The sequence below is a fragment of the Sturnira hondurensis genome, unplaced genomic scaffold (genome assembly GCF_014824575.4).
Source record: "Sturnira hondurensis isolate 20B ecotype Veracruz unplaced genomic scaffold, ASM1482457v3 Scaffold0005279, whole genome shotgun sequence".
NCBI classification, from domain to species: Eukaryota; Metazoa; Chordata; class Mammalia; order Chiroptera; family Phyllostomidae; genus Sturnira; species Sturnira hondurensis.
The window spans coordinates 9,093,946-9,343,122 of NW_028077910.1; the positions used below are offsets into that span (position 1 = coordinate 9,093,946).

The 249,177-nt window shown below is 37.9% G+C and overlaps 2 protein-coding genes, 1 long non-coding RNA gene, 1 other non-coding gene and 1 pseudogene across 5 annotated transcripts; 2 read left to right on the forward strand and 3 right to left on the reverse strand.

The window, feature by feature from the left end:
• Window positions 1-20,834: 20,834 nt before the first annotated feature.
• On the reverse strand, window positions 20,835-40,670 carry LOC118987513 (uncharacterized). Its single transcript, XR_005066580.1, has 3 exons — window positions 40,659-40,670; window positions 34,741-34,746; window positions 20,835-20,903 (listed from the first exon to the last, which is right to left on the reverse strand). It is a non-coding gene; the product is annotated as an uncharacterized LOC118987513 (long non-coding RNA).
• Window positions 40,671-107,554: 66,884 nt separating this feature from the next.
• SERPINI1 (serpin family I member 1) lies at window positions 107,555-184,610 on the reverse strand. The gene is made up of 9 exons (XM_037046596.1): window positions 184,464-184,610; window positions 135,843-136,110; window positions 134,561-134,791; window positions 132,583-132,777; window positions 130,713-130,917; window positions 123,136-123,233; window positions 111,231-111,317; window positions 109,172-109,261; window positions 107,555-108,921 (listed from the first exon to the last, which is right to left on the reverse strand). Exons 2-9 carry the CDS (start codon window positions 136,090-136,092, stop codon window positions 108,845-108,847), a joined length of 1,233 nt encoding a protein of 410 aa, XP_036902491.1. The 5' UTR covers window positions 136,093-136,110; window positions 184,464-184,610; the 3' UTR covers window positions 107,555-108,844.
• Window positions 161,197-161,323, reverse strand: LOC118987544 (small nucleolar RNA SNORA25). The gene has a single exon (XR_005066598.1). It is a non-coding gene; the product is annotated as a small nucleolar RNA SNORA25 (small nucleolar RNA).
• A 732-nt stretch (window positions 184,611-185,342) lies between the features above and the next one.
• PDCD10 (programmed cell death 10) lies at window positions 185,343-228,040 on the forward strand. Of its 2 annotated transcripts, XM_037046598.1 has the most exons (9): window positions 185,343-185,479; window positions 186,638-186,696; window positions 202,381-202,594; window positions 210,562-210,615; window positions 216,652-216,769; window positions 218,637-218,763; window positions 224,226-224,304; window positions 224,476-224,558; window positions 227,412-228,040. In XM_037046598.1, exons 3-9 carry the CDS (start codon window positions 202,499-202,501, stop codon window positions 227,491-227,493), a joined length of 639 nt encoding a protein of 212 aa, XP_036902493.1. In that variant the 5' UTR covers window positions 185,343-185,479; window positions 186,638-186,696; window positions 202,381-202,498; the 3' UTR covers window positions 227,494-228,040. The 2 variants fall into 2 exon arrangements, with proteins under 2 accessions (XP_036902493.1, XP_036902492.1); XM_037046597.1 differs by lacking the exon at window positions 186,638-186,696 and having other exon boundaries at window positions 185,344-185,479.
• Window positions 228,041-238,002: 9,962 nt separating this feature from the next.
• On the forward strand, window positions 238,003-238,112 carry LOC118987521 (uncharacterized; annotated as a pseudogene).
• Window positions 238,113-249,177: the final 11,065 nt, after the last annotated feature.

Sequence of the window (249,177 nt, forward strand, 5' to 3'; positions counted from 1 at the left end):
GGTTATAGGCACCTACAGCCTTCAGCCTAGCTGGCTTAGACCAGACCGGACTGCCACAGAGTTTCAGAAACTCTCCCACTCCCCTCGGAGAGGCCCTGGCCAGAGATCTAAAATCATTCACTGAGAAGGAGACTGGATAACCTTGGACAGATTTGCTCCTGCTGGCACTGCTTAGAATTAGGAATGCCTCTAAATCTTCAGGAGACCTCCTCCCATCCTCAGAATAGATAAAGCGGGGAGATGTAGCAAGAGACCTGTTTAGACAAGCCCAGACAAGTCAGAGAGACTGGGTCCATTTGCTGAGCCACTAAGATAAAGAGGAATAAACAACTAAGTAACTAAGAAGTAAGAACAAAAGAACATTACCCTATCAGTAGCCCTGCTTTCTTGCTTCTGTAAACCTGCTTAGCTGTGTGCTGCTGCTGTGTGGACCCTGCAACAGTCAAATTCTCTGTGTAACTGGTTTTGATAAGAATGGCTCTAGTTTTGAAGGTCATGAACTGAGGTCCAAGGCTGACCATCTGATTTATAGGGCGTTTGCAAGGTCTAAGCTTCAGAAAGGTGAAAAAATGTCCCTGCAAATCTAGGGACTTTTAGCTGCCAGATACTGAATTTAAGTACAGTCCTTCCCAGTGTGGGAAAGGAACAGGGATTAAAAGAGAATTATGGATAAATCTGGATAAGTAAAAAGGCTATAGAAGGTTTGCGAATATTGCAGAAAGTCTGTGGGAAGTTATAAAAATAAATGGAAATGTGAAAGTTTTAGAAAGAAATTATATAGTATTAGTAATAGAAGGTATAAGGCATGGAGATGCATCTTGATGGGTATTAGAAGGAGAAGGATTTTCCTTCAAGCTTTGTGTTTTTCTCCCTACTTGATCCCTCCAGAATTTGGCATTCTGAGGGAATGAATAATGACGTAAGGTTTCTTTGCATAAAACCAATAAGACCAGTCATTAATAGTGGTTTTGTTAACCAGGACTTTGACTGGAATGTCACGCCTGAAGGAGGCATGTATGGGTTCTGGTCGTTACCAGAGAGCTCAGAGAAACTGGGATTGACTTGCGAAGCTAGCAAAAGCCCACGAGAAAAACCTGGTACATTGGTTAGTTGTGCGGTTCGTGCCAGTCTTTCCGGGGAAGGAATGAAGGTTGCCTTCCTGAAAGATGGCTAAAAGGAACCTCTAGGCACAATGGAGGCTCAAGGATTTGAGTAAAATGACTGGTACAAGTGAAGCCAGATGGTGGATGTGTGGCTCTGCTTCTGTGCCCCTGCTTCTACTTCAGGGGTGGACTGAGAAGTCAATCTGAAGGTTCCCTGTGTGAGTTCCAGCAAAGCGGACTTGAAGATCATAAGTGATCCAGGCTGCTCTTGGTGTGTTTATGCAAATGAACAGTCAAAATCAAAAGTGGGACCTAAAGCAGTCCCTGTAATAACAGTGAGGGTGATCTTAAGGAGAAAAATTATAGTTCTAGGAAAATCACTATGCTCAGTATTGGATATCAGAATGGCGCAGCTAACTGTCTTAAAACTGTCTTAGTTTCATTTAAGAGTTGAAACCAGGTTTGTGATGTCACCAAAGATGTACAATTTACAGGTGCAAAGGACCTGTCAAATTGCCACTGTTAAATGTCATTTCAGGAAGGACCTTGCAATGGAATGTCATCCCAAAAGACAGTCTCACAGGCACAGCAACTAGTTTGGGAATTATTGTGTGAATTAACCTGTGTGTTCTTCTGTTTACATAGGCTGTATGCCTATGACCTGCTTAATCTGTCACCTCCAGAATATGACCTGACCAGAAGGCCAATAGTCCAGTAATGCCAGCCTTTGGACACCAAGCCTATGACTTCCTGGTGACAGCCAACTGACCAGGACCCTGTAAGGTCCTTCCCCTTGCAGGAAGGACTCCCTCTGTGCTGCACCCACCTCCTCCTCTTTCAGGGTACCCCTGACCCAAGGGTAGGTAGGACGACGTCCATGTCCAGCCTGAAGTAGTTATAAGAAGATGAGACCTCCGTCCATTGTCCTTTATATGATTCCAGAAGGAGAAAGGAATCTCAGAACCCCTCCTAATAGTTAATCACAGGAGGAGAAAAATGACGAGGAAAAAACCTCATTAATGTTCTGAATCGAAGAACAGGGGGGACCTGTATATTCCTAGGAGAAGAGTGTTGCTATTTTGTTAAAAACAGATTATGGCCCAGGGCTGGGACAGGAGCATCCTCCTGGTAGCAGGACACTTTTCTCTCCTTCCTAGCCCCCGTCCTTGGACCCCTGATCATCCTCATCCTAGTCATTACCATAGGACCCTGGGCCATCAGGACAGTAGTCAGCCAGTTAGAAGGAGCACTAGTATGGAAGACCACTAGCCACATTTTCATGCTCCAGCAACAACAAGAGCAGAGAGTCCCATTACTGGATGCTGAGACAGACGAAAGCGCCCACAGGGGGGAATGATCAGAGAAAAGCCCCTTTTCTGCTAGCCTAAGAACGCCCCGTAGGAGAGTCTAACTTCCGCATTCCACTTCTGTAACCTGCTGCTGCCGCGCAGCCAATGGGAGGCACAGCACCTCAGATATCTCCCTCCTCCAAGATCAGGTAATATATTTAGAGCACCAAGTAGACTCCCTTGCTGAAGTAACATTACAAAATAAGAGAGGATTAGATCTCCTCTTCCTCCAGCAAGGTGGTTTATGTGCTACATTAGGGGAGGAATGTTGTTTTTATGCTAACCACTCTGGAGTAATTAGAGAAAATATCAGGACCCTCACCAAAAGATTAAAGGATAGAGATAAAGAGGAGGAAAGTTCTAGTTGGTATGCCTCCAATATTCAAAACATCACCTCGGTTAACTACCCTTTTATCTGCTATTGCTGGTCCCATTCTACTCCTCCTACCAGCGGTCACCATAGGGCCTATCATCCTAAATAGAGTTCTTGCTTTTATCAAAGAGAGGGTAGAAGTAGTCAAGTTAATGGTACTCTCCCAACCTTATACCATCCTTCCGAGTGATGAGGAGTCAAGGGTTTGACATACCCCCAAAGAAAACGGGGAATGTTGGGAACAAGAAAAATAGTCTCAGCCCCAAGGAGCCTGCGTCCCTAGCAAACATCCTGTGAGGTGATTGCCATCTGTTTAGTTTCAAAATTTTCCTTTCAGTTGAGTCAGACCCCACCCTGTGGCCGAGCACGGGCTCTGTAAGCCAATAGCTAACTGCCACATCTGCTTCTGTGCAATGCTTGCTTGCTTGCCTCTATATAAGGACTTAGCTGTAAGCGCTGGGCACAACTCTCCTTTGCAGCCCTTGTGGGCACTGTGTCTCCAGACACTCTGAGAGTTCACTCCTGCGCAGGTTAAACTTGGCCAATAAAGTAACATCTTTGAAACCCTGAAAGTCTCCGTCATTTGTTCTCGCGGGTGGTGGATGCAACACACTCACGTGTTCTTGCTCCATAGTCAGGTGGCTTTAGCAGCTACATGGTTGACTGCCACACAGACTCAGCCACTGGAGTAACTGGGAGCAAGCTAAGCTACCTGCACAGGCACTGAGATAGCTTAGCAGCCACCTCCAGGCTCCAAAGCTTTTATATTAAGTGAAAGCTCCAGATACTGGCTTTTGTCTTAGCATTGCTGAGGACACAGTTGGTTTTTGTCCAGGGCAGGATAGTAAAAGAAACCCAGATGGCAGCTTCTGTTTCCACAGGAATAAACCATGCCACACCACAGTCTCGCGTAATAGGTCCTTGGAGTGCTTTCCTTGTGATTTCTGTGGAAGAGCCTGATTTCCAGTGATGACAGGGTGACATTGCACAAGTGAGTCAGGTTATTTTCCAGCCACAGTTACCGCAATCGCTCTCTGCAAAGAACAACATCTTCCTTGTGGTCGTTGTGAGGATTAGAGAAAATGTCTTACAACCATGCCCTCTTCTCAGAAAGTGTTAGTGTTTGATAATCTGTGCAATACAAACATGAGAAAGAATTCAATACATAAGCAGTCAAGAAATAGTACACTCATTTGCTGGCGAAAAAATTGAAAAAATGTGTCCTAAACCTGGAAGAACTGAGTTAACTTACCACCAGGGAAGCATCTGTGACAGAAGGACAAAAGGGAAGATTTGGGCAGCTTCCTCAAGCCAGAGAGGGGCTGGCATGTCTCACCTCTTTCACATTCATTGTTCATTAGGAGATTCTGTGCTGGATACCGAGACAGAAAAGGAGATACCAAGTTTGAAACTTTTGTTTTGAACTTCAAGTACCACCAGAGACCATTAATATCACCACGGAAATATTTGGATGGTTCATTGGAAGAAAAAAGAAGCAAGTTTGAGGTATATAATTTTAAAATTTAAGTTACATAGGACAGATAGGAAAAACATTTTGCAGAGAAACATTTTCAAATCAAGAATGTGTGGAACAAAAGGCCTCTAATGGAACTAACTTGTCAGATCATTCATCACTCACAAGATTAATTTTTCTACTGAGATGGCAAGACACTGGCCACACTTGTCTTAAAAACTCAGGGAGGACAAACGAGTTCATTATCGATTTGTTCAAGGAGGTGATAGTTCAGATTCAAGCTAATTTCGTGGGGTGCCTGACTGATCTGCAGCCGTGTGCCCTGCAGGGGCTCTGCATGACTGGGCACGTCTGGAGGTGGCCCTGGTTCCCGGAAACCTATTTATATTAAGAATAAGCACATCTTTGGAGATAAATCATCCTACGGTAAAGAGGAGTCAGATGCATGGAGCTGGTCAAACAGCAGAGACTCGGCCACCCAATAGGCATTTTTGACAACAGAGTGGTTTATGTTACTTAGATTCTCAGCCTCCCTCCCAAACTTTCTCCTGTTTCCTAGGGTTCATAGAAGTTCATATGAGTTTATCACAGACATGTTTGTATTAATAGCTCTTTAAGTTATTTGGGTACAAACAGTCCTTTTTTCACCCGTGTGTCACAATGTAAGACGGCGGAGGGGGAGGAATGATAAGAAGGGGGATGACCTCAAATGCCACCCACCTACCTCCTTACATGTGAAACACAGTCTTCACTGAGCTGAAGACTTCAGGAAACCAAGATCCCTCTGACCTCTCAAGGGTCTTAGTGATGGGACACCCATGAGTATGACAATGGTGACCATCAAGAGCTGGGTCAGCTGTGAGCCTGATATTCCCAGATGTGAGGCATCTCTATCTGGCTGCACAGATTCAGCACAGGCCTCAGAAGTGACAGAAGGAAAAAATGTCTTACCTTCATTCATTCAGCAAGCAATGGTTGACTAATTGACTGAGTTCCTGGAATACAGCTGACTCATGAACAACATGGTTTGAACTGTGCATGTCCACTGGTATGTGGGGTTTTTTTTTTCAGTAAATACTGTAAATGTACTTTATCTTCCTTTAATTCTCTTAATAACATTTTCCATTCACTAGCTTACTTTATTGTAAGAATACAGTGTACAATATATATATAACATACAGAATTCATGTTAATTGGCTGTTTGTGTCACTGGTAAGGCTTCCAGTCAACAGCAGGCTGCTGGCAGTTAAGTTTGGGGAGAGTCAGAAGTTTCAGGTGGATTGTCCACTGCAGGCTGTAGCCGCGCTCCCAACCCCAGCGTTGTTCAAAGGTCAGCTGTTGGATGCTGCGGGGTGGGACAACTTTGTAGGGATCCTTCAACAGATAGTAGTGGACAGCCAGGGCCTGTGAAATATGAAATACACTTTTTAATGTCAACTCCATGAGGATGGGGCTTTTGTCTGTCTTAATTACTATTATATCCTCAGAGTCTACACTGAGAACAGATACATGATAGAGGCTAATAACTACCTGTCAAATTGTTAAGTGACTATGATCTCATTTACTATCCTGGGGGGACTGTCTGATGAAACACGGTGTGATGGTTCATTTCATGTGTCTGCTTGACTGAACCACAGTGCCCAGAAATTTGGCCAAACATTTTTCTGGGTGTGTTTCTGTTCCTGGGTTTAACTCTTGAACCGGTAGCCAGAGTAAAGTAGACTGCCTTCCTTGGTGTAGGTGGGCCTCATCCAATTGGTTGGAGGCCTAACTATAAAAACAATAACCAAATATTGAGCAGGAAAGAATTTACTCTCTTTGCCTGATGGTTTTCAAGCCATGACATGGGTCTTCTTCTGCCTTTGGACTCAGGCTCGATCTGGAGCCATACCATTGGCTTTCCTGGGACTTCAGTTTGCCGATTGCAGATCACGGGATTCTGAGCTTCCATAATCATATGAGCCAATTCCTTACAATAAATCTCTTCATAAATAAAGAGACTGGTTCTGTTTCTCTGGATAAACCAGACTAACATATGGATTATATGTACATAATGCAAATAGATGTTGTAGAGGAATCTCATTTCCTACCTACTGCAGAATTTCTAAAGCCACAGGAAACAGATTATGAAAATTATAGAGCAATTTCATGGAAATAAACAACTTCAGAAGAGAGTCACAGACTTGGATGATTATGAGCTATGTTTTGATATGTGGTAGCTGCATGAACGGAGTACAGGCTTCAGACTATATTGAGTGTCACTCTGTCTCAAGAAGTCATTGAGTGGATAGAAATTATATTCACCCAAAGGATACGTCAGTATTTCTGAAACGTGGGAGCCACCTCTCTGTGGGAGAGGTGCGTTTTTCTTTCATGACACTGGTGAGGTCCAAAGGCCTTCTGTGTCTTAAGTAGTGGTGGAGCCCCTGGGTCAGAACAGATGAATCCTGACTCAGTGAGTGGAGTGATCCTCCACGTTGAGTGGAGTGATCCTCCTTCCCCTGCTTTCTGAAAGAGTTTGTGAATGGCTGGCCTTCTTTCTTTCCTAAATATCTGAGAAAACTCACTAGAGAAGGCATCTAGAGTTAATATTTTCTTTGTGAGAAAAAATTTAAGTTCTTATTTCCATTTCTTACTTGTTCAAGAGCTATTCTGATTTCTTCTTGAAGATGTTATGTTACTTTGTGTCTTTTTAAGGCATTTGTCCATGTCATTTAACTGTCTAATTCAGTGCATAAAGTAGTTCATAGTATTTCTTAACAATATTTTTTATTTTTGTGATTTGGCAGTGACATTTTTATTGATTCTTGTAATTTTTGTTTCTTCTCTTTTATTTTTGCTAAATCTAACAAAAGGTTTCTCAATTTTGTTAAATATTTCAATGAACCAACTTCGTTTTGCTGATTTTCTTTCACCACTGTGGCTGGTTTCTCTGTTATGCATTTTTGCTCTAATCTTTATTATTCCTTTGTTATATCTTCCTTTTTAATTAGCTCTTATTTTTCTAGCTTCCTGAGAAGCTTAGATTATTGACTTTAGATTTCTCCCTTTTTAATATAAGCATTAAAGCAATAAATTTCCCTCTAGCACTGCTTTAGGTATCTCCAACATACAACTGAGAAATTTTATTGAGAAATAAAATTAATGACATTCAATAACTACATTTGTGACTCTAGTTGTAAAAAGAGCAAAGAAGGGGATAAAAATACCAAGATTATTTGAATAGTTTGCTCTTTTGAGGTAATGACTTCTTGTTTAAATGGGGGAGATAAATAAGTGATACGTGTGCTCTGAGCTTCTATCTGGCTCAAATAGTAGAAGCCTCAGTATCGTTCATCATTGTGCCTCCCTGTCCTTCGCAGGGTTTTGTAAATGTCCTGGGAGTTTAGTGAAGTCCCAAAGGTTTGGCAGGGCCTCTTCTGGTTCTTTCCCCTGGGATGACACTGATATACTCCCATGCCCCCTCTGAGGAAGTCTGCTCTGTTGCATCCTCACCGAGGTTTGACAGCAGAGACTTGGCCTTGGCTTAGACTGTATGTCTTGGATCTAGACTCCCTGGGTCACCGTGGCATCATACCTCCTGCAGTTTTGCCTTCTTCCATGGTCACTGCAAGAGAGTGAGGTGTGAGCTCCTAATTCTCATGAAAACTTTAAATACCTTCCCCTTCACAGTCTAGAGGACTCATTTATCTTAAGCGCTACCGTAACATTTTCTTTCTGGAAGAGTCTATTTAAAAGCTTTAGAAAGGTGATGTTAGTCTCTCATTCAGGGTGGGAAAAGAAGATTCTGAAATAGCCAGATTCTCTATTAAAAACATCTTGTAATAAATGATTTTCTTATTTTTACTAAGGTAACTTCTGAGGTTAGGTTAGAGACTTTGCTAAGAGATAACTGAAAATTATGACGGAACTCACTTCCTGAAATAGAACATTAATGTTTAAAGAATGACAAGGGCTAAATAAATCCAATCCATACAAAGTTTTTTGAGAAACCATGTGTGAGGGAATAGTATGGATTACAGATTTAAAATAAATCTCCCTCTGCATTATTGATGATCAATTGATAGATAAATAGATAGATAGATTGATAGTTAAGTGTCAAAATGAGTTCTGTACTTGGTGCAAACTGTTGGTTACTGGTTTGCAATAACATAACACAGAGAAAGTATAGAAAATGAGAGCATTTGGAAAAACAGTATAGCAGTTGGAGTACCATAGTATCCAAGTTTATGAACAGAGAACTTGTCTTATTTAATAGTATATAGATCATTACAGATGTTCTTGAACTTGGTGGTGATTTGCTTAAGATTCAGTTAACTACTAGTCATGTGTGATATTTTATAGTCAACTAGAACCCAAAATTGTATAAAAATATGAGAACAGGTAAGCATCAAATTATAACATTATTTTAGTTATTTTACTTAGTAATTCCAAATTTTTAAATTTACAGTTTAACATTGTTAACTTTGTTTTATAAGTAAAATTTTTATTCATTTATATTTAATCCTAATTTAAAGATGGCCTTTTTCTAAGCCTAGTTTCCTGGACATTTTTTTTTCTTTTGTCAAGAGGATAGACATTTTTTTCTGATGTGTCAATAAAATATAAGTGATTACTAAGGAGGGAAGCACAAAAGAACCTGTGTTAGATTCAACTAGAAAAAAAAACCAGCTCCCCTCACATGGAGCTCCGTGTTGTGGCCACTGTTGATGGACAGGTGCTGAAACCTCACTGTGTGACTGTAGGAAAAGCGCTGGCCAATGGAAGAGCACAACTAGTAAAAACTTAAGCAGGATTTGCATATATAGCATAAAGAAATTTGTTTAAATCAAAGAATTCTTTAGAGAAAAATATATGAAAAGCTGACAGAAGTATGTGCTCACTATTTCAAATAAAAACATTATAGTTCACACGTCCACACGAGTGCTTTTTGTGCTACCCGAGATGTAGCACCGCACCCAATCACTGAGGCTGAGGCAAGAGGCTCTGGTAGGGACTGTTGCTTGGAAATCCTGGGTGACTCTGCCGCAAAGAAGGGAAATGAAGTACATTTCGGTGACACCACCACAGCCTGGCAGTTTGAGGACTGGCTGAGTGAGATGGAAAACCAAGTTAAAACAAATAGAGCTAACAAATATGTTTCACTACACCTTGACACATATACAGATATTGCTCATGACGATTCTTTTATGAATATGTGATTTGAATCGTTGGTAATTATTCTTTCAGCAAACGTGGTTCTGGGTTTAAGTTTAGTTTGGGGATAAATCCTGGTGACAGTTGTAATGACAGGAAACTGGTCTGGAGTAATCTCCCAGACTAAAGAGTTTGTGCCAGAATGTGAATCAATGCCCTGCTTCAAACATTAGTAAAGTCTTGCTTCAAGGAGAAAACAAAAGTCAGCTGAACTATACAGCAAGCTAAGTAGTAAAAAACTGTGAAGTACGTAAATGAAAATACGTTAAATCTGGGATTTCCCTTTATTATGTCATAATAAAGATGCTGATCATAAATAACAACTATATATTCAGACATAGTTACCTAAAGGGGAAAGTTCTGTCAAGAATGCTTGAGCTGTGGAAGGAATTCTTAATATTTCTACAGTGTAAGGCACTAGTTTGGTCTCAACTTTTTAAAGAACCTTAACAAGTTGCCAGACTTCTTTTTTCTGTCTGACAACTAAGACATTTTTAGTGAGATTTAATTTTTCCATGCAAAGAAGGAATGCAAAGGTTTTCCAATGGGACATGAGATCAAAGGCCAACATGGACATCAGACGCCTGGAAGAACAGAGTTGTTGTAGATTGCTAAGGCAACTCTCTCAGCTGAGCCATTTTCTGCGAAGTAGGTGGAGATCTTGATGAAGCACATGAGCTAACTGAGGTTTACAGAGGCTACTTTTAGGGGTGGAAAATGGGGCCTGGGGCGTGTTTGTGTTAGGTTATGGATATGCAACTATCACACAAGAAATAGCTCCTGTTTTAGTCCCAGTGGTTTTGTGTCCTATCTTCCTTGGCTCCCCTCTGTTTCATTTTTTAGAAAGATTTAATGTTGCATAAATAATGTGTCATTTAGTATTGATTACTTTTCATTGTTAAAAGCATTCTCATTTGGCATTCTGGTTTTTGGGGGGGGGAGTAAATCCAACTTTCTTCCATGTGCCATATGTACCTAGATCACCCTCGATGACGATGACGAAGATGGTGATTCTGCTGCAGATGACTATAATTTAAGGATCTAAAATATGTGTCCCTTTTGTTCTCTGTCTGAAATGGCAATTTTTACATTTAAGTGCACCATTTGACTCTGTCACCAAAAATGACACATTTAGTCTTTTGAGATGTCTTGGTATAATGCCACAAAAGCTTTTAAAATGGCATTTTAGTGGCAAAAGATGTTCTACCAAGAACCACACTTATGCACTAATTACTGCCGCTAATTACTTTACTTTTTTTCCTCCGACCTGAGACCTGAAATTATAACAAGTCTGATTCATTTACTCACTTGACAAATCATTACACACCTAGGAAGGTTTATACTGCGAACAGATGCGGTTCCCTCTACTCCTCACTTGCTTGAAAAACAGAGAGAACAGTCACCTTGTTCTGATGGTTAATGCTGGTGGGCAGTGCCAGATCTTAGCGTAATGATCTGTATTAGCCCAGAAATCGCCAATGATCAGATATTTGGAGATGTTTGAAACAAAGCCCACTTCTACCTTTTCGTTAAATTCTGTAGATCAGAGAATGACACGATCTAGCCCTGCATTTCATCCAAAGTCAATACCACACACACGCGCATCCTCCTCTCCAGCCTCCCTCCGATCAGTCTAATGTGAAATGCATCTCTCCGGAAGGTTTTCCCTTTTATAGAATTTGAAGACTTCTGCAATGAAGATGACACCCCAATAGGTACCTGCAAGGTCTGAGCTTTACCCTACATGGGGATGAGGAAAGTAAATTTTAGGTCTCAGCCCCGAGTGAGAGTAATCATGCCAGCATGTGACCTGTTCCCGACTAGGCCTATTGTGAAGTCAATGTGACTGATGAAAACATACCCTAGGCTCCTGGAAGATGTCTGTAAATGGAGACAGAGGTGGCAGGAGGCAGAGGTGGCAGAGGTGGCAGAGGTGCCTGGAGGCAGAGGTGTATGCAACGCTGTGAAGACCAGAGGTGTTACAGCAAGCCTTCTGTTTTGGTGTTCCTGAGGTCTCAGACTGAGCCAGCAACAGTACTTACTAGCTGGATGATCCCAAGTGAGTCACTCTAACCAACCTGAGACTCAGTTTCCCTAACCATGTGATGGAAATGATGTTTCTTCACAGACGAGTTCTGAAGATGACGTACAATGATATAAGAAATGTTTTACACAGCAGGCACCAATGTATTCTCTCATCCTAATGAGCATTCTAATTTCACTTGTGGGTTTTATTGTGTAGTTTACTCTCAAGGGTGCCGAATCAATCATAGTTCTCAGGGGGAAATGGTCTTTCTCAAACTTTGTACAATTTTCTAGATTTTACTCGACATTTATAAAGCCATTTGAAATCTCCTGTTTGCTGTTGTTGTTGTTTGAGTTCACCAAAGGGACTCGTTTCAAATTTAATGTGAATACTTTCCAGAGCATCTGCCCTTTTCCGCTCAGGAATCCGCTCTCGCTGTGAGCGGGTTGCGTCTAAGCATCGCTCCAGGCGCCCCTGCTGGGCCCTCACTCAGGCGTCTCACCGCGGCCTTCCCCTGCACCCCGTCGGCATATCTACTCTCTCCTTCGTCTCCCGGCTCCTGTCCCTGGATCTCATTTGCCTCTCTCTCTCTCTTCATTGTGATAAAAAATAATATTCTCTTCACTCTCTTCTTTTAAGGAGATGGGTTAAGAAATCCAAGCGGAGAAATGTAGGTCTCTTCTGAGAGAGTTTTCACAAACTTAGCACCCAAGCTTTTCCAGCCTCCAGACATTCCCTCCACTTCCCACAGACGCGGTCCTCACTTCTGGTCAGTTATTCTTTCCTGGCACAGACCTCACTGCCGAGTCTGTCCCCGCCAGCCCCTTTCCTCATTTATGGGGGGGGGTATGTTTTCAGGGGTCCTAGTGGGGATCTCTCCGGTCTTGGTGTCTCTTGTCTCTCAGTACAAACTAGATTCTGTGAGCCTCTTGAGCTGTATGCAAATCGGAGGTTCGCCTAGATTCTGGTCGGTATACCAGAAAAACTCATTATGTGGAAATACCAAAACCTCACCGTTCACTACAAAGGCCCCCATTCACTAAGGCCCCCATTCACTACAAATAATTTGAGTGTCAATAATGGACTTGTTTAGAAAATAAACATGACACATAGATAGATAGGCAGCATCAGAATGTGTAACTCCTGGGGAAAAAAAAACCAAGCTCCTTTTATAGTAATACAGGTCCTGATAGATTGACTCTGCTATCATTATAATATATCATCTTTGTCTCTGGTAGCAGTTTTTGTTTCAAAGCCTATTTATCTGATATTAATATAGCATTCAAGCTCTGTTTTGGGTTACTGCTTTCATATTACATTTTTAACACTTTTACTTTTCACCTATACATGCCTTTGAATCTAGAGTGTGTCTCAACATATAGTTGGAGACATTTAAAAAAAATCCCTGCCTTTTGATGGGGGTGTTTAATTTGTTTACAATTAATGAGGGGGTGTGCAAGGTGAAGGGGAATAAAGGGGGGAAATGGGACAACTGTAATAGCATAATCAATAAAGTGTATTAAAAAACAATAAATAAACAAAAAACCCATAATTACTGATCAAGTAGAATAGTAAGATGAGGTCAGTCAACCCCTCTCATTCACCTAGTTGAAAGAAGACACCATCACCCCTGACACGCAGACGCAGCCAATGACACAATAAGCATTTCAGCCCCCAACTAGTATGACTTGGCTAATTTTAGTTTTAGTTTAATTTTAGTCTTTAGTTTTTCCTTTAAACACTTGTAATTTCTATTTGATCAGCAGTCACATTGAAGTCTGCCTTTTTTTGTACTTTCTCCCAAATGAATGGTTCCCTATTAATTTCAATTCTTCACTTCTTTATTTAAATACAAGTATATTAAAAAGGAAGCTTTATATCTGTTTAAATAAATACCCACCTGCTTTAAGTATAGCATACCTTCAATAAAGTGAAAAGAAAACATTGGTATTAAATACCAGCTAAATATGTTGCCTACTTGAGTCTTTGAGCCTGAAATTTGTGTCTCTTTTTTAAAGTATACTAGCAAGTATTAGTGAGGTCACAAAGATACCCCAGCACTAAACTGGAGGTTTCTTTTCTTAATTAGCCAAGAGAAATAAAGTAAAACGTAAAAGGAGAGGGCTCCTACCAATGCGATTCAGTGTTGTTTAACGCACTGCTTGGAATTCCTTGCACAGAGTCGACATTTTGCAACTGCTAGTGAGAGCTACCCAATTTCTCTACTCACTTTAGAGCACGTACTGTCAACACAGAAAGTGAACTTAGCTGAACAACTGATTGAATGAAGTTCACCTACATTAAGGAGGTCAATCTGCTTTACGTAATGTCCACTGTTTTAACTGTTAATTTTATCCCCCCAAAGAAAACACCTTTACAGAAACATCTAGAATTATGTTTGACCAAATATCTGAGCATGATGACCCAGTCAAGTTGGCACATAAATGTAGCCATCACAGCCCGTGTAGGCCCGATTGTTCTTATACCGCACCTACCTCCTTCTCCCTTCTTTCCCCTCTGCCCCAGTCAAAACTCAGTGGAGAAAAATATCACTCCCCAATGGAATTGAGTGATTAAATGCGAAAGAAATTCTGGAAGGCAATTTTGTAGACTGGAGGTATAGTACATCCCAAAGCCTGTTTACTGCTAGAATTGCATTTTGAAAAAAGAATAGAAAAGTTACATATATGCTAGTACGGGGTCTAAAAATGCATGTACAGGAGCTTGATTGACTATTGTGGTTGTGCATGAATCTTAACTGTCTTGAGAATATCATAAAGTGTCTGATTTCTATCCAGTGGCTCACCTACTATTATAGATCTTAAGTCAGAGCTAAATTATGTCTGTTCTTCTGTGTAGATGAAAGAGATGTAGAGAGTTAAATATGAAAGAAATGGTTAGGGATGGGCCTAAACCTTCCAAAAATGTTTGGAGTATTAGAACAATGATGCATGATAGCATTCATTTTCTTTTTATAAATTTGCTTTTCCTTACCAGTAGGCCATTTTCTATGTTTATTCATGATAATTTACTGAGAGAAAAAGACACAAAGCTTTTTAAAAATGTGTTTTAGATAGATAATGCTTTTAAAAGCAGAGAAAATATATCTAGTCATTGAACAGGTGTGTGCTTGCAAGAAGGAAATAATTGAACCTTTTAAAGCTCAATTTTTCATCAAAATGAGTTTTACTTTTAAAAACCATGGCAATATACCCTGTGGTTACTTAATATATATTCACTTGAAAGCCATCTTTTGCCTAGTGATCAATTGCTTTGTCTTTACTTTTATTTTAGAAAGCCAAAGAGAGAGGCCATAATTTTTCTGAGTAGTGCAGACCAATATTTAGCTACTTACTTGAATTTCACAGCACTGTATGGCAATAAATATACATTCATATTAATTCCTTATTTAATCTGTAATTTGCACAACAAAAGTTTGCTATGTTACTAACTTTCTGTGTTAGACATAAAAAATATCTTCCATGTAAATCTGACCCCATTGGCAATAGATTCAGAATCTGTATAGGTGGGACCTATAGAATTTAATAAAGATATTATTTTAATTATTTACAGATGTTGACAAAAGTCAAATTTAATGTTTAGTATGAAATGTATCAGTGTATTTCTATTATGTGTGCAAATATATACCATAATATTGGGAGTAGGGTGAGATTAACATACTCCTAAAACAGTACTTTGGCTATAGGACTCAGGAATACCAGGATTCTTCCCCAGAACAGTACCTCTCACAATTTTCTGGAAGGAGATAAGTGAATAGAATAATAACTAGTTAAACAAAATTACATTTTATTACAAATTACGTATCTGACTCAAAAGCCATTGACCTATTTTTGTAAATTGTGCTGGGACTTCCTAGAACTTACCCCCCAAACTAAATACGCTACTGGGCATCACCCTACTGAGCCCAGATTTGACATTCAGAGGTGACAAAAAGCTACATCTGCCAGCTCAGGAGAACATGGAGACAGGCAAGTAGAAAAGAGCTTTGGTCCATTTGCCTACTGCTGAGTGAGCCTGGACCATCTGACAGGCTGACCTCCTAGACACGCCTCCAGGGCGCAGTCTCCTAATGAGGGGCAGAGTGAGAGGGATGAAGTGTGTGTGTGTGTGGGGGGGGGCGGTGCAGGGGGAGAGAGAGGCAGGGAGAGGAGACTGGAGGCGGGGGAGGAGAGAGGAAGGGAGGAAAGGAGAGCAGAGGGGAGAAGAGGGGAGCAAAGGGGAGGAGAAGAGAGAGCAGTATCCTTACCATTTTAGAAGTGTAGAAAGAAGAGAATTAAGAAAATAAAAATCAAAAGTCCTTCTTGAAAGTTCTACCCACAGAAAACTCAGAGGAGTCAATTAGCAAGGTACAAATGGTCTGCCCTTTCTCCTTGGGTGAAGAGGGGAGGGGCGCAGAACTGCCAGTTTGGAATCTGGTTTGAGGGGAAGGATTGAGGGAATAAGCTTAGAAAAGCCTGAGCAGCCCCAAGGCTAACATCCATCTCATAGAGAAGTTCATGTTTCAGGGAGGTTTTTGATTGCCACAAAATGCATGCTTTTGCCCTCTAACATTATTTCTTTAGATTCATGGGATTTAATCTTTAAGTGTGTTTCTTTTTTCCAGCCCTAGGGATCTAACCTTGAGGAGGGTCTACTCAGATTTCACTCATTCCCTCAACACTCATTGAGAACATGTGGTTTTTGAGAGCTATAAAGAGGAATTAAGTTGAATCCTGCCCTTGAAGAAACTTGTATTTTATACATTTCAAAAATAACTGGAATATCAAGTGAAAAATATCTTAGATTATGAATTGCTCAAGGACACTGAGAGTTTGGAGAAAATATTTTTTTAGCAACAGTAGGTTTCATTATGATTTTCACAAAGTAGTGTAATAAGTTTTGACGCGACCTTTTAGAAATTCAAACAGAGCTCCTATAATATTTCTTGTGAGCAGAAAAAAAGCAGATAAGCAAATACGCACCTGCATGATTCAAATATTATGCATCTGCTCCAAAGCTCTACAACTAATTAGAAATTTTGTTTCATGACTGCAATTAGCCTTTAAAAAGATGGGCATCCATTAACACAGCTTGGTAGTATAATGACAAGCAATTAGTTATAATTGTTCTATTCTAGAAAGAAATAATAATTGAAAGTAGATGACTTCTAGAGGATTAAAAAATAAGCTTGCTAACTTAATTCTAAAAAGTTTGGTACAGAAAATTCATTTCAGGAATCTTCCTCTTCGGATGTATATAGAACTTGAAGAAAATAAGATTCTTTTCTTCTTGGGCTCTTTCTAGTTAACTTTTATCTCCTCTTTCTTCATCTGCATCCTCCCACAAGTCCTAGTTTAACCATTTCCATTTCCACTGTAATATAAGAGAAAATATCAGGATACTTTCAAGAACCTGGAAGTTGAGAAAAATTCCCTAGAAGATGGAGTATGCTATTTGAGGCATTTGAACAATGAGAAGTTACAGAAGGCAGATATTAGTTCAATATAAAGCAGGATATCTTAAAGATTAGAATGAATCAAAAAGAATTTTTTCTAGGTGGAGAACAGATGCCAGCTAGTTGGGTAGGAGACAGTAGGGGGTGGAGGGATTGAGCAAAAAGAAAAAGGACTCATGGACATGGACACAGTGTGGTGATTGAGGGGGGAGGGGATATAAAGGAACTAAATGGTAACAGAAAAAATATACTGAAGATTATATATATATACATTTTCCCCAAATGTTTAGAATTCCTGTTTGTTCCAATGTGAACTGCAAAATCCTTTATTGGGTGTTGTACACTTGCTACAAATTGATTAGTTCGGGGCTCATGAAGAGCTGGACTAGTTGGGGTGTAACATTTCTTCATGCACTGAATGAGCTTCTCTTACTGGGTTATTTTCTAATAAAGTAGTTATCTGCATTGTGTCGTCTGTCAGAAAGTTGTATGTACACAGTTTAATCCCTGCCACTGTTCTGAACTGAGCCATTCAGATCATCGTAAACCTGCACGCATGTGATATTCAAAGGAAGAATGAGACTGAGACATAACGTTAGATGTGAGACATGAGGAGGCACTAGGGCATGCCCTTTATGCCCATGACCTCCAGGACACTGACGAAGAACTGAGTATTTCTGAAGAATGGATGTACCCAGGAGTTTTAGGATGGGAGTTTGGTGCGGTTCTGTTGAGTTAGTAGAATATAGCTTACAAGCCCTCTTTGGTGCCTACGCACTGATAATTCTCACAAACATAGCTCTGTTGCTAATAAAAATCCTTGCATATTCTCAACACAGCATATCTGCCAATATGCTTCAATGGAATATAGCTAGAATATGCAAGGAAATATCACACAGGTCGTGAGAGCAGCTTTATTTGGAGCGATAGCATGCCATGACTGGACATGTCACCCCTGGTGGCTACTCGAGCTGCTGCCACTGCAACGAGTAAATAGACTCACTCTTAGGTTCAGGGGTAATCAGTTCATCAGCCTCCCTGCAGTCAGTGCCCATCTGCCTTAGGTGAGCATCATCAGCTGACGTCAACCCCCTGTAGCCACACTGCCCATGGAACCTGAGTCTCCTAAGAGTAGAATATCAGATTGCAACTCAACACAGGCTACCTCTTGGAAATGGTGTGACAAACATGTAGAGATGCCTACTTACCAGTGAGGCCAGCCCTCCTTCCTCACAGCAACCCAGCACCCAGTGCCTCTCACCTTCCACCTGTGAAACCCATGCTTTTCATTGCCAATTAGAATATTTTTGCTTGGAGCTAACAGACAAATCAATTCAACGGAGCTTACTAAAACAATTTGTGGGCTGTCATAATGCCCAAACTTTTCATGCCCTCGTAACTAGTTTCTATTTCCAACACTGTTGCCTTAAAGTTTTTAATACATTTTGCTTAAATTCTTTTAGTTATACGCTACCTGGTAATTCTACCCCTCAAGTGGTAATTTCCCATCATAGGCATTTATTCATTTACTCACCATTTTGTGTGCCTACTATGCTGTTTGGTGCAGGGCGGGGGGTGGGGTGGGGGCACAGCACTGAACAAGTTGAATTGCAGTCCCTAAATTTAAGGAGCTGTATTAGTTGAAAAAGATCAGCTTATGCTACAGCATCAAATGGAATCACAGAGGTTGATGCCACAGGTCTACTGTCTTTTGCTTCAGATATCTCTGTAGGGTGAATGTGGATCTGCTCTTACCGTGTTCACTGCAGGATTTAGTCTAAGGGAACAGCCTCTCCCTGGGGGTTTGCCTGCTAGTGTGGCACAAACAAAGAGTGACAAAGCACAGTCTGGGTCTCAGGATTTCTGCCTACAAGTTATCTGTATCATACTCACTTATAGTTCACGGGGCAAATCAAGTTCCTTGACACAGCTGACTTTGAGGAATAGGGGAAGTATATATCTCTTCCAGGGAGGGAAATAGATATTGGTGAAGAGCAGACAAATCAGCCACATGACCGTAGAATTTAGAGCAGGGGTCAGCAAACAACATACTGTCACAAGTTTTTGTAAAAAAAAACTTTTATTGGGATAGACCCATACCCAATAATTTACAGATGGGGCAACTTCTCTGCATTACAAGGCAGAGAAGAATAAATTATGACTGAGATGATATGACCTGGAAAGACTAAAATACTTTTTAGTTCTTTCCAGAAAATATTTTCCACTCTGATTTAGAGAGGCAGAAAGATACATGCATCAACATTTAAATTGAAGTGTGTCCTACTTTCTTATTTATCTCATGATTGAAGCCTTTGGGGGAAGGGGAGCAGGCAAGGTACAATTTTTTTAAAACCAAGTGGGGGCATTATTAAGAAAACATGTCAATACCCTGGCTGGCGTAGCTCAGTGGATTGAGCGCGGGCCTGTGAACCAGACGATCGTGGTTCGATTCCCAGCCAGGGCACATGCCTGGGTTGCAGGCCGGTTCCTTGCAGGCTAACTACCAGCAGGGGACGCACAAAAAGGCAACCATACATTGATGTTTCTCTCCCTCTCTCCTTCCCATCTAAAGACATATAAATAAAAAAAAAAGAAAACATGTCAAAAACGTACTATGGGCCTGCAGAGGAAACAGATGATGCAAAAGATGAGAGAAGATTTTATTTGAAGGAGATAATACTTGAAGTGAACATCGAAAGAAGTAACAATTTCTTAGGAGTGCTGTCAAGGAAAAAGTATTGCAGAACTAAGGAAAAACTCAAATAAGGAAAGTTTGGGGTATGCTAAAAAATTATGAGTACTTGATTGTGACTAAATGCTAGTAGTATTTGTGATGAATTATGGGGAGAAAGCTGTCCATGAAAAATTTAAATTAGACCTATGTCATTAAAAGATGCAGCAAGGGTGTTAGAAGATGTTCAGGCTTTGACCCTCGGCTTTGCCTTGTAGTTATTGCATGGCCTGCCTTGTGTGACTTCTCCGAGCCTCAGCTAGCCCTGCCTGTGAAATGAGAGTTATTGAGACCGCATAGTTTTTTGAGGATTTAAATAATGGATACACCTCTGTCCTATGCCTGATCCATAGCACAGGCTCAAAAGTTGTAGCTATTATTACTAATAATACTTTTCTTAGAACTGTTGCCGACCCACGTCTTTGACTTCCACAGCCAGGTCCATTCCTAGCTGACACACACACTATCTTCCTGAGTTTCGTGCCCCCCTCCACGTTCTGTTGACTCGCTGGAACCACCTGCTGCGGCCGACAGTCTTCACCTCACGCAATGTTCTCTCTAGAAAGTCCTCAAAGTGGCTTCACGTAATTCAAAATAGAATTATGCATGCTGTCTTCTCATTCATGCTTAAGATTTTTGAGGGAAGGGATTGTATCTTGGATCTTGTGAGAATCTTTGTTATAAAATGTTACAAGCAGCGTTCACTCATGGCAGAATGGTCCAGAAAAATATTTTTATTTCTTGCTAGGCTCCCTGGTTTAATCTAGGAACCATCTTGGGAAATCCTTTGTTCTCCAACAAAGTCGATCTTTGGAAATAAATAAAAATACAAGGTCATAAATTGATCTGGCTATTAACCTTTCTAAATTTTGAAGGCAAACTGAATTGTGTTCTTTCTCATCAACATATAGGGAAAGCAGTTTTAAAATCACATTTATGAAATTCTCTACACAAAAAAAGCTTTACCATTATTGTTTGTTTTGTAAGTGTTTTTTTCAGCAGGGGTGTCCAACCTTTTGGCATCTCTGGGCCACACTGGAAGAAGAAGAGTTGTCCTGGTCCACACATTAAATACACTGTGACACAGAACCACAAGAAAATCTCACAATGTTTTAATTACATGAGTGATTTTGTGTTGGACCACATTCACAGCCACCCTGTGCTGCATGGGGCCCACAGGCCTCGGGTTGGACACCCTTGGATGGACAGCATATGGCCCAGGACATTCCTAAATTTCTACTGTTTAAAAGTCACTAATGGACAAAAGAACTTAAAACGAGAATCCAAAGTATGTGGCTTAAAATAACACACGGCATTTCTGATGGTTTCTTTTTCTTTTGACAGGTTCGGATGTTTAAAGCAGAACTTGAAAAACAAGGGGCTTATAGTCCTGGAAATAGACCAGCTGAGTCCCTGGAACATGAGGGAAAACTTAGAGCCCTTATTCGTGTTCAGTTTCCATCCCATCATTTTATATAGATATCTACTACTCAATGTTTTAAAACATACATTGTATATTTATTTAGTGTTTCATGTATATAATTTCTAAATAAAATTATTTATATGTATATACTCAAAATTTAATTTACTGACAAGTTATACAATTTTTTAAGAACTGGAAATTACTAGCTTAAAGAAAAATTATATATATATATACAATATTTATAATAAATAGCCATATTTAGTTATGCATTTATTATGTCTATTAGAGACATATGCTGATTGCTTTCTTTCTATACAAATTGCATTAAAATACAATATATAATTTTGAAAAAATATTGGTTTCTGGTGGTGGAGAATCTTCTGGAAGCTTCGGGATCCCATCCAGCATTTTTAGGTTTGGCAAACAGGAGAACACTCTAAAGAAAAAAATAAAAAGGAAAAATGAGTAACTATTATACAAAAGCATTGTATTTCACTTACTCTCTTCATAAATAAGTGGTCTTTGCCTATTGTCATGAGAAAAATGAGTGGCTATCACTTTATTCCCTTATCTTTGCAAAGGGGTTTAAATAAAATACTATCCATTTCATTATGCTGGAGTGCACCCTCCTGAGGAGTTTCCAGAGGGTCCATTAATTTGTTAAGTATTGGTCAGAGAAGTGGGCCTGCATGCAGTCTGTTTTTATACGAGATTTAATTCCAGTTTTTACAAAATCCTATAAAGAGAAAAATTAATGAATGGATTCAGCCAGCTAACCATGAGAGAAAGAATGAGGTCATGATATATGTGCATGTTATACACTTAAAAGTTTTAGAAAGAAGGTAAAGCAAGCCCATGTTGTTCAGCGATAGTTAGGGAAGTATTCTGACTGAGAGGTGTAAGACGAGGTAGAAAATAATATGATTCTTGGTGTTTTTTTTTTTGACAGAGAATTTTGAAGCTCAAATTTCAAATGTAGACAGTCCTTCACATCAACCCAGGTGAACAGTAGCCATATACCTAGCAGTGCAAGAAAGCAGCATTTCCTCTCCGGTGGACAGCGTTTCTAGATTGGGGACACCTGGACATCAGGCCAGAGGGAATGCATAGATAGTCCTGGGATGTTCCCAGGACAAAAGATACTGAAACCACTTAGCAGACACGCCAACAGGTGCTGACCTCCTTGACTACTCCCATCGGCTGCATGATTGCTTTAGCACGAAATGCTTTCTGCATATTAAATCATTTCATTTCCACAACAGCTCTGTCTGGTTGGTTTGTGTCGCTCATTATAAGTAATTGACCCCAGAGTACTAGGCCTGTGGATGACAGAGCGAAGGATAAAATCGAAGTCTTCTGGCTCCAATGTTAAGACTTGGCTGGCAGGAAATTCTAGTCACTACTTCTTTTTAAAAAGTCAAACTCTGCTGAACTAATATCGCACGGACTTCTGAAAAATGGCAAAAGAGTTTGCTTGTGGTATTCTGGGAAGTGGGGATGCCCTCTGCCCACTGGGACTTAACCCTATTAGCTCTGTCATTAAGTCCTTTCACTTTTGAATCGTGCTGTCTTTTTATGGGAAGATCTGAAACAAAGGAGCAAGGGAAAGACAGGCACAATTTTAGGTGAAAGTGATCAAGAAAATTCACAGCTAAATAATTCTGATCAAAATGTAAAAGGTCACTGAAGGTCTGGCTCAAATCCTCAACACAAAGGTACCCAATGACAAAGTGAGTGGTGTTATAATGCTCAAAGTGTGGCTTTTGGCTAGACGACTAAACCCCAATTTGGATAAACTTGGGACTTCAGCTTAGTTCCTCAGTGGGAGTGGATATTTACATCCTTCCCTCCAACTTTAAAATGGCCACATCTTTCTGTTTAAAGTAATCCTGTGCTACCTAAGTCAATACACCCTTGCTTTTTATAGCTTGAATGTCAGTATATATCTACTTTGGACTCAATCCCAATAGACTGGAAAAGTAAGAACCTCATTATAGCCTTCATTCCCACATAACTCTATACCACATCGTGAATTTTGAAGACAGATTTACAGTGAGACCTAAGGGCATATCAGATTCCAGACAATTAATCTTAATATTATTGTTGTAAGGCATTCTTTGAAGGGAGGCAAGTGACAGAGTTGGGGCTAAAATGTTTTATAAAATTTTGCATATAAATTAACAAAAATGGCATATAATAGTAATAAATTATCTTTATAACTGAAAATGTGATTTTCATGAATAATGTTAAAATATCCAGCTAAACCTCCGATTGTAGAAAATATGACTTTGAACTTCAAAACATTATTATAGTTAAATATTAAAGCAAATGTGCTGCTAGTGCTCACTTATGTAAAAGCACTTTGAGAATTCATTAACACATAACATGAAATTTTGCTCTCCATGGACAGTCATAAGGGAGACAACGGCAGGAATGGAATTTATGTAGTAACAACAGAGATTAGAATTTTTATGTGGACAATTTTTCACTGTACATCAGGAGTTGAAGAGTCAATATTGTACAGACCTCTGGGTTACAGCTGCTGTTGTGGGGAAATGGCAGTGTGAGAAAGACAGGTAATGAGAACCGTGTCTTCCATTGAAATTGGATGTAGACAAAGCGCTATAATCATGGGACAGGAGTGTAACCTAGAGATGATCTAAACCTTTGTATAACAAGTTCAAAGCGAGAGGTGAAATGGTTTGTGGTCATATGGGGACAGATACAGGTTCGAGAACTCAGTTGCTTGTTTAATCCTTATCATGCCTCTAAGTACACTAATACTGGTGCTGGAAATTAGCTGGTGATAAATAGGTAGTTATTTTACCTGGTGCACATTCCAAGTTTGTTTAGATTCAATTACTGTCATTAAGAATGTTCTGAATAGTGAAAAAGCAATAAAAATGGCTTATTCTTGGCGTGTTTTCAAGCTCTTTCAACCACTAGAGTAGATTGGATCAATTACTTCTTTGTATTCACTTAATGGTGCCCTGTGGCCCAAAGGAGTGAAAATGAAACCAGAGAATAAACAATTTATGAGATTGTCACATGGGCCTTGATAGGAGTTTATATTTAGAATTTTTCAAAAGACATAATATCTATGAAACATTATGAAAGAAAATGCATAGGATCCGAGCATCTAAAATGAAGCATATTTGTATACGTAAAGTCACATTACAAGAGGAGCCTAAAATTTGTACAGCAATTGCAAATTAACAGAAAGTGTAGTAAAGATTTATTTACCGCCCCCCCCAAAAAAGATTTCAAAGTTCTTTAGGTGTGATTAGAAGTGATAAACATCCAATCTATACTAGATATTCAGTGAAGTACAAAAGGTGACTCAAGGCACTTATGTATGGTCTTACCGTTTCCGGTAATTCTGGTAAAATTCGCAAGGGTTCCTCTTGAGCACAAGGGATTCTAGTGGCGTGTGCTGCAAACAGGAGAGCCCAGTGAGAGTCTCAATGTGGTTCTCAGCCAAGGATAGATGCCGTATCTGCGGTATCTTTGGCAATTGTTTGAAAGATGTGAGATGGTTTTTATTCATGTTTAAAACTCTGCAGCTGAATACAAAATGTAAACACCTCGTCATTTGTCTCCTAATGAAGACAGTTAACTCCCCAGTCTTGCACAGGGCTAGTATGCCTGCCACGCCTAGAATGCAACCGCTCAAAGGAGGGACAGTGATGTTCTCTACAAGCGAGATTTGAAAGAAAATAGAAATATCTGCATTAAAATATTAGGAGAAAATAAGCAGGACATATGAGAGTGTAAGCTTGCTGAACAAAGGAATCCCTTGTCTTTTCGGGCCCGTGGTGGACCCTCAGTAAGCTCTGAATGAAAGAGTGAAGGACTGCATATACTGTCAGCCCTGAAACGTTCTCATGGAGAAACAAAGACTTGTGAAGAGTACTGCCTCTAAATTGGGAGATTATAGCTATTTTTTTCTTTTTACTTTGCTGCACTTAAATTCTTCATTGAGAAAATAATATTTTAGATCAGAAAAAAAGCTCTCTTATATAAAAGAAAACCAAAAGGTCTTCTTAGGACGAGAAATGTGTGGTTGCTCAATTCTTTTGTCTCCTAATTTTTCCCCAGGACTGCCTGCTGTTACCAAAGCTGCCTCCAGCAACCCATTCTGCCGAGTGAAGCGGAGGGCAGCTCGCCGCTAAAGGGGTTCTCACGCAATCCAGAGCAGAGAGGTAGGTTATCTTGGGGTCCTTGAAGGACTAAGAAGTCCACGTAATTCAATTTTTTTATGTTTGTGTCTGTCACTGTTATTGCTAACACCATCGTTCCATTAAAATGTGACCCTGAGCTAAGATTTCCATCAACTACCTATAGACTTTTTCCTACAAGTACTTAACACAAGGGGGGAACCCCCTAAAACCACAGAATTTATTTATTAAAAATTGTGCATCTATTCTTATATATTCAAACTTCAGTCACCTTCAAAGTATTCTCCACTTGAATTCCTCAGACAATTATTGAAGCTTTTTTCCACTGTTCAAAACAGTTTTTGATTGTAAATTTTGATTGCTTTCAGTGTTTCTACTGTTTTTTGTTTTACCTCACCCATATCAGCAAAACATTCCCCGTGGAAGGAGGACTTTTTTCAACCCAAGAAACAAAAAAAGCCACTTGGGGCAAGATTGGGTGAATAGGGAGGGGGAGGCACGGGGGTCATGCCACTTTTGTTCAAAAACTGCTGAACGGTCAGTGCGCTGTGGGCAGGTGCGCTCATAATCACCCAGCGGAAGTGGGCAAACATACTGAAAGTCTAAAGCAAGATTCACCGAAGCCGAATGCAGCCTCTCGCAACCACGCCAACTGGCGCACTGATTCAGGCGGGTTCCTAGAACGCTGTGCGAGTCGGGGAAGCCTGTAATAGGAGGGGCCTGCCTTCCAGAAAATAACTCCATTTGGGGGCGGTTTTGCCTGTAGTAAATATGATCGACTAAAAATTGCCATCTTACAACACTAGGTGCACATGTAATGTAATTGCACTTCTAGTTTACAATGGAATAGATGGCAGCTTTTAATGCCAATGAGATTCTATCACTGCAAATTACTCCCCTAAATACTGATCATAGCAATATTAATTTGGAAAATAATACATTTCTTCTCTCTAACGTGTGACATTTTAATACATATATTTGCATTTTTGTCTTGCCCAGGCAACATTTAGCACTATGAGCTCTAAGACCTGATCACATGAGGTGAACCACAATGTGGACAGAGTGGTGACAGTCCCATGTCCACAAACAGCAAAGATTTGATTTTGTCATAGTAACTAGACATTCTAGGCAGCAGATACCTTGGCAATCTTATGGCACTTAAATCCACCAGTGAGTTATCCACTAACCAGAGCGTTTCAACTCGAATTAGTCTTCTAAGAATCCTGTTAAAATTGGTCACTTGATAAGGGTCCCCCAAATCCTGAAATGAAATGTTCAAATTCTGAAGGGAAAAACAAAAAGAAAAAGCAAGTTGTTTGTCAACTTTTATAAAGAGTTATTACCTAAGAGTATATTGGATATACTATTTAAATGAGTTGTCGCCTTTTTCTGTTCTCTCACATAGTCACATGTCCACTCACAATTATGTGGCAGAGGTTTCCAAGGTAGTGAAGGGGACATACTGAGTGAATACTGATTAAAATGACCCCAAGGTGGAGGGCGAGGAGGTGAGGCTGGGTCCTCAGACAGACTCTGAAATTCTCTAGCAGTGAAGGGGATAAAGCTTTATTTGGGAATTACTGATTGAAATGATTAGTTATCTTTAGTCTCCTTGGAAATACTAAAAAAAATCACATTCATAAAGATTTCAGAGCAAGATATCATTCAAAAGATGAAAACTATGATTTTGTTTCAAAGCAACTAGGGATACATACCCAAAAAGCACTTGGCACATTTCAAAGATAGCTGCTTTTTATTTTTACTTTTAACATCAGTCAACTTTGATGTAATGGAAATTAAAACTCTTCTCAGTAGTAGCATTGTTCTTGAAAACTCCACGAATAAAAGTCACCTTAACTTTTTTATTTCCAGAATCTTACCATCAATTTTCTGTTAATAAAAATTATTGAATGAAATGACAATCCCCTTTTAAAAAATACCATACGATCTCACCTTTAACAGGAAGCTAAACAACAAAACAAACAAGCAAGCAAAATATAACCAAAGACACTGAAATAGAGAACAGGGGGACAGTGACCAGAGGGGAGAGGGGAGACGGGAGGGAATTTCAGGGGAAATAGGGGAGGGATTTAGAGGAACATATGTAAAGGATACATGGACAACAACTGAGAAGGGTGGAAATGGGAGGGAGGGGGGACCACGGGGGGTGGGATGGGATGGAAGTAATAGAAAACTGTACTTGAAAAATAATTAAATAAAAAAAATTGGAAAAAAAGATTGTGCACAGAGACTGAAAAAATGCTCAGCAACATTACGCAGTATGACATGAAGAAATATAGCAAATTATTTTTAAGTAATAAAACAATCTATAATTCAGCATCCTAAAAATAAAAAATATATATACTATTTTAAAGGAAATATAGATATCTCTATGCTTCAAAAGATCACAAAGGGCCCTGATGGGCATGGCTCCGTTGGTTAAGTGTCATTCTGAAGAGTGAAAGGTTGCTGGTTCAATTCCTGGTCAGAGAAGGTGCCTAGGTTGTGGGTTTGGCCCCCACATTGGGAAGAGATGCCTAAAATATTTATCCAGGTAATTTCCCTTTAAAACGTGTCATGATTTAATCAACGAGGAAAATAGGTTCTTTCTTCCTGCTGGTTTCCAGCTCTCACCTTGCAGTCCTCCCAGTTTTCTTGCAGCCATGTTTCCCATCGGCTTTTTTCACAGACTCTTCTCCGTGGAGGCGAGGCTCCCTCATCCTGTGTGGAGAGGAGCTCCTGTGCAGGGGGTCCTAGGCAAAAGTCGTAAGGGAAGGCCCCGGAAGTGGGTGCAGGGCGACAGGACCGGCATCTGCACTTGGCATTTGACCTGCTGTTTCACCCTGCCACTCAATATTTGGATTGAGGAAACCAAGATTTGACCCATGCAATGCCCAACTAATGCAGGCAGTAAGGAAAGGAGTTAACCTCTAACATACATGAATTATTTCTAGCCCATGCAAATGGGAGAATCAACAGCATAGTGACTTCAATCTTTGTATAATTTTCTATTTGGGGATGTAAATTCACTCCTGACTTTTCTCCTCTTTTGTACCTCAATTTAATTAGCGTTTTCCCCTTGAGATTCTTCCCTTCTTTCTCAACATCCAGATCCTCCTATTTTTCTCCCTGAATGTAACTTCCCCTTGTTTGCAGTATTCTTTCCTTCAAAATAAATGAGGCAAATTGTCATACAGCCTTTTCTAAACTGCAGCTTCACCATAGGACTCACATGTTCAAAACAATTCAGAAATGCCTTGTTGCCTATCAAAGAAAGATGAAATGTCCTAGCTTGTCAGGCAAGGTTTCCCACAGTCTCACCAATCTCCATTGCCAAACTCATTTCCCACAATTTGCCAACCTTTCTGCCCTCCAAATTAAGTTCGTGCAAAACTTTGAGGGGTAGGGAAAGAGTACCCGGTTTCCAGTATGAAGTTGGGTCCTAGGGAACTGTTGACTTCAGGTGCCTAATTTTAATTTTCTGAGCTTCTGCTTTCCGCATGTGCTGAAATACAAGGAAGACTGGAACCAAGGGCCTAACATGAGTTGAATTGGATGAGAATAATTTTGTTTCATTTTCATAATGCTATATTAAAAATAGATTTCTAATACTTTTATAATATCAACATACTATTCTAAACCAACATATGCTTTCTCATTGCCATAAACCCCTTCTTGTCTGGGGTAGCTCATGTGCTACCCCAGCTGAACTCACTCTGTTATCATGCCAATCAGGCCTCTGACAGCAGTCAATCCTACACAAACTGATTTCAGTTTCCTCCTGACTCTAACAGACTGGATTTCTTTGAGTCATACCTGGTACCCTTGGTACCTGCTTCTAATATCCTATTTTCCTGGAATGTATGATTTCCTTCATTTCAAAAGTGGGGAAAAAAACCAGAAAGAGGATACCAAAGGGATCAGGAACAAACTTTGTTTTTGTGGCAGGTTTATCTGGGCTCAGATGGGAGATGGAGTCTATTCATGAAAAGATTTACGGAAGACAATAAGAGAAAGACTCCAGTATTTCATTATTTTGACACAAACATCAGTTCTTCCATTAGGCACAGGTGGAAGCCAAGGTCTTACCTGCCTTTTCGGGCATTTGTCTCATAATGAACTGTACTATTTGCCATCCGGGAAATAATTTAAATCTGAAGGTGGCAGTATCTCAACCCATTTACAAATAGAATTTTCTTGTGTTAGGAAATTATCTTCTTCATTTATTAGGATGACCAGAATTAAAAGTCACAGAATTAGAAGAACTGGAACAATCACCTAATTGACTGGGGAGATCTTTGGCTCTATTGCCTTTAATTCTCACCCCCAAATTTGGAAACTTTCTTCGGGCAATAGATATGCACTCCAGAGTTTATTTAACTTTGCCCCGTATTGTTCATTTGACTTCTATTGATCTTCTGCTCTTTCAATCACTTTTTTAAAAGCAGCTTTCAAAGTTTTTTTGAAGTGGGGGGGCCAAAGGTCATCTCCATTGTAAGGAGCTGCATTAAACTGGACTTTTCCCCTCAGACTTAGTTAGTAATTGAAGATATTTCTTAGCTGTTGAGGACGGCAGCCTGAAGTATCTGTCAGCCCCAGGGTATTGGCTTTTCCCTGCTCCTACTGTGATTGTTCTTGGTGTCCTCACTGGGTTTGTCATTTCAGCATCAGTGACTGAACCAACCTGCTGCTGAGACCTTTTCAAACAGACGAATTCTGCCAACGGTTTGCTCTTTTGCTTGAGTTAATTGGGGGGAGTTAAGTCAGTCTTGATCTTCCAATGAGAGGCTATGAAAGTCTTGGGAAATTGCTGTTTATCACACACCAGATAACCTTTCTTTTCTTAGGAACTCTTCCTGGATTTACAACTGGGGCAGTTGATCCCCAACTGGAGCAGTTTTGAAGGGTCTTTCAAGATCTAAGCTAAGAGGAGAGTAATTCTTATCAAGATGCTTTTGAAAAACACTTGATCTCCATCACACACATGAGCACACACACACAAAAATCTTTAAAACTATAAACAAGGGACAACAATTTTCTCCAGGGTCGGAGGTGATGGACTTTTCCAATGTTTTGCATCCCCTACATCGTGCTCCATTCCTTTTATGACTACTCACTCGACCAGACATTGGGTGTTGTTAACGATGTATGGCAGGAAAATGTGCCTTATCTTTACACAGCAATGATGTCCTTTGCATGAATGACCACTGGGGTCATTATGTGGGATTGGTTTTGCTGAGAGATGACCTCCGCCCATGACCTGGCTGCTTAAATCAGGGAAAGAGGGAGACCATTGGACTCTGTTTACACAGGCTCATTTTTAGCTTGCTCCTGCATTTACTCCTGCATCTATTCTCTGGTCATCCCCTGCAGTTTCTGCAATTCTGCAATCCTCTCTAAACCTCACTCTCCACCTGTGCTCAGGTTACAATTTCTGTTCTCTTCATCGCAGCTGTCACAGTCATCAACTACCTTCCTCATACATACCCTATGCCAGTACCCTAACTTTTACCAATCTTTTGACTTTCTATCCAAATTTCATCCTTCCCTCCCTTCCTCTAAATCTCCTAAAACAGTGTTACTCATTGTATAGAAATGAGATAACCTGCAACAGAACGTCCTGTGATAATTTTTACAGATGCAGGCACTGGGGCCCCACTCCATGCTAACTACATCAAATGTGGGGGGAGTATGTATGGCCCAGGAATCTGCATTTTCACACAGCACTTTAACTAAAGTTTAAGAACCAACTGAACTCAACTCACTTTAGTTTCTGAGGTAGCCCTGTTTTCCTTTTGCTGATGAATTCCTTGCACGTGCCACTCACTGTCTTCCTTCTTCTGGTCTTCTTTCTTTATAATTACCCATATTTTTTTTTTGCTTTTTGAGATAATATTCTCTCTAAGGTTCCCAAAGGACAAACCTAAATTTCCTCTAATTTTACTATCTACTAATATTTTTTAAAATATTAGGAGTCAGTACTTAGCTGCAAATAAAGTAAGTAAATTAACTCTGGCAGAAGTAAGGCCTGCCAGAGTTAAAACAGAAGAACGTCTTTTACTCAAAGTTTCAGTAAGTGATGCTATTTTAGTCTCCCTTTGCCAACTGAGTTTGACTAAGAGACAAAAGGCACAGTGTGAGTAAAGTAATGCAATTGAGAGGGGAAAATAAGCAGGTAAATATATTTATAACAACTCTTTCTAAGCCAATATAATAATTGGACAATATAATTGCACATTATAGTTGTCGGTCTGAAAATACAGATGGAAGACAGCCAAGATATTGGGTGTTTTATAGAAACTAAATACTCACTGAAGTAGGAATTATGTCTAATATTTCATCAGCTTATGGAGGATGCAAAAGAGACACAAGAAATGCACTGTTCCTACAGTGCATTTGGTCTCTGTTCCTACATAATTTATCATCTTTTGAAATCTACTTACAGCCATAAAACTATAATCTACTAATCCTAACCAAATTACGCATATCAGGGGCTGCAGATCATGATTCTTCACACTGTCCCACTAATTCGTTTGTAAAATCTGAAGATGAAAAGGGAACATTTAAATATTGGTTATTTTACCAAATCTAAAATATCTAGTGAAAATATAAAATGAGATGACTTGGTCTATTTACTCTCTTTTGATGCTTTAAAAAAAAAGTATAGAATTAAAACAGGTTAAAGTCATCCACTTAAGTAATAGTGTTGTCCATGCTCATGAAATATAGTAAATAAACTAAATTGCAAAAAGATCATTGGTTAAATAAGTTTAATATGCAGGTCATGAAAATATATGTAACCTTTATAAATATGTTTGGGGTAATGCTCACAATATTAAGATAAATGAAAATACTCACTTATTAAAATTGTTCATATAATTTTGTTAAGTATATATGTATATGTTCATGATTTTCAAGGAAAGCATAATTGGAAATAAAAGTCACAATGAGTATTTCTGGATACTTGAATTGTAGGTTCTTCTTTATATATTTTCCAATATTTAATACTGAAAATCTATTATCTTTATAATCAGATACAGGGTCTGGCAGAAGTAAGGCCTGCTTGAGTTTGGTTGGTAGTGTAATAATATGGGTGTAATAACTTATATACCCATTTGAGCATTTCACCCAGAATGTCACATACTGTACTTGAGTGTGATATTGTTGTGTTACAGAATTACATGCTTATGATTTTGTAATAGAAATTTTATAATAAAAAAGAAGCACTATTTGTACTAGACCCTGTATTACAATATGCTTTTAAAGGTGGCTTCGCTAAATTAACAATTTCATGATCTTGAAAACAAATTCTTTCTACTTGAAAGAAATATCTTTTTTTTCAAGTAATGTATTTTAATCCATGAAACCCTCTGCTCAGGGCATGTACACAGAGAATAGACACATTTGTTCTTTTACCTTCTCTTACTCTTGGGCAACGCAGTTGACTTCCTTCAACATCATGGTGTTCCACCTCGTGCCAAGTGAGGTGCTTAACAGAATCTGACGGAAGCTTTGACATAAGAGAGAAGAAAAATACCATCTGGCAATACACAATTCATTTCCTTTTATGTACAAAAGTGATGCAAATCCATGCAAAACATTCAGCCAAATGGAACTCTGAGTACCTATTGGTGTGCTCATAGAAGACACCTTAGTCTAATCTAAATTGTATCTTCTTATTCACCTTTGCATCTCCAACACCTGCAATTGATTTATGTTTGATGGTGAAGGGTAGCAGAAATACGTTTATGTACCCTTTCATGATTCCACTTCACACTACTTCTCATAAACTGTCCTTTAATATTTAATGAATATTTCATGAAGAATCTCATTCCATTTCAAACAGTTGTAACAATTAAGGGCTCTTCATTCTATGGACCCCAAAGAATCCCTTCACATGTGACTGCTGTTCAAGTGTTTGATAGCCATCATCATCTTCTTCCCAAGTCATTCAATTATTACCCACAGACCAAGGTTTGCAAATGATTCACTATCTAGGAAGAACATGTAGCTCTCCTTGGGAAGAGTTCCAATTTATTGACATCGCTCTTAAAATGTGTAGCTGGTACTGAATAAATTATTTTATGTCTGGTCATCTTTCTTGTTCTAGACAGTATAATACTGACCAAAATATGGGCCAAGTTCACATTTAGGGCGATTTTATATTGTTTATGGCTCTTGGTGTTGTAGTTGTTCACAATTCCCATTATATTCTACAGCTTATGGTAATTTCAAGGTAACACAAACAAAAAAATATATTACTAGGAAAAGATCATTATTTTACATACACACACCACGGGCTCATTCTTTTGTTAGCCAGTGTTACACCATATACACACAAATTCAGAATGTGTGATTTAAAGGAATGTCAGTGAAGTCTTTGGAACTACTGCATTCAACTTACAGAGCAGTATTGCGTGGAGTTTATGCTTTGCTTGAGCTGTAAATTTGTTTGACTAATACTAACATAAAGCCATTTTCACTATTAAGTGAGTTTACGAGGCTCCAGATTAAACCAGGTTAAGCACTTCTCTTTATTATCAGACTTCTCAGAGACTTCAGCATTCTAATACATACTGTGAGTCGATACTACAAAGTGTCCCCCTGAACTTTTAAGACATAGAACTTTTTATTCTTGGAGCAGGATGTGGGACTGTGTATCTTGTAAAGCAGAATTCGGAAAAAGCTGTCTCAAAAGGAACTGGGAAGAAGTGGCTTTTTAATAATAAGTTAGCTTTGATCTTTTACCTTAATTACTTATTCAGTGAATGACTTTGATTGAACTAGTACCTAATTAAATGTCTTCATTTAAAAAATAGAACTAACCATAAATCTTTCTACTTTAATAACAGTAACACTAAAATATTAATGCTTGAACAATTCTTTGAGATGCCCTGAAGAGTTGCTAACATGCTCTCAAGGAATTCACTCATTCTTTAGAGCTATTTTAAAAAAACCCTAAGAAACACAAATGAATTTATGCATTTTAGATTATTGAGAAATGTAGTCCCTGGCTTACTCTTTGTTGTTGAGGTCACATGTTTATGTATATTTTTCTCCCAACCTGTAGTGTGCTTTTGGAATGTTTTTTCTTGCTTCTATTATAGAATAAAAATTTCTTTAAAGTTAAATACTCACAAAGCATTGCCTCTTTGTTGTATTCCTTAAGGTTCTTGCTGAGAAAAACATCATCTAAGCTAAAGCTGTATTAGAGAAGATAGCTTCCATTTTTCAACTGGTGTCTAATTTTGTGCCAAAAAAACCCTGTTCATTTATTTTTTAAAGGAGTTACATGGGTGATTTTGGGATTGCTGACATTGTAGAAATTTGAACCCTTATCTTTCTTCATTTATATCAGGGTAAAGTTGTCAATGTGTTGCAGCTTTGTTAATATTGTCTCTTCTTAAGGCACAGTGAATATTTGTGCTTTACCCTGTTCTTTTTCTGTTTTTAATTCTTATAAACCAATTGACTAATTCATTGGTTCAGTAAATATTTTCAAAGTGAGTATGCTTCATTTCATTCATTTATTCAAAAATTACCATAAAAAATTAATTAAAAAACTCCAAATATCGTACATTTGATTTGTGCTTTAAAAACTCCTTTTCCATAATTTTGGGAGGCAGCCATAAATGACTCACCTTGATCCAGTGGGATAAGTGGAACAATTATGAATGAAGGAGAGGAGGAAAAGCGTGTGTGATTCCATGCAGGAGGGTAAGAGGAAGTCTTGGAAATGGTCAGTTTAGGAGGGGGGAATCTTGTATTAACAAAGGAAATTCCAGAAGGAAAGGATATAAATCCTAGACCAGAGACAGTATTTGAGCTGAGTGGGAGAAAGAAAGGGATGCCATTTCTGTTTTGGAGTCTTTATCTTTTCTGCTCATCTCCTCTGGTGTTTCTCCACCCCAGCTTCTTCCCTTTCCTCTCCAAGTTGGGACTGAGTGTATCAGCCGTTCATTCCCGCCTCCCAGTTAGAAGGCTGGATTTAAGAACACTTATTTGCACTTATTAAAAAGTGTTAAATATAAGGTCAAGTTCCTTTCATAAACTTATCATTACGTCAAGGGCTAATTAAAAATATTTACCTGGGATGATATTCCAGAATCTGAAGGTGAATGAAACTTTCTGTTTCTGGACAGAGCGGACCAAGAGTGTGACTCATTCAGATCAGAGCAGTGTGATGAGGGAGGTGGATGGGTCTCCTGACCATTCCTGTTTCGACCTGAAGAGCTGTGTGCAAGAAAATGCTTAAAATGTTTATATATCTCTTTTTAAAAAGGTTTTATTTATTTATTTTTAGAGAGAGGGGAAGGGAGAGAGAAAGAGAGAGACCTATGGCCTTTACATGTAAGGATTTTTGTATTAAAAACAGTAACAGTAAATTATAAGCACCAATATTTCCACTTAGAGAAGAAATAAATATCTTAGGAATATACCTAGATCTCAAGGGCTTACAGATCTTATCATTGTCTTAAACACATGGCTAACAGTCACTTATGATAAATTCTTTGCAAGGGTAAGGAGGTCTACGTAGACAGTCTGTCTTAGAAAAGCATGTCTACCAGTGCACACAAATACTCTTGCTGATAAGATAGGAGCAAGGGGGTCTGGCCCTCATATCAGAGTAGCATCCCTAGCGGAGCTACAGGGCCAACAGCTGAGGCAGAAACAAGCACCTGAAACTCCCCAGTTGGTTTCCCCATTAATCTGGGGCTTAAATTTTCCCAGCACAATTTCCCAAACGTCTTATATTTCCTCAAATTGGTAGCAAACAAATGAAAAAGTCAGGTTCTTTCATCAATATTACTCACCTTGAAACACTACTCAACCATTTCACTAACAACAACCCAGTGCCCTCTGTATGCCTATTGTTACACTGCGGACACAGAAAATGTCTTTCCTGGGCTCCTGTACAAATTCTCCAGGCAAGTGTTCATGGTTATGCTTACACGCTTCCTTTTCTCTTTAGCAATGGTAATAAGAGTCTCTTTCTGTAATGGGTTCTTTACACTATTTCAAGCCAATTTAAAAATGATAGCTTAATATACCTTTTTATATTAAGTAAAACTAGAAATCATATCTTTATTTCCAGCCTGTTTTACTCTACAGAGATCATTTTTAGACTGCAAGAATCTTAAGAGACAGAGTTCTATATTTTATGGCAGTTATTATGCCCCTTAGAAATTTTGCTTACAAGAAACTATGTATCTTTTCTATATCGAGGTTGCCTTCATGAACTGTAATATAGAAATGTCTTTCCCTTTTCATTTATTAATTGAGCTCGTAGAGTAGATGAGCATAGCCATTGCATCATATTCTAAAATTAGTATCCTATACCATTGAAAAAAAGCTATGCCCTATTATCAAGGAGAAAACTATCCCTCTATCTACCATTAAGTAAAATATAAAGAATTTGGTTTTTGTAAAAAAGTCAGCAAACATATGCTTTTCATATCTTTCCTACTTGAGCAATTCTTTAATAGTTTAGATATTGCTTCTTAACATTACCAAAGAGTCTCTTGCCATAGAAACAAATGAATAAACATTTAAAGAACAATATTAAATTGCACACAATATATTGTTCTTGAAGCAGGTAAACCCTGCCATCTCAGCAGGAGTTTGGGGCAATAATCAGGGGGAAATAAAATAATATATCAAGGGATGAACAAAGAATGAAAGTTTAATGAACTTTTTTGGTTCATTTGTCTTTATTAAAATATACTAGCCATTTTATACCAAAAGCAAATCAGGAACATAAGGATAACAAACTCTGCCAAATTTTTCTTCAGTGATTGGTGTCTGGTGATTCTAAACTGCAGTGATGGTCACGCAGTGAGGGGTTGAGTTAATGGAAGCAAATGGAAGTCCCACCTCTTTTGTTTCTTAATCTACAGTGTCAGAAAGGGTTTTACTTTGCCTGTGTAATCTCCTCAAAGCAGAGCAGAGGGGAAATAATAAATTCACATAATTAAAATATTTGATGAAAAAGATCTAGTTCATTGGGTTTTTACTATTTTTTGTGTAACGGTATAAGAATAAACACAACAATTTCAAGGTAAAATTAAGTTTAAAAGTAATTGAAAATTACTACAAAGGAGTTCCCATTAGATTATCAGGTGTTTTTTCAAAATAAACCTTTCAGGCAAGAAGGGACTGGAAAGAAGTATTTGAAATCATGAAAGGCAAGGACCTACATCCAAGATTAATCTATCCAGCATAGCTTTCATTTAGAATGGAAGGGCAGATAAAGTGCTTCCCAGGTAAGGTCAAGTTAATGGAGTTCATCAACACCAAGCCATTATGATAAGAAATGTTAAAGGGACTTATCTAAGAAAAAGAAGATAAAAAATACGAACAGTAAAATGACCACAAACTCACAACTATCAACAAATGAACCTAAAAGGAAAGAAAAACAATGAAAACAAAAACTAAGCAAACAACCAGAACAGGCACAGAATCAGAGAAATGGACATCACACAGAGGGACTTCAGTGCGGAGGGAGAAGGGAAGGCTATGTGGGAAAAGGTGCAGGGAAGACGAGGCGTAATTAGCAGGCATAAAATAGACGGGGAGAGATAAAAATGGTATAGGAAACAGAGGACTCAAAGAACTTATACATACAACCCGTGGACATGAATTAAAGGGGTGGGAATGTGGGGGGGGTTACCGGGGCAGGATGAAGGGGGAATAAAGAAGGAAAATTGGGAAAACTGTAATAGCATAATCAATAAACAATACTTAAAAAATAAAAGTAACTGAAAATTACCTCATCATCATAGTCCATATTAGATTATTTCGGAGTTTAAACTAGAACTCTTTGGGCCATTATTCTGATTACTACTAGACATTATTAACAATAGAAGGTAATAAAAAGTCTGGTAACACAACAGGCAACTAGCACCCCCACCAACTCCGGCTCTCTAGCTCTCTCTCTCCCTTTCTCTCTCTCTCCCCCACTGCTCTCTCTTTTTCAGAATGATTTAAGATTGGTCAAGTATTTCAGCCAAAGACAAATGACCTGAGAAGATTCTGTTCAGAAGGTGACTAGTCAGGTTGTCTTCCAGTGTGAAATCTCTTTGTAGGCCCCAAGGTCTGAATTTTTCTGCTCACTGTTTTATTACTCCTCGGCACCACACCAGAGTGCAGTGGTGCAGGGCAGCATGCTGGGATTGTATGGTAAAAACTGAGGGGCATGCTCAAAATTGTCTTTTGTTCTATTGCTTCTATCAGAAACTCCATATAAAATGTTTCTTCTGCCTGCCTTTTTGGGAGAGAAATCTCAGCAACATAAGATAAAATCTGACCCTTTAGTTTGAAACAGAGAAGTAAAAACTGAGCACACTTCAGGGTGTATAACTAACCCAACCCCTACTCCATCTACAACTGCATTAAAGTTGTACATCAAGGAAGTCAAAAGTGTGAGATCTGTGAGTCCTTGGAATCCAAGGAATAGCTACTGCTGTGACCTGTGGCAAGACACGGAGTAGTTTGTTATCTTTAATAACAAACACCATCTTTATTCGGATGGTGCTGTGGGGTTTCGTTTCTGTTCTGTAGCACCGTGACGGTGACAGCTGGTACTGCAGTCAAGTTGTTGTTAATGCTGACTGGGCACCTGCTCTGTGCTAGGCACCGTACTAAGAGCTTCACTCATCTGATCATTGCAAGCACCTAATGAAGTGGGTAATGTGATTGTTTTTGATGCTTTTGATTTTACAGGTGAGGAAACTGAGGCACAGAGCGCTGGAACAACTTACCCAAGTCACAGTAGTGAATAACCAAGTGTTTTTTCACCACTGGGATTCAAAGGAAATTCAGATAAGCTATTGTGACTCTTTAAATAACTATAAAGCTGTATCATTATTAGGTGGAGTTATTAAGGAAAATCATTACTATTGATTTTTCTAATTCTGATTGCTCCACTTCAGTATAAATAATTCCACTAGTTTAATAGAACACATAAATCTGAGCAGTTATTATTTGCCGAAAACAAAAAGGCCTTCAGTAGAACCTAGGAGAACACTATTTTAGATAGCACGCTGTTTTTAAAGCCTTCTCTAACTTTCCTTCCCCAAAAGAAAATAAAGCCAGACACATGCAGTTTAGCTGGTATATTGGTTTCTCATGTTTAATCTTTCTGCTTGCAGTGAACATTATCATAAATTACAAATCTAAACTCTTGTGAAAGAGGAATTAATATTATTAATGCTCTAATATAAAGCTGCTGCAGAGAAGATGCTGCGGCTAAAACCGTATAGCATTCATCAGCGGTGATTTACAGAGCCCTTAAAATAGGTAGCATTATCTGAATTGGCTATCTATTCTCGGGTTTAAAAAATGTAGAATGGCCAGCAAGAAGGACTCAGGCAAGCTAAGGCTGTTGGAGGAAAACAATAATATAACATCAACTCACGAGCTTCTCTCATCAGAAGTTCGTGATGTCCTTTCCAATCACAAATTTATAAGCCTCATAAAGTGCCGGCTGTAACAGGTGCTGTCTGTTTAATTAAAATGTCAAGTTGGAGGTTACGTAACTTTGTCAGATGAGCCGGGGGAACGTGGCAGATGGCCTAGTTTCTGAGGGGAAGCCGAACTCCTGACTTGAAAGAGGCAGCACAGGGCACAGGCCACCCAGGAGGCCAGGGAAGCTCTTTCAGACCAACATTTAGGGTTGTCGATGTTGTGCTGCTTGTGACTCGTTTCTGAACGTTCCGCTTGTATCTGGTGTTAGGTCATGAGCGCTTCATTTTTAGGAAGGAAGGAAAAGTTCTTACTTTCCCACTGGTGAACTTTCCCCAAATTCTCAAACCCTCTCTCTCTCCCTGCAAAATACTGAGCTAGGCTCTCAAATCCTGTGGGATCTTGCTAAAACCAGGTAATTTTGACCTACCAGCTAGAAGAAAGTCACCACAGACTCTAGCGCATTGTTTAGATGGAAGGAGATCAGCCTCCTTGATCTCTTTGACGATTCTTTTTATTTCTGAAACCCAGAATCTGGCCTTTCTATGCCCATATTTTATTCATTTGTAAAATGAGTAATGATTATGCTATCTACGTGCTAAAGATGGTAATGAGGTAATAGGAAGTCCCCTGAAAGCAGTTCTTATAAAATCAGGAAGAAATTTGATATAATTTGATAGATTCTGAATTGGGAAATTAGATATAACAAGTTTTTAAATTTGAATATTATTATGTTTAAACTTTACACTTCATCTTTGAAGGGGGGAGGAAGAAAGAGAGAAAGGGAAGAAGAAAGGGTAAAAAAGGAAGTTTTCTCAGTGGCAGTATTTTTGTTCAATCACATTTCTGAACATCAGAAAAAAAGAGTCTTATACATACCATCTTACTAGCATACAGTCGATCTCATAGTTTGCTTTTGTTCACGAGCTCTACCTCAATCACATATCATCCATTAGTGTTTATGTTCTTCTTCTCTCTTTCAGTGTTGTATGTGGTTGAATTTTCAAAGTTACAGCACTATAAGGAGTAAAAAAACATTCCTCAAGTACTGAAAACCATCTAAGGAATGTCTATGTATGTGGTTACCATACCATGTATGTCGTTTCTGATAGCACCAAACTGAGTTCTTCACTCTAAATGCATAAATTGAGTAAATAATAACATAGCAATAAACTGTTCTGAAAAACTGTGATTTACAAAGACAAAAGTATCTGTCCTCAAAGCCTAGAATTTTAACAGATATGTCTTACATTATTTAGATGACCGATTCTACCCATATAATAATAAATTGTAATTTTGATAAACATACTAGAATTATTTTTCTACCCATCTCTAATGAGATTTTAATTTTATGTGACCCAATTGTATTCTTATAAATTTTGCATGTCCGGGTTGCACTGGACCCATGTACGTTTCTATAAACACAAAGAGGCAGCAAGGTGACGCACAGCAAAAGTGAAAGGAAAAACATCTGTTAAACTCTCTGAGGGAGAGCGTATAAATTTCAGTAATTATTAGTGGGTTTGCTGATATTTATAAAGCAAAAGATGTATTCAAATACCCAAAATAATGAAGAGAGAGAGACCGAGACACGGCTGTGCTCCCTCTACAACACTATATTTAGAAGTTTGTAGAAATTTACGGTAACCACATACATAGATGTTTCTTAGATGGCTTTCAGTACTTGAGGAATGTTTTTTTACTCCTTATATTGTTGTAACTTTGAAAATTCAACCATATTCAACACTGAAAGAGAGAAGAAGAACATCCTTTAATATGGTATACCAAGAAGAGGCTTATTCATGAGCTCTGTATAAGATGATCTCTATGATCACTATTTTTTAACTAATAAATCACTATTTTTAACACTAATGGATGATATGTGACTGAGGTAGAGCTCGTGAACAAAAGTAAACTATGAGATCGACTGTATGTTAGTAAGATGGTATGTATAAAACTCTTTTTTCTGATGTTCAGAAATGTGATTGAACAAAAATACTGCCACTGAGAAAACTTCCTTTTTTACCCTTTCTTCTTCCCTTTCTCTCTTTCTTTCTCCCCCCTTCAAAGATGAAGTATAAAGTTTAAGTTTAAGTTTAAGATGAAGTAAAAAGTGATCTGGGCATCACTTTTTCATACACCTCTAATATAATTTGATAAATATTTATTAGTTAAAAAATAGTGATCATAGAGATCATTTTATACAGAGCTCATGAATAAGCCTCTTCTTGGTATACCATACTAAAGGATGTTAGCAAGTAGGGAAACATAAAGTTCAGAATTCTTTAGAGAACTTCTATCCATTTAGAAACGATTATTTCACATGTCCACTTCTCCAAATTAGGACACAATTTTAGCCTTAAAATCAACATAAATCTAGACATTGCTTGAGATCCACAGTTTGCTAACAAAAATAGAACTTCTGTAATAGAACTGCTTCATCCTTCAAACCCTGCCTACACATGATTCCTCTCTAGACTAGATGTCGTAAATGGAAGCTGTAAGTTTCCTATACTTATATGAAGTCAAAATGTATTTAATCCTGAAAACTAAATCCTGCAAATCTAAAGTTGAGAGCCAGGTTCTACATTAATATAAAGATTAAAAATTTCAAGAAACATACAATCTCCCCTAATTGTCTACTGTCTAATTATCGGCATGCTTTGAGAACCATTTATGAAGCAGGTATGAAATTCAGGAGCAAGGAAACAATGGTTGGGTTTTGGCTTCTTCTTTAGTCTGATTTGTGACTTTAATGAGCTAGTACAAGTTGTTTTTGTAGTAGTAATACCATTTAAACTTAACTAATAGATATTAACTAATATTAACGAAAAAGGAATAGATGTTAACTAATCAATATTTCCTTTCAGCTGTCTTTGTTTATTGTTCTGCTAAAATTCACACAAGCTCTTTTAAAGGGCCCTGTGTGTCTATAGACCCACCATTACTGAAACAGCAAGTGCATCTCCCTCTGTTACAAAAATGATCACAGAAATTGCACTGCGCTTGTAGCCAGCTACACGGCATTGGGGAGAGGGTGGCCCAAACATTTGCTTCTCTCAGAGCAACCATCATCAGTAACACAGGCCACATGACTTGACATTTTTAAATGAAATTTAAGTTGGTAATGCTCTGTTTGTTGGTTGGTTTGTTTTCTTTCAAGTAATGACAGATTGCTCTTAAAATGTCATTTTCTTACCTTTTGGACATTTCCTGCTGGTGCACAAAGTTCCTCTGGCTTTCATAAAGCTATTTTTCTAAAGAAAATGTTCACCATGTTCCTGGGAGGGCATATGAGGGCTGTCCACCAAGAATCTGCAGTCTCTTTTGGGGGTCTTCCAGGCAGTCACCGTGACCAAGGAAACAAGGTGTAACCTAGCAACCTGGCCCTTCAGGGGGTATTGTTACCAGTCTCTTAGCGCTCGTCAAAAGAATTCCCATGCCTCTAAAACAGAGTAACAGTGAAGATTGTTTCCAGGACGATGTCTAAATTGTGGGTGAACTGAACCTTGACTGCAGAAACATAAATGACAAGAGGAAACAGACATCCACAGCATCCCTTGAAAGTTTGCTGTCCTCCATTCCATTATTTATGTCTTGACTGGTTTGCATCTCACTTGGGTTTAGATGGAGTCACATTCGTGCAACCTATCCCTCAGTATTTGGTTTCTCGCTCCTCTGCTGCAGTTTCAGAGCCAACAGAAGGAGCAACAGAGAGTTACCTAATTTCTGCTTGCACTTCGCACAGATAAAACTTCTTCGAATTGAACCCAGGGAATTCTGCCTTGTTCAGTACAAGAAAGTAATGGGGTCGGTTTGCAAAGCAAAGTTTTACAACTTCTCACAGAAAAAGGAGAGGTTATCATTTTATAGTATGTACTCATTTATTGGTCCACTAAGTCTGCAGAGAGTGCCTGCTGTGTCTGCAGATAGCACTGTGGATTTTTAACTTCACGAGCTGATAAAACAAAACTCCTCCACACCTGCAACGTGGATGTCTCCTTTCCTGGAGATAGAAAAACGTTAGCTGTGTTTTTGACGACAGAGAAACTGTTGTTTGCCAAAAGCACAGGAAATACGTCCACAGTCTTTACTATTTCAGGGCGTAATGCATTTGGGAAGTATTTTTATTTAAGACCTACTTTCAAACAAGGTATCATTGGCATCTTGCTTCAAGATATCTTGGGAAAACCGTCATGTGTACCTTTGCTTTCATTCCTTTCCCCTGGGCAGGTGTAACCCATCCACAGACTGAAAAAGTGTCAGTAAACTTTCAAGTGTGTTTCATGTTAAAAGAGAGACATGCATTCTCCTTTACATTAATTTTCTGCTAGAACTTAACTTTTACATACAAAATACTGTAGGCTGAAGTTTAGCATAATGACCTTCTGTGCCTAAAAAAATAACATATTTGATTAAGATCCAAAAATTGTTTTGTTTCTATTCAAGTTAGTGTAATTTTTTAAAAAACTATGAAATACTGAAAAATGTTACATGTCAATTTTCTTGATACCTTTCCCATGATAGGGGTAGAAATACCAAACATCAGCCATTATTTTTTGCCTCATCTTTCCTAAGCATCCTCAGAACCTCCCCAAGTCCAAAAAGTGTAGACTGATACTATCCAAAAATGAGTTACATAAGATACATCAATCACAGCTGGTTTTAATTTATCTTTTTAGCTTTATAGCCAAATGACAGCTACTCCATACCTCCAGTGCCTCTGGTAACCGCTGTGAAATACTTCAGTGAAGTGATTTTGACTTTGCTGTCGATCATTTTGGGTGCTTTAAACAAAATCCAATGGCCAGGCCCTCCTGCAACCAAAAACCAAACAAGAATATCTAAAAGTGGGCCAGACCCAGCCATCATCATGTTTAAAAAGTTCCTCTCATCCACCCTCAGTTCCTCTCATCGGCACCTGCGTCTGCATGGCAGCACGCGGGTCTAGAGAATCACCCCACCACGGTGGCTGGTGTCATGATAAAATGCAGAGCCTCTTACCATCGGGTGCTATGCGGAAGTCACCTGAGATTCCCAGATCCCTCAGTCTCTCAGATGTTTTTCATGTCATCTTCTTTCTCTCTTACCTTCCATGAGTTCTGGAAGTTACTCTTACCCAATCAATGAGAAGAGAATCGCCGCACAATGATCCACTTATTCACACCCACCTGCCCATGTGTTCTATGTTCCCTTCTTTAACAGGTTGACTTAGAATTTCTTCTCTCTTTATTCGTGGACCAGATTCTATGTTTTCGTCTCTACTCAAGGTCATTGATTCAGAAATTCTGTCTCTTCTGGATCACCAATTTCCCCTCTCTACTGAATCATTTCCCCAGAGATACAAACATGCTGCAGTCTTTCTCCTTTAGAAAAAATGCATGCCCTTTGCTCCAATTCCTCTTCAGCCTCCATATCATTCCTTTGCATCTATTACAGCATGTGGGAAGGTGTTCAAATTGCTGGCTGTGCCTGCTGCTTCCAGTTCTCTCCCCCATTTCTTGGGAACTCACTTGAATACTGTTTCTCTCCACTACTCCACTAAAGCCACACTTGGCAAGATCAGCAATGACTTTCAGGTTACCAAATCCAATGGGCAATTCCTAGTTGTCCTTTTCTTTATCTATCCACTGCATTTGAAACATTGAGTTACTTTCTCCTCCCCCAAACCTTCTCTTCCTTTAGCTTCTAGATTCCATACTTTACTGGCAGTTTTCTTTTTACTTTGTAATCTTTTCTGCTACTCCCTACTCATCCCCCAATCTCTTAGTTAGTGTGCCCAGAGTTCAGACTTTAAACTTTTTTAAAGTTTAACTTACTCATTAACTCACTCCATTAATGATCTTATCCCATCTCATGGCTTTAAAAACAATGCATATGCTAATGACTATGAAATTTAGAACTCCATCCTAGACTTCTCTTTCTTGAGTCCCTTGCTTCAAACATCATGTTCATCCCAAATAAAATCTTGTAAATTATACTTTCACAATATATTAGAATCTGCCCACCTTTCATCCACTTCGCAGCTGCTGGCCTGATGTGAAACCCCGTATTTCTCAGCAACATCATTACCGTGGATGCCCACTGGTCTGCTGTTTTGGGCCACACCTCCCTACACTCTACCCTCAGACACACACCCAGAGTAATTCTGTTGGTATGCAAGTCACTCTTTTGGTCAAAACACTTCACTGGTTACCTCGTATGCAAGACAAAGAACAAAGTAGCATCCTTACAATGTACTACAAGGCACTGATGTATTGATGTAAAAATAATTACAATAGATGGCAAAGAACCACATAAAAAGGTTCTAAATATCATCAATCATAAAGAAATGCAAACTAAAATCACAATGAGATTCTATTATGAACCTATTGGAATGGCGAAAATTAAAAATAGACCATACAAAATATTGGTGAGAATATGCAGAAATTGAAAGTTTTATATATTTCAGGTGAGGGTATAAAGTAATGAAACAACTTTGGAAAAAAGTTTGACATATTTTTTAAAGTTAAACATACATCTACCACTTTACCCAGTTATTCCACTCCTAGCTACTTCCCCAAGAGAAATAAAAACACGTGCCCACACAAATATCTATACATTAATGTATATACTAGCTCTAGTTGTAATAGTCAAAAGCTAGAAAAAAACAAGTGTCTATAAAAATTTAATGAATTACAAATGTGATATACCCATACAATAAATATCACTCAGCAATAAAAAAGAATTAATTACTGGCAAAAATAAAATTTAATCTATAAGCGACAGAAAACAGATCAATGGGGACTTAGAGAAATGTGGAGAGGGACTGATGAGATTACAAAGGTATACAAGAAAGTTTTTGTGGGTGATAGACATGTGTGTTATCTTGATTGTGAAAATAGTTTCGAAGGCATATACATATGTCAACACACACACATATATAATACATATATATATATATAGAGAGAGAGAGAGGGGGGCAGAGAAAGAGAAATTGTGTGTCAGAGACATAGAGAAAGAAAGAAGAAAAACAGAGGAATGAGAGAAGTACTGATTATCTTATTATCTTTTTAAATTTTTACTTTATTTATGTTTAGAGAGAGGGGAAGGGAGGGAAAAAGACAGGAAGAGAAACATCGGTATGGGAGAGAAACATTAATCAGTTGCCTCTCGCATAAACCCAAACCTGGGATCTGGCGTGCAAACTAGGCATGTGCCCTGACTGGGAATTGAACTGGTGACCTTCTGCTTTGCAGGACTTTGCTCAACCAACTGAGCCACACCAATCAGGGCCTCATTTGTTGTCTTTATAAGTAATGTTTGACTAAACTTTAAAAGAGCTTAAATAAATGGACTACCTCTTTATCTGTTTTACACATGGAAGTTCCACATAAGTTGCTTTTCAGGGATACAAATATTTAAAAAACCACTGGGTATTTGACACTCTCAGAAATCCCTGCTAAAATGTGTATTTCCTTAGGTCATGCTGACACTTTCTGCTTTATCAGACTTTATTGTGCAGCGGTGACTTTTAAACTATCCTCCTTAGAGCCCTAGTCAGGAAGGATGGTTCATCTGAGCCTTTTCATTCTCTTCAACACTTCAAGCAGACTTGTGCTTTTATTTATTTTATAAATGGGTTTCTCTATACCAGTTAGATTGACCAAAGTTTGTTAGTTATTGGCAATTCCCACGGAAAGGAACCCAAAGGATGGCTGAAAGAAATGGCAAGACTCAGAACATGGTGCCAGGAAAGAACAGAGCAATTTACAGAACTACCCTGGGGGAAGTGGAGGGGTGCTGGGGAAGTAAAACAAGATAAAGAGGATAGATTTGGAGACGGTGCCCAATAATGAGTTCCTGCACCCACCACCCAAGGTCACTTGGAGGCAGCCGTGAACGTCTCATGAAAATCCTAACAGCTCCTCTTCCTCTACTCTTTCCCCACACTGGTCGTTGCTTCCTACAAGGAACCATAGCCACAGGGGCTTCCCTTTTTTTTATTCTTCACTACTTAATATCTTCCATACCGAGTACAGTGGCCAGAATATCACAGGGGTGACATAAATGTGGTGAAATGAATGAGTGGAAGTACCAGGGTCTAAAGTCATCCTGCTGATATGGAAGACCGAGACCAGTCTGAGCTGAGAGGTGGTCAGTAAGCTGGAGAAGACTGCAGTGTAACTACTGGGAAATGTCTGTGCATTTACATATGGGCTACTTGATGGAAAACATTTCAAGAGGCTTCTTTCAGTAGAAATTCACTTTCGTTGCCAACAAATTTATGTGGTAGTTTTGGGAAAAAGAATACATTTTCTTATACAATACTACTATTGTAATACTATTAGCGGTATACAATACTATTGTACTGTGTAAAGAATAACTGGTCAGGCAACAAGGCAAAGGCTGAGAAAAATTCTATGGCAGGTTTATTAAACCGATGTATGTGACCTGCCTCATATTCCATTTTGGTGTCAGAAAATAATTATGAAAACATCTTTAATTTTCTGCCCATAAGATTAAGTTGGAGACAAATTAAGGTTTTGCCTTTTTTTCTTCCTGTGGTGTGAACAGTCATGTGCTTGGTTTAACAGAGATTTTGAGTACCCGGCCCAGTCCCAGCATAGAACAGATGCTTAACAGTGCAGTGAAATCAATGAATTGGAAGTACATCCAGAGATTGATATTCCTAAGCGAGAATAAGATCTCACCTCCAAAGACAGATAGGCAAACCAGGAACTCGAGTAGAACCCATCAATAAGCAGAGAAAGAGAGCTCTAAACTCAAACTGGAGGAAATTGTTATCAGACAACATGACTGATAGAAAACACAATATGCATCAAGTTCCCATAATTTTAAATTTATTTGGAAAGATATGAAAAAGGGAGGGTATTTCACTCAGAATAGCATGGTTCCTGAGGCAATGCAGCTGCTAAGCTGCATTTCTTTCAGACCACCATCTTCACCTCATTTCTTGACCCCTCCAGTTCTTTGGAAATCAGTGAAGGGGAATATTTGTTACTTACTTGGTTCGATTCTTTTCTTGAGTGTTGAAGGCGCTAGAGTAGAGATTTTACAGAAAAAAAGTTTATTTCACAACATCTTTTTTAAAAAAGATTTTATTTATTTATTTATCTTGAAAGGGGAAGGAGAGAGGGAGAGAAACATCAATGTATGGTTGCCTTTTGTGCGTCCCCTGCTGGGAGTTGGCCTGCAGGGAACTGGCCTGCAACCCAGGCATGTGCCCTGACTGGGAATCGAACCGAAATCCTCTGGTTTGCAGGCCCGCGCTCAATCCACTGACAACATCTTGGCTTTTGAATTATTTATAATATATTCTCATAAATAATTTGTAATATTGCAGTGAAATGGAATATAATGTCATTTGTTAACACAAAGCAAGATGGGAAGAAAACATGTAATTCTCTGATTTAAATTATTTTCCCCAACCTAAAAAATTATGGAATAATCTCATATGAAATCTTCTAACATAATTATATAAATATGTAGTATTTGCATGTGTATGTTTATATATAAATATGATACAGATTTTTTACTGTAAAATTTGGCTTACTTCAGAGTAGCTCATATTATAGTCATATTGTAAAGTAGCAGTTTACAATTTGAGTATTTTATAAATACGCACAGACATTTTTTGAATAGTAGCCCTGATTTATTTATCCTCTGTTTTCCAGCAACCTTTAGCATGGTGCATGGCAGTTTTTGAAATATGTTACTTGAAAGCAAAACATGAGAGATTATTGGCTCTCATTACAGAAAACACTTCCCAGCCAAGGAAGACTTCCACTCTTCAGGACTGCAAGCAGCAGGGGCAGTGCTGGGTACAACTCATCCCACCTTCCTTCAGCTTCTCTGTGCGAAGTTCTGTTGGGATGCACAGATGGGGCATTTACAGTCACTGCCTTCAAATGCCTTGCATGTTCTCAGCTGTAAACATGATAGAAGCTGGTGTGAAAACATTTAAATTTTTCCTCCTATGTCTCAATTTAACCAAGTCCTCAGCCACCATTCCTGGCCAGGAAAAGAATCTTACTTTTTCCACCCAAAGTAACTCAGAATCTTCTGGATTTAAACTTGGTCAATTCAGGATTTAAACTTAGTCTGTGAATGACCTCTAGTCAGGATCAGCTGTGTAATTTCCGGTGCCCACTGAAAAATGGAAAGGTAGGACCCCTTGTTCCAAATTACGGGTAATTTCAAGGCAGCAGGTGCAGAGCATGCCATCAAACAGGAGGCCCTTCTGAGTGGGGGACCCTACACAGATCATGGGACATGAAGCCAGCCCCCTCCCTCTCTTCCTCAATATACCCCATAAAACGAGACCTTTCAAATGTTCTTACTTTTCCTCTACCCAAGCCCATGAGGACAGTCTGATACTTTAACTTCTAGATTGTTTCCCAAGGAGAAGGGCTCATTACATCAACACCTTCATTCAGCATCTACATTGTGTATTCCCATTCATTCCATCATTGTCCATTGCTTATCACTCCGCTCTGTTTGTTTAGAGCTCTTTCCCAGTTATTTTACTCCTGTGCTGCATAATGATACTCTCTCTGACTTTATTGCACATCCATGAATGTCATTTTCTCACTCTGGCAAGTGACTAGTGTCTTGGCTGCACACGAGCGTCTTCATGCACAGACATCTGTCCCGGGGCTACTCATCGACATTGATCCACGGCCTTCTAATTCGCTGTGCTGCCACAGCACAGTTCAAACGACAGGCCAATTCTTTCTCCTTGTAGCTTTCTTTCATTTCTGTCTTGAGGTTTGTAGGACTTTTCTCTTTATCCTCTAAGTTCAAGAATTGTATCAGGATAGGCTGAGTTATATGGCTTTTCTCTTCAGTACTGCCTGGTACTCAGAATAAAAATTCTGTGAAACAAGGGTTTCTTCAGACCTAATTCTCTCCCAGGCTCAGATAAATTTCCTTTTGTTATTCGTTTATAAATGAACTCTCCGCTGTGTGCCCTGTACTCCTGCTGGAACTGACATTGTTTGTATGTTAAGTTCCATGTACACAACTTCTCTTATGTTCTTTCTCCGTGATTCTCTCCTCTTTGAAAATTTCCTCTAACTTCTTGCTCTTCATCTCCCAGTTCAGGTTTTAATAATTAAGTGCTCGTCCATTGATCTGCAAAACTTTTAGATTCAAATATCATGATTTTATTTGAGAATTTTTTTCTCTGGGTGGTGGGAAAATCTCCTTTGATGTTCTTATCCTCTCTTCACCTGAGTCCTTGAATAGGTTTTCCAGCCCCGTCATTTCTATGGGGAGCCAACTAGACTAGCACTCTGTTTGTTCTTCTGTCTTGGTCTGGATTCTCCATCTCCCTACTCCGGGCTCAGCCCACCGGTGGTGTTCCAAGGGCAGGGCAGTGGGAGGAGCCATGCCAGCTGCTTAGAGGCACAGCGCGGTCCTGGCAGCTGGAAGTCCAACATGTACGTGGTTGTCCTCATAGAGCCCTCTTATGGGCTGCAGACTGCCAGCTTCTTTTGTATTCTCACATGGCAAAGAGAGTCACAAAATTGTTTTATTAATATTTTTTATTTTCCAAATAAGGTAACTAAAAGCAAAAACGTTATATATTTTCATCATCATTGCTAAAATGAAAAGATACATTAGGGAACCCACATAGGAAAAATACTATCTTAAAATAAAGAATATTTCTTTAAATTAACAGCACATCTCTTTATAAAACTTAGTACTAAGTGTTTTTTTTTTCTTGTTGGCAGTTGGCTTTGCTGGCACTAACTTGTGGACCAAGCTTTGGGTCTTTCAGAGTCAACTCCTCTGGTTTTTCTGGAGATGTCGTCAGGCTGCTGGAGTGTGCATGAGGCAGTGGGGACAGTCTGTATTCGGGAGATTCGTGATTTTGAATCTCAAAGTGCGCCATAGGGCCTCTCTTACTAATATAACTCATGTGTTTTGGTATGATAACATCATTTGTACACCAGGCATTTTCGTGAAATATGAAGACTTTATTTTTAAGTTAATAATGCAATGAGTTAACAGCTCAACTCTGGAGACCTAAAATATAGTTCTGATAAAAGGCACAAGAGAATAAACTAAATGACATTTGGGGGTTGCCACAAATCTCATGAAATAGCACTGTTGGTTCTGGGAATAGTAACATTTTCTCACGCATGTATTATCTAGTTTAGCCTAATTGATACGTTCTAATGATTTTTCTTTCTACAGCAGAAATGGCAGCTAACCAAATGCCAGTGAATTCATTTAAAAAATTTGTGTCTATAAAATGCATAATATGTGCCAAGTACTCTACTTTGTTTTGCCAAAGACTGTTAAAATTATTGACATTTCCCAGTCATAATGTGTTGCTTCTTTGGGGAAAAGGAGATTAATAAATGTTCAAGTTACTGAAGCCACTGTGTATTCCATACTTTTACTGCATTCTAGTTTTTATCTCCGAATTTTTGTTACTGTACTGATGATGTTTGTGTGTATCACACTAACTTTCAAAAACAGCTTATTCCTAGAAACTTACAACCTTTTTGTTACTTCCCTTTTAAAGTCACTTAACTTGCCATTGCCAGTAAAATCACTAGTGAGTGGGTATTGATGGTCCCTAACAGCAAGAGCCCATTTCTGACTTTATTGTGTCGGATGCCCTTTGGACAACTACCATGCTTTCTGTTTTAATGTGAGATATCTAGTCTGTTGGAAATAAGTTTAAAGACTCCAAGTAATTTTATTGGATCCAAAATCATTTTAATCAACTGAAATTGCCATATAGCCTGGCAGCTCTGAAAGAAGTGGTGAAAAAGAATTATTATGATAAATGCCAAATAAAAATCGAATTATATTTAAAATCATTTATTCTTGCTTTTTTTCCCCAAGGAATGGGCTTACTGTGCTCTCCATTGGCAATGGCAAAATTCAACAGCATTAATAGGGTGAATAAGTCCCAAAGGCCAAATGGTCATTGCTGATTAAATCATAGGATAAATCAATTTTTATTAAGAGTTTTCATCTGCAGTTAAGTAAACTATTTTTCAGACTGATTAAAAATTCCATCATAGTTCATTAACAAGCACTTTAGTTCCTATTTTGTATGCTAAGCATGATGTTAGGCGACAGAAATACAATGGTAAACAAGTCAGATTTCTTTAAGAAGAAACCTATTGCGAAAGTGAAAGAAATAGTGGGGAACTGTTCATTAACATGAAGAGGGCTACAGCGGAGTAACCATAGAACACTATGGACTCACCTAGAAGGGACGCACAATAGCTTGGGGTGGGAGAGTGTCAGAGAAGGCTCTCTGGGAGGAGCAGCATTTACGCTGACACCTGGAGTTGAGAAAGAATCAGGAGGGCCAAAAATGAGAGTCGGATGTGCTCCGGAGAAGGGATGGCACAGGCAAGAGGCTAGAGAAGAGAGAACTGTGGCTTGGACATCTAACATGAATAGTTTAGCGTGGATAACCCCAGGGTGTACACCTGAATCTAATAAAATATTGAATGTCAACTGTAACTGAAAAAATTTTTAAAAGATTTATTTTTAAAAAAGAAAGAAAAGGGCTCCTCACCTGAGAAAATGATGGTGGGGGAGCAGTTAGTTGCCATCCGCACTCAGGATAAAAGAAGGAGCATTTTATTACATTTCCAGGAAGAACTGAAAAGTGGCTTAATATGATCTTTTTTTTTTCTGTGAATAGCTCTTTACTTCCACTGATGTGTATATAAAGCAGTGTAAAGTTCAGATGGACTTTACTACTCAAAGTATCACATCAGCATTTTAAAATATACAGGCACAAACTCAGTATGATTCGTAGTATATTATATCCCAGATGCAAAGCGTCAGCACTTTTAAAACCACAGTATTACCACGCGGGAAAGGTTTACCAGGAAACGTTTTCTGTTGCCCTCCCCGGCTGATTCTCTTTTGCCTCCCTAATTCCTTCCTGTGCTATTTTATCTTTTTATCTTTGTACAATGTCATTTTTCTCGGGATATTGTCCTTCATCCTCTCCTCTCCTCTTTATACACCCTGTCTGAGCACTTTCATCTACTCCTTTCATTTTAACTCCTAACTCATGATTCTTAGTCGACATCTTTAACTGTGAAATCTAACTAAAGCTATAGACATTACATGCATATATGTATAATTCATATATTAAATTGATATCTCTAATTTAGTGTTATTGGGTCAAACTCAATTTAGCATCTCCAAGTTGACCCCACAGACTTTTATTTCTACTTTTATTTCTACTCATGGAGTAGAAATAAAACTTTTTCTTTATACTCATAGAAAGAAACTACTAATAGAACCTTTTCTACTATTAGTAAAAGTTTCTACTAGTAGAACTTTTATTTCTATTCATTCCTCCTCATTGAGCATAAACTTGAAAAACAGCCCTTATTCCTTTACCCCCATTTTCAATCAATCTTCATTTTTTTCATTGCAGAAAAGGGTACTGATTTCTGCAATGTACATGGATATGCATAAAAATGGATAGACAAATAAGCTGAGCAATAAATAGATTGTTACCTCTGGTGACTACCACTTTGCTCTATTCCTTCTTCAGCTCCAGCTCCTAAACCACTGCAGTTGTCTCCCGGGTGTTCCTGCTGTGTTCGTCCCTCTTAGATACTCATTCCCAAAAGGAAGTTGGCTAAAACGTTGCTACTGTAAGTGTGCTCCGCAGACCAGTAAACAGCCAGCATGTCACCTGCGAACTTGTTGGAAATGCAGGCCCCCACCAGACGTACTGCATCAGGACTCACAGTTAAGTAGATCCCCAAGAGATTTGTATGGAATTTTAAGTATGAGAAGCACAACTCTGAGTGAAAGCTCTCTTCCATATTACCCCCATGCCTCAAACAGTTTGGTGGCTCCCGTAGCCGACAGGGTGAGGTCTAAGCTCTTCAGCAAGGCACACAAACGTCTCTGTGGCCGGCCTGGACGATGTCTACCTCAAAGGCCTTTCCTCTCACCCCCTGTCCCTTCTCCACCCCCAGTGAAATACTGAAGTATCATACTTGCTTATTTTCAACATTTTGAATTTTGAATTTTTCCGAGGCACATGTGTCTTGTCTGATGCTGTCTTCCCTTTCTGTAACATTCTTCCTACACCATAACCCTCTGCCTAAGTCTGTCCTATTTGCCCTTTAAGATAAAGCAGCCCACAGGGCTCCCTTATTATTTTGTGCAAAGCTTTAGTGTGTCCTTCTACGGTAACTTTCTTGAAATAAGAGAGATTTGCTCGTTTTCTCACTAGGCCGTGAGTCTCAGAAAGGAGGATATGTGTTTTATTCATGATTATATTCCCAAGCTTAGCATAGTTCTTGTCACAGGTGTGAGATATTTAACAAATGTGTATTGAACTGAACCCAAAAGGACGTGACCATTGCTGCAGGTGCATAATCCAGTGTGCACTGGCTGCTCAGAGGGAGACTGCTATGGGACAGGCAAACAAGTGAATAAGTAAATAAGCAGATTGCATGGTAGCTCTGTTCATGGAGATGTATCTACCACAACATAGACTATTGTGAGTTCTTTTCTACTTTTCAACTCTCTGAATTTATAGACAATAAAACAGCTGTTTGATTAAGTGTATATTCTGAATTAAAAATATAAAAGACATGCAAATTCACTGACCACATATATCTACCGAGTATTTGTTAAACTGAGGCTGGTCTTATTGAGACGTAACGTTGCTTTGTTACACTTAAAGAGATTTTCTAAGTGCTTGTTCTCAAAAAGTTACAGCAATTATATTTATCAATCTTCATTAATGATAGACGAAAGCACATGGTCGTATTTATCAACAAAGGCAATGAAATGTCATTTAGATATTCATCAGGCAATCAATCATTCATCAACAAAGCACAGTTCAAATCTCATTTTGACCTTTGCCTGTGAGATTATTACAACTAAATAGAGAATTAAATATTTTGTGCATGTACCTTCTTAGTAAAGTAAATCTGAGTTGAAAGTAAAAGAACAAAAAGATAAAAATGTTTGCAATTTAAGCTCTAATCTTATTTGTTCTCCACTAAAAAGCAGTTTTTAGCCATATTAATGAAATAGTAGAACATTTAAAATTGTTTTTGTGTATAAGTATGGTGGAAGAATTCATTTACCTTTAAAATAATTATAGGTGCCAACCACATAGAAATCACCATTTTATATAAAACTAATAAACTGAGAAATCTAAGTTCTTTCTTCCAATCTCCTTCTCTCCTTCCTCTTTCTTTCCACTGTGTTTACTGAGTAGTTACATTGAGCAAAACATTGTGCTTTGCAAGCTTCCAGGAATATGAAGATAAAGCATCCTTTAATTCACTCCACAAATACCTAGCACCTTCTGTGTCGCAAGCACTGCTTTGGGCCTTGGAGATGCAGCAGTTAATGGACGAAGCTCCTGTGCCCTGGGAGTTGATGTTCTAGTGGGTGAGATAACAACAAATAAATGAATGGATAAGGAGCACAGCTCCTGGCAGGCTCTCTGACAGGTAAGGTGGGGGAGAAGAGCAAGGATGCTATTTTAGGTAGAGTAGCAGGAAAGTTGTCTTTGAGAAGGCAGTATTTGAAGAGAGAAGGGAGAGACCTGAAAAAGTGAGCAATTTGAGGACTAGCCAGAGGGAATAACAAATATACCCAAGGTCTGTCCAGAAGAAGTCCAGCCATTGTTAATATAATGCAAATGATTAGCTCGACATCGATGTAACCTGGCAGCCAAGGAGAGCAGACTGGGATACACATGAATGAACAGTGATGATTTCACTGGACTAGGCAGTGGGGGTGGTAGATACTGTTAAGTGGGAATGTATAGTCTGTGGCCATCACATTCAAAATGACTGAGCTAGTAGAGCAATGAATTTGCATCAGATTTTGCATTAAGTTTGAACATTCCTCTCTGGAAACTATTTGGATGACTCAGAAGGATGCAGCTATGGACAACTGGTGATTGGCAGCTTCACCACAAGAATGTACGTGCTCATGCATCATGTCTCGTGCAGTTTTTTGGTGAAACATCAAATCACCCAGGTAACTCAACCATCCTACAGCCCATATTTGGCACCCCGAGACTTCTAACTTTTCCCAAATATAATATCACCTTTGGAAGGAAAGAGATTTCAGACCAATGACGAGATTCGGGGAAATATGAGGGTACAGCTGATGGGGACTGGGAGAACTGTGTGAGGTCCCAAGGTGCCTACTCTGAAGGGGACTGAGGTGTCATTGTCCTGTGTACAATGTTTCTTGTATTTTGTATCTTCTTCAATAAATGTCTATTTGTCACAGTACGTGGCTGGATACTTTCTGGACCGACCTCGTGGATGTTTTCTGCCATGAACATGGCAAAGCTAGTTGGAACACAGAAAAGAAGTAGAGTGTGGTAAGACATCAGGTCAGGAAGGCATGACCAGATCATTTGACGAGTTTGAATTTTGTTCAAAATGGGTAGGGAAGCCATTAAAAACACTGAAGCAGAGAGCTTGTGAAATGATCATCATCTTACAAAGATCACTCCGATTGCTGTGTGGGGAAGGAACCACAGAGAAACAGATGGGAGTAAGGAGTTTGGGTAGCAGGTCATTTCTGCATTTCAGGAGGTAAGTCATAGTATCTTAGATCTCTCCCCACATAAGCAGAGAGAAATGGTTGAATAGGAGATATATTGTAAAGGCAAAGAGTTTGTTTTAGATTTAGAGGAATTGAAGAAAAATAGAGGAGACTCTTGTGTTAAAAATGGTGGAGTAAATAGTGAGGTGAAATGGCCAGAGGCAGCAGAAGTTTGTGGGGGAAATGAGAGTTACATGCACGGTACTCTTCATAATCCAAGTGGAAGGTCAGCCAGCAAGTCTGATTATACACGCCTTGAGCTCAGAGGACAAGTCAGGGCTGTAAGTACACATGCACTTGGTAGTAATTCCCACACAGATGACATTTGAAGCTCAGGGACTGGATGACATCACCTAAAAAAGAAATGAATAAGAGAAGCCTTCGAGGCAACCCAAATCATCCAGTACCCAGAGCCAGGAGGAAGACTGAGGAGGTGCTGCCCCAGGAAACAGGTAAGGCTCACACAGAGCCTCACACTCAGGAGGACCCCAGCCACCAATTCTTAATAATGTTATCACTGAACTTGTGTTTTGCAAGGGACGTTTGATCGGACAGTGAAGCATGCAAGTGAGGAAAGTGAGGAGAGAAGGTACCTGCAATATGTGTGTACCCTCCATTCCTCGACGCCCATTCACATTCGTGATGCCCCACGAACACGGAATTCCAGTGGACCCACGATGCTCGGGTGTCCAGTGAGACAGGCTCAAGGGAAGTGTAATATACAGGTATGCAGGTTACACCTGCACAGAGCAAGGGGTGGTGGTGTTGCTGACAGACTCGGGAGGCTGTGCTTTCTGTTCCAACCGGGATTTGCTTTTAGAGCAGAAAGCAGAAAATGGTGATCTAAGGAACACGAACAATGGAGAGCGCTATCATATCCTTTCTTACGGACATTACTTCCTTATATTAGCCAACTACTTACACTGAAAATGATAACGTAGATAGAAGTGGAAAGATAGAGCAACCACCCATAGGCCCTTTTCTTTTCGGTCTTTGCCTGCGCACCCATAAGCCAAAGAGAGAGTATTGACAGAATGCAGCATGTCAAGAAGTGGAATAAAAATAGTTGCGTTACTTCTGCGCAGTTTTTCCACCTTCTCTGAAGAAATACGCATGCATCTCTGAGCTACAAAATATGAATTGTGTACTTATATGAGTTAAATACTGTAGTACTTTTATTTAAATCTGACATTGTGTTATATAAATGGTAAAATTCATGCTTATATTCTAACTTAAAAATTTTCTTTAAAACAACAAAAAATAACAAGTAGAGAGAGAGATAGTGGAAGAAAGAGTTTCATGACTAGTACCGTAACATTTTTTTTCTTACTTTTGGAATAAGGAAGCCCACATTTTCCACTTGTTCTGGACCTACCAATTATGTAACCAGTCCTGCCAGAAAGGCAAGTGAAGAAAATGACTTCAGAAGGAGGGAAGTGTCTGTCAACTGTATCAAATGCTACTGAGAACTGATTAAGATAAGCAGAAAATTCATCATTGCTTTTGGCATGGAGACTATCTAATTAAAGTTAATTCTGTCAGTTTAGATGATGAACTATATGTGTGTAATAGATTTAACAATAGTAAAAATGAGGGGTGTTTGTACACTCATTTTTATCTGTGATGCTTTCATTTAAATGTGTTTTTTTTAACTCTAATTGTATTTCAGGAACAAATGAACATCTGTTCAATGTAAAATGAAATTGCACTGAAATTGAAATAAGTTAAAAATGTAATTAACTTATATACTATTTATATCTTCTGCTATAGAAGGTAAAAATGTCATTTATTTTTCTTTATTTTTCTTTGTGTCCTATTTATTTTCCCCTTTACTTTGAAAATGCCTAAACTAAAGGGGGTGAATTATTACTAGTTCAAATCTGGCACTTATAAATAGCTTGTTAAGCCCTGGCTGGTGTAGCTCAGTGGATTGAGTGCCAGCTTGTGAACCAAAAGGTCACCAGTTCAATTCCCAGTCAGGGCACAAGCCTGGGCTGCAAGCCAGGCCCCTAGTTGGGGTGTGCAAGAAGCAACCAATCAACGTATCTCTCCCACATTAATGTTTCTCTCCCTCTCTTTCTTCCTTCCTTCCCTTCTCTCTAAAAATAAATAAATAAAAATCTTTTAAAAATAGTATGTCAAGTAAAAATCTATATGCTTCCTGCTTTGTTGGCATCATTAAAAAACGAGGATGAAATACAATGACCAAAACTGTGCCTTCCTCTATATTATTTACACAAAAATAAAATTTCTAGTTTATTATGTAGTAGCTTAAATCAGCCACCAGATGGCAGATGTTACCATAGTCAACAAATCCTTTCAAGAAAGGAAACTGGATATGATTTAGAATCATTAGCTGCAGAAACATACACTTTTATTGATTTATCCTCTCTGTCCATCTTGGTTTTGAAGAATTCATTTGGTGGGTTTAGGGCTGGTTTCTACGACAGTTTTCCTTGCACAGAGGTGGAGGGATTAAAGCTTTCCCCTTTATACAAGATGGATGATTTTGAAAGCATTCTGGGATCTTATCAACTCCATAAAATACAAAGTGGAATCACAAAACTGGCTAACAAATTGCACTTAAACGACTACGGAGATGAATGGCAATGTTGCAGGGGAGTGTTTTCAACCAAGACCAAATGAATAACCTCACTGATCTTACATCTCACATCTTACAAGGAGGAAATGCCATAAAGATCACAAACCAAAGCTGATATATTTACTGGTGTGTTAAACTAGTTATATTAAATTTAAAAAAAAACTTTTGATACAGTTTGTTCATTTTATCACTATGATGGTTATTTACTCCTTATATGGCAGTTTCAATTAATGAGTACAGGGAGGAAAAAAAACATACACTGGTAGAATAACATTGTATTAATTAATTATAAACATTAATTATAAACATTAATTATAAACATTAATTTAAACACATTATAAAGTGTTTACTGTCCCTCAATTATAAAAATTGAATTTCAGAATATGCTGGAGATTATGTTTTAATTAACCAAATTCCTTTTGTAGAGTTGCATATCATTTGTATTTTGACTGATGACTTTAAATATATTTAAGCGACAGAAGCTTATAAATTATGAACCTTTATAAGTTTATAATTTTCCTAAGTTGACTTACTAATTTTCTCTTATGATAAAGGGAATTTTTCTTTGTGATAATTTTGCTTATAAGATAGCTGTGGATATCCTGCAGTATTGCACACTGAATATCCTTTTTTTTAATAAACATTAAAACCACAGGAACTGATTGCATGAGAAATTTTGCAACTTAAAAATAAATAATTAGGGTCAGAAAATAAACCAAATTTCCTACTGGGACTCTCCTTCCCTCTCTCTTCCTTGGTTCCATGGTGCACTCTCTCTTTTATTTCCTCCCCACCTCGGCTCTCTGCCTGCCCGTTCTCAGTCTTGACCAGGGGTAAGGGGTGCCTCTTATGCTTCCTTCTTCGATGTTTTATCTCTCAGCCTTTTTTTCACTCTCCGCTAGTGCTCTTTGCCCCTCGAACATTTGATTCCTCCCAGTGTTTCCACCACAAGGACTACACTGGTTGCTCTTCAGATCCCTGGAGTCAGCACCACATAGAGATTATATTTAGGCTCTGGCATTAGGCTGCTGAGGTTTCATTGCTGGTTTGACCACTTAATGGTTAGGTGAACTTGATAAATATCCTCATTGTCTTGGTTTTATATCTTGTAATTTGAGAATAATAAGAATCTTAACATCTGTTGCTAAGTAAGAACGAATCAATTCATGTAATGCACTTAGCATAGTACCTGGCAAAACGTAAGGACCTAATAAATATTCCATCTAAGACCTTTTTTTTAGAAAATAGAGCTATATCATATGGATGGCTCTAGTCAGATGTCTTATAGAAACTTTAACATGATAAATCAAAATCTAGAAAATCAATATCCTACCCATCCTCAACCCATTTCCTTTCTTAAATTCTTTAATTATCAATACCAAATCATCTAATTTAATGTCTCATTTATTTTGTACCAATATCTTGTTGACCCTCCCTGATAAATATCACGTGAGTTTATTCCTTCCAATTACTCGCTCCTTATTCATTTATGTCTTTTTAATTATTTCACTCATTAAGAGATATGCTGTCAACTATAACACAACCTGGAGAAATGGACATGAAGAAGACCGTCTAGACTGCAGGGAAGACTAACATGAAACAGAAGGAGCTCATACCTTTTGCAACAGCATGGATGGAACTGGAAAGCATTATGCTGAGTGAAATAAGCCAGGTGTCGAAGGACAAATACCATATGATCTCACCTTTAACAGGAAGCTAAACAACAAAACAAACAAGCAAGCAAAATAATCAAAGACACTGAAATAGAGAACAGGGGGACAGTGTCCAGAGGGGAGAGGGGAAAGAATTTCGGGGGAAATAGGGGAGGGATTTGGAGGAACAAATATAAAGGATACATGGACAACAATTAAAAAGGCTGGAAATTGGAGGGAGGGGAGAGCACGGCGGGGTGGGGTGGGATGGGAGTAATAGACAGAAAACTGTACTTGAAAAATAATTAAACAAAATTTTTAAAAATCCAGGAAAAAAAGAACTTGTGACTTTATCTTAGTAATTCTGTGCTGGATCGTTGTCCCAGTTATTCTCCAATCTCTGCTCCTTTCAAAACATCTGTTAAATTTAGGAGAAGTTTCTCTTTAAAACACAAATCTCAAAATATTAGCCAAAATAACCCAACAGCACAGTTTCTTGAAAAATGGATATGACCAAGTTAGTTTTACTTCATGATTGTAAGGGTGGTCCAATAATAGGAAATCTATTTTTGTAATTCATCGTATTAATGAACTAAGAAGAAGAAAAAATACTATTAACTTCATAGATTCAGTAGATGCACTAGACAAAACTTAGACCCATTCGTATTAAAAACACTCAATAAACTTAACTAATATGCCACAGAAACCAGGGGAAAATTTAATGTTAAATATTTACTATTGTAATGTTTTTCCTCTAAAGTCAAGAATAAAGATACTATATTCATCATAATTAGCATATGTTGCAAATACTAACAAATGCAATGAGGAGAAGGCGATTCGTGGAAAAAAGACTCATGGACGTGGACAACAATGTGGTGACTGCATTGGGGAGAGGGGTGGGTGGAGGGAGAACAAGGTATAAGGGGGATAAATGGTGATGAAAAATACAACAAAAAAGAGAACAAAGAGGTTAAACCTTCTTTATTAAGAGAAGTTGTGATTATATATCTGAAAAATTCAAAAAAGTTCATTAGAAAACAATAATTAATAAGACAATTTGGTAAAGACACAGGTTTAAAATGAGAATTAAAAAGTAGCAGAATATATATACACATGTACATACTTATGTGCATAAGTATGCATACACATATATGTATAAACAAAACCAGTTTGAATATCTAATTGAGGATAAGACTCCATTTGCCTTAGAAAAGAAAATACTTTGACATAAACTTAACGAGAAATGCGTAATACTTATTTGAGCCAAACTGTGACTGGCTTTTGAAAAATTAAGACCTTAATGACTAGAAAGACATACTGATTTTGGGAAAGAAAGAGGGAGTCTAAAATCATAAAAATGTTACTTTTTCCTAAGTTAAGGGATGGGAGGAAAAGCCAGCTCATATCTTTAAAAGTAACACAAAGCCTCTATAATTTAAACAGTTTGATATTAGCATATGAATAGGCAGACAAAGCAATGGAAAAAATAGAAAATCCAGAAATAGCTGCAATTCCATGTGGAAATTTAGTATGCAATAGAAACAGCATCTCAAATCACAGGGTAAAAGGCAGACTTTTAAATAACTATTGTTGTGATTACTGGACATCCATATGCAGTGAAAATAATATTATTGCAACAGAAACCAGGATGAATTTCCAGCAGTGCAGATATGAAAATCAAAGTAAAAGAAAAAAAAGAACCATGCAAGTATTTGAAAAAAATCACATGTGAATTCCTCTCTAATCTGGGTGTGAGGAAACTTTCCTAAATATAACTCAACATGTAGAAACAATGAGATAATAGATTGATAAATTTTATTATCTAAAATTTTTAATTTTTATGATAAAAATATACCATAAGCAAAGTAAAAATACAAATGGCAGACTGAGAAAAAATATTTTTAACATATACCATGAAAGGTATACTAAAATATGACACAAAGTTATCCCTAATACATAAAGAGCTTCTAAAACTTTTAATGAAAGAGGCCAAGAACTCTACAATTAAATGGACTGATCTTCAGAAAACTTATAGAAAAAGAAATACAAATTGCTCTTCACAGTAGGAAACACTGCCCAGCCTCACCTGTGAGGTGACGATTGTTGACTGGGTGATTGGTACATGGTGTCCATCACACGCATGCACACGCAAGTCTGATCGTGTCACTCATGCGGTTGAGAGCTTCAGGTGGCTTCTCCTGGCCTGTAAGGTCAAACCCTAACCTCTTAGCATGGCTTTCAAGACTTTTTAGAATCAAAGTCTAAGTGTTCAGTCTAATTCCTCACCATGACTCAACTCCACAACATGATGGAGATGACATCAAAGGCTATGTTTTACCCCAAATATGATATGCATTTTTTAGACTTTAATGGGCTTGAAACCTGCTGTTTCTTCTGTCCATAGTGGCCCCTCTCACTGTTCTCTGATTGACAGCATCCTGCCATTCTGACAAAGAGTCAACTTTAATGCAACAAATGAGCAGTCAGTTTATTTCCTCCTAAAATCAAACATCTGAAAATAGATTTGGCCTCAGAGTCGGTGGATTTCTATCTGCCTGTCTCTGTCTGAATCTCTCTCTCTCTCTCTCTCTCTCTGTCTCTCTCTCTCTCTCTCACACACACACACACACACAGACACACACACACACTTCTGCCTTCACCATCCTCAGCCTGCGATATCCATGAGGTGGGAGCTGGTAGCAGGTAGTTCTGCGCGTATATTCTTATAGCCTTGTAACGAGCAAGGAACAGAAGCTATTTCCTGCCAGCTCCAGTTAGAAAAACTCCCTAAAAGTATTCTGATTGGCTTGAGTCCCACATCTATCTCTAGGGTAATTTTCATGGCTAGGAAGGCAGAGTACATGACTGACCCCAGTTACCATGCCTCACCGCTGGGGGTGAGAGAACATGATTAGCAGTCCTCACCAGGGTCATGTTTTAGAATTTGAGAGAAGTTTCCCAAGACAAGAAAGATGTTGTCTGGCCATACAAAGGAATAACTCTTCACCACACATATGAAGAGAATAATAACAGTAGATGTTGGAAGGAATGTTATATCTTTTTTATGACTAAGACGTTTTTATTCCTGATACATATACATTGTAGCTCAAATACATGATAAAAATATATCAATCAATAGAAGCAACTGATCAGGGATCTGATTTAGATACTTTCATCTTTTCTTTTTTCCCCCTACTTTCTAATTATTTTTAAAATAAGGATTCAGCCCTGGTTGGTGTGGCTCAGTGGATTGAGTGCTGGCTTGTGAACCAAAGGGCTGCCAGTTTGATTCCCAGTCAGGGCACGTGCCTGGGTTGCAGGCCAGGTCCCTAGTAGAGAGTGCACAAGAGGAAACCACACATTGATGTTCCTCTCCCTGTCTCTGTCCCTTCTCTGTATAAAAATAAATACATAAAATCTTTTTTAAAGAGAAATGCAATTGTCCTTTAAAAATAAAATAAAATAAAATAAGGATCCACCTAATGAGTAAAATTCACTAACCTAAACTTTCTAAGTTCTATCAACGTTATTCTTTGTCAACAATACTCTCCATATTCTTTCCTTCACCAGGTCTATTTCCCCCCAAGCCAAATACAGTATTCAAAAGGAAAAAGAAAAACAAAAAAACTAAAGAAAAAAGTTTCCTTACCTGTGAATAACTTATTGCTCAGAGACATCTTGAGGGCAGAAAGATAGGGAGCAGTGACTTCCATGATACTGACTCACCTGGACAATCTGCCAGTGTTCGTGATGTTGTTTTAGGGTCACAGTGCTCCACGTCCAGAACATCGGGCTGGCTGGGCAGGTCTTCACACCCGACTCGGCGACTCTGGGACCTGCAGTCAGGAAGAGTGACTGTGAGGTGTCATCATGCTGCCTCGGCTGCCTCAAGAAACAGCTTTCTCTTGGATTTATTTGGTCCACGTGCATTTGAGTGCTCATTATGTGCAAAGAAACAGTGATGGACAAGACAAAGTATTGAGGAAATTCACGCTCCATGAGAAGAGAAGTGTGAAAAACTGCAGAGTAGAATTTTGAAATAAATAACTTTCCTTAAGCAAATTAAGGAGTTTAAGCAAAAGAGTTTAAGCAAATTAAACTCTCCAGGGTAAAGAGATACAGGGTCTGGCACAAATAATGCCCTCTTTTGTTACAAAATCTTTTATTACAAAATCATAAGCATGTAATTCTGTAACATAACAATATCACACTCAAGCACACCATATGATATTTTGGGTGAAATATCCAAATTAGAACTATAAATTATTACACCCATATTATTACCCCCAACCACATTCAAGCAGGCATTACTTCTGCCAGACCCTGCATTTATTTTGCTTACCTGTATTTTCTGATTTGTGTCTTATAATGAACAGATATTTTGAGAGTAATAAAACAAAATTAAATGAAAATGTATTGTAAAATAAGAAAGGGCATACCTCACCTGGCACCGCAGGTGCAAACCCCATTTCTATCAGTGACCAGCTGTGTGAATTCCATCAAGTTAATTAATCTCTCTAAGCTCTGGCTTCTTGGCCTGTGAAATGGAGCTAATAATTCTATCTACCAGAAGAAGTTGTGAGTATTAAATAAGATAAAATGTAACAAAGTGGTTAACGCTATATGTAGAATATTGAAGATGCACAAAACACTTCCAACCAAGATGGACGCATAGGGAGACATGCTTAGCTTCCTTGCACAACCCCCAAAAGAATTACAACTAAATCTCAAAACAAATAGCACCCAGAACTGTCAGAAAATCGAAGGAAGTCTAACAACCAAGGATTTAAAGAAGCCACATTCATCTAGATGGGTAGGAAGGGTGGAGCTGCAGAAACAGGTGGAGCAGAGGTGGTGTGGCCCAGAGAGGTGGCAGACCGGGCATGGGTGGCCCCACATTCACGAGTGGTGGGTAAAAATCAGGGGGGACATCTTGGGGGCAAGTGATCCCAGCCTCAGACCAGACTACACAGCCTAGGATTCCAGCACCAGACAAATAAATCTCTACAACTTCTGGCTGAGAAAATCAGTGGGGATTGGGGCAGCAAAAAAAATCTGCTGAATTTTTAGGAAACTCCAATTAAAGGGCTGGCATACTCTTAGAACATACACAAACCCATCCATCCACTCTGGGATTCAACACCAGGGCAACATCTGAAAGGGCACCACTCACATATGCAGAGTGGGTGAAGTGACTGGAAACGGGGTGAGTGCTGGGCAAACCACCCCAAGCCACAAAGTGGCACAGTGGCCTCTCTAAGTGCTCCCCCCACACAGAGCCACAAAGCAGTGAAGAGGTTTGCCCACCCTAGCAATTACCTAAGGCTCCACCCCACACAATTTACAACTGCCTTTTCTACAACAGGCCATGCTACTTAGACAGGGAGTTGAAGCAGCTCTACCTAACACACAGAAACAAGTACATGAAGGTGCCAAATTGAGGAGACAAAGAAATATGGCCCAAATGAAAGAACAAAACAAAACCCCAGAAAAACAGCTAATTGAAATGAGATAGCCAACCTATCAGATGCAGAGTACAAAACACGAGTGATCAGGACACTCAAAGAACTCAATGAGTACAGCAACAACATAAATGAAGAAATGAAGTTTACACTAAGTGAAATAAAGAAAAACCTACATGGAACCAACAATGGAGAGGATGAAGCCAGGACTTAAATCAATAATACAGAACATAAGGAAGAAATAAACATTCGATCAGAACAAAAAGAAGAATTTAAAAAAACAAGGATAGTATAAGAAGACTCTGGGACATCTTCAAACGTGCCAACATCCGAATCATAGGGATGCCAGAAGGAGAGAAGGAAGAGCAAGAAGGTGAAAATTTAATTGAAAAAATAATGAAAGAAAACTTTCCTAATCTGATGAAAGAATTAGACATATAAATCTAGGAAGCAAAGAGTCTCAAACAAGTTAGACCCAAAGACGACCATACCAAGACACACTGTAATTAAAATGCCAAAGGTTAAAAATAAAGAGAGAATCTTAGAGTCAGGAAGAGAAAAGCAGATAGTTACCCATAAAGGAGTTCCCATAAGACTGTCAGCTGATTTCTCAAAAAAAAACTTTGCAGGCAAGAAAGGACTGGCAAAAAGAGACTCAAAGTAATGAAAAGCAAAGACCCACAACCTAGATTACTTTATCCAGCAAAGCTATCATTTAGAATGGAAGGAAAGAAAAAGTGCTTCAGAGACAAGATAAAGCTAAAGGAGTGCATCACCACCAAGCCATTATTATACAAAATGTTACGGGGGCTTATCTGAAAAAGAAGATCAAAACTATGAACATTGAAAAGGAACAAATCTATAACTATTATCAACTGAATCTAAAAACATAAAATAAAATAAAAAATGAAGCAAACAACCAGAGCAGGAACAGAATCATAGATGTGGAGATCATTTGGAGGGTTATCAGCTGGGAGGGGGAAGAGGGTTAATGGGGGAAAAGGTACAGAGATTAAGAGGCATAACTGGTAGATACAAACTAGACAGGGGGATGTTAAGAATAGGAAATGGAAAAGCCAAAGAACTTATACACATGACCCATGAACATGAACCAGGAGGGTATGGCTGGAGGGAAGGGGAGTACTAAGTGGAGAGAGGCAAAGGGGAAAATTGAGAAAACTAATAATATAATCAATAAAATATACTTAAACATTTAAAAAAGAAGATGCACTAAGCAGATTATATTCATTACTCTTGTTATTCATAGAAGGAAACTTTCATCTTTGGCTAAACAAACATAAAATATAGCAACAAGTGGTATCTAACTCAGTTTATTCTTTTCCAATATCTGCTGAAGTATGGATTCTTCAGTCTTTTCCAACTTTATACTGAACCCTCTCAGAAGCCACCCTAGGGTTCACTGCTATGGAGTCTCCAGGCCTTGGGTTGCTGTTAATCTTCTGTTTTATTTCTAGCAGAAAAAGCCCATAGAACTTCAGTCCTGTTTCTAATTAGAGCCTTCAAACTAAGTGACATTTGTCACCATGAAGGTCTAACCTTGGATTGCTGAAGCCTACATGTTTCCCTGTCATTGAATCTGTGTGACACCAATAACATGGTGATCTTTCTCTTTCATCCTTTTCTACAACTTTATTTTTCAAGAGTATTCAGGGCCAGAATGGTGACAGCATCTTGCTTGGCTCTTCTCTGTTCTTTACTCCACTCCCCTCTTCCACCCCTCCGTTGTGAATGGGCTGTCCGTCTTCCTTCTAACAATGAGCAAGTTAATGGCTGACTCTCCTTCTACTCAGTAGTCTCCAGAACTTGCTGACTGTCAAAATAGAGGTTTTTTTGAGAAAAAAAACCTTCATTTTTTTCCTCTTGAACAAATGTAGTTGTTTTGTTTTGTTTTAATAATATATTTAGTTTTACCCACCTTAGAGGTTCTCAGCCAGTTCAGATAATCATCTCTTGACTTAGTTCATTTTCCCCAGACTTGGTCTTTGGATAGTTGTAAAGAGGGAATTATACCCTTACACATAGCAATGCAACTGGGAAAAAAAAAACCAGCATACTTCTCACTAACAGAATTCTTAGAAAACAGAATTGATGGTTCTCCAAATATGATAGCTACTACTATGGTACTTCTATTAATGGACATTTAATGATCAGTTACTATGAGTCAAACAAGAAACAAACACCATTTAATCATTTTAAGAATGCTCTGAGTTGCTATGATTTTCTTTCCCATTTTATATTTGAAGAAACCATTGCTAATGAGTGATGGGGTCTGAGACATGTTAATTAAACTTTTAAGCTTAATAGATTTTAAGATGTACTCATATAATACAAGAATATAACCATCATATAAAATATTTTTGGTGTGTACCAAAGTCCATTCACAAAAGCATGAATTTGGCTCTAAAACCTGTTTTCATTAAAGGAAAAACAACAGTAGGTTAACAATGAATTAAAGTCTGTTATCTTTAGGCATAATCTATCTTACCTACTGTTCCAAGTTTGTAAGCTCCTCAGACTACTATAGCATTTTAGCACTGAAAAAGATTTTTAAATGTCTACTCTCATGTTTTCCAGTAATGCTCTGAGGCTATCCAGTCCAACAGGGCCTATCTGGAGAAGGCACTGGGGTAACCTGGTACAACTAGGGTTGTCTGACTGCATAGTTACTTGACTCTCCATCTAATAATTTTGCATAGGTCATTTTAAACTGGTACTGGTAGTTTGGAAAATTTGGTGAGGTGTCCACAAAACATTATCAAAAGATTTAAATTTTCAACCAGTTTTGGGGGTGGTGTCAGTTTGTTTTCATGACTTGATAGAAAAGAAAATATGTCAGTCTTCATGAGATTTACGTCCAAGGTGTACAAACAAGATGGGTTTTCCCAGGCACACCCAACCTCACATGTTCAGTTGTTTTTCCATTGTCCATGGAATGTCCCCCAAATTTTAGTTCATAGAAAATTCATGACCAAATTAAGAATTAAGTCAATAAACACTGCAAAATGAACTAGACACAAAACATGATGCAACACAGAAACTGAAATCACAAACAGGGGACTATCTGGCTGCATAAAAATTATAATCAGTCATGAAAATATCTGAACGTCTAACTCTTTATGAGTATGGTACTTGTCCAGTCGTAAAGGTTTATAAAACTCTGATAATAAAAAAGCAGTGTAATTTAGGTTGCAAAGAAAACTCACAGAGTACAAGGTGTCTGATGGGATAATCATCGTATCCACTAGGGCTGTTAATTTGTCTATGACCAGAAGTTTGAATTGCATTAAAAAAGACTTCATGATAATTTAATGTATTGTGTACCCAGGCAGAAATAAGTTTTCATTTATTTATGCAGCAGATATATACACATACAAATGCAAACGTGACCACTAGAGGCAGTGGTTGGAGAGTGAGTGGTAGGGACCACCTGGGTTCAAATTCTGCCTCTTCCACTTATTAGAACCTCCGTTTGGGCAAGTTACTTCCCTTTTCTATTCCTGTTTCCTCACCTATAGAATGAGGGTGATGATAGAATCTAAGTCACATAGTTGGTGTGAAGATTAAAGGGCTTGAAACAGTGCCCTTAATACATTGTAGTACAAACACTTACTGGGTGTGTGTGGTGTGCCATGCACCGTTCTTCATTCTGGGGACACTGAGGGGAACAAAACAAAGAAGGCCTCCATCCTAGTCTGTAATTACATTCTATGGCAACAGGAAATCAACCTGGGAACATAGACTACAAATACATCAGATCATTGAAGATTATGATTAAGTACTAAGACAAGAAAAGCAGTTTTTGAGAATAACTGAACTCACAATATAACTTGAGACTGATTTTTTTTTAATTTTAAAACAACAGAAACACACACAGCTACAAGTGTATACAAAGTCTGTCCAGAAACTAGACAGCCATGTACTATGAAAAATAGAGACATTTTTAAAGAAAATACAAGGTACAAGAAACATTGTACATAGGACAATGATGACCAAGTTCCCTTCAAAGTAGGCACCTTGGGACCTCACACAGTTCTCCCCTTCACCATCAGCTGCCCCATTGTATTTTCCTGAATCTCATCAATGGTCTGAAACTCTTCGCTTTCAAAGACAATTTTAGTTTGGGGGAAAGCCAGAAGTCTCAGGGTGCCAAATCTGGGCTGTAGCAGACCTGAATCACCTGGGTGATTTGATGTTTCACCAAAAAATTCTGCACAAGATGTGATGAGAGCACGTGTGTTGTGATGAAGCTGCCAATCACCAGTTGCCCACAGCTCTGCCCTTCTGAATCATCTGAATAGTTTCTGCAGAGGGATGTTCAAGCTTAATGCGAAATTTAATGCAGATTCGTTGCTGTACTCACTCAGTCATTTTCAATGTGATGGCCACGCCGTACAACTGCTCACTCAACAGCTTCTACCACCCCCACTGACTAGTACAGTGAAGTAGTCATGGTTCCCACATGTGCACCCCAGTTCACTCTCCTTGGCTGCCAGGCTGCATCGATGCCATGCAAACCGTTCTCATTATATTAACAATGGCTGAACTTTTCCCAGACAGACCTCCGAGGACTGAGTAGCCTTTTGGTGCCCCCTCACTGAAGAACTAGTAAAAATACTTTGAGCGCTATATTCTAATAATAAACTGACCTCTGTTCAATGCAGGATGGTCTCCTCTTCCGAGTACACTCTCCGGGTTCTGTTGTACCTTCTCTTCTTGGGCACCCCACTTATTCACAGGAACGTGACTTTCCTACTCCTTTGCCCTCACTGTGGGTTGCCGACTCAGCGGGCAGTGGAGTACTGCTAATGGGGTTTAGCTCATGCTTAATCTCTTCTCTAATAAATGTCTGGGGTTAAGAGGTTTTATCAAAAGGGCCTGTCTTTTCTCTGTTTTTGCATGATGCTACAGCTCCTCCAGGCTCTCTGCTGGTAGTACGGCCTTTCTCTCGCAGGCTTCCTCTGGGTCTTTGTCCATTGCCTACTGTGCTGTCATGATGCGCTATTTAGCCTCATTTGGAAGAGCAGCTTTCACACTGAGGTTCGAATTGAAAGCAGATTTCCATCATTGAGCAGAAATGAGAGTCATGACACTCCGTGTGTAGCATCACTCGCCTCTCCAAGGCTGGCATGGCTCAGAGGCTGACTGTTTAACACCTTCATGCCCAGTACTATGTAGGCAATAGTATAATCTAGTGCAGTTGCTAAGGAAAAGTGAGGACAATCGATCACACCATAATGTCCATTGTTGGAATAATAATAATAATAATAATAATAATAATTCTGAATTCAGGGATGAAAATATTCACTCATGGGGTAGAAGTCTCTGTTACTGAAATGTTGTTATGCACATAGTACTTAAAATAAGAATTATCCATTGAAATAACTTGTAAGTATTTTTCTAGAATCCAGGATGAGTTGTAAAGACTGGGGCAGTAAAAACGAAAATAAATTTGCTGGCTCTATTTTAAGGGCAACAGTATCAAGGCTTCAGACAAGCAGAGGAAACACTCAGGAATTTACTCTTTCTGGGCAACCCTTCTCAGAAAACACCGATGATCACAGCTGCCTCTTCAGTGTAGGCTGGATCTCCAGGAATCGTATTTCTGAAAGTATTTTATTTTTTCATTTTGCTTTGTTTTTTTTTTCAACTTTAACACATTTTTATAAAGACCACTGTCTGTGAGATGGCAGCATAGGACCTGTACCTCAGGAGGCAGAGCTAAGTGCCTTGTTACTATGCAGAAATCTTTGAACACTTGAGGTTAGTTTCACAGCAAATAAAATATTTTTCAATTATTTATCATAGTAATACAAATTGTACCTTCAAAGTATGATTTAGCTAAAATTTATTTTACCATGCTCTGTTGTAAGCATGTCAGCTGTAGTACTTTATTTTCTCAATCTTTATTGTTATAACAACTTTTGAGGTTGTTAAAGTGAGGCATAAAAATACTTCACTAACAGTTCTTTACCATTAGGTACATCATTACCTCACATGGAGTTCTGAAGGAATAAAATTCAGGAAACACATGGAACTCAATTAATAATCATGTCAACAATAGGCTGTATTATAATTAAAGTTATGGTCAATGTCAAGTAATTCAAACTTCAAAATGGAACCTCTTAACTTGTAAAGATGGGATTTAGTGGCAAAGGTATTTATTTGTCTTTTGGATGAGAGAGGACTGCAGCTGCTCATTGAGTTTTGAATGAACAGTTGCCAGGGAAAAGATCTTTATTGATGACCACAGTGGTCTGCTGTAGTACCTTTATTTTCCCTTTGGACCAGTTGTGTTAGTAAAGGGTGTTTGTCCCACTTCACAGAGGTGGCTGTGGTTCCCTGACTGACGGGGAAGGGGCTTCATTCAGCTGCGCCCGCCAGTGAGAAATCTCAGCTAACAGGACCCACAAAGGAGACAGAGACGAAAAACAGTTGGAACTTGGGAAAATACTTGTTTTGAACCCAGAACCAGTAACATCTTTCTTTTTACATTAGGAATTCAATGCTTATGCTATAGTTGCTTCTCCTTCCCTCCATGGCTCATTGTAGCATTCATCCTCCCTGGAATACGGCAGAGGGGACCTAGCACACATGTCAGACGGGCAAAGAAACTTGAAGGATAATGGATTGCGGTGTTTTCCAAAGAAAATAAGAACAAAATGCGGACTTAGGGGAAAAAAAGATACTTGAGAAGTTTAAATAAATCTTTTTAACCTAGAGTAATTAGCAATTACTTTTAATTGCCTGTAGTAACATTTTTTTTTGTTTTTATTAATTCAAATTTTTCTAAATCCAAATTTTAAAACTTTACCAAAATTGAGCAGCATAGTTTTTCGCTAGCCGTATTCAAGAATAATTTAAGAAGGCATTATTCAGAAGATTTGTTACTGTTTAATATGAGTAGATACATTCAGTTCTAGCCCCTAAGGGCAACAAAAATATTACTGCTTTCTAGTGACAAAGAATCCTATAATTCATCTTGAATGCTTAAATAATTTGTTTGAATAATTCTATGTTTTATGGCCACCACAGAGTACAACTCAGAGGAGTTTCGTCACTAAGTACCTGCATTTAGGAACGGCGTGAAGAGTGGGAGTCACACCTCCGATGTCTAGCTGCCTCTTCGCCTCAATTCCTTCCAGCATTTAAGTGGCCAACAACTGTCTCCTGACCTCAAGGAAAGGAGGCAGGGGTTGGGGGATGGGGGTGTGCTGTGGGGGAGTTGTGATAGGCCTGAAAGCGGAGGAGACTTTCAACTTTGAAGCAGAAAACGGGAGGCAGATCTTAATTCATACAATAGAAAACTTCATAAATGCTATTTGAAATGCATGCTGAGAGCATACATTTAAAAGAAGTTCCTTTTTTTTCTGTGCAGTAAAATGTTAAGCACCTCTTATTTTATTGCAACCATTCTAACATTTTCTCTCTAATCAATGGGTTATATGAAGCATTTCTTTATGTAATACCTGGTGTCTTCTTAATCATCAACTTGTTCTAAATAGCTTAAGAACTTGTGTTTACTAAATAAAGCTGAGAAAATAGAGTTCCTGTTCAACACAGAAATGTTAATTTATTAGTAATGTAATTTATTACATTAGTATTAGTAATTTATTAGTAATTAGTAAATATATAATTTACATAGGAATGGATAAGTGCAAATGAAGACAAAGAGTTGGGAAGATACCAAGAGCTTTACCTTGAGTACTATATGTCATTATTAGTGTATGCCTAAGTCACGTGTAGCTAGAAAAATAAAGAAAGAAAAATCACAATTAAAATGTCAAAAAAATACTTACAGTATGTTTCATGGTGCTTTCTGTCTCTGTGAGCTCGCTTTATTACCTCTCCGCCCCCATTAGTGGGAAGAGTTAAATGTCCCGACTAAATATTAAAGCCCTATTTCACAATTTGTCATTTAAAACATTTTACTTTTTGAGTATTTTACCAATAAAATGTATTTAAAACTGTGAACACATTAATACAAAATCTAATTTTGATTATAATGCGCTATAATATGTTGGCTTAAAAAACATTGTATTTTATTTTTAGTTACAAAAGCAATACATGATTTCACCAGAACATATGGTGTGATCCTTCTCTTGTTGCTCAAATAGGAGTGAACTTAAAACTTTAGTATTTAATACAATCAGTGACTTTTTTCTTTTCATTCTTTTTTGTTTAAAAAAAAAACAAGTGCTTGTATCCACATTTTTATAAACAATAGGATGTCTTTCCCGTCTTTTTCAGGTTTATGCTATTTTAAATCTCCTCTCATTCATTGGAATGTTAAACAAAAAAAATGACTTCCACAGCTGAAGTCTTTCTTGAAAGGAAAGTTTTATTGAGCCAAATGCTGGCCAAAGAAGACCAGTGTCGGGACTTGGAGTCTAACCCCCCAGCCCAGTGGTTAGGTAGAAAAGACCACCTGGCCCGTGACCCTAAATTTGATGTATTTTTAGACCTCAAGTAGGAAAGATAGTCTGGCAGAAATTATCCTAGCTATAATCACAGGGTTGGGAGGAGGTCCCAGAGAGGCAGGGCCTGCCCTAGCCTAGGCACAGAGCCCAAAGAAAGGAACTGAGGGCTCCCGCGGACTGGCTGTGGGCAGCAGTCCAGAAAGCCTGGCGTGCAAATGAGGAGCTGAAACTTCTGGAGTCAGGCAGTGCCTGGCTACAATAATCTGCAGAAGTAGCCACCTGCAGATTAATCTGAAGTTCCAACAGGAGATAGAAGAAATGTGAGCAGCCTCTAATCTGGCCCGCAGCCATTAGCAAACCAGCTAGTTCTGTCTGTTCTTCTCACTCTCTGGATGCTCTAATTTAATTTAGAACCTCTCAGAATTTTCTCCTTATCAGCAACACGAATGTCTTATTCACTGCAAATGAGTAGATAGATCAACTTCCGTAAAGGGGAGAAATGATAAGAAGCAACTAATGAAGGGGAAAAAAGCAGATGAAAAAGAGGAAAATGCTGAAAGCCATTTGTAAATAAATACCCATATTTTCCACTACTACAAATAGACACCACCAATATGGTTTTAGACCACATCCTTGTAGATACTTCCTAACTATTTATAAGCAGATGGGTCACTAGTCTCCATTTAGACATCAGCCTGTTTCTCTGTTTATGCTTTTCAGTTAATGCGCTGTGAACATGGCTCAGTGTCGGTGTGCAGAAATCTAAATGAGCACATTTAAATGCGGACTGTATAAGTGTACAATAAGTTATTTAACCAACCCTTCTTAATAGATGTTCATGGAGTTTTTCAGGGTTTTTTTCCTACTGAGTACAATGAATAAACCTATTTTCACAGACATTTTTGCACAATTGTCTAAATATTTCCTTAAGATAAATTTTAAAGAAATTAGGTTTTAAAAGCTGTGTGTACTTAAAAAAACAATTATACACATTCAAAATGTCTTCCTGAAATTTACACCCTTGCTGTTAATGAAGAGAATTTGTTTACACATAGCTTCAGCATCACTAAAAGCGCTTTTTTTAATGCCTCCTAGCAAATCTCAAGTCTGGTAAAATCAAAACCAAAAAAGAAAAAACGTCACCCAGACTGCCGCAGTCCTTCAGTCCACGAGGCTGTGAGCTCATAACCTACATCAATTTTCAGTTTGTACCTCAAATATATCCTGGGGCAGTTCTTCAACCTCTTCTGCAAAATTCAATTTTAATTTATATTTGTCCACATCCTTTCAAAGGTGGTTTGAACAGATGCAGGCTGTTGAAAATAATGAAAGCAAATTTCTCAGTACTTCCCTTGAGCTATTTTATGGTTCCTGCTTTAACAGGCAGGAGATAGTCAGGAAATGATTCCGCTGTTTCTTAGAGATTTCACAACTCTGTATTCAGTAAAGAATGTGAATTCCTGGAAGGTGTGATATTTTTGAGGTGTTTAATGTCAGCTCCCATGATGGGCAGATCCACACCCCAAATCTCATAGGATTCCATGCTGTAGAATTTACTAGTTTACCAACTTCTCAAATGAGATTTTAGTATCATTGTTGCAGGTTACTTGAGCAGAAAAGGGTATCAAAATATTGTATAGTAACCTTTAATTGTTGGTTAAAATGGCAACAATGAGATTTTTTTTTTCAGTTTGAAAGAGCAATAAAGAGGAGCTTTAGGGGATGAAATCTTTCTTATCTCACCATCTGGATTATGAATGTGAAAGGGTATTACTAAAACCAAAAGCATAAAAAGGCAAATAACGTTCTATCTAACTTTAATTTGTTTGCTTAATGAATGGATTTCTTAATGTTTACCTATGATGTGCTATGGATTTTTAAAACATAAAGATTAAAAAAATGGATAAGATGATATGAGTAGAATATATTTCAATTTTAAGTACTCGTCCCTCAGCAGAAAGAAAAGCTAGGCAGAACATAAAAAATATGAAAGTATTGTTGCAAAACTCCAGTGTTGGCTGTTGGCAGGAATGGGGAATTTGCTCAGGATGGAGAGGAAGGGACAGGTGCAAAAGCCTCCTCTTCAAGGGGGGGCGGGCAGGAGGGGACAGGAGGCAAAGACAAAATATTTTTGTGGCTACAGTTACTTATTAATTTGTATGTATTAATAGAGACATGTTTTAATATTCTTCTTAGAATAGTAGGGTAATATTTAGGGGCTTGGGAAATTATAAAATAATATTAATTTTTTTAATGATGGAAAAGAAACTTAACAGGATGAGCAAGAACTTAGGGATAGATTAAAAATAGTAAATATTAAATACAATGAGAATTAAACCAAAAGATAGGTATCATCTTCGCAATGAATTCAAAAGAACTCAATTTCCTTATTATGAAATAACAAGTATCAAATTGTACTTTAAAATATATAAAGATGTGAATTGTTTATAAGAAACAAACCTGGAATAAAATGAAGACAAAGGTTGAAAAGAAAAGAATGTGCAGAGTTACAAAAGAAAATACAAATAAAAAAGCAAAAAGGATGGACGGCATCAACATATCAGATAAAGCAAAATCTACAACTGCATTAAATGAGACCAAGGGGTCATATCAGGGCAAAAACTGTAGAGCAAAGTAAAGTTTATACCTTCATTCACCAGGCACACAACATCAAAAATATATAAAACAAAATCCTCCAGAAATCCAAAGAGAGCTTAATCAAGTAAAGAGTCAATACATTGAAAACAGGATCAGCAGACTCCTTTTCAAATATTTACAAACACATAAATCTAAAATGTTTGTCTCACACTGACAGGGATGTGCGTTATTTCCTTACATTATTAGAACATGCGCAATGGGAATCAGACACTTCATCTCCCAGGGAGCCACAGAGGCCATATTCTCCTGTCAATGCCATGAAACTAAAAATCTACAGAATCATGAACAAATCACCGAAAGTAGTGTTGTGAACAACCACCAGATCAGAATAGAAATCAAAGGGCTAATAACGGCAAATAAATGAATTTTATGAGCACTTCACTTCAAAATCTATGCAGCTGTGGCCTTGAACACTCTATCAATGAAGAATGTCTGACATTTAACAATTAAGAATTCCAATTAAGGAAAGAGAAAACCAAGTTCTGTTCTTGTAAGAGCTGAACTATTTTAGGCTTCTGGCTTATCTAGTAGTATATTTAAGGTCATACCACACCGAATTCATTGGGAGGCCTGGCAAGGATTCAGGCCTATTTTTGACAATTTTCCTGTCACAAGCAGGAGCATGAGTCAGGCTGCTCTGGCCCTAACGGGCCCAGGGGCAGATAATCAGCAAGGAAGAGGCATCTCAGTCAAGAACAAAAATTGGAGGGGCTCCTAGCACTTCCCCCTCTGCCATCCTGCTCCCAGAAATGTATCCTCACTGGCAGCTAGATGCAGGCTTCAGGAGTCTGGGTGGTTCTCAGCAGGCTGATGGTGCCAGGGCCAGAGGGTAGCGCCAGGACTAGGGATTAGCACCAGGAAAGGCGCTGATAGGGTGGTGCAGGTTGTACCTTGCCCGAGTGCCCACTGAAGGCCAATAGGTCCAGCCCTGCTCCACTGGCCAAGTCATGAGTCAGTTTGCCCACATCTCTGTCCCCATGTGAAGAGGTACCTTCTGCTGTCTTGGAGTCATGAATAATAGGGGTGGGCACAGACTACAATGCAAGTCAAAGGCTGCCATTTCTCTGGGGCCATAGAAGAGTTCAGGAAGCCATGTAGATGATGCAATTAATAAACTGATACACTGGTCTGACTCAGCGTTCTGCAGGGAGGTGGGAACAGAAGGACAGGGCACAATGTCTTTTGCCTTCCCTGTCTGAGCTGTGCTCCTGGGAGCCTCCAGCCTCCATCCACAGAAAGAACAAGGCTGCCCCCTCTTTTTCAAAAATATTTATTTATTTTTAGAGAGAGGGGAAGGGAAGGAGAAAGAGATGGAAAGAAATATCAGTGTGTGGTTGCCTCTTGCATGCCCCCTTCTAGGGAGCTGGCCTGCAACCCAGGCATGTGCTCTGACTGGGAATCGAACTGGCAACCCTTTGCTTCACAGGCCCATGTTCAATCCACTGAGCTACATCAATCAGGGCAAGGCTGCCCCCTCTTCAAGCATCACATGAACCAAATGTGGTCTGAGCATGTGCCAGGTACCTACCACCAGGGCAGAGCCCCAGGTCAAGCCTGGAGCGTTCCATCACCTCTGAGGCTGTGCATGCGCCACTCAGTGCCACCTTCCACTGGTTTCAACAGCCGGTTTTCAGAAAGGGTGGAGTTTTCCCAGCTCTTTAGAACCCTACAGATTCAGTATGCCATATAGGGCTCCGTGGGACTCCAAGAGCTTGCTACTCAGTCTGAAGTCTAAGAGCATCAGAATCCCCTGGGAGACAAGACCCCCAGGTGACTGGTGTGATGCTCAAATGTGGGAAGCAGTTTGTACTAGACTGTCCCTTAGCTAAGTTAGAGTTAGTGCAAGAGGAGGTATGCCATTGTTTTTAAAGCTGAGGTCACTGAGTGGTGGGTGGTTGACAGATTTCTACCTTTTCCCTGGTCTAAGAGCCTTAGAGGTCTTGAACACCAGGTGTGTGTGCATGATTGCGAGTTGCTGTTGGCCTATACGGCTGATTCATCCTTGTCTGGAGCCCTGAACCCAATTCTAATGTCTGTAGTTAAGGCTACCTGAGGGTCAGCAATTTGAAGAACGTAATATAAGTGCCACTCAGCTGGACAGTGAAGGACTCGCTCCTGATGAGTTTATCCTTTTCAGAACCCTGATCTAGCTGCTTCTCATCTTAGAAAATGCCATGGTGTCACCGTTCCATCCATCAGGAAACAGCGCGTTGCACGCAGCAGTTCTCTCTCCTAGGTGACAGTGACCCGTCAGATGTGCCACGTGTTTCTCTCCCGTCCTCCGAAGGAAACAATCCTTTGTGGGCAAGCCAAGACTTACCAAAAATGCTGAAATTAGGTGTTTTCTTACAATCCTGTGTTTGATTTAGACACACTGTCTCGTATTTTTATGGCTTGATTCCAACAATAACAGCATAAACTTTAATAATCACTTTCCTTATGACAAAATATATATAGCCCACTCATCATGAGGATTTTCAAATGTCTATTGTACATACTTGCCTTGTGATGCCATTTTCAAAAAGGATTCACTAAATATCTTTTTAAACGTGGCATTCTCTAATTCCTGGGCACTGGCCTTTCTTTCTCACCGCGGTGCTAAAGAAGGAAGTGGAGCATCCTGTGTGGTGTGCTGAGGTCTGATCTCTGAGGGGGTACAAAACCGAAAAACATACCCTCTCTCAACAGGTTACAGTCCAGAGTAGCATCCACAAAACAGAGAAACTTGAATATTATATTACGTTTACCAGGCCTAGCCTGAAGGTCAAAGAGAGACCCTATCTCTTGCTCTAGGAATCTGGGAAGCCTACTTCCAAGACATTCGATTTAAACATTCCACTTAAATAGTCAGCTTTTCAGTGAATGTAGGCATAGAAATAAAAATCAGTTGTCAGCTGGCATATGTGTGCCGATAAACTATAAAATGCCTCTCCCAGTATTTCTCATTTCAAATGTCCTCTTTGTCTTTTAGTTTAAAATTGCTGCAAGGACGTCCTCCTACTAACGACAAACATACCAGTTAGAGACCAGGGGCCAAGTCACAGGGCTAGAGATGGAGAGAAAAGTGCAGGCCATATATCACATACTCAGAACTCGAGAAAAGCTGGGATTAGAATTATAATAGTGTGATCGATCTTCTGCTTATCGATGCAGTGCATCTGGATTGCCAAAAGTACAGAAAATTAATAAAGAAGCTATTTTATCTAATGTACCAATCAGAGATGATTGCTATAAACCTTTAAGGCCATATTTTACTAGAACTTTTGTGTTGCATTAATATGGTAATACAAATATATGTGTTGATATCTTGCTGTGAATTCTTGGGACTGGCTGTGGGAGTTCGAGGAGAGGGATGCAGGAAGTTACAATTCATGTCTCTTTCAGTTGAAATTGCTTTGTCTTGCATTGACTTTCAGTGCTATCGTGTTGATGTATGGTTTGACAAGTTACCCTCTTCTCACCATTCAGTATTCGCTTATGTTGTCTACACCGTTCTATGTGAGGTTTGACAGATATGTAGGATGAACAAAATGGAAATCATTCCCTCAGAGATCTGTCACGGGCTTTGACTTAGTGAGCACATAAAAATTAAGAGTTACTCAGTTCCCTAAAAGGTTTCAAATGTCCATATTTGCTTCAGTGTGAGGAAAATATTGAGTCCTTCAAAATGTGTTCCTGATATAATTAATATAAACCTTTTCATGGGGGACTTTTATGCCTCTTAATCCCAAATTACCTACATTTTCCAGAATGGAACTGCTTGACCGAGAGTTTTATGTCTTCAAGACATTATTTTAGATATCCTGCAAGAAAAAATTTGCACCATATAGGGCCCTCACTCATAGTACATACTATCTAGAATGAGAGTTATGAAGCCTATGAAATATACTAAGGATGAGCTCGATGAAGGGCATAAATTCCAGGGATGAGCGGAGCTGACTTGCCTTCACGCCTTCCTGAGAAACCCCAGTCACTCTCTCAGATTCTCTTGGGCGTCAGGAAACGCCGAGTTCTCAGTCTATACACCCTTTCATGATACTTTCATTAGACTATGCATGCTTCTGTAACTACACTTAACTCCTTTGTTCTTGTTTCTTTCTTCTTTTCTAGACAGACAGTACATTGGGAGCAGGTAGGATGAATATATTCAATTTTGCATTCCTGAGACATAGCACCTAGCCCATAAAATTCTTAAATAAATGCTATTGGAATTTATGAAGCCAAGAGAAGTTCAGAAGATGAGCTAGAAATCAAAATCACTTTGATTCTGAGGTACCAGCAGCTTCCATAAGAAGACATAATTTCAGAAAATAATTATAACATACAGTGGAACTAAAAAGAGTCTCAGGTCAGAGTGTTCTGGCCCTGCAGGTGTCCTCCCTTGCACCTACAAGTGGGAAGTAATAAATTTGTTTGACGTTTTTAAAGCTGTGATAAAAATTCAAAGACAAATTAACTTTAGAAACCAGCCTTTATTTACATAAGGCAGGGAAGCTGAAACAATAAAGTTTCTTTCAGACTTTTTAAAAGAAGGAATTTTCTAAATAATTGAATGGTTTCCAATTATTTGAGATAGTGTTTCCCAACCTCTTCTGTGTCACTTACATTACTTTCGCTTTCTACCACCTTTTAAGCCAAATTTTTAAAACACAGATATAGTTGAAATGGGCATTCAATGTAAGCAGCCTGGCTGTGGGAGGGTTGCAGGGGAAGGGAGACAGCTGTGTGATTGAGGAGGTCAGCAGGCTTTCATAGTACACATGTACAAGGAAGGAAGCCAAGAAAGACAGAACTTATTTATAAAAAACGATGTATTTATTCTTACATGTTCAAATTTCAGTTGCCTTTGAAGTACTCCCTGTGTGATGCATTTATCTATTGAGACATTTTTCCCATTGCTGAACGTGGTTTGTGAACTTATCGATTTTGATGCCTTTCACTGTTCCTGGTGTTTTTTGTCTCATCTCTTCCACATTGGCAAAACATTTCCCTTTGAGGACTTATTTCACGTGGGGAAACAAAAAACAGTTTCTTGGGGCAAGATCGGGTGAACAGAAATGGTGGGGCATGGGGGTGGTGCCAGTTTTGATCAAAAACTGCTGAATATTCAGAGCAGTGTGGGCAGGTGTGCTCATAAGTCACTCATCATGCAATGAGCAAATGCAATGTCTTCTAAAAAGAATTAACTGAAGCCGCATGCAGCCTCTCACAACAATGCCAGTTAGTACACTGATACAGATGGGCTCTTAGAACACTCACCCAGTGGGAGAAGCCTGTACTACAAGAGGCCTGCCCTCAGAAGATAATTCCATTATTTGAGGGTCCCCCCTCATATATGATGTATAGGGAAGCAATAAAATCTTAATTAGCCTAAGAACACATTGCAGGAAAATTCTGGAAGAGCAGAGAGCAATATCTTTGAATATAAAATGCAATGGTTCAGGTTTTCCATAATTTCTGTCACCTACATCAGATCTATAAGGTTATGATTATACTGCATTGCTCTGTTCAAGTTTTTCATAACCCCTTCTTTTAAAAATCTCTTTAGGAATGGGTTGCTTTCTCAGTATTATTTTTAGCCTGATTAAATTTATTTTTAAATTGAAACACAAATTTCTTGAGATTGTATTTGGATTACAATATTTATTACAGAACTGGAAAATAAAAGTCTTAACATTGGAAGGAACCTTGTAACGTATCCTAACCCAATCCTAGACAAAGTGAATAGAAAGACAAGTACTGGTCCCAGCGCTATCAGAAGGACATACATGTTCAAGTGATGTTAGCTGTTTACCTGGTTCTCCTGCCTAGCTTGTAGATTTTCTATTAAGTAGGAATGAACTAAATCCTTCACCACTTAAAATAAAATTGTTGATTAGATTAAGTGTTTTTGATGTAAGCTCTATAAGAGGAGGAATTTTCATCTGTTTCCAGATGAAAACCTGGGGACAGATTCAAAGCCTGGGGACAGTGCCTGAAACAAAATAGGTGCTTTATAAAGTCTTTTAAAATTAGTTAATTTAATAAATTAATAGCCTTGAAAAATATATTTAACATTAAAACTCTACTAAACATATTTCAATTTTGAATTATTCAGAGTTACTATTATAACTTCCACATATCCTCACATTATTAAAGTGTTTTAATTTTGAGATGCCAGGTTATTTTGGGGGATCTTATTTTATGGGTTGATAGAAATGAATTTTATTGGGGTGCATAGGTTCTTTTGGATTGGTGTTTCAGGGTTCTTGCAATAGCCAAGAGTTGGAAGCAACCTAAATGCCCATCGGTCGATGACTGGATCAAAAAACTATGGTACATTTACACAATGGAATTCTGTGCTGCAGAAAGGAAGAAGGAGCTCCTACCCTTTGCAACATCATGGATGGAACTGGAAAGCATTATGCTGAGTGAAATAAGCCAGGCAGTGAAAGACAAATACCATATGATATCACCTTTAATAGGAATCTAAACAGCAAAACAAACAAGCAAGCAAAATGTAACCAAAGACACGGAAATACAGAACGTGCTGACAGGGTCTAGAGGGGAGAGGGGAGAGAATCACAGGGGAAAAGGGGGAAGTACTCACATGAACAAGTATAAAGGACACATGGACAATAACTAAGGTGGGGGGCAGAGATGGGAGGGAGGTGGGGAGCACTGGGGGGGGGCAGGGCTGGGAATACAAGAAAGAAAACTGTACTTAAACAAGAGTTAAATAAAAAAATAAAAAAAGAACAACTGTAATGGTATAATCAATAAAATATATTTTTAAAAAAAGAAATGAATTTTATTGGGATTTAACCACTGCTTTAAAATTTTTAGAGGCAGGGAGCTTACTCTATATTTGTTTAAACTTAGGCTTTTTCTTAATGTTGAGACTATTCTCTCTGTAATTTATAGGAGAAGACCAAGAAATATGACTTAATTATTATAGGTAGCAATATCTTGGCAGCAAGCTATCTAATAAATTAACTCCTTAACCTACCCAACCACCCATCTATTCGTAATGGTCTGCCCTGGAAGCTGGCTCGACGTATGAATTAGAAGTGTATGGTGTAGAGTGGTTCAATAAAGTCTTCGTGTTTAATATTTATTGGGCCTCCTCAGTGTGTCTGCCAAATATCCCATTAGATCACAGTTCTCACCTTCAAAAAGTAAGGCTAAAACATCTTATAAAGTGTCTGTGGAATGAGGCAACTGGCCAAACCAAAAAAAATAAATTTAAAAAGTAATGACTGTCATTTCACTCTTGCATCCTGATTCTTTCATGCTCAGTCTAAAAGAGTAAACCCGAAACAGAGTAAATGGAGCATATTCAGCCTGTGTTCAGTTTTCAGGCCACTGATTGTAGACCCATCCATTTGCAAAAGGCCATATTGAGCTGCCTTTGTGGTAGAAAACTTGACTTGTGTTTTAAGAGGTAATCAACTTCATCATTTTGTAAAAATGTTGTGATACAAAGTTTGAGGAAAAGTCTTAGAAATTTGCACCTAATTAGGCAGTGATTTAAAAAATATTTCTTCCAGATATTTTATGATTCATTTCTACTTATTCATTCATTTTATTTACTGTATTATTTAAAATTTCTATTTCCACACCTCCTCTCCACTGGCAACCATCAGCTGTTCTCTCTATCTATGGGGCAGTTTCTGTTTATTTGTGTGTTTCTTCATTTACTTTAGTTTTTTTTAAGTCCTCATATAAACAAGATTACATGGTATTTGTCTTTCTCCATATGACTTATTTCACTTAGCATAATACCCTCTAGGTCTATCCATGTTGCTGCAAATAGCAAGATTTCATTCTTTTATATTGCTGAGTAATGTTTTGTCATATATATATCTCACACCTTCATCCAGGTGGCTTGCATATTTTGGCTACTGTAAATGCTGCAATGAACATAGGGATGCATATGCGTTTTCGAATTAGTGGTTCTGTTTTTCTCGAACAAATATTCAATATTTTTAAACAACTGACTTTCTAAATTGAACTATTTCTCCCACTAGCCTAACTTCAACTGAACAATACACTCCTAAGAGCAATGATGTAGAGAGGCGCTTACCCTTTTCCTCCAGGTGACGAAGCTTGGAATTTCCTCCAGGAAATTGAAATTCCTCCAGGTGAAAGATCTAGAAATTTCCTACAAGAGGTGGAGCTGTGCATTTTGCTGGATGCCAGATCAGTTGCAGGACCTGAGGACCATACTGGTGGGGCATCAGAGTGTGGTGGAAAGTGTGGTAAAAGAACCACTGGGAAGCTTGATGGGTCTATTGTGAAGCTTGAACTGGAAACCTCCTTCTAGTCTAGAAAAGTGTGAAGCAGGAGCCTTGCTCTAGTGACTTGCCTAGCAAAAGGGTCTATTCTGAAATTTGCCCATGAAGAAATGTCAAAGGCAGGAAAGTGGGTCACCATCTCAAGTCCTGTAGCTCTAGGAGAGAACAGAAGAGGACTTCTTTGATTCCCTTGGCTTCCGGTGAAGGGGTATGGAGATTAGAAAAGAAATTTAGGCTCTAGGGTTGTCCAGTCATTTGACCAAGTGAGGGGACCCTTCACCTCATCAATAATGCTGCCTGGCTGCTTTTGTTTTCCCCAGTGCCTCTTGTGTGGGGTTGAAAGGAGGGCTGAGCAGGAGATAGAAAGAAAAGGGGAAGCCTGTTGCATGAATAATTGATTGGTTTTTTTTCAAACTATGAGGTACTTAGTCATATGAGTCCTCACCTATGAGTCCTAGTCCCCAAACCCTGCTGGGTACTCACCTGTCGCACTGCCCTGTTCAATGGCTTTGCGGTGGCCACCAGAGAAAACTCCTAGCTCCTTCAAATATCATAGTTATGGCATTTGGTCTTTACTTACCTTTCTAGCCTCTCTCATCTGTTAACCCCAAACTTTCTGTGTTTTAACCAGACAGAACAACCTGGTACTCCTCACCTTCTCCTGAAATCATGCTTTCACTAATCCAACAGAATATATTAATTACCTCTCATGCATCAGGCACTCTTCCAGGCATTAAGAATACAGTAGCTAAGTCAGACATTCTTATAGTCTAATGAATGGGATATTTTTGTCTCAATAAATTCTGTTCCTGCTTCTTAAATTTGTTTTATTTGCTTTTCTACCACAAATTAAATGTTACCTCCACTGTGAGGCCTTCATTCACGTAGAATAAATGCTATCTGTCTCTACTTTGCATGTGTTATTTGATGAAACTGTGTCTCTGTTACTTGATTATCACCCCACCTAGTCTGAGATCTCATTGACACGGATGTGTTGTACCTACCTGTGTATCTACAACATCGGGCAGTTTGTGGGTAGTTTAAAAAATGCCTGTTGAAATGTCTCAACCTTATTGTCTCTTATTTAAATGTCTTTCTTAACTTTTGTATTTTCTCAGGGATTATATAACATACAGAGACTTGGCAATCCAAGTTTAGTTCAGAACAGTTATACAACCAAAATATGCTTTATAGAAGTTTATTTCAGGCAGCATTGGTTGAATGATTTAACATATTTCTTTCTGTATCTAAACAGTGAAGCCATTCCTGTCTTTTGGGCAAAAAAATAAAGTACATAGCTTCCCAAATTATTCTCAGAATTAAGAATAAACAGCTGCTATCATTTTGAAAATTAAACCCATTTTGACCATCAGAAGTTCATTTCAATGCATGCAAAGATAGAGCTATATATAGTTCACACAGACTTGCATGTTGCCAAGTTGTAATGACTGAGCCACTCATTAAGGAGTGGCTTACATCTGGGACTTGTCTTGAAAACAAGGTTTTTCCCCATCAAAATGGTTGTTTTCATTCTTCAGTATTTAATAAAAACTAAAGCACTACAAGATTTCAAATGGCAATCTGTGACATTTTCAAAACTGTCAGTTGAACTTTATTGATCAACTCTATTAGGATGAAAATAAATAAGTATGCAGTTGGTTAGAGCCCTAGGCAGCCTCAGAATTTACAAGGCACAGAAATAGCACAATAATTTCAAGTAACTGAAATTGGCAACAAAGGAGTGAGGATCTCAGTCTGCCATTTAGTCTGGCAGCCTGGCATGATATGGGAGTAGTAGAAGGAGCAGGTGGGATGGGATCACAAGGAAAAGCAATCATGCAATAAGGTGTCAGCAGTTTGTACATAAAATCTAGCAAGTACAACAGAATAATGGCCAAGTCAGGAGATGACCGCGTGGTGGCCTGACACAAGACCAAGTATCCACACACACACCCCACAACACCTCTGCTCTGTGCATGCCGCCTGGTTCTCACTTGCAACACCAGAAAAATGGCAGAGAATGAATCCTGAAATGAAGGAGATTTATTTTTACCACCTGGTGCAATGGGCTTGAAGTAGAAATCAAATTGACTTACAGGGAAAAAATTACATTTCTTGCATACTTGAGTTTAGAAGCTGCTATACAAATGCGTTGCACTATATTACTGTGCATGGTGTGTATTTCTGAAGGATGTATTTCTAGAAGTGAAATACTAGGTCAAAATATAGTGTGTGTCTATGTGGAATATAATAAATAAAATAAACTGACTAAATGGAGGCAAACTCATGGACACAGAGAATAGTGTGACAGCTACCAAAGGGGGGTGGCTGTCTCAGTCAGGAGAGAGAAAGGACTAAACAAAGGGAAAAAATCATAGACACAGAAAACCGAACAGTGATTGCCAAGGGCAGGGAGCCAGGGGAGGTAGAGAGGGTGAAGGGGGCATAAATGGTGATGGAAAGAGACTTGACTTGTGCTAAACACGCAATATGATACAGACGGTGTATTGTAGAATTGTACACCTGAAATCTATATAATTGTATTAACCAATATTGTCTCAATAAATTCAATGAAAATAAAAATGTATATAGTATGTATCTTTCAAATTTTGGTAGATATTACCAAAATTGTCCTCTAAATGATATATAATTTTATTTTTCTACTAATGATGTATAACAGTGCCTTTTGCCTGGCGTGTTCCCCAATATTTATCAATAGCTTCTAAAGATTCCTTTACCTAAAACATCTCTTTTAATTTATTTCCATGGAAATATCTTTTGTGGTTTGCTTCCAGAAAGGCTTTGCCCAAAGATAATTACTTGCATTTAGTTTAATTCCATTCAAATCCAATGTCATTAATTCATTTTTATCACCTATTTCCTTTGCTTTGTGGTGATTACATTGAATTAGGTCCTTTACAAATAGCATTTCTAATCTTAACAACATTATTTCAGTGGTTCTCAAAGTGTGTTGCCTAGATGAGCAACATCAGCATCATCTGGGACCTTTCTGAGAAACTCATATTCAGAGGCCCTGCTATAGAAAACCTGCAGTGGACCCATCACTTCGTTTTCTCCTTTTATAAGCCCTCCAGGTAATTCTAATACGCCCTACAACCCGAGAACCAATGCATTAAGGTCGTTTCATACATGAGGCACTGAACTGAAGATGTAAGCAGCTTGCTCAAGGTCATCAGCAGCATGTGGCCAGTCTGACTTTACACTCAGAAGAATCCTTCGTCCTTGAGTGGAAGTAAACTTTAATAGGATACAAAGCATAAGATGTGGTGTTGAGGAGGGCAGTGTGGTAAAGGATGAGAGTGTGAAACTCTGAGAAAACCAAGAAGCAGCAAAACTCTCTGGACAACCACTATTACGGTCAGGCGGTTACTAAGGGCCAACACTAGGACCCAAACACCAGGAGAGAGAGACAGACTTTGTCATTACATCAAATGAGGCTGAAAGGGACCCAGGGTCTGTGATTCTCTTTGTTCTCACAAATATGCCAGAATTGTGGAGGATTGAACGTATGCAGGGCACAGGCCCATGATAATGGGTTAGAGTTACTCTAATACTTGTTTTTAATCAGACTGGGCAGCGTTTGCTATTCAGTTGTATGAGTTCTTTATATATTTTGAATATTAATTCCTTATCAGTCTATTACTTGTAAATATTTTCTCCCACTTAGTATGTCACCTTCACATTTTTACATTTTTTGTGGGGGAGAAGATTTAATAGTGATTGATTTCATAAGAAAATCATTTTTTAAATTTGAATAGACATTATTTTTATTGACTATCATAAAATATTTCCCAAAGCTACTACAAATGCTCTAAATACATATTTTTTCCTTTATTTTTTAATGGTTTTCTTTGCTGTGTAGAGCTTTTTAGTTTCATGTAGTCTCATTTGTTGATTTTTGTTTTGTCGTGATTACTTTGGATGTCAGATTTAAAAAATCATCACTGAGACATATGTCAAAGAGTTTACCACCTGTGTTTTCTTCTAGAATTTTTGTGACTTCAGGTCTTACATTCAAGTCTGCATTTCATTTTGAGTTAATTTTTGTTTATGGTGTTAGAAAATGGCCCAGTTTTGTATTTTTACATGTGGCTGTCTAGTGTTCCTCATACCATTTATTAAGGAGACTATTCTTTACCTTTTGTATATTCTGGGTTCCTTTAACATAAATTAATTGATTATATATTATTTCTGAACTCTCTCTATTCTGTTCCATTGATTTATGTGTCTGTTTTTACATCAATAGCATACTATTTTAATTAGTATTGCTTTGTAATAAAGAGTGAAATCGGGGAGCACGATGCCTTCAGTTTTGTTCTTTCTTAAAATTACTTTGACTATTCAGAGACTTTTGTGGTTCCATACAAATTTTAGTACTGTTGGTTCTATTATTGTGAGAAAAATGCCATTGGAATTTTGATAAGGATTGCATTGAATCTGTAAATTGCTTTGGGTGGTACACAATATTAATTCTTCCAATCCGTGAGCATAGAGTATCCTTCCATTTATTTGTGTCTTCTTCAAGTTCTTTCTTCAGTGTTCAGCATACAGGTCTTTTACCTCCTTGGGTAAATTTATTCCTAGGTATTTTATTCATTTCAATATAGTTGTAAATGAGATTTTTTTTACATTCTCTTTCTGATAGTTTGTTATTAGTGTATAAAAATGTAACACATTTTTGTATATTGATTTTGTCTCCTGCAACATTACTCAATTTCCTTATTAGTTTTACCATTTTTGATAGTCTTTAGAGCTTTCTATACATAATATTATGCCATTGGTAAATAGTGAAAATTTTTACTTCTTTCTTTCCAATTTGGATCCCTTTTCTTTTCTTGCATAATTGCCCTGGCTAACATTTTCAATGCTCTATTGAATAAAACTGAGAAGTGTGGGCAACTTGTCTGCTTCCTGATGATGGAGGGAAGGCTTTCAACTTTTCATTATTGAGTGTGATGTTAGCTGTGAGCTTCCCATATATGACCTTTATGTGTTAAGGTATGTTCCCTCAATAACTGCTTTGTTGAATTTTGTCACATGCTTTTTTTCCCAAAGAAGACATGCAATTGGACAACAGAAAGATGAAAGATGCAGAGAAATATAAATCAAATCCACAGCGAGATATCACCTTACATCTGTTAGAATGGCTATCATCAAAAATGTAAGAAATAAGGAGTGTTGATGAGTATGTGGAGAAAAAGGACCCTTCATGCAGTGCTGGTGGGGATGTAAATTGATGCCACTATTTTGGAAACAGCATAGAAGTTCTTCACAATGTTGCAATTGAACTACCATATGATCCAGCTGCTCTACCTCTGGATGTTTATCTGAACAAAATAAGATCACCCTACATTTATTGCAGCACCATTTACAATATCCAAGATATGGGAACCACCTAAGAATCCATCAATGGATGAGTAGATAAAGAAATTATATATATATATATATATATATATATATATATATATATGATCATATATAAAAATCAAATGTTATTCAGCCATAAAAAAGAATGATATTTTACCCTTTGTGACAACATGAATGGATCTGAAAGGCATCGTGTTATGTGAAATGTCAGACTCTCAGAGATAGACAGACACCATATGATACTTCTTATATGTGGAACCTAAAAAGAAACCAAGCTCATAGATATTGAGAGTAAAGTGGTGATTGCCAGATGTTGGGGAATGGAGTTGGGAAAAATTAATGAAGGGAGTCAAAATGTAAAAAAAAAAAACCCAACAGTAAAAATAAATTTAATTAGTTAATTAATTAATTGATTAAATGTGAGAGGCCTAAAAAAACTTGGCATACACTCCAATCACAATAAAACTATAGCAAATGTTTTTAAAAGCCTGTTCAAAATTTTCATGAACAGCTTTTCAGTATCTAATGAAAATAGATTGATCACTTAGGGACTGACATTTAGTATATAAAATGAGTTTATGGAGATCAAAATTTATTATTATAGACTCTTAAACCCAGCATATCTTCAGGAAATATAATAATTTCAAGGAGAAAAATAGTTTTCAACTGTGATGTAGGAATTTTTACTATCAAAGAGCCTCATGTCTTTTTCTGCTTATGTGTGTAAGGTCCTGTCAGGTAAGAAACCATAGAGTTTGTTTTCACTTGTGCATTTCATGTGCATTACTCTTGTGCATTTCATTTCATTACATACTCTTGATAGATCACTGATGGGGGCCTATTGTTATTGCCGTGACCATTAAAAAATAAATGATTGAGGTATTGATATATCAAGGTACAACCTGCATTATTAACTTGGAAAGAGAATAACACGTTTTTGATGTTTTATCTCTTTGTGTTTCTTTAATAAGCAAAATTACGTAGGGGACTGCTGTGCTTGTGGTCAGGGGAATATAATTTTACAAAGTACTTGCTCTGCACCACGGATATGGATTTATCTACTTTCTTGCACGCTAATACGAAGAATTTGCTTCGAGACTGAATCTAGTTAGAGTATTTACCGGGCTCCCTGAGTAACACTTACTAAATCACTATCAAAACGCTATGTGCTGGGAACTCTTCTCTAATAGGAAGAAAGCATTCTTTATTAGCCCTGCCTTCCTGTGACCAGGATTGAGATTTCAATGCCTGGTTAAGGCTTTCTTCTATGGCCAGTAATCAGGAAAAAAAATTCTTGAAGTGCTGATCATATAGTAAAAGATAATGGCAAAATTGAATGAAGACAAGTTTCTCTCGTGTTAGAATGAGGGCATCTTTGTCAGAGATGATTATTAGTCACTGCAGTATCTTGTGTGTGTGTGTGTTTAGGAGGAAATACTGCAGGTGTCACTTGGGTCACAGAAGTGTAGGGGAAACAGAGGAAATAGAGGGTAAAGGGCTTTCATTTCGGCACAGGAGAGAGTTCAGCATGACTCATCGTTAAGTAAAAGAAAATTGATTCTGTGAGATGCAGACTTTCCCTAGCTTGCTTTGCCTACTCCTGTAGTTATATAACTCAGGCTGAACATGGCTACTAACTGGACTTGATTCAAGAATGTGACCTTGAAATTGGGGCCTAATACATGGATGATTTCCAAATACTGAAAGTAGGGTAAAGACAATTTTGACTTCTTAGGAGGTATCAGATAGCTATCTGGGTATCCTGGGTTGATCTTTGGGAAAAGGCAGTAATTAATTTCCTTTTCCTGCCAAACCATAAAGCAATCCAAAAAGAATTGCCCTTGCTGGTGTGGCTCAGTGGATTGAGTGCAGGCCTGCAAACCAAAGGGCTGCAGGTTCAATCCCAGTCAGGGCACATGCTTGGCTTGCAGGCCAGGCCCCCAGTTGGGGGCGCATGAGAAGCAACTACACATTGATGTTTTTCTCCCTCTCTTACTCCCTCTCTTTCTCTAAAAATAAATAAATAAAATCTTTAAAGAACTTGATCTACTTCAGGGAAAAATACTGTGGGTACTAGGGTGGAGTCCCATGGTTCTCAGTGTTAATGTTCATCGCTACCACCCAGAGGCTTGCTAAACAGGGTTTGCTAAGTCAGACTCACAGAGATGCTGGTTCATTAAGTCTGGGGTGAGTCCCCAGAATTTGCTTTCCTAACAAATTCCCAGGTAATCTGAGAGCACCTGGTGTAAGAAAAACAATGTGGATTTGGGGATCAGATTACTACTTCCAGTTCCTAACAATTAGTTGCCAAGCACTCTTGGACAAATCACTCAACCTTTCTGGCTTGTGATTTCTCTTTTGTAAATTATGCATGATGATAATAACACAAACTTAATGAGGTTGTCCAGAACTGTTGGGAGGATCAAATACGGTGATCCAGGAAAATGTCTGTGAGTGTTGGCTAATAATGCATGGGTGATGGTTAATTTTATATGACAATGTGACTTAATTAAGGGATGCCCACCTATCTGGTAAAACACAATTCTTGGAGCATCTGTGAAAGGTGTTGCCAAAAGAAATCCACCTTCACCAGTGTAGATGGACGTTATCCAATCCACTGAAGTCTTTAGTAGGACAAAAGGATGTCATGGCAGGAGGGAACGTCTCTTTCTCTTCTTAACTGGGATGTCCATCTTCTCTTGTCCTCAGACATCAGAGGTCCTGGTTCTTGGGCCTTCAGACTGGAACTGGACTATATCATTAGCTTTCTTGGTTCTCCAGCTTGCCGACAGCAGAATGTGGGACTTTTGGTGTCTATAACCACATGAAGCCAATTCTTAGAATAAATTTCTCTGTTCTCGTTGTCTCTCTCTCCTTTTGGTTTTGTTTCTCTGGAGGAATCTGACTAATGCAGTATGATTTTCCCTCTTATTTTTACAGGAAAAATGAGACAAGACTCCTCCATCCAAAAATTTATCTCCAGATGGCTCTCCTTTGCTTTTGGGGGGGTTGATGCAAGCCAAGGGATGCGAGTAGGCTGTGACAACAATAGATTGGAGATTCTGGTCCACAACGTTGGAGACCTACCCAACAGCAACTCCTCCCCATTTTGCACTGTTGACAGAAAATTAACTTTATTCAAGGATGAGGTAGGTCTGTGCTCAAATCAGAAGAGTTTGTCCCTAGCCCGAGGATATAAATTGTGATCACCTGTCCATTTTGGTAACCTCTGCTTTTTTTAGTCTGAGTCCATTTTGGTAACCTCTGCTTTTTCTCACATGAATAATGCTGAGAGGGTCAAATTTATACTTTCAACATATATTTATTTAGTGCCAAGCACTGTTCTTGGCAGAGGGTTGTAAATACAAATAAGAGTAACTAACAGTTCTAAATGGGAGGCGTATGTTGGACAGTTAATAACACAGGTGATTTCTGCCATGAAGTAAGAATACCACATGCAAGAAGACTAGGTAATTGTGATCCTAACGCACTGTAAGGGGAGAGAGAGAAAAGAGATGCTGTGGGCGTTTTCTGTGAGTAAGTCACATCAGATAAGAATTATGGGTGGATGGGAGCAAAAATATTTCAAGTTTGTATAAAGACTGCAAACTAAAAAGTTTTTGTATATTACCCAGATGTGCAGGTAATATAGGTTGTCCCTCTCCAAACTGTCTTATATTTTACTTTCTATTAAAATAATGATTAAAAGGTAAAGGTAACTTTAAAAAAGAAATGAAACTGATGTCTAACTAATAATATAAATGGGACCACTCCTTCAACTGTGTTGGTGAAAACTTAGTGCAGATAAATTTGTGGAGGCACAGCAATATGTATTGTACATTTAATTTTCATTCATTCATTTGCTCAACAATATCTTTGAGTGCCTCTGATGTTACAAATTGTGTAATAATTGTCCTGACTCTGCTTGGTAGTGCTGAGCCCTGCATTCTAACTATGACCGCACAACCCACAAGTAGTTTGGTGCAGTGATTAACAATGTTGCCTCTGAAGAAGCAGCCTCCCCTCCTTGACTCACATTTTAGCAGTGATGGGCGATGTGCAATTGCTTCAAGCATCGGTTTCCTCATTAGTAAATGAGGATGAAAATAGCACCAAAGACTGTTAAAAGGATCATATGGTGCAATATTATAAAGCACAGACACTGCACATAAAGTGCCCACACGATGATGAAATTGATAATGACGCTCATGTTCGGGAACAGCTGCACCTTTGCAGGTCTCTCCTTCCTCCCCTGAACCATTCAGGGTTGAAGCAGGTTCTCTTTAACGATCATCAGGAAGCTTATGGGAACTTCTAGCAGAAAGCATTTGTACCTCCATTGCCTTAGAATAAATTAGTTATCCTGAGAGGTCTCTAAGGGCTAGTGTGAAGTTCAAATACACAGAGATAACATTCCATTCCTGAGACGTGCACAGGGTAAGTTTCCACAGGATTTACTTTGCCATACTTGAATTGCATGCCAAATCCTAGCAATGGTCATACTTTTCTTTTTTAAACATTGTGAAATAAAAAAAATGATCTTGGTTAGTTAGGGTCACTACTTTGAAAATTTTTAAGGTCTGCCTTGTAAGTCATACCCAGTCACAATACCAGATACACTACTATTCGGTATGTTACTTACAGTATTCACTGAATGTGTCAGGATTTCAACAGTTACGAAGTAGAGATATTGTCCCTGACCAGGTTGCTCAGTTGGTTAGAACATCATCTCATTGTCAGGGTACATACAAGAATCAACCAAGAAATGCAGAAATAAGTGCAACAACAAATCTGTATGTGTCTCTCTCTCCCTTCCTCTCTCTAAAATCAATACACGCAAATTTTAAAAAGAGAACTATTTATTTTTAAAAAGCATTTTTAAAATGTATGTTTCAAAGATCCTACTTGATGACCTGTTATTTTCCTATACTTCTATCAAGAAGTGTTCATTTTGTTGCTGTTGTTGCTAGTATAGTACTTGGGGCAGGTAGTTAGACTATTGATTTTGTCTTTCTTTTTACTTGACATTTTGAGTTCTGAGGTTTTATTCCTATGGCTTGGGTTTGGAAACTTGCGCTCAGAGCGGAGTTGTTACACTGACAGCTGGAATTCAAGTCTCTCAGAGGAGAAACCGCACACAGAACGGCTGCACTGCCTGCAAGCCTTCCCTCATCTGGTCTGTTATTGTTCAGAGCCCCCATCGCATCTTACATCCTCAAAGGATTTTCGCACTGTTTTAATTTGTGTTGTGTCTGTGAAGTGTCGACACCATAAATACCCTCAAAGTAGGTTAGTTTATAAGGGATCAGTAGGAGTCTTGATGTTTAAGAGAAAAATAAAAGCCCAGAATAAAAATCAGAAATAACAGATACGTATATTTAAATACACACAGTATGAAAACAAGTTTAAAGCACACAAGCATTCTTTGTGACAGAGGAAGGGGGAAGCTAATAACAAATGCTATTGTTTTAAATGCCTTTATAAGCTCCTTCTTAACAGTACTTTTAAAATGTATCATATAGCCCTGGCTGGTGTAGCTCAGTGGATTGAGTGTGGGCATGCACACCAAACAACCATGGTTTGATTCCCAGTCAGGGCACATTCCTGGGTTACAGGCCAGTTCACAGCAGGGGCTGCAAGAGAGGCAACTGTACATTGATATTTCTCTCCCTCTCTCCTTCCCTTCTTTCTAAAGATAAAAAATAAAATGTATTATATAGATACAATAAAGGTCACAACCTTAAGTTTGCACAGCTCAATTAATCTTGACAAATACCCGCCCCACCACCCCTCCCAGCTTCCTTCTGTCACACACCTTGCACAGGATCCTAACTGCCTGTATACATGCCTGTCTCTCCCCCACCTCTTTCTACAAAAGTGTGAGCTCTCTGAGGGTAGGGGCTAAGCCAAGCTCCCTTGCTCAATCACTGGTGAATTAATAAACAAATAAACATTCGTTAATAGGACACCTTATTATACTGCTTGGCTGCCTTTGTTAATGGCTCAGGCCTGGGGAAAGATGCTGAGGTTAAACGTTGTCATCAGCACCTGCAGCAGCAGTGTTGGAGGACCGTAAATCAGCTGGGTCTCTAAAGTGCAGTTCAGAGCTAGAGAGAGAGAGAATGAATCAGGGAAAAGGTGCGGTGGCCTGGGGCAGACTGGGCCAGGAAACAAAAGGCTATTGGAGTCAGAAGCAGAGAGGCAGTAAACATCTCTCGGTATCTGTTGTTGACCCACCAGGCCTGTACAAGGGGCTGCTTAAGGTGCCAGCACTCCAAAATCTTTCCTAAAAACAACATCCTGCATTATTCAACAGTTTTAGTGAGAGCGACTTTAAAAACATTAAGCCTTAATTTAAAGTGTATGTGTCTTGCTGATGGGAGACCACACTGTAACCCGTATATTAGCTAATGTGTTATTTTGGTAAAATGTCAAGGAAAAGAAAAGTGGAAACGAGGGAAAAAAGAAATAGCATGCTTATGAGGATAAATCAGCCTTATGGATGCTTTGATCACGGTAGACTAATGGCTATAATAAACAAACAGAATCAAACCCAGTGACTTAAATATACAAGTTTAGATGCTGCTCACACACTGGTCAAATGAGTGTTCTTGGTCCCATGGCCCTGCCGGACCTCTCCTCTCCAAGTGGCAACTCAGGCTCCTTCCCTCCTTGGGTTCTTCCAGCACCTAAGGCTTGAGCCCCTCTCTGGGCACTCTGCACCTAGCCTGCAGGTGAGGGGTGAGGGGAAGTGCTGGAAGATAATAAAACGACAAACACAGGCCCACCTACAGCCCTTTGCTGGGATTTAGTCACTGGGCTGCACGTGGGCTGCAAGGCAAGCTGGGATACGCTGTGTGCCAAGGAGAAAAATGAACAGATCAGTGATAAAAAGCCACTTTTTTTTTGCCCCAAGCCTAGTCCTATCTTTTTATTTCTATAAACTGTTATGTTCATTTTTTGTATGTTTAACCATTTTCACCCATTTCCCCAACCCTGAAGCTCCCAGCCTTTAGCAACCACGAATCTGTTCTGTTTTGTTTTCATGAGTTCAGGATTTTTTAGGTTCCACATGTAAGGAGACCATACAAATGAGTGTTTCTCTTTCTGATTTACCGCATTTATCATAATGCCCTCCAGGTTTATCCATGCTGGCAAAATGTCAGGATTTCCTTCTTTTTTCCTGCTGAATATGTATATAAAATCTCACATTTTCTTTATCCATTCATCCATTCATAGGCACTTAGGTTGCTTGCATGTCTCGGCTATTGTAAATAGTGCTGCAATAGGGGTGTAGAAATCCCTTTGAAATAGTGATTTCCTTTTCTTTGGATATATGCCCAGAAGTGGCATTGCTGGATCATAAGGTAGTTCTACTTTTACGTTTTTGAGGAACCCCTATACTGTTTCCCATGGTGGCTGCACCAATTTACATTCCCATCAACTATGCACAAGATTTTCCTTTTTTCCACATCCTCACCAGCTCTTATTATCCTTGTCTGTTTTGATGACGGCCATTCTAAGAGGTGTGAGATGGCATCTCATCATGCATTTGACCTGAATTTCCCTGACAATTAGTGATGTTGAGCACCTTTTCTTACACTTGTTGTCCATCTGTATGTCTCCTTCGAATAAGTGTCTGTTCAGTTCCTTGTTCATTTTGTGGTCAGATTGTTTTCTGCTATTGAAGCTTTTTTTTTTTGATAATTGTTTTTAAATTAAAAAAAATTCAGCATTACAAAGGAAATATCTTTTGTTTGATAGTAACTAAGATTCTTACTTTAAGAAGAAGCCTCAGCAGATGCTAGGCTAGACCAGGGAAGCTGGATAATGTTGTGGAGTGGGGTACAGCTATGACTTGGACTTAGTTAGGGTGGCTAGTACTTGAGTTTATTCCCCAAATAGGAAAAGAGCAAATGCTACAAACACTAGATGTGGGTGAGTGGACACAGTATTTCCTGGTTCCCTTTATAGAGGTTGCCCAAGAGTTGGTGGACCTGGTGACAATTCATGGAGGGAGATCTCTTCACGGCTGGAGGAACATAAGGACTGTGAACTTGGCCCTTTCTAGACCCAGGCCCATCATTGCCCAGAAAGAGCTTCCATGACTGTCCATAGCTATAAATTTACTACTTAAGAACTCCATCACCTTGTAATATTATCCAAGCCCTGATCGTGACAATCATTTCTGCGTCAGCACTGAAATAACCTCCCTTATCTGGGCCTCACCATTTATGCCTATGCTGGGGCTTCCCACAGGTAAGCCTAGCCGTGCGCTATCACAGATGAGAGGCCATTTTTCTAACTCCAGACACTAGGTTTGGGAATCTAAACCTAAAGCTTATCTAAAAATGCTTTACTAATAGGGGTAGAACTTCTAGCTGACAAGATAAACTGATAGGCCTTTTTGCATCTTTATTTTCCATTACAGTGATTTTTAAACCTTCTGTTTTTACAGACCTGTGCATCAATAAATAAGCACTTTTCTGCAATGCTGTATGTGGAAGCAGGCAAATGTAGAACTCAATATGATTATGCAGACTCATGAGCATTACTTTAGAAAACATTCTCTCTAGAAATGTTTTCTATCTTCAAGTAAACAACTTCTTGCATTTCTTTACCATTAATAATGTCACACAAATTAAAAAATGATTGACTTCATTAGCTAAGGAAATTCATCAAGCTGAAAATAAAATTGAAATCATGTATTTTGGGAGGTTTTGTTTCAGCACTGAGGGAAATAAATAAGCATGTCAAATGAAAAAAGCAATCACTTGAAGATTTTTCTTGCCTCCCATTTGGGATTTATACAGAATTGGACCTCTTTACCCCACTTCCCGAAGAACTCACCATTTCATCTTCATCCCAGCTGCCCCCAATATGGGCTTCTAGTTCTCTAATTCATCCTTTTATGTCTGGTGCATGATGAATTGATTAAGTGAATAAATATGGAAAAAACTTCAGTGAAAGGAAAAGTAATCACCAAAGTTATTGGTGGCAAAAGCTTTCGTCTACCTAGTTATATTTCTAGGTAGACTAAAATTTCTGAACTTTTATTTCTGAAATATTTTCAATAACTTTCTTTTTTTAAAGTCTGGGACAAGTTAAAAAAAAGTTGTCTCCAAATCCATGTTTACAATTAGTCCCTTGTAACTAAAACCTAAGAATTCTAAATATAACATTATTTTACACATTCAAAGACAAAGAAGGGCTTTCTTTAATAAATGCATTAATATCATTACCAGTTAATGGTAAAAATGATCTTGAACCAATTAAACTCACATTTCTCCACAAGTTTATCACTAGAGTTAAAAAAGGTTTATACATCCACTTTTAATCCATGGGCTTTGACTATTAGGATATGAATCAGAGACTTTCAACAGGGAAGATAACAAAAATGGGAGATCCATTTATGCTTTACGCCTTGAGTGTATTACCAAAAGATAATTTTCTTCATGGCCCAGCCTGTGTTTTTCCCTCAATTTTGTCTCCATTTTTGCTGCCAATGGAACCTTTCATAGACATCAAAGACATCACAGGATGAGTAGAAAGAGCTTTTATTACATCTTTGACCTGGAGTTTTTTACTTCCAAGGAGTCAAAAATATTATGCATTCCACTTCTGAATCAGAAATAAGGCAGATGGAAATGTATCATGAAAATGAAAATTTTATTTCAAAAGAGTGAGATTCTTATGCTACTTATGAAAGTTGCCATTGAATGAATACCAGAGACCCATTCCAGAGTGCATTTTTTATAGGTACAGGTAGATTTGGAAAGTATGTTATAGCATTACCAATTGCTTTGTGCCTAGTAGAAAGATTTTTCTCACCTAACTTCTTTAAAGGTTGAAATAAAAGTGGTTACTACCCTTACCAGTTTATTAGGATTACAGTGACATCTGGTGGCATTTTATTTTCCTTTTTAAAACTTGTCCAGGTAAAAATGTAACACTTTAGTTCTTGCTAAAGAATTGTAGCTTTACTGATGTAATATATATGTAAATAAAAAAAAACAATCATTTGAAACCAACTGAAAAATGCATTATTTCTGAATCATTTCAATTTTCTTTCAAAAATATCAAGATTAGTATTTATTTTAAATTTTCTTCCTTTGACACCATTGTAAAAATTGCCCTAGAAATTGGTCTTCAAGACACTGGAATTAAAAATTAAAACTCTGCTGCTACTGAAATGTTGTGTGATTATAGTTTCTATGAATTGTTTAGACAAGCTAATTAAAACAATATTAGTAGAAGAAATATTTTATTGAAAGAAAAAAACTTAGGACAGAATTAAACCTCATTTAAATCTGATAATTATCAGCTTTCTCATGGACTGCCTTTAATTAACATGTGCAGTGTGTAAAGTAAGAATGCTATTAAGCTACATTAGAGATGAGAATTTAAAAAAAGACAAACTGGACTCAAGATTCCCACTCTCCTATTCTGCCCTTATCTCTCTCTCTCTCTTTCTCTCTCTCTCTCCCTCAGACACACACACACACACACACACACACACTCCAGCCATTAACATTCACTTAGATGTGATGGGCATTAAAAAAATTCTTTCAGCTGCTTTTTTATTTTATTTTAATTGTTCAAGTACAGGTTTCTTTCTTTTACCCCCATCTCAGCACACCTCCCAGCCTTCCCCACCTTCCTCCTGTTTCCACCCCCACCTTGTTATTGTCCATGTGTCCTTTATACTAGTTCCTGCAAACCCTTCACCCTCCCCCCCNCCGCCCCCCCCCCCCCCCCCCCCGCCTTATGTCACTGTCAGCCTGTTCTCATTTTCGGTGTCTTTGGTTATATTTTGCTTGTTTGTTGCGTTGATTAGGTTCCTGTTAAAGGTGAGATCATATGGTGTTTGTCTTTCACCGCTTGGCTTATTTCAGTTAGCATAATGCTCTCCAGTTCCATCCATGCTGTCACAAAGGGTAGGAGCTCCTTCTTTCTTTCTGCTGCACAGAATTCCATTGTGTAAATATACCATAGTTTTTTGATTCATTCATTCACTGATGGGCACCTAGGTTGCTTCCAACACTTGGCTATTGTAAATTGTGCTGCTATGAACCCTGGGATGCATAGGTTCTTTTGAACTGATGTTTCAGGGTTTTTAGGATATAATACCAGCAGTAGAATTGCTGGGTCAGAGGCAGATACATTTTTAGTTTTCTGAGAAAATTCCACCCGATCATATCGGGTGCATAAAAAGCATTTGATAAGGTACAGCACCCATTTATGATAAAAACACTTAGCAAAATGGGAATAGTGGGAGCATTCCTCAACAGTATAAAGCCCATATATGAGAGACCTACAGCCAACATCATACTCAATGGGCAAAAATTAAAGTCTTTTCTACTAAGATCAGGAACAAGACAAGATTGTCCACTTTCACCACTTCTATTCAATATAGTATTGGAAGTTTTAGCCACAGAGATCAGACAATAAAAGGAAATAAAAGACATCCAAATAGGAAAGGAGGAAACAAAACTGTTATTGTTTGCAGATGACATGATTGTGTACATAGAAAATCTTTCAGCTGTTTTTTAGTGACCCAGTTAGTCTAGTTCAGGAACTGGAGAGTCATTTGGCTGACAATAATTGCCATTTGCAGGTGGCTTATTAACATTTGCTTTTCTACTACTTCCCCCTTCTTTTCTTCCCTCACCCACTCTTTCTCTCTCCTCTTTCTGAATGTGAACAGTTCTGAGAGCCAATGAAAGCAATCAGTTTTGGAAATTATAGGTGACGTTTCCACTTGCTATTACTTTAATAAATATAAGTCCTTCACTAGTGTTGCAGTAAGTGATCATGCAATTTCCAATTCAAGACATCAATTATAAGACACTCCTTTGCAGTACCAAGAAGCAACAAATCACCCTCAGTTAAACTAGGACACATTGAATAAAAAGATTATTTTAAATTCATTCAAATGTTAAGTAAATCTTTCAGACTTATTTAAACAAATTTTATTATGTGTCATACTTATGTGTAGTTCCCAATGAAAACACATGCAGAATACAATGTTTTTAAAACACAGAGTGCAGCTCCAGGTCAGGTGCTGTGACGTCCCTGTCCACCCCCACCCTCAGCCTCTGTGCCACTGCCGGCACCAGTGACATGGCTGGTGATACAGCCCTGCCCGGAGTGAGACTTTTGTCTTTAGGATTTTCCTCTAACTATTGATATCAATTCCACAAGTTTTGAAACTGGCATTTTATCTTCAAAAACACACCCCCACACACACTCAGTGAAAGGTTTTTAGACAATAACCAGGATGTACGACGGTCCCTAAAATAGTGTTAATAGTGTGTGTAGTAATGCATGCATTTTTCAAATGAGGGATTACAGTTAGACAACCATCATCCAACAAGATTGCTGCATGCATAGGCAATGTCATGTTTTTAATATTTTGTTGTTGTTGTTCGAATACAGTTGTTTCCACTTCCCCCCACCATTCCCCCCCCACCCCAGCCATCCCCACTTCCCACCCTTGTTCCTAATGCCCTTTGGTTTGGTCCATGTGTCTTTTATAGATGTTCCTGAAAACCCTTTCCCTTTTTTAAAGTCATGACACCTAGCTTTACCAGCAATTAGAAAACACCATCATTCATTCCTTGTTCATAAATGTTCAAATGTGAAAAATGATGCACCCTGGTTGAGCTGAAATACGGTAGTGTTAATGCTAAGAGCTAGCCTTTCGTGAGTGACTGCTTTGTGTCAAGTACTACTCATAGTCTTCACGCACATTATATTGTCAAATCATTAACATAATTCTATGAAGTAGGTGTTATTTAAATGTAAAGTTACAAATTAAACAATTTGTTGCAAGGCAGACATCTAGTAAGGGAAAGATCTGGTGTTTAAAACTGGTTCTCTGTCATTCCACAGCTCATATTTTTTTCCATAGGTATTTGGTCATAAATATTTAAACAGAAAATACCAAAGGAGGGGTCAGTCAATCATTTGGAAAAATAATCTCTCCATCAGCAATTTTGCTTGAATAATAGAGCAAAGAGCAATCCTGTGAACAAATGTCAGGTTTATGTATTTGTGAATTATCGCAGAACTTTCAGAAAAGGAGATAAAACACTGTCCATGTGAGGAACAGCAAGAACCACTCTATCAGCCAGAAGCAGCATGGACTGCGAAAGAGACATTTTCTGGAACATGCCATATGTCAAAAATAACCACTTAATTTTTTCCCAAATAAGCAAAATCTCTGCAATTTTCAAAGAGAGGAAAAGTTCATCTATACTTAATGTGTACGAAAGAGTAAATTTGGGAAAAGGAAAGTACATGTTTCATGTGCATTAGTTTTATTTTCATAAATTAAATGTTCTTTTCACAAATCCATGGATCTGTGTCTCACCAAAATCAGAAACCAATATGAACATAATGCACCTTAAGCTTAGGTTTGTTAATGTTAAGCCATCTCTTATACTTTGAACCAAAATAGTTAACAAAACCCATTAAATTGATTCTTCTGTAAAAATATCTCTCCCTGTATTCATAAGATACAGAGTTTTTCCCATAGGTATGTTAATGTGCATGCAGAGACTTCACTCCCTCAGGAATAACTTTGCTGGCAGACATTAAACAGAGCAACTGGGCTAAGTACCATGATCTCTGTGTTTGCATTTTTAGAAGAAAACATAGGGAAAATTTTTGACATTGGTTGTGGCAATGATTTTGGGGGTATGATACAAAAAGCACAGGCAACAAAAGAAAAAATACCAGGAGGGACTACGTCAAACTGAAAAGCTTCTGCACAGTGAAGGAAACCACCAACAAAATGAAAAGGCAACCTACAGAACAGGAGAAAATATCTGCAAACCATGTATGTGGTAAAGAATTGATATCTAAAATCCACAGGGAGCAAAATAAGTCTCTCAAACAGGTGTCTGCTCCCATGTTTACTGCAGGATTACTCAAAATAGCCTAGGTAGGGAAGCAACCCAAGTGTTCATCAGGGTATGAATGAAGAAAATGTCATGCACATTACTATTTAATGTATGCACATATAAAAATGTATATGTATACCTATACAAACATAAACACAGAGGAATATTGTTCAGCCATAAAAAGAAGGAAATCCTGCCATTCATGACAACATGGATGAATCTGGAAGGCATTATGCTAAGTGAAATAAGCCAGATGGAGAAAGACAACACTGCATGATCTCACTCATAATGTGGAATCTAAAAAACAAAACAAAATGAAAGAGTAGAAGTCATGGAAACAGAGAAGAAAGGTGACAGCCAGGGCCTGGAGTTCAGGGAACACTGAGTAACATTGGTCAAAGCCTGTAGCACTTCCAGTCACAGGATGAATACATTCTGGAGGTACAATGCACAGCATGGTGCCTATAGTTATGAATACTGTATTATATGTTTACAGTTTGCCAAGAGAGTAAATCTCACGCATTCCTACCACACAACACTAAAATACAACTAGTGTTACTTTGATCATGATAATCATTTTATAATGAGTATATATATCAAATCATCACATTGTACGCTTTAGTTTTATTTGTTCATTATACCTCAATCAATCTGGAAAAATTAGTTTAAAAACAAACAATGCATGATGGTTGTTGATATTTCCCCAAAAAATATGTTCAAAGAGAATGAAGTTTCTGTTAAACTGTGTATGCTGTGCGTGTAGTAATGTATGCATTTTGAGAAAAATAAAACTGAACCATATGAGGTCACTTTTTCAATAGAAAAGAAAATATTGAAGAAATTATAGAAGGCAAACAATAGGAAAAACTTGGTACTATCAAGTATCCTAATTCCAAGCACTCCATTACCATGTTATTGACAACATTTTATTTAAGGGACATCTAAATTGTATTGAGATAATTTAGGGTAAACATTCTGAATGGTAGAGTTTAATCTTCCATTAGTTAAAAAATTGTATTTTGGGCTTTATGCTTATCTAATGATGTTGACTCTCCCTTATAGGTTAACTCATGTAGTTGACTAATAGAGATACAAATATAGCAAATATGTAAAGCTTAACAGGTAGCCATCAGTAATGAGGAATATCAGAAACTCAGAGTAAACACCAGTTAGCCTAATCTGTGTACATTGTAAATGCAAGTGAGGGCTTTGTTCTATAACAACCTCAGCTTTATAAATAAACTATAAGTTTTCTGAGGATATAAGCTGTAGAAGATTCATTGTTAAGTAATATGTCCTAAGGTACTCACAAATTCTTTTCTGGGCTTCTGCCTATAAATGTCTCTATATTTTCAAAGAACATATTTCAAGTGCTCTAGTATGCAGAGGAAGTCTACATTTTTCTGTCGTATGTAATAGGGAAAACGCTTTACAGAAAACCTTTTTTCCCCACTTTGTGTAAGTGCATTGCATTTTTAATGTAGGTTGGTGCTCCATCCCCCAAATCTCTCCACGGTGGATGACAGTTACACTTGTTTTTCTGTATAAACATATCAAACATGTAAACCTTATGTTAAAAGTAGTTTTGTTACCAACCTGAGTCCACGGACCAAGAACAATGGCATCCCCCTGAAGCTTTTTGGAAATGCAGGTTCTCAGGTACCACTCCAGACCTACTATGTGATCATCTCTTTTACAATCCCAGGTAGTAATTCTAATGCACAGAAAGTTTGAGAGCCACTAAAGTTAGGACACTTCACTGATTGATCTAATTTTCTACAAATTAACTTCGAACAACTAGTATATAAATATTCCACATGTGTTCTTTATTTAGCAATATTCAAGATTTAGCATGTAAGCAAATCACCAAGGGAACTTGTTTGAAAACACAGACTTTCGAGTTTTCCCTCAGAGTTTAAAACTCAGTAGGTCAGAACTCTTTTCTCCAAGCAAGTCTCCTGAAAAGAATTAAAGTTAATGTTTGGCATTAAATGTCTCTAGTTCCATTCATAGAACATGATCAGACCATCCTTTCTTTTTTCTCCCCACTCCCCAGAGGAATACCATTATTTCAGCCAATAGATAACAAAGTAATTTACTAGAGACCTGTCCCCCATTGGAATGAACTACTTCTTGTTCTAAAAAATAAGATCAATATGTTCTGCGAAGTACTTGTAACTCTCCATAGGTCTCAAACAAATGTACCAGGAGCTATCAGATAATCAACGGGAGAAACAAAACTGTGGTACCCAGATCAATTCAAACTGTAAAAAACTATGCAGAACAAACAAAAACACTTCTGTGGGTAGAATTCAGCCCATGCCCAGCTGATCTCTGATATCACACTAGCATGTTTTTTCTAGTTAACTTTTTGGTCACAGACATACCATAGACCATATTTTTGTTACTAATTTGCTTGCATGATTCACTTTGGGACTTTTGAGAACTTGGTTGTAGCTTGGATTTTACTTGCAGCATCAAAACATGGCAATATACTAGGCTGGTTAGCTACATAAGTCTTATGGGGCCAAGGGGATATTTTGAAAGACATGGTCAGTAAACCAGAGCTATAAGCCATGGGTTTGCACAGCCCTATTTTTTTCTAACACATTTTTATTACACTTGACACCATTTTTGGTGAAAAAACAATCCAAACTTTTGTGGAGTGCCTGTCTTCATTTCACTTGTTGCTGCTTGTTATGTACAAGTACACAGTGCTGATTTACTGTGCTGCATTGAGTCTGCGTGATTATAAAAGATTTAAGATGTCGAGGAACCTCACTGCCTCCAGATGTCACCTAGATGAGTCTTTACACTATAACCTCTAAAATGAAAAGCATAGCTGTCCACATGTCCACATGTACTTTTATTTTAATTACTGACACAACAAACACAATGACAGGACAAGGTCATTACCTCAATGATACTGATAACATTCCTTGACAAGTTGGTTTATAATTTACATACCGTTTTTATATGGAGTTAGTTTAAATATTGTCTTAAGATACACTGTAAAACACGAATCTTCAATATATACCAGTTGCAAACATAATGTGCTTAGTTACTATTTTTTCTTGTTATTCAAGTGAAACGACTTAAAGTTCCTCAAAATCATGTCCATTCGCGTTCATTGTTTCAGGGTGCATGACTCGTCCCATGAACAGGATTGTACCTGATAGTGTTGGAAGTGAACATAAGAGGGAATAAACATCAAAAAAGGTATTTAAATTTAAAAAGGGTTATTTGTTTCTCTTGTTATTTACAACTAGCAATATTCTAAAAATAAAAATATATGTATTATTTTCATTTTTTAAAATAACTTGAATATTAGAAATCCAATAAACAACATGGAAAAGTGTTCTCAATTTTAAATTATTTCCTTTTAACCTATTAAAAAAGTTCTTTTCACATAACAGACTCACCTGTCCTCCTATTCCTGATAAGAAAGAAAAATGGATGGTCCACAATGACTTGAGGATACAGCACAGCCATCCTACTAATTGCAATCATTCCTACAGTGCAGAGACAACGTAATTACATGGCTGTGTATATGCAGGGACTAATGAATAATTTCTCTAAACCATCTATATTTAACACAAAGTCAATGCTTTATAAGAAACACAATTTTTAAAAACTTAAAGAGAGAAAAATTATAAAGGTGCTAATATTTATACTGAACTTTAAACACTCGCACACCCCACACATACCACACAGTTTCTCTCTCTACAACCCCCCGCCCCCAATAACAGGATGATTCATTCTGCCTCTTACAAAATTTTTACTCTCAGTCTCAGAAAAATACTTATATCTTACTAAAATTATCTTTAAATTAAAAGGAGAAGAAAAAGACCCTCTAAAAAAAGAATAGTTATTTTATACTCTCAAATCATTATTTCTTGTGTTTGAAATGGGTATTTTTACACAGAAATTCCCAGGCTTCCAGCAAGTGGCCAGAACAGCAATGATTGATTAAAGGGAAGAGATAGCAGTGAGAGACTCCACGTGTTCCTACAGCTGGGAACCTGAATTTTCCTGAGGCCCTTATTATGAATGATTGTTCTATACTTGCTGTGGGGTGATTCGATCGTCATAAAAAAAGTCACCATTAAATGATGTAAGTTTTTGGCTTTCTTGATGCCTAAGACTACCTTGTTTCTATTCCCTCCTGAAAATACTGTTTTAACTGGTGCTATTCTTTTAATGGAGAAATTTATGCAAAGATAGAAACAGTGCATGCAAATATAAGGTGTTACATTTTATAAGGGTGGTGATGGTGGAAACTTGACTAAAATTTGATGATAAAACTGAAACAAATCCAATCAAATGATAGGAGAAAAAAACAATGGAAAATCATTCTCAATTAATTAGGGAAGTCAGAAGGATTGAAATAATTAAGGACATTTTCTACTTTGTTTTGTACATGTGGTTTATATCAAATTTCTTGAACTATTTATTTTAAATTATGATTTTATTGGCATTATTATTTAGTTAAAGTTATTACATGCTATCATATACTCTTGTTTATATACATGTTTTTAACATAAAAACGTTTCATAGCAGCACAATTTACAATAGCTAAGTGCTGAAAGCAACCTAAGTGCCCATCAGCAAATGAGTGGATCAAAAAACTATGGCACATTTACACAATGGAATTCTATGCAGCAGAAAAAAAGAAGGAGCTTATATCCTCTGCAACAGCATGGATGGACCTGGAGAGCATTACGCTAAGCAAAATAAGCCAGGCAGTAATGGGAAAATACCATATGATCTCACCTTTATCTGGAACATAATCAACAAAAGAAAAAGCAAACAAAATATAACCAGAGCCATTGAAATTAAGAACAATCTAACAATAGCCTGAGGGGAGGGGGGAGGAGACAGTGGGGAGAAGGGTTTTCAGGAACTACTATAAAGGACACATGGACAAAACCAAGGGGGAGGGTGGAAGCAAGGGAGGGTGGTGTGTTTGGAGGGGGTGGGGGGGAGGTGGGGAGAATATACGGATAACTATAATTGAACAACAATAAAATAATTTAAATTAAAAAAAAGACAGTCTTTGGAATAAAAAATAGAATCGAATCAAAACTTTTCACTAAACAAAGTTATAAACTAACTTCTACAAGGAATTAAGTAGCAAGAAAAATGTTCAAATAGGCATCAGGGAGATATTTGAAATACTGAAGCAGGCAGCACAGCAGGAAAATTATTCTACAGGGCTTACAATGTCTTCCTGCCTCTCATTAGTGAGCAAACAGGAGATGGGAGTTACTGGCATGGGGCGTTGGAGTGAATGCTTCGTTCTCAGCCCGTTTAGGAACCCTAGCTCGTTCATTCAGCATTAGCTAGACTTCTAAGTTACAGCAGAGCCACAGCAGTCAGATTATTGGCTTGATTCTAAAAATGGCCCCACCCCTCACCCAAGATTGCTTCAAAAATACAGATCTAGAAATGGCTAGAAGGGTTTAGAGGGCAACTTGGCACCTGAGGTGGCAGCTGCCTCAGAGCCTTCTTCATTAACCTCGATGAAGGACTTGTGAATTGCTTTGGAGAGGAAAATCTCTTTGCTCTCTGCAAAAAAAAGAGACAAAAGAATCATTTCTTCAGTAAGAAAGATAGAAAAGCATTTTACCATTTAGTTAAAAGGATTTGAAAACTATGAGACATAATGTACTAATATAGGGTATAAACCGTAAGAAATAATGTTGCAAGATTACATTTACGATGTGAGAGAACCATCAGAGGTGTGTATTCTGATTAGTTCTCATTTTATATTCTCTTGCCTTTTCCCCCTTTATTTGTATTGACAATATTCCCATTGTTTATTTTTAAATTGCCATGAAGAGTGAAAAGTGATTTTGTTTCAATAGCAGTTTCAAATTAGTTCATAACTCAATATAAAAACATGTTGCCCTCTAATTTGAAATTTAAAAAACACAAAATGAAAACAGGTAGAAATCTAGATATAACCAGAATAAGAAATTTAAAAAATCTAATCTAATTACAATGGTGACATTAAATATTATTGGCAAAGAAAAACATAAAAAGTTTCTAAGTTGTAGAAATATAAATATATAAAAAGTTACTTTGCATTTCAGTTAATTAGTTTATCTGAGGATTACTCTGAAGTCAGAGGAAATAACCCATTTCAGTATTAAAAATACTATTTTTCTCTTTGAATAATCTTCCTATTTATGTTTACTTTTAAATTAATGGCTATTATCTGCTAGACTGTGTTCTCTCAAAAGTCACATGTTGCGGTTCTAACCCCCAAAACTTCAGCATGGCTATATTTAGAGATAGACCTTTAAGTTAAAATGAGGTCATTGCAGGGGTTGTTACGCCAATATGACTGGAGCCCTTCCAAGACAGCAAAATTCGTACACAGAGGGAAGACTATGTGTGATGGTTAATTTTATTTACTAACTTGGCTGGGCCATGGTGGCCAAACATATTCTGGATATTTTTGTGAAATGTTTTCCAGATAAGATTAACATTGAAATGGGTGGATTTTGAGTAAGGCAAACTATCCTTATAATGTGGGCAGGCCTCATCCCATCAGCCTTAATAGAACAAATGCTGACCTCCTCTGAGCAAGAAGGAATTCTGCCAGTTTACTGCCTTTGGACTTGAACTAAAACTTTTCTGTGGGTCTTCAGTCTTCCCATCTACCCTTTAGATTTTGGATTTTCAGTCACTACACTGTGTGAGTTGATTCCTTAAAATAACTCTTTTGTGCTTTCTCTTCAACTTTCTCTCTCTTCTCCATAGATAGTTAGATAGATACATGCATCATACTTAGTTACACATGCCACATACGTACATGATAGATAGAGATAGAGATAAAGATAGAGATTTTTCCCATTGATTGTGTTTCCCTGGCAAACCCGACAACATGTGAAGCCACAGGAAGAAGAAAGCCACCTACAAGCCGAGGAAATAGGACTCAGAAGAAACCATCCCTGAAGAGACCTTCATCTCAGAATTCCAGGCTCCAGAACTGTGAGAAAATAAATCTCCATTGCTCAAGCTACTCAGTCATGATACTTCATTACAGCAGCGCTAGCAAACTATACAAGATAATAGGTTTCAATCTTGGGTTTCCAATTTCTTAGCAAGATTAAATAAATCAAACAAATAATGCCTCAAGTACTAAAATTTAAAAATAGTACAAGGAAGCAAGATAAGTACACCAACAATGAAATATCAGAAACAGAAATTAGAAAAAATCCCATTTGCTATAGCAACAAGAAAAATAAAGTTCCAAGGAGTAAACCTAACCAAAGAGGTAAAAGACCGATATTCAGAAAACTACACAACAATGAGGAAAGAAATTTAGGAGTACACAAATAAATGGAAGTATATAGCACATTCATGGATTGGAAGAATTAACATCATCAAAATGTCCATACCACCCAAAGTAATTTATAGATTCAATGCAGTCCCTATTAAAATACTAATGATGTATTTCATAGACATAGAACAAACATATCAAAAATTTATGTGGAACCAAAAATGACTTTGAATAGTTTCAGCAATTTTAAGAAACAAGAACAAAGTATGAGGGATCACAATACCTGGTATCAAACTATATTACATGGCCACTGTAATCAAAACAGTGTGGCACTGGCATAAGAACAGACACATAGATCAATGGAACTGAATAGAGAGCCAAGAAATAAACCCAAATCTCTATGGTCAATTAATATTTGACAAAAGAAGAAGAAACATAAGATAGAGTAAAAATAGCTTTTTTAACAAATCATTTTTGGAGATCTGGACAGCTGCATGTAAAAAAAAAAAAGAAAGAAACTCGACCACCAACTTACACCTTACAGAAAAATAAACTCAAGATGGATAAGTGACTTAAATATAAGTTATGACACCATAAAAGTCCTAGAGGAGAACATAAGCAGGAGGATTTGGGATATTCCAAGCAGCGATATTTTCACTGCTATGTCCTTTTGAGCAATGGACATAAAGGAAAGAATAAACAAATGGGACTACATCAAATTAAAAAGCTTCTGCATGGCTAAAAGAAACATCAGCAAAATGAAAAGGAAACCAATTGTATGAGAAAATATATTTGCCAATAATATCTCAGACAAGGGTTTGATCTCCAAAATATATAAAGAGCTCATAGGACTCCACTACAACAAGACAAACAATACAATTAAAAAATAGGCAAAGAAGCTGAACAAAATTTCTCCAAGGAGGACATTCAGGGGCCTCAGAGACATATGACAGGATGCTCAGCATTACTAGGCATCAATTAAATGCAATTAGATGCAAATTAAAAACACAATGACATGCCACTAAACACCAGTCAGATCATCATCATTAATAAATCACCAAAGACTAACTGTTGGAAAGGTTGTGGAGAAAAGGGAACCCTAGTGCACTGTTGGTGGGAGTGCAGACTGGTGCAACCACTGTGGAAAACAGTATGGAATTTCCTCAGAAAACTAAAAATGGAACTGCCTTTTGACCCATCCATTCCACTCATGGGATTATACCCTAAGAACTTTGAAACACCAATTCAAAAGAACCTACGCACCCCAGTGTTCATAGACACATTATTTACAATAGCCAAGTTCTGGAAACAGCCTAAGTGCCCATCAATGAGTGGATTAAAAAACTACAGTACATTTACACAATGGAATTCTATGCAGCAGAAAGAAAGAATTTCTAACCTCTGAGACAGCATGGATGGAACTGGAGGATATGATGCTAAGTGAAATAAGCCAGGCGGTGAAAGACAAATACCACATGATCTCACCTGTAAGTGGAACCTAATCAACAAAACAAACAAGTGAGACAAACAGAACCAGAGACATGGGAATAAAGAACAAACTGACAGTGACCAGAGGGGAGGGGGAGGGGGGATAACGTAGAAAGAAGGGGAAGGGGCAAGTCAAGGACCACGTGTAAAGGACCCATGAAGAAGGACAGCAGGAGGAAGGACTGAAAGCAGAAGATTGCGGGTGGATAGAGCAGGGGAGAGTAATGGGGGCGGAATTGGGGATAACTGAAATTGCACAAAAATAAAGACAACAAAACATAACTAACCAAACTCACCTGTTAACATGGAGGTAAAATTATTTAAGTCAGAAAATGAAACAGAGCAAGATATACACATAAATGTTTAATGAGTTTTGTAGGGCGTCACACTGTGTCATGTCACTGCAGTTGAGAACAACTCCACAGTCTGGAGTTCACATTAGCGCTTCCTCTGGGATGACCTCAGTGCCCTCCTGAAAACCCTCTGCCCCTCTGCCACCTGCTCCACTTCCCACCTCACCTCAGTGTATCGCATACCTGCTCAGTGTGCACGCGTGGGGGCCTCCATGAGGCTGCCTCTGCTTCATTCTTTCAGCATTCCTCACTCTGTACACTCTGCTCCAGTTTATTTGGGCTGCCACAGCCTGACTTGCCACTTGAACACTTTGGCATCTGTGCTTCCACGCAAACTCTCTAACCTTTGTTGTACCCAGACACCTGGTCTAGTTTCAGCTTCGAGACCTACCACGCTGTTTTTGGTTCCCTCTGATTCCTACCTCTCACTAATGTAGAACGGACCGCTCTTTCTCACTCATCCCAGGATCTAATTCTATTGAATGAAGCCTTTACAATATATCATGTTTTTATTGATCTCGCTCTCTTCCCAGACTGTCCACTTTTCAAGCAAGAATCGTGTCATTGTCCTTTGTGTCCTTGGGTTTTGGCATTTAGTGGGCCTAATAAATGAACTGCCCTAAGCAAAGGAAGTTTCCTGGTAATGTGTAATTTCCCAATATTTCACCCAATAAACAGAAATTTGCTAATTGTTGAGTAAACAGGGTCAGCTATGGCATATCATAAGTCTTTGGGTGTTGTCCATCTGTGAGCACCATGACCGTGATTCTGCTCACAATTATAGCTACACGGCTTTTTTTAAAATCCATGAAACATACGACACTAATCCAAAGTAGATGCTCTAGGAAACCTGGTGGAGAACACCAGCAAAGGGGAAGAATACAAAGACCACACACACTAAAAAATTTAAAGAGTTAATTGAGTAGAAGAGCAAAGGGGATGGCATCCAAGAGACCAGTGTCATCATATATATTTCAAAGACAGCAAAAGAAAGATCCATCCAATGTCCTGCCTCCCTGGGGTGACTAAATGATGCATGATGGACAGCAAAGGTCTGCAGGTGTAAACGAGACCTCAGGATACTTAACTTTCAGAAAAACGGTACCCCTTTGGGTATACCAGTAGGAGAAAATGTAACAAGTGAAAAATCACATCACAGGTACTGAGGGGAAAAAAGAAAATGACTTTTTTTCCTCTTGGGACAAATCTCAAGCAGCCACATTAAAATAGAATGTATGCTGAAGGTGGTTTAAGCAAGAATCTGCTGTCACCAGATTCAAGAAGGGAATCAGGTCATGCAGGGACACAGGCAAGTTAACTGCTTCCCATGCTTGCCCTCCCGTATTGCTCGTTGCCATGTGATGTTGTCAGTCCGGTACCTTTCCTGCTAAGCCGAACCTGTACCCCTTGAGGGTCTGTCCCTTGCCTGCCCTATTCATCGTCTGTCAACGATTCCTTGCACACTCCCAGGCACCAAGTATGCACTCAGATAGTTGATGAATCAGAATGTGAGGGGAATTAAAGAGATCTGTTTCACACTGCTGAGCTCATCGTATTCGCTCAAGTTAACTCTTCTCTACAAAAATTAATTAATTAATTAATTAATCAAAGGCAAACATAGCTACCCCCCCAAAATCCATACACTAGCCCCAAGCAGTCTTCTCCTTCTGATCACAGCAGACACTGCTGCCAAGTGACCGGTCCTACTCTCTTCTGGGCCATGTAGAGCCAGGCCGTTCACAAGGATGAGATGGGAGCTGGGCCAGCCAACTCTAGGTTCCCCAGAGAAGAGCTGGGCAATAATTCAAGCTCTTCTAAAACAAGCAGGGCAAAATACTTAGGCATTTATTCAGTCATTGAGCAAATATTTATCAAGTACCCTCTTTGCATGAGGCATTGTGCAGGGCACCCAAGGCTCTAAAGATCTGTGATTAACATAATGCTGGCAGCAAGGCCATCCTGTAAGTGGATGCCGCTCTCCCTTCATGGCACTGTTCCTAAACACAGGCGGCTTAAACAGACCTCTGCATCACCGAGGGCATGCTTAAAATAATAAAATGACAAAAGTTCCATAACAGCACCAAAAGCTAAATATTTAGTTGCTAAAATATTTTTAGCTTTAACTCCATCCATGAAGTTTAGAAAGGTTTCTAGGATTTGAGCTACTTAAAGGCAGGAATAGTGTTTTACTGAATAGGTCTTGATATAGACAGGCAAATATTCCTTCATTCATTCATTCATTCATTCATTCACTCACTCATTCATTCATTCACATACTAAGCACCTCCTATGCACCGAACATTGTTAATGCACTGGGTAGACCATGGTGAACTAAACAGCTCCCTCCTTATGAGGGAAGGCAGAGATTAAATGACAAGAACAATTAAAAAGCAAATCAATAAATGATCACAATTTCAGGGTGTAAGAAATAAGATTAGCTGACGTGTTGGCTGCACTAGGGCAGGGAAGAAGAGCCATGTTACATAGGCATTAGAAAAGGCACCTCTGAGAAGGTCCAACTGCACCTACATGTAAACAATACAAAGGAGCCATGAGAAGACCTAAAGGTAGGGTTCTCAGTGGAGGGAAAGGCTGTGCAGAGGCAGATACAAGCCAGGTACGTTCAAGGACCCAAAAGAGGGCTGATGTGGCTGGAATCCCACGAGGAGTGTGATGGGGGCTGGGAATTTGACAAAAGCCCCCACACCTGGAGCAAACCAGAGCCAAGCACCACTTCCTCACCACACAGCCACCCAGCATCTGTCCCGGGCCCCATTCTGGGCTGGGCTCTGAGTATAGAAAGATGTCTATGACACAGTTCGAGGAGTTCCGAGGCAAGAGAGAGGTATGTGAACAAATAATGTGAGAAAACCTCTACATGATGAGAGTCCACATGAAGGAATGTAAATCATCTCGGAAGGGAGAGCTGCCCGTGGAAAGGTCTCAGAAGCAGTGACATTTGGGCTGGTTCTTGAAGAATAAGAAGGAAGTGAAGGACAGAGAAGGGGACAAGGGCATCACAAGCAGAGGATTAGACTTGCCAAGTGAGATGAGCAGTGGGGATGACCCAAAGGTCCGGTTGGAGCCTGGCTTCTGAGGAGGAGGAGGGAGTGGCAGGAGATACGCCCCAAATGACTGATTTGTACCACAATACTAGAGAGCTGGCTTTGTCTGGAGGTAACAGAACACGACTGCTTTCACTTTAGAAGATACCTGGGGCAGGAGCTGTAAAGGGTGAATCAGATGAGCAAAAGCTAGGGGCAGGAAGATCAAGTTGTTAACTTTTGCAATAGTCCGGGCAAGAAAGTAAGAGCAGAAACGGAATTGTGGCACCAGAAGAAATAGAGTCTCTGGCTTACAGGTGCAAGGAGAAAGAGAACAAACAAGGGCAGAATGTGAGATTCAGTCTAGCATAAATCTAAGCAGTTTAGTCTGACCTGGATACGGCTTTTGCTGTGTCTTCTTAACTCCTTTATTTTATTGGCTCCTTTATTAAAGCTCGTACTTTATGCTGAAAGATTTAGTACTCATTTTTTCCTTCCTTACAACTTGCAGGAGGATTATCTATTAATCCAAACGCTGACACTCACTCATTTCCATTACAGAAATAGCCCTGATCTATAACAGGATCCTCACTGCAACTAGATGAGCCTTTAAAACCAGCCTGGGAAGAAAATGATTCTCAAAACTCTAGATTCCATGTTTATTATATGAGCCTTAACTATGTTTTATGTTAATTAAATTTAGCATCAAAAACAATGGACATCAAAAGGAGATAAAAAACAAGCATAATAAATGCACAGCCTCTCCTCTTACTCATTCCCTCATTCAGTAAGTACTAAGCAGAAAGCACAGTGCTAGGTACTTCCCAAGCACACAGAAGGATCAATCCTCTGGGAGGTATAAATTCTGGCAGGGGATATCTGGTGAAAAAATAATAACAATGTGAGATCAGATGTATAGAATAGAACATTTTAGAATTTAAGGAGTGGTTACTTCTGGTTGTAGTAATCATGGTGGCTTGATAAAGCTGGGGATATCTGAGCTGAGGCTCAGTTCTACAGGCATTTCAGGTGGGGAGACTTCACAAAGAGGGGGAGCCGGGGGGATGTGTGGTGCAGAGCCAGTGTTCAGTTTGGTTGGAGCACAAGCCGCGTATAAGGAATCAGCCACAGTGAAGTTTGGAGGGAGCTGAGGCCTAAATGCTCTGTGGAGCAGGGGGCTGCACGGACGGGGGCTGCACGGACGCAGGCTGAAGGGAAGCTTTGAACAGGGGCTGGAAGGATGTGAGACTGAGTTTGAAGGCGATTAATGTTGGCAGTAGTAGATAAGCAGTAGATAAAACAGATTAAGGGGAAAAGAGATTGGACGTCCTTTAGGAGGCTATTGAAATAATCCAGGTCTGCAGTAATGGGAGTCCGAAATGAAGGCGGAGGCTGGGGAAATAGGAAATGAAAGAGCAGATCCAAAAGGTCTCAGCCAAAGATCCTCAAGCCACTCCTTCTTGAGCAGCAGGAGAACATGAAGCAGCGTTGTTGTTGTTCTGGTCCACTACTAAATCACATTCTCTATATTGGAAGGTATATCTTTTATTGCCAGATTTAAGAACGTGGCAGTGTCACCGTGGTACCTAATTGTTTTTGGGGTGCTTTCCAATCTACAAAACACACTAATTATGTTATTTTTAAAGTGCTGCCCATTTATTAAGTAAGATTTTAATTGAAGAAATAAAACATACAGAAGGTAAAATTCCACACAGTACACAGTGGTATGTGGAATGAAAATTCTTCTTTTATCTAAGGGACTCTATCCGTATCTGAGAGGCAACCCCTACTATTACTTTCTAAGACGTTGTTCAGAAATGCTGTATGCATTTACAAGCTTAAATACATGCCTATATTTTCCATCTTTGGACCCAATATGCTGCCATTCTGCAATTTGATTTTCCTCCCCTCTCTGCTTCCACAGTGCTTTCTTTAGTAAAGAGTTCCTCAACTCATCACCATTGACATTTTGGGCTGGATAATTCCTTATGTGGGGACTTTCTTGTGCAGTGTAGATCACAGGTATATTGAAAGCATTCTTAGCCTCTCCACCCCAGATACCCTTGAGTTGTGACAACCCCAAAGGTCTCCAGCTATTGCCAAGTATCCCCTAGAGGGCCAACATTGCCTGGTTGAAAACCACCACACTAATAGGTCGTTTCTATCACTCTTCATTTTATTAAATCCAGCTGTTTATGTCCTTCCCACAAGTCTGTATGCTTCTTTACAGCAGGTATGACACATTAATCATTTCTTTATTTTTCTGACATAGTACTTTGTTCACACTAGCTGCCTCACATAGAGTTGTTTGATGAAAGAAATAGACATGGCACTGAATATAATTAGTGTTACATCTTAAACACCATGAAGTTCTCATTAAGGTAGAAAGTAGTTACAAAGTAATGCATGCTAATATTTTTTCCTTGGTACTACGGAGGTCACTAAGCATCAAAGATATTTTCACCATTATTTGGAGAGACAAAAAACTTTACAGATGACAAGAATCCCAATCGTGTAAGGCAGAGTATATGGTGCCCAAATAAACAATGCAGAGATAAAATGCTACTGAATTTAGAGGAAGCACAGGCACAAGCCTTGTAGTTATGTTACTAGACAGTTTTTGCATAAATGGTTTGTACATTACTGTGTGTGTGTGAGAGAGAGAGAATGAATGCAGATTGTACTGGCTGCGATGACTGCATGCTGGGGCTATGAAGACTCTGGCAAAACTAGGAATTTAAGAATTACAAGTTTCTCACTGAAAGCTTGAGGCACAGGCTTTAGATCTTTCATCAAGTTATTCTGAAAACCTGAATGGGGTAGTGTTGGGGGAGGGCTGATTCTGGATTTTTTACTGATGTTTTAAGGAGCATATATTCCAAGAAAAGTAATATGTCAGGTGGCCTCAAGGAAACCTCTTTCCTCCTTCCTCCCCTGGTTTTATCCTTCAGCGAACAGCTACTGTGTGCCAAGTATGTGTCAGCCCTGTGCCAGGTGTGGGGAATGCAGCTGTGAGCAGGGTGCTGGGAAGGACTCAGTTCTGATGGAGGTTGGATCAAACAGCGACTTCATATATTATATGAACTCTGAAAGATCCTACTGTTATTTCTAATCTCCAAACTATCTGCGTTCATAATGTATATCTATGCTCTATTGTCTCTGTACACAGTAAAGGCAATTATTACCTCAAACACCTTCCAGATATGTCAAAGATGTTAAGCTACACTGACCACAGTAATCGACTTGCCACTGTGGTGCTACTGCCCCGGGACTGAAAAGCAGCAGATATTCTGTGCGTGTGAAATGATGGCCTAGACGTTTGGGTGAGACAGTGAGGAATGAATCTCTAATCAAACTGAACATAGAGCTACGGTCAGAAAGCAGCATGTAATTATCCAGCTGGAATCTGGCCAGGGTGGTAGATAGATTCTCTCAGTTCCTAAGGAAGGGAGCATAGAAGTTTATTTTTTAAAAGATTTTATCCATTCATTGTTAGAGAGAGGGGGAAGAGAGGGAGCGAAACATTGATGTAAGATAAGAGAATGATAAGAGAATCATTGATCAGCTGCTTCTCCTAGGTGACCCTACCTGGGACTGGACCTGCAAGCCAAGTATATGCCCTGATCAGGGATTGAACCATTAACCTTTTGCCTTGTGGGACATACTGCCCAACCAACTAAACCACACGCATCAGTGCTGAAGCATATGAATTTTAAATGATACTACACTTCAACGATGAACATACTTCTGACTCAAGTTCAAAGGTACCCATTACCTTTGGAATCTCCATCAAGAAATACTGCCTTCTTGACAATTTCACTGAAGAGTTCAGAGCCTCAATTTTTGGATGGAAGTCATGAAAACATTTACTCAGGAAAATTCACTCCTTGTGCGTCAACAGATACACTTATATAGTAGATATTTAGAAAAGCTCTATTCCTGTTTTGCAATGGAAGCTCTCTAAGTAAGGGCTGGAAGATACACATCAGTATCATCTCGCCACTGGAAGCTAAGTGCTGCTTAGGAAACAATCTGCCCAGTCCCCAATCTGCGTGGGAAAGGCTTTTTTGATTTTGGATTTGAGAACGTATTGAAAGCTATGAATGTGCTATCTCCCCTGCTGTTCCATCCCCCCACTCTCTCTTGTGCATTCGAATGCACAGCTACATACAACCTCGGAAATGAGGGCCTCTTCTTCCCTGAATTCAATCCATGGGCCCTGACGCTCCAGGTTTAGAAATTCTTATTTGGTCAGCTTGGTTTTCTGTGTTATGCTACTTCAGGAGAAGAAAACTAAATTCTCTCCTGCAACTCTTGAGCTGCTAAGGAAATCTTCCATCATTTCAGCTCTCTGTATAGAAGGAGAAAAGGGCTCAATAAATGGCACATAAAGAGGCCTTACACTTTGAGTTTCTTTTATCTTGATGTACAGTTGACTTTATCTCATCAAAAACAGATTGTTTTATTTTCTGTGTTCTATAGAAATGATAGAAAATAATGATATAAACTGAGTTTCAAACTTACATCCACCTTACTTCCAAATGTTTTAGAGTTGGTTACTTAAAAATGTTTCTAAAAAGATTTTGCATATTTTAAGTACTTTAGTGTTACTAATATGCTATGATTTTCACCTCAGGTATCTGAATCAAATAAATTCAAGTGGATTTTATTTTCTTGGAATAGATAAAATGAATTACCCAACACCCAATATGCCAGGTATATTGTGAAGCTGCTTCTTCAAAACCAACGTTTTTGATTGAACACTTAGAATAATATTTACATTATCTCACTGAGAATTCTTTTAAAAGTATCTAGTTCTCACAGCTGATACTCATTTATCCTCTCTTCCTTCTTTCCTTCCTCTATTATTTATTATTACTAGACATATTGAGATATTTGATCAATACATTATTGAGTCACATTATCTACAAAGCATTGTGTCAGATGGGATGGGAAGTTCAAAGATGTATAAGGCAAGTTTTCTGGACAATATAATCTATTATTGAAGATAAGACATGGACCAGATTATATAAAATTAATGTTATGACTAAAGTTATAGTTTTGCTTGTAGAATTTAAATATATTTATTATATTTATCTGGCAATTAACTATATTTTACCTCAGAACTCCACAGTAAATAGAGAATTCAACATTACCACTTTGAAAAGCTTTTATGAAATAACTTTTTAAAATTATTGTTTCTTTCCTACCAGACAGGGCTGTCAAATTTGCATTTTTGTTGAAAACTTCAGTTATTCCAAGAGCCTTCAAAACATCTTTCAAATCAATTTCCTGTTCCACTGTGAACCTGGAGAAAACATAGGGAGGAAAATAGTTTGTTATAGCATTTTAAAAGTATTTTATTACAGTATCTTGGTAGCTGAGACAAAATTAAATGCTAGATATGCTGATTTTTAAAGTCTGTTTTGAGAGGGAAAATTATGCTACAACAGGCTTTTGCCTACAAGTAGTATTTCATTATGTTTGGAAAAAGAGGAGGAGTCAAATAAAATAATATAACAGAAGAGTATTAAATTATTAAGTAGAAAAAATACATGATATGGACACAAAACCATGATACATGGTGAAATAAATGAATTTTTCGATCAAGAATCATTACCATAGTACTATGTAAAACTTGTAAATGAATAGCATTCAAAACCCTTTAACCTAGTAATATAGTTGCTTTTATAAGCCAGTATTGATTAATTATACATTAACCCAAGGTGCTTCCTTCTCTTCTTCATATTCTGGTTAACTTTCTACCCAATGGAAAACATTAAATAAGAACCAAATTTTGCTGTAAAGTGAATACATCTAGCATTTCAACTCCATACAATTCACAGAAAGGCAACATAAACCCTATGTTAAATTATATATATGATTTAACATTATAAATCATATATATAATCATTATAAATCATTATAAATCATTATAATCATTATAAATCATGATTATATTAACCTCTCAGACACAAGCCTGTTCTCATGACAGCACTCCAGAAAAGCTGTTAACCAATAAAAGTAAGTTAAATATTGTATTTTAAGAACTATGCACTTTTTTCAGCCACATAGAGATTTTTAAAACAAGAATAATAGACCCTTTTTGTTCTAATAAATTAATATACATGACAATATACTTTACAAATTATTATACATAAGTGTGCCTTATTTTTGTAAAAGTAAATACAACAATATTTAAAAACTTAACTAAAAATAAGTACATAGTTTAATTTTAAAAAATAGTCTACACAGAGCCCTGGCTGGAGTGGCTCAGTTGGTTAGGTACCATCTGAAAAGGCAAATGGTCACCATCAGATTACCAGTCGGGGCACATGCCCGGGTTGCGGGTTTGATCCCCTATCAGGTTGCATGGGAGGGGAAACTGATCGGTGTTTCTCTCTCACAACAATGTTTCTTTCCCTTTCTTTCTGACTCCCTTTCCCTCTCTGTAAAATTTTCCACAGAAAGCCAGACTGTCACTAAAACGGACTATCTCCCCAACCCATGTTCCTAGTTATAGATATAGACAACATATGTTTGCATTAACGAACAAATGCGTTTATTGAAAGCAAAGAGTTTTCTTACTTTCTACAAAAAATGAAAATAACTGGTTAGAACTAAATGTGCCTCCTCATCAAAAGAATAAATTTTAGGCAACGGCTGTGCATTAAAAGAACTATGTCTGCAACGGTCTCTTAATGTTACATTAGCATCATTTCTGATGTCTGGCTTTAAGAGGAGAGACAAGGGAATGACTGCAATCGGTAAGACTCAGGCACCAAGAGAAATGATGAGGAGAGAATAGTTTTAGCAGGTCCATGTTTATAAAAAAAAGTAAGATCAAAAGCCAAGTAAATGTATAGCAAACATATTAAAATAAGTACCAAATTTTACCTATATCCTATACTTTAACTTGGACTTACATTATTTATTTTGTTTTTTTAATCCCTCCCTATTTTGCTTTTAAAAAAAAGTACATATTGTCTATGAAAGTGTAGAAGGAAGATGAGTAGGAAAATATGGGATGTTGTACATAAAACATTCAATTGCTTAATGAAGTTTTTGTGTGCTTTATTATTATTATCATTATTAATTTATTTTTGATCATTCATATATAGCTTACCATATGCTCAGGACCATTCCAAGAACACACAAATCAGATTAATTTAAATATCACTACAGGCCTTTCAAGTAGCTATTATCATAATCCTCAGTTAAAACAAGAAGAAACTTAAGGACAGAAAGAAAAATAACTTGACCAGGTCACACAGCTAAATAAGTGGCGGAACAGGATTAGGGGGCCAGGCAGCATGATACTAATCCTCCTGACCCACCTAAAATAGAAAAGTAAGGGAAGAAATCAGAAGCAGCTTCTTTTTACAACTGAGAGTCATTTATTTCTTTTGCCATTACCAAACATTTCCAAAGTAATACTTATCAGAAATTAACATAGCTTCTTCATTTCTCCTCCCTGACAACCCTCATCTACTGAAAGGGCTGTAAGGGCACAACTGCCAATGAGAATGTGAACTTGACCTCACTTGTTAGTCTACACATGCTAAGTCCTCATGCCTCCCCTTGGTCAATCCCTGTCTGAATTTTCTGAGAACATTGCTCTCTATCCTTTTATGTGCATTCTATCATTTTTTATTCTGAGACTTTGACACCAGATGTATTTATCTGGAGTTGGAAAGAAAAACTCTTTCTACTTCCTTGAAGCAACTTGGTTTGTCTCACACTTCTGAGGCTGGTTATTTAGGTGTAGACGGTAAATTACTGAGACTGAACTCGGGCAAGTTCCTTGATTTCTGAGCCTCAGTTTCAGCATATGAAAAAATGGCAATAATAATAATACGCACTTCATACTACTGTTGAGTGGATTTTAAAAAGTTTCTAAAAGTCTTCGGATGTCTTCTTTAGTCTTCTTTCTAAAAGTCTTTCTAAAAGTCTTGGCATGTAGCAGGCATGCAATAAAGAGCAATACAGGTAACAGTTCTCAGTGCATTGAAATTATAATAATATTCACATTATTATAGATGTTAAGATGTATATATTTATATTTTAGTAGTGATGAAGGAACTTGATTAAATATCTGGATTAATCCCTGCTACTTTAACTGTAAAGTAGTCTAATCTAGTGTTTTTACTTTAATGTTTGTCATACCTGGCATAGGACAAAACACATAAGTTGAAGTGAAATATAATCTAGGTGTCCATGAGAATGTCTATTTTAAGTTGAAGACAGGGCATAAACAATTTCCATTCATTTATTCACCTTTTTCTCATCAAACTACTAAAAAAATAGCTATTACACATTAATAATCTCCTTCTTCTTAATATAGGCTAGTATTAATATAAATAATCATTATTATCTTCCTTAAACTGAGTGTTCACTGTATGTCCCAGGCACTATGCAAACTATTTTATGTATAGTATCTCATTTGATCATCCCTATGCTAACTCACACAATCCCATGAGACAGACATTATCTCTATTCCAAAAAAGAACAAACAGAAGTCCAAACAAGCTAAGAAACTTGCCCTAGTCACGCTGCTAGTAGGTCATCAAATGAAGATACAAACTACAGTCTTTCTCAGTGCAAAGCCTCCAACACTAACCAGTATACTTTCAACAATCATTTATTTAAAAACAAATAACTACAGAGGGTGGATTCTGGGAGAAATGGGGGACATTTGTAATCGTGTCAACAATAACAAAAGGCTAAACACTGATTTTTTAAAACCCAAAGGCGTGACTGTTTTAATAAAAGCATACAACATTATGGTGTATTTGCACCTTTTTATCTGAGCATCCTAAAGAGTTACATGGAGGGCGGAAGCATCAGAGACTAAGTAGACATATGGAGCAAATGTCAGAATACAATAAATACACAAGTATATTACCTTTAAGAAAGTTTATGAAGTTTGTAAGCAATTAAAGACCATAATAAAAAGCATTCATGTTAAAGAACAAAATCAGATGGCTTGTGCATTGGTTTTCTTTTAAAAACATGAAGCTGAAGTACTTTATTTGTAGACAGTTATTTCAAAATAACAGCCTGGCTCTTGGTTACAAAACAGAGAACTACTTTATATCCTCTGATTTCCCTCTGATCGCAAATGACAAATCCGAGACTACAGAAGTCAGAATTGAAAGATACTACAGCCAGTGCCTCTGCCTTCCAAGTGTTCAGATATTGGATTTTGAGTTTAGAAAACTCCTCTCATACCTAAGCCAAATCAGCAAAAACTGAAAAGTCAGCACATACAAGGGCAATGAAAGAGTAATGTTCATGAGAATTGGGTTTCTAAAACTCCAACCTAGAGAAAAGTGCATATTAAACTAGCCATAGATCCAGATAAGATAAATACTAGTATTTAAAATGTACACTGAAAAATAAATAATGATAGTAATAATATGCAGTACTTACACACTACTCTGTGTCAGGCAGTACTCTGATGTGCTTTTAAGATTATATATATTTTATATGTTAGCCAAACTACTTTTGCCATCATGGGTAAATTGGAAGAATATCTGACCATCTCATTCAAATCTTAGAGATGTATGACTATGCATAAACCTTGTGGTATTTCACTGGACCTGGCAATATACCAAAGGTGTAGCACTCTTACCCTCTACAAAACAGACTTCTTACATTTTGGATACATATACAACTTTAATTTATTACCTGTTAATAGGATTATTTGGGGGGGGTAACAAAAATACAAAAGTCATTGCTTCTTTTCCTCCCTCCCCCAAATACTCTATACATCTTAAGAAAAGCATTTTAAAGATTTTTGTATAAAATGTAGTCTAACACAATAAAATATCTGTCAAGCAGGACAAGAACTGGTCAAAGAAATGCAAAGTTGCATTTTCAGGTAATAATTTCCATATGAATTAAACTATACACCCATTTAAGACGGAAACTTGGGTAAACCTAGAATAGAACACAGCTATCAGAATATTTTTACCTTTGTTGAAATCGGGTCACATAAGTCACTACCCCTATTGAACATTTTGAGGATGCTAATACTATATAAAATGGAGGGGGTGGATAGTTTTCCATTGATTACTACAGACACATTAGTATTTGAAAATAGTCAATCTCTCAAAAAGAGAAACCAAATTTATCTTATCTCTCCTTCAGCCTCCCTCTCCATGAATACGTGGAAAAACTAGCCACCCAGAGGGAGAGTTCAAGAACTGCTAGAGTCATGGACACGGGGAAATCAGATGTGCCTAATTTGGCAACAGGCATTAATATGAGCAAGCAAGCCAAACTGTTTCAGAATTGAACAGTATCTCTTAGAATGTGAAAAATTAATTTTCTTTTGCTGCCACATTCAGTTTCTCAGTGGGACCTGCAGCCCACATTTTCTAGTGAATACAGTGGAATTAGAATATGTGATTCTGTTTAAGCATTCATTTATATTTCTGTTACAATTCTCCTAAGTAACTGCCTCCTCACAGAGTTGAAGCATTTGGAGATGCTTCAGTAAGGGAAGCATTAACACTGTACTGAATTTCCCATATTATCAAAAAGAATTCATAATATAATGTAAAGAAAAATATAAAATTAATGATAAAAGTCTCTGGATGAGACTTTAGACCTGATTCACATGTTTACATTGAATTAATAATGTTTAAAAGTAAGTGCTTTTGGAGTTAAGATATATTGTTTATATATTCAGTATGAAGGTCAATTATTTATATACAAATACATATAGGAGGTCTGTCTGGAAAAATTTCAGCCATTGTTAATATAATAAGAATAGTTTGCAAGATATCCATGTAACCTGGCAGCCAAGGAGAATGGACTGGAATGTGCAAGTGTGAAAAATGACAACTTCACTGTACTAGTCAGTGGGGTGGTAGACAACATTGAGTGAGAGTGTTTACTGTGTGGCTGTCACATTAAAAATGACTGAGCAAGTGCATCAATGAATGTGCCTTAAATTTTACATGAAGCTTGAACATTCCTCCATGGAAACTACTGGGAGGATTCAGAAGCCTGTAGCTATGGGCAACTAGTGATTGGCAGCTTCATCAGGACAACACACCCACTCATGCATCACACCTTGTGCAGATTTTTTTGGCGAAACATCAAATCACCCAGGTGACTCAGTCCCCCTATAGCCAAGATTTGACACCCCACTTTTCCGAAAACTAAAATCACCTTTGAAAAGGAAGATATTTCAGACCATTGTTGAGATTCAGGGAAATACAACCTGACAGCTGATGGCCATTGGGTGGACTGTGTGGGGTCCCAAGGTGCCTTACCAAATGCCAAATACCTTATACCTTAATACCAAATACCCTAATTTGGTATTAAGTATCCAGAAAGGGCAAATCTACAGAAATTTTAAAAGTAGGTTAGTAGTTTCCTGGCCCCTGGGATGGCAACCAGGATTGACTGTAAATGGGCATGGGGATTTTATTGGGGTGACAGAAATATTCTAAAACTTATTTTCTTCACTTAATATACTTTAGAAATCCAATTAAGTCTGTGAACTTTTAAATGACTATTCATAAAATTAGAATAAACATGAATGTTTAGTAATTCAGTTTTAATACCATATCTTATCACCTTTCAATGTTCATACTAGTTAATATTTGTAAATTTTCTTAATCCAAAACGAGTGTTAAAACTGTACTTTCACATACATGCACATACATAGGTTTATCTATCGTTTATCTGTATGTCTCATTTCCTAGTCCAGATCTAACTAGCACACGTGTATGTTTATTAACTTGCATGTGCCCATTGGTCTCACTCCCTTACTAAGTCTGAAGGTACTAAAGGACAGAATAAATGTCTTCAGTTGGGTTTGGTTTTGTAAACACATCCCGATTATGGGGAAGAGATCTGACTTTAGAAAAACTTACAGAAGTAAAGCCACACTTACTGTACAGATGGGTAAGGCCATGGTGGGGCGGGACCATAAATGTACTGTCATTACAAGGAGACTCATACATGGGGACAACATGGGAGTCACCTGGGCCATCACAACGATCATGGAAGGCTTCCTGAAACCAGTGCCAGAACTGGACCCTGGGGGCTAAGTAAACAAATCTGGCAAGACAATGCAAGGAGGGCATTTTACGACAATACAAGAAACACAGAGGCATGAAAAGAGCATGATGCCCGTGGCATAACCACAAGCACACAGATAGTACACGCTACTAAATATTTGACGTGCTTAGTGGCCGGGGGCTAGGGTTGAGGAAGAGAATGCAGTCAGAACATCAAGGCCCTGCATGGACTTTATTCTTTTGGCCACAGGAGAATCTTAAGCTTCTTCCCACTTATTTATGGTTGCATCTCAGCACCTAGCACAGTGACTTGCTTGCCCTTTTTCCAATGCAGTCAGAGATTAATTTTGCGCCTATAATCACCTTTAAATATTAATGAAATACAGAAGACTGTCAGTGTAAATTATATTCAGAGAAAATCTATCAAAAAAATCTAAAATGAAGCTAAGAATATTGACTCATATCTGAAACTAGGTGTTGGTAAACAGTGCTGAACGAATTAATAAGTGAGGCCATGTCTCTGGGCGGGACTGAATGAGAATGAAAGAATAGTTTTTAAAAAGGAGAAGAAGGAGAATATTAGAGGAGGAGGAGAGGACAGAGAAGGAGGAGAGTGGCACAAGACTTAAAATTAAAAAGTAATGGGAAGAGTTTTTCCAGGTCAGAATCTTACTGATGATTTCCCCTCCAACCCCTGCCCCACCCTGCCCCACCACGCTATCAGGGGGAGTGGCACGGCAGCCTCTCACCTGGGCAGGTACACTTCCACTTTTTGCTTCTTCACAGAGTTTGCCCATTCTTCAATCAGCTGTGCTTTGACCAGTGGCTCCAGAGTGGCCAGTGGGACTTCTTGTCTGGACAACACCAGCATCATACTTATCTCATCTCCCTCATATGGTATTTCTAGGACTTGGTAGATACCACCAGCTTCATTGGAACCATCACTAAATTCCCCTAAAAAAAATCAAAGTTCCATATCAAAGCCTAAATAAAATGTTTAAATTTGTTATAAAGCTTTTTTTCCCCAAATAGTGTGTAGAATATAAAATTTAGGCATCTGAGAAAAAGAGGGTTTATTTAAAAATAGACCTTGAAATTTAAGTGAATCCTAAGCCTTACAGAATCTATTTTATTTTAGAATCCCAGAATTATTTCATGTTTGTCATAACATGTTCTCTAGACTTCGTTTTTATTTTTAAATGAGACTTCAAATGAATACAAATTCAAAAGATATTATTAGAAACAATAAAAATTTCTGGTTAGAAAAATGAAGTCCTCGATCCAATATTGCATTTACCAATATCCACCTGATTACTAAGGGAAAAGCTGACCGTGTAATACCTGGTGTTCTATTACTATCACAGCTAAGAGTTTTGGGGCCAAGTTTAAAGGCAGCACAACCAGAATGAAACCTACTGCATTCTACAATAGGTATCTAGTGTATTGTGGTGCTTATCACCTTCAAATTAGGTGATTAGGTAAATTAGATAATTGGCTTTGTGTTCCATAAACTTAGCTAAATTGACTAGGCTTTCATAAACAAATTAGTCTTTAAAATAAATGATCCTGCCACAACTTTAGAATTTTCCCCATTTATAAAAAAGTAATACTTTTGTTGTGAATATTTTCCTGCACTTGATCTAGGGCCTTTAAACATCACATTAAACATTTTGGTTCTCAAATAAATGGGTATTTTCTTTTTAGTTTTGACTATTAATTTGATTAACTGTGATTACAATGTTTTATTTTTACAATGTATTTTAAATAGATTAAGCTACTAGTTCTAACATACATTTAGTTTAAAATTACACTTCTGTTTATGAAAACAAACTAATCCGGTTTAATATAGGGTATAAGAAGGATTAACACCTGAAACTTCTGAAAAATGAAATGTCTATGAAGATAATACCAAGGATATTGAACTGTATCACAAATTACAGACTCTCAACAAATGAAACTATGAATGAATAATTATGTCTAACCATACATACATAAGTGTGAAGGCAAAACTTCAAAGAATATTTGCTGTTTAAAAAGTTGTAAGGAATCAAATCAAGAGCTGGGTGAATATATGGATCATTGAAAACCACCNACACCTGAAACTTCTGAAAAATGAAATGTCTATGAAGATAATACCAAGGATATTGAACTGTATCACAAATTACAGACTCTCAACAAATGAAACTATGAATGAATAATTATGTCTAACCATACATACATAAGTGTGAAGGCAAAACTTCAAAGAATATTTGCTGTTTAAAAAGTTGTAAGGAATCAAATCAAGAGCTGGGTGGAATATATGGATCACTGAAAACCACCCAAAGCCAATGGCTTTTTGTAGTAATTGAATATTCTTACACAGGTCAGGTATTTCTATGTGAATAAAGTCATTCTGCAGGTGTGATTACATTTACAAATTAAAGAAACATATTGAAAAGCTGTCAATGCACGTAATATTCACTCAGGATTTAATCAGAGGCTTGGAAGATGGAGCCAAGGAAATTGAATTGTAGCTCAAACTAGATTGATGAGAATTTAAGTAATGAATGTTTCATGTTCTTTTTTAGGAATTTGTTGAATTACCTCTAAGAGAGAGAAATAAAAGCCAAAATGTCATACCATAATAAAATTCTCCTTGTTGATACATCATTGGAATTTGGACTTCACTTTCATCATCTTTAGTGAAGGAAAAGGTTCTAGTATTTTCAGGTCTAAATTGTGACTTCCAGTTACCCTTGAAATAGACAGCACTGATGAGGGCCAGATGAGTGACAGAGTCAAAATCTCTTGGGGACACCAAATCTTTCAACAGACCTGTTCAGGAAAAATAAATGGGTGAAAATTCATATTAAATTGGAAGATGAAATGGGACCAACGATTATCAAACTACTATCTGATAGAGTGTTATAGAAAGACTATAAACCATTACGAAAAGTAAAATAAAACTTAAAAGTATCTTACTTTCAAAAGAAAAATGTTCACGCATACAATTATAGCTTCAGGGCATCTAAAATACCCACACCACCTAAAATTACACAAGTATCTTAATACTTGCACAAACCACAGAACCATATACAACAGAATCTCCAGCTTCAGTACTTTCTAGTTGCAATGATGCATGTAAAACTCGCACTCAGTAAATGTTTCTATCTTTATTCTTAATCATTGTACCTGATTAAAATGTCATTCAGTTCAAACATGCTCCCATATATGTTGGATCTCTTTCTACCAAATATAACAAGTACTTTTGACAGCAGAAAACAGACAAGCGAAATCCAATTTAACCTACGATCTATGATGCCTCTTTATTTATTTTTTTTCACACACGCCTAGACCAGGGACTGATACCTTTTTTTCTATCACTTGGGATGTTCCTTTCCAAGTTTATTTGGAGAGATACTGGGTCTTTGTTGATTGCTATATGTTTAAAAAGAGGATGGAAACAAAGAGCTTTTAATAATTCAATCTATTTCAGGTAGATTATTATTCTTTTTTAGTGTTGTTCACATACAGTTGTCTCCAGATTATTATTCTTGATTTATTTGTTCAATGTTAAAAAAACAAGCATGATTTCTTTTGACTCGCATTTTAATCTCATCGTTGAAAGAGTGACTTTAGGGAAGTTGATCATAGAGAAAAAGTAATATAGTGAAAAAGATAGGACCAATTTTTGTCCTATATTCTCTCATTTTACTAATTACAGCACTTCTGTGCTTACAAAGGTGCTTTAGCATCTTAAAAATTTATATGTCACAAGGGAACATCATCAGGGCTTTTTGTTGTTTTTCCAACATATACTGTATTAGATTTACTTTATTTGCAGAGGTCAACAATATGAATTAATTTAATGAAAAGCTGTAGTCAAAATACTTTAAATTTGGTCTCAATTTTTAAGATTCTAATTTCAATTATTTGTGTGGTTTGCAGGCCCGTGCTCAGTCCACTGAGCTACGCCAGCCAGGGCTAATTTCAATTATTTGTATGGTAAAATTGGAAAATAAGATAATAAAATACAAAAAACCTAGAAAACTTGAATACATTTAAAATATATCAATTGAAAATAAAATGTAAAATTCATGCATCTCTTCCTAATTTCTTTCCATTTATTTGGGCCTAAAATGGGATGTTCTCTTTTAAAAGAATCCTAAAGAGGTTTTCGATTACCAATCAAGTTCTGTGGTTTAAAGGCCAAGAAAAATGTTTAAACTCTGACTTTTAACTCTCTTATTCTATTTTGACCATAAGACATACCAACTGCCATTCCAACTAGTATCTAATTCATTAGTAAGCTCAAGCAAAATTTCATATAGTAGCTAAAATTACCATATAGAGAAAACCTATCAAATGGAGAGTACAGATTTCAGATCAATTTATCAGTGCCAAAATTCTATACATACCAAAAGACTAAACTTATTTCTCAAATGTTTACTCGTAAACAGTGCTTCTAAAAACACTTTAATCTACATAAAGTAATTATTAGATACTCAACTAAATGTTATCTAATATTCAAAATGCAGTAAGAACGAGAAGACAATATCAGAAGCAAGAAAAAGTCAAAACTAAGCTATTTGGGACAGAAAAGAACCAAATGACGTACTATTTGTGTTATTCTCCACCCACTTATTGATACCGTTGGCCACAGCAATATTTTCACTGAAGTCCACATGTTTTACTTCCGCGTTAAAATATTTTTTTATCATTTGCAAAAACTTATCATTGATGTGAAATTCATTTTGCACAAAGAGGGAATTGGCAATTTTCATCACATACTGGCTCTTTTCAGCAGTTACCATGTTAGAAAACTCCTTCAGGAAAGAAAATTCTTCACCTACAAAAAGACACAGGGTAAGTTTTTTTAATGGAAAAAACATGGAGAGTCGAAGAGCAAAACACAGCCAGGACCCAAAAGAAAAGCACCCCCTCACTCCTCAAACCTGCCTTGGTGACGGGGGTCAATATTTGTGAGATGTTTAATGTTCAAATCAACATTTTTGCAGTTTAGCATTATCAACTGATAACTATTTTTCACTTTAATTGATATCCTGGTAAAATCCACTCCTATAAATCAATCAAAAATGCAATCCTATAAAGTCAGATTTTTGGTTGTTCACTTTCAAAGTACTTAGGTTACTTTCATTAAATTAGTCTTATGTTTATCAGAAATAAGAAGTAAGTGTAATTAGTTTAAATATCAAATTATTTCTTAAAATTTACTTTTAATAGACTTTTAAAAAATCTTACAACTGAAAATCCATTAGAAATTGTTTCAATTCTTAACTTTTTAATGAGTTAACTCACATGTATCTTAGAAACATTAAAATAGAGATCTTACGCCCTGTCAAAGTGATTAAATAATACATATTGTCTACAAATTTTCTCCAATACATATAGTTCTCTTAACAATGCAACATTTCAAAAAAGATTCATAGATGCTATGTAAACAATGAAGATACAACTGATTTTAAGCAAAAAAAAACCCCTGATATTCTTAGAGAATCATGTTGCTTTTCTTTAGAGCATTCATCAGTTGTAAATTTTTATTTATTTACATGATAATTGATTAATAATATATGTCACTCCCTCTAGATTGAAAATTCCATTAGAGCAAGAACCTTGTTTGCTTTTGTTTATAACAGTAAGGTTTATTTAAATAATAACATTATTATTAATAATCATATATAATTTCTGTAGATTAACTCAGCCTGAGACAGAGCCTGGAATTAGCTTCTTTCTTGGGTTTCCTAGCGCTTCTCGTGGCCACACCATCTCAATGAGATTATTCTGTTACTGTGTGTAAATACTGCTGCCTCTGGCATAAGACAACATAACTGAAAGTTAAAGTTAAACCATCCTGAGAAATCGAATCTGAGCACGCTTACCAGCTTTCAGGCTGTCATATCCCATTGAGTGACGAATTTCTTTCAGGGTAGATCCTTGAGCGCCCAGTTCCATCATTCCCATTGCAACGGCGATGCTCAATGGAGAGAAAAGAATATTTTCATCTTCCCCAGTGGCTCGGAGGTTATTATACATATTCACTGACAACTCTGCAATGGTTCCATCAGGGAGAGTGGCCCCTCTGGCCAGACTTTGCAGAACCAGCAAAGAGAAAAGTCCAAGGAAAGCCATGTTGGAACTGTTTCAATCCTGGAAAGTAGCAATTTACATATGAATTATCTCAGGAAAAGAGAAAGAAGAGTATATATATGTGAATTATTTCTTAGATATGTTATAAAGTAAATCAAAAGATTTTTATTTTTTATATTCACTGATTGCATTTTTTGTTACCTTTTAGTCCCCTTCTATACCCCTCTCCCCCAGCAATCACCACCCTGTTGTCCACATCCCCGAGTCCTTTTTCTTTTTTGCTTGATCCTTCCACTCCCTAACCAGCCCCCAGAGCCGTCACCCTGATCTCTATCTTTGAGTCTGTCTCTATTTTGCTTGTTAGTTCAGTTTGTTCATTAGATTCCACATATGAGTGAATCCTTTGGTATTTGTCTTTAATATACAGTGTTAATATCTTTATAACAAAATCCCCATTGAAGGATATGTTGGAAGTTCCCATTTTCCAAAAGTTAATTAGTAGTCAAATGAGTACATGCCATTGCTAAGTGCTGAGGATATTCTCAGGAGCAAGATAGCCCTGGCCCCACCTTTCATACGTGTAAGATTATGTATACATACATGTACAAAAACTAATTATATGTTGTGTTTTTGAGGCTGATTTATCCATTTTTCATAGCTTCACCATATATGTTTTGGTCATAACTTGGAAACAGTTTACTGTAGCTTGTTCCATGCAACATACACAGGACAAGTATAATGAGAACCAAAAGATATTTACAGGATTTTAATGAACTTGTGAAGTTAGACATTTAACAATGGCACTTCACTCGTTCACTAGAACTGTTCAAATTAACATACCATGCGGCTGGGTTACCAAGTAGTGGGAAGAGATCAGACACACACCTGCCACAGGCCCCAGTTCATCAGCCCAGACTGCAGAACCCACAGGAAGTGGTAACCCCGAGGAAATGTAGATTCAGCATGACCCTGTCTGGTTTTCCCTTACCCACTGGGTTCTCTAAGAAGCTGCTGCTCCCAGTAACAATCTCTGAGCAGGGAGAGACCTCTTACAACACCATCCTTTTAGACTCAGGATAATGTTCCCATGTCAGTTTATACCAAGCTGGAGATGCTATTTAAATGATTGTTTCTACACATTCAGCTCTCCTGGTTCTTGCACTGACTTCTCTGAGGAAGAGAAAGCAGCACAAGTGTCCAGATATCTCTGAAGAACATTTCTGCCTCTCAGCACACCAATGTTCCAAAGCCCTGTCTTCCCACAAGCAGCCAGACTGGTGCACACCGGGGTCAGGACACTCTTTCCTTGTATTCTTACATTTTGTTACTGTAGGCATCTGGAAGCTAAATTTTTTATTTAAAAAATTAAGTAGCTTACTTGTGCTTGATATGAGTATATTTAAATCATCATTAAAACAGCATGGAAAGTGATGTTGAGCAAACATATTTGGAAAATCATATTTCAATTAGTATGAAACATTAGTAATCCCCATTACTCAGTTAACAGAGTGCGTACACATTTAACTTAAGAGTAGTGTGTTTCCAACAGATTTTTAAGTCACAGCTTCCTAATCAATCCTGTAATATTTTTAATTTCAATTTCAGAGAACTGCCTGGTTAATTTGTAAGCCCTTCACATCTTAGGGTGTAATTTAGGTATGGAGTTTTTTATTTTTGATTGAGAGGTTCCAAGTTTCTGCTATCCTAAACCCATGTTTATATGAAACTTCAAATAATACTCTCTTGTTTAGGAAAGTAAGGTTAGCCCACCTGTAAATATGGACTCTCACAACTCATTCTGTGAGGAGGCAAAAGAGGGCTGATGTGGGGAGACCGAGTACACTGCTGCAGAACAGCATCATTCTTGTGCGCCACATGGGGACAGAAGCCAGGTACCGAGAGAGCTCAGCTACCCTGCTAGTCTACCAACTCCAGCCACCTACGGGAGGCTGCTCTGGCATTCTCTCCTCCTTCTCTACACCAGAGAACTCCAGGAAAAGATGGAGGTAGAATATATATGTTTTCTCCTTCTAAGATCAGATGGCAATTTAGCAGGCACCCTTCTAAGTTAAAAGAATTTAAAACATATTCAGTATTTAATACTTATGATGCAATACTGCTTAGGAGAACTTTGAAATCCAAATCAGATCCCAAAGTCCATGCTCTGAATCACACATGACACTCTGCTGTGATCAGACACGCCATCCTAACTTCTGCCCTGTGAGGACCCCAACCTGGTCCTCATATTTTCACTTAATGTTACCCAGTGTAAGGCAAAAAAATTAAAGTCACTCTATCATTGTAGTATCTGTCACTCAATAATATGACTATTTGGATACCACTGCATTTAACATGAATATCAAATTTCAGGCTAAAAAAAAGGTTTCATTCATATAAAACAAAAACTAACCCACTACAAATCAATAAGAATTCCAGGAAAACAAAGCCAAGTATACTATGTTCATGGGTATTTTTATTTACAAGAGAATGTATCATGCAATAATAATGGTGAACATATGATGTGTGACCTTTGGCCAGTCACATGCATTCTTTCAGTCTCAGCTTTCTCACTCATTAAATGAAGACACTACTTCCTACTCTGAGTAACATTAAAGAAATAAATGAGATCATGCGTGTGTCAAGCACTCGTTTGAAACTACAAGTTATACTAATAAGAACTTTATTATTAGAAAATATGTTTCCTAGGTATGTATATTTGCTAAGTCAAACAAGAGCTTATGAAGCCACAATGAGTGTGCTATCATTTCTGTCGGCCCATCTAATATAGCACCATTAGCTATCCATTCAGTGAAGATTGATACAGGTACCATAAACACACCAAAATTAATAAAGAAAGGCACTTGTCCTCAAGGAACTCTCATCGCAGTGCAGAGGTGTAGGATCTATACATTCTTACCTATTCTTAAAAAGAGACTCATAAGAATCAGAAAGGTAAATCATTTCTTCAGAAAGATGCACACACATGGACAACAGAATATTATATCCCCCGGCTGTGACATTCACTGGCCTCGGGTTAGGATCTCCAGGTCTACAGCAGATGGTCCAGATGCAAAAGAAAGTGTAGATGGACTTCAGCCTGGCAGTGCCCTCTTACTGTGGGAAAGAGATATCAAAAGCACTAATGCATCTTTGGGCCTCTGAAGGACTCCTAGAAAAAGCACCCATATGCTTGTGAGAGGCCCAGGGCAGTGAGCAGCAGGCTACTGTTCCCTGTTCTACTAGATGGGAGTGGGTCATATCAGAAAATTTGTGAAGATTATGAAAGCTCCGCTCTGGAAACACATATTAGCCACAGTTAAGTGATCTCTCTCCTCCTTTTGAAGGTGAGATTTTCAGTGTGCAAGTAAAATAACCTCTGCTAGCCTGGCTCAGCCTTACTGGTTCCACCTGTCCAACCCCTGATTCCTGGCCCCCTTCACCGCTGCTGCCTCTGACTACTCTGAACTACTCTGAGTCTTTCCCCCCCTCCACCCTCAGAGGAGAAGGAAAGATATCTTTTCCCCCTTATACCGTTTAAACATAGATGTTCTCCCTGGATCGATTCTTGGCCTTCTCTCATAACGTTCTTCTCATTCTTGCTAGTAAACTTCTCTCAAAACAAAGATCCTCCAACTATTATTCCAAACATGTTAGTAAGTAAAATTCTAGCTCTGACTGTATTTTTATCTTAATTTCTGATATGCATTGCAAATTGTTCTTGGTATATTTAGTCTTTGACTCTTGCCAGCACTTCAAATACCAGGTGGCTCACATAGGACTCTCTCATCAATCAAACTCAATCTTTTTTTTTCTTAAAATGTCAAAATCCTTGACTCCTCTCCATCTAATTTTCCCTTATGTTCAATAAGCTGTCAACACGTATTCCATACTGCAACTCTGTCACCTCTCCTATCCATCATCCTGTGGCCATTGCCACGGCCACGGTGACAGTTCTTCCCCTTGATACATTCTCAAGGACTCCACAAAGAGCTCTCAGCCATTCTCTGACCCCCAGGTTATGGTCCTCCTCAATAGAACATAGGCACAGCCTCCAGGTGAATTTTCTTGATGAGCTGCAATGAATAGGTACTCCAGTGTTTATAAAATCTCCAGATCTCCTTCATGTCTGCAGACTAATTCTGCAATATATCCCAGAATTTCCTTCTCTTGTTGCTGAATTGCAGGGCACATTTTCTGGAACTCCTTCAACCTGGTTCCATATGTTCAATTCCTCACTACTCTTCAAGGTTCTGCTCCACTTCCATTTCCTTCATGAATACCCTCCTGGCTCTTCAGTTCAACCATTTTCTCCTCTCTGAAGTCTGGGCATACTTTATCTCTACCTCAGCACAGGACACTGCTCTCTTTTCTTACAGACGATTTCCCCTCATCTCTTTTTCTAGGCTTTTTAAAGGTACCAATGGAAATACGTTCATCTTTATATATCTCAGGATAACCAGATAATCAGAATAAGCCCCTAATACTACATTACACACAGTAGGTGACAAATAAGTATTTGTGGAATTAATATAGCATGAGATGTAACAGCCCACATGGCTGTGTTAGAAAGAACAGCAAAAGCGGCTATTGCTTCCCTGAGTTCTGGAGGCTAATTTAATCTGAGCCCAAGGTACTACCTCATTTCCATTTTGTATTCCTTTTGATAAAGTGTTTCCTTATTGAGTCTGAGACCATCTTTCCAGCCTGACAAAGTGGCGCTGTCACTAATGCTGGCATAATGCAATGGCTGGACATGGGATGCATTAACAAACAAAGTACACCACCTTGAAAAATCACAAAACGTGCTACCTAAACGTTACTGCATTAACATTAGTCTACAGAATGCCAGGGCCCCACCATTAATCATCATAACGCATTCTAAAATGAGCTACTCTCACTTAGAGCATTACTTTGTAGATTCATTACTTTCAAGCTACTGAACGAAACACCTTTACATAAACACGAGGGTCTGCAGTCCCAGAAGAGTAGCCCACAGTGCTGTTGTGCTAGACAAGGCAGAAGGAGTTGCGCTGTAAATAAACCACCACTACTTCTTGTACTTCTCTTCCTTCTTGCCAGGCTGTGGGCATTGTGTGTATACCTACTGCTTTAGAACAGATACTCCACTGAAACAGGTCAGGGAAGTAAATCTTCTTATAACTGCGGTATGAGGAATCATAAAACTAAAAGCTAGCACAGTAAAGAAAATGGCCTTTTAAAAACTTCCTTAGTAGTTCATCTTATTTATAGAGATGGATTATTTATAAATGCAACTTGCATTGTTTTTGGTAATCCAACTATTATTATTATTTTTAAATGTTCAAATTGCGAGTAGAAAAAAATCAGGGAGGTGTTCTTTAGCAGGAGAGAATAATGGCTAAAGAAAGTCTCTTCTCCAGTGAAACAGCCACAAGAAATAACAAAGAAAAAGAACTTAATACCAAGAACACAGTCTTGAAGCCCTCTGGCCTATTAATTCTCAGATTTTTACATATAAAAGACTGGTAATTTTTTAAATTGAGGGAACCAAAGTAGGGTTGTTAAATTTTTATTTTACCAATGAAATGCATTGGGATGGGGCAAAAAAACGTAACAAAAATAATGCCTCTTTTAATCCCATGAAATAACAAACACATCATTCACAGAAAAGAATGAACATTTCAACAGGAAAATAAGACAGTCCTTTAAAGTGGATACACAGGTATTTGAATTCATGAAGTTTCACTACTTTTGTTTTTCTTCATGTTTTAGCATTAAGTGCTTGGAAACCATTGTTCAAACTTCAGTGAGCACTAGCTCACTTGGTGAAATTCAGAACAGACTAAACTCTCCAGGACTTTGTTTCCTGACTTACTAAGAGAAAGGGTTAACCTAGAGCAGCAACCATGAAGTGGAGAAATTTGTCACACATGCACACAAAAGAGTCATTACCTTCTGACACAATCTGTATGTTAACAATCTGTAATTTTGTAAATTTCCTCAATTCTAACATGCACGGTGTTGCTTCCAAGCCATAATTTAATTTATCTGAAATTGGAATAAATCTTACAATCCATGTCCAAAGAAATCAGCTAGTCCTCAGAGAGACAAGCTGTGAACTTTTGGCTACTTGTTTATCGTTGTTTCCTCAGTTGACTTATTTCCATTAGAGCTGCCTCCCACTGTCAAGTCTTCGCTTAAACTTGGATCCAGAATTGTCCCCAAAGGACTGAAAAGAGAAAGAACCACATATGCAGAAGAGAACAGAAAGGTAGGTGTAAATTTATTGTAAGTTATGCAAGTATTCGTCACTTGGGAAATGAACCAACTGATTTTCTTGTAAAACAACAACCAAATGTTTTACAGTTTCCAAGAATAGAAGACACAGGCAAGCAGATAAATGTGTGCCAGAGAGAAATCTCTTGTCCTTGGCACAGATACAGAAGAACTTTCTGTTGGATGTCAAGCAGCGCAATTAAAAGCAGAAGAATTTGCCAAAATCTCTCAAAATAAATCAGTGTTTTGAATGTGGGAAAAGGTGAATGACCCATGCAGACTTTGTAAAAGACCACTGCTCAGGTACTAAACTGTCCAAGCTTCCTGATAAATGTGTGGAGGGCAGGGGTGTAGGGATGGACTAGTCTGATAACCAAATGGAAATGAAGAGACTACACCAAAGGCAGATTTTCAAATGACTTAAGATATTACATTTTCTGTCATAAAGGTGCTAAAAGGTTTTGATCAGGAAATGCACAGGAAAAGTATTATGTCACATGCATGACAAACGGTGGCCAAAAGTGATTCAGAAGAGTTAACAAGGCTTCTGTTTGTTTATTAAAGGTGTAATGGGCTAATGTATGAATAGATATACTCCACTGTGCTATTTTTAAAAAAAGAACTGTACAATTTTTTCCTTCAAATTTTTTCTTTCAAAGGTGGTCTTCTTAAATTGAGGTGTGTCCTAAAACCAAGGGCTCAGAACCAAAGAAATAAAAAACATAAGGAGGTTTAATTTTGTAATCTCAACATCTATTAAATTATGATATTGATTTAATCCTTCCAACTTTTTCTCTTCCTTTGGCTTCTCCCTCCAGCTATCCAGGCCCATGGGACTCTTCCCATATTCTCTGTCACTTTTCAATAAAATACATCTTTATGTTCTTTTTTCTGTTTTATTGAATCAAGCAAAAAAGAAGGCTCACCATGTTTCTCTCAAACAAGGAGGAAATGAAAAGATAAATCAAAGGTCTAGCACTATGGAGAGAGAGTAACCTATAAATATTCAATTTACCAGAAAAAATTATGAAAGACTTGGAAATGGACCAGGATAATTACTAGGGGTCTTCAATGGAAAACTGTGCATTACTATTCTAGAACATATCCTCCCAGGTTATAACCCTGTAGGTTTGGGGTCCTTCATTGTTTTTGAACAATATTACAACTCTTTAAGCCTCGGAAAAATTCTAGTGATGCAAATGATCCTTGTCCATAAAAATAACAATGTACACCTATGCCTGAATGCAGTTGGTTATTGCTCTGTGGATATTGACCATTTTGCATCTATTAAGCAAATGTATTTCAGTATTCCTGATGGGTTTATATATATTCTTCTGCTATTTGAATTCTCTCATGAATTGGTTATAACATCTTACTTAGTGAGCTAAATAAAGTCTTTTTATTTTGATATTTTTATATTTGTATTAGAGTCATGATTATAACCTTCTAAAACAATTATTCTTTACATTTTTAAATCTTTAAAATTAAAAGTTTTCTTTCAGGAAATATTTATTTTCATGAGATATTCAAATAATCAGAGTAGAAAAGAACTATTAGCCTTTTTAAATCACCATATAGTCCTTCATTATTGGATTAATTGGTAACATACCAGTGGTACCCCAAAGTGGCTTAGTAGAGCTCTGTACCTTGGAACTACTGATCACATAGCGGCCTGAGCTGAGCTGGCGATGCTGTATGTCTAAAGTTCTTGGGAATTTTACAAGCATCTAAAAAGAAGTTTAGGATTGGAAGAGTCTATGGTGGCCTGTGCATTTGGGAACAAACCAACCCTGGAAATGTTGAAAAACAACCAAAAGGAGATACACTGCTAAAACGCCCTAGAATTTCTGAAGTGCTTTGGTATACATGAACATACTGTCTGAATTCCTCAACCTCAAGAGGAGGTGCTTTGGAATGAAGAGATCAAATGTGACTTAGAAGCATGGACCAATGGAATAGAACAGAGAGCCCAGAAATAAACCCAACTCTCTACAGTCAATTAATATTCGACAAAGGGGGCAGTAACATAAAATGGAGTAAAGACAGCCTTTTCAACAAATGGTGTTGGGAGAACTGGACAGCTACATGCAAAATAATGAAACTCGAGCACCAACTTACACCATACACCAAAATTAATTCAAGGTGGATAAAAGACTTAAATATAAGCCGTGAAACCATTAAAGCCCTAGAGGAGAGCATTGGCAGGAAAATCTCAGATATTCCACGCAGCAATATTTTTACTGATACGTCCCCTAGAGCAAGGGACATAAAGGAAAGAATAAACAAATGGGATCTCATCAAAATTAAAAGCTTCTGCATGGCTAAGGAAAACAGTATCAAGATAAAAAGAGAAGCAACAGCTTGGGAAAACATATTTGCCAATGATACCTCAGATAAGGGTTTAATCTCCAAAATATACAAAGAACTCATTCGGCTCCACTCAAAGAAGACAAGCAACCCAATTAAAAAATGGGCAAAGGACTTGAACAGACATTTCTCCAAGGAGGACATACAGAGGATCCAGAGACACATGAAAAGATGCTCGATATCGCTAGCTATCAGAGAGATGCAAATTAAAACCACAATGAGATACCACTTTACACCAGTCAGAGTGGCTATCATAAACAAAGAAACAAACAACAAGTGCTGGAGAGGTTGTGGGGAAAAGGGGACCCTAGCTCACTGTTGGTGGGATTAAAGACTGGTACAACCACTATGGAAAACAGTATGGAATTTTCTAAGAAAACTAAAAATGAATGTGCCTTTTGACTCAGCAATACCACTCTTAGGAGTACATCCTAAGAACCCTAAAACACCAATCCCGAAAGAACCTATGCACCCCAATGTTCATAGCAGCACAATTCACGATAGCCAAGAGTTGGAAGCAACCTAGATGCCCATCAGTCAATGACTGGATCAAAAAACTATGGTACATTTACACAATGGAATTCTATGCTGCAGAAAGGAAGAAAGAACTACTACTCTTTGCAACATCATGGATGGAACTGGAAAGCATTATGCTGAGCGAAATAAGCCAGGCGGTGAAAGACAAATACCATATGATATCACCATTAACAGGGATCTAAACAAAACAAACAAGCAAGCAAAATATGACCAATGACACTCAAATACGGAACAGGCTGACAGGGTCCAGAGGGGAGAGGGGAGAGAATCATAGGGGAAAAGGGGATGGACTCCCATGAACAAGTATAAAGGACACATGGACAATAAGGGTGGGGGGCAGAAATGGGAAGGAGTTGGGGAACACTGGGAGGGGGACAGGCAGGGCTGGGAATATAAGACAGAAAACTGTACTTGAATAAGAATTAAATTTAAAAAAATGTGACTTAGAAGATTCCCTTTCTTTGGCAGTTCCTAAGGTTTCCAAGGAGCTTTTAAGTCTTCCCAGTAACCTCCCTGGAACACATCTAGGAAAAAGTAATGGCTGTGAAGCTTCAGGAATGATAAAGGGGGATCTGGTGAGATCCCTGAGGAGAGGGAAGGGACCTGGAGGCCGGGTTGCAACTAGGAACCAGCTAAACCACCTGCATTTCCCAAAGGACAGTATTTTAAGGGAGAAGGAATTCCCAGCACAAGCTTTGAACTAACTTGGTAAAGGGTGGAGGGGTTATTTTGGGGGGGGGGTGCTTTAGAGGGAATGGGTTCTGAGGCAGAAGACTACCATTATCCCCAAATTGTGGAAATTTTGAATAAAAGACTCCTTTCCTTTTTTCACCAAAACTCTGCCTCCAGACTTTATGGGTGGTGGGCAGTAGCACCCCATCTCTGTTCACTTATAAGAACATCGCACAGAGATAACCTCATAGAAAATTATTTTGATTTAATAAATAGAGGCTGAATAAATAAATCTCTTATTAAACTATTTCCCCTTGTAGGCTATGAGAAATTTATAAACTTAAAACCCAAAATACTTGATTACTCTGTGTCCTTCAACAAGTTAGAAAAATGTGGTCCAACAGCACTTTCTGTGATGATGGAAATGTTACATATATACACCTGTCATTTGTGGCTATCAGGCACATGTAACGTGGCTAGAGCAAGTGAGAAACAGGAATTTAAATTTTATTTAAATTTAATTAATGTAAATAGCTACCTATGATTAGTGGTTAGCATATTTGACAGTGCAGGGCTAGAAGCAGGCTAAACCGATCTACTCTTCCTAACATTGGTTCTTGACCAAACAGCCCATAATACAAGTGTTGAAAACAAAAACAAAAATGAGTAGCATGAATCCCACAAAAGATGTCTCCTTACCTAAGATGTTTTATTTAGAACCATATTCCCTTTCTTTAGAAGATCTCTTTCTGAGAAAGAGGCTCCATTTGGAATTCCGAGGGTTTTGGTTAAAGCTGGTGACTACTGGGGAAAATAAAGCTAATGCTGACAGGACCAGTAAGCTGGTGGGTCCCCAACCCCTCCTGGAAGTGTGACTTGAGTTTTCCATACGAGGGTGATGCATTTTTCTGTTTCACACAATCCGGGAGGCTCTGAGTTTGCCAGTGGATGATTGCCTTTGGAATACTGTCAGGGGAGCTAAATAACGGACACACAAGTCTCAAGGCAAAGCTCGGTGAGCAGTTTCAAAGGGACTTGTTTAAAAATGTCATCATCAATCAAGGTCACATGTGGCCCAAGGCCATTTTGGAACTCAGCCAGGCATTAATGGTTTTAGCTTCCCCATTAATGTGGTAAGAAATCTCTTCCCCAACCTATGTGTTTAGGTGTTTATAAAATTCTAGCAAGTTCCTGTTGGAAACACCTGTCTAGAATCTGTCATTTTCAAGGTAAGGAAACAGTCATTTGTACTGAACAAATTCTTGTACACAGAGGATGTTTAATCAGCTACAATAGATGCTAAAACTGATAAAATTCAAATATGGATGCAATACCTGGAATTGTATTCATTCACTCATTTAGTCAATAAATACTTGTTCTTGCCAACCACATGTCAAGAACATGTGGTTGACATGTTCTCTCAGAGAGAGAGAACAGTATGACAGAAGATATATGCCTTTCTGGTGTTTTCCTTCATGTGTTGGGTCTACCTAGTTCAAAGAGATACCCAGCTTTTTATTCAGAGCTTTGAGTACTGGATTTTCTAACCTTTTAATATTAAAATGGCACTTGTGTGATAAAGTTTTAAGAAGTTGGCCATGTCCCTGAAAATCTAAAAATACCTAAATGTTAACCCTTTTTCTCAATTATTTTGCTAATTGGGGGAGTAGTAGCCTGAATGGATTAATAACCTGACTCACCCTCCATCATTTACTAATGCTTGGGTATATCCTGGAGGGCTGGGGAATAAGGTAAAATGTTCAGGAAGTTATTTAGTGTACAAACATAAGGAAAAAATTCTCACAGAATGACTTTCAGAGTATTCAAAGCCAGTTTTAAACTTGTCTTGATAATGCATAGTGAACTGTAAATATACTATTGTAAAATAATATTGGGGTGTTGACCATGCACACTAAAGTGTATGAACCTCAGCTACTCAGTATTTATATCAATCATTACATTACACTGGGTGTGAGTTGTATTTACTGTGTTTCTGTCTTGTCTTTCGTTTTTGGATTCTGTCTCTCCACACTATGCATCCCGCACAGCTGTTTTGTTCTTTTGGCTTTACCTCTTCCCTGATTTTACAAAATTGTGCATGAGTTAGAGGATATCCTGAAACTCTCTTGAGATGAAATACATAGTTCACTTTGCGTCAATGTCTACTGAGACTACCCAAATCTATTTTCTTACATTAGCTAATAAGTATAATATTTTCGAGATCTGAGTGCTGCTTTAGTAAGACGGGTTAGGCTCAAGGGATTCTGACACTAAGGTAAATGAGAAAGGATATTAATATTAGGTCTAATCCTGTGAATTGCCATTTGTGTAGATCAAAGGGGCCAAATACCAGCAACTTCTTGTGCTTCAATCTACTACTTACTGAGCTCTTAGGGTCTGTCAGGCTGAAGAACAGAATTCTCATATGCTGTTTTTACTAATGTATATTTCATACAGTTGTTTCAATGTTTTGTTTGAGAAAACACACTAACATATTTTAAATACACAAATTCAGAAATTTGGAAAAGATTATATTATGATTTTCTCTTAGAATTCTTTTTTTTCACTTTGTTTAGAAATGCTAGAAGCTGACAGAAGAAACTCTCTACATGATAAAAATACCAACCTAAATTAAACGACTTTCTTTAAAAGACAAAAAAACCAACAACACTCAAAATACTAGTGGCCCGCCTTTACTATTCCCTGGGGAAATGACGCTACATACCTTACTTTTTAAATGGTGTTTTGCAGGACTATTGCCTCAGGGAAAGTGAAAGTGAGAAAGAATGTGTCAAAAATCATTGTAGTGCTCTTTAAAAAAAATGTTCCTATAAGCTTGCAATACAAAATCGACTCATGCTGTCTTAGTGCTACCCTAAAAATATCTACCTGTTAAAACTCTACTTATAAATCTGCCCCACCCGCTAGGGGATTTCTCAAAGGAACTTTGGCTTCCTCTTCCTGTTCATCACTGTGAATGACGGAAAAGATCACTTACAATTTTTTATGCAAAGTGTAGGCAATCAAGAAAAATATGAGTAGATATAAAAGTATCTATGAAAGTATTCTTGTTATATTTTCCTGCAATTTTCAGAACCACATTTATGATACAGTGACATTGTTAGGAAGTGTGCAGAAAGATAAGTCAAAGAAATAAACTTGGGGTGGTGAACATACAATACAACACACAGATGATAAGATGATGGATTATAGAGCTGGACACCTAGAGCCTATATACTTTCATTAACTAATGTCACCCTAATAAATTCAATCAAAATGTAAATCAAAAACACAATGAGGGCAAAAAAAGGTTAAGAGATTAAGTAGTACAAGTTGGCAGTTTACATAATAGTCACAAGCTTGTAAAGTACAGCATAGGGAATATAATCAATAATATTGTACTACGATGAGTGATGTCATATGGGTTCTAGACTTGTAATCTATGAAGTGCTGTCAGGAAGGTCACTTCATAAATTATATAAATATCTAACTACTATGCTGTCCAACTGAAACTAATATAATATGTAATGTCAACTGCAATTGAAAAATGGAAATTTAAATAAAAATAAAATGTTAAAAAAGGAAATCAGCCAACATTAATGCTGAATAGGGAAAAAAGGGAAGATATATATATATTTCCACAGGCAAAGTTAAACCAATCCAAACAGAATCAATGACTCTTATTTTCATAGATCTGGAGAGAAATGGGTTTAATTATTTTCTTTTGAATCTCTTCCAAGTTTGACAGTCTTCACTGACAGGAAATTGTCCATTATTGTCCTTCATCAAGCTCCTTATAGCAGCTTAAGGCTTTTCCCATCATTGGACAGGTAAATGGGAGGAATAGTTCCTGGATCTCATATTCTAAGCACCAGCACTCACCACCCGGCCGGCACACCATTAAGGTGCATTGCTCTCTTCAGTTCACTGAAGGATCTGAGAAGAGTCACGGCAAGTGCAAGCTAGGATGTCCTCTGTTCGTTTTGTTGTCTTGGAGGCTGCTTCTCATTTAAGTCTTGATGATCAAAACTTAAATTTCAGAGAATATATTTATGACTCTAAGATACATGTCAGAGTCTATCTTAGAGACAAGAATGTCTATGAGTAAACTGAATCAATTAAAAAAGTTCTCTCCACTTGCTTTTTCAATTAAGATTTTATTTATTTATTTTTTAGAAAGAAAAGGAGGGAGAAAGACAGAAACATCCAGGTAACGTCAATCAGCTGTCTCTCATGCTCTCCCAACCAGGGGCCTGGCCTACAACCCAGGCGTGTGCCCCAACCAGGAATGCAACTGGGGACCTTTCAGTTTGCGGGGTGGTACCCAACCAACTGACCATACCAGTCAGGGAGTCTGCGCATGAGTGCATGGAGTTTGACACAGGGAATTGTTAATAAAACTCAAGAAGGTGAAAGGAGTATCTAAGTTTCAAAATAGCAAAACAAAGAAGTTCTTCCTCTAAAATCGATATCCTTTGACCCCAATTTTCCCCCCAGGAACCAACTGCTGTAATTCATGGAATTCTAGAGTTGAAATAATATAATGACTAAGCATCTAACACAGTACAAATTATTGATGATCTTCAAAACAAGTCATAAGGAAAGTGAAAGTAACCCTATTGTGTAGGTTAGGAAAAGGAAACTAGGAAGTTTACAATATTTTACCATGGGCGTATGTTTACTAAGCAATAAAAAAGGGAATTTGAACTTTTGTCTGAAGGCTTCGAATCCTTTTCCCTGTTTACCATGCCATGCAGCTGCTGTCGGGCAGGAATTCTCTATACCAGACTAACTCTGATGAAATTCTCTGTGTGTGTGTGTGTGTGTGTGTGAAATGCACACATGAAGTTGTCCGTCTCAGTTTTAGATTGGCATCCTTACTGGCAAGGTATTTTTTTAATGTTTTGAAGACAGCTAATTCTCTTTAACATATGGCTTCTATTTATGACAAACAATGGTGTATCAGTCTTTAAACATAAAATATACTAATTGGGATCTTAACCTGTTATGTATACAATGCATTATAAGACAAAGTTTTTAACTAAAAAAAAAAAGTGTAATAGGCAAATCAGTCACAGACACACAAAAAGGCACACAGTGAAGATTCTCTTTCCTGCACACTCTCTTGTTCCCTAGTCAGCCAATTTCTCTTTGGTGGAATCAATTAATGTTATCTTCCAGAGATATCTCAAGATGCAATATACTACATTTGTCTGGAAAATCTTTTAATTAAAAATAAAAGCTTAAATGAAAATCCTTATTCATCTTTTCTTTAATGGTTCCTGTGTCTTTGTCACAGTTAAGCCTTCTCTGTTTCAACACTATATGTGTATGTGTATATAATACACATAAAATTTTTATAAGTATTATACACATATACGCAAAACATATATATGCATATGTATATATGCACATAATTGCTTGTATATATATGAAACACACAACACACTTATGGATATATATTTTTAAATTCTCATGTTTGCTCCCTGGCATTTTAAAGTTTCATTTTCAGGTTTAAAGTTTGATCCATCTGAAATTTATTTTGATTTGAAGTACAAAGTAATCACCTTCTTTATAGGTACTGAAAAATGTCTCTTATCCCATTAATTTTACATGCCCAATTTTATCATACACCAAATTATATTTTACCACTCTAATCTGATTACTGTAGCTTTTTAATGCTCTTTAGTATCTTATCACCAATTTCCCCCCACAATTTTCCTTACTGTATGCTTCTTTTTTCTACATAACTTTCTAAAATAGCTTGTATAATTTTTTTTAAAGTTGCTATTTTTATTGAAATTGCAATTAATGTACAGAATAATACAGGAAGAACTGGTATGCTTAGGATATTGAATATTCCTTTCTAAAAGTAAGTTACTAATTCCCACTTATTCTACTCTTTTCTCCCAATTGTTTTATAATAACATAAATGATTTTTAGTTTGTTTCAACCAGCATTCAAATAAACTACAGGCATTGTACTTTAATATGTCTCTCAGATCTCTTTCGAGCCATCTCTCTCCCTCCCTGCCTTCCTGCCTTTTATTTCTACGTTTATTTGTTGAAAGGGAATCGGTTGTCCCCTGGAGTTTCCCGCCACCTGGACTGCACTGATTGTACTCCCAGGGTGTGTTTAGCATGTTCATCTGTCCTTATTTCAGGAAGAATACCACCTAGGAGATGAACTATTCCAGTCTTTTTGTGCATGCACTTCTCAGAAGCATTTCAATTTCACTGGTGTAGATCTTCCTTATTTCTTTCTCTGTATGTCCTAGGGTTTTTAATAATACGTCCTCTGTGGAGGGCAGTTTGGGGATACTTATCAAAATTACGAGTACTTGTGTCTTTTGACTTAGCAATTTAGGATCTAGGCATTTATCCTGCAGAGGTAATTGCACACCTATAAAACGATGCATTTCTGAAATTACTCATGGCCTCATTATTCGTAATAGCAAAAGGTTGCAATAGTATAAATTCTTAGTAGTAGAACACTAACTAGGTAAATTGTGGCATATCCATGTAGTAAAAGGCTGAACATCTGAATTTTAAAAGATGTGGAAGCTCCTCATGTAATACCAGGAAATAGTTTCTAAGACATGCTACTAAATGAAGAAATGAGGTTGCAAATCAGTGTGTATAGAGTGTATATTATGTTATAATATCTGTAAGAAAAAAGAAAACTCATGAGATCTGCGCAGAAAGTTTCTAATATAAAAAATGGAGACATTTATTGAAGAAGATACAAGAAACATTCTACACAGGACAATGAAGCCACAATTCTTTTCAAAATAGGTACCTTGGGACCTCACACAGTTCTCTCAGTTACCATCAGCTGCCCTGTCATATTTTCCTGAATCTCAATGATGGTCTGAAATCTCTTTCTTTTCAAAGGTGATTTTTGTTTTGGAAAGAGCCATAAGTCACAGAGCATAAAATCTGGGCTGTAGGGGGGCTGAGGCACCTGGGTGATTTGGTGTTTCGCCAAAAAACTCTGCATGAAACGTGATGCATGAGCAGGCATGTTGCTGGGATGAAGCTGCCAGTCATCAGTTGCTCACATCTGTGGCCTATGAATCATCTGAATAGTTTCCATGGAGGATTGTTCAAGCTTAACGCAAAATTTGACGCAGATTTGTTGCTCTACTCGCTCAGTCATTTTGAATGTGTTGGCCACACTATACGCATGCTCAGTCAATGGCGTCTACCATCCCCACTGACTAGTACAGTGAAGTTGTCATTGTTCACACATGTGCATTTAGTCCACTCTCCTTGGCTGTCAGGTTACATCAATGTTGCACAAACCATTCTCATTATATTAACAATGGCTGGACTTTTTCCAGACAGACCTTACAGAAGTGAAATCATATGATATTTGTCTTTCTTTGACTGGCTTATTTCGCTAAGCATAATCATCTCCAGGTTTATCCATGTTGTTGCAAAAGGTAAGATTAATGTAGTTTAAAAGACACATAATAAATTGTCATCGGTTTGCTTTTGTTTTTAACACTCAAGTCAGATTTTCTAGCCCTCAATAATTCTGAATTGGGCAATATAGAACTTAACATATGATTACTTATTAAGAAATATTTTGGGGTTTATGACCTTATCACACAGAGAACATGGCTACATGTCATATTTCAAAATTACTTTTCTTGGCATAATTATGTTAATGGAGTAAAATTATGTTCACATTTGAATCTGCACGGCAGCCATGGGCACCATCTGCTGTAGGCTCTTGGTGTCTGTGGTAAGATGGCTCTCTGAGATCAATTTGCTTTCTGGTTGTAGTTTTCTTTGCTGTTCCTCACTTCTGAGCCCTGAAAATGGATGGCATTTTAAAAATCTTCAGGTGGCTTTTTCAGCAATCAAGCTACTAGACAACAAAAGGTGTCCTCAGGGTAGTGAGTTATTTTAAGGTTGAGGATCCAGTATGATCAGACAGTGCATGTGTGGTCTCTAGGGGTCATTAAAATGATTAATTTTAGTGTAGGCAAAAGTCCTAGACTAAGGGGCTTCTGGGAGAGCATAATTTACTTCAGAATGACATGACTTTAAAATATTTTTATAAGCCATTATTTAAAAGGGAGACAATAAAATGATTTCTCTAAATCGGCACTTCTCAGTGTGTGGTCTGGAGATTTCTGCATCAGAATTTCCTAAGAGATGGTGAAAATGCAGGTTGGAGGCTATATCACCAACCCCCTGAATCAGAAATTCTAGACATGGCCTTAGTGCTCGTATTAAAAGGTATTTTGTGTGACTGTAAGATGCAATGAAGTGTGAACACTGAGTTGGTACGATACCAATTAGGGTCTGCCTGTCAGTAAAAATGAGGTTAAAGCAGGGCAGTTTGAGACAAGTAGGGATATAGAACTAATTACAAACAGGGCACTTGACAAGTCAGCTCATTTATTCATGTACAATCCAGTGTCTGTGACATTTAAATTTGTTCACAGGATATTGTTGAATACCTACCCTCTCCCTAGACTCCAAGCCCTTTGAGGGCAGGAAGCACATCTGTCTCACTCAGGGCTCTCTGGGCCTAGCCTGTTGCTTGGTCTAAGATTGCCCTCAATATTTGCTGAGTGAATGATTTAGGTATGTTATCTGCACTTACAGATGAGCAAACAGAGACTCGGAGATGGTAGATGGTAGATGGTAGCCTAAAACCACACAGTTCATAGTGAGCAGAGAGTTAGTCAGAGCTGGATCCCAAGCCCAGGCTTCTACCCCCAGCATCCTTGTCATGGGTCATTAGTTTGTTTGCAGAGGAGACCTACATCCATATTGCCTGTTAAACATTCAAATCCTCAGAAAGCCCTGTAGTGGACTTTGTTTAGAAAATGAAATACATAATGGGCTATTCTAGAGTGTGGTAAATATCCTGTAAAAAATAAATCAGCAAAAGTGGGTAATAGAATGAAGGGATAAGAAGGAACATTGTGATTTTAAGTAAAAAGATTATAAGGGGTTAATTTCCAAATATATAAAAAACTTACACAGCTCAGAAAGACAAACAATCCAATTAAAAAATGGGCAAAGAGCCCTGGCTGGTGTGGCTCAGTGGATTGAGTGCAGGCCTGCAAACCAAAGGGTCACGGGTTCAATTCCCAGTCAGAGCACAAGCCTGGGTTGCAGGGCAGGTCCCCCATATATGGCGTCAGAGAGGCAACTACGCACTGATGTTTCTCTCTCTTTCTCCATCCTTTCCCCTCTTTCTAAAAAATAAATAAATAAGATCTTTTTAAAAATGGGCAAATAACTGGAATAGATATTTCTCCAAAGAGGATATATAGATGGCCAATTGGCATATGAAAAGATGCTCAAAATCATTGTCACTAATCATCAGAGAGATGCAGAGGAAAAGCACAGTGAGGCATCACTTCACACCTGCCAGAATGGCCATAATCAGGAAATCAACAAAAAACAAGTGCTGTTCAGGATGTGGAGAAAAGGGAACCCTCAAGCACTATCGGTGGTAATGCAGATTGGTGCAGCCACTATGGAAAATAGTGCAAGATTTCCTCAAACAATGAAAAATGAAACTGCCTTTTGACCCAGTAATTCCCGGAATATATCCTAAGAAGCCCCCAAACTATATCCTAATCAGAAAGAATATATGCTCCTCTATGTTCACAGCAGCATCATTTACAATAGCCAAGGTCTGGAAACAGCCCAAGTGCCCATCAATACATGAATGGGTAAAAAAGCTGTGGTACATTTACACAGCGGAATTCTATGAGGCTGTAAGAAAGAAGGGACTCTTACCCTTTGTGACAGCAAGGATGGCTACATGGACCTGGAGAACATCATGCTAAGCAAAATAAGCCAGTCAGAGAAAGACATACTCCATGTGTTCTCACTCATATGTGGCATCTAATGATCAAAACAAACTGACACACATAACAAACCCAGAGGCATGGATCCGTGGAACAGACTGACAGATCTCAGAGGGGGCGGGGGTGCAGGGGACTGCAAGAGCTTAGCCAAGGAGCATATATTCGTGCCTAGCCCGTGGGCACAGACAACAAAGTGGTGAAGGTGGGGCAAGGCAAATGCCNCTCCATGTGTTCTCACTCATATGTGGCATCTAATGATCAAAACAAACTGACACACATAACAAACCCAGAGGCATGGATCCGTGGAACAGACTGACAGATCTCAGAGGGGGCGGGGGTGCAGGGGACTGCAAGAGCTTAGCCAAGGAGCATATATTCGTGCCTAGCCCGTGGGCACAGACAACAAAGTGGTGAAGGTGGGGTTGCAGGGACAGGGGGGCAGGGAGGGAAGCAGCAGGAGGGAGGGAGGGACAAAGCAGGGGAAACGGGGGACCTCTGTAATCGTGTCAACAATAAAAAATATAAATAAAAAATACATACAGAGATGAGGGAGGTTTCACTACACAGGTGATTTTTGAACAAAGGCTTCAAGGAAGAAGCAAGCCACTGATAATTGGGGTCCGAGGCCAGGCCTTAGCAAGGCAAATGCCTGAGGAAGGAGTGTATCTGTTTAGTCCAAAGATCAGCAAGAACCCAACACAGACCTAATGGAGAGGGTGCAAAGGATAGTGGGTGAAAGCTGGGTCAGAGTGAGTAGAGGAAGAACAGGGAGAGAGGATTTGGACACGGAGCAGAGCCAGTTCTTGGGGAATGGAGAAATCAGGAGTAGCCAAGAGAAAGGAGTAGACAAGACAGGGTTTTCTCTGTTTGCTTCTTTCAGGTAAGAGAAGAAAGAGGATGCTTATTTCCTGGTAGTGATGTTCCAGGGGAGAAGGGCATTGAGGAGTGAGCGGCATTGCGAGGAGAGGATGAGAGCCTGAGCACAGGTGGGGGCTGACCTCAGGCAGAAGCAGACAATTCACATATACAAAAAAGGAGAAAAGGCAAAGTGGATGGGTGCAGATGCTTTTAGGTGGGGGCCCGTGGTAGTGGGAGGCTGTGGAAATTTTCTGAAATTTCCTTCTCTCCGTGAAAGAGGATGCAAGGTCATTAGCTGAGAACAAGTCGGGGAGCAGGTGCTAAAGAACCTGCCTTAAGAATATTTTTCAACTACACCCTACTTGTTTATATGCACTGCACTTGGTATTTCTACTTATCATATGAAAATATCTTATGTCCATACTCTTGCTAAAGCAGTATTACTCATCTTTGGTTAGAATTAGCCTGGAAAGTAAACTGCACAAGTAATGAATTTCGAAATACAAATTAATACAGAGTGAAAACCTCCTCTGCTCCCATTTGTATTACAAATTTATTCTCTCAAAATTAGTTCATGTTCTGAATGTCACTGAGAAATTTAGTGGATCGCAGATGTGTACCCCAGAAGTGGGTCTCCAACCATAATTTAATTGAAAGGGTCATAACTAAGTTTCACCATATGGGGCTGCCAGACGTAATCAATGCAATGTAAGCTTGAAGAAGACATTATTGAGTGTGTCAAAGCACATTTTATAAGCCATAAGAGCTATTATTTATGCAACAGAAATCACTCTAATGTATTATGAAATTAGAACATCAGTGGAATATACAAATGTTTCAGGGTTAATGCAGAATGAGTAATTCTGGTTGAATGATAACATACTATTTAAAGATGTGCATGAATCACATAATAAAGGTATTTATTATTCATCACTCCTTCACCCTACTACATCAATAAAATCTGTAAGGCTAATATAGCTTAAAGTTTTAACACACATACAGTTGAAGATACATGTGAAAACTGATGCAGTTGGGAATTTAGTTTTATTAACAAAGAATGTGGGCAAATTTCTCAGCCATAGAGGAGAGGCCCATGAAGTTTTTAACCCGAGGCCAATTAATGGTTTAACCCACCGAAACCACCATCACTGAACTTTTGGCTTGTTACCTGGACTCTTCAAGTCTCAAAGCTGTTGAAATTCAGTGGTGGTCTTGCAATGGATAAACTTTATAACAAAACCAGTGATCCCAGAAGTCCATTATTCAAATGTCTGAAGTCAGGCTCAGAACAAAAGATCACACCTGAATAAACCATATAGGAGGCACTGTTTACTCCCCACCTAGGTCAGGTTGAAGAGGGCTCTTGTACAAGCAGAACTGCGCATCAGGAGTAGCTGTGGTGCTGGTCCTGAATCTTGCTCAAGTACAGAGGTGTATACTCCACGTGCCGCCAAAGAACATGCACTCCAAACCTGGAGATCTGAGACGACCACCCCACAGAGAACAATCATCTGGTCTCACTATCCTTGATGGTAACTGATTTGCTGAATTGTGAGGAATGCATCTTAAGTGTTAATGCCTTATATCCCCACGATGTGGAACTCATCTGCCTCACATAATCCGGACACACGTGAAACCATGAAGGAAAGGCAAATCAATATCTTGAATTATGAAAATTTTGGCCAGATTAAAAAAATTCAGGAGGGCTAGTCCACTAAATAATCCATAGGATTTCAGCAGGTTAAGACCATACACCCACACTCACACACACACAGATTTGGATCCAGGCTACCAGAACTAAGAAAACTCCTGTTGACAACTCATGAATTTAAGCTGAAGCAGTATGTTCAACTCAGGGACATAGTGTGAGAATATTCAAGGCCACCCGTATTCCCTGCTCAGTTGCCTTCTGCTGTCCTGTGCCTGGACAACATGTGGTACTCAGAGTTCCAAAGCCAGGCGGGCACATCTTCTCCTGACATTAGTTACCAGCCAGAGGCTGGCACTTCTCCTACCAGAACCATCGAACTGTGTATGGTGAGATCCAATTGATGGCACCACACAGAGAACTGATGTGAGCAGCCTGCTGAACCACAAAGACACAGGCGGCAAGACTAATTTAAACTTGCTAGTGAAGCAGAATTTAAGTAGATTCTAAAACAATCTCCAAAGCATAGGGGATGCGAGGACATTAACGGTTACTTTTAAAGAGCAGCCTGCAAGTGGTCTTTCCCTGATGCATGGGCATTAAGTGTTTACAGAGAAATAGTAAGAGGGGACCTCAAGGGTGCTTGGCTTCAAGGCTGATTCTGTCGTACTCTTGCTACCATTTTTAGAGACTGAGTTAGCGCCACCACTATTTAGAATGAAATTCCTAGCCCTTTGTCACCTGGATACAATTCCTAGCCTTTGTCACCATCAAAACTCACCTCATTGAATTGAAGTGTCCCCCAAAAGTCATTTCCATTTGTGTGTAAATGGTTCTCAGTGCAGTGTCTTGCCTAGAAGATCCTAAACAATATTTGTCACAAAATAAAAGAAAATAGAGAGAAGTAGCTACAATTATGGAATAGCTACAATTATGGAATAGCTACAAATGAAAACTGGATTAAGAATGGGAAAACCTGAACTTGAGTTCCAACTCCACCTCTCACTAAATGACAAACCTTTTGTTTGAATTCTGGTTACAAGTCTATGAATGGGAATACCTTCTCCATCCTCCTTGTGAATAGCTATGAGAATGCAGGGACCATAGGAATCTCACACCTAGCTTCATAATACCTTGGGTAAATCACTGGCTGGGATCTATTTCCAGGGTCAGATGTGGATCATAAAAACTTCCCTATATCTTCTTAGGTTTCTTTTATCAAGGGCCACTCAAATGTCAGAATGGTTTATGGCTTTTTAATTTATTTTTAAATATATTTTAATTCTGAATAAGTTTTCATTCTGAAATAATTTTAGACTTACAAAAAGGTTGAACAATGTGTGCTATTTACCCTTCATCTGGTTTCCCTGAGTGTTAACATCTTAACTACACCTGATGCAGAATTATGAAAATCAATGTATTAACATTGATATAGTACTATTAACTGATCTCTAGGCCTTATTCAAATTTTTCCAGTTATTCCACTAATGCCCGTTTCTGGTCCTGCATTCTATCCAGGGTCCCACATTGCATTTAGTTGTCATGTTTCCTTAATCTCCTACAATGTTAAAAAAATACGTGGGTAGATACATTAAGACTATGCAAATATCCTATTTCTCATTATACTTCTGGCTACTAATTTTAATATCCCTTGATTATTCTCACCTGCAACAATTAACATCATGTTTACTAAATGGTGATTCTTCTTTCATCATTTCTTCTACATTCATCAATTGGAATTCTGCTGTAAGGAAGAGCTATCCTTTCTCTCTCATTTATCTATATATGAAAATTAGTAGTTTGCATGAGCATGAACTCATAGGTATTTATTTTATTCTATGAGTTATCATCCATTGTTCTCATTATTTTATTTTTCAAATTGTCCTAGATTTGCTATGACCTTTTTAGATGGTTCAACTCACATAGATCAATGCCTTGCTAAAAAAAAATCAATCCTCCCTCTCCCCCCACCACCCTGGCCCACAGGAAATGCCTGTTTGGATATGTGGCATATGAGAAAAAATTAAAATGTATAGCTGAGAAGAAAGACATGTCTGGGGGATCAAGGGCCAAGGACACTGGATCCAGACACCAGCAGCTCTGAATGAAGACAAAAGACCTATAAGGAGGCAGAAGCACAGGATACTGAATACCCCAGGCATCTACACTCTGGCTGGAGATTTGGCCATCTGGCAATTGGCAAGGGTATTTAGGGATCTGCATATTTCTGGTTAATTTGAATATACAGAGGCCAGTGAGAAGTATGAGTTCAATAACTATGTTGTGTGTGTGTGAGAGGGGGCGGGGCGGAGAGAGGGAGAGGGATAGATATCATTAGCATTTAGGCTACTTTAATGAGCGAGAACTTCTGAAAACACATAAAATCAATCTTGAGTATGATTTGTATAACACATATCCCTGTGCAACAGACAGATGATCATGTTTGTTCATCAAATCTCTTATGAATTCATCACACAGACTCATACTTTGAATGTTTAATATATCCCTAGCACTGTGCAAATACTGTGGCTGTGAGCAACAATTAAACACTGTCTTTAGTGATCTTGCAGTATGGTAGGACTGAGTTCTTTTTAAACAGCTGGAATGTTGTAGGTAGGCTTAGAATATGCTCTGGGCTTCATCAGTAGAGGATTGCAGGGTGGCCTTTGATCTTTAAGATTGTTTCCAACACTAAAGTCATTTGATAATGCTTTACTAACTCCACTATTTAAAAATCACTGTTGAATGTGCCATTCTCTCAAACTATCCTAATCAGTAACAGATGCACTTTTCTCTTTAATAAATTTCTTTGTAGCTGCTTAAATATTGAATCTCACATAGGTGATTCCCTGCAGGTAGGAAAACTCATTTACATACAGTCACCAACTCTATTTTTCACACAGTGACTTAGGCTTGGGACATAATGAAGAGTCAGCTGAGATTCAGAATACATTATTATTATTTTTTATCTTATATCCCCCCAGGAAAACATAGCACTATTGAGTGTCTATTACATCCTATGGTGAACTTCAGTCTTAGGTCAGAGCATTAAGAGCTCCTGGTTTTGGTCCCATATACTCTCTTTGAAATGACCTATCAGAATACATTTTATTTAAAGTCTGAGGCCGAGAGTCAGTTGCATATTATAGTTACTTAGGGCTTTTTTTGGTCTTCTTTTGATTAATGAAAATCAAGTAGCTAATCTAAATAATTATAGTGGTAGATAATTGCTTTCACTGCTATGACGTCCGTATTAATGACAAGGGGAATGTGTTTGCATCTACATCTCTCAAAAGAAAGATGCCTTATCTTATGACTGATGGACAGATATTCTTATTTGAAAGTTTACTTAAGAGAATAACTTTAGAAAATCAGTAATACCTATTTGTTTTAATAGCTAATAGTATAGGTTAATAAACCTAAAGTATAGGTTAATAGCTAATAGTATAGGTTAATAAACCTAAAGCCTAAATTATTTTATTACTACCAGAATCTCAGAAATTACAAAGAAGTGAAAAACATATAAAAGCCAAGTATTAAAAAAGACTTTTTATGCTATATGAAATTCACATTTTATACCTCCTGCAATTTCAAGTATGAATGGCTGGTGATATGGGTCTACATTGTATAAGGTTCCTGTACTAACCAAAGGCTGCTTATACTTACCTCTTTCCTAACCCCTTAACCTAAAATAACAGGTCTTTTTACAAAGCATAGCTATACCACAATGAGCTTGTTCAAAGGAGTCTAGGATTATTGTGTTCTTTGTTTAAAACAAAAAACGAATTTTTCACTTATATGTTTATTTTAAAACATTGAATCTACCAAGTAGATTCTTCATTAGGAATTGCTTCCAAACTCTCATCCTGAACTATATCATGGATTAAAATGTATCACTTCTCCTTCACAGATAAACTTACGCTAGACGTGGAGTTACATGTGTAATGCTTATACTGAGAGACAGGACCCAGTAACCTGTAAGGAGAGTTGAAAGACTAAAGAAAAAGTCAAGAGTAGGATTTTATTAAATGAATATGTTTTGAAAATATCAGTTCAGACAACAGAATGGCTCCCTGAGCTGCCTGGGGATACAGGAAAGAGTTACCAAAGATGTTTTTAAACAGCAGGAAAGGAAGAAAGGAATTCAGGGTGACCAACCTGGTGGTCAATGGTGATGGGAATCGAGTCATCAAGCAGCTACTGCCTGAACTCCATGGTGGGCTTGCAGACCTGCAATGAAAGACTAAGAGATCCTGAAGGACTGTAGTTGATCAAATCTGGGAGCACTAGAGAGTGGCAGCTTAAAAACCAACAAATAATGAGGGTGTGTCCTATTACCTTCTCTTCTTGAATATAGCTCTACCAGAGCTTCTTTTTTAAAAAAATATTTTATTTATTTATTGTTAGAGAAAGGGGAAGAGAGGGAGAAAGAGAGGGGGAAAAAGAACATTGATGTGAGAGAGAAGCATTGATTGGTTACTTCTGGCATGCCCCCAACTAGGGCCTGGGCCTGTAACCCGGGCATGTGCCCTGAGTGGGAATTGAACCAGTAACCTTTCACTCTGTGGGATGATGCGCAACACACTGAGCCATGCTGGTCAGTGCAGTAATTTACTTCTAACAGGTTACTTCGGTTAGTGACATTCTCAGTGTGTCCCAAAGATGTTTAAATTCAAAATTTGTAGCATAGATTTCCTTAAGGCCAGGTCATAAACCTTAATATTATTCTGTGTTGACATTTAAAATATTCAAGTTGAGCAGTGTCCATGTAGTATAGAAGACATGCAGCTTCATGCTAGAAACTGTGATTTATGAGAAAACACATGCCCCATAGACGCAAGGCACTTCGAATTGCTTAAACATTTCAACTGCATACATGATCCAAATGCTTGTAAACATTTTACAATTATGGACCAGTAGAGGGCTTTAAGAGGCACTTTCATCTATTTCAATTGCTGAATTTGTGTCTCTGTAGCCCAAGGTCTGGCTGTAATGTGTGGTTCAATCGGTTGACAGATTCTCACCTCTCCTATTTTGGGGATTTGTGGACATCCTGTGGTGATTCTAACCCTCATCCCTTTCTCCCTTCTAGATTTCATGCCTAATTAACTGGTATAAAAATGACTGCAGAGCTCACAAATTCTTAAACTGAGATAAAACAAAGGTAAGTGTGGCATACCTGAGTCTCTCCCAACCACAGTCATTAGGAATAGAAATACTTCCCTTGAAAAGAGAGCTTGAAGCAAGATTAATCCTTGATTTTGGAGAGTAAGAAATCTATTTCTCCCTCCGTTTCTCTTTCTTTTTGAATTTTGGGCTAGCAGCTGTATTTAGAATTAAATGCAAAGTAATATACCTAGAGGAACACTCTATAAGCACAACTTAAGATATTTCTTACCAATACAAAGACAGCAGCATCACTGTATAATCATTGCAGTTTTATTCATATACATATGTATGTACGTATGTGTTCACATTTGTCTAACAACACTGACAATCCCCTGAAATAGAGCCAACAATATTTATTGGTTATTATTCCAGTAACAGTGGTTCTAGGAAAGATTTACATAGGTTTCTTAAGCTTTGCCTCAGCACACCTGAAGAATATATTTAAAAATAGCCATTCTGGAGATCCCTATTGGTGGAGAAAGAGCAAAGTGCCCTGGGTCCTATCAAGACTCTTGGTCTTTGGGTGCAACACAAACTAAATGAGGGAAGAGGGAGAAAAGGCCCTGGAGGGGCAGGGTTAATTTATCTGAAAAGGAAATAATTCAAAAATACTCAACCGGCCAAAGTCCTGTGATGAAAATGAAGGAAAACCACACAACGTGCCAAAGTCCACAGAAGACCACCTTTCAGAAGAGGTATGACAGGAGGCAGGAGGGAATCCTCAACCTTCCACAGAAGATGTAAGCCAGGAAGCAGAGGAACCTCAGAGGTGAGCTGACTCAGCCCACCCAGGGATAGAAGAGGACACTCTCACTAGGCATTTGGACCCTGAAGAACTGCTAAGAGGAGAAGATGAGTTGGAAGGGTTTAGGGAAGAATAAGAAACAAGTTTCATGCACACAAAGCAAAGACATTCATCCAGACATCCTTATCCTGTTTGATTTAGGCAGTGAGTTTTGTTGGGGGGGAGGGGGTCTGATAATAAACTCTGGCCCCTGGTTTCTTTCTGTTAGCATTTTCTTTGTTTTATTTTGAATCATCTGATAACATTTTGTTATAGTTTTCTTATTACCAGCATTTTACTGGAGGTTTGTATTTTGGCCCATTCTCCAGGTCTATTTTTCAGTAGGGAAGTTTCACACATATGCATGAAATAGGTGCATTCCACATTATAAAGTAAAACATGACAAGTTACAAAGCAGCATATTAATATCAGTTCACATAGGTAGGATAAAATCCCAAATTGTGTGTGGGCATCGGTATGTGTACACATACATGCATCAGAAAGTTAACTGTGCTTGTAACTGACACTGTGGTGTCAGTTTTCTTGTTCCTTATATGTATATTTTAATCAACAGAATTATTTTTTAAATAAGAGTCAAAATTTGCAACCAGCTTATAAAGGCAATGGGGCACCTAAAAATTCTTGGTGAAATAACTATTAAAATGTAAACCTTAAATCGCCTTTGGATCTCTTACCCAGAAGAATGAAGCTGGCAATTATTACAGATAAAAAATAAATCCAAACAAATAGCCACTCTGTGGCAGGCAGTGGAGGTGAGGAACAAGTTTAGGTAGTGTAGAAAAGCTGGCAGAGGTATTCCAGCACAACTAACTCACTGCACCCCACCCCCACCTCCTTCTCAATCTTCATGGGGCCCAGGGGTTTTGAGAATCACTGGTGTGAAAAAAAATAAATCAGCCCTGGCTGGTGTAGCTCGGTGGATTGAGCACTGGCTGCAAACTGAAGGGTCACCGGTTTGATTCCCAGTCAGTGTGCTTGCCTGGTTGTGGGCCAGATCCGTAGTAGGGGATGTGCAAGAGGCAACCACACATTGATATTTCTCTCCCTCTTGTTTCTGCATCCCTTCACCTCTCTCTAAAAATAGATTAATAAAAATCAGAATTACATTTTGAAAAGGCCATTATGGTTTCCAGGATTTATCAAGTACCTGCTATTTACTAAGCACTTTCTGTGTTTTCTCCTATCAAACACCTCAGTGTCACAAGAAAGGAACCTTCCAAAAGAGGAAACAAGCTCTTTCACTCAACAAGTATAATATTTATCGAGCATCTACTATATACCAGGCACTTTTCTCGGCAGTAGTGATACAGCAATGAACAAAAGAGACAAAGTGCCTGCTTTCAAAAGCTTACAATCTAAGGGCTCAAAAAGTCACCTCACCCAAAAGGAAGACGACATCTGAGACCAGCCTGTGCTCCATACCCCACACTCAGAAGCCCCTCGGCATCCCAGCCTTTTCGAACACTCTGGTTTTCTTCAAGCCCTAACATACAAGATAGACTGTTTTTCACTTGAAGCAGAGAGCATCCAGTAGGTACTGGGGCCCTGGACGCAGAGCAATGAGCACAGCTGACAGGAGCCCTGCCTTGCAGAGCTTAATTAGCACAATAAACACACAGGTATCTAATTGCAAACTACGTTTAAATGCAATGAGGAAAACATAATAATGTGCTATATGAAAGAACCACAGGGGCCTACTTTAGACTGGGGAAGGGATCTGGGAATACCTGTTACAGCAAATGTTATTTATGCCGAGAGCTGAAGGATAAATGAGTTAAGGAGGGAAGCAGTGTTTCAGACACGGGACAAAATGAAGGCCCAAGGGCAGGAAGGAGACTTAGGAAGAGGAGGGCTGAAAGAAATCCGTGGACAAAAGGGAAAGGGGAGGCTGGGTCAAGCAGGTAGGGGCAGCTCATACAGGGTTTGGGAGGAAGCAAGGATGTCGCATAGTCTCCTCAATGCGGAACATTTAACAGGCTATTCACAGAATGCGTTCCAGGGAATCTAGAGTAGCGGCAGCCTAAGGACAAATTGGGTGCTTACTGCAACCATCTAGCTGAAAGGAGATGGTGGCTGGATTCTGGCTGCAATGGAGACAGAAAGGAGGAAACGGACTGTGGAGATTCTTACGTAACAGAACTGGACAGAACACAGGTAATGGAAACAGGGAGTCAGGATGGCACCCAGGTTTCTCCTGGACCACTGGGTGGGTGGGTGTGCCCTTCACTGAGAGGGGAAGAATGGACCATGAAGAGAGAAGGCTGAGAGATGGGGATCAGGAATTTTGTTTTGAATGGGTAAATCTGAGATGTTTCTGAGACATCTACTTGGACAGTTAAGGGAGGGCTTGATAAACAAGGGGAGAGCGTTCACGTGCAGGATAGAGCTGCATTTGGGAGTACTCAGCACATAAAAGATTATCAGGATGATGAAACTTCGCTCCTAGGGAGTATGGGGAAGAGAGAGCCTATGGCAAAGCGCTGAGAAATTCTCATAAGTGAAAGACTTAGGGAGATGAAGAGATAAAATGATCACTCATGTGCTCATAGGGCCTGGCAGAAAGTAGGAACAATTTGCATGTTAATTACTAACCTAGAAACCAAACTATTTTAGTTTCTGTTAAAAAATACTTTCCCAGTTTGGAACAATATTCTAGGTTGGAATAAGAGATGTACGAGGTTGAACAAAGTGAATTGTCTTTTTTTGTAGGTCAAAAATAGCCACATTTGGGCAATTTCATAAAGTTCAACCTTATAAAACACAATTTGAAACAAAACCCACTTATATCATGGAAAGGTAAACAGTGCTACGATGTTGCCCTTGGTACTTGGGTAGTAACCTTTTGCTAACATTAGAGGCCTCTTTTACAAAAGATATTAGAACAAATCATGCTGCATACCACTTACCAATTAGTTTTACCCTGGCAATTAAGTTGACAGCCTGAATATGCCATTGATGATTCATAACTATATTCTGACTATCAATAGGCCCAATATTATTCCCTGATAAATCTACACACTCAGCAGAGTAAGCGTGTGTGATTTCACACATCTTAACTCTCAGTCTGGCTTTAAAAATATTCTGATTTCCTACTCATTTCTACAGGGAGAAAACATTTAAAGGATATTAATAGGCATGACTGACTGCTCTATAATTTAATACTAGCTTGTAAAGACTGGTTTTCAAAAAGTATTCTGATACAATTTGAGTTACTTTCTATAATCACAGGTCTAGTTCATTTTATCAAACAGACCTAGTCCAGAAATGTTACTAAATTCAATAGCATATTTTAAATGTACCAAGGGCTCATGATTTAAAGCTGGGATTACAAACTCAAGATCTCAGATGTGTGAACTGGACCAGCGAAACAGACGGGAGTGGCAATTGAAAAGGGTACTCCTCACCTAAATTTTTTTCTTCTAAATCAAATTATGCAAAACAATTCAGTTGGGATGAGATGAGATTGGAGAATGTTAGCTCGCCAAGCTGACAGTTTGGAATATCTAATTTAAAGTAAACTTGTGGTGGGTTTTCTATATTATCACTAGACATACTCTACTTTGTCTAAAGATAGAATTTTAAAAAAGATTTTATTTATTTATTTTTAGAGAGAGGGAAAGGGAAGGAGAAAGAGTTAGAGAAACATCAATGTGTGGTTGCCTCGCACGTGGCCCCCACTGGGGACCTGGCTTGCAACCCAGGCATGTGTCCTGACTGGGAATCGAACTGGCGACCCTTTGGTTCGCAGCCTGCACTCAATCCACTGAACTACACCAGTCAGGGTTAAAGATAGAATTTTTATGTATTGATTTAATTATTTTTAAAAGGGTCAAGCCTATAATTGTAAATGTCTTTATTTTTAAAAAATATTTTATTTATTTATATTTAGAGGGGAAGGAAAGGGAAGGAGAGAGGGAAAGAAACATCAATGTATGGTTGTCTCTTGTGCGTGCCATGCTGGGAATTGGCCTGCAACCCAGGCATGTGCCCTGACTTGGAATCGAATCTTTGGTCCACAGGCCTACGCTCAATCCAATGAGTTACATCAGCTAGGGCTAAATGTCTTAATTTTTTAAGAATGAAAGATTTCACAGTTACAGAATGAAAGCTGAAAAACACTGCATAGTAACTATGGTTCATTTTACAGAAACACACCAAGGATTATGGTCACTTTTGAAGTAGTGAATGGACCGTGTTTAGGCTAGAAAGAAATGTAGGCCTGGTATGAAGTGGTGATGCTTGGGGTAACCCACATAACTTTCTATGACTCATTTTCCCCATCTATAAAACAGGGATCAAAGTAGTACTTATCTCATAGAATTATTACAAAAATTAGGGGGTATAATGTATGTAGGTAAAGATACTAGCACAGTGCTTAGGTCATAGTAAAGTTCAGTCTCAAAAAAAACAAAACCCAACAGTAAAGTACTCTGGATTTCCTTCTAACTGTACCCACTATTCTCTTAGAACTTTGCCTTTCTCTTCACACACTAACAATAGAGTCCACATGATGTGTAAACAAGTAGCAGGCACAAGATCAGGAATCCATTGCTCAACTTGCCTTTTCTGTTTCATTAATCCCTATGAGCAGTAGCCTATTTTCCCAAGGTAAACTGTGCTGCTGAAATACTTCGTGTAGAATTTCCTAAATCCAACTTGAAAAAGAGAAAGCTCACACTACGATGTATAACTAGTCATCTCACATGTGTGTCCCTACAATACACATGCCGCCATTAGCAAACATTAGATACTTGGATGAACACATATGTGGGTATGTTATAGTACATAAGAACACTTTGTTCTTCTTAATTTCTCTGAAAATAAGTCAACCTGGCTTTGCATTTTTCCAATATCTGTGAATTTACTACCTAAGGACCGAAATTTCTTTCACCACTTGCGTGAAACTTTATGCAAAGTTTCCTCTTTGGCACGTCTGGACGTCATCATTCTGAACTTGCTGTTCTTTACCCAGCCAACTAATGCCTACTGAACATGGTCCCAGGCACACGTTAGTGGACTCAACTGAAGTATCACAACATGCATTCTTCAGCCAACTATGATTTCTATAGTTCCATCATTCCCCCGCATTGATATCGAGAGGTTTTTATCATTAAATAATTGTTAATTTGTTAAACAGGGCTAATCAGTATTAAACAGTAAATTAAATGGTATATTCAAAGTAAATGGGCTCTGAATGAGGGCTTAAGGGGCTACTGGACAAATAAATTGAACTTCCTGGCAAGAAATTTGGCTGGAGTAGGAAGCTTATTTTCTGGGTTCCAAGGCGTACTTTAGTGGGAATTATGAATCTACTGGATAAATGAAATCTTCCTGTTAAAGGCTGCTATTTACAAGTATTCTAAGGGAAAGAAAGAAAAAATAACGTGAAATATGAGCTGGTGAACTATTATATTTAAAGTGAAACTGGGTTTATGTTTTTGTCAGCCTTATAATCAAGTGGTTGTCTTCACTCGTATAAAGATAGTAATTAATTCTAGTTTGTCACAGATGGTTAATGATTCCCAGTGATGGATTATTTATGCTAGTTAGCTATCTGAACGTTATGTTTTTTATAAGGACAGTAAGTATAATTAATATGTTTTGTAGCAGTTAAGAAGCAGGTGTCAAATCAAAAACTAAAATTTTCCAATTAGGGTGTCATAAAAAGAACATGAAATGAGAGTAACAACAAAAATGAAAAGAGAGGAAATGAGACAGTATTTTAACTAAAACTGACTTCCTTAATCGAGAAGCAAGGTGAGGATTTTTACATAGTGGTGTATCATGTCTCACTGAGCCATTACTTTGTATAATATGAAGCAAACTGAAGCAGATGAATGAATATAATCCTTTTAAGACAAACATTTACATGTTTCAACTGATTTATAACTATTACTTTTTTAAGGTTTTTGAACTTATTTTTATTCTGGTAAAAAATAAAAACTTTTCCATATTAAGCATATTTAAGTTTTTACAATTGTTACTTTTTGAGCTATTACAATCATTCATTCTATTTTACCTGTCACACTCACAACTTTCTTATTCCTTAGCCCCAACTGGCTGGGTCTCTATTAAGACAGTACAAGCCAACATTCTCTATATAAGATATTAGAGACTCTTGGTGATTACAGAGAATTGACTGGCGCTCAAATACAGTAAACACACACACACACACACACACACACACACACACACACCTGTGGGCTGACTTCTGACGTGCTTTGTAATCCCTGTACTATAGCTGTTACATATTGAATCTGCATCTCAAACTTCCTCAGATGTGTATCATCATTGCTACCACCTCTGGGCCAGTGGCATTGCTTCTGGTTCTTCCCAAGTTCATGTTGGTCCTTTCCTTATTCTTCACTTTCAACATTTACTTGTTTCCCTTGAATCCAGATCTGACACCAAGGGCCATGTTTTCTTTTTCAGATTTTTTTATGTATATTAATTCAATATGTCCAGTACAAATAGGCTCATAGCTATTAAATCTTTGCCAATATAAGTAATTCCTTTTTTGCACAGATTTGCATTATTTTGCCTTCTCACAAATATGACTGGCCTATATATTTTTGAATGATTTCATCTATCACTGCTTTGCCATCCTTTTACTTTCAACTGATATTATTTTGCTTATTAGTCTCTTGAAAAAGCAGGCTGGGTGATCTCTGGCTGGTGGGGCTTAGTGGATTGAGTGCAGGTCTGTGAACCAAAGAATTGCTGGTTCAATTCCCAATCAGGGCACATGCCTGGAGTAGGGGCCAGGTCCCCATTTGAGGACACATCCACAAGAGGCAACCATACATTGATGCTTCTCTCCCTCTTTCTCCCTCCCTTCCCTTCTCCCTAAAAATAAATAAGTCTTCAAAAAAATACCTGCTGGGTGTTTTCCAGGAAGCATGGCTGTTTCTACCTTCATTAAAGGACTAAACTCACTGGTAATTGTAAAAAGTTTGTGTAGCATTTTTGTCATGGTTCTTGTTTATTCTTTTTGCTTTGATTTCATTTTATTTTTTTTTTAATATTTTTTTATTTAGTCATCTTTAGAGGGAAAGGAGAGAGGGAGAGAAACCATACATCAATGTACGGTTGCCTCTCATGCGTCCCCTGCTGGGAACTGGCCTGCAACCCAGGCACGTGCCCTGATTGGGAATTGAACCTCGATCCTCTATTTCACTGGCTTGAGCTCAATCCACTGAGCTATACCAGCCAGGGCCACTTTGATTTTAAATATATTTTTTCTATGAATGTGAAGAATAAAATAACATCTGACTCCACAAGTTGTAAAATAAGGCATTTAAATATGGTTTCTTCCATTTTCCTGTTTTTGAAGTGACCTTGGAGTTTTTGATCCACAGTATAATTTTCTTCTACCATAAGATATCATATATTTTATAAGAATTATTTTTAACATATTGTTTTAAAATGAAGTAGCAGAAACTATTTAAATGTCATTTATTTCATTATTTTATAGTCCCAGTCTTGAATTATACATATGCATTTGTTATTATTGGTGGTTGTGGTGGTGTAGGTCTCCCCTCATTATGACTGAGAAAATCATTCTTTTACTCTTTTTTTAGTGTCATTCAGTTACAGTTGTCCCCATCCTCCCCACCCCTCCATCCACCCCGTAGCTCTCCCCTGCCCCATTCTTTTATTCTTACGTGCACTGAATCGTAGCTTGGCTGGACAAGGAGTTTGGAATCATAAGCTTATTCCACTGCAATCCTACACACACTGTCCAATTACCTTCCATCACCAGGGGCTGCAGAAGAGCAGTCTCGTGACAGGCTGATGTTTTCATTCTACTTTTAATGTTTGATGTTGTTTAGGTGCTTGATTTTCCCCCCTTCATTTTAAATTTTAAGTAAAAATACACTGTTAAAAAAGTGACTAGATTTCAGTCTCTGTTCATTAGTTTTACCAGTTCTGAGGCCAAACAATATGAGAATATTTCCTTCTATTTTACTTTCCTCTGTTAGACTGGTCTCCTCATAATTCAATCTTCCATAACTCTTCCCCATGTTTTTTTAAATTTTATATTATATTCACTCTTTTATATGCACTTCTAAATTGTACAATTTAGTGGTTTTATGTGTGCATAAAGCTGTTATGCACATCACCATCACCACTGCCTACTTTTACAGCCTTATCACCCCACAGAGAAACCCCATACCTATCAGTGGTCATTCCCCACCTCCCCCATCTCTCAGCACTCATCTCCGTTGTCTTTATACATTTGCCTGTTCTGGGTACTTCACATAAAATGTGGTCAGTCGTGTCTGGCTCTTTCTGTTTAGAATGTTTTCAAAAGTCATCCATGTAGCAGCATCTATTAGGTCCTTCATTCCTTTTGATGGTCAACTAATATCCCATTATATGGCTGTACAACACTTTGCTTACCTATTCATTCACTGATAGACATTGTGCTGTTACTGCTTTTTGAGAGTTATGAATAATGCTACTGTGAATATCTGTGTATAGGTTTTTGGGTGAACTTATTTCTTTTCATCTTTATTATATTTTTCCAATTAACATTTAGTCCCCTTACACCCCCGCTTCCCCTCAGCAATCACCACACTGCTGTCCCTGTGATGAGTCCTTTTTCCTTTTCGCCCAGTCCCTCCCCGCACCCAATCTCTTCCCACCCCAAAGACTGTCATCTGTTCTCCATCTTCATAGATGATGATGTTCCCCATCTTCTGTCTGTTTTGCTTGTTAGTTCAGTTTATTCATTAGATTCCATAAATCCTTTGCCTATTTTAACTGTGTTTTTTTTTTTAATTTTAAGAGCTCTTTAGAGTCTTTGGATATAAGCCTCTTCCCAAATATTTCATTTGTGAAGACTTTCTCCCATTCTGAGGCTTGTCTTTTCACCTTTCTGATTGCACCTTTGAAACACACAAGTTGTCAAATTGATGATGTCCAATTGATTTATATCTTCTTTGGTCACTTAGGCTTTTGCTGTCGTATCTAAGAAACCACAGACCAGAGAAAGGTGACAACAATTTACCCATTTTCTTCTAAGAGTTTCATGGTTTCGGCTGTTATAGTTAGGCCTGTGATCAATTCTGAGTTACGTTTTTTGTATATGTTGTAAGGTAGGGTCCAGTTTCATTCTTTGGCATGTGAATATCCATTTGTCTCTATCGTTCACTGAAGACTATCGTTTCTCTTGTCAAAAACCAATTGACCATAAATGCAAGGGCATGTTTCTGAACTGTTATTTCCATTTGATACACACATGTAGGTCTAGATTCTTTGCATTTCCACTTGTCCGTCTTCACAAAAACAGGTAGCTGACAATTTGATGCATTAAATCTGCAGATTAATTTGAGGAATACTACCATCTTAACAATATTGTCTTTTGGTTCACAAGCATGAGCTATCTTTCAATTTATTTAGGTCTTTTTCAATCTCTTTTAGTGATAGTTTGTGCATCATTTTGTGTTTTTGGTGTAAAACTCTCGTACTTCAATAAATTTATTCCTGAATTTTCACTACTTGTGTATAAAATACAACTGATTTATTTTGACCCTGTATCTTGCAGCCTCGTCAAAGTTGTTTACTAGTTCTAATTGCATGTGTGTGTATTCCTTAGGATTTTGTAATATACAAGATATTTCATCTGTGGCCAGAGATAGATTTACTTCATTTCCAACCCGGATGCTTTTTACTTCTTTTTGTTGCCTAACTCCCTTTGCTAGAACCCCTGGTAAAATGTTGAATAGAAGACATCCTTCTCTTATTCTTGATCTTAAGAAGAAATCTTCAGCCTTTCCCAATTAAAAATGGAGACACCTGTACTTGAACAACAATAAGATGATACTAGCTTTGGGGTTTTTGTAGATGTCCTTTATCAGTCTGAGGACACTCCTTCCTACTCCTGGTTTGTTGAATGTTTTTATCATGAAAATGTGTTGGATTTTGTCAAATGTGTTTGTCTCTACTTAGACGATCATGTCTTTTATTCTGTTGAGATGGTATATTGCATTGATTTATTTCATGTTAAAGTAACTGAATTCTTGGAATAAATACCACTTGATCATGGTTTGTCATTTTTTTATTATTGCCAAATTCTATTTGCTAGTCTTTTGTGGAGGATTTTTGAGTCTATATTTAGACTTTGTAGTTCTTTGTACATTGCATGGTAGTTTGTTTTTGTAGGAATTTGTCCATTTCATCTAGGTTATCTAACTTGTTACCATATAATTATTCATAGTGTTCCCTAACAATCTCTTTATTTCTGTAGGATTGGTAGTGATGTCCCCTCTTTAGTACACTCACTTTTAAATATCTTCTTCCTCTAAGTTCTCATAAAGTATCTTCACCTCTATTTTAATTGACGGGCATGGCTTTCTACAACATTTAATAGCTTAGTTTTAATTACACATTCCTCACTTTATTGCACTTGGAAGGCACTGTATTTTGTTTTACGGATGGAAAGTTTGTGGCAACCTGTGTAGCATGTCTGTTGGTCCCATTTCCCAACAGGATTAGAGGATAGTTAGTATTTACTACCAAAAATGTATTTTAATATTTTAAATTAAGGTTTATAAATTGTTTTTTAGGTATATGCTACTGCACACTTACTAGACTACAGTGTAGTGTAAATGTAACTTTTATATGCACCAGGGAAACTAAAAAAATTGTGTAACTTGCTTAACTGCAATATTTGCTTTATTGCAGTGGTTTGGAATCAGACCTGCAATATTTCCCAGGTATGCCTGTAATTGTATTTTCAAGTCTAGGCTTTACTTTCCTATACATTTAGGTTGTTTGGCTTCTACATGAATCTCACTGTGACTATACAACATTTTGTGCAACTCTTGAAATTTCTTATCATTATATGATACCCTTCCCAGTTTACTAAATGTTTATTGTAGGGGTAGGGAGTACTTAAATTTAGAGATTCAAATCTCCATTTGAACTCAAAGTTACAGCTCATTTAAAACAGTTAAGTCACAATAAAAATCTAACACATTTCATAAATATTCAATGAACATCTACCACATGCCAGGTATTGTGCAATGCGTGTTATGTGAAATCACATAAACAGCATTGGAGTCAAGCTACAGATCACAGAACCAAATCTGAACCCAGTTTTGTCTGACCGCAGAGCCCACCTTCTTACACCAGCAGCCAACATTTTTTAAAAGGGTCAGATAGGAACTATTTTAGGCTCAGGGGCCACGTGGTCTTTTTCACAATGACTGAACTCTGCGGTTGTAGCAAGAAAGCAATCAACAATATGCAAATGGTGGGCGTTCCTGGGTTCCAGTAAGATTTGAGTTACAAAAATGGCAGTGAACCTGCAAGCTGTAGCTTGCAGTCCCTTGCGTTTAACCAACGTTTCATGCTACTCGGCTTCTACTTTTCAAAGCCTTCCCTGTTGACAATATAGAGCATTTTCTTCTGCTTCGGAATATGAAAAGCACGGGCCAGGTATTAAATGCGGCATAAGCGGGATGACTTTTTAACCAGAGATACCAATTCTCCGAGGAATGCCTTTGACCAGAAGCTTGGAATGTGGTAGTCACAGCAATGAAAACTTGGTGGAATAAGATTCGAGTTTCCTGATCTGGGGCTAAAATAGACAAACCGGTGGCAATTTCAAGTTAACAAGGTTTCCATGATCAGATTATAGTTGCAACTATTGACTGGTTACTCCAAAAATCATTCTCAAACCATGGTTCCCTCGTATGATCCACCACAAAGGCCCCGAATGCTCTTTAAAGTCGGGGGACAGCCACACACCACGGGACAGTAGATCCATAGCACACATTTGCTGGAGGTCATGGGAAAAACGTTTTCCACTTCCCGGTTAAAAGAGAAAGGCTCAATATCTCCACTGCATCCCTCATTATTCCTGCCCTGAACTGGAATGTGATATGGGAGTCAGCGGAAATGCCTGTCTTGTCGTGAGCAGGAGAGAAAGCAGGAAGACAAAACCCTGACAATACTGAGTCTTTAAAGAAAAAGTGAAGAATTACTTTCTAGACTTCTTGTTTTGGAAAAATAAATCCCTCTTGTTTTATAACATCGTGCATAAATCTGAAAGCATTTCTAATTGATAGATACTTTAAAAGTATTTTTTAATTGTCAATTATTTCTGGATCACATAATGTGTAAAAATTTGCTTTTAAGATAATCTTGGAGCCCAGACTGGTGTGGCTTAGTTGGTTGGGCAGTGTCCTGCAAAGCAAAAGGTCCCTGGTTCAATTCCTGGTCAGGGCACATGCTTGAGCTGCAGGGTTTGGTCCCAGGTCAGGGCACATACAAGAGTCAACCAATTGATATTTCTCTCTCATATCGATATAGTTCTCTTCCTCTTTCTCCCTCTCTCTAAAAATAAATATATGAAATCTTTAAAGGAAATTACAATCTTGGATAAAAAGATTTTTCTCTCTCAAAAAGTTTATCTTACTCATTATTAGCTAAATCTGATGTTATATTAAAAACATGAATAGTTATTAGGCCTTTATAATTTAGGTTATTAGCATTTTATTTTTAAAGAAACTCATCAGAAACTTTGAAGTACAGAAAAAAAAATTGCCTTCCTGTTAGATTTAGTCAATATGCCTTGTGCTCAAGACCTCATAATACATATAATTTCTTTAATGTTTCTTGTTTAGCAAAAGCAAAAATTATACCATTGTTATACAGCTGTGAAAATAGTGGTATTGTACAATTTCATCCAGTATTATATGCTAAATGAAATGATATACAATTTAACCTGCTTTGAACACAGAGCAAGTGATTTAATATCTGTAAGCAATGTGAGATACTTTGTAGAGGCTTTTTAAATGGAAGGCTGAATATATTTAAAAAACATTAATTGCTTCAATGATTTTAAATTGCTCTGTGAAGTACACAATTAAATGCTTCAATAATTGATTTAATTCAAGTAAATGATGAAACTTGTACATCATAATACAGTATCTATAGAATACTACTAAAGGTGAAAAAACAATGAAATTAACCCTTCATGTTACATAAGATAAAAAGACCTCAAATAAAAACTAGTTTTTCAAAACAAAATTAATCAAAAAATAACAGAAGCAATCCAATGTGGGGAGAGATGTCAAAAGTATGCCAGTGAGCTCTTCTGAGTCCATTCGAAAGAAGCCAACATGCATCCTGGCAGGGTCTCAGCTGGTTAGGGTGACGCCCTCATATGCCAGGGTTGCAGGCTCCAACCCAAGCCAGGGCACATACAAGACTCAACCAATGGCCCTGGCTGGCGTAGCTCAGTGGATTGAGCACGGGCCTGCGAACCACTCAATCGCAGTTCAATTCCCAGTCAGGGCACATGCCTGGGTTGCAGGCCAGTTCCCGGCAGGGGCCAGTTCCCAGCAGGGGATACATGAGAAGCAACCATACATTGATGTTTCTCTTCCTCTCTCCTTCCCTTCCCCTCTAAAGATAAATAAATAAAATATTTTAAAAATATGTAAAAAATTAAAGAAAAAGAATCAACCAATGAATGCATAAATGAGTAGAACAACAAACCAAAAATTGTTTTTTCCCTCTCTCAAGTCAATAAACAACAACAAAAGAAAAAATCAAAATGGCAGGGGGGTGGGGAGGGGAAATGATGGACTATAAAGTTGATAGGTAGTTACTGAATTGTGCTGTAAGATCACTTTATGACACCTGAGTTATGTTACTGAGAACTCTGGTCTGAGCTGTATCTGGGAAAAACAATACACTTAGAAAAATGAGGTTATTAAATCAAAGTAAATTCCCCATCTTCATTCCTTCCCACACTAAACTGAGCTGTAAGGAGCTCAGAAGACTCCCTTCCTAGGCTGAACCAGAAGGGGGCCTTGAAGGAGTGGCTGGCGTCTGAAGTAGCAAGCACACACTTCAGCAGCTGTGCTGTGCGGCGGCCAGCAGTGAGCAATCTCAGAACGCACCCCTGCCCACGCTGGCTCAAAGATGACAAATACCTGTATAATTTAGGCACAGTAAGCTTGAATAAGGCCTCTCAATGTCACCATTTCACTAAAAATAAAACATTCAAGACCAGTTGAATTTTGGTTAAGAAAAGCCTCATATTATATTTATATACTTTTCTCTAAGTCTCTATTTCTGTGCCAAGAAAAAATAGTCCTAAAAAGTATGTGTATGTATGTGTGGGGAGTGTCACCTAAAGTAAATCTTTAAGGCAGCAAAGTTCTAGAAGCAAGGAGAAACCACACAAATTTCAAACAACATCCAATTAATAAATTTATTTTTAAAGTCCACATGTGTAAGGCTGCAGTTAATAGCGATGTTTGCTCTATTCACTAGAAAGCCAACAAAAGACAGCAATATTTATATTAACTTCTATGTTAGCAACTGTTGTGGGCAGAGGGCTGAATTTGATACTAGAACAGATGTATAATGTACATCTGTTTTCTAGTGTACTTGACTGTGAAAAATGCAAAATGGTACCTCATATAGGTTGTCAAGTATTTAAACAAATTGTCACCAAGTACAGACTATGCATAAGGTTCTCAGATACAAAATTACATGAAACTGTCTTAGCTCTGAAGATACTGAGCACCTGGGAAAGCCGATTATGAACTCAGCAAGGCACAGTGCTAAGCACTAGAGTAATGCCAAAGGAGCGTGACGAAGGAGGATGAAGCAACCATTAGTTCCAAGCCTGTTTGTACCTATACGCATGACAGTGAATGTGAAAACACGAAAGACAGTTAAATATCTGCAGTTTATTAAATTAAGAACTGTTTACAATTAACTAGATTTCTCCAGGTCTCATAATAATGAAAAGGGGAAAAAAACCATTTTGTAGAGTAAGGGGGTATACAGGGAATAAATGGTAATGGAAAAAATACAATAAAAATAATAAATAAATAAAGGAAAAGCATTTGAATTCTTAATTCTAACACTAACCAGATTCGTTTCTGCAAGGTCAAGTGCAAAAAATAAAATGCCCAACTCCACACATGCGTCAACACAATCAGTATGATTTCTTATTTTTCTATCTCTCTCTAAAAAGGAATGATTAGAAAAGTGGATAGGCAGATTCAGTTTTTATAGAATGAAATTGTGCTCTTTATAGATAAGCTTCAGCAAAGGTATTTTACCTGAGGTAAAACGGTGGTGAGCACACGCAGGCTCCCCTGGTTGTAAAAAGACCTCTGGGGCCACGGTGGGAGATCCTTTCCCTCCGGCCCATATTATATTCCCTATCCTTGGGACGAATTTAGAAACACTGGCAGGCAAAGTTGTAGATAAAACATTTTGCAGCCCACACAGTGGGAATCAAATTGGGCTCAACTGACACTTTTGCAAAGACTAACCAGCACAAAGAGTCTCAGTAGGCTTACTGTGGCTCAGCAATTATACTGTGAGGTCAACTGACTCTTCTCTACCAAAGTGCAAGACATCTCAGTGAGTACAGTCCAATTGAAAAATGGGCAAGGGATCTGGATAGACACTTCTCCAGAGGATATTCAGATGGTCGACAAACGTCTGAAAAGATGCTTAACGTCACTAATCATTAGAGTAATGCAAATTAAAACCACCTCACACCAGTCAGGACGGCTATAATCAATAAATCAACAAACAAGTGCTGTCAAGGATGTGGAGAAAAGGGAACCCTTGTTCACCATTGGTGGGAATGTAGATTGGATCAGCCACTGGGAAAGCAGTATGGAGTTTCCCTCCAAAATGAAAAACAGAACATCTTATAAGCCACCGATTCCATTTCTGAAACTTAGCTGAAGAAATTAAAAACAATGATTTGGAAGAATAAATGCACTCCTATGTTCACTGCAACATTATTTACAATAGTGAAGATCTGGAAGTATCCCAAGTGCCCACAAGTAGATTAAAAAAGCTGTGGAATACTACTCGGCCATCAAAAAGGAAATCTTGCCTTTTGCCACAGTGTGAAAGGACCTGGAGAATGTTATGCTGAGTGAAATAAACAAGTCAGAGAAAGACAAGTACCCTATGATTTCAATTACATGTGGAATCTAATGAACCAAATTAACTAACATGATATTGGGTTGGCCAAAAAGTTTGGTTTTTTTTCTGTTAAGATGGCTTTAGTGGAGTTTAGTTGTTTTAAAGTTCATTCAAAAACAATTTTGTTAGATTGTATTGTGACAGCTATCATATCAGCATGCATCTAAAAAATCAAAATTGGTGAATTTTTGTGTAGGCATTTTAATATTGAAGATGGAAAAAAAGCACACATTTCAGCATATTATGCTTTATTATTTCAAGAAAGCTAAAAACACACCTGAAATACAAAACAAAAGACATGTGCAATGTGTAGAGAAGGTGCTTTGACCAACTGAATGTGTCAAAAGTGGTTTATAAAGTTTAGTGCTAGAAATTTCTCACTGGAAAATGCTCTACAGTTGGGTAGACAAACTGAAGTTAATAGCAATCAAACTGAGACATTATCTGAACACAATCAATGTTATCCAGGCAGGAGATAGTGACATACTCAAAATATCCAAATAAATAAAGTTATTGATGAAAATGAAAAAATGTCTTTTACAGAAAAAAAAACTATATGGACTTCTTGGCCAACCCAATACAAACAGATCCACAGAGAGAACAGATGGACAATTCTGAGTGGGGAAGTGGTTTGGTGAATTGGGTAAAAAAGGTGAAGGGATTAAGCAAAAAACTCAGATGTACCAGTATGGGAATTACCAGAAGGAAAGGGGTGCAGGGGGAGGTAGAAGAGGGTAAAGGGGGGACAAATGGTAACAGGAAACTTAGCTTGGTGTGGTGAACACACAGTGCAATATACAGATGCTGTATTATGGAACTGCATACCAGAAACCTATGTAATTTATTAACCAATGTCACCCCAATAAGTTTAATACAAATTCTTTTAAAAAGTATTGGTCAATGGTTCTAATTCAGTAAATGGCTCTAGGGCTACTTATTTATGCTGAGCATTGACATAAAGTGCTCAGAATCAGCAGGAGAAAGAACAAAGTGTATATACTACAAGAGCTAGTAATCTAGTTACTTAAAACACAATCACCGAATAAATTCTGAAAACAAGAGGTAAGATTAAAAACAAAACAAAAAATAAATCCTTGTGTTTCTATAACAATCCTGATCGCCAAAACCATCTTTACCCTGAGGAGTTTGCTATAAAAGGGGACAGGTGTGTGTACGTGCAACTCTTCTTCATCTTTAGTGTCTGGCTAAGCACCTCTGTTATTAAGAGCCAAACATCATTTTAGGTTTTTACTTCTTTTTAATATTATATCCAAACAATAGTAAGTTTGACTTAGTAGTGACTGTCTATAAACATGTTCTTTTCTGCTTTGCTTCAATAACCCATAGTTATCCAAAAATCGAATGAATTCATGTCAGTCTGATTCCAATCAAAATGACAATGTATAGAAGTACTGTACACTATGGATACAAGCCTCTAAAAATCAATGACTGGGGTGGGGGAAGGCCAGGAATCACTTATAGGCATTTAACAAAAAAAAAAAGAAAAACCTCTCTGCTCCTGGTAAAGGTATGTTTCTTGAACAGCTCACATCTGTCCCTCACATCTGTCCCTACTTGTAAAGCCCCCTAATCCCACTCCACTGCACCCAAACCTTTTGATCTTGAACCTTTAAGTTACCAGTGAATCTCCTGTTAGAAAGGGAAATTCATGTTATGCAAGAGGCTTATATTCAGAATTTTAGTTTTAAAAAGTCCAAAATATATTTTGTAATTAATCCAGTCTTTTGGCTAAAGAACATTCATCCTCCGAACATTTCTATTCAAGAGAGACATTATGCATTCCATTGGTTTTCCTTTCTCATCATATCATATAGTCCCTGATAGCCATACACAGATAGTAAAAATCAAGAGAAGAATAAATAATATGCTTTTAACCCAGGTAGTGATTTACATAAAATTTGGCATTCTTGTGTACTACACCTTCTCAGCACCAGTGTCATACAATCGATGTCTTCAGATTGTCTGAGGTTTAATGAGAACGTCAATTTAAAATGTGTCAGGACATCAAGGTAACAAATACCCCTGTACCATATATTGCTAATAATCTTCTCCCTTATAAAAACATGATCTTCTTACTCACAAATGATATAGGAACCTAGTCTCCCTCATTGACATGATAAAAAGAATTCATCTTGGAAAGACGTGAAAAATCCAGTGCTTTAATACCACAAATTCGTTCATTCCTAATGATATTCTATCTTGCATTAATCCTCAGAGTACAAGATCTATGAAGAGTTGGGATTCAAAGTACATGTGAATTTCAACACTTTGATATTTATTTTCTTTCCCATTTACTTGCTAATTAACTGATCTCCAAAAAAAAAACTCTTTGAAAAAGATCTTTAATAAAGCCTCTTTATTAAAAGATCTTTAATAATGAAGTCCAAAAAGAACTTCATTGCTAGAATTGTTATTAATCATTATTATTACAGGAAAAATAAGCCAGTGACAGCAAGTGTTCAATTCCACAAAATGAATCACTAGCAGTCTGAGAGAGAATCTAAGACTGATTCAGGACAGTCCACTTGATCACAAATAACAAGGGCAAACAATCTTTTCCAAGTCTCACTATACCCTAACACCCATTTTCTCTCCCTGAAATATTTTCACAGGGTCATATCAGCTATGTGGGTTAATTGACTTTCCTGTGATGTAGCAGAGATAAAATTGTGATGTAGCAAAAATAAAGTCAGATCCTTACCATGTCTAAGTATCTGAGTAGCTAAGTTTAGTGGCTACTGTTGCTTTTTCTTCTAAGCTCTCTGCTGCTTCTAATACATACCTGGTCTGCCTGGGGACAGTCTAAAGGATGCTGTTTTTCTAAGACTTGTCAGCCTCTCTGTTGCTCTGGTATATTAGAGTGTGGGAGGGGATACTGCAGGGAGTAGTAAATACATTGATAAGTCTCAGGTTTATCGGTAGCAGCACACTGATGAGAATGAACTTTAAGCTATGAATAGAATTCCTTCCAGCCCTTTCTTTTCAAAAAGGAATTTTGTGTGCCTTACAGAAATAAATTCCTTAATTAACTCAAGAAAGCTTGAAAATCAGAAAGAGAAGATAATTACTCCAATTTATTGACCAGAGTTCAAAAAATTTCCAGTATTAAAGTATTCAGGCAGACTGAAATATCCAACTATCACAATGAAAGCATTTCAGAGCAAAATGTGCTGCAATATGCTACTATGATTAAAAGGTATGTAATCTGGGGAACCTCTCTAAGAAAAACAACTAGGCAAATGGCTTTTTACATACTTTTCTAACAAGGAAAGGCTGTTATATTATCATACACTTACACAAAGGTAGGTATGTCTTCCACCTTTACCTGGTACTAAAACATCTTCATCCATAGGTATTTAATCACATTAAAAGAAACCACACACGGTTTAATGCCAAGAATAAACTTGTTTTATGGTACTATTACAAGTGTTTTAATTCTGAATCCATCGTAACACATATGAAGGGTAATTAATTAGTACACACTCTTTAAGCAGAAAAGATCCTCTTACAGCTTTCCTTGTACTTTTTTATTTACTTTTTTAATGTGCAAATATCACCATTGATAATTGAGAGAATTAGGAGCAGCAATGAAGTACACCATATGTTCATACTGTACGCTAAGTCCCGGTCTTTGTTCCAATATTCTATAGCCACTGGAAGGAAAGCTAAGTACCCATCTATTAAAACATATTTTTACATTATTGCTGGCAAAAGTTACACTTCTGATAGGTTTAATCATCTTGATTTTTCCTGCCTGCATTTGCTTCTGTAATACAGATCTCTTTCAATTCTAGGAACCTGCAGTACAACCACCCTGGAAAACAGGTCTGTAGCGGGATAATCTGATAAAACAACATAAATGGTAGACATGGAAAAATGCGAAGTTATTTTCCTACTGAAAGAGTTCTTAAGTAATTCTGTATCAGCGTAAATTTTTGTAACCAGCTACACACCTACCCAGATAACATTCACCTTGTTCTCAATTAACGTTAACAGAATTTCCCTCAATCTTAGCATCTCCCAGAACAGTTTTCATGACACAACTCAAACCAAAAACACTAACCACGCCCTTTACAGAGGCCACCTTTTCCTCCGGACCCCCCCCCCCACGCCCCTAAAGTCCAAAAATGTACACTGCACCTAAAGGGGTTTGCACCAGTTCTCTAATACGAGTTATAGCCGTGCCTAGATATAACTCCTATTGGAAAACGTTTTCTACGGGTCAATGTACAGACGCCAGAAGAAACACCCACGCTTACCTCCCACACACCTGCAACCCCTGGCGGGATGCGGGAGCTGAAGCTCAGAGGACTGAGCTCCTCTCCCGTTTCTGCTCTCCTCTCCCGGGAAACTACAGTCCAGGCTGCGCCTTCAGCAGCTACAGAACAAAAAGCTCCGCCTCTCCCTTCTCTAGTTGGCGAATTCAGCAGCTGTTGCTCCTCCCCCTAGTTGTTCCCGCCGCTGCCAGGGCTGGAGGCGGCGGGAAGCTGCAGTCTATACGTTCCTGAATTCTGCACTCGTGCAGTGCTTTTGCCGCTTCCCTTTCCCTGGGGAACCCTCAGCTCTCACTTCGGGGCCTCACACCTGGAGCTGCCTGACGCCTCCCCTGGGTCTCTCCGTCAGGAGCACGGGCTAAACCTATCCCTCCCGACTCCCAAGTCTGGCCACCCGATGTGCCCAAGACTCCGCCACCTTCGTGGAGCTGCTCCTATAGCCAAGGAGCATTCCCTACACTGCACCGTCCCTCCGTCTCGGCGATCCACCCAACACATTCATTCAGCCCGCGTCCACAGCTCAGCAGCTGCATGCTCCCGAACTGGAACTCCCTCCCCTCCACCCTATTTCCCGTACTCCCCCTTGCTCCGCTAGCCCGCCCCCACAAAGGGTGAGTCGCCCCGGGGCCGACCCCGCACCCCGATTGGCGCAGGTGAGAGCTGACCCCTCCCTTCCTCTTCTTTCCTTGCACCCTCAGTCTTCATTTCACCTCCTCCCGCAAAGTCAGGGAACTCTCCTGCTATTGGCTAAAAGTGTCCCCACCCATCGCTGTAAGCTCAGCCGCGCGTTCTGTCGGGAATTGTAGTCCTGCTTGTGCAGGAACTGCCCACGACACCGGCGAATGGGACTACGAGTCCCTACAGGCCCCTGAGCACTCCGGCTGAGCAGGATTCCGGACAACGCCTGGTTCCTCTCGGGTCCTTCCGGCGTCGCCGGAGTGAATTGATACGAGTTGAAGAAGGCTACAAGGTGCGAAGTGAAGTCAGTGCCTCAGTAGCCGGTAAGGTGGGGCTTATTCTGTCCCAGTCCCTGTAGCTCTGCGCAGAGCATAAGAGGTTTGGGGTCACACTAGGACCGTGGCTGAGGCACTCGGGCTTAGTTCTGGCAGGCGGAGCGGACTGGGCTGGGAACGGGGCCCTATGGGCGTAAGCGAGGTTATCCTACGCGAGTGGCGTAAAGCGGGTTTGTAAATGCCTTCTGCCGAGCTTGGGCCCAACCGCCTCCAGGAAGTCTTCTCTAGGTAGGGGTTGGAGGGGAAGGGCGAGGTTGGCCTCTGGTGTCCCCGGAGAAGGGAGAGGGCGGATGTGCCTGGGGTGGGGTCCTCTGAAGGTGTGGCTTGGGGTGTGGGGGGCGGTGGAGAGATGTTTTTCCTTGCTTTAGAAGTTCCATAGTGAAGGAAAGAAAGGACGCTTGGGAGTCTGTTCTTGGGGTGACTCGGATTCTGTCCTTTGAAGAATGAGAACTGTAGATGGAAGAGTCAAATGTTGACAAAGCTCTACTGATCCAGTTCCAGTTTCATGGTGTGGACCCTCTAAGAATATATTTTGCCAAAAGCAGAAAACCTTAACCCTTTTAGTTGTAATTCCTAAGATAGGTGTACACCTTAACTGTTTCCAAAGAGCATTCACTTTGGCATTCTGATGAGGAAACTGAGGGGTAAATGACGTGCCCAGGGTCACACACAGAGGGACAGGTCTTCTGAATTTAATCTTTGTAATCCGGTTTCTGAAACGGAGCGGCTACACCAGAGACTTGGTTGTGTTTCTTGAAGAGAGTGGGAAAAGTTGCAAATTGTAATACATTTTATGTATTTTTTAAGAAGCCATTTGTGAGATGTGGACTTTTAAGAACTCGGGAGAAATTCCTCCATTAAAAAAAAGGACACACTCTAATCTTTTAGAAACAAAGGGAAATCATCCATTTCAATTTACAACTTTTTTTATTATGGGGTATATTAAGCGATGGACTGTACTACTTTAAATAGTAGATGATGACATAGGAGAACGTCAGTTAAAACAGTACGTCCCATCTCTTAAAGACAGTTATTTTTCCTTTCTACCTTAGGACTGTCCCCCCCACCCCCCTCATTGTGTAAAACTAATAATGGGATTGAGATTCTTCTGCAAAACTTATTTTGCACTTTTTTCAAATAATACAGCATCAAGAGAGTTTAGTGTGATCATTACTAGAAAAGAAGATACATTGCATATCTTGAAGGTAATATTCCATTTTTACTGATTGTTTTAAAAAACTTTCCCCTTCATTTTCTTGACTCTGGGGTATTTGTGTAAATAACATGAGGCTCGTGTGTATTTTTTCCTTGATGTCACCTGTGATTTTTAACTTAAACTTAATTTAAATGGAAAATGGGACATTTATGTTTTATATTGAGTAGAAAGTAGTGTGCTTGTTCCAGTCTTATCCTATGTAAATTTGTTATTATGACCAATTATAGCTCATTGGGTAGTTCTTCAATTAAATTTTGGAGTATATTCTTTGACATTAGGATTTGTTCCTGGTAAGTTTATAAACAGGAATTGGGTCTCCAGTAATAGCAGGTGATGAGTCATGGTTTACTGTTGGATAAGTTGACCATTGAAATATGTTGCATTGTGAATGTACTTTGCAGTTATTAGTATTATCACTATTACCTTTTGAAAGCAGAAACATTTTGTAGGATCAGAGGTATTTTGTTCCCCTATGGATTGAAGTTAAGATAGTCCGGAAATTAATAGGGCACTTAAAATAGAAGTAAGGGAGGTATGATACTGTACAATGAAGTAAAATCAGGAATAATATAGTGCCATGAGTAATGCAGTACACAAGAAAGGAAGAACAACTAAACAAATGGAAAATTATGTGAAGGGTAACTGGCTTTGTGCTATTGCAGGAGTGTGATAGTTTAAGTAGATCATAAGCTGGAAATCAGTGAGTGATCGTAAAGCAAAAATCTTCATGTATTTTGTAGATGACAATATAGGCATTTACTTTTTGTCCGGGGAAAGTGTGAAATGAGTTTTTCTGCCTTTTGCCATGTAGCTGAGGTGGAATGAGCTTTTGAACTAAAAACAGCATTTGGAAATTCAGTTAATCAATTAATATAATGCACTTGTTCAGCACCTGTTATTTTTGTCCTTGATTCAGTTCTGCCCCTAACTACTTTTCATTTCTGAGGCCTGGTTTTAATATTTTATCTATGTTGCAATGGTGGAATACCATTTCTGTTACATTTATTACCTTTCAGTCACATGCTGGAGTACTGGGCTCATTTTAGAGATCTGCATATTGAAAAACTTAAGGTTCACAGGGTTATATGTGCACTTGTATTTTTATAGTGGTTTAGTGGGACCCTCCCATCAGCCTTTGAACATCATCTCTTTCAGGACTTCAGATTTCTCCCATATACTTACATCACTTTCTTTTTAAGGGTATAAGTTCATAAGAACAGGACTGTATATTATATTAAATGTATATTATATTAAATGTATATTATCATTATATTTTCAATAGGTAAATTGTTGAGTACCTGTTTACAAAGAGAATAAAGAGGTTCAGATTGGTTAAGTGCAAGGGTGTGTAACTGGTCACTGGTGGGTACAATGCATTATTCATGTCTTCCTTCTCCAGATCTTGAGTATTGTAGTCTCAGTTCCCTTAGATTACTTATTTTACATGAGAAAAGGACTCCCAATGACTTAAATGTTCAGATACTGTTACATTCTTACTCTGTTTTATGTTGACAGTTTGTCTTTGGTCTCCTATTCAGCTTTCTATCCTTATCCCCTGCCTTTCTCATTTACTGTGCGTTCAGTTACTATATACCTAAACTTCTCCTTGACCCCGGGGGCCTTTGAGTAGGTTCTCTTCCCCCCCACCCTGTGCTGCTTCCCCTCACCTTCCCAAGTACGACCAACTTCTAGTTAATTGTCATGTCTCAGTTTAAATGTCATTTGTCAGGGGAATCTTTCCTGACCTCTTTGACCCTTCCTTCCTAAAATTAGAGTATGTTTCCACGATACCTTCACCACATACTTCTCCTTTATGGCACCATCCCAATAGGAACCTAACTGTTTCTGTACTAGATTAATAAGCTTCCTGGGCAGGACCCTGTCATTTGTCCTGTGTCTTCACTGCTTACACAGTATCTGGCACAAAGTAAATGCCCAGTAAATATTTGTTGAGTGAATGAATAAATGATTGATTGAATGAATGAGTGCATTCATGCACAATGTCTCTAGCCCTCTGCTTGGTATAGAAATGCAGAAATGGGCAAAACTAATACCCTTCTCACCCTCAGATAAAAAGTTGTTGAAAGAAATTTAATATAAATTGTGGAAATGTTCTTGAGGGTCTCTAACATCAGGGTAGTTTTCTATGAGCAAATGGCATAGAAGTCTTTTTCTTTTTCTTTTTCTTTATATTTTACTTATTTTTAGACATGGGGAGGGAGAAAGAGAGGGAGAGAAGCATCGCTGCCCCCTACAATCCATCATGTGCCCTGACTGGGAATCAAACTGGCGGCCCCTTGGTTTGCAGGCCTGTGCTCAATCCGCTGAGCTACACCAGCCGGGCAGAAGTCATTTTTCTATTACAGCAAACTTTGTGTATAAGAGCATTTTGGAGAATTTGTCACTATCCAGTTTTTTGCAAGCAACATTTATTATAACAAAATAGAGATAGTTAAGAAACTAACTTTTAATGGATTCTGTTCCTTCCTAATGTTACCTCATTTTGCCCTCAACAAAATATATTTGCTTTTTACTTTGTTGTTTCATTTTGATTTTTAAGGATGGCATGTTTCTTTGAATCTTTACCTTTAATATTATCTGTTTTAGACAGGCACCTTTGCAAAGTTGAGTTGTGCTTGTTTCAAAGGAACTTCTATTTTGGGCTTCTTGAAAAATTCATATTTCAATAGGTTTTTATGATAATATTTTATTCGCTTTCAACCTAGATACTTCCTAAAGTGAAGAGATCATTATGAAAACTATATTTCAGTAATAAATTGCATTAGATTTTGGTTCTCAAAACAAATTCTCTAATCTTTTGCAGTACTCTAGTAATGGCATAGAATTAATTCAACAGCTCTGTGTTGCCTGTAGACTTACATGCTTTCATGAATTTGCCAATTGATTCTCCGACAATATATTGTCAAGCAAGTGATGGATTTAAAATTTGATAATACTCTCAGTTTTTATTACTAACTGTAAGTCTTTGATAAGTCCTAAATTTACTTTTTTAAAAGTCAGTCCTTGTGTTATTGGAATCGAGGGTAAAAAAAATTCATATTAACCTATGGTAATCAGTAATGGAGAATAAAACTGAAGTACTACTTCTTATATGTTGTTGGCTTCGTAGGGTCATAATAATAGGTGGTGTTACCAAGAATTTATTGTTAGTTTCATGAAAAATAATTTTTCTCCATAATATAAACTGTAAAAGTGATTTGGAAGTTAGTGTGATTGATTGTATATATTATTGCATTTGAATTTTTTTAAATTGACTTTTAGAGAAGGAGGGAGGGAGTAAGAGAGAAAGAGAAAGGTCGATTTGTTGTTCTACCTATCTGTGCATGAATGGGTTGGTAATTGTATGTGCCCTGGCTGGGGATTGAACCTTCGATCTTGGCTTTACCAGGAATACACTCTACCCAACTGAACTGCCTGGCTAGGGCCTGCATTGAAATGTTACAGAGAGTTGCATCTTAAAAATTTATGTATTAGAAATACACACAAAGTGTAAAAAATGAAGGCACCTTTATTGCAGTGATTAGAAATAATTTATTTGCAGAAAGATAAACAGTATAGTTTGGATGCCCATTTTTGTCTGTATGAAGATGAAAAATTCAGTTTTCTCATTTTAGCTACAAAAACAATTGCATCTTGGATGTATTATAATGTCACTATCCTGTTTTTTTTAAGGTCGCTCTTACATTTTTGGATGGGTAATCTTTGTGTAACCACCCAAAAAAGTTAATTGGATCTATTCAGTCTCATTCTGACTTCCTCTGCAGTTGCCTGGAATCAAGTGTTATTAGGAAGGAAGGAAAGAAGGAAGGGAGGGAGGGGGCAGGGAGGGATTTTTATCAGCAAGCTTATGAATTACTAGGTAACAGCAGTTGTCTGGCACATATTATTAAATAGTAGTCACTACTGTTTACTCAGGCCAGTCCCTTGGAAATAAATTTACCAGAAGTAAGTGTAGATTGCATAGTAATGATACGTTGGTTCATTTATCCAATTTTTATCCATTATATATTATATGTGAAACTGCCTTAAATTTTCTTTGGAATTAGTTGGGATTAATATGATAGCCAATACTTATTGATTAGTAACTAAGTGCTAGGCATCATACTAAGCATTTTGCATGATCTCATGTAATCCTTGCAATAATTCTGTGAAGTAGAGACACTATTACCCCCAGTATAGTAAAGTGTAGAGAGGTTAAGCAACTTGCCTACTAGGGTCACACAACCAGTAATTGCTTAGAATCAGGATTTGAATCCGGGCTTTTGGACTCGAGACCATATTTTTAATCATTGAAGTAAAATGATGTTAGTGATTGAGCTTCATTAGAGAGCAGTTAGATTTAGAGTTGCAGTTACAGATAAGTTTTATCCTAGATGCTAAGGTCAGTGTGGCAGGCAAAAATGACTTGCATTGAAACTTAATTGAAAAAAATCCCTTTGGAGATTAGCTCATTGAAGACTAACATAACACAGCCAAATTTTCTTGAGCATTGGAATATAATTACTCTTCCTGTGAGTGCTAGGTGAAGTATTTGACTTGTTATTCAGAGGCTTTGTTGAAAAAGAAATATGTGTATTACAGGAAAATTAAAGGAATCACAGTGTGGTGAGCTGCTCATTGTGAGAGGCACTGTGACTTTAAAGTCGGGTGGAGGAGGGGAGATGGGGCATGACCGGTCCATGTCTCAGCCCTTTCATTCTGGAGTTTATGTGCATGGAATGGATTTATGATTTCTATGTACATATTTCAGTAGTTATTTTTCTGTTTTGTTTTCTTTGAGAAAATATTAAGCATATCTGTTGAACTTGTGTAGGATAAGTATATATATATATAAAACGTGATATATATTTTGCATATACTCCTGGCATTATGCTAAATGGCAGCTTGACAAGTCTTTTTACTGTCTCTCTACCCTGCAAGACTGCACACGCTCAAGGGCATGGACTGTATTTGACTTCTCATCACTACATCTCCAACTGACATTGCTGACTTTGACTATGCCAGGCACTGTGCTGGGTACTAGGAAATAGGTGAAGGGATAAAACTTCCCTTTAGGGTATTTCTAATTTAGTGGATAGAAGGGGAGGAGGGTTGAAAGACCGTTATATGGACACGTAGCCTTTGTGATGTGTTTTCTTTCTAGATTTCTTTTTGTTTTTACCTTTATCCCCTTTACCCCTTTTGTGATTATTAAGTACTTTCACATTCATAAATTCATTTGATAATTTTGGGTTAGAGCTGTGAGAAAGGAGAAAAAGTGGTAGTTCCTTTAACTTACCATCTGGTGCCTGGCACTGAAACATCCTTCCCTGCTTCGTTCACCCATCATGCCTTCAGGATGAACTGGAACTCCAGTGGAATCAAGGAATGACAAAACCCTAAATGTCACATGCTTGCTGCCTTCATAGACTTATATAAGCCTGCTATAAAAAAAGCCAGTTGGTAATGGTACATGAGTCAGACCTGGCCGCTAGGCTACCACTGCTTCTTACACCAGTTGCGATTATCGCAAGGCGTTCTTCATTTAATTCCAGAGGATTTTGAATAATGCTGTGGTCTTTTATTGAGAAATCACATACTTTATGGATGCCTTTATCTATAATAAAGTTGGAATTTTGGCAGTATCATCAAAACTTGAGAGAGTTCTGAGTTCTTACCTTAAATTTTGGTGTGCTTCCTTAAAAAATGAATTGCAGTTTTGCAAGTGAAGGTTACATGAGGAATTGTATGTAAAATATAAACAAATACCATTCTACCTTATTTCTTTGTGTGACTAATATAGCCTTTGTATTTGAGATCAATTAGGAGCTAAAGGTGAAGTTAAATGTCACTATCAAAATAGAACTTATCTTTGTTAGTACCTAGTGTTAAACAGATAAGCCAGAGTCGATTTGTCTGGGGCTGATAGTTTTTAATCAACATTTGTGCCATGAGGCAGTATTTTGGAGCAAAGAAAATTTGTAAAGTAAGGTAAAGAAATATACATTGCATGAAGATAGAGGTTTTTAGTCATTTAAGAGTCATTAAGTTAACTAGCTGATAATCTAAGATTATAAGTGGTGTGGAGCAGGTAGGCCAGACCCATGTGGTATATTCTTGTACTTTCCAGAAGAGAACATAGGACCAGTATGAATGCTTAAATTCAGTTGAATTTCTAAAGGAAAGCTTTGGGTTCATATTGGAGAAATTTAAGCAGCAGATCACAAATACTGATAAAAAAGGAAAATAGATGTATCTCAATTAAAAACTCAATGACTGTTAAGTTAGGAATTATTTGATTTGTGAGCCGCTAGATTAATGGGCAAAAGATGGACATATTTAAGGGGACACATTTGTTTTCTCCCCTCCAACAAATGTTTTCATTTAAATGTTGTTCAGACCTGGCTTTAACAAACATTTAGGCATTGGAATAGGATAAAAACATGAGGCTTGTCACAACTAAAAAGAAGTATATTCTTTCCCCAGTACAGAATTATCTTAGAATCCAGTGGTTGGTATTTTTGCTGTTGTTACCATTTACCATCAGCTAAGTCAGAGGTAAGGAGTCCTTTGAGTTAGATGTCAACTTTTGATTATTCTGTATAGATTTATCTCCTTTTGCGAATTATCTCAAAGTCCTTGATTGCATCTTGACTTCACTCTGTTACTCAGTCTGCTCCTGGGCCCCAACTGTCCTTGTTAAGTTGATGTATGCACGTTGAGAGAGTAAAAAGTAATTTTTACTTGGGCTTGCAAATTGTTTTAAAATGATTTGATAACCAAAACATTTTAAGTACTCCAAAACTATGTAATTTGCTTTGGATGATATGTAACTTTTTTTTCCGGTGGCCCAGTAATGTATTAATGCCTCCATTTTGGCTAATGGGGAGAAAAGGTTCTATTTATTTTTTGTACTTTATTGCTTATGCTATTACAGTCGTCCTGATTTCCCCCTCTGCCTCCTTCCACCCAGCACCCCCCACTCCCTCATGCAATCCCCCCTACCATTATTATGTCCATTGGTCAGGCCTTTAAGTTCTTTGGCTACTTTATTTCCTATACTGTACTATTGTACTTTACATCCCCATGGCTGTTATGTAATTATGTATTGGTACTAATTTTTTAAAAATATATATTTTATTGTGGGGGAGAAAAGGTTTTAAAGATCAGCTATGTAAGCATATGGCCTTTATGATATTGTGATATCAGTATTAAGCAATCATTGTGTGTGCTATACAGGGGTAGGACTAGGGTGCAAAATTTAAGGAGGCACTGGCTGTGTCATGCAAGTCAACTAAATTTTGTTCTCCAGGCATCTGGCTCGCCTCACCCTATTCACAGTGCTATTGCCATGTCAGGCTCATAGAATTTTCAGTAAAATATCAGTATAAATTGAATGCTTATTGTGTGTTAGCTACTGTATTAAGTGCTTTATATGCATTTAGTACTTTTTTTTAATAGAGGGGAAGGGAGGGAGAAAGAGAGGGAGAGAAATATCTATCAGTTGCCTCACACGCACCCCCAACAGAGGATTTAACGTGCAACCCAGGAACGTGCCCTGACTGAGAATTGAACTGGTGATGTCTTGGTTTGCACGACAATCCCCAACGCATTGAGCTACACCAGTCAGGGGCGTTTAGTACTTTTAATAATCCCATGAAGTAAATCAGTTATTTCCATGTGTTTCTCGCTGAGTTCAGGGAGATTAAATAATAAATGATGTGGCCCAGGTGAGCAAAAATTCAAACTCAGGTCTTTGTTTCAAATGAGTGCTTATCTACCGCTCTAAATTGTCCATCTGGGCATAGAAAAACTTAATTACTTCTTGTTCATTTTTTGTTAAGAAACAGTACTCAGAATATGCAAGTGTATCCACTGACATGATGCTTTTAACATTTAAGGTAAGGAAATCAGAGGTCTCAGCAGCACCATATTGAAAATCCAAACTTGTGTGGCTGAATATCTTAAAGTAACTTTGAATCAGAGCTACATTCCATCAGACTTTAGTCTCCAAACTTTGTGCATGGAGTCTGGGCTCATCTAGGCTGTAAACTGACCATGGATGACCCAGAGCAGGACAGGTTAATCTTGAAGTAGTTCAGTTTAGCAGACAAACATGTCCTGTACGATAGGCTGTAGTAACTCGGTAGCGTATATTTTTGTTTAAGATGTCTGTCACCATTCCATTTTGTTCCCCACCATGAATTTTTGTGGACTTTTATTTCTAAATTGTGAAATTTGGAGATCAAATTAGACAATATATAATGGCTGTTATCACTTTAAAAGTTTAAGTTTTAACATTCAACTTTCTTAAATGCGTAAGCATGTGACAAGAGTAAGGGGAAATTTGGAGATCTGGAATTAACTGAGTTGTGGGAAGATCTAAGTCCAGATATAATATCTTCTGTCAGTCCTTCCTTGCCCTTACAGTAGAGGCCATTTACTGGTGGTGTTCGTGATGCCTCGTTTAGAATGCTTCCATGCTGGTTGTCTTAGAGCAGTGATTTTGGCGTTGTGGGGGGCGAGGTGCTGAGGAGCTCCCACGAGAGGGAGAGGCCGATACACTGTTTATTTGGAAAACAAAGAAACAAGCCTTCTGTTTTAAAGAGATTTAAAATCATTTACCTTTCTCTATTTTTTGTTCATGAGTCCTTGATTCTTTGGCTAGGTGAAGACTTCTAGAAAGAGATCTGATCCTGTCATTCTAGATTAAAATGTACTTAATACCTAATGCATAATTACTACCTGCCATGCACTATTCTGTTTACTATTTACATAAACCTTAAAAGGTAAATACTGTCATTATTCCCATTCTGTAGATGAGGAAACTGTAGCACCGAGAGGTTGGACGGCTTATACCCTGCTCTCCAAACCAGTAACGGTAGCCCCAGGTGCACCTCCAGGCACGTGTGGCTGTGCAGTCACTTTGCTTCTCACTCACCTCGCTGAGGGCACCGCTGTTGAAGTCGGCTGAGTGTGATCGACACAGCCGCGTTCCTGGTTTCCATTCCGTAGCATTGTGCATTTTGAAGTTTTTCTAAGAACCTTAACTCTCTAGAAAAATAAATTGTAAGTGTTAAATGAATAATGTAGAAAGCACAAGTTTAGAACCAAGCCTTCATAAGGAACACCTATCTGTGACAGATATATAGACATGAACAAAAAATGATAAAGTGGATGGAGTTAATTTTGAAGCATTTTTACATTTTTTTCTTTGTGGCTCATTGTGTTCTGATTTGCCAGTGTTTGCTGTTTTCAAAGATAGTTCAGTTTTCAGATATTTTAGTTAAAAATTCTGTTAATTAGTACCACAGCAAATGCTTATTTGGTCAGTTATGTTTACAGAGATATTGAAGATTATATCTTTTTTATCTTGTTTTTAAAAATTGGAAAGCTGGAGTCCTTCAGCCAGTTAGTGGTATCACATACCCAGAAACTGGTAAAACAGAAACAGTGCCTTTAAAAATTCAGTTGAGTAGGGTGGACCTTCCAATGAGGTGATAATTCATTATGGATTGTGTACTCTCTTTGAATGTTTATTTAACAGTGCAAAAATGTAATGCTTAGTTACTTAGTAAAATGAAGTCTTTAACATAGAGGCTTTATGGTTTGATTTAAAAATTACCTTATTCTTTTTTCTAGCCACATCTCTTTCATGTATACAGCTCAGTTTTCATCCGTATTGTAGAAGAAACGAAAGCATAGAGAGGTGAAGTGACTTGATCAGGGAGACGTAGTCATTTATATTCGAGAGTAAGTACCAGGATGTGGAACCTTGTTTTCAGACTTTAATTCTTATGTTCTTTCCTCATACCTCTCTGCACAAATTATCCATTTGATATTTCAGAGTAGCATAAACGATTTTTGGTGTCTGTAACGAGATTATTTCTAAATGTCTCTAAATGCAATATTCAGTAACTACTGAACTCATACTATTACATGATCAGGGAGGTTGAGTTCCACATTACCTTATTAAAAAAACCTGTAGAAGTTTCTATAAAACTTGAATTATAGAAAATATAATTTGCAGAGGAAGGAGAGAGACATAGGTATACCTCGAAGGCCTCAAGCTCATTTTGGTCTGAGTAGGGGGATCTCCTACCTATTTTCTTCTTCTGCCTCCCTTTTTCCTAGCATTCTCCGCTAGCCCTTTTGTCCCTTGTTTGGAGGTGGCTACAACCTTTTGACATGAGAAGGCCCTAAGAGGTAGGTTGTGATACACGTGTTCACCTGCTATGAAATGGGCAGTCTGAGCTACACAGCCTTGTGATAAATTCAGTTTCTTTAGGAGCCTGATGGGTATGATTTGTGAGGGCTGGTGTTTGAGAAGAAAGTATGGGGTTGTCAGTTGAAACCTTGAATCAGCCAACTATTAAAGAGGCTTTCTTTACTAGAATTTGGAAATATTTTTTAATGACCTGATACTTTTCTTTTTAAAAAAATTATTTTCCATGAGATTACTTTTGAATCTAGAGTAGATGCCAGTATGTAATAACATATTATCACTGAATCTTAAAATTCAAGGCTTTAATATAATTTTACTCCCTTTCTGTTTCTGATGGGGAAACAAGGTCAGTGATTAAGTGAAACTTGGGGTCAGAACCAAAATTCCCTGTCTCAGGTGCTTAGTCAAATTAAACTTTACCTGTGTACACGAGACCGACCTTAGCAGCTGGATTCTCTCACTCCAGCCACAGTTCTCTTCACCCTAATGGTTTCCAGCCTGTCCTGTTCCTGAGAATCATCTGGACTATCTGCCAAAAATACAGTTTCTGGACCTTGTTAGAGATTTCAATGGAGTGAGTAGTCTTGGGAGCGTGTGTTTTAGTAGGCACTGGAGTGATTGTGATGGCTGAGGCCAGCCCAGCATTTGGGATCTATATCACTTGCACCCTTTGCCATAAAGAAAGTTTTGCTTTGTGCTACAAGTGAGGTAACTTTTTAAATCTTGCTTGTGTGTAAAGCAAGGTTAATCTAATCTAATGAAAATTATTTTAGAATATTGTGAAATATTAAATTATACACCAATTGTTTTTCCAGGATCTACAAAATATTCTAGCAGCCCTAATAAAAATGAGATGTTAGAATTTATAACCTCTGACTTCTATTTTACTGTATTTTTATTTGGTGTTACTTTAAATTTCTGTTAAAATTCTGATTTTATTTACAGTCACCTGTTGCTTATATTCTCTTGGTATAGTAGGGAGAGCTTGGGATAGCAAAAAGAAGTAAAAACTGGTAAATGTGATTGGGTCTAGATTTTGTTAATAGAATTAATTAGAGTTCTGTGATTTTTTTTTGCCAAGCTTGATAATTTGAAAAGTATTAGCAAAGCTGGTTCAATTTATATATTGTCCATCTCATAAACAGGTGTTTATTTAAATTGTCTACTCTTGCTTTGCTGACTCTAATGTCTTGATTAGGAAAAAGAACACTTATAAATGGTAACAAACACATGGATTCTGCTTGCTTCTGGAATGAATAAACTTCTATCTAGGTGTTCATGGACAGGTTGGAGATGCAACAAAATAAATGAATAAAGCTTCTCCCTTTAGGGAGGGAAAGTAAAGGAATTATAAGAATTTAGGACCAGGTAAAGGGGCTGAGTCCTGGATTTGACTATAGAGAAAAACAAGACAAATAGACCCACCTGGAAACATTTTCAGTGTCAGATTTACTTGGGAGGCTTCTTTCTCACCCCAGAAACTGCATACATCAGTGCCAAGGATTTCCCAGTGTCCACTCTTTTTATTTGTAAGTAAATACAGCTTTGGCTCTAGAGTTATCTCTTGCCCCAGCTGGAGTAAAGTGAGGCTGTTTCAGGAAATGCTGATGTTGGGGCTTGAGACACACCCTAATGCAGTTCTTTATAAGTGAACAAGCTCTTGTTGGTTGGGCAGGACAAAACTCCTAACACTAAGAGTTTAGGATGGGAATGGCCAATTTTTAACCTGCTTTTGTTGCCACTTCACTCTAAACAAATGATAATTGTTTTAAGCCCAGGAAGATATTTAAAACTGATTCACCTTGTGTTAGAAATTAGCAGTGATATTTTGAATATTCAAGAAAATCGGGGGGGGGGGGAGTATAAATAGGTTGCTTATATTGTTTGTTTTGGTATCCCCATGTGACAAAGGTTGTTTTCGAAGAGAAGTTTGTTGAAAAGTATATACCTTGTAACCTTGTGTCTAAATTACTAGTATCTGTAATCCTGGTTCTTTTTATTTCCCCCTGTGGATGCTAACCACTCAAGAAACAGAGCTAGCTTTGAAATGAAAACTTTTACCCCAAAGCAACACTTTTGACATAGGAAACAAATAGTTCTTGCTATGTTGCCACCACATCCACATTACTTTTTATTTATTATTAGCTAGTAATTGTTATTAGGGGCAAATCATTTCTTGTACTTTAGCTTCTGTTGTACTGAGAGTGTGGATGAGGTGACTTTTTAAGGTCTTTCCAGATTTGGGATTTGGAGTCAGTAATCTTCAGTCGACTGTGCATGAGTAATCAGTACTCTCCAGATATCAGTGTCCCTTAGAGGGCCAGTGATGTGCCGCCTGGCTGGTCAACGCCTGGCCACATGCATAGTGAGAGGAAGAAACCATCTTCAAAGGGGCAGGGCCACAGCCTGGGCTCAGCTCAGCTGGCCCTTGCCCTTTAGGTAGCAGGCATGTTTTTTCTTGGATTGAGGGTTGTCCATTTAATCATTTCAGATGAAGAAGCATGTAGAAGGAATGACAGTGTATTCTAACTTGAACTGAAATTAGCAGAACAGTTTAATATTTAAAAAGCCTTGTTGGAATTGGTGGTTTTTAATCTCATGTAAACATGAATGAAACTGTGATCGACCCTAATTTGTGAATGTGTGTACTGAAAAGTTGTAAATTCATCCAAGGAACAATTTTGAAAGGTGGTTAAGTGTGTTGTAGGCCAGCCGTCTATTTAGCCCAGAATGTTGCGGCTGTAATACTATATGGTTGATGATAAGTAGTAGCTGGTAGTACTGTAAAATTGGTTTAGAAGAAATAATGTAATTAATATGAATCATAAATATCTTAAGTGAAAATTTCCCGATCTGGAATGATACTGCTTATTAAACACAATTGAAAAAAAAAGAATGCAATGCCAGTATTGACAAAAGGTAAAAATTCAGTATTTGAGTAAGTTTAGTGTGGTAGACAGGTCAGGTGTCACAAGAATTCTAAAGTTACTGGCCACTTTACCTGTCTCTTATTGTCTGCTTTTATATATGCAGGGTTAGGCACGTGTTTGAAAGAATGAAAGACTGAAATTATTCCATTGAGCCTGCTTTAGGATATTCACCTTCTTAAGTGTTTCATCTCTTTTTTTAGTGAAATTCTTGAAGACTTAAGACTTCTCATGCAGGGAATTTCCTTCCCCAATTTACCAGGTTACAAGTGATCTACTCTTTGAGTGTTACTGTTGACCTCACCAAGAAATCAAATAAATTTGAAGGGAAATGTTGTCTGTCCATGCTTGGGAGTATTTCGAACGCCTGCTTTTTGTGATGTTGGTTCTCATCCAGTTTTCCCGTAGCAGTGTAGCATCCTGACTTCTCCCTGTGTGATATTCACAGTTGTTCATTTTCTGTCTTCCTTCCATAGTAGAGGCTCTATGAGGTCAGAGACTGTCTAGCCTTGTTCATTGGTTTCTATGTAGTATCAAGCCTAATGCGGTGTAGGTAGCAAATACATATTTATTAAATAAATAAATGATCTGTTTTCTGTCACGCAGTGAGATAGCTCTTCAAGGTTCTGTTGTTGACTCTGTCCTGCTATTTACTTGCTTTTTTTCATCGATATTAGTGTCTTCTTTTACTATTACACTGTGCATACAGTACTCATTATTTTCATTTTGCCTGATTTCTCTGTATTTGAAACCCTCTTCTTTGTTCCATGTTTATATAAAAACTATTCACAATTTATTTCTAAGTGGAAAAGTAGATTACCAAATGCCCTATTAGTTACATAGGAACAGTAGGACCACAGCTGATACTTACCTACTTCCTCTTATGATCAGGTCCAGTTGGTCTCTTATAAAGATGTAAGTTTTCTCTCCCTTCTGTTTCTGTTCCCCATTCTATTCTTAATGCTGTGACCAAAGCAATCCACTTAAATCACTGGTCTCATTGGGTGATGATTTTCTCTTGTCCTATAGAATAAAATTTAGAAATTGGCCTTTTGTTCTTGTTCTGTGAAGTCAGAAATAGGACTGTCTTATGTTTAGGACCACGAGGAATGGGACCAGATTGTTAAGTAGGTGTTGAGTTTCCCATCACTGGTCGGGATATGGAAGGACAGGAAACAGTTCTCAAACGGGATGGGTTATCTAAGAGTTTTGAAGCTATATGTACTTCAGGCCTCTGATAATATCATTCAAACTGCTTGGGTCTTCCACAGTCTGACCCAGATAACTTGTTAGTGATTAGGACATCTTAGTCACCCTCCACTACATCTTGCACGTGGTAGGTGCTAAACATTCAGTAAATAAATAACTTCTACTTCCAGGTATTTTCCTGGGTGAATGAGCTCAGGTTCTTTGTTTGCGCTTCAAACTTGATTTTCTGATGTGGGAGTATCAGATCTAGATTCTAAGTACTGGGATCCAGTCTTGGGCCTTTGCCTGTGTGATCTTGAGTAAGTTAATTATTTTCTCTGAGCCTACTTTTTCATCTATAAAATTGGAATAGCTGTTTCTGTAAAGTAAGTTATTGTAAGGACTAAAAACATAGGAAAAATGTTTTATAATCTGAGAATGCTTTAAAAATGGTAGAAATTACTCAGAATTGCTTTTTGTTTAATATATGTATATATTGTTTAATATAAGGTATATCAGTACTATTCCTCTTTCACATAATGAGGCTCATTTTTTAGCCCAGCAAAGGAAATATAATTGCTTTCTCTTAAAAAGTAGCACATTTACTCACTTCCTCAAGGCAAAATTTCTCTTATATTACTGAATTCTTGATATTTTAATTCCAAACTACCAGTAACCATGATTTCTTGTTTAGTTTTTGTGTCAGCTTTGGACAAAGATTTAAGAAGTACCACTGGCAAAATAAAATAACATACTATTTTCCCCAGACAGATCACATTTGGTAGCAATTTTACAATTCTAAGATTGGTCTTAAATCATATGGTGCTTATGTTTTCATTATTTTTAGGTGACAAAATCAGTGAATAATTAGCAAAAGGATTTTAATGAAAATGTTACCTTAATTCTTTATTCTTAATTCTTCTCTCGTACACCATATGCACTTATACATTGTACATTTCATAATTAAAAGTTTATATTACATGGAAATGCTATAATTATGCATTTTGATGCTTTTTCCTAGATTGCATATGATGGAATTAGACACATCATTAATCCATGGTGCTTCATAGAGAGCTCTTTCTGAGTTCAAGATGAGTGGGTTCTTGAACCACTGCTTTGTAAAGTAGAACCTAATAAGAGATATTAGCTCTCAAGACAGGGCAGTTCTTGAGTCTGGGAAGGCTAAGAGATGTTCACTGACCGGGGCTGTCTTTACAAGGAAGATATGTTAACAGATCAGTTGTTCGTAAAATGAGGACTCTACATTGGAAAAGAAAATTATTGGGATTTGTTGTTTCCTCTTAATTCTCTGTTCTTTCTCCGCTTTAACCAGGTCAGTATATCTTCTATGCCCTATTCTTTTATCACACAAGAAAAGAGAAGAAATACTGCAGTGAATGAAGATTCTGCTGCATTTTAGCACTGCTTTTCCTGCTGTCGTTGGCCTTTGAATGAGGATGACAATGGAAGAGATGAAGAATGAAGCTGAGACCACTTCCATGGTTTCTATGCCCCTCTATGCAGTCATGTATCCGGTGTTTAATGAGGTAAGTCTGTAAATATTTTGTGATAGGCTCTTTGCCGTTTTTTTTTTGTCTGTTTTGTTTTGTTTAGATTTTATTTATCTTTAGACAAAGGGTAAGAGGTGGGGGAGAAAGAGAGAGGGAGAGAAACATCAGTGTATGGTTGCCTTTCATGTACCCCCTATGGGGCCCTGGCCTGCAACCCAGGCATGTGCCCTGACTGGGAATCAGACCAGCAACCCTTTGGTTCTCAGGCTGGCACTCAGTCCACTGAGCCACACCAGCCAGGGTTCTTTGCAGTTTTTTAATGACTACTTCATTTATTCATTTGTTTGTTTGTTCTTTCCTATTATCAATACTTACATATAGATCTCCATCTATGTACTAGGTATCATGCCAAGACTAGACATGAAACAGTGGGAAGAAAATCCGGATGAACTCTTCCACCTCTGGAAGTTTCAGTGTAGTGGGAAAGAGAGACATTAAACAAAAGAATATAAATAATTAGATGAATGAAAAATTGTGTTAAGTGCTGTGAAGTTTAAAAAATAGTATGTGGGACCTATTTTAGGAGCCAAGGCAGGCCTTACTGAGTAGACATGGTAGTATCTGAAAGGAGTAAATAAGAGTTAGACTGCTGGAGAGCTGAGGATAAGCACATTTTAGATAGGAGAGCTGGCACAAAAATACCCTGATGAGTTACAGTCAGTACTGTTACCTTTTTACTGATAAAGAGAGCATACCGGTGCTTTGTATGCAGAGAAGGTGTAGTTGCTTTTTTAATTTGAGGAATTTTCTAAGAGTTATAATATTAATACTTTAAAAAAATTAATATGCTAAGTTATAGAGAATTCTAGAGCTGTGCAAGTTTCTTAAATATAATCTAATTACTCCCCTTTAACGGTGAACTAAGGTCCTAATATGTGGATTTTTTCCCCCAGAAATTATCTACAACTAAAAATCTAGGACTCCAAATTCAGTGGCTTTAGGCTTTTTGTATAATTACTTTTGGGATTTTTTTTTTTGCTGTTTTATTAATCCAATTAATTATAAAGCTATGGGTACTATTAATCTTATTGTTCCTGGACGCTCCCACCATTTCCAATAAGTTTGCGTCTCTTTTTGTAAAATATATAGAGTAAGATTATGGGTTTCAAAACCATTTTACCTACATTATTCGGTTTAATAATAATGTATTTGGTGTATTTTATAATGCTTTGGGGACAAGAGAGTGGTTTATCCTCTTCAGCTTGAAATCCAGAGACTTAGTTTTCATTTCAGAGAAATATTTTGTAAGTTTACCCATTGTCTACTAATAGTGTTAGGCTCAGTGTCCATGGAAGAAAAAAAACAGTGGTTTGAGTAAAATTTATTTTTCTTACATAAAAAAATTCTACAGGTAAGTGGACCAAGGCTACTATTATGGCTCAGTATCATCAGAAACTGAGGTCCTGTCCTGTCTTCCATCGCCATAGTGCTTGCCTTCCGTTATCACGGTCACTTCACCTGTGGGATTGGCTGCTGAAGCTCAGCGCGTCCTGAGTTGTTCCCTGGATTGGGCAAAAAGTGGACATGGAGTTCAGGGTGGTGTGTTACTTCCAGCCGACTCAGCTTTCTTAACCGTTCTGAATGTCCTGTACAAGACTCCCATTTACATCTCAGTACCAAAAATATAGTCTTAGGGCCACACCTCAGCTGCTAAAGAAGTTGGGAAATTTAGAAGTTTAATACTAAAGAGGAAGCAAGGAGAGGCATCTTTTGAAAACCCTCTCTATTATACTGCTGCAGTGGTAGCTGCCACTCTGGTAGCACTGATTATACCCACGTCTGGCTGCTGGAACTGATACTTGAGTAATTATTGCCACTGTTTTGTTCTAATACTTTACCCATTTTGTTGCAAGACTAGATAGAGTTATAGTTAGAAGCACGTCCTTCACTTGTGCTTAGTAAGTAATTACTAAATGGCAACCATTTATTTGCTGAGTATTCTGCTAGGGTCTGGAGAAGCAAAAGGGGAAAACGGCCACATACCTCTATTTGGGAATTGTAGGAAACACAAGTGCTTAAGCAGATAAGTAATTATATATTGAATTATTTAATTGTATCAGGTATGAAGTAAAGGGACAGTCCTTAAGGAGAAAGATAGTGAGTAATCTCTCTTGAAAATTATTGTCTCTACTTCTCAGGTATTTTGGGAACCATTATTACAGTTCCTCAGATGCTCCCTCTTTTCATGTCTGTAGTCTACCTCTGTAGCTAAGTCAGTAGGCTATTGGGCCAGGTTGTTTGGGGGAATATCCTATATTTGCCTGGGTTATTTTGAGTCTTTTCTGAAGGGAGGCCAGCTGCATTGCTGGACTTTGGTTTCGGTATCGAAAACGGTATCGACCTTTTAAAAAAATTATCTCAATCATATATTTTTAAAAGTGTGTTCAGAAATAATAGGCATTTAGGGAATAGTGCTGGTAGTAGGTTTCCTTTTTGTGATAGAGATGAAATTTTGGTCTTGATTGGGGAATGGAGTGAAATAATTATTGTGCCTTCAAATGTGAAGTGTTTGGTTAAAAAGAATAAAGTACTGGTGTTCTCTGACATCCCAGTGTATTAATATAACGTCTTAAATAAGATGCCAATTCAGTTAATTAATATTTATAATTCAAAGGTAGATTTTTCTATAAGTTCACTAATAGGGAAATTAGTTAGTTTGGCTTTGTTTTTCTGTTCTATGCAGATTTAAAGATAAGTAGTTGTCAAGTGAATCTTATAGAAAGTAGTACCACAGTAGGGATGAACATTTTACTCTGAAACTAAATTATTTGCTAAATTTCATCCACAGTGTAATAAGAGTTAAAAAGCTTATGCGTTGTCACCATAATTTTACATCCACAGTAATAACAGTGGTGTGTCTATAAGTCATTTTGTAGAACACGTGTTTAGACACTAGCACATCCTTGCGCCTGAGGAAATTTTAGTACTTCAGCTCACAGGGCATTCATTTATGGCATTCTGGGAGCTTGATGCTTGCTGAACTTAATGAAGCTGTGCTAGGACAGCCGAAAGAGTGGGTTTCTTGTTTAATCAGCTGCTGCAGAGTTCAGAGTCCAGGTATATTACATGTGTTGTAAAAGTACTGTGAAAATGGGTCTCCTGGTTGCATTATGGAATGAGTTTATAGAAACCTCATGCCAGGTGTCATTTCAGGTTCTTGTGGACTTACTATTTTTCACTAATTTTTTGTTTATGGAGGAAGAGAGATGTATGGTTCAATTCTTCATTCCCAGCAAAGATGTATCATGTATCTTCTTTTCCTCTGACTTTGAGGAACTGTTTTAAGATGAAATATAATTCGTGAAGAAGTTATTTTGAGACAAAATAACAATTTTGCAACCAGAGATGAACTTTAGATCAGAGGTTTATTTGCTTGTCTATTAATAAATTGCACAAAATGGTACTTGTGAATAATTAGTATCATTCTATTTAAAAGCATTTGAAGCAGCTATTTCTGCTAATCTCAGCAGAATATGCAACTCTTAATTTACCGATAAGGAAATATTTCTCCAGCTTTACCTATCTACCTATTCCATTTTTCCCCTCAGTGAAGAAATATCAAATTCCAAATTTTGAGCATATCAAACATACTTTTTCACAGTGAAGGTGTGGGTTTAACCTGCAATTTCACCATCCAGAAGTAATCATAGTTAATGTTTGCATTTGAATTATTGCCCTGTCACTTGTTATATATTTGTCTTTGTTTTCTTATTTGTAAAAGGAGGATGAAAAATTGTTCTCGCAATGCAGTGAAATAAATGAGTGAATATATTTTAGCACTTAGAATAGTACCAAGGGTGTAGTGAATGTTAGCTGTTACTATTAAGCAGTCTTCCTTGTAATTTTCTGACAAAATTGTAATCATAGCCTAGAGTTTTGCATATGTATAGGCAGTGTTTTAAAGGAATATTTTTATATGAGTAAGGTGGTTCTCGTTACCTTTTTTGCAAGACAGTGTGGCAACCCCAGGAACTGATTATTTTAGAAACATGTACTGAACTTACTATGTACAAAATGCAGACAGTTGCATTTGCTTTCTCATTGGCAGCACAAGGTTAATACGTGGCCTCTTTACAGTAATCTTTTAGGGGAGTTGAAGGGATATAAGTGTGGCAAATGTCTGATTTTGAGGAAGCGAGATTTTTAGACAATTCAGAACCAACTAACCTGATTATTTTGACATTAAAAATATCAAAAGTTTGATACAAGCCTCTATAAAACTTGAGCAATGAAAGGGTTAAATGCATTTTTTTAATGACTTGTTTTAGGGACTGGCTTGATACTAGAAAGTGTGAAGTGTAGTAACGAACTGATACTTCTGGGGGGAGCAAACAATAAATGAACTCTGTGCAATCAACACTTTGTATGAGCTTTTGAACTACAGGGTCAGGCAGAAATAACACCTGCTTGAGTGTAATTGGTAAGGTAATGAAATGGGTGTTATAATTTATAGTTTTAATTTGAACATTTCACTTAAAATGCTATGTGGTGTGCTTGAATGTGATGTTACAGAATTACATGCTTGTGATTTTGTGATACAAGATTTTATAATAAAAAAGGGATGTTACTAGTGCTAGACCCTGCATTTTTATAAATAATCCAGAGAGTAAAATTTAACAAGTTTGTAGTTCATAGTGCTCTCAAAAGCTATTGAGAGTAATTTGTAGGAGGAGCTCACAAGCCAGAATGTAAGACTGGGGAGAGACCTGATGTTAAGCTCCTTATCATTTCCCTCCAAATGTACTTCAGTGGGTACCTTTTCTTTTTTACGTGAGATGAGATATTATGTATCCTTTCTCTCTCTCTCTGATTTTCTTTTCTTTACTCTTTTACTGATAACATGGAAGTTCAATATGATGGAGGCCCAAGGAATGCCTCTTCTTGTCCCACTATCCATTAATGCACCGTGTAGTCATATGTTCCCCCTCTCTTCTTTGGACTCAGGGTGTATACACTATCAAGTACTACTAAAAATTGACTGTATCGGTTCTTTAACGATACCCCAGCCAAAGGCTGTTATCCCCAAAATTTAAAAAAAATGCTTAACTTATTAGTAAAAGTGTTGGACACACAATGAAAGTTCTGTTCTAACCTTGCATAAAATCATTTTGTCTTTGTGTTGCAACCCTGAAGAAATCTGTAGTGGGAGAACTGCCAAGGAGGGTGATTTTAAGAAGCCATATTATTCAAGGACTAGTTCAGATTTCATATTCTTATTTTACTTTCTACTTTGACAGTGGTTCCATCAATTCTCATGAAGCTGCTTGCTTTTAAATTGACCTTCCGGGGTTCCAAAACTACCTTCTGTTTCTTTGTAGCTCTCACACTGTCTCCCTTACACTTGGTAGAAACTCAGAAATTTGTGTGTATTAAGTAATTGAAGAGATTTAATGATAGAGTAGACTCCAGTCTGGAGTGGGCAAGTACAGAGAGGCAGGGTAGCATTAATGTTTGTGCATGAGTTTGGGAGCCAGACAGATAGGGGATGAACCCTCTCTCTTCACTTCCTAGTTACAAATTTATGCAGACTGAGTTTCTTTCTCTAAAATGGATATGGTAGCTAGTTCCAGATATATTGTGAGGGTTAGAGATACTCTCTAGAAAAATACTTTGTATGATGAAGTCTATAATAAGTCCTTAATAAATGGTTGCTGTTGTTAGACTATTATTAGAACCTGATACTCATGAAAGGTACTAGTAAGATGAACATGATTTTATTATGAAATCATGTATTACAAGTGAGAGGTGTAAAATAGAAGCACTTTTGTATTTTTAATTGGGAAGAAAAAATGTATCTTGCTATGTAAGTATTATTGGTTGAAATGATAGATTCCAGACAATTTAGATAAATTTATGGATAAGAGATTAAGTTCAATTTAAAAAATATGGATAGGCTTTAGGCCTGGGCAGTGTGGATGTCCTATAGGTAATAAAACCTAGTGGGTTTATTGCAGTTGTCTGGGTATAAAATGTATCCCAGAATAACTCCTCGCAGAGTTCAGGTGAGGTGCTTCACAGCTCATGGATTTGATGTAGTGTGTTATGTCTGAGCTTCCCCTTTTTTTCTGAGGTACACACGTGCAAACTTAATCTAGAACTCTAGAGATGTTGAAATTAAGGGATCTTGGCTAATTTTATTAGTCCTTCACTGACTTTTCTTGGCCTCTCTTACTTGCCTTGACCCTTTCACAGATCAGTCAGGGCATTACAGAATGAGTTAATATTGCTGATAATGGAAGGCACACATCTGACTCAGGCCTTTGACTTGTTGAAAGAGGTCAGAATGTGGTGTTAACCCAAATAAGGAAATAGGTTTCTATCAGGGTGGAAACATTCATCCTGTCTCCTTCTGCCTCTTGCACAAGAACTTGAGATCAGAGGAACTGTGTTAATATTTTAATCTTTAGTGGTGGTTATTACAACTAAATGAATTCTGTGGGGAAAAAGTAAGTTTATAAACTCCCCGGAGTTCCTTTTTTGCTCAACTTGCCAACTTGGTCCCCTTGTGTTTTCCCTTTTACCTACTAAGGCAGCGTCAGATTTTGCAAGGTCGTAGTGAAGGTAAATCAATACTAAAACAAATGATCCATTGTTTATTTTTAAATGATTTCTCTGGGCAGATTTTGTTGCTTTTACATATGCTGAAGGTGAATAATTCATAGGGAGATAAGGTTCTTCACATTGTTGTCTTGTTTAGAAAATAAATGGATTTAAAGTGTTGGAGATTGCTTTGATATGTAAATGTGTATATATAAAGGATGTGGCAAAAGTAGTTTACGTATGGAAAATAATACAATAATAAATAATCAAGAATAAACTCACAACTGTGAACCTACTTTTGCCCCACACTGTATGTCATTTATTTATAAGGGAAAACCTACATTTTTCATCACTGCAAGAGGTTGAAAGGAATAGTTATTGCATAATATATGTTCATTAGGTTTTTGTAGAAATTTTCTACTTGCATAAAAATTTATAACAGTTACAATTCTTTTGAACATTTAATGTTGTCCCAAACAAAAAAATACATACATTGGATTTTATTAGATGGCCTAATCCTTTGGGATTAAACAAATCTGAATTTAACTAAAGAGAGTTATTTTCAGCAATGAGGGTTTCAACAGTGAGGGTTTTTTTAAACATGCAATTGTATACTATTTTTGGCTCACTGAAAATGAATTATATAAATTGTCTAATATAAGGTCATTTTATCTTTCAAAATTATTAACCTTACATATTTGGTATAAAATTGAAAGCATTTGGCCTGGACTTTTGATTTAGTTATGTTAGGTAACTTTTTTACTCCTGATAAAATAGAGGGTAGATATAAGCACCTCTGAAATCCAGATGATCCATAGTCTTCTGTTTGAGTGTCAGACAAACCTTTTATCAGCACTGTTTGCTAATTAATAAAATAAACTAATCTCAGCTTAATCCTTGGCTGAGGGGATTAAAATGCAATTAAGGAGAAGTAAGGTAGTAAATACAAAGAATCTTAAGTAATAAATGTTTCCTTTGTATTGATCATTTTATATTCAGTACATATACACACAATTTGCTGTGTACTTGCAGCAGAGCATTTAGAGTTAATCCTGCACCTTCCCTGTCTTTATTAATTACAGTAAATATGTTAGGTCTTTCCATTGGGACTTATTTTATTTTGTATTCTGTGCTTAAACTAAATTTACCTTTAAGGTAGAGTATTTCTTATTTTTTAAAAAAGTAATAAAGAACTGGTTTTTATACTTTAACTTTTCATGGTTTTTAATGAAAATTTTAGATAGCCTCTCCTTGGAGAATTAGGGTGATTTAGAGTCCTTAACAAGTATTTTTGTTAGTTAAATGATGTATCTATCAATATCCTTAATATAGAATAGAATACCAGAAATGTTGCTTTTCCTAAGAAAATTGATATTAATTGTGATTTAAAATTTTTGTTGCAGCTAGAACGAGTAAATCTGTCTGCAGCTCAGACACTGAGAGCAGCTTTCATTAAGGTGAGGCACAAAATATTCATTTTGATTATTAAAATGTATGTTGTACATAAATCTAGATACCAGCTGATAATTGCCAATTTAGTTCCTTTTAGTGACAGCCCTTTCCACCATCTCGTGTCTGTTTGGTATACTCTGTAAAGTTTAACACTCTTCGCAATGGAAGCTGAAACAAATGCTCTTTCCTTAACATTTATCTTTTCACTTTGTGCTCCTAAATCTGTGTCTTTGGAGTACTCTCTCTTTTAACACTGGAATAGATTTTTGAATTCCTTTTTATTTGGCATGTTGAAAACTTTTGTAAAATTATAACTCAAAAATATTTTCTTCATATTGTTTAATTATAGAACATAATTATAAAACAGTATTTTCAAGTGGGAAAATAAGACCTGTGTGTACATCAGTTTGAGAACACTTTGAGTATATACAGCTTAGTCATTCAGCATGAATTTTTTCCTTCTCTGTAAACCTGAGATTTTCAGTTGGTAATCACTAGCCACATGTTGCTGTTGAGCACTTAAAATTATGGCTAGCTCCAGCTGAATTGCACTCTGAATATAAAATACACACTAGATTTTAAAGACTTAATATAATAAAAAATGCAAAATAACTCAGTAATAAATATTTTATATTAATTACATGTTGAAATGATAATATTTTAGATGGACTTTTAAGAGAATTATATATTTTTTAATGTGTTACTGTGGCTAGTAGACAGTTTAAAATTACAGGGCCTTGTGTTTGTTTCCTGCACTGTGCTTTTATTGGGTGGCCCTACTTTATGTATAAAACTTGATCCCTGTCCCCAAGTACTTATCAGTACGCCCAAAACTTTAATTTTTATTTACTTTTTGTGCATTTGTTCCCATCAATAGCTAAAATACTCAATAGCTAAGTATTTTAATGTTTTAATCTAGAATAAATTTATAGTTGTGTTTCATTGGAGTTGAAACTATAAATCCATCCATTATTTTTATGGCAAAGATTAGTTTATAGATACCACTCTTAACTGATAACATAGATAATGTAACCAGATATCTCTCTTATCTCTCCAGAAGAAATTACATTGTATTTGTTGGATTGGAACTGTGTTGACATGTGCTGAATTGTGGAGCCTGGCACGCATTCATACTAGCTTCTTTAAAATATGTCTTTGCCAAATCGCTAGGTTAGTGAAGAGAATCAACAAATCATTACCATTGTCATTTTTTTCTTTCTTTCTTTGCTTAGTGTGGTTTGGAATGGCATACTTGGTCATTAGGGAGGCATAATGGCAACAATTTTAAGCATCATTGTAACCAAAGAAAAGAAGGAAAACATAATAGGTTGAACAGTGTGGTATTGGTAAGGCAGAAGTTTTTCAGCTTTCCTGATACCCAGAGTAGAGAGAAGTTTCTCCTTCATATTCTGGTCAAGAAGACCCTATCTGAAGCAGTAGATGGTATACTAAATGACATCCATAAAAGAGATAAAACTGAATTCCATGAAGCTTTTTCTTGTAATGTCCATAATATAAGCTCATGTTTTAACACTGAAGTACAAGTAAAAAGCAAACAACATGTTTGAAGTGCGTGGCTGTGGTAGATCTGCTTGGCACATAGGTAAATTTTGTCATCTGCCTCGTGGATTCTTAACTGAGGATAGTGTGAGTCATTTTCAAGGAAACCATTGGTCAGTTATGCACTGATTTATTCTTTAATTTATTTATTTTATGTTTAATTACTTGATTGTTGTTCAGTTGCAGTTGTCTGCATTTTCCCTCTGATTTATTCTTAATTATCATATTTAATTTGTAAAATTTCATATGAAATTAAAGGAGGGCATGCATGGGAAAGATATTTTTGTGCCTTTTAAACTATAACTTATTTGAAGAAGATTGAAAAATCTCACCTAGCCATTTATTTGTATTTATATGCATATCTCCAGTTCCTGGTCCACAACAACAGTTAATATCTATCAAGCTTCAATATCTATTTTTGTTATTTGGGGGGGAAAGTATTAAAATAACTTTTTTGAGGTAAAATAATAGTAATGAGCATTATCATTTAAGATATCTATTCTGCTTTTGATCCCTTTCCCATCTGATAGGTCGTGCTGTTGAGAATCCCCGATTCACAAAAGTGGATATTATTGCCCTTGGGGATAGTTTTCTCTCACAGTTGAATTCTTCATAAAAACTGGATACCCAGAGAGTTTTATTGGTGGGGTGAGGGGGGATCTGTAGGTGTAAAGTCTGTGATTTAATGGTAGATCTATTTATTTTGTCAGTCAGAGTCATTGGGTAAATATAATGCCTTTAAAATAAGCAGTGTAAGTAAGACGCCAAATAGAAGATCCCCAGACGACTGTTCTCAGACTCTGTGGAGGCGTCCTGAGGCCCCACAGCAAACTCAGACGTCATGAGAGATTTTAATATTTTGAAGAAACGTAATATTCAATATCTGTTTGACGCTCAACTACTAGCTTGCCATAGTTTGCTGTTTCAACATATTTGATTGGGTTACTTACATTCCTTTCAGTGATGTCATGTCTGTGTTAGCTGGACTTTTGTCCATTGCTGAGATAAAAGGCAAGTACTACAAGAAAATCAAAGTACAACAGGAAATGAGGAGAGAGTGTCCAGTGTAATCCAGCAAGTGAAATACTGTGCAGTGCCTATCGGGGTGCACAAATCCCATTTTAAAAAGGAGTGTTAAGGTTATTTAAGAATGAAATTAAATACTTTTTATTCAATGTGTATATTTTTAAAGGCTACTAAGTTGTTAGGATGTCATTTATTAAGTTGTTAGAACCTAACTGTGTAATACACAGCACTGTTAGGATTTCTTTTGGCGCAAAGAACATTGCACTGAGAAAGTTAGGGGCTTCTGAGATTTCTGTAATGTTCCTGCTTTGGCATTTTGGGGCCCCAGACAACTTGGTATTGAAAACATTGCTTTCAGGCTTTCAGCATTTAATATATTTTTAAAGATTTTACTTATTTATCTTTAGAAGGAGAGGAAGGGAGGGAGAAAGAGAGGGAGAGAAACATCAATGTGTGGTTGTCTCTCTCAGGCCCCCCCACTAAGGACCTGGCCCTGGCCCACATCCCAGGCATGTGCCCTGAATGGGAATAGAACTGGTGACCTTTTGGTTGGCAGGCCAACAACACTCAATCCACTGAGCCAGGAATCAGCATTTAATTTTTTCAGCACCTTATTTTAACTTAATTAGATTGTTTTCTGTAGGCATTGTCTGGAAGCATATAGAGAAAGTTCCCTTGCTTCCCAGGATAATGTGTTATGATAATTTTATGCTACTTAGGAAAGATAAATCAGCTATCAAATACTGACTTATTTAAATAGTGTTCTATATGTAATTTTGTGACAGTCCATCAAATTAATAAAGTTTATACCATCTTAAGTCATATTGGTTCAGTTATTTTCTTCCATTGCCATTTAGCCCCCTTATTCCGTCTTCCCCTCCACTTTCTTTTAAAGACAACTCCTGTTTTTTTTATTTGTGTTTTTTATTATTAAATAGATTCTGTCTTAAATATATTTGTGGGAGAAAAAGTAAAATAGATTATACAGTTTATCCACAGGTACTCTTTAGTTACCTGTGACTAAGGTCCAAAAACATTCTATAGCAAATTCCATAAATAGTTTCTATAGTTTTTAAACTATAAATTTGAAATTTGAAATGTGTAGTAAGTTCTAAAATTCCAGAAATAGTAATAATAAAAAGTTCTTAAGTTTTAACTTTTGTGCTGTTGTGGGTATTGTGATGAAATTCCACCGTTCCGCTGAGTCCCACCCAGAACATGAATCCCTTTGCCCAGCCTCTTCATACTGCTTGTGCTCCTCACCATTAGCCATTTATTTAGTCACTTTCTCAGTGATCAGATCAGTCCATCGTGGTGTCGCCCTGCTTGTGTTTGAGTGACCTTAATTTGCTTACTTAGTAATTGCCCCAAAGCTCAAGGGCAGGTATACTGGCAATTCAGTTATGCTGAAGAGATGCCATAGAGTGCACCCATTTAGCGAAAAGGTGAAAGTTTTCAACCTGATAAGGAAAGAAAAGATTCATATGCTGAGGTTGGTAAGGTCTGTGGTAAGAACAAATCTTCTATTGATGAAATTGTGAAGAAAGAAAAAAATTTCTGAAATTTGTGCAAGTTTGCTGTCACGCCTCAAACTGTGCAAAAGTTAGGGGCACAGTGAGTGATAAGTGTTTGTTAGTTAAGTAAAAAAGTCATTAAATTTGTGGGTGAAGACATGAACAGAAAATGTTCCAGTAGGTGGCAGAAACATGTTGCACTGGAGAATGGGAAGCCTGTGCGAAGACTTCGGCAAGGGATCCCTTGCAACGAGTCCCACCGAGCCGTATTCATCTAACTTTGCTTGGAGTGTATTGTTGCCGTTGTTCCTTTTTCTGAGATATTGTTGGTCTCTTAGTGTGCCTAATTTATAAGTTATACTTTAATATAGATATGGCTGTCTGGGAAAAACATAGTACAGACAGTCCCCAACTTACAGTGGTTTGACAACGATTTTTCAAGTTTTCAATGGCTTGAAAGCCATTTGCAATTGGTAGAAACCATGCTTGGAATTTGGAACTCTCATCTTTTCCTTGGCTAGTGACATGTGGTATGACACTCCCTCATGGTGCTGGGCAGTGGCAGCCAGCTATAGTCCCCAGTCAGGTATGCAATCCTAAGGGTAAACAACCAATACTCTATAGTGTAATGTGTTACCAGTGTTTTTTAGATACTGTGTTCTGAGCATAGGTAACCTTAACTACACTGCAAAGGTTCAGTAGCTTACATGTGTGAAATGCATTTTTGAGTTAGGATATTTTTCCATTTGTCCTGGGCTTGTAGGGTTGTAAGTTGAGGAACATCTGTATGTATAGGGGTTTGTAGTGTCCAAAGTTTTGTGCATCCACTGGGTTTCTTGAAACATATCCCCCATGGATAAGGGGGAACTGTTGTTAAAAGAAATGGAATTCAGTCGGGCACTCTTTTTTGTTATTAATTATCTATCATAATGACTTCCCTGAATATCATTTGACAAAAGTTAAAATGATCTCAGGATTGAATGTTGCATATTTTGTTTTCCCATTCCATTCCACAACCTTTTAGTTTTTGATACTGAAATCTAATGAGAAACAAGATGCTACAATAGACTAAAATTCATAGTCATCCTAAAAGAAACAAACTCAGGGTATAATTATAAGTATTAAAAGCAACTATGAAATGATACAGAATTACTGGCAAAAACTCAGCTCTTGAAAATTAAAATTAACTCTGGTAAACCCAGAACTCTTTGCGCTCAGTCTTGAAATGACTAGGGTGATTGTAGTGCCGAGGAGGATAACACAGAAACGATGCAGACTCGATTAGTGAGGCAAGCTCAGGAGGTAGTCAAGGATTGATGATGTTCTGAAAACTAGTGAAGGAAATATTCATGCTACAAAAATAAAACAAATTGAAAATCATTGTGTGGAAGAGTATTTAAGGGATTATATAGCTTCAATAACACTTGCAAAAGAATTCCTGTTTTTTGTTTTGTTTTTGTTTTTTCTGACATCCTGTTAATTTAAATGCTAAGAATCTGCAAAATACTGGTAAGATGAGTAGTTGATTGATCCTCAAGGTGAATTAGCTAATGAAAAAAAGCTAAAAGTCTTCAGTATATTTAAACTACTGAAAAACAGTAATTGATGGATTACCAAAGTATGTATATAATGTTTATTTATATCTTTGATTGCAGGAGACTGTAAAGGAGAAGTAGGAAATGTTAAGTACTTTATGTTCAAACGGAAAAATAGGACCCCATCTGTAACAAGTTACTGATGTTTTAACAAAACAGATGACCACACCTGCTTTATAAAGATTTTTGCCCTTTTAAGTTGATTAGTCTAAGCTCCCAAAGATTCTAAATAATTAAGTTTTGGTTTTGAAATTATGATTTTGTTTCTGTTTTTCAAAACTAGCTTTCTACCTCAGTGGATTGAGCTCTAGCCTGCGAACCAAAACTAGCTTTCTCTTTCCTACAGGCTGAAAAAGAAAATCCAGGACTCACACAAGACATCATTATGAAAATTTTAGAGAAAAAAAGTGTAGAAGTTAACTTCACAGAGTCCCTTCTTCGAATGGCCGCTGATGATGTAGAAGGTAATCACAGTCTTGTTTAGTTTTGTTTTCTTTCCTTTTTTTAACTGATGTTCAAATACAGCTGTCTCCATTTTCCCGCCATCACTTTCCCCTGCCCTACCCACACCCATCTCCCACCCTCAGTCCCACCCCCCTTAGCTCTGTTCATGCATTCATGTTCCTTTACTTCCATCTCCCTTCTTTCCCTCTCCCCTCCCCTCTGGTCACTCTCAGTTTGTTGTCAATTTCAGTGGTTCTGGCTCTATTTTGCTTGCCAGTTTGTTTTGTTACTTAGTTTCCACTTACAGATGAGATCATGCGGTGTTTGTCTTTACGGCTTGGCCTACTTCACTTAGCATAACACTTTCCAGTTCTATCCATATTGCTCTGAAGGGTAGGAGCTCCTTCTTTCTTTCTGCTGTGTAGTATTTCATTGTGTAAATGTACCATCGTTTATTGATCCACTCAGTTACCCATGGGCACCTAGGCCGCTTCCAGTACTTGGCTATTGTAAATTGTGCTGCGATGAACTTTGGGGTGCATAGGTTCTTTTAGATTTGTATTTCAGGGTTCTTAGGGTATAAACCCAGCAGTGCAATTGCTGGGTCAAAGAGCAGTTCGATTTTTAGTTTCTTTTTCTTACAGTTGTTGAAAAACACTTCTTCCAAATCTTATATTATTTGACAAAAGGGAGTAGCCTCCCCCTTCTCTTCTCTCCTTTTCTTTGTGTTGTTGTTATTGTGACAGTAGTAGGGGGAAAACTATGTAAAAGGAAAAAGTAGTTCTCTTTTTGTGTTACATTTGTCAGATCTGATTGCTTGAAGTAAAGTGTTTATATTGTGCACTTCAATTTTTTCCCTGTTATTTGATGAGTTTGGGTTTTGCCAAAGATAAACTCTATGGAATGGTTATTTGATTTTGTATTCACTTTATACAAATAGCAATTGAAAATAATGAGATTTCTTTTTAACTTTAGAATAGTGTTTCTTTTTAAGCACAGATTTGAGAGAACAATATAATAACAATTCTTTTTGCTTTCTCATTTTTTACTTTTTTAAAAAGCAATTAGAAATGGATTTTACTTAAATTTAGTAGCTATTTTGCCACTAATTCAGAAAAACATAGAAGTATAATTTCCCATATTTAGGGAGAACAAAAGTAAATACTTAACTGATTCAATAACTTATTAGAAAGTCCTTATTATTATTCTAAATGTAAGCATTTCCATCCTGTGAGTCATGGTATACTGATTGGTAGGGTTGTAATATTTCTGGGTATTACAGGAATTGGATAAATACAGTGAATCTATTAGTAACGTTTTTGCCTCTACTGGGTCTGATTGAACTTCTTTCGAAAGTTGCTATTTTGTGATCTAGCCCATGTATTGAATTTTTGGTAGTGTTTTTGTTTTTAAGTGAGATTTCAAGAATGTACTGACAATTTTAGTAGGTTGTTTTAGGTTTTGATACAATGAAACATTGTATATTCAATATAGAGGTTTTTGTTAAAGTCATCTTCCCCATGGGCAGATACATATTGCCATCGTGTTTGTCATGAATGTCATTGCTTTAAGGTTTCCTTGAGAGACGTAGCTTCAGAGGCCTGATGAATTTGATTGATTCCCTTTTAGTTTCATTTATTTATTGAGCATGACTTCATGAGTTATTTACCCCAAATTGAAAATGTGTAGTCTTTGGTCGTCTGTTATTTTACTTAGTAAGAGTCCTGCTATTATCAGACTGAGTTGAACTCTAACTAATCAGCTTTTGCAACCTTACCTTTTTTAGTTATCTGGCCTCTCTCCTCCCTCTTGACCAACACTGAGAATTCTGAGACTTGCATTTGATAGAGTTGCATGACACTTTTTGTTATATGTTTATTTAATCAGAGTATATGATTGAACGACCAGAGCCAGAATTCCAGGACCTGAATGAAAAGGCACGAGCACTTAAACAAATCCTCAGTAAGATCCCCGATGAGATCAACGACAGAGTGAGGTTTCTGCAGACAATCAAGTAAGCAGCTGTTTGTTTTTGCCCGTTTTTTCTCTAAGTACGTTGAAGGGACCACTCATTCTAGAGGTTTTATTTTGGTATGACATTAATATTAAATGAAAATATTCATTTGAAGTAAATTTGGGGTTTTTAAATGCTACATCTGTATTAACTTATAAATAAATGGTGGCATTTGGCTTTAGAATACAGTAACTTTGTTTTTAGAATGTTTGGTTTTAAACAGTGAATGAAGTGTATATCAACTAGAATATAGTTTAAAACTACATAAAAGTAGTAGAAAAATGTAAACATCTGATTAAAGTAAATAGAGAAATTGGATAAATTATCAGGATTGATGACAAAGGAAACCAGTATTGCTTTTATTTCAGAAATGGCACAAGTCATATACTTGTCTTGAATAGCATTTCAGATACTGACTAAAATTGGGAAGCTCCAAACCCCTGCCTTTGGGATTCAGGTTTAAAAAGGCTAAAACTGTGTGGGGCCAGGAGGCTGGCCTTTGAGAGGGTCGTCCAAGAGCAGTGGTTCTCACAACCCAGGGCACTCTCCTCTGGGGCAAGAGGGTGGAGGAATGAGGAGGGAACTACAAACATAACTTCAACATGAGTATTTTTAAATTGAAGCCTGGGAAAATTTTCTTCAACCTCAGTGGATAGAAAACAAAGAAATCTGGGAGTAATTGTAGTGGCACTATTAACACAACCTGTTGGTGAAACCACAACTAGAAATTTCTGGAAAGGAAACTCTTAGTGGTTGCGTCAAACACCATATCTTTAAAGACTTGGGAAGGCTCACTGGGCATATCAGCGTTCATTTCTCTGACATAGTGCTCTTTGTCATTTACATTGCACAGTGCTGTTTCAGCTTGTTTGGGCACCTACATTTTTACTGATACAAAGGGGAATATGTCCCATTTTAGAAAATCATGCCACATGGTGGGTACCCAAGAGAACTGTCGAGGAGTGACCCCTGCTTTTCAGTCTTCTAGTTAAGGACCAGGGAGGGTGATAAAAGCTTCATTGACTAGTTGAAATCTGTGCAACAGAAGACAGACACTAAAGTAAATATTTTACTACCAGTGAGAAGCCCCAACATCCTTTAACTATTTTTATCATGTGAAGGAAGAAGACAATCAACTGTTCCTGGGTTTTTATTTTTAGTTAGGTATAAAGTAAACATGTTTGTCCTGTAAAAGCATAAATTGTCAGTGATTGTCTCAAACACAGCTATTTACAACTTATATCTAGATTTTCTAGTAATTAAGTTTAAAGTTCTTTTAGTGATCTGTAACTACATTTCTGTGAAGATTTGACATTTTATAAGTAGTACTTTCAGTATATTTGCTTCGGGTCGCTGAAGTAGAGGTTTACAGAATCGATGTCATCTTAATACTGTTACTTAAATAGAACTTACATGCTAAGCACTTTTTAAAGCACATACGAACTTATTACAAAGTCCTATAATAGATGAAGAAACTGAAACATTGGAAATTGAGTGACTTTCCCAAGTTCACAGAGCTGGTATAATAGATTTGGAACCAGGTAGGCCGACTCCAGGGTCTTCTCTGCTGCTTCCCTATCATATTCATAATGCTGATCTAATCTGGTGATTGAATGAGAAGTTTCTGTTGTTTGGAAGAAGTGTCATAAAGGGAATCTTATATAGAATATCAGGAGGTAAGAGGGAGATTGGTGTTGTGGTTGAAGCTGGAGCGGAAATGATTGGCCCAGAGCTGTGGTCCAGGTACTCTGCCTCCCTCTGTCCCACCTGTGAGACCCTGAAGCATCTGTGCTAAACCCAGTGTGGCTCTAGAGACATGCGGTTTGAAAACCCCATTATTAGCCACATTTTAATCATAAGGATGTTCAGGTCAAGAACCTAAGAGTCTTATCCATGGTCACTGACAGAAGCTGCATTAGGGTCTTGCCTCTCATTATGGGGCAATAGTAATGCTTCAGTTCTGTTTTCTGGAGTGTACTCAGCACAACCAGGTTAAGGTTATTGGCAATTAAAACGTATTTATTATACATTTTAGGAGGGATAATTTGCCATGGAAAGTTTGTTTATAATATATTATTTCTGAGACTAAAATTCAATGATGTATGAGTTAGCATACATAGCTAAAGGTGCAATTATTTGTTTTACTGAGAAAGATGTTGATATATACTGTTACCGCTGTTAAATTGTTTTAAATTAATGGCCAAATTTTTACTGAAATAAAATGTAGTTTATCCTTTAGGGGTGCGTATTGTATGTATAGTACAGTTCCTGCTTTTCTTTAAAATATTTTACTTTCTCATATTTAAGGTAGTTCTGTTCTTTATTCATTTATTTTAGCAATATTTTTCAATAAATATGTATCAAATACCTGTTATACCAAGTACTATACATGATGCTTTGGATTATGTTAGAGAAGAAAAATGGCTCCTGTCAGCTAATAAATACCCAGGTATTTTTGTGCGTGTCCGTAGAGCTGGGTTTGAATCTCCAACATTTAACTGTCTGGCCCTGGACAAGATGCTTTGCTTCTGTCATTCTAATGTCTACCTATGAAAGTGAAGGTGGCAGTTGTGAGAACTGAAAGACACGATAGCACAGAACCTAGCATCCACTCAGCGCGTACTAGCGTTGTGAAATAAGGTGGTTGGGTTTTTTCAATTTTTCTTTGTAGAGCTAATTAGGAAAAATGATCCAGCAAACAGATATTTTATAAAGTACTTTTGATTAATGAATGTTTCTGTTTGACTACATTTGAGCTTATACAAATATTTGATAAAATTAATTCATGGAATTTTTTTTCAAGTCCAATGCATTCCAATTAATGGATGACTAGTGGAGGCTTGTGATTCACTAGACCATAAAGCTGTACATTTATGTATTTGTTCGTTATAATATATATTTGCATATTCATAGGCAAAAAATTGTCAGGGTTTGGTTTAAATGATGGCTTCATATTAGCCTTTCCAGAGGTGTCCAGTCTAGACAAAAATAAACATACTCATAGGAATTTCCTTCCTCTAGAGTATTTGCATAAACATTTACAAATTTTGGTGATACAATTAGAAGCTCTGCTGTTCTGTGCAATTTTTTGATAGGATGTGTGTTTATATTTCATCCAGTGCCTTTTGTCCTCTTTCCGTATGTATGTTTCTCCAAAGCTGCCCCATGGAATAGCTGCAAATTGCTAAAATTCATTCCTGTTAACTCATACTCGGTGTCCCTTAACACAGAAACCGGTAACTTCGGCATATGATTGTACTGTAGTTCTTTTACCCTTGTGCTTTCCCTAGTTCTTTATCTGTCTATTTAATTGGAGTAATTTTTGTGTGTGTGGCGGGGGGGTGAGGGGGTGCTGGTATTTTCTCCTGTAAGAAGCAAACCCTCAGTTACTGGCTAATATAATTTTATCTTCCTTGGTGCCATAAATGAAAATACTGTTCAGTGTACATACAGATGACATAATATTTGACATAAATTGCTATGCTCGTTTTATAGAAGGCCAAGCCTGAGGCTTAATAGCCTTGGTCTCCATTAAGCTCTGTAGCAAATAATGGACCTCAGCTCTAGGTTTTGGGTTCACACACAGTGATTCCCAAACCAGGTTTATCACCAGAGTCACCTGGAGAGCTTTTTCGCCCCTTTTTCTTTTAAAGCACAGACAAATTTCCAAAATTTATTAGTATGATGGAGTACTGTCCACTAAACCCTCCCTTCTCTTCCCTGCCCCTACATTCCCCTTTTGTCTTTGCTCCTGGGTGATTGAGGGCACAACCAGCTTTAGCGTTGCTCTTTTGACCTGTGCAGTCCAGCCATGACCGTTGTATAGGGAACATCTCCTGTTGTTTGTTAGCCCTGAAAGGACATTTTTATCCTTTTTAGCAGAATTTTAAAGTATACCACAAAGTACAGTTGGTGTAAACAGCTCTCTGATCAGTGTATGATGTACTTCATCGTACTTCGTTTTAAATAAGGCTCATTGTGGATATGAAGAATCATATTTAGAGATTAGAGAATTTTTACATGTTGAAATTGTGACGTTCTCACATAATATTATGGTAATGTGACACTTTTATTGATCATGTATGGACCACAACTTGCTTAAAAACAAATGAAAGGAACAGTTAAACTACAGGCACAAAAAGTGTGCAGATACCATTTCTGTGTAAAAAATATTTGAGTATTTAATGTTTGAATGTTTCAAAGCCTGATGCTGATGTTTGACATACAGGATGTAAGTAAATAAATATTTATTGAAATGTCATAACTACTTTGGAATAGGCTAAAATGCCTTTTTTGTACCGGAATGCTGACTACTCATAATTTTTAGAATTACCACGTTTGTTTACTAGAACTGTGAAATACACACACATGCACACCGAAACCTGGACAATCTAGACACTGAGTTTTTTTTCTTTAAATAGTAAAGCTGAAATATTGTTATAGGTATGAAGTAACTGAAATCTGACATTTGTGATTAAAAAGTCAGTAATGAAAATTTCATTTTGAATGGTCTGGATTCATGTTTTATTAATTTGCATCTTCACACTTGGATTACATTTGAGCAGCAAAGAGAATGGTTGTGAAAAAGGAAGGCTTGCTTTGGAGAATGTGAGACTGAATGCAGAATTACGTTAAATGCAGTTTGACAAAACAATTGCTATGGAGTTAGAACATGAAAATTGACAAGAGCATAGGTATAAAAAAGGCAAGAGGTCAAAAGAAATGATGGTGTGCATAGGAAAAATAGTCAAATGAGAATTGATGGATTTCTTCTCTTTAGTAGGGGGTGGGAGGTGTTGATGCATATAGATGTAGCAAAGGGGGATTATTGGAGAGGTTAAGGTAGAAAAATACTCTGATTTTGTTTCTCCCAGAAATTTAAATATACTTGAAATATATACATACAGATTTGGAATGGGGAAGGGACATACTTGTTAAGTAGAAGGTTAATGTGTGGTAAGAAGAGTTATGTCTGAGGAGAAAGGGTTTTAAAACATACAACTATTGGGCATATAACAAAGTGTTGGTTAATATTAGAAATGAGTAATATATAATAGCAAGATTTCATATAGTTGTTCACGAAATAGCAAAAGTAGAGAATATGGTAGCTTGAATTTAGCGATGTTAATGAGAGAAAGGAAAAATTATAACTGGAAAAGATGAGAGGCAGAGGCATATTCTTTTAAATTCAAGTGAGGCTAAGTGAAATGTGTACTAAATTGGGAAACTTGATGCTGTGGAATGTTTGGTCAGCAGTGTAAGAGGAGTCGGGGTCTCAGAAGGGTGCGTCTCAGAAGGGTGCGTGGGAAAACTCCCACTCAAGCAGCCAGTCAGATGTTTGTGCTAGACAGAGTGTTGGTGTGGTAATTAACGGTGTGGGTAGTAATTCTTAAAAATAAACATACAAACTTCTTTCAAATATAACGGATTTTAAGAAGATTCTTTTTTTCCTTATCTGACAGGGATATAGCTAGTGCAATAAAAGAACTTCTTGATACAGTGAATAATGTCTTCAAGAAATATCAGTACCAGAACCGCAGGGTAAGTTACTGGAAGCCTTACACACTGCCACCCTAGTTGGGCTCACACCTAGTTGTTTTACTCAATTAAATACTAAGATGGTTTGATTACTGGAAATGGTCTTCTGTCTTTGGCTTTTGTGTTATTTCTCTTTTGTTTCTTAGTATTTAAATTTTTTTTTATGTCTCGTAGGCACTTGAACACCAAAAGAAAGAATTTGTAAAGTATTCCAAAAGTTTCAGTGATACTCTTAAAACTTATTTTAAAGATGGCAAGTAAGTACTTTTATGTATTATCCTTCTCTTTTAGTTTTTATTAATTGATTTGAGGGTAAGCAGGGGAGACACAACAGTTCAACTATTGTTTCACTTATTTGTGCATTCATTGGTTGATTCTTGTATATGCCCTGACCAGGGATTGAACCTGCAGCCGTGATGTGTCAGGAAGATGTTCCAACCAACTGAGTTACCTGACCAGGGCAATCCTTCTCTTATTTTTTTTAAGGTTTTATTTACTTATTTTTAGAGCTAAAGGAAGGGAGGGAGAAAGAGAGGAAAAGAAACATCAGTGTGTGGTTGCCTCTTGCGCACATCCCACTGAGGACCTGACCCACAACCCAGGCATGTGCCCTGAATGGGAATCGAACCAGTGATCCTTTGGTTCACAGACCAGCACTCAGTCCACTGAGCCACACCAGCCAAGGCCTTCTCTTTTAAAATTAAATAAATTATTTATATGATACTAAAACCATAAAAATGAAGCCCTTATACTGTATTGCTGATACTCATATCAACTACTAATTAAGATAAACTGTTGATAATAAANGAAAGGAAAATTGTTTGGGCCTCGTAACTGAGCCACACCAGCCAAGGCCTTCTCTTTTAAAATTAAATAAATTATTTATATGATACTAAAACCATAAAAATGAAGCCCTTATACTGTATTGCTGATACTCATATCAACTACTAATTAAGATAAACTGTTGATAATAAAAAGCTAGTGGCGGATAACCCAGTGGTAGACTTTTTCTGAAGAGGGTCCAATAGGCAAGTTTTGACTTGGTGGGCTTGTGGCAGCTTCGCTCCTTACCTATGCTGTTGCAGTGAGTGTGAAAGCAGCCGTAGATAATAAGGAAACAAGCACTATGGCCATTTTCTAATAAAACTTTCTTTATAGGCACTGAAATGTGCATTTTGTATAATTTTCACCTGTCACATAATGCTACTTCTTTGTATTTATTTATTTTACCATTTAAACAACATAAAAGTATTCTTAGCATGCAGTCCATACAGAAACAAGGTAAGATTTGGCTTACTGGCTCCATTTTCTTAGTAGCATCGGAATCACTTGGAGGATTTGTTAAAGCACAGCTTGCTTTGAGGTTCCACCCTGAGAGTTTCTTACTGTCAGGGATGCCCCAAGAATTTGCATTTTGTTTCTAAGAAGTTTCCAGGTGATACTGATGCTGTAGGTCTGTAAGAGCTGCTGCACTAAAGTTAAAACAATGGTCTCAACCCTATTTGCACATTACATTCTCCTGGGTTCAGTTTTTTAAAATCCCAGTGAGATTTTGAAATGAATTTTATTCATTTATTTTTAGAGGATGGGGAGGGAGGGAGAAGGAGAGGGAGAGAAATATCAGTTGCCTCCTGTACATACACATCCCTGAGTGGGGACTAAACCTGCAACCCCGGCACCCAGGCGTGTGCCCTGTCTGGGAATTGAACTGGTGACCTGGCTCTTTGTGGGACGATGCCCAGCCCACTGTGCCACACCAACCAGGGCTGTAATAGTATTTTTAAAATAACAATACATTAGCATGATCAATTGATGTTAAAGCTATTTTAATCATTTAAATAGGTCAAGCCATTTATATTTATATTATGAATTAAAGATACTAAGCTAAAATATTAATGATTTTTTATTGTTCCATTCTATTACTCTTCAAGTTGTCTGAGGGAAAAACTTTAGTAAGATGGCAAGTGTGTTCTGAAAATAAACTTACATCTATTTTTTCCTTGATCTCCTCTGCTAAGCCCAGATAACCAAATACACATTAAAAGAATAATTTACATGTTGGGGTCATTATTTCTGATTCTAATTAAGAACTATCACAGAATAAACACATTAAAAGGCAGAAATTCATTTAGAGCCTAATTTTTATTAACCTGAAATTACTTTGTCTAGAATCACGTGGGTTCAGCATTTAAAAGCCCCACTGCCTTTGCCCCAAAGTTATTTTGAACAGTTCAGACAGGCATGTGGATTATTCAGGCTGCCATTACTTGTTCTCCATTCAGCAGCTTCTTTAAATTATGATTACAGTTGTGTATGAATAATGTGCTGTGAGTTTTGTACCTGTTTCCTCAAACTGGACGTTATTACCACAGCCTGATCTTTGAGCTGTCTTTCAGTAGGGGGGATGAATTTGCATTGATTCAACTTAATTCTTTGGCATTCCTCTTTTTTAAGAAATGCCTGGGATGGAAATAAAGTCGTTACCTATGCAATTAAGGAACTGGTAAGGCCACATAATGGACTAGGGCATCAGTTCTGTCTTTTAGATACATGGAGATGGCCTGATAGGAAATGTGGGATAACACAACATAATTTTTTAGAATGTTTTTATATTTTGTCATCTCCAAAATATTGAAACTGCATGATTATTTTGTTTTAAAAATAGATTGGGATGAATCATAATTGAAAGTAATTAACTTTTGCTTAAGTATTTATAATGCCCAATGACATTGAGATTGAGTGTAGTACTTTCGCAGAGATTTTATTTTGCTAACTTCTATCAAATCACAGCTGAAGAGTACATTTGAATCAGTTATTTTTTCGACCTATAAATAAACAAACACATGGTTCAGGTGCCACCTGTCATTAGCAGCCCTCCAATACCTAATTACCAACCAGAGCCACTAGGGGGCAGTAATTCCTAGTTTCAAATGATTGAAGACCATTGAACTCCAATCTGAAATACAAGTTGTGATATTCCATAGTAACTTACCTTTTTTTCCCCAAATTGATTTCTTTGCTACTGTTAGTAGATGGAATTAGTACAAATATTTTTAAATAATGAATTTTTGGGTAAAATTAATGCTTGTTCTTTTTTTTTCTTTGAACAGGGCAATAAATGTGTTCATAAGTGCCAACCGACTAATTCATCAAACCAACTTGATACTTCAGACCTTCAAAACTGTGGCCTGAAAGTTGTATATGTTGAGAGATGTACTTCTCAGTGGCAGTATTGAACTGCCTTTATCTGTAAATTTTAAAGTTTGACTGTATAAATTATCAGTCCCTCCTGAAGGGATCTAATCCAGGATGTTGAATGGGATATTGCCATCTTACACCATATTTTTGTAAAATGTAGCTTAATCATAATCTCACACTGAAGATTTTGCATCACTTTTGCTATTATCATTCTTTTAAGAATTATAAGCCAAAAGAATTTACGCCTTAATGTGTCATTATATAACATTCCTTAAAAGAATTGTAAATATTGGTGTTTGTTTCTGACATTTTAACTTGAAAGCGATATGCTGCAAGATAATGTATTTAACAATATTTGGTGGCAAATATTCAATAAATAGTTTACATCTGTTAAACATTTCTTTACTTGAAAACATGGATGCATATATATGTGAATATATATATATATGATCAAAAGACCAGGACTACTTGGGTTAATATCTAAAGAACTACTAATGGGAGCTTATTAGCAGTTTGTCAGATAATAAAGCAGCACAAAAAATTGGGGGGGGGGTCCTTAATCACTCTGGGCAAAAAATAGCCAATGGAAGTATTTTTTTAGTTGTTATACATAGGGTACTGAGTATTTTTCCAGCCTGCTTTAAGATACATATGAGAGAGATGGCAGTTTGTAGTGTCTTTACACTACCGTGCCACTTTTGAACTCTATGACTATGTACAATGAAGTCTGTCTTGTGTGCTAGGCCCTAATAAGCTTTGTACCTTTTTTCTCTGAAGTAGCCACAACTAATAGCGATTTGAAGCTATACCAATGCTAGTTGGTTTGAAATTGTTGTGAGTGCTGATAATAATATACACTCTTTAAATATATATATATAGTTTTAAGGAGATTATGTATCAAATATTCATGTTAAGCATTTTCATTTTTCAGTTATGAAATAAAGGAGAGATCAAAGTTTGTTTATCTTTTATAAAGATTTTAAATGTTGAGCTAAATTTCTGTTGGCAATATAATTTTTTGTTATGCAATTTAGTTATTTTTAAAACCTTTCTTCATTTTTAAAAAGATTGTTAAAGAATTACTATCATTGGCAATAGAAAAGGAAATTGTCTGGCAGATGAAAATAGGAAATATGTAGAAAGAAGCAAAAAGACGGTAGACTACTGGATGAAATCTCATAATTTATGGACATTTTACTGAATTGATTTTTTTTCTTTCAAGATAATAGCCAGTAAAATAAATAGAATTGGTGAGATTAATACTATTTATTTTTGACATAAACTGTTACTTACTCTTGGAAGTAGATAATCATTTGCAAAATAGGCATTAATAATATATGAAAATATATAATTATTTTTTATGAGCAGTAGACTTTTCTAACATAAACCAGTACTTTTTATTCCACTATCTCGTATCTCTGCCTTTGGTTTTTCTGAAATTTCCCTCCAGAAAGGGGGCTTATTCTTGGGATAGTTCAGTTTGGTACATAATCCTGGAAGGGCTGGATTCAGGTCAGTGACGAAAGGGCCAGTGTGGCCCTAGTCAGAACCATCTCTAGAGAACAGAACGGTGCCTCCCAAGGAGAGGAAGACAAGGAGACATGCTGAGCACATCTGTGTGAAGCACTGTTCTAGATGTATTAATTTAATTTTCCTGACAGTCCTGTGATTCAGCCATGTGCCTTGCCTTGAAAGAAACTAAGAAAGCTTAGGTTACGAAAGCTGGTAACAGCTGGAGCCATGGTTTGAATCAGCGTTTGTCTCCAGACTCCATTCTCCTTGCACCAAACTGTTTTATCCATCACCAAAAACGGACCTCGTTGAGAATGCTGATCCCCGAACACCAGGCTGAGGGGGCGCTCTTCGGTCCACAGGAAAGTTGGAGAAGCTAGGACAATGTCATTTTTAGACATCTAAATTTTATTTCAAAGGGTCACTCTCTTATTTGGTGATGATGGCTATTTTTAAATGTTTAGTGTCCCCTCATACTTTCTTTAAACGAAATGACAAAATCCTAGGTGGTAGTCTTTTTTTTAATAACTACATTTTAGTAACCATATTAGGCAAAACATGAGATTGGCAACCCAAGATCAGTCTCTTCTAATTATTTTTTAACTTTTTATGGAAATGTTTTCAGATGTACAGAAAATTGGTAAAAATAAGACTAGTACAAAGAACATTTGTACATCTTTTACCTAAATTCACCCATTACTGAGATTTGCCATTTTTATTTTAACATTCGTTTGTTCGTTTTCCCTCCCTGAAGTCTCCTTTACTCTGGCTCTTCCCCATGACCCCTTTGTCTTTCATGGCATCAATGGAATATGTTTTTGAAGAATACAGTCTTCTCTCTCCTCTACCCCCCTTTCTGGGGTTTCATCATTACGTTCCGGTTACGCACTTGTAGAGCACCACACTGGTGTCGCATCGGCTCATCGTTGGCGAAGTTAATTTCGGTCACCAGGTCAGGGTGGTGTTCATTTTCTCCAAAGTGTAGTTACTATTTTTTTGCTTTTGTTTTTTACCATGCTTGGAATGAACAATCTGCGGGAGACTCTTTTAAGACTGTGCTAACAACAATACATCCCCCCAGCGTCCACTGATGATTCTTGCTCCTTATTTGGGTAGTTGGAGAATGATGGTCCAGTTCCAGCATTTCTTCCTCGTGTACCGGTTAGCACTTAGCATTCTTTTCTGTAAGTAGGAGCCCTCCTTTCTCCTTCACTCATCCCTGTGTGCCCCTGTGAATTTTTTATAGTAGCTGTTGTTTTGGACTCCTGGTTTTCTATTTTTTCAGTGGCTTGTGTTTCACTACCTTACTTTGGTGCTTAAATTGTCTTAGATTTGGCCAGTAGGAGCTTCTTCATTCTGGCTCCTCTATTTTCTTGTATCATCTGCTTTTTTAAAAATTATTTTTAGCACATTATTTTAAATAAAAGATGCTCCAGGATCTGGAATCAGCAATTTTTTTCAAGGAATCTTGGGAATGATAGATGCATAGATCTATCTGGCTGTTGGGTGTACTAATCGTTTCTCTGTTTTGAGGCTGCTCAGCCTCTGCAGCAGGCAGAACTAGGAAATGTTCATGTACACACATAGGCACGTGCACATGCCTTTTACATGGGCTCCCATCCATATTTGGTTTTAGAAATCATGCATTCATACTAATACCTCTGATTTCAACCCATTCTCATAGGGTTCTTTCCTTCCTTATTCTGTGTTTCTGTGTCCCTTCTTCCCAGGAATCCTGGTTCCCGAAAAAGTCCATCAGTACATTCATTCATTTAGTCCTATAATACATCTAAAATAGTGTTTTCCTGCTTCTGCCCATATCACTGTAAAATACATGCTTAAAAGCCTGTAAGATTGTATTTTCTCCCTGTCTGTATGCTGCCCGAGACTAAGGATATATAATTATATTCTATATTCATAAATTATTTTGAGTCATTCTTTTTTTCTCTATCACTGTGATTGTTATTTGTTTGTAATAAATTGGGTTCATTTGTTTCAGTTTTCTAAGTTTAAGGTCCCTTTCCCACAAACTTCCCACCTTTAATTTTATTTTTTGTATATTGAACATTAGCATGCTTCTAAAAGTCAGAACTGTACTAGGGCACACTGAGAGAAGTGTCACTCATTTTCTGCCCAATTCCCCCATCCCCTGTAGGTATCCAGCCTCTCTTTTTAATTCCCATGTTTCTCTTTAGGAAGAAAAGCACCAAAAGTGTTTTCTGAGTCTCCCTTTTTCCTACACAAAAGGTGGTATGCAGTTAGGGACAGCAGTCCTGGACTTGTTTGCCTAGGACAGAGAACTTTCTTGGGATACAACTTTCAGATAAAGCTAAAAGTGGACAAGCCAGGTAAACAGGTAAATTTTCATTCTGAAAATTTATCATTTTCAGAATGATAAATGATAAAAAATAACTTTATTGAATGACTAATTTACATCCCGTAAAATTCACGTATATATCTTAAACTATTGAGCTATATAATTCAATGCTACACAGTTCATTCGTTTTATGAGTTGCACATTCCAACCACAGCAGTTTAGAACATTTTCATCATTCCAGTTAAATTCCTCACTCCTGGTTACAGTTACTCCTTGTTCCTACCTCACCCTGGCTCCTCTCCAGTTCTAGGCAACCAAGAGCTACTTTCGGTCTATAGTTTTCTGGGCATTTCATGTAGATAGAATTATACAGTGTTACCTTTTGAGTCTGGTTTCTTAGTGTAATGTGTTTGAGGTCCATCCATGCCATTGCATATATCAGCATTTCTGTCAGTATTATTGCTGAATAGTATTCCATTATTTAAACTAGGCATGTTTGTCCATGTAAAAGTTGATGGGCATCTGGGTTGCTCCCTTTTTGGCGGTGCAGTGGACATTCACCTGCAAGTCTGTGTGGACATGGTTTTCATTTCATTTAGGAAGATTACTGGGTTGTATGATAAATTTATACTTTTTAAGAAGCTGTCAAAGTGATTTCCAAGTGGCTATATCATTTTCCATTCCCACCAGCAGTGTAGGAAAGTTCTCGTTTCTCCACATCCTCACTGAAGTTTGTGAATAACTTTTAATAGACATTCTTGTAGATACAAAGTGGTATCTTGTGGTTCACATTTGCATTTCCCTGATAAATGAAGTTGGGCACTTTTTCATGTGCTTATTAGCTGTTTCACATACATGCTTTTATTGACTTTGCATTTTTCACTAAATATCTCTAGTAACTGCTCCATGTAAGTTCACAGAACTCTCTATGCCCCCCCTACCTGGCCCCCTCTGGATGCTCAGTGTTCATGGTGTCTAAGTACCTTATTTTGTCCTATCAATCTACTATGCTCAGGCATTTAGGTGGTATTCAATATTTTGCAAAATAACATGTTATAATGAGTGATTTTACACATTTCTGTTTTGTTTGAGGTGTACCTTCAGAGTAGATTCTTAGGGAGTGGAGTTACTAAGCTAAAGGACATGTGCATGTGTAGCTTTATTAGATAATTGTCAAATTCCTTTCCGTAGAGGTGGTGGCAATCCAGATCCCACAAGGAATGTGTGAGACTATTTCCCCAAAGCTTTAATAATAATCAATTGTTAAGCTCTTGAGTTTTGCCAGTCTGATGATAAGAAATGATATCTCATTGTAGCTTCTCTTTTATTTCTCCTATAAGTGAACTTAAAATTCTTTCATATTTAAGGACCACTTTTATGTCTTCCTGTGATTTTGACTTTTTTGATCATACAAATTTTTAAAATTTTTATATAGAAAAATGTATCAGTTTCTTTATAAAACCATCAGGGCCTGGTGCTTTTTTGTGGAGTAACTCCTTGATAACTTTTTCTTTTATGCAAATTGTTTTTTTTAATTGTACAGGAGTCATTTTGCTGTATTTTTCTAAGAAAGTATCCGTATCCTCTAGGTATTCAGATGTATTTCCATTGAAGTGAGTGAAAAGTTTTTCATGTTTCAGTTTTTTTTCTCTAGCAATAGCTACTTTTCTTGTTCTTATTCTCTGTATTTGTACTTTGCCCCCCCCCTTTTTTTTTATTAAACTAGCACATTCTTTGTGGATATTTTTGTTTTTATAGGATTTTACTCACTAATTTGATGTCATTTTTTTCTACCTGTACTTCCAGGTGTTCCAAAGTTAATTTCTTTCTTGTATTTATTATTTCTTCCATGGGCTTTCTTGTTTTACTTTTATTGTTTTAGGCTCTTTCAGATGGAAATATAATTAATCTTCATTTCTTATTGATACAGGTATTTAGTGCTGTGAAGTTTTTCCTGATCACTGCTTAGAATGCATTCCATAGATGTATTTATCATTTCCAGAAATTCTGTAACCTTTTTGTTTGTATTTTCTATTTTGTGTAAGACTTAAAGTTTATTGGAATATCTTTAATTTCCAAGTAGAAGAGCTTTTTTGGTTGCATTATTTGCTATTTTTATTGCATTATAATTAGCAAGTAGTTTGTAATAACTTTATAATACCTGCTGATATTTTCTGTATGCCCTAATATATGATCAGTTTTTTGTATCTCTGTGATTCTTTCATGAATACTTGAGAAGATTGTGTATTCTCTATTAGGATGTGGTATTCAAGATAAATCCAGAACACACATCCTTGCTTATTTTTACTTAGTGACCTGTGTTGTACTGTGAATGAAAGTGTCCATTCATAGCGTGTTTCTCTGTTTCTCCTCGCCTCTATTCCAGTATTTGGTTTATATAGGTGCTTTTTTGTGTGTTATTTGTTGTATAGAAAGTCATACCTATTCTATCCTAAATGTGAAATGTGGATTTTAACATTATAAAGTGTCTTTTTTGTGTCTAGTTTAATGCTTTTTGAAGTTTGTCTTTTTAACTTGAGTTAAACCCATTCACATTTGATGAAATGACTGTCATGTGGGCTTAATTCTGTTACATTATTTCTCAGTGTGTTCTTTTCTTTTTAGTGTCACTACTTTGTTGTTTTAAAACAATTCTTTTTGGTGTTTAGGAAGGTTTATATTTTTATCCTTGTGGCTTTGGAGTAATATTTCTTAGGACTGATAATCCCTTTTTTCCCCCTTAAATGTGTACTGTCTGGTGTGTCAGGTTAAAAATATATCCTGTAACTCTCACCTGTTATCTGAATGAGAGTCAGTGTTCTTTTTCCACATTTTTTTTTCTCTCCCATGCCTCATTTTCTTTGCATTTTCCTACTTTATCAGATCATATCCTACCACCTGGGGTCCTGCCGTTGTTTCAGGCTGAACTGTAAAATTAAATAGATGAAGTGCTCGTGATTAGTACTTTTGCCTAAGCTTTCTCAGTTATCTAGGGTGGATGAAATTTATCCTTTAGTAGCTTTTATTATATATATGTTTGTGTGCATATATATATATATATAATCTCTGTGTTCTTGTGTGTTCAACATTACTTTCCTGTAGTCTTGATACTTAAAGGACATCTTGGCCGTCCATATCATGCTTGGTTCACATTTTCTTTTCTTTCTTGAAGATGTAGCGTCACTGTTGCCTTGTTTTGTATAGGGTGGGGCAAAAGTAGGTTTACAGTTCATAAGGAAATTTTACAGTAATTAATAAAAATAATACAAAAATAACGCTGGGGTTCACTTACGACAGTCAGCCTGTGTTTGCCCCGCCCTGTTTGTTGCTTTGAGCAGCTCAATGTCAGTCCAGTTCTCTTGCCTTTACATTATCTTTTTGTCCAGAAATACTGGAAATGTTTAAATTATTTTCAGAGTCTGGAAGTTTTATTAGGATATATACCCAAATCGATCATTCCAGGTCAGTTTCCCTAGTACTGGGTGGGCCCTTTCTCTGTGTAGACTGAGGTCTTCCTTTGTTTCTGGAAAGTTTTCGTGGATGAGAGTTTTATGTATTAGTTCTATTCCACTGTTTTTGTCCTTCGGAAACATCAGTTAACATATGTTGAGCCTTCTTTGCTTGTCTTCTGTTTTAACCACTTTCAAACCTTTCTAACGTCTTGCTCTATTTTGTTTTCATTTCTCTTGTTTGTATTTTCTTGCTTTTTTAAAAATTTGTATCCAAATCTACTCTCTCGGGCATCTTTGAATTTAATCTTGATTTCTGATATTTCTTTTTTTTCTTTCTTGCATTCAACCAGTTCTCATTACTCCCTCTTTTTGTGCTTTTCTTTTCATAGTGCTTCTGATTTAGGCTAGTTTTTTCATGTGCCATATGTTTACCTGATGGATTTTATTTATTTGGGGTGTGCTGGTAAAGTTTTACTTAGCCCCTCAGAGGTGGTTTGTTTTTTTGGAGAGGAAGTATTTTCAGCAGCAGAAACGTATTTTCAGCGGTGGTTTGTGTTGGTGTCGGGGAATGAAAGCTCAGAGTGCCTTTTCTGGTTTTTATCACCATAGATACTTAATTTCCCTTCTATGTTCTTCCCTTCTACGCTTCATTCTTTTCTGCTTACAATGCTTCATCAGAGCCACCACCTCCAGCCCCACCTCTTCCATGTGACTTGTCCTGTGAACTATCAAAGTTAACTGCCTGTTACCAGCATTTTGGTTTAGCGTTGCACCTTCTCTTCCTAGAGATGATTTTGCCCTTGTTTTCTAAGTCCTCTGTCCTTTCCACTCCTGTGCACAGGGTCTCCTAAACTCCTCTTTACTTACTCCCTCCTCCCGTGCAGGCTTGCCAGTAGTCGGAAAGTGGGAGCAGTGTGCGAGTTTTTCCTTCCCCACTTAAAGGTGATCTGAGGTGGTAGTGATTACTGTCTCCTGACACTGAAAGCACAAGTCATCTAAGGTTTAATTTATACTCGTTGAAATTATCATTTCACTTAGGAGGGCACCAGGGGATACTGAGAATCAGACATCCATCCTTGTTCTCCAAGCCTGAAATTTCCTTTTTCAGTTTCTGAAATAATTTTGCTGTTTTGGGAAATCCAAAATTCCTGAAACTTGGACCAAAAGACTGGTCCTTAGGGATAAATCATGGCCTGGTGTTTTGCATGGGAGGACAGACTCAGGAGAAAGCTGGTGGCTCCCCAGTTTTCTGTCCCCTCTTCCGTCTGCAGTCCTAGTAGAAAACGTGCTCCTTTGCGCTTCCCCTGATCTTCGCACTCTCGGGGCTCCTTTGCCGGTAACGGGATACACATTTCTGTTCTGTGGAAGTTCTAAAATGCCATATTCGTGTTGGCTAAGATGGAATACTTACTCAGAGACTTCCAGTTAAGGAAAAATGTGTCTGTTGAGTCCAGGGATTTCTTTCCAGTCATCCAGTAAACTGTGCAAATTAACTGTGGTAAGTGATGGAGCAGTATGAATTTGGAGTAAAATCTAGTGGTTAAGTTCACACATATTAGTCTAGCATAAACTCATGTCTTAAACAATAACAATTTATTTCTACCACAGCTCTGGAGGCTGGAAGTCAGATCAGGGTGTCAGCATAGTCGGGTTCTGGCTCTCGCCCTGGCTTGTACATGGCCACCTCCTCACCGTGTTCCCCTGCGGCAAAGAGAGACTGAGGCAGTAAGCTCTCTCGTGTCTTATAAGGGGACTAATCCATCATGAAGACCCCACCCCCATGACCTAGTGACCCCCAGAAGGTCCCGTCTGCAAATACCACATGGGGTGTTGGGCCTTTGATGTAGGAATTCTGGGGACCACAATTCAGTCTACAGCACCATTCAAGAAATTGAATGCCCTGGGGCAAGTATGGGGCAAGTAAAATCTGATGCCCATGGTTGAAAAGAACAGTGTTCTTGAAAAAAAATGACAAAAGTAAGTTGTAGAACTAGGAGAACTAACAGTTTAAAAATATGAATTTAGAATTTAATTTGCATGTGAAATAGTTCACTGTCTTTGAAATGTGATGGTGGCATCACTAGTGAGGTCATTACAATAAGTTGAGTTCTGAATATAAAATCTTAATTTTTGAATTTTGCAAATCAATAGTGTTTTGACTGCACCCCCTCCAAAACTATAGCTTGCCAAGAAGTAGAACAAGTTGGCCTAAAAGAAAGATGAAATGTAGTTCATTTTAGTTGAAATATAAATACAACTAATGAATGGGATCTGTTAAATAATTTTGTTGGCATTATAGTGTTACAGAATACCACCTTCTTCCTAAAACAGAAAAGCATTCAGAGACCAAGAGAGGAAAGACAGCCAGCACAGTGCTTACCGCTTGGTAGGCACTTCATAAATAATGAAAGAATGATTCATTAGACTACTTTTGCTTCAGCAATATCACATTACATGTCAAGTGTAGAAAAGATTCAGAGATGAGTAAAGGTTCATGAAAACTGGACTTTTTGTATTTTCTTGTAGAGCATCAGTGAAAAGAATCAGGGAAGAGCCCTGGCTGGTATAGCTCAGTGGATTGAGCGCAGGCCTGTGAAGCAAAGGGTTGCTGGTTCGATTCCCAGTCAGGGGAAATGCCTGGGTTGCAGGCCAGGTCCCCAGTAGGGGACACGAGAGAGGCAACCACACCATGATATTTCTTTCTTTTTTTAAAAGATTTTATTTATTTATCTTTAGAGGGGAAAGGAAGGAGAGAAGGAGGGAAATATCAATGTATGGTTGCCTCTTGTGAGTCCCCTGCTGGGAACTGGCCTGCAACCCAGGCATGTGCCCTGACTGGGGATGGAACCACGATTGTGTGATTCACAAGCCCGCGCTCAATCCTCTGAGCTACACCAGCCAGGGCCACACCATGATATTTCTTTCCCACTCTTTCTCCTTCCCTTCCCCTCTCTCTAAAAATAAATTAAAAAAATATTTTTAAAAACTTAGGGAAGAGAATGCTAAGAAAAACTATTGAACTTTCAGACATCTTAAGGAAAACCGAAGATGCTAAAATTAATGCTAAAAAAAAGGAGGAATGAAGCTCAAGGAAAAAAGATCTGCAAGGGTGTAAAAACAGGTTTCCATAATATGCCTTTCAGCTATAAGAAAAGAAATTAGGAGAACAGAAATGTCCTAGAGGACAATTCTAAATAACATACTAAAAGAACTACCCACCTAGTACCCATCTCGGCCTTTTGGCTAAGATCAAGTGTAGTATCTGTTCTTACCTTTTAAAAATAGCATTACCTTATACATGTACTAAAATGTTTTACTCTGCCTGACATAATTGAGATTCTGTTTTGTAAAGATGCTAAATAAAAGAGTAAATAGTGCTTCATAAAAGATATCTCTTCACCTTAGCACATTGCCTAAAAAGCTACAAATTGTCAACAGGACATTATTCTAAATGGAATTAGAAAAAGAAATATAGGTTAAATCCCAAATGAGCTCAGGTTTCTGTGGGGTGAAATGGCTGTGTACTGGTCTATTTCACCTACTTTCCTGATTGGCACTTGCATTTAGCTTCGTTATACGTTTATGCATTTTTCTTTTCTATTAAGATTTTCCCAAAAATTGTTTTAGAGAGATTTTATGATTTTGATAGTTTGACATTTGTATTTTGAGAAAAAGTGCTAAGCTTTTTCAAGCGTGTGTTACAAAGGTCTTTGATAAAATAAACCGAGTCATTTGATACCACTGCAGGGAAATAGCAGTCAGCTTTCTAAATTAAATCAGCTATTCACACGCATATTTAATATCTCACTTTATTCTGTAAGTATCCTACAGTGTCTTGTTTTGTGAGTTTGGGTAGGAAGTTGCTCTCTGCGTAGCAGTATATGCACTGACCTACTTCTTACCTGTCTCCTTTTTTGATGGTGGTACTCGGATGGGCTGGATGAGCGCCCTTGGTTTCCTCCAGACTCTGGGAGGTGGCTGCATCACCCATGGTGTTGATAGACGAAAGGGATCTTGGCTGTTTGAATGTGACCTTGCCCAGCCACAGTGATTGGAATAGGAGTGGAAACCATCCAAGGGCAAGAAACTACTGGCGAATGGCCCTTGAGACTGCTGATTGATAATTTGGCTTTGCTCATTCATCACGAGCCAGGCCACTTAGGAGTCTTGTTTCAGCTTCTGAACTGGATAATTGTAAAGACTGTTTGGCCGTGAGAGGGGAAGCTGAAGGAATACAATGACGCTATGAAGTAGAATGGGTGGCTGTGGGTAATATATAGAGAAAGCACAAACAATAAGGATGAGGTGGGGGAATTGATCTGAGTGAGGGTCAATTGTCAATTTGTAGTGAAAAATAGAAACAAAAACAAAAAAATGAAACAGCTGGAGAGTTTCTCAAGGTACATTTAGTTGGAAATCCAAATTGATTGCTGTTAAGATAAAATAATCCAATTCCTAGCCCTGGTTGGATTCCAGAGTGACCTTCCAGTACTTTTTATAGGACTAACTCAAACTTGATGGTGCTGTAGTTCCTTCCCCCTCCAGGAGTGCCCTCTGTCTCTGTCTGTCTGTCTCTCACTTCCCCCTCCCTCCCTACCTGTTTTTAATGGCACTGTAGAACAAATCCTTGTTACATTGCTATCTGAGTGAGCTTGTTTTTTATAATCAAAATAGCCTGATCTGTATTGCCTAGTGGGTTTTAGGGTAGTTCTGTTTGCAGACTATTGATATTTAGGTATTCATGTATTTTTGTAATACCTAAATGTCATATTTATTTTCTTAATTTCTCCCTCCTTGTATCCTAAATAAGAAACAGAGAAAACAGCCCAACATTCTGAACCCATTCTTGATTGGACAACCGCCTTTCCTGGTTCTCGGAAACCTCAGTCTAACAAGTCTAAAACTGCATTATTGCTTACACCTTGCATACCCTCTAGGATTTTCTAAAAACACAAATGTCATCATCTTCCTAATTGTATTAGGGTACAGGTAACAAAACTCAACTGTTTAAATAAATAGGAAATTTTTTAAAACATAAGATCTAGAAAAAGGCAGTTGCTTGAATGGCCCCAGCAGTGCCTGAGATTGTGCTGTCTTCCCCTCGGCTACTCCCATCGCGAGGTCCCCCTCCAGGGCAGGCGGAAGAGGAAGGGAGCTCCTTCCCTGTTCTACCATGTACAACTAGAGCCTTTCCGGGACCCGCACCATGGACGACGTCAATGACCAGAGCTGTGTTGTGTGTCCTGTGGCCGTTCCTGTAGGTAAGGGAAGCTAAGAAAAAGACAGACCATAGTGCCTGGTGTCAGACGCAGCGTTCTACATGAAATGAAGGTTTTGTTAGCAAAGAAAGAAAGAGATGTGGGTAGGAAACCCAAACTCCTTGCAAGACAGCTGGAGGAAAAAGATTAAGTGTTCGTTCAGAGGCCTTTACAAGCCTCAGAAATACATGGCATTTGACCTTTTGTACAGTCACTCCTGACACATTAATTCCAAGAATTATAAGAAGGTTACATATACTGGACCTAAGGAAAATGAGAATCCAGCCAAGGACTCTAGTGGTCCAAGCACCTGTACTTCCTGTCACAATGATTATGGAGAAATGAATTACTAGTATGGGATGCAGGCTTCCCTGGAGAGTGTGCACAGTCATGGGCATCCGACAGGAGGGATGGGTGTTATGTGACTCCCAGGTGTAATGGCTGAAGTGACTCCAGAGCCAGTGGTTTTCCTGAGTGAGGTTGTCCTTCCCAGATGAGAACCCTGAGCACCGGTAATCTTCCACGAACGCACATCTCATCACATTACGTCTGCTTAAAAATTTCCCTGCCTCCCAGTGCCCTGGGCATGCACAACTGACTCCTCAATAAGATCTGGACCAGCCTCACTTCTGCGGCCAGACTCCTGCCCCATCTCCCTGGCTCTCCTTCCCTCTGCTACTGGGGCCCTGCAGGCTCTATTGCCTTCATCCCCAGAAATTCACCATGAACTCAGTCCCCTCTGGACCTTTGACAAACTGTATTCTCTGCTTAAACTCTCATCTTCCTACTCTACCTGGCAAATACCTAAACATCACTTGGGTACCACCAGAGCTACAGTCTCTTTCAATTACATCTTTTCTCATCTTCCACCTTTGGGTTAGGAGGCCCTGTCCGTCCTTCCTTGAATGCACCTCACCTCTGCTCTCACAGCACTGTTAGGTAATCCTCTGCTTATTTGTGTGTCTCCCCCTCCTGGATTGTAAACTTCATGAGAGTAGCGGCCTGTCTGTCACTTTATATCACCAGTGCCTAACACTATGCTTGCCTCATAGTTTCAGTCAATGAATGGGGAAATGAATAAGTGGGTGAACAAACCCATATTTAAATTGTATTCTTTTGAGAGAATTTACTTGCCATAAACAAGTGCCCAGATCCCTACTGGTAAATCAACAGAAGAAGCAGGTCATGTACAGCCCAGCTTGTGGCAGGTGTATAGATGACTGGCCAACCCATTGGTTGATCACACGATGATTTTATTCATCGGCATTAAAAAATTATTGACAATGTCCACATTCATGGTCTGAGTACTGTCAGTATGGCCACAATAATATTGCCTAGGACATAACATCTTTTCTTTTTCTGTGGGGCTTACAGCATTCTTACACTTTTTCCTTCCCTCCTTTTCAAACTGGAAGGGACTTAAATGACCATGTGATTTGTTTTTTTTTTAAATGAAGATTTTGAAACAGAGAAGGTGAACAACTTCCTCCAAGGTCAAGCAGCTAGCTGTTGTCATAGATTTGTATCATTTTCCCCTTAGCTGAAAATCTGACTCACTTCCCTAAATTTAGCATCCCTCTTGGTAAATAACGCTATGAGCCAGACCATCACCACCACTATATTTTCCCAGTAGGTGGATGAGCTCTTTTTTTGGAGCTGACTGTCCCCCTTACACACACACACACACACACACACACACACACACACACACAGTGGACACAGGCACAGCAATCAGCATCCCACCATCTGTGTACTCCCTACTTCATTTCAGAGTGTATTTTAAAAGCTTGCCTTTAAAGGACCTCGTGTTTGTTTCAGACATTGGCAAGAATTAATTTTGATATTTGTCTTTCACTGCCTTGAACATGAAAAAAAGAATTAATCTTGACAATTACAAAACCAAAATATGTTGAGCGAATTAAGACTTGTTTTCTCTGACAGCATTTGGTCTAAGCAATGGTTGCAAAAACTCCATCTGCATTTTGTGAGAGAGCTTCTCCTCTATGAGCACCCTGAACAATTTGATTTGGGAGTGTACTTCTGATATGAATTTGACTATTGCTCTTCCTGCCACAGAGAAATAGGAGCCCTTGGTCTTCAGGGCTTTTCATCAGAGTGCCGAGTTCCGGAGCACTGTGTCCTGTGAGAAGCGTTTGTCCAGGAAGTGCACTCTCAGGATCGCAGCTTCAGTTCAGTCTTGCAGAGTGCGTTTGTTTTGGAACTTTGATGGTTACAAGTTGTGAATTCCTTTTTACTGCCTTTTGTATTTAAATTTTCTTTGCTTTCCTAGGTAGACTTTCTTAGAATAAACAGAAGTGAAGGGGCAGCATTTTTCACAGGAGTGCTAAAATTTTTCTGATTGTGTGTTTATAATAAATAGAGAGTTGGACCAAGGGCAGAAATATGAGACATAAAAATATGCATTTATATTTATTGGCATCAAATATATATGTATATATTTGTACATATGTATATATACATATATGTATATATGTATATGCATATATATTTGATGCCAATCCATTCATTCCTCTTTCTGTGATATATTGTTATATATTGAAACATTCATTCAATAAATATTTATTTCTTTGGTGCCTATAGTGTGCTGAGCACTGTAATAGGTGTTTGATAACAATAAACATGTCAATGGCATACATTTCTATACATAAACTTCTTGTGTATCTATATAACCAATAATACTAGTTCTCAAGGGCTGCCGTAACAAAGTCCCACCAACAGTGGCTTAAGTAAAAGTGCATTATCTCAAGTTCTGGGGGCTGGGAGTACTAGGGAAGGATTCATTTCATGTCTTACAGCTTCCGGTGGTTCCTTGACTTGTGGAATCGTAACTCCAGTCTTCACATTGCGTTCTGTTTGTGCGTGCATTTCTGCCCAAATTTCTCCTTTTTATAAGGATACAGTCATGTTGGATTAGGGGCCTTACTCCAGTATAACCTTATCTTAATTTAACCAATACTTCTGCAGTGACCCTGTTCCAAATAAGGTCATATTCTAGAGTACTTGGGATTAGGACTTCAACATAGAACTTTTGGGACATAATTCAAGCCATCATACCAAGTACAATGTCAAGTCTTCCAACATCCTGCTTCAGCTACATTTAGGCAACCTCTTCTTTCACTGAACCCACATAGTACTTTGTCTGTAACATGTTTTACCTATATGATTTGTTTTTTTAGATTTTATGCCCTTTACTGTTGAGGTCCAGGACTGGTAATCATTGGTGTCAGCAGGGTAGTGCCTACACATGTTAAGTAACATAAAAATGTCATAAAATAAATAAATGAACCTGATGCGCGCGCTGGCCTGCAGTGCCCGTGATGTTATGGATGGAAAATCAAGACAAATTCACAGGGACTACCGAATCCTGTGGAGGAAAAGGGGCCACAGGGCTACTCCCTCAAGGGCGGAGTGCTTCAGAATGGCCTGGCCACCCTCTCAAGGGAAGAGTGCCCCAATTCTTGCCTAGACAGGCTTTTATTGGCTTTTTTTTTGTTTGTTTGTTTTTTGCACAGGAGTTCAGGTACAGCTTATTAGTCATTGTCAGGCAGTAAACAGTAGATAGCATACAAAAAACTATTAGGGCTTCTTCTTAGTCAGGGTCTGTCAGCTAAAAGGCTACAAAACTTTGGGAAAACAAACTCATTTTCTGCCTGAGCCTTTATCATTTAACTAAGAGCATTCTTAGCAAAGCAGGCTTCACAGGATTTTACATATCCTTTCTCAGGCCTGATCACCCAGGGAGCCCGCCCTTTCCAGCACAGGGCCCTCTGTCATTGTTTCAGGCTTAAGTCAGGCAGAGGAGGCAGATAGCCAAGGAATTTTCTAAGACTCCTTGCAGACAGACTGAGGACTAAGGCTTTGTCAAAGCCAAGGGGTGAGGGTCCATCACCCCCTTTCTCCATAGTCCCCACATCTTTCCCTGGGGCCTCCACATGATCATGCCTATCTTAGGTGGTTCCCCCCTTGGGGAATCTTACCTGTCATTGGCTAACAGATCAAGCATTGGAGAACAGTTATGGAAAAAGGAGCAGAAGTAAGCACTCCTGCCTGGGACATAAGCTTTATCTCCTTAGTGGCTCATGGTCCGAAGGTCATTCACTCAGCCTTATCCATGAGGGGTTTACAGCTCCTGAAACCAGACAGGGCAGTGCCCAACATGAACCAACCAGAAATATTTACATAGCCCTTTCTAGTTAGCACACATTTTCACATACTTGATCTCATTTGAGTCTTGAAGCGAATATTTGAAGTGGGCATGTAGAAATTATTTCTTTGTATGACTGTGAAGCCCCAAATGGTAAATGTCCAGAGTTATACAGCCATAGTGGGGACTGCGTTCAAATCTAGGTCTCCTGATTCTGACCTAAGAGTTCTGTCTTGTTGTGTTTTTCCCTTTCCAGAGACATTTTTATCTGCCATTTATACCTCTTCCACCCACTTAGTGATCAGTGCTCATCTGAAGCACCGTGACTGTCTGCCATCCTCTCTTGCTCATTAGGCAACTTGCCTGAGAAGGTGCACTCTTATGCAACTCCTCTCCCTCTCTCTGGATACATATGTATACACACACACATATATAATATATATGCATGTATATGTGTGTGTGTGTATATATATATGTATATGTGCCTGCATATATAATTTTCCCTTGAGGCTAACCCATTCAGAGAGTCCATATTGAATTAAAATAAAGTCTACTTCCCTTTTAAAATAGGATTTTTAATGCTTTATAAACATAACATCTGATTCTGAGAATTTGGGCACTCCAACTGTCTCAGCCACTTTATGACAGTAGTTACACTGTTTTAGTTACGGGAAAGAGCCATTTCTGATGTTATTGAAGGTAGATTCAGACAGTGCCAGACAGACCAGGTATTCTTAGAGAAGACTTCATTAATTACAATTACCTTTGACTCATTCTAATGCAGAAAATGATTTTTACAAAATGTTAAAAACACTTTGTATTTAGTGTGTGTTTTAATAACTAACATTGTATTAACAACTAACCTTGAAAATATTGATATGGAATAAATTTAGACATTAGAATACCCTAGAAGCAGTAAAAATAATTATAGAATCTTGGCTTCAGCATGAAATGTCATGACATGGATAATTTTGCTTCATTCTGTTTTACAAGTATGATATTCCAATCCCTCTGTGAATTCCTACCTATCTCCTTGAGTTTGGAGGAAGTCACTTTCTTCTGTGCTGTTAGTGCTTTGCTACTTCTTTGCTAGGTGAAATTAGGTAAATTATTTAATCTGCCTGAGTCTTAGTTTCTTTATTTATAAAATGATGACCATAATATGCCCATACCATAGGATTTCAAAGAGAGTTAAATGACAAGGAATTGGTGTAAAAAGTCTTAGCAGAGAGCAGGGCGTGGCATTATTACATCATACAATTCACAAGTTGTGTGAAGTTGGGCAAGATACTTAACCTTGCTTAGTTCCATCGTCAATAGAAAAATAGGACAATATTGAGTATCTTGCAGGTATGTCATAAGGCTTAAAAAAATAACATTTGTGAAAGTGCCTAACACCACGTTTGGCGTATACTAGGAACTCAATAATTGTTCATTTCCAACCTACCTACTTTCCTTTTCTCTTCAAGGAGGAAATCAATACATGTCTACTGGGTTTTCAGTGACTCCTTACATGCAGTGATTTTATGACTCTTTCTTAGCAGTTCTATACATGGATGCAAGTATTCAATATCAAGGTGACTTTGACAGGCTGTTCTAAAGCTCCAAGTAGAACAAAATGCAGAGTTCTTTCAGAGAGGCAACACAAAGGGATTTGGTGACCTAGTTCAGAGTAATCGCCCAGAAAGTGGCTCCCTGCGAAAGCCTCGCTGACAACCGACAAGCCCACGTACAACCTTGAACATGGAAAATTGGATTTCAAAGAAAAGGATTTGTTAAAGCAAAGAGGGACTCCAGAGTGATTAACTGTTGAGAAGACTCATCTGAATTTTCACTAAAAGATTGAACTTGAGATATTTTTTAAGCTCTGTTCTGTGAATCCTATGTGCCTACTTATAAAACCACAGTGGCCTTTCTCAAATGGGAAGGGATACATAAATCGATAATTGGGATTTTTTCCAATTTTACACTCCACGTCCATATACTTTAAAATTTGGCCACCACTCTTGGCTTAGAGTAGAACTTAAAGTACGATAATAAGCAATGTGTTGCAGAATTACACATTTAGTTGTTTTAGGATATCATTGTTTCATGAAATCTCAGTGTTGAAATACTTGAACAATCTGCAAAATGCTGCTATGAAAACAATTTTGTGACTTTGGACATTGTTCAGCAGATCAGAAAAAGGCAAACATCATGTTGCCTAAGACTTAACCGGGGACCTGTTTTCTCAAAAGATGGCATTAATTTCAAACCAACATTTACTGTTCTGTGTGTCTCTGGGCATGGTGGGCACAGAGCTGTCTCATTCACCTTTGCTTTTCTGATGCCCAGAGCAGTGCCCAGCACGGAGTAAGGGCCTTGGTCAAGGTTCCCATCTTGCATAGACATTGTGTAGAAAACGAAATGCTTTGTTTTGAGAGTGTTTGAATTAGTTTGTTAAAAATGCCTTAAAGGCACAATCTCATATTTTGTTTCCCTCGTTTTTTCTTTTTTCATGGAATTCTGCCCCTGTTTCTGACTCACTGCCACCTAGTCCCACGATCCTGTTCTGCAAACTCAAAGCAATAGGTGGATTTGACTTTCCACTTAGGTTCTCTTACAATGGAGTACACATTGCTGTATGTTGTGTAGTTTATACAAAGTACTGCATTGGGCATTGTTCCTAGGGAGTTAATGTAGTTGGAGAGAGAGAGACACAGGCAACTAATTACATTGCAACGCAGGGGAAAAAGTGCTGTGGTTAAAGTACACACAAAATGCTGCGGTTGCAGAGTGGAAGGAGTAATTAATTTGAACTGGGAGTGCCAGGAACAAGGAAGAAAAGCAATTAATGTTTACTGAGGGCTTTAAAGCTGTCAGAGGCAGGGCTGGTGCTTCCTTTCCCTCTGGCTCTCAGAGGAAGTTGTGTTTGAAAACGAGCCCTGGGAATTCTCACCATCAGGGTCCTGTTGGGAAGGCCCGAGTTGGAGAAGCAAGGACACCACAGGAAGCCACCCTTCTGCTGGCCCCAGGGGACGGGAACTGGGGACAAGAAGGAGGTTCAACTCCAAATGGTTTGGTGGGAAATAGGTTGGTAAGGGAACACTGGTTTCAGTTAAAGTGAGAAGGTATTGGGAGAATGCTAGGCCAAGATTAAGAATGTAAATCAGAATAGGCTTCAGTGCAAGAGGAGGGCGAACACAGAGCAGGGGGATTAGAGGAAAGACAAGGCCCACATTTATGTCAGTGAGTTTAACTTACTGGGGAGGAAGAGAGCAGGGATTTGAGGGTGGACTGGGGAATTGAGATAAGGACACATATGGGAGTGTCGCGTCGATGGGCAGAGTGAGTCAGTCCCTAAGGATCCGAAGGAAGCAAAGGAGAGTGGAGGCACCAGCTTACTTTGTCACCTGGGTGCTCAGCTCTCCAGGGTGCTAGTGAGTGTGGGCCCGCTCCCACAAGAAAAGGGAGAAAGTATCGGTTCATTGCTAGAATTCTCTCCCAACTAAACTGTCCACTCCTCAAGAGCACGGCCTGTCTCCATCCATCACTACACCGTCCCCCAAAGAGCCTCGTAGCGGAGTGGGCAGGGGACAGGTATTCACAGTCATAATTGCTTCATGACAAGCCAGGAGATGAATTTCAGCAGAGCCAAGAGGCTGGGGATGGATTTTACAGGGTTGTGGAAGTTTAACCTGAAAATCAACCCCACAGTTTCAAAGATATTTCAAATCATGTTCACAATTTTACGATCAAGAACCATTTCTATTGCCATAAATTTACGGAAAGATGTCGACTGATGAACTTTTCCAGTAACTTGTTAGCTGCTCATTGTATTTCCCTGTTTTGACTAATGAAAATGTTTAGAGCTGCATCTTCACGAAGGCCGAGCAGGCCAGGCAGTTGGACTGTCCTAGAGCAATTAGAGAAGTTTGCATTGCCAGCCAGTAGGACACCTCCCTCTCCTGGCACAGCTTCACTGAGTGGTTTTTTCATTCCCTTGTTCTTCCCTCATTAGTGTATATAACTGAACAGAGCCCGACTCTCCAGAACACCACTATAAAACGTTTTGCAAACATTTATGGGACAGATTCAGCTGATCTAACCTATTGTTAACTTATAAGTTAGGATGGTATAGGACAAATTTGGTTCTTATGTGAGATAACCTAGAGGAATTTATAATATTAGGGCTTAAAAATGGTTTCCTAACTTGCATGGAGGGTTAAATCCCAAAAGAGAAACTTGTAGTCAACACACCCCTCCTGCCCTCTGTGCCCGTGACAAACATCTATAATCTATAACACCACTCTTTGCCTCTGAACCTAGCTAAGCCTTCAGAATCCTCCTCAACCCAGCACGGTAAACAGCAAGCAGTTGGGAACGGCCTGGAAGAGAACCAGAGAGGTAATGGCGCTTAAAAACCCCTAAACCCCTCAGGGGTAGGTCCCAGCTCCAGTTCAGGACTTGATATAGAGTAGGGTTTTGATAAATAAGCTGGGGACAGCGAGATGAATTAATGAACTCATAAATGAAATTTCATTGATTTTTTTCTGAAACTGGCGGAGGAATGTGTGTGACACACGTCCTCCTCTGTGATGTAGGAAATGAGCTGTGTATCACCATGTCCCATGTGCACAACAGCTCACAGGATGACAGAGTAGAAGGGACCTAGGCGATATCTAGTGATGACTCCTCATTTTGCAGAGAGAAAATCAGGTGCAGAGGACATCACCTAGAGTTCAAGCTGTCAAAGAGGGAGCTGCTATATTCCACACCTTCCTAACCCTGTGGCCTCCATCTAAACAGTGGGGACAGGATCTTACCTGCCTGGAGGGTGGTGGGGAAGCTTACACAAGGTAAGGAGTACAAAGTGTTTCCTGCAGGGCCTGGCACGTGGTACATACTCCAAAAATGCCAACTTCTCTCCCCCCCTTCTTTTCATTAACAGTAGCTGAAACAGTGAGGATGCTATAAATAGTTTCATCATAAAGT

Bases quoted from the DNA above. Each gene is read 5' to 3' on its own strand.
- SERPINI1 (XM_037046596.1), bottom strand. From the start codon at position 136,092: ATGGCTTTCCTTGGACTTTTCTCTTTGCTGGTTCTGCAAAGTCTGGCC. The intron at 134,792-135,842 runs GTAAGCGTGCTC...GTCTTTTTGTAG, and splicing joins ATATGACAGCCTGAAAGCTG to GTGAAGAATTTTCTTTCCTG. The intron at 123,234-130,712 runs GTGAGAGGCTGC...TGTTTTCTCCAG, and splicing joins GTGGAAGTGTACCTGCCCAG to GTTCACAGTGGAACAGGAAA.
- PDCD10 (XM_037046598.1), top strand. From the start codon at position 202,499: ATGAGGATGACAATGGAAGAGATGAAGAATGAAGCTGAGACCACTTCC. The intron at 210,616-216,651 runs GTGAGGCACAAA...TCTTTCCTACAG, and splicing joins TGAGAGCAGCTTTCATTAAG to GCTGAAAAAGAAAATCCAGG. The intron at 224,305-224,475 runs GTAAGTTACTGG...TATGTCTCGTAG, and splicing joins ATCAGTACCAGAACCGCAGG to GCACTTGAACACCAAAAGAA.